General features: G+C 31.2%; 9 protein-coding genes across 24 annotated transcripts; 2 read left to right on the forward strand and 7 right to left on the reverse strand.

The window, feature by feature from the left end:
* Positions 1-2408: 2408 nt before the first annotated feature.
* Positions 2409-108566, reverse strand: LOC113401141 (uncharacterized). 2 transcript variants are annotated; one of them, XM_026640902.2, is made up of 7 exons: positions 108434-108566; positions 82578-82669; positions 73881-74046; positions 72272-72380; positions 71276-71438; positions 68308-68437; positions 2409-3290 (listed from the first exon to the last, which is right to left on the reverse strand). In XM_026640902.2, the coding sequence occupies exons 2-7, from the start codon at positions 82596-82598 to the stop codon at positions 3205-3207; spliced, it is 675 nt and encodes a 224-aa protein (XP_026496687.1). In that variant the 5' UTR covers positions 82599-82669; positions 108434-108566; the 3' UTR covers positions 2409-3204. The 2 variants fall into 2 exon arrangements, with proteins under 2 accessions (XP_026496687.1, XP_064071456.1); XM_064215386.1 differs by lacking the exons at positions 68308-68437; positions 71276-71438; positions 72272-72380; ... (1 more) ...; positions 82578-82669; positions 108434-108566 and adding an exon at positions 37286-37860.
* Positions 74465-187356, reverse strand: LOC113401228 (uncharacterized). 2 transcript variants are annotated; one of them, XM_064215387.1, is made up of 8 exons: positions 187149-187356; positions 184168-184278; positions 183893-184007; positions 183553-183675; positions 182948-183037; positions 182800-182866; positions 182047-182133; positions 74465-74478 (listed from the first exon to the last, which is right to left on the reverse strand). In XM_064215387.1, exons 1-7 carry the CDS (start codon positions 187219-187221, stop codon positions 182050-182052), a joined length of 663 nt encoding a protein of 220 aa, XP_064071457.1. In that variant the 5' UTR covers positions 187222-187356; the 3' UTR covers positions 74465-74478; positions 182047-182049. The 2 variants fall into 2 exon arrangements, with proteins under 2 accessions (XP_064071457.1, XP_026496849.2); XM_026641064.2 differs by lacking the exon at positions 74465-74478 and having other exon boundaries at positions 181369-182133; positions 187149-187354.
* Positions 114280-120307, forward strand: LOC113401139 (acidic leucine-rich nuclear phosphoprotein 32 family member A). Of its 2 annotated transcripts, XM_026640899.2 has the most exons (7): positions 114280-114475; positions 115972-116348; positions 116458-116549; positions 116761-116898; positions 117359-117409; positions 117733-117858; positions 118582-120307. In XM_026640899.2, exons 1-7 carry the CDS (start codon positions 114428-114430, stop codon positions 118653-118655), a joined length of 906 nt encoding a protein of 301 aa, XP_026496684.1. In that variant the 5' UTR covers positions 114280-114427; the 3' UTR covers positions 118656-120307. The 2 variants fall into 2 exon arrangements, with proteins under 2 accessions (XP_026496684.1, XP_026496685.1); XM_026640900.2 differs by lacking the exon at positions 116761-116898.
* Positions 121045-125683, reverse strand: LOC113401255 (origin recognition complex subunit 2). The gene is made up of 8 exons (XM_026641091.2): positions 125528-125683; positions 125143-125310; positions 124197-124394; positions 123886-123974; positions 123378-123545; positions 122703-123237; positions 121918-122151; positions 121045-121517 (listed from the first exon to the last, which is right to left on the reverse strand). Exons 1-8 carry the CDS (start codon positions 125547-125549, stop codon positions 121312-121314), a joined length of 1620 nt encoding a protein of 539 aa, XP_026496876.2. The 5' UTR covers positions 125550-125683; the 3' UTR covers positions 121045-121311.
* On the reverse strand, positions 130853-174950 carry Rdx (roadkill). Of its 4 annotated transcripts, XM_026641050.2 has the most exons (9): positions 174785-174945; positions 161413-161448; positions 150270-150305; positions 141174-141342; positions 137648-137985; positions 135913-136154; positions 135205-135383; positions 133642-133784; positions 130853-133204 (listed from the first exon to the last, which is right to left on the reverse strand). In XM_026641050.2, the coding sequence occupies exons 3-9, from the start codon at positions 150272-150274 to the stop codon at positions 133051-133053; spliced, it is 1230 nt and encodes a 409-aa protein (XP_026496835.1). In that variant the 5' UTR covers positions 150275-150305; positions 161413-161448; positions 174785-174945; the 3' UTR covers positions 130853-133050. The 4 variants fall into 4 exon arrangements, with proteins under 4 accessions (XP_026496835.1, XP_026496836.1, XP_026496832.1 ...); XM_026641051.2 differs by lacking the exon at positions 150270-150305 and having other exon boundaries at positions 174785-174950; XM_026641047.2 differs by lacking the exons at positions 161413-161448; positions 174785-174945 and adding an exon at positions 157263-157506.
* On the reverse strand, positions 177328-179444 carry LOC113401230 (huntingtin-interacting protein K). The gene is made up of 3 exons (XM_026641066.2): positions 179122-179444; positions 178561-178668; positions 177328-177477 (listed from the first exon to the last, which is right to left on the reverse strand). Exons 1-3 carry the CDS (start codon positions 179278-179280, stop codon positions 177382-177384), a joined length of 363 nt encoding a protein of 120 aa, XP_026496851.1. The 5' UTR covers positions 179281-179444; the 3' UTR covers positions 177328-177381.
* Positions 187357-193972: 6616 nt separating the features above from the next.
* On the forward strand, positions 193973-195785 carry LOC113401229 (uncharacterized). The gene is made up of 3 exons (XM_026641065.2): positions 193973-194069; positions 194234-194408; positions 194857-195785. Exons 1-3 carry the CDS (start codon positions 194052-194054, stop codon positions 195045-195047), a joined length of 384 nt encoding a protein of 127 aa, XP_026496850.2. The 5' UTR covers positions 193973-194051; the 3' UTR covers positions 195048-195785.
* A 2782-nt stretch (positions 195786-198567) lies between these two features.
* Positions 198568-217839, reverse strand: LOC113401226 (guanine nucleotide-binding protein G(q) subunit alpha). Of its 9 annotated transcripts, none has more exons than XM_064215382.1 (10): positions 217685-217839; positions 215652-215855; positions 212063-212247; positions 211373-211527; positions 210259-210387; positions 209651-209779; positions 205576-205705; positions 204779-204932; positions 204414-204521; positions 201794-201917 (listed from the first exon to the last, which is right to left on the reverse strand). In XM_064215382.1, exons 2-10 carry the CDS (start codon positions 215767-215769, stop codon positions 201835-201837), a joined length of 1191 nt encoding a protein of 396 aa, XP_064071452.1. In that variant the 5' UTR covers positions 215770-215855; positions 217685-217839; the 3' UTR covers positions 201794-201834. The 9 variants fall into 9 exon arrangements, with proteins under 9 accessions (XP_026496839.1, XP_026496845.1, XP_026496844.1 ...); XM_026641055.2 differs by lacking the exon at positions 217685-217839 and adding an exon at positions 216322-216630; XM_026641054.2 differs by lacking the exons at positions 201794-201917; positions 204414-204521; positions 217685-217839 and adding exons at positions 198568-201216; positions 204001-204108 and having other exon boundaries at positions 215652-216062.
* Positions 217840-219914: 2075 nt separating this feature from the next.
* On the reverse strand, positions 219915-238270 carry LOC113401224 (fatty-acid amide hydrolase 2-B-like). 2 transcript variants are annotated; one of them, XM_026641045.2, is made up of 9 exons: positions 238138-238270; positions 226265-226447; positions 224811-225030; positions 223341-223558; positions 222635-222764; positions 221839-221978; positions 221333-221473; positions 220546-220815; positions 219915-220242 (listed from the first exon to the last, which is right to left on the reverse strand). In XM_026641045.2, the coding sequence occupies exons 2-9, from the start codon at positions 226439-226441 to the stop codon at positions 219940-219942; spliced, it is 1599 nt and encodes a 532-aa protein (XP_026496830.2). In that variant the 5' UTR covers positions 226442-226447; positions 238138-238270; the 3' UTR covers positions 219915-219939. The 2 variants fall into 2 exon arrangements, with proteins under 2 accessions (XP_026496830.2, XP_064071476.1); XM_064215406.1 differs by lacking the exon at positions 238138-238270 and adding an exon at positions 228877-229189.
* Between the last annotated feature and the right edge of the window lie 50088 nt (positions 238271-288358).

A 288358-nucleotide genomic window follows, 5' to 3' on the forward strand; every position in this document is an offset into this window, starting at 1 on the left:
CCCTTTTATAGCCCAACACTCTGATCCATATAGAACAGCAGGTCTGACCATGGTTTTATAGATCTTCCCCTTAAGTTTAAGGGGAATACGGGAATATATATTAAAATATCTCAGAAATAATATTCAACCATTTCACGCAATAATATAATACATACGTATTTTATATAATATATGGATATACAATGTTGTTATACATTCTTGATAGCGCCGTCGTTTTAGTATATCGATATCAATTTGCAAAGACAACAATTCAAGTATAATATGAAGCTGCTTACCGCATTATAGAGATAACACTCCTCGTTATAACAATTTAATAGCAAATCGTTTCAATCACCTGAAATATGTGTTGAAATCATAGCGCTCAACAAAAGAATAAGTGTAAAATATACTTTATTCAATCACTCGGGTGCATTCAAGTCTGTGGTTGAATACGACAACGCTATTGAAGCATGCTCATTGATTTTACTCTTTACAATAACAAGAATAGGTAGTATTCAATTCTCGCCGTTCTGTATAACAATATTGATAGATTCTACAATAACTACAATACAAAAGCTCTTATTCTTATCAGATACAAGCACGGGTTAGAAGCTCATTGACTAGACTTGATAGACAGACTTTATTGTTCATATTATACTACAGTTTCTCAAATGGCTTACTTTACTTGGGTTTCTTCATGACTAGAAAACCATTTCAAACATTATATTTTGTATATATATTTAAGTCGGTAATTTATTATACAGTAAACAGTAATTACCAAAGAAAAATAATATTACAATTAATCATAATATTAATTTTTTGTAATTATATAAGCTTAATTTAAATAAAAGCTTAGTTTTAATTATACATATATTTTAAAAAGATTAGATTAAAATCGAATATGTACATCCATAAAACTCTTATTAAACTGTAACCCAATCTTTGATAGCGCGACTTATACAAGCTGAGTTTTGAATTTGTGCAATACTTATTTACCGTTCAAATAATAATCATAACTGCGCAAACTATCGCGCAAAGTTACACGTGAGCTATGTGTTTTAGAGCTATTATTTTAGTAAATGTTATAAAATATAAGTATTTTTAGTGACGTAGTCAATATTTCAGATCTCATTGATTTAAATAGATGAATATGTATTTTATTCTAATGGTTACAGGAATAAAGATAAACAAGCTTGAAATATGCGTGTTCAGATATTTTGCTTAGAAAAACTGTAGACTTTTTATTTATTAATATAAATTAATAAATGACTAATAAAATAAAATAAAGAACTGCATGCAAACATTTTGATTTAATTTGCAAACTTTCGATATCAATTTTCCACCATTTTATTCCGAACTGTCAATGAATAGTATTGATTAAATGCACCTCGTTCAAGATAGAGATAGTTATTATTTTATAATATAATAACGATAAAAAGTAGTGAATACTATAAAAACGTAATCAATTAATAAGAGTTAAATGAAATTGAAAAATTTACATAAATTGAAAAAAAATTTTGGTTTTTACCCTAACTAATAAACTACACGTTATAAAAATGTTGGCAAAATAAAATTAGAAAAAGTATTTTATTTTTATTAGTGACGATGCTCCCTTGACTAGCGTCTGGAAAAATCGCTGATTACGTATTTTATGTTGTTTTGTAAACACATTATTTTATTTTCAATATTAAATTGTAAATAAGTAGCACATTAGGGAATACCAATGTATGTAGGCAATCTAAGCAAGAATGCTTTAAACCGCCCGCCTTATGTTATCAATACAAGGCGGGCTTCAAGAAAATAAGTAATAAATCCTCGAGTTTTCGAGATAGGCCTATTCAATAAAAAGGAATTATTAAAGTCACTTTATGATCGGCGAATATATACATACATACACACAAAATAAAATGAACTAAATTCTCTTATTATTTGAAGTTTGCTAAATATATTTCTATCTAATTAATAAGTGTGACTGTTGCTATTAATTAACCTGTAGATCAAATTTTGGCTACGTCGGCTAGTCTCCAAACTAGCCAACTGCGCAAAAGATAGTGAATTACTTCGGAGTTTGCGCAAGCACTCTCTTTCCTCTCACCCTCAAAGTCCGATGGGACGGCATCTAGCAAGACCGATAGGATATCAGCGCGGGACCAACGCCTTGGCATTACGCGCTTTTCAAAGCGCGGTACTGTAAAATTGTCCACAACGAGACACAAAAAACAATTACCACCAATACAACACACAAACCAAACCAATAATTTTCAATTGGCCCAACCCGGGATCTCGGTCTACAGCCTTACAAGCTAGCCACAAGACCAATGAGGCTGATTGTTTCTAGTAATAAATAAACATAATAATATTTATTTTCCTTTAGTATTGTTAATTTACATTTCTGAAATAAAATGAGAATATATTAGTAATGGCATAATCGGTAAAATGTGTTACTATTCATCTCTAATCGAACCCCATGATATCATAATATTTAAAATAATCGAGCTGGTATAAATTGACCGTTGAAAGCAAATATACAAATTGACTAGATTACACTTGTAGCTATCGAGTTAATTGATCCCGTATATTAGAGCAGTAATTTCATAATTTAATATATTATATTGTGGGGAAATCGACTGTTATTGTTTGCAGATTTATAGTGCACTTTATTTATAATTATGATTGATGCGTAATTTACTAATAATTTTAGATACCCTAATGTAATTTTCGTTTCATTAGTTCATACAGTTAAAAGGTTATGATCATAATTTAACCACCGACTAATATAATTTAATCTATATCCTTATCTAAATACCGGAAGCAGGTACTGCCTGTCTATCTCAATACAATCTCATAATATATATTATAGTATTATTTATTATAACAATTAACATTTCGTATTTATCATTCACAATTTCACAAAATCTAACTACACTTTTAAACCACACAACTTTCGAATAGAACCCGCAAACGAACGCTACACAGTCTGTTCGTTTTGTTTCCAGCTCAATAACAGCAGGCCTAGAACAGAAACCATTGTATTTCGACTGAATCACGCTGGGCCCGCATCGGCTCCGCTCACCGGCGCGCTGCGTGTGTCCTCTGTCGGCACAGGTTGCATGTCGTGGGGAGTGAAAGGTAAGTCCACGCTAGGAGTGAAGTCCGGAGGCTCCTCGGGCGGTGCGGCAGCAGGCCTAATGTTATCGAGCCGCGGGCGCGGCGAATAGCGCGGCGTCAGCGCAATGCCCCCGACGACAGGGTGCGATTGGCGATTCCCGCCTGAAGGACGTCGTGCATCAGCCGCTCGTTCTCTTGCCGGACTGTGAACAAACGTACAGCTTAACCATCGTAGGATTAAATGGCATTTAATAACAGACTTTGCTGGGTCACACTTCTATAGGGGCTACTCTGGTCATTTAAGGACTCCCAAAATCTATGACTATATTATGTATTGAGAGAAGACACTAATCAGTATTTTTGTTATTTTAGGTAGGTTTTATTAAAGGGCTGGTAATATTTTTGTCTATTGACAAAATACTAAAAGTGAAAAAATAATCTGATTCAAATCAAAAAAAAAAAGAAACTATTTAGAATTTACATTAAATATTTCATAACTTATTTATTTTCTCAATTCTAAATAACCATGCAAATATAAACAATTGAATATTACCTAATTTAATAATTACTTAAAAAATATTTTTTAAATAAAGAATGTTAATATTAGAAAGTTAAGTTTGTTTATATTATATATATTTTTATTGTTTATAAAATCTTTGTTAGAAGTATTGTGTTTATAACATCAATTATGGTAATATTAATTAGCTGCAAGAAACTATTAAACATCTAATCTTGTTAAACAGGATTTGACTCATTTTCGTATGTTAGTTATTTTTTATTAATATATTATTTTAGTGATTATTTCTCCTTAAACTCATTGTCGTTCAGTAATACGAAGTAGTCTTAGGTATTTAGATCGATAAATTTGGTGGTAGCTTTGTACCCGTCATTATATTCTCCATTATCGAGCAGCAATACTTAGTATGGTTGTGTTCCGTTATGAACAGTGAGCAAGCCCATGTGACTACAGGCACAAGAAACATAATATCTCGTTTGGGGTTGGAGGCCTTTCTTATCCCCTAAAAAAACATTTATATAACAACAGTTATTCGCTAGGCGCCAATTGAAAAGTAATCAGTTTTTTTTTATGAATGAAATATAAATAAAAAATAAAACCGATGTTTATTGATAAACATTTTATATAAAAACCTTATTTCAAACTCCGAATAATTTATTTTTTATGCATGTGCAATCGTGTGCACGATGTGTGAAAATCACAAAATAGAACACGACTAGACGCTCTGAAGTGTCACTAGCAAAATTCAAAACAAAAATTATAAATATAAGTTATTAGATTTAGCTATATAGGTGATGATTTCATTTAAAATATAAAAGACAAAAAATGACACGAAAATAGACCGAATATTATCTACCGCTTTTTCCAAGCAATATCATAATATTAAAAAAAGAAAAGTATATACATCCATAAAAAATATAATATTCTGATAAAAATATTTAAAAATTAAATTAAAAAAGTATTTTTCCATGTCATATAATTAATCAAACCACTCAAAATTTTACAGTTTAGTTAGGCAGTCTCCTTCGTACGAAGATTTTGCTACTTTGTTTTACAACTGTCAAACCGAGATAGATAAAGAAAGTGAGCTGAAACTGAAATCACTAAAATATTTGACGAATATTTTTATTTAAAGTAATTAATATTAATCGGTTTTAAGGTTTTATTTGTTTACGTAACAAGTTTATATTGCTATATATTTTATAAAGGCTAGAGGGATAGAAGGATAAAGGATTTTGAGTAAAAATCTTTCGAAGCTATTAAAAATAAAAGTCGTAGTTAAGTTACAGTTAGTGAAATAGCCGGGAACCATGAAGTGTCGGTAAAGCACACTTAAAACTGAAAGCGTTTGATTGAAGTTGCAATTATTTTATCATCTGTTTACTGATACATTGGACCATCATAATAATAAATTAAATTAAATTAATAAAAATAGTTCATTAATTTAGTTGTTTAGATGTTTTCCAAATAACATTTTAAATTAAGATGAAAAAATAAACAGCTGCCACATTCTATTAGCGAATTACGAAGGTTTTATATATATACTATATAAGATACAAGCTGTATCTATCTATTCAGTTAAAAGAGAATCATAAAATTCGCTCCATAATTGGCGAACTCATCGTACATACACACAAATATCAATTATTAGAAAGCAATCTGACAATTTAGTATGTACAGTACTCGTAGTACTCGATTACTCCTTTGATATATTTTCATTTTTTCAAGCAGCAATGAAGTTATGAATTTAGGTCGTACACATATCATTCTTGTAAAAATATACGTTGCAAAAGACTTGCCCAATATTGTTATTACAAAACAAGAAGTATAAAGTAAGAAGTTAAATGTTTCTAATTCAAAGTAAACACGATAAATGAGCTCGTGTATCATGGTAACAGAGTTACATCTATATTAAATCTTAACTTGCAACAAAGCAAGCGCCAATCTTTTTCAATTAGTCTTTGCCCGGACCGTGGTAGAAGGCAATTTTATAATAAGGTATCTTCGAATGAGTTTTGTTTTAATAAAGAAATATGAAGGTATCGGTTAAAAACTCATACTTTCCAAAAATAATTGGTCTCATCTGGAGTCTTTGCTCTTGCCTGTAGTTTAAATTCATATACGATACCTTCTGGAAATACCCATCAGCTTCAGATGACAGTGAATACCAAACGTATTTTAAATAATATAATTGTCGCTCACGATTACGTCAACATAATTACGTTGGACACCAAGAGCGCTATTCTTAACAGTATTTGAAGTGGTACAAAGCGTATTTAATTGTCCTAAACAAATACAATTAAATGGACTAAGGCTGAATGTTCTTTGCAAATAAAGGACAGTTATGTTTATTAATTAAGCTAAACATATGTCACCTTCTTCATAATTTATTATACCGTAGCACAAGAATGAATAAAAAATATTTTCCCTTTTCACCGAAAATCACTAAACGTTCTTCTTATATTTTTTAACGTCTGCTGATTATATTCTTAAAAATTGGAAATTTAAATAAAATTCGGTAAACCCTGGCAGTTTCAGGGGCTTTGCATTATGAGACTTAATATTATTATATTATATTCCTGAAGCCAATGAATGTTACATTGGCTTACCTTTGTCAGCCTTGACATCGGCCCAAGAAGCAACAAAATATTGCTGTTTGGGAGTAGGAAAGCTTAGTGAAGCCTTTGTTTATAGGTAACGTAATAAAGCAAATTATATATGAATCCTTACTCAATCTATGAAATCGAACCAACTTCTAAATGATTTGCTTATAACTAGGCCGGAAATACAAATAGTTTCCAAAAAATAAGTGGGCGATCTAAAAATATTTTATCTTTCCTACAGAAAACGATGACGGTATTTTTTATTCAATCTCATCATAAAACTGGCTTGGTTGATCGTTAAAGAACTAAGTTTTATATTGTGTGATATATATCGGTACGGTAAATGCAGCTAAAGAAAAAGCAAGAGACGTTTTGATGTAGCGGGGGTCGTTAAATTAACTAGAGATAACTTTGTTAAGCGCGCTCTTAGAAAATGCTCGGAATTACATTTTTTTTTTTGTATATCGTTGAAACGATTTAAGTATGGCTTTGTTTACGCTAGAAAAAATCATGGTATAATTATTTAAGATGGAAAAATGTAAAAACATTTTGTAACTGGGTAACCTGAGAGGGTAACCTGAGATATCAATTTTATTTTTTTATATTATTTACTTTAATATGAAAGTAATAAAGTATAAATACTAAATTTTACTTTTTACCAAAAGTAAAATTTAGTATTTTTTAAATTTAATATTTTAGTACTTTACGCCGATTTTACTTTTTACCAAAAGTATGTAAGTGGTTGCTATGCTACCGCGTTTCGTCTGGTATGTGAGAGTCCCGGAGGCCCGATCCCCCTCCCCCCTAAAACATAATGGTTGTGCATAATTTGGTTTCATTACCCCAGGAGGGTACCATCAGCGACGGCGGTGGAGAATCCCTCTCTGGGCATCCATGCTCAGGACGTACACCACCTGAGCAGGGATGCCCAGGCTGCCCTCCGAATTCTGGGGGGGGCAATTTTGCGCTCGCCACTTTTCGGGGCAAGCGGAGCAGGCATCATAAGGCAACCCCTACCACCCTCACTGTGGACTTCTGTAACATAAGGGGACTCAACTCCAACTTGAACGCCGTTCACTTTCACCTTAAGACGGCGAAGCCGGCCTTGCTCTTTCTTACCGAGACCCAGATATCCTCTCCTGCCGATACGACATTTCTTTCTTACCCCGGGTACAAATTGGAACATTCCTTTGTACCACGCGTGTGCTTTTACGTCAGAGATGATATCTGCTCTCGACGCCTCGGCAGCCTTGAAGGGCAGGACCTATCGATTATCTGGCTGCGTGTAGACTGCGACGACCATCCGCGAATCTACGCGTGCCTTTATAGGTCCCATAGCGGTAATGCCGAAACCGAACGACTGGTTGAGCACGTCCAAATGGCTACAGATTCCGTGCTGCAGCAGATCCCATCCGCAGTGATCGTAATTCTTGGCGATTTTAATGCCCACCATGCCGAATGGCTTGGATCACGCACTACCGATCATGCGGGTAGATCTGTTTTCGACTTCGCTTTAGCATATGATTTGACACAACTGGTCACCTCGCCAACGCGAATACCAGACGTGGAGGATCATATACCTTCCCTGTTGGACCTTCTGCTGACTTCCCATCCGGATAGCTACCAGGTTATCGTCGATCCCCCTCTGGGTTCGTCGGGCCACTGTCTCGTCTGGAGTACAGTGCCGGTTGCGCGGTACTCACGACCTCGTTTCGTGGGTTGCCGCAGAGTGTGGCACTACAAGTCAGCAGATTGGAATGGGATGCGGTCCTTGTTTGCATCCTACGCATGGGGGCAGGTTTGTTTCTCGCCGGATGATCCGAGCGTTGTTGCTGACTCTGTCGCCGATGTGGTACTTCAGGGTATGGAACTGTTTATTCCGTATTCTGCGGTCCCCATCGGTGGCAAGTTCCAGCCCTGGTTTGGCCGTTTCTGCAAAACGGCTTCACACCGAAAATGGGAACGCTACCAAGACTGGGCTAACGCATCGACGTCTCGTGATGTAAATACCAGCGCATTCAGAAAGGAATATAACTCTGCCTCTAGATCCTTCAAAAACTTGATTGCTAAGGCGAAGACGGAGTACATTGGCAGAATTGGCGAGAGACTGGTGCGCCTCCCTTCAGGAACACGTGCGTTCTGGTCTCTCGCTAAGGCTGTCTTAGGGAATTTCTGTCAGCCCTCTTTTCCATCTTTGCACGGTGAGTCATTGGCCCATACAGCGAAGGAGAAAGCTGATCTTTTAGGCTCTCTCTTCGCTGCGAACTCGACTCTGGATGACCGAGGAAAGTCACCACCAACAATCCCGCGGTGTGATACCACGATGCCGGAGGTTAAATTCCGGCAAAGTGCAGTTCGTAAAGCACTTCTTTCCCTGGATATTCATAAATCGAGTGGACCCGATGGCATCCCTCCAATCGTGCTACGGACTTGTGCTCCCGAGTTGGCGCCGGTCTTAACGCGTCTTTTCCGGTAATCCTATGCATTTGGCGTCGTCCCGAACTCCTGGAAGACTGCTTTGGTGCATCCGATCCCTAAAAAGGGCAACCGCTCAGACCCGTCCAATTATAGGCCTATAGCCATCACCTCCTTGTTCTCCAAGGTAATGGAGTCCATTATAAACTGCCAGCTCCTGCGGTACCTAGAGGAGTACCAGCTGGTTAGCGACCGCCGCCAGTACGGTTTCCGTCAGGGTCGCTCAGCCGGTGATCTTCTAATTTACCTTACTTATAGATGGGCGGAAGCAGTTGAGAGCAAGGGGGAGGCATTAGCAGCCAGTCTGGACATAGTGAAGGCCTTCGATCGCGTGTGGCACAAAGCGCTTCTTTCAAAGCTTCCTTCCTATGGGCTTCCCGGGAAATTATGCAATTGGATTACCAGTTTTTTGGCAGATCGGAGCATCAAGGTCGTTGTCGACGGTGCATGCTCCGACTTAAAATTCGTCAATGCTGGTGTTTCTTCTACATATCAATGACTTTTTGCAAATCAGTAACATTCACTGCTATGCGGACGACAGCACCGTGGACACCTCATACACCGGCCGTGCTAATATTTCTCGGGAAAACGTCGAAGAAAACCGGAACAAACTTGTGTCTGAAATCGAGTCTTCGTTAAACAAAGTCTCGTACTGAGGTCGGCTAAACCTAGTCCATTTCAACCCCAAAAAGATGCAAGTTTGCGCGTTAACTGCTAAAAAAACACCATTTGTCATATCTCCACGATTCGAGAACATTTCGTTAGCCGCCACAGTTAGTATCGGAATACTTGGCGTCGATATTTCGAGTCTCGTTCAGTTGCGCGGTCAATTGGAAGGCAAAGCCAAATTGGCATCAAAAAAGCTCGGTGTGCTCAGCAAGGCAGAACAGTATTTCACGTCGGCCTATCGTCTAAGACTATACAAGGCGCAAATTCGGCCTCACATGGAATACTGCTCTCACCTCTGGGCGGTTACTCCCCAGTACCAGCACCTTCCATTTGACCGTATCCAACGTAGAGCGGCTCGAATAATCGACGACCAAGCCCTTTCCGATCTGCTTGATCCTTTGGCTTTGCGTAGAGATGTTGGATCGCTCTGCATCTTCTACAGAATTTATCACGGGGAATGTTCCGAGGAATTGTTCGGATTAATCCCGGCTGCTGAATTTCACCTTCGGACATCTCGTCAAAATTAAAAATATCACCCACACCACCTAGATGTCAGAAAATCCACAATAGCGCGATTTTTAAGACATTTTCTGCCTCGCAACCACTCTGTGGAACCAGCTTTCGCCGGCGGTTTTTCCGAACCGATACGACTTGGTAACCTTCAAGAAAAGAGCGTACTCCTTCCTGAAAGGCCGGTAACGCACCTGCAAGCCCCCCGGTGTTGCAGATGTCCATGGGCGGTGGTAGTCACTTTCCATCAGGTGAGCCTCCTGCTCGTTTGCCACCACTAACATAAAAAAAAAGTAAGCATAGTTAAATGTTCAAATTAACGAAATATGAGTTGAAATCTTCGTTGAAATGAACTTTTCGTTTAATTTATTTTTTCACAGCATATTTAATATAGAAACGATTACATCGTGAAATCTCTCCTGGGAAATAACATGGTTAGTGACTTAAGTAAAAACTTTGAAATGAAGTTTTGATCTTATTGTTCAACCAAGATGTGTGACTTCATTATTAAACCATTTCATATCGTCAGTATTTCTAACACTGTTGGTAGTTTTTGTAAAATTAACGTGTTTTATGAGTAATATATATAGTAATATATTTTTTTATACACGACCACTGTTTTTTTAATAAACAATTATTAATTTATTTAAGGCATATATTGAATAAGCACTTTAAAAGCTATCTGAAGAGACTATGTTAAAGCACTTTAAGGAATATAATATTTTTAATCCATGTCAAGTGGAAACTTCAGATATTGAATTAAGCTTGCTTAAGAATCTCTTATCCGAATAATTAAAGTTTTTATATAATTTAAGTTACTTTTTTGATAAATGAAATTCATAAAAGTAGCTTCTGTTTGTAAATCTTACATTGCTTTTAGTCCTACCATTTTCTGTTCCTTTAAACAAATAATTTAAAGCCTAATCTCTTTTAAATCTCTTGTAAAATTATTAGTATTTTGCTAAATCTTATTTTAATTAATTTCATCTATTAATTTAATGATATTAAGATATAACATACATATTGCATGTTATGGCGCTCATGATAATAAATTTTAAGTTGCAATCCGTCATATTACTAAATATTTTAACTAAATCATCATTTTCGTATAAATAATTATTATGTAACCTTCAAACTACACCGCAACCGTAGCTTACCGCAAAATTATTATGTTATGATCCCATTCTCAACGTTTAATCGTCAAATATACAAAGTACACTTGACATTAATTTTCATACCTAGTAGGTATACTTTAAGAATTTCTTGACTATAGTTAAAATGTTAATACAAATATGTATAAATAAATAAAGCACAATTATATTTTATACTAGATGAAAACCCGGCTTCGCTCGGGTAAAATAAAGCTAAACAAATATAAATATACTAACTGCCGTACTCCTGCACGAAAATATTATTTGGAACACACTTTCTGAATGCACCCGTAAACTTCAAACATGGCCTGCCGTTGAACTTCATGTCATTGAATTGAATATCGAAATATCTCGATTATAAGAATTTTGAGGATATATGTTATCGACTACAAAATCATTATTTTTTAAACGATCTGTAATTGTGGATAAGTTTCGATCGGGTGTATCGTAGACCTACACGAAATTATTAATATAGATAATACTTGTGGTTTCTATGTTTAGTATTCTCTGGTTCGCAAATTGATAAAATCGAATTGGGATAATTGATAATTAGCTAGAACATTCACGTAATTAAATTAATTTTACCTTATAATACTAAAAGCAAATAATGATATTAAAGCTTTTCTCGTCATGATATAGTACTAATATCATTATCATTGGTTTATAACATAGCTAATTAACTATTACGAATTCTGATGCCTCGAATTATTACCATAATAATAACTCAATTTTATTTCATTCGTCTTTTGTTACAATATAAAAACGTAACTAAAGTTTTCGTTGAACATTCAATACAATTAGATCAAGGATATCTGAAAACACATTTCATTTAATTAAACTGAAGCTACGATTCTTAATATAAATACATATAGATCTAATACCAATATAGATATAGAAAAATAATTTTAGTAACATCGGTTTTATTAAATGTTAATGAATTCATATAAAAAGTATATTCAAACTTTATCCATTACTTATTTACTGTACAACAGTCATTTAAAATGGTTAACAGTACTAAGGTGCACTTTTTTTTTTTAATAATGTGCTTACAGTTGCCGATGAAGTGACTGTTTTATTGAAAACGTTAGATAATATACGATAATATGTAATTTTGGAAAAGAAAAATTTAGGTGAAATAGTTCCATAGTTAATTTATTTTTATATAATTAAAATAAAACTGTTATATTGACAAAATGTTTAGCTTATTGATATGTTTGTAATTTTTTATGTGCTTAATTTGTGTTTATAATTAATCTCGTGCTCTATGGTGAAGGAAAACATCGTGAGGAAACCTGCATGTGTCTAATTTCAACTAAATTCTGCCACATGTTTATTCCACCCACCTGCATTGGAGCATCGTGGTGGAATATGCTCCAAACCTTCTCCTCAAAGGGAGAGGAGGCCCTTGCCCAGCAGTGTTTTACAAATTTACAGGCTGTTAATGTTATGTTATGTAAACTAATATATCGGTTGATTTCAACAAATAAATTAGTTTTAAACAATAAATATTAATAAGTGTAGTGATTAACTTGCTTAATATAAAAAAGCAAAACTTTTTGTATTTTTTTATATCCGACGAATTACAGTAGTAGTATTCACGATTTTTGTAAATTCGATTCGACGATTCACTGGAATTCTAATTTCGATTAATATATTATTTTAAATATTTTTATAATGATGTCTTGCGGCATATCATTTTGGGATAACATACTGATATTGAAACCTTTTTTATTCTACAAAATAGAGACGTCCAGGTTTTTTTATAAGCCTAGAGTGGTAAACTGCTTCAGAATATTATAAACAAAGTAGGAATTAACAGTTGCGGCACAATATAATTATATATGCCAATTGAAATATTTTGTATATCCAAAATCCAACTGCTTATTTTGATAGAATAAGCAACAAACATTGTATAAACAAGAGAAGTAAGGATTAACTTGTAACATCTAGATTCCGATTCTGCAAAGTCAATAAATCCTTCCCGCGAATAGTAATTGAATCCAACTGTAATAATATTCCCTCATTAAATATTATATAAATTTGTATATTACAATAGTATGGATGTTAAAAAAGTGTGGAGTTAATATTTGTTGATTATCGTATCGTGCATTATGTTTTACATTTTATTGTACTTAGTTAAAAAACCAATGAAGCAATGAAAATGTAAGTGGCGAAGTTTCTTGTCTTGTGGTGGTTATTTTCGGGAGGTATAATCTACATTTTGAACGTGTAGTATTTTCTAATAAATATAATTTGGTAAAATGCCTATTAAGAGTGTTCGTCTTACTGTCTACTTATATAAAATAGATTTTGATTTTGTTTTATTCTATACAGAACTCGTAATATAATGTTGTTATATAACATGAAATAACTAAATCCCAGTTCGAATGAACGAATTTAGGTTCACTACAAGTTTTGACAGCAAAAGTCGTATGAATTTAACTTCACAGCTTCCATTTGAATGCACGTTTTCATTTGTTTCTGATTTTCCGCGCATTATACGAGCTATCAGCATATAAATAGCTCGCCACTAGAGAACTCTCCTCACTTCATTCAAAGCTCAGCTTGGAGAATGTAATATAAAGTGGAATACATGTGGAAGCAGTTGCGTCACTAAGTTTGTATGCTTCATGTATGAACACATACATAGGTAGAGAAATGAAAGAATTACGTTGTAAACATTTAATACTGAATCATAAACGTTTATTGTTACCATTAAGTTTTAAAAATTGATAAATTTCAATAGTCGTATTTTAAGCTATGTTGTATGTACTATGTTACCTTCAAATATTTCCCTTTCAAATTTATTGACTTGTGAAATACAATAGCAATTAATCTTTGTATTGAAAAATTAAAAATAACGATTTTATTTATTATAATAATAATGATGAAAACAGCAACTTTATATTATAATTAGCAAGAAATATAATTAAATTTAATTAAGTATAATTGAAAAGAAAAGAGGATTGTAACTGTGCTTCAAATTTTGCTGGAAAAGTTGAATGACAAGTTTTTAAACTTATTAACTTGTTTTTGTCGTTCCTTCCGATTGTTTCAAGTCTTTAAGTATTTTAAAATCAATTTTCTGAAATTCAATCACAGTATTGTTAATAGAATTAAAAATTCGACGAAAAAAACTGAATATATTCTCTTAATATAATAAATTCAGTTTATGTTTTAGTTACTAGTCCTTGATAATTATCTACATCAAAAACTAAATAAATTGTCTCTGAATTTTCTGATAAGATATCTATTAAGATATAATTAAATCTATATATACGCTTTCATGAGTTTAGTTATCATGCATTACTTTTAACAAAATCAAATTGTAATAAATAAATCACAATAAATAAAATTATAATAATTATATTAAATAATGAAATAATTTTGTGTCAAACATAAGCCAAATTTGGTGAAATTTATTTATTTATGCACAGTATTCCATTTACAAAAAAATACATGACATCAACTTTATACAGACTAATTTTATAACATTTTGTTTACTATATGTACATATATGTCATATATTTTTCTTCCACAATATTATATGTTTGTATCGCAAGATAGTCTAGTGAGTCATACGTAGACATGTTGCATGAACAAAATATATGGTAGTGTAAATCGTTTTGACCTATTTTAAAACTTCTATAGATCTTTACATATTGCGTCATAATCATACTTTTAGATCAATGAAGAACTGGGATTTGTAATTGGAACAATATGATTATATTGTTCTTAATTTAAAATCTTGTTATAATAAATATAATAACCTATATATCATAAGAAATATCTATAATAACCTGTATGTATAATACGTATCACAAAAGGTGTTTTCGGTTGTTTAAAAACAAATTATTTATTTCTATTAAATCTACTTTACTTTACAACCTGTAAATATTCCACTGCTGGGCAAAGCCTCTTGAGAAAAAGGTTTGAAGCTTATTCCACCACGCTGATCCAATGCGGGTTGATATATGTACAAACGATAAGCGTATGAGTGTCAACGGCAAGCACGCCGTAAATTATAAACACAAATTAAGTACATTCAAATTCTTTGGTACTTGCCCGGAAATGAATCTTCAGTTAAGATAATCATGTTCTAACCACTGAGCTGGTTCTTTCTCTTAGAGAACAAAAACAATTTAAAATATTTTCAGACCATACCTTTGTTCTACGACTGTAACGATTTGCAAGAACAGAGATTTCATGAAGTTTAAATAAAAATGCGTTCTGAAAATCTCTCAACTTTTGTAACAATTTCTTAACATCGCGCCGAACATTTTTTTTATGCAATGCATACTAAATATATTTTGTTTGTGATAATTATTATTCTTATATACAATATAAAAAAAATGAAATATAAATATTTTGAACATTAGATTTTTTTACATTTAAACTGTACTTATCTTCTTTTAATGTTCCGATCTAAGCTAGCGTTTTTAATTTATTCCGTTTTAATCTGACTGGTCCATTTCCGTCAGATTAAAAGAAAACTAATGAATAGGCATTAGAATCGCATAATATAATTTATCTACGTTTTAAATGATAAATTATTGTTTGAGTTGTTTTTATTTTCATTTTAATTTTTGTAGTGTTGATAGAAGAAAAATTTGGGATTTATATGTCATCGTTAAACTTTTTAAAAAATTATAATGGAATTATTAACTCTGCGTCGAATCTATTTCAGCAATGACCTTGATGAAAGTGAACGTTTTTTTGTAGATTTCTAGAGTATTGAGTGAAGTAGCAATTCGTAACGTAATTTTACTAATTCATCGTTTCCCTTTGTAGACGCAAGTTGGCACTTTGTTGCACTGAAAAAGTTTTATTAAAGGACTGTCCCCGACGCTATTTTCTTTTTTAAATAGCCGTTAGAGATTACACCATGACATTGCCATAAAACTTTTCCAGTAAAAATAATAGTTTTAACCCGGAATAGTAAAAGCAATCTGCTTTCTATTCAATATATTATTATGATCACCATCTTGGTTTTCCACCTGATGATCTGATGAATATGATGATGCTCGATTGTGAGAAAAAACTGCGTTCATGTTGCTGATAGCTTTTTCATGAATATATTTACTACCTTTGATTACTCACTCACCCTTTGCCAACGGTCCTCTAACAGGACTTCATAGAATAATTAGTTCGTCATGTTTTTATTAGAACGTCCGCTCAGAATCAACAGCGAACGGGCGAAACAAAATTCGATAAATTACTTGACCTCATGTCAGTGAGCAGTGTCTTCATAATATAGTTTCAATTTCAGTGTGGCAAGTTTGTATAACGTAAGTCCCGTTTAATTAATGGCAAAAAATGTGGACAAACAGAACTTACCTAATCAGTACTAAGCAGTGTAGAAATTCTAACAACCGTCTCCTCAAGAGATGATAAGATGTTTGCCAAGAAGTGGGATGTTATCGTGTTTACTTTATTATAAATAGCTTAACTTTAAATATAAAGGTTAAATATTACGTGATAAAAAGAAAACAATTACATATTAGTCCAATCGTACCGCGCATCCAAAAATATCGGCAATACCATTACACATACGAATACTAGATCGACATTGTCATTGTCATTTTCCCAAAGCGCTGGATGAATATTTGTTTTGAACTTTATAAAAATGAAAGGGATTGCGAGTTAAGAGGTTTTTTAATCTATGGAAGGCGTATTAAAATCCGTTCAACCCTTTCAAGGCGAACAATAGAAAGACAGATAAGGATAATTAAAAAGCTTTTAGTTTGGGTTAACGACCGTCTGCCACAGCGTACTTGCTCGAAAAGTACCATAGGTAACTGAGGTTTATGGGTTAGTTGGACTACCTAATATAAGCAAATTTCGATTTCGAGTATTGATATATGTAATCAATTTATTGAGGCTAGTAGAGTCAACTTTATAATGTATTATGTATTGTGTGGTATTACTAATATTATATGTGAAAATGTATTTGTTGGTTTATCCTTCTTTCAGGCAAACGCTAACGGACTATCGGATCGTGTGATTTTTCGTTGGGTTTATGGACCGAAGAGGAACATGTATTCGCATCCCATAAAAAGTATGAAAGCCGCGATAAATACTAGTCAGTTACAATAAAATCTAGAATAGTATAGTGTTGTAGTATAGAACATAAAATAATAATAATGTATTTTCGAAGATAATTACGAAACACGTCGTGTTGATCAAATATTGAATTCGATTCAATTATAAGCAAATCAAATAGATTATTTAGATATTTCTAATAGATGACAAAACATATCAGCTCAGCCATATAACACGCATGTTCTGTGAGAAGTAATTAATCTCTTTAGCATTAGGCGATAAATCAATTATACTCTCGATCTCGACACACGAACGCGATCCGCGCTCGAATGACGGGATTAATTTACGAGTTTAAACACATTACCTTTTACACAACCATTACAAATTACATTTATACATAAAATGATTGCGAGAGTAAAAATACAATATAATCTTTTAAAATATTATGTTTTTGTATTGATGGTTCAAATTATATATCATATATTTAAATATATATATACAGAAATAGATAAGAAAATATAAGGGCAAACAGAGGGGCCATGAGTTGATCACGGATATATTTTGAATGTTGGGAATGTGAATGATTCATTACACACTATACATTCGACATCTTGTCAACGAGCATTTTAATGATTGCCCGAATGTGTGACATTTCTTGAACATATTGTGACTTTATTATTATTAACTCGCAATCCTTTTAATTTATTTTAGAGTTTTCTAATGTGATGTAATAAATAAACATTATTTTTTGCGCTTACTTTGCAAACGCTGGCTGAACCCTGAACGAGATAGATCAAAATAATATACTCCAATATTGTACACCTTAAAAAGATCTACAAAAATGTCCGCGATGGCATATGTCTTTCTCTTAGGGATAACCCACAATAACCATTTTTTATCCTTTACTTTTAACGAGAAATAATGGCTTATTTACGAAGCCATTTTAAGCAATACAGCATGAATCCTTATCCAATTATGTACCTACCTTAAAAATATTGTGCATTTAATATAGATCAGTATGGTTCATTACAGCATGTAATTTAAATGAATATTTCGTAGGTATTACAGATTTAGAATGCAGGGACATAGCGGTTTGTATTGTCTAATGACAAAAAAACTGCGAACGTTGTATATAAAGACATTCTGTAGTATATTTAGTATTAACATTGCTCCCGTGCGAAACCAGGCGGATCGCTAGTATTGTTATAAGTATTTACTTGTAATAGGTGTTTGTAATTAAACAAAGAACACCAGTAATTATACATGTTCTTCGTCACTGCATTAGTCGTCAAATCTGGTCCGTTTTATATTAAACAAATAAGTCGTAAACATTTTATTCTATTCAAACACAGTATTTTATGTAAATTCAATACGATATTGTTTTCGTGGATACGAATAAAAATAGCTTACGTTTCATATCCTTATGTCATTATAGGAATACGAATGTACAAACAACATACGAGTAGTAAGAACTGTATACGGAAAGCTTTTTATCAATTGTCGGTATTTTATTTTCATATCAATTTAAGGTTTACGAAATCAGATTGAAGACGATCGAAATATTCTGAGGTTATAGATTGAATAAATATACTTTTAAGATAAAATAAATATTCTACCGCCAAGCAGCAGTAGTATCGTTGTGTTCCGATTTGAAGGGTGAGTGACCCAGTGTAACTACAGGCAAAAGAGACATAACATATTAGTTTCCAAGGTTGGTGGCGTATTTGTTATGTAAGGAGTGGTTAATATTTCTTACAGAGCCATTGTCTATGGGTTGTTGTGACCACTTTCTATCAGGTGGCCCATTAGCTAGACCGCCATCTTGTAATATAAAAAAATCTTAAATTCAATAGTAAATATAACGCAAAAAAAGCTCCATTGACAATGATAGATTGTGCAACTCAAAAGCCATTTATAAGTTTTATTGGTAGGAATCAGTGCAAGCCTGCTACAACCACTCAACATTTTTATCGCCAAACATGAATGTTTCCTGTATGTGTGTGGCTGTTGTTACAAAGGGTGAGTGAGATTGAGACAAACGTAGTTTGATTTCCGGTACAGAGTGTTATAGCTAAAAAACATCACCTCATGTCAGAGTCATCAGCTCAACTATAACAATGCTAGCCAGTGACAAATCTTATACATTAATATAATATCTATGATTTTTGCCTCAGTGATTATGGGGCGATAGCTCCATTTTGAAAAGATATCTTTATGGAATTTTACTGAATTGTTACGAATTAACAAAGAATTTCTTTTGAAAAAAGTTACTGGCCGGTTACAGAGCGGCGCTATGGATGTATAAAAAAAATGAAAGACGTAAACCAAATTATAGTAAATTGTTTTCGACAAACTCCAATTCTAACTGAACTAATGTACTGAACTGAATACTATTTGATATTATAAATTTCAATTAAAAAATGTTTTATCACATTGACGCAAATGTAGATGAGTTACTTGCAGTTTACAATGAAATGAAATAAAAAATACTTGCCATATTTTTCGAAATTCCTAAAAAATCTTTTGAATAAACGTAAATGAAGTAGTGGGTACTTGACTTTAAAGGTAGTTTTAGGGCTATTTGGAAGCAAAATACTTATAGAAACTTAACCAACATCATGATGATAAAAACTGATTAATAATAAAGTATGTTAAACCGGCAGCAACGCCAACACTGAAAAGTATTTCGTTTAACAAAGATAAAACAATTTTTAGAGCCGACTGTTTGTTCTGTACGAACTGAATACATGAACATTGCACTGCTATTTATATATACCTATTGCTGGAGATTGCGCGTTACTGGGTGGGTTACTAATATGTAGTAGCCATCTGTACAAACGCACAAATCATTTATAACCATCGCTCGTCATGAAATAAACTCGCTTGTAAACTCGATTAGAAAAACGATAGATACTCATATGTCGGTAGATAAAGATTATAATAGAATTCTAATTATGTAGTTATAAAAAATTAAACAATGATATTATATGCTATAAAATATGTAATGTAATTTTGTTTATAAGAAAATGTTTTTCCGAAACTTCGAAAATATACAATTCGTTACTTGTAACTTGTACTTGTACGTAATGTCGACGTAGACGTAATAGATTTCAAACGTTTCAAAATCGAAACGAAATTCCAAGGCGACAAAAATAATAACTGCTCCTTAAAAATAATTATTTGCTTACTAAAGAACCCTTTTTATCATCAATTGTAGGTTTTGCATTTTATTACGTGTAATTATTATTATTTTGATAATCAGTTAAATATAGAATTTGAGTATTGAATGATTTAATTTTTACTCTTAACATAAATAACAGTAGAAGGATTTTTTATGAATATATATTATATTATATTTATAAGGATGTAAATTAACAAAAGTAAAAAGGTTCAGCTTTTTACTATTAGAACATCCGAGGTATTATTTGAAAACAATTTACCATAGACTGATTTAAAAATAGAAATTATGAGCAAAAGTCTGCCAACGTCTTAACGTTGATGTGATTATTTGCACGAAAATAGTACAAGGCGTTTGGCTAAGTGCTATAAAATACGTAACGTAAATATACAATTGTGTCGCAGTTCGTCCGAGATATACATTTATTAATAATAACCTTAAAATAACACAAAAGTAACCATAAAGTATCGACTAGCATTTAATGGTGGCATTGCTTTGTACAAGCCCACCTGGGCACCACCAACTAATCAATTGTAATACCGCCAAAGAGCTAATGTATTTATATTTCTTTGTTTTTGTTTGGATGTGAGTCAGTCCGAGCAATTACGGTCACAAGAGATATAACATTAACATCTTAATGTCTATTGTCAGCGCATTGGGGCGTGAGGGATACTGACAATAATAGGTATTACTATTGTTATTACCAATGAATTAGAGTTAATTTCAGTCCGTAACGTTAAGTTCCTTATACAAAATATATTTGTATGAGAAACTTAATATACACATTGAATTTTTATATTTGTATAATCTGTAGGTTTATACCTATTTGTTATATATACCTATGACGTTATCGTCATAGGAAGAGACTAGCCTCTGAGACAGGCTCGGCCTAGTTCAGGCGCTTGTACTCATAGAATAAGTACGTACAAATTGTAATATTATTTATAAGTAATGATATATTCACGTATATTATTTTGATTACGGTTCTGATCAATAAATATTAATAATAATTGAGAGGGCGGCGACATTGCGAGTAAAACGACGATTTAAAACATTCCTTTATAGAATTCAACTGTTTCTTGTCCTTTATAGGCATGAACTAAACTATCATTAATGCCGCAATAAGAAAAACATAATAAAAATTAAAATATTGATCGACGTTAAGAAGTTTCCAAAATTTGATTAACATTTGTCTCCATTCAAGTAGCAGTTATCACATTAATATAGACCGTACTCTCTGACCATCTCTGTAGGCTTGATTTACTCATTGTAAATATTATACTAGTGTATATTATATACGCTACCCGTCCCGAGTCCGCACAGATAGAATAAGGGTCTATATAATACGTTTGAAATAAAAACAAATAAAAACATTTATTTTTTAGGGTTCCGTACTCAAAAGATTAAACGAGATCCCATGACAATGACTCCGCTGTCCATCCGTCCGTCCGTCCGTCTGTCACCAGGCTGTATATCATGAAGAGTGATAGTTACAGACAATTGAAATTTTTACAGATGATGTATAATGTTTCCGCTATAACAACAAATACTAAAAACAGAATAAAGTAAATATATAATTGGGGTTGCCGTTTTTATAGATAATGGTATGGAACCGTTTTTGCGCGAGTCCGACTCGCACTTGGCCGGTTTTGTCTTTTGTCTTGTCTTCTCTAGCCTTAGCAGAACATCTCATCGGATGAATTGTTTAGGAACATATATAAACAAACAAAAACAAAAACTCTTTGTTATTTATAAACAAAAGAAGATCTAATATGTATTAAGGAAATGTAATAAATGAAAGAAGATAAATTAAGATCCTTCGTTACCCCAGTTTACTAATATACTTACGAGTACAACGGCATTGGAGCAATGTTGCAACAAGGTGATTGGGTTCCGATTTTTATTTTCTAGAGATAATAGAACATTACCGAATCGTTTCGCCGTCGAGATATACGATACAAATAGCAATATTCACATGATACTTAGCAACTTCGTTCGCGTTTTATTAGACGATATTTTAAAATATCTTATATAAAGAACAGTTAGGTTGCAATCTGTATACGTGTTGAGAATTGTATAGAAAACGAAACAAACATACCGCTGTAAGTTTTGAAGAGAAATAAAACATTAATTCTTTCTTCATGTTTTCATCGACGGCATACCGACTTACATACACTAGTAATGTAAGCGCGATGATGGAAACGGCTTATTATCTTGTAAAGGAGGGTGAGGTCAGGGCGCGTTGAGTGGACTTTGACATTTCGCAACACTACAGCTAAAATATTATATAGTACGGACCAAAAAAAACGAATAATATTTTGGAGCAGTATCTTTTCGAATATCATAAAAAAACAATTGAAATTCAAATCTCACAATCTTATTCTGTTTAATTGATATACGTTCCAATTAAAAATTATATTTTATAAATTGCATTGTATTTAAAACGTGTTTGTTAAAACAAAATAAAAAATATAAAATTTTGCAATTTAATTAATTCCAGTACAGACCTTGCCATTATATTATAAAGGTTTCTTGTAATAATCGTTAATAAATAATAGAATTGATTACAAACTCAACTTTAAAGTAACCTTTAAATATATTGAAATTCTTACGGCGAGTATCTTATTTTCTCCCCATTTTCGGATTCTAATACTTACAAACGCGTCTCAAACTTGTTCGACATGAAAACTTGATAAAGTATGTATGTATTTATATACATGATACATATAAGACTAGCTGAGTACCTTTGATATAGCGTGTGGACTTACAAGTTTCGAACTAATGAAGCGTTTCATGCTTTCATTGCTCTCGTGAAAGCTTTTGAGTAATTTATTGATTCATTCTTGTAGTTCGACCGGTTTGAATGTTAAGTTATATTTGACGATTGTTACGTCAGTGTAAGTACTATGGTAATCATTTATATTCATTCGAATTGTACGTGGTTAAAAGTTGTTTCGTATACACTTTAAACGATGAATATGTTACGCTAATAAAACTCGGCAGACATTGTCCTGCCTACGTACCAATTGTCATAGTGATCGTTGAACGGCATAGAACTTACATATTTGCCATTTAAGAGCGAGTTAGAGCGAAGTGTACAGTATGCAAACTTCTCCACGAACATGTTCTTATATGGAATAGTTTTCATCGTATTCGATTAAACATACAAACAAGCTATTCTAAAACAGATAACATTTAGTTTTAATTTATATCATTAAGATTATCAAAACCACTACTAATCATTTACATTTTCGTCTAAATTTAACCGGGCTGATTTTATAAATGGGAAATGAGGTGCACTGTATCTTATTTTTAAATTTATAAATGAACATAAATGTGATATATTTAACATTAATTTGGCTCATATAAATTAAATTAAAATTATGATATTCTGGTTTCATTGAATACAGTAAAGCAGATTTTAATAATAAAAATAAAAAGCAAAAGTCACTTTTCGATTGATGACTATTGTGGCGATCAAATTAAAGGTTGATAGCACTAATCATAATTTATTTTTAAACGAATGTCGGCCGTGGAGGTTAGTCTTAACGACTGAAAGATCTGCTCACGAGATATTATAATGCGCAATTGAGTGTAAAGGCACGGGTTCAGGTGACTATTCCATGAATCACATTGGCGTTGAGTTGACGAAAGAAGAGAGATCACGTGCAAAACCATCAATTTTACGTACTTTCCGAGGCCAAATCAAGTCCCTGGACTTGATTGCACAGGCTGTTTCTGAGAATATTTTGTCAGAATAACTTTATAACATTTTTAATCGACTTCTAAAAAACAGGTGCTTATAAATTCTCTTGAACTTTTTTTTCTTTACGCGTTTCTTTTTTTCCATCTAAAGTAGCTTATAACTTGTGTTAGAAGTGGTTATGACAATGGCCCCAGGGGTCAGTATCGTTCTGAGACTTTATACATAGGCGGCCCGTAAACCATTGCACTATTGACGTTTTATTCTATGGATTAATTATTTATTTAATAAGATCAAACTCGGATACATATCAGTATCTGGTGCGATGTAATATATAATACGAGATTGACATGATATCTACAGATTGATATCACATGTACTTGTGAATTACAATATGTTATTTTACAATTTAATTGTCCTTTAAAGTCCTTTGAAATGTCCTTTTCAGAAAAATATCTATCTATTACATCGCTAATAACGATAGATTGATTTAATTTCGCGCTTTAAATATTTTTTAAATATAAACCATGAGGTGTCAATGAATATATGCCAAGATAAATAAGTAATTCATTATTTATCAGAACATATATTAAATAAAAGCAATAAATTATAAATATCCTGCCACAAAGTCAACGTTAGCTAATGATTGATAGATTAAAGTAACAGCACATAAATCCCACTGAGGGGCTGCTTTTCCTCCTAAGGAAACAGTTTGCAACCTACTCCATGAAATGATTTGGTGGTTGTTGCAGAATTTAATTAGAAAAATAAGTGTTCTACGTGAAGTTTTGTATACAAATATAAAAATATGTATATATTATGTTTATCTATTCTATGTAGACCCCTCTCTTTTTTACCTCTGTTTCTTTCCTCTATCTTAAGGTTGCCTGGAAGTGATCGCTATTTATACACTACAATAAAGAGTATTTTGATTTGATTTGATTATATGAAAACTGTATTTGAACCCACGATCTTCAGGTTCAGAATTCAAAGTTATATTATACTTAAGCAAAAAAAAAATTTATAACCCGTCATAATTTATTACCCAGAAAATAATAACCTATCAGGAAAAATATTTTTCAACACACTCCGTATCATCAATCATACTGACCGCAAGCATTAAATTTGTTAATTTCAAATTCTGCATTCATAACATGATCACTGCAAAATCAATGAGCAATGCTTTTGTAAAATTGTTAACATATATTTGTTATCATAATAATTATCATATATATATATATATATATATATATATATATATATATATATATATATATATATATATATATATATATATATAAGTGTTCTGTACGTGTGTGTAACTGACTACTCCTAAACGGTTGGACGGATTTCAATGTTTTTTTGTATGTTTTTGAATGTTATTGTTGGATGTGTATTTGATACCCAAAGAGTCGTTGGATGGTTTTAATTGTACCCAGTGATAGTGCTACGATCGGGAAGTAAATACAATTCCTCACTCGAACGAAGTCGGGACGGGCAGCTAGTCAATTAATAAAATAAGTAATAGTCTCTTCTAACGAAAAACATACATACCTAACTAAGAATACATCAAGTACAATTTTAATGACTAAAACTTGTGTATTTCTGAAACTGAAGTTTGTAACAAAGTCTCGACTCGAACAGATTAATCAACAACTATCTTATTAGTTTTGACCTTAAGTTACAAGAAAGCTTAATATATATATAGAACTACACTTAATATTTTTTGTTAATAAATTACCCGCTTACCGTGTTTTTTTTTAATTACTTAGTAGATAGACATGTATCTTATCTAAAGGACGTAAGTTCAAGGTTGTTGGCTATTGTTTTTAGGGTCACTTGTTTCTTACGTCAATAATGTGTTTCTAATTCATCGTTGGCCCGGATGAAAATCTTATAATTAACTATCTCCTTTTTCGCAATGAAATAGCATTATGTAATAAGCTCCGAAAAATTCTCCCTTGTACAGTAGGACTGGAATGTTCTTTTGCTAAAAACATATTGTCACTGAATGTTCGATTTATGTACATCTTCTTACTTCGTTTTTTTTTATGTTTATACTAATCTAAGCATATATTTTAACTATTGGGCCAACTGATGCACTAAATTCGCGCAATTTCAAGTTTCATTGCGCACTATTTAAATGAAATAATTTTAATTTGCTTTTCTAAGTCACGTTATATTTTTTAATTAATATTTCATGTCAATATATAGTATAACGGAATTTATCGTTATAAAACGAAAACTGAATATATAACGCAAAGCAAACTATATAACGTTATTGAGTATTGATCTGTATGTCCTGACGAGATCGAATCATTTTATAATTGGAAAATTAAACAAAATGAAACGCTGGACGCTTCTCACACGCATGATTGATGTTATTTATTCCACATGGTCGACGTGTCTGTAACGTAAGATGTAGAATGCAGGGCGATGTGTCGGGGCTTAGCAGGGTCAACAGGACACACCCCTTGACGTCAACACATTGTCTACACGTGGCAAACCTTTGTGTATGGACATATCATTTTCGCTAAAGCAACAAAAGACAAAGTAATGAGGACATAATATCATAAAAATATGCGGCTAAAGTCAAAGGAGATCTTGTGTGACGTCCGCTTTTATTTGTAGCTTTTCTGACTTAATAAGCACTCATGTTTGACGGTCGCTAGTGTATAATTTTTAATGAATTTACCAAAGAGATACCTAATGTGTGTAAAGTTTTATCTTTTCGCTTATAAAATTATATTTAAATATAAATAATTAATGAAAATATAATTATTATTGGAAGAAAAACTGAAACATTCTGTTGTTCAGTTTATATTATTCGGTAAATTAATCTGGTTGTAATATAAACAATAATTACTCACTGTCAATACGCAATAATCCATCACATTGAACGAAACAGGAATAACCGATTGACAAAAGTCGAAACGATGTACGCTCTCAGTCAGGGAGGGTTCCGATTCAAGCGTGAAATTAAAAAAGTTATATATTCCAAGAGTGCGAACATGAGAGTGTAAATATGGGTTTGCTGGTGCTCAATTTTCTCGCACGAGTGATTAGTATTATAAAGTTTTCAAACTTTCCAGCCGCAAATACATGGCATAATGCGTCCTTCCATAGGAGTACTTTATGGTTTAATATCCATGTTCTTTTAAATTATTCAAATGCGCACATTTTTATCATTTATTTCTCAAACGATTTCATTACAATTTGATGTCTATAGAGTTGTACGTTATTAAATATTTTTTTTCATGACCTATTTTTTCGAAAGAAGCGCATCTTTTTCAAGTATCTTACGTGTTTAGTAGTGTACGTACTGGTAAGATTTTTTGTGGTATCAAATTTTAAACGTATATACAAAAGATTTTCGTATCAGATTTAACAATCGCTCTAAATGTATTTTGGATCGATTTTCTCAATTGTTATTAATAAGATATAATAATTTTTCTCTGATACAAATTAAATAAAATAGTAGCTTTGATTCTGTAATATTTTATTACCTACTTAATAATAAAATAAAATATTATGTCACCATTCACTTCAAGGTGACTTTTTCTTTTATTTAAAAATAATACGGAGAACGATTAATCAAAAGTTCACCATTGAGATACGATATTGTTTGTGTCAATGAATAGTCGAGTCAACCTGTTGCTACAAAGACCACCTATCTTGGCAAAATGCCTGCTACTTTACAGCTTACATAGGCGCGATCAACATCGTAGTACAATTATTTTGCTGTCCAATTAAGTCACTAAAAAACTGTTATACCTATCCAAATATACATATAATATAGTTTAGCTCATATGAATTATATAAATATTTATTTAAATTTGAAATATTTGGTACAAGTAGGTAATTTCTTCCTCCTCTCATTTTAAGACGAAATTTCCTATTATCTACTAGGTACACCTCACAGTATCGTTTAAAGAAATATCATTCTAAGATTAGTAATGGATTAAGTTCATTTTACTTTTGCAGCATTTGTTACATTCTAATCTGATGATTCTTATATTTATATAATTATATCTGATATATTGGTTCAGTAGTTATTTAAGTTAGGCATTACACCATAATACGTCTCCCCATTAATTCCTATGGATATAAATTTTAAGCCGCTGGTTTCGTTCAGCCGGTTGTTTTTGTTTTTAATAATCGGTTCTGCATTTCGGTTGTGATTGTCAAATAAATAATAAATCAAATTAATTAACTAATAATAAAAAGTTAATTCAAAATTGAATTATATTGTTTAAAAATATGTAATCAAATATATTAATAAATATCATTTTTACGTATTAATTGTAATTCTACCTTCAATCGAGTTATAATAGAATTTTGATAAATAATTTACTTAAACCATTGGGTGAACGAAAACATCGATCATAGCGATTTTTATAAACATGAATTATAGTCTTAAAGTAGGAGTAAAAATTCTTAGACGTTAACCTTACTTTGGAAGCCAAAAATCATATCATGAATGTATTTCATTCGGTAATAAACTGATTATATGGGTAGGTAAAACTTTTGTAAACGTAAATTTCATTTTAATCAAAAGATCGCATTTGAAAAACTATACACTAACTCAAAATTATTTTCTTTGATATGTACAATGTACGTGTAATCACGCACTCGCTACTGCATGAGAAACTTATCACTTTTTGGCGTATGATGGTGTTAATTGGGATATTAATATGCAATATCGTACGTAGTTAATACTATTCTTGTAAACGTTTTCTTATAACAATTAAAATGCTTTCTATTTTCTTCTTCTTTTAATATTTCAACTACTTATATTATAATCCTTTTTTATTTTTGAATATATAAATAAAACTTCCTACTTTATGCTGTTTTTTTATGTAAGGTTTTGGTAAATGGATCACCTGATCACCACTGCCTATAGCTGTTGTTACTTTAAGAAACATTAATTATTCCTTATATCGTCAATGCCAACCCTGTGAACTAAGATGTTTAGTCCTTTGTGCTTGTAATTACACTGGCTTACTTACCCTTCAAACCAGAACACAACAAGTAATTTATTTGACAATGTAATTTTTCTTTGATGATGATAAGCTGACGATGGGTATTTAAACCACCATTTACCTGGTATTGTAGGCCACTGAAAATCAGTTTGGACATCTTCTGACTTCATTTTCAAACATGGTAATTATCCCTTCTATGGACATTGTACTGTTTTTGCTTATAATTTATTTCATCTTTTTATTTCTCCATAGTCAGTGCTATGATAATTTTTAGGTAACATATATAATAATTCTCTAAGCGTAATTCTTTTGATAAATATATCTTTTTTCTTACAAAAATAACCCGAGTTGGCACCGTGGAAACAAAACTCGGGCTAGTTCTTCTGAGTTTTGATGTGCTTAATTTGTAGGTATAATTCATCTCAGGCTTGGCGGTGAATAAAAACATCGTGATAAAACTTGCATTGGTCGGATGAAAATCTGCCACATGTGAAATGGAATAGCGTGGTGATATATGCACCAAACCTCCACCACAACGGAGAGAAGGCCTAAGCCCAGCAGTGTTAAAAATACAGGGAGAGAGAATAAATCATTTTTACCTATTGCTTCGAATATTACATAATTCCAATTTAGTTAAATTCAGAAAAGTCTCATTATAATTTATCATGGAAATGTTGTTTGACGTCAGACTTTGTTAGTAAAATGTCCAAATTGTTCAAGTTCTCCTGACCTAATTTCGACCACGCCGCCAATCTTAAGAAGGCCAGGAGATATTATAGTGAAAAAGTATGTGCGGCAAACACAGCGAGAAATCAGGGGCAAAACTAACGTGCATTCCAAGCCACATTCACACAATTTCCTAACTCCTTGCTAATACTGAGATTTTTTTTTTACTTAACTTACACGAGCTTGGCATTCATCCTGATTTGGGTTCAACAGCTCAAAGACCACTTGACGATTCTCTTTACTTAACCAAGCATCGATATTATCTAATTACACAAGTAATACGGTCAACGTTGGTTCTACCGCCTAAATTTAGCTTAATAAATTACAATATAAAACTACATTTTCCTCAATCCATACGTATCTTTGTGAGAATTAAATACTAAATTAAAGAATTCTGAGTTAATACAATGAGAGTAAGCTATATACATATATATAAAGGAATCCCTATTTCGTTTGGCCACGCCATACGCCACTTGAGAACGACCTTACCGATTTCATTCATCTTTTTTTTTTTCAAGTTTTCTAATACCTTATAAAATCTTACGAAAAGATAAATTAAGGAAAATGCCTAAAAAGTTGGAAATTTCATTAATCTTAAGAACGTTTATGAGATCTTAGCAGTATGTTATGTATCAAAAAGCATTACATTTAGTTAAGTATGTATAACTACGTTTTTTTTTAAATACTTTTTATTCAAAAAACTTTTTTGTATATTATATGTATACATTTCATAAAATGTATATTATCATAAGCCATTTTAATGCGTATTATTTACTTTCACAATATAATTGATATATATTCAAATAAAAAGTTAATTGTAAAAGAAACCTTATAATTATATCAGAGTTTGTATTTCATAGAAATACGACTAAAACGAAAACACTCCCAAGTATTTTCAATTGTTTCGTCCAGTTGAGACCGGAAATTATTTTCATAAAAGCAATCAAACATCTCTAGAGACTATTTTTATGTTTGCATGGAGTACTATAACTACAAATATATTACTTCTACAAAAATAACAAGCTCCATTAATAATGACCGTTTGCAAACATTTCATTTCATTTAAATCAATGATCAAACTTTTGAGCAAGGAGATAAATATTACAATAAGTATGATGTTATGTCCAAATGATATTTGTATGGATTTTCCGTCATTTCGAAAATACTTTCATCTGTACTGAAGGCCGTTTACACTATACCGCTAAGAGCATTATGTCCCTATGAAAGGGAAAAAATATTATAATCTGCTTTCTTAGAACTCCCTAAGCACTATATCTGAAATACTTTTTCCCTGGGCTTTGGGTAGGAACTTGTAACTACTCAATGGATATTAAATAAGATTTCGTGGTATTTTATGTCTTATTCACCAGTTCTCAATATTTCCATGTTTTATGAAAGGATTCGACATTCAGAATTTGAATTTGAAACATGTACATAACTATTTTGTTACTTTGGAAATTTATTTAAACTATATATTTATACGAGTACATATACCAAACATTTCCGTGTCTATAATATTTGAAATATAAATAAATAATTTAAAAATAAAATATTTTTTAAAAATATGGCTAAAAATTAAAAAATATATATATGATACTGATTTTATAAAGATGTAAATATTGTTTGTTTGTTTTTCCGTATTCACGCAAATTCAACTGGTCCGATTGATGGGAAACTTTCATATAATTTTTGTTCATAATTGCAAGAGAGACATAGGCTTTATTTTATATTTATGTAATTGTTGTATTTTGACGATAAGTGTAGTAACTATTTATATATTATAGTAAGTATTATTATAGTAACTATTTTAATATTAAAATAAACGAGGAAGACTAAATAATAACATTGAATCAATTCATCTGTCATATAGTAGTAATCATTAATAAAATAAATATAACAAATAATGTACGCCTTAGATATTATAACTAATGTTATATAAGTAAAATAACTATATTACAATAATAAATTTGAATAAACGCATGAGAAAAAAAGGCGTGGGCTTGCGGTAATACAAGGGCGGAGAGATCACTTGGCTCGATACTTAATGCATAATATAACACTTGTTCACATTTTACAAAAATATCAAGAGTTAAATGACTTAGTTTACTCGGGTTTTGCACTTATTTTTTATTGGGACAGATAAGAAAAAAAAGCAATAAGAACTTTTTGATAAATTGTTTTAAAAACTTATTATTATTTAAATAAATAAATCATAAATCAGTACGAGTGCCTTTTAACTTACATGTCAGATGACTTTGCTCTATTATCTAATTTATTACGATACATCGTCGTACACGGACCTTTAGTTTTATTTTTTTCAAATGGTTATATTTATGGACAAGTAGAGTATATAGTATACACTTTATAGAAAAGAAATATTACGTAGTTAAGATATTTATTAAAACGGACGGGACAGCAAAACAATTTTACATACTGTTACTAACCAGAATAAACTGTTAATAACGTTTGTTTTTTAAATAATCTATCGAATGAGGTGAGAAGACGACGAATGTTTATATTTCTTCGAAATGGTCTATCACGGGAGTATATCTTCACAGATTTTCTTCGAATATTTTTTTTAAAAATTCATTTTTTATTTTAAATATAACATCTGCTTAACATTTAATAACTATTGCAGAAAACCATAATAAACGCATAAATTAATATTTTAGTATAATTTAAAAAAGATCTTATTAATACAAGGTCTGAAAGCTAAAGTAAATCCGTAAAAGGAAATTTTATGAAAATATTTGTCGAATAGGTCAAATAGTTTATCCAATCCTAATTATTTCTCCTAAGAGACAACAAATTGATAAGCAGTCATAGTTTTTAAAAATAATTACATAAATAAAATAAATAGTTTATAAGAAATGCTATATAAATTGTACGAGTACTTTATTGTATTTGGAAAGTGATTTAAATTTTGTTTACCAGTTAATATTAGCATTCAAGAATTCTTAACTACAGAACTTTCCCATACTATTATTACACATTCTAAAATGTTAGTAGATAAATTATTTCCGATTAGCAATCAACCAAAAGTTTGTCTTCGTTTTCGACCGAAGGTTGAGGGTTGAGCCAATCTATCGCTTCGGCTTTAGCTTCGACCAAAAATAGATCTTCGGTCAGACAACATTTTTGAGCCAATTAATTTTTTTACGTGAAATAAAAATACGAGAGAAAATTAGAACTGTACGAAAGATATTTATGAAGGGCATAAAGAGCTGACCACATCCGCAACTGTTTCGTTATTATACACGCTAAATATATGTATAATGGATATTACGAATAAACGTCTATTATAAATAACACTTTAAGTTTTTGAAACGTCATTAAAAATAAAAATTGTGACTATTTATACTATATATATATTGATTTAATATACTGTATCACTCACTCCAAAACGATCGTTACTCTATTTGAACAGTTTCTTGGAAACTTTTCACATTTATGATTCAGTTTTATTTATTAAATGCAATATACAAACAGACCAAATCTTTACATGATGAGTTATTTTGTTCTTTGAGTTATTATTTTTATTACTTTGATTTACTTTCTATTATTTTCAGCGCAATACGCAGCGACCCATATTTACGTGAGGAGGATTGACATGAGGAGACGCTTTTTGTATCGCCCAACATCAGAAGACTACTAAACCAATAAATATAAAAGTATAACATTATAAGTTTTAGGAAAGGTTTCGGTATATTATATAATATTAACTATTTATATAATATTACAAGTATAAGCGCTTCAAAAATTCACGTAAATTGAATTTACACTATTGACATGACAAGATTGTATTTCTTCGTTTTTTTGTATTTAATAAAAAGCAACATAGCTTATGGTAGATTTGTATCTAAGTATATTGGGGGCTTACATTTCTGAAGCTCCATATATAAAACTCCGACATTAACGGATCATTTTTGATCTCCATGATCGAATCGAATACAAGCACGTTAAATGGAAGTTCTGAAACGTCATATTATCATTTGATATTATAATTAATGGTTTCGACATCGGAAAATACCAAGGATCACAAAGGAATTTCTATCGATAAAAGACATATTTACTGATGTGTGACGTCATCACGGATTGAGCCAATCCAGACGATTTCGTTAACAGGGCGGCAATTGTGTAATGTTTTTAGGTATTTAATAATCCATGTATATGATATTCATACATAATTATAAAATTATTGTTCATACTTACATCATTTAACAATATAAATCTGTAAAATGGCGAGTCAAAATGCTTGTTAAATCCAACTTGGTACATTTTGTTGTGTATTTATATAGACCATGTTTTTCTTTAAAATGTTGTTATAAGTATACAAATGTTTTAATCAATCATAATAATCCCGCGCCAAGCTTTTCTACCGTCTGTACCAAGCCAGCATTCACCCAGCCGGAATGTTATAAATGGAAAACGCTTAAAATGATGTTATTTATTATGATATGGATTAATGTTTGTAATACTATGACTACCGACGCAGGTATCGAACTTATAAGAAATATCTATGAAGCCTGGGAGAGGTCGCAGGATGCCTTAGGGATTTTCTGCGACTTATCCAAAGCCTTTGATTGTGTTCAACATGAAACTCTGGTCAGGAAACTATATCACTATGGAATTAGAGAATGTGCACTCGACCTTCTGACTTCTTATCTTAACATAGAATTCAGAGGGTTGACGTTAAAGGGACAAGGTCTCCTGGGAAAATATTAATGTTTTTATGAGAAAATGTGATTCTCATAACATTGGTACAAGGAACAAACACAATCTTGTTTCTCCTGTTACTCGACTGCATAGAGTCAGTAACTCTTTTGTGGGGCAATGTATACGGTTCTAGAACAGGATCCCATAAAGCGTTGTAGTTGCCAAATTTTAAAAAAATGTTAAGGAACGTTTGTGTGCGAAAGGTTACTATACAATTAGTGAGTTTATGTTTGATAGCACACCTTGGGAATGAAACGATCGCCTCCTGGCTGTTTCTATTCAGATACAATTATGTATCTAATTAATTTGACAAAAAAAAAGACCCGCTGAGTTTCTTTCGCCGGTTCTTCTCAGGTCAGGGTATTCCTTTTTCCGAACCGGTGGTAATGTTTAATTTGACCATCAATAAGTAAGTGTAATGCTTCTATGTTGAATAAAGGAATTTTGAGTTTGAGTTTGAAAAAAAAAAAATTCAAGACATACTTTTTTTTTCAATTTGTTCAAAAATGAAATTATTGTTGAGTTTAAATACTGATAATGATATACAAAAAAGAATATAAAATTAAATTAAATCATAAATAAGTACATGTTATTATAATTGTTTTATAGAAACACATTAAATTATATTTAAGATAAATGTAATGAAGGTTGTATACAAAGCGCGATATATAATTAAAAATAATTGAACCGAACATGACGGCAAAAGATCTTACTCCTCTAAAATTATTATTCAAAGGGCTAATTTTGTTCTTACTCTATGAATATCAAATAACAACAGGAGATTAAACAGGCTCGTGTGCTCGCGATATACTAAGTAAGCGCTTTCGGAGTATTGTCAAAGGTTTTATTAACGATTTTAATTTAATATTAAGCGACGTGTATCCGGATTCGCATTAAAATTGTATTCAGTGTTATTTAAAAGTTAAATGAACATTACGTATGTCGATGATCCTAATGTTTTACCAATTTGACAGAAATAACATCTATGCAAATAAAGAAATTTTATATACCTACATTGTTCTTTTCTTAATTTAACAATTATGAATATAATTGATACCCAAATTAAAACAAAGGGACAAATTATAAGGCCCCATTATCGATAACATTTAATGTTATATAAAAGGCATTGCTTGCACGATAAAAAACCACGAGATTTATCTAATTATTACTACCAATTTCACAAAAACAAGTAATTGTTGTGTACACAAAGCTTATTAAATTATAGTAGGCACTATATCTGACTTTTAAAATCAATAAATAAAATTTGAACCACTCAAAACTTATTGGATGCTGAAATAAATGTTCCACCTAGTCCATATTTGCACGTAAACCATTTCCTAGCATACTTTCTATGATTTTTAGGTCAATGCTTTAATCGGACAGATTATGGGCAGATTACTAGTTTTCAGACTTAGACATGACGCTTGAGACATGGCTTTAGTCCATGAAGTAACTAAAGGATTTAACGATGGCTAGCAGGTATATACGAAGATTAAGAAACTGATGAATGAATGAATGAATTAGAAAAATTTAGGATTCGATTTGATGGTCTAAGGCATCATAAGTAGGTATGTAATAAAACAGATGTCAGTGTAAAGTTCAAAATCAAATCTCAACGTTAACGCAGAGCAATAATAAATGTATATTATTTTTTTATTAATATTTTATTTTCAAACCAAACGATATGTTTTTTGTATGATGTGCTTTTAAAATAATAATAATAGGCTAGTGAATAATAACAGAATCGGTAGTGGAAATATTTTGCAGTCTTTCATTATTTGTAGACTATAATATTATGTATTTTATTTTATATATTTTTTCATTATTTTGATAAAATTGCTAAATAATGCTCACTTCTTGTAACGTCGGCTTTATTACGAAACTGTTCAATATTGAAAGCACAAATATCAAGAAAAATATTTTGGTCATTTTAATTAAAAAATATGCTCATATGATAAAACTTTTACTTCTGATAAAAATATATATATATTTAATCGTAATTTGGTCTCATGAACACGATTTTAGCTTGACCAGTATTTATCTAACCATAAAGAACGAGGTTTCACCATCTTCAAGACCTGATAAACTTGAAAATTGGCACACTAACTAATGACCGATGACAATACAATCATATCATCTTCAACTACCTATCGTGGCCAAAACCGCAGGGAATAACGAATCAAAAGACTGTATACATGTTCCCTACGTACCGTCCTCCTAGTGTTAGTACATCTTATCATTTCACGTAGTTTTTTTAGACATACATAGTATTCTTACTTGTAAAATGAAAGATAGATAGTATCATTGCACAATTGTCCTGCTTAGGTATAAAATATATACGAATACTTAAAACAAGACCACATAAATTACATACGACTTGACACCTACTTTAATGAGAAGAAAATATATTATAATACGAATAACATTCACTTCATTTCACATTTAGAATTGTCGTTGTAAGAAATATAAGTACACTTTTTAGTTAAATTAATTATTTTCGTATTAACACGTTTTGTTATAAATAAATAATTTATTAATATAGTTTAATAATATTACGGACACGTCACATCTATCACACACTAAACATGCAGAAGGGGGTTGCGAACGTGCGAGCGTGGAAGATTTCTGTGCATCGACTTAGATTTTTGACAGAGCCTTAACGATCTTATGTTCAGCTTAAAAAAGTCATCACGAATTATTTTATTTTGATGAAGAGAGTAGATCGCTAGACTTTAGTCAAGGAAGAGTTAAGAATTTGCTACGTATGTAGTGTATATATAATATACCGCAAATGACGGCGGTGAGAAGCACACGATTGAAGATCGACGGTAGCACGATGACGTTCGCAGCCCCTGGTACTCGGGGTCGGAGACAGTCGCATGCGAAGCGGGAAGGGCGACGGTGGGGCAACATGAACGGGGCTCACTGAGAGGATGGTGCGGCGGCACGGAGAACGTGTAGTACTTGGCTGTTTGGTTGTGTGCGCGAAGCACTGAGCTGTGAGTCAGTGTCACCACCACCACGAGGACAGAAGCCAGCGCCAACGCGAAGAAGGAAGCGGCGACGGCGGCGACCACGCGTCGTCTCCGAGCCTCCTTGCCGGCATCCTCGGGTGGAACCTCCGGCTCGGGAGCTGGAGGAGGCGGCTCTGGGGACCGGCTTCGGACGCTGGGACCACGACTGTTGGGAAGTTCCAATGTATGGCGACGCGAACGACGTGCTCGTTCGCATTCTGCAGCTGAGGAGTGGTGTCGTCTGAGGCGATGTGGAGCACCTGGTGCTGCTCGACACGAAGCTGATCTTAACGTGCGCACTGGCACCATTAAATCATCGCTAGCTACACGCGGCACACGACCCGAGTGAACGGAACGAAAAGAATGATCCCGCGCAGATCCACTCGGAAAAGCGAGATCGACAGAAGCGCGGGAAGAATGTCTAGAAAAGCGATCGCGATCGCGGTGGTCTACACGCACCGACATGTTGCGAGCGGAGCGCGCGGCAGCAGCCGCTCGAGTGACGCGAGTCCCTCCCCGCGTAGCCACGGGACGCCGAGCCGCCGTGCCGCCTTGCCGCCTTGCCGCGCAATCATGTTTACACTTGTCCCCGATGGTATAAAGAACGCTTAAATATTTTCGCCAAAGAAAGCGTTTTTTAAAGTTAGGGCTTCGACGTAGATTTTCAAAGATTTTAAATTGAAACTTTGAAATGTCTAATTTTATATAGCAATTGTATTGACATACATACATAAACAAATAATAATATATTTTCTTAGATAAGTTTGTTGATAGCCGAATTTGCATTACAAATGTCTAATAATAACAACTGTTCCCATTGCATGAAACGAAGTACAAAGTAGAACACTACGTCCTCTTTTGTTACGTCCACGTTGTCAACTTAAATTGTCTCGGAGGCGGAAAACGAAACAGATAGTAGAGAAGTTGTCGCGAGTCCGCCACATCGACAGCATTCAATAGAAGCTACAGAGGGATACCTCACTAATGTCCCTCGGGAGGCAGTTCTCACCTGATATTATATGTTTTCAAAAACTATATGAAACTGTGATTCTGCATTAGGTACATTTTGCATTCTGTTTAAATTCTTCTTGTTAAAAACTTATTTTCAATGTATAAGGTCAAATAGAAAATGGTATATATATTACGAAAACTATTTTTCTGTTGTTGTTTATCGTTAAAGTACAATATTCGTAATCATGAAATTTTTATGTTTATGTATTTATGAAAATTACAACACTGAAAATATATTTTCTTTTTAAGGAAAAAATTCACAGTGGTAAATATGTCGAGTTCTTTGTATAATCTGCAATGCAACTTACACAATCACTTGAACAATAACAACTGAGCGGAAAAACGTCTGAAGACTCCATAAAATAGTAGTAGCCTCAGTTCGAGGAACATCGAAGTATTTCACAACAAACCGATATAAATTTACATTTTTAATTAGTGCATTATCGCGTATATTCTTATTAAAGGCTAACTAAAGATAGTTAAAAATAAAAAATATATAAAATCCCTCAAAACATAACAAGTGACAAGAGTTCGAGGACAAATAAAAATTCAAATACAACAGTAAAAGGGCGACGCGACATAACTTTATTTTCAAAGCTCGTAGACCCGAAGTGCGAGTCGAACACAATTTTAACTGAACCAAACAGTTTTTGTTTTAATTTTTTGTGCAAACTACAATATAATTATTAACATTTATTATGCGCTTAAGTTTTGTCCAAAAACTTCGACATTTTTAAATTCGTATATTTTTTTCTCAAAGCCCACATGATTAGAAGAGTTGCATGTTTTTTTCAACGTTTTCGTAATCTCTTAGGATAATCGGTTTATCAGTACTAGTTATCTAAATTTAATATTCCTTTACGATTATACAGGAAACTGTTTAATTGTGTGTAATTGTTTTTGATTGAAAAAGAGTAACTACTGAGTTACTTGCCGTTTCTTCTCTGTGGAACTGGTACCTTAATGTTCAAATAAACCTTGAATAATTCAAAGGAGTTACGTAAAATCCTACTCGATTATTTTTTTTTTTTTTAGATTAATATTTAAGTTATAGATTTAATACACTTAAAATATTGATTATTATATAATACTTGCATAATTATTTGCAAGAAGTCAAAGAAATGAAGTGATATCATTAATATTCATGATTACTAAGAAGATCTTCGTAACTACGATGAAAAAATCTCTAAGAAACATTTTCTGATGGACGAATATTGTATAGAGGCGACGAAACGAAAATTCCAAGGAGGAAATTAAAGTAACTTTTAATATATACTGCGGAAGCCGTTTTACGCCCGTGTCATCCTATCATCATCAATATAAACATAGTAGCATAAATATGAAGCGTAATCATAATAAAAGTAGTACTTTATATTTTAATTAATCTTAAATGAAAATTTATATACATATATAAAGTATAGTATATTAATTCAACTTAGTATTAAAGTGTATAACTTCTTACATGACATCAAGGGTATTTCTCAGCTCTGTTCCCTTTCCGTCGTTCAAATAAAAAACCAATGGCAACGAGACGAGAGGACCCTCAAGATTTTTCAACAACCACTGTTAACACAGTGACACTTATTGAGATCGGGGTCATGAATAATGTATTTTCTACGATGGACCGTCCTTCTTATAGTATCCACTATATCTACGTACTTACGTTTATTGCCTTGTTCGTCTAATAGTTACTTTATAAGGCTAATTTCGATATCTTGGATTCAAATCTAGAGTAGAGTTAATTAAATGTTATTTTCTATTGAGAAGAAAGACGGTTTACACTACCGTTGACAAGGATTGAACACAAAAAAGACGTTGAAAGCACTACTTCACCATATTTAGTCACGTTAGCAAGCGAAAGCGATCACGTGATGCCCGCCGAAGAGACGGAGAGGTACCTCTGGTTTTTTACTGGGTATTCCGGTGTACTAGGGAGGGCTAGGTGTTCTGGGCACCAGCAAATCCCCAATACACCCCACTTCACGTGGGGGTAACGCGTAAAGCATTTTTCAAGTGAGATCAACAAAAGTATAATTTAATAAAATGTTTTAATGCGTTTTTCTGTCGACCAATTTTCAGAAACAACCAGCTTCAGGGACTTAACACACTCTTATGCATCGGAGTCCAAGTGTTGGGCTGTTGATTCTGCACCTGTTCTGTTTCTGCTCTTGTATTACGTTATCAACCAATTGGATTATGAAATTCAGGGAAAAATTAAAGTGCAACACACAAATGTTTACCATAATATTTACAAAACACAATTTCACCTCTATTAAACAGTTACTTATAATAGAACTTTGCTATAGTAAAAATATCTCAATCAACTTCAACAAAATATTTAATAAGCACCCATAGATTTTGAAGAAATGGTACGGTGGACAAAAACCCTTTAATAAATACAGTCGAACAGGTATCAGATGTTTCTAAAGAGCTAACTGATTTTAACCTACTGAGTCTGATATAAACATGAATTTGAAAAAAAAAACTTTTAGCAAACAAATCCAAAATATATAGTAATCAATCACTTCACGCAAATAGGTAACATAAACCAATACCAAAAACCTATTGTTTAAGATGACTTTAGAATTGACTTAAAAAAATATTGGCAGGGTAAGCATTGTTTTAAATGTTTTTTAGAATATATTACTGATGGTCAATTCATTTCCTAATAATAACATACTTGTACTTCTTTTTGGTAAAATGTAAGGAAAAACATAGAAATGGTATTCGTTTTTATAATTTTTAATGAAATTATAAAGTCGCCTATATAGATTATACCGTTTTGCCCAGTTAATGGATTTTAATGTAGACAAATACTATTTGACGAAGTTATTTACCTGAAAAAAATTAGAGCTGTTTTATCAAGCTATGTAATACGAACAACACAAAACTTTACCGCAAAAAGTTTTTAAAGGACATATGTGTGCAAATAATATTCATATTATATATATACATGGCTCCATTTCTCTACGACTACATATGCATATATCTACGAGTACATATAGAATCCGCCGTAAAAAACTCTTTTGTTGGTTACTAGTTAGTATAACGAACATGTAAGAGCTAAATTACAACAACTAATTAAAAATTTTGACTCAGAAAAAAAGATATGAACGTAATGGCTTGTGCACAAACAAGAAAATCATTCGTTCAAGCCCCGTCTCCGTGTAAAATAAATGTCTCGAATCGCTCGCAATGAGAAGATATTTTGTAATCAGGAATTTTATTCACTCGTCTCATTTTCTGTCTTTCAGATTTCATATTTATATTGAAATTCGAATCACGGTTATATTATATATATTTGTATATGGCTAGTTAAGAACAGACGTCATTCAATAAAATGAAATATGTACTAGAGGAATTAGCGACACTATGAACACATAATGCACGCAGCTGAAAATAAAGACGAAGGCAATCAAATACGAATAATAAAGGAAAGTAATAAAAATTAATAATAAGATGTGATTTTTATAAAGAAGCTGGAAAGAGATTGTTTAATTATATTATTTTTTCATTATTTATAGTAGTATAGTATTTATGTAGTTATATATTACTTTTTTAATAAAATCAGAAAACTCCCAATGAAATATATTAAATATTAAAAGTCCATAAAAACATTGATTGTTTTATGTGCGCATTATGTTATAATATACTTCTTATAAAAACATAATTTGCTCGTTATTTCGATAATCACAAAATATTATTTAGGTTACGCCCTTTTTCAAGTAGATAATAATTAAATTAAAGTAGCACATATATGTATGTGCTACTTTAATTTAATTATTTTTTTTCTAACCGTTTTATAGTGTACATACAAACTTTGAATAGAGACTTAATAAACATAAAATAGTTTTAGTAATGAAGAAAATTTATTGATTTTAGATTTGTTTTTTTTTTATAACTGTCACCGGTATCGCATCGTTTGTGGTCTCTAAAGAAATCTCGTTTCTCTCGCCTCGACGAAAATAAATGAAGTCGTATTAAAAAAAGCTTGATTACGTACAATTTTCTGAGTATAAAATTTATAGTTATGAAAATACTTTGACATTCTTAATACTCTTTATCATTATATATCAGACTAGCTGTTACCCGCGGCTTCGCACGCGTAGAATACGAACGTAGAATATGAATCTACCTTCAAAAATGACGGACTTCCAGACTAACCTGTATACGGAATGTTAAAACAATTTCCCTCCTTAGGCGTAAAATATACAGAAACGCTTAAATACGTATCAACTCATTTTTAATCGGTAGCCCAAAAATAAAGTTTCTAGTTTCTAACTTCAAAAATGACGGACTTCCAGAATAACCTGTATACTGGGTTAACTAACCTGTATACATTTAGGATTTTTTTTTAAAAAAGATGCATCTTGTAAATCCTCATTAAGCATGAATCTACAGAAAGCAATTCTTCTTTTAGCATCCTCTTCGTAAATAACGTGCACAGGATTAAAATGATAAGACAGGATTAAAATGATAATACAAAATATCTTAATTGTAACTTAACTACTGAACTGTTTATGTATCTAAATTTTATTTTAATTTTGTATTAAGTAAGTAAGTCAAGTAAATAAGTAAGTTTTTTTACATTGGATATTATTTTAAATCAATTTTGTGGGAAATTTAAAGAGCGACCTTTTGTACGAATTCGGTCATGTTCGAATACGAATTTCCACCAGTGTCCTTTCTGATCATTTTATTTCGGTTGCTTTGAAATAAATTCCTAGTTTTTATACATTTTCGGAAAGCTAAGTAAATGATTATGTTTATAAAATAATCTGCAGAACAAGTTTTATAATGTTTTTTTTTGTTTTTCAGGCATATTTGAGGAAAAAAAAAAAAATAGAAATAATATCGTTTTCCGTCTCGCATTTTTAAATTTGGACCGATAATTATTGTTTAAATATTGAAAAATATTCAGTGTTTAATCGTTTTTATAAATCAGAAGAAAAAAATAGATTTTATTTGATAGTTTTTTTTAATACATTTTTGAAATTGCATTTTTGACTTATTTTGAAAAAATCTAAAAAACGCGATAACTCAAGAATGGTTCACTTTTGCATAATGCATATGGGGGTTAAAATTATCGCAAATAGTCACCCCTATCACCTCCTAACGGGAATACGTCGAATTACCAATAACCTGTATATACTCATTTTTAATCAGTGGCGCAAAAATAAAATGACATGCTTCTAACTTCAAAAATGACGGCCTGCCAGACTAATCTATAAAAGAAATGTCAACCCCTATTAAACCCCTTAGAGGTGGAATATCTAGAAACACTTAAATACGTATTTTTTAATCAGTATCCCAAAAATAATGTTTTTAACTTAAAAAATGACTGACTCCCATCAAAACTTTCAACCCTTTTTTCACCCCCTTAGTGTTATATTATCTAGAAACGCTTAAATACGTATCTACTCATTTTTTATCAGTATCCCAAACATAAAGTTCATGTTTCTATCTTCAAAAATGACGGACTTTTATACAAACTTTCAACCCTTATTTCACCCCCGTAGGGGTAGAATATGCAGAAACACTTAAATAAGTATCTACTCCTTTTTAATCAGTATCCCAAAAATAAAGTCACATGTTTCTAACTTAAAAAATAACGGACTTCCATACAAACGTTCAACCCCTATTTCACCCTTTTAGGGGTAGAATTTCCAAAATTCGTTCCTTAGTGGGTGTCATGATATGTTAGTTTATAAATGTACATATAAGACTGACACCACAATTCCTTTACCATAGGTATATATAAATGAAAAACAAAATTATACAGAGAATAAACGTACACGCCATAGCAAATCATAAAATAATGAAGTACCAGACTTTATATAATTAATCTAAAATAGAAAAATATATTTCTTAAAGTGATTATATTTCCTACATATTTCAATATCAATTCCAACAACCCAAAGCTATTATCTGCTTTTCAAAATGAAACTTCTAAATGAAAACTTAGCAGACAATAAAGACTTGGTCGTTATATTATATATATTTTTTTGTTTTTTTGTAAATGAATTTTATTATTCAATTCTTAATTTAATGGCTTTTAGTTGTGCCACAGGGCACAGAATGAATTTTATTAATATTCATAATATAAATTGACATTTTACCATAGATTAAATATATGAATAGACACGATCTAAAGAAATCTATTTAATTTTACATATTGCCTTCATACGATATGTACTAAAAATTTAATATTAAAATATCTATATTGTAATAATGTTCCAGTCTAAGAGATTTAATATGAAATGGTTTTGTTACAACACGATCTTGGATATTCGAGAGGCATGTGTATTTAGCTTCGTAATTGTTTGTGCCGCGATTGGATCAGAGACCTAATCAGAATGGGTAAACATTGGCTCCAAAAATTGCAACATCAATATTTGACCCAAATTATTGAACTGGTTACCTTTTTATTTCTAATATGATGTATGTCGCATCAATTCTAAAGAATGTGGTAGAATAATATTTATATATAATATGTTCATCTCATTTAATAGAGATTGCATAGTGACTGAATTAACACGATGCTTTATTGTTATGTTCTTCGTTTGGCTGTCAGATAAGTGACAGAAAAAAATCGGTATGTAACTAAATATGCCCTAAACATATTCTTATGTCAGCAATCGTTGTAAATGCACAAATTTACGGCATTAAAATTAATATGATCTTAGTTATAGTATATATTTCTTTTTATTTTATATATTTTTTTAATTATAACTTGCCTTTATCGAGCAACACCGCAAAACTATTAGACAGATTTTGATTAACTTTTTATTCCTAATAGTAACTAGGTACAAAGAAGCTCTCAAGTCTAATCATTGGATTACAAATGATTAAAGATAGAATATTATTAAGAATTGGAATAAAGAATATTTACTTAATTTAAACCTATAAATAAATACAGAAGAAAAGTGTACTCTTTAAAAAACTAATAAAATCTACGCTGGCGAAATCGCCGGCTTAAGCTAGTTCATTTCATAAAAACATCATTCAAAATCCATTTTTCTTTCTTTTTAATTATAATTTTATATTAAGATTAATTATTCATAGCGATGGTTTAGTATTTTGAATCTACTTTTATAATGACAGTCATTTACATTGTAATTCATATTGATATTAAAATATTTTAATACTTGAGATTAATTAATAAAATCTCAATTCTAATATACCAATACCTCTAGGCATATCGGTCTTCAATATAAACACAGTCAGAATTGATTTCATTTAACCAAATCTTAGACAGTGCAAATAATCAACAAACGAATATATTGTTAGGAATATGGTATATTATTAAAAAGTAGTAAATTTTTAAATCATTGTCTTTGATTATATATTATATTTACCTGAACGCAGGCTATGTTAGAGTATGGTCTATGCTGCTGGACTATGAAGTAATATTCTCTGTATAGTATAAATATCAGTATACAATTAACAATAATATTTGTAATATTATCATAAATATAACTATTCTTTGATGGTGATTAACTTCAAATGTTTCCATATTCCAATACGCACTCAAGAATATTCGTATACAGCTTACATTTAGATACTATATATAAAATTATTTTATTATTATTTTTTACTTATAAATTATTTTTATTCGTCTTTATATTAGTACTATGTATAGTCTAGAGGAAAGTTCGTAATGAATGGCTGAAATTTTAATAATGGTTTTATAATGAGATTTTTAAAATGTAAACTTCAAACATCTTTTATTCTCCTTTATGGTGAACGCGTGTTACGCGTAACCATATTGTGTTTCAAGCTTATAATCCACTTAAGTCGTAAAGCCAGATATACGTGCAAAAAATCCTTCCCATAAAAATCTATTTAGGTGAACCTTAAGTAAAGACAATAAAGTACATTAGACCCAAGATGTCGGGTCAAGTGTCGTAGCCGTATTGGCTTTTAAAGCCGAGACTCAAAACTAAAATATCGATTTTATATTTAAAAAAAAAAATTATAATATTTTTCAATTGGAACTTATTTGCGCTTGTTTTATTTTAATGACTTTAAAATAGCTTCTTTTTTGGAAAGTTTTCTATAAATACGAGGCGTTGAGTCCACTCGACTCTCGCTGGAACTAATTCAAGATTAGGATAAATGTCAGTTTCCTTTTACACAAACTGGTGACTTTGAAGGTAGTTTTAATAGACTGTCTCTTTTATTTAACCTTACTTCCCAAGTTTCAAAGTGATATATGAGATGGTTGAGTATTAAATTATCTCGAGTTGGTGAAATTTGAATTCGAGTTAAAATGATATTGAAGTGAATATTTGATCAGATTTGATAAGAAGCAATATCGTAAAAATAACATATAAAATATTATCTATATGTTAATACCGACGACGAAACGACGTTGCATCTTTTACCTAAATAATAAAATATATTCGTTCTTTATAATTGTATCGTTAACGAGAAAGAAACTCGTTCTAGACTAATTTAACATAACGTGGCTCTAAAGAAAATAGGCATCGTCGTGTTTGAGGAGTTAACTAGACGCAATATTCAATAATGTTAAATTATAGTCACAAATAAAAAAAAAATTGTATGAACTACTATGTACTTTAAAAAGCAGTAGCAATTGGCGAAGCAAAATGAAACAAATAAGAAGAAACAGTCACAAACGCCTTAAGAGACAAAATAAAAAACAAATTGCAGCTTTCCCCGTTTTAATGAAGGTCTATAGGTCAGATGTCCACAATATAAGCTGTACGCATATATCAGCACATAACCAGAACTCCCTTAAAAATGAATAATTCGAACGCATTTGTATCCCACTACATAGACAACGTATTTTGTACTCATAAAATTAACAGAGCGAAGATAAATTTACACAATGACACTTTCTTCGCGTGTTATTTTAATTAACACCATAATTTGTTTTTTTGTTTATTAATAGTTTAAAGATTTTTTTTAAGTTACCAAACTTCAACAATCATTTTTTCAATCGTTACCTTCGCTATGATTTTCAAGCAATAAAAGAAAATTGCTACATTTTCTTCGCCATGAAAATTTATTTCAGGGAATTCTGAATAATAATAATAATAATCGCATGTAACCAACTTATACAAAATTATCATTAATCTCAATCTACGAAGTACTAATACGTTATTAGCATCCGTGAGGAACCTCATTATTCAACTATTGATTTGTTTCATTGTTATTAATGGCCCACGTTGGCCTCAAATCTTAATTTTAATCTGTGAAAATTAAAAGAATATATGATTAAAAAGTTTATTATACTGTGTCATTAATTATCTGCGTAGGGATTAAATATGATAATCGTTGTCAAAGAGATTTAGTTAAGTCTTTCTTCACTTCTGACTCTTTTCCACCAACTAAGTTACAAAGGTAATTTAATTAAATATCCTTGCATGAAATTAAATTCTAAATCAACGCTTTTTGTTCGTCTATATAATGTATTGAGTATTATTATTTCGGATTTATAATTTATTTTTAACAAAATATTCAAATGTATTTATCAGATAACAAAAAAAAAATCTGCGTTATTTTATTATAGAAAGCCCCAGGACGGATTTATTGACTTTATACAATTTAATTTGGCATCCGAACTGTAGGATATTATCGTAGTTCCGATATAATAAATACAACTATAAGTAAGTTATATATACCTACATATATTATACTAACTAAATATGAATATACATTGGTGGTTAGTTTAATAATAATATAACATTAGTTAGAAAATAACGTTATTTATCGCTGACAAGTGGTTAATACAATATACTAAAACTTCTGAAATCATTTTAATAATAATATAACGGAAATAATATATCGGATATTTAATAATATAACGGAAAGCAATAGTAATCCTACCACCAAACAGAAATTATTTGTATTACCGTGTTTCAGTTTGAATGGTGAGTGAGCTGGTGTAATTACACACACACAGGCACAAAGAAAATAGCAAGTGATTAGACTGTTAGCGGTGCATTGACGACATAAAAAGTCTTATAATTCTTACAGCTTATAATTCTGCCGGAGTCTATAGATGAGGTGACCATTTAACTTCCTGTGACCCAATTACTCAATTGCCTTAGGGCCCGAGATGATCGTGTGGCTAGAAAAGGGGAGTTTTGGTCCAAGGACAGTTTCAAACTCAAGGAGCGCGAAAATTTTTCGTACTTAAATGTGTTTATAATTAATTTCGTCCTCGGCGATAAAGGGACACTTCTTAAGTAAATTTAAATTGGAACAGTTTGATTGAATGAGCGCCTGACCCTCTATAAGAGGAAGGCTTTTTACTTTCACTCTATTCCTCGTATTAATATGTGAAAAAAGTAATGATATCATATTTCTGCAAGTCGTCGAACAATGGTGTTAAATTTTCCGGAAACCAATAAAACTATTTGCTCGCTTTTAATACCCGAATATAGTGGCCAATTATTCAATTGATATGCGCTGTCCGGTATTTCATAACATCAGCGTGCACTTCATCCGGCATATTATAAGCTTCCGAACATTCAATAGATAACAAACATTGATTGGCGTTACGGAGAGATTATGAGACAGGTTAGTTTATTATGAATTTATTTAATCTTTGTTATAGTTTTATAGTCATTTACATTACATACATTAGCAGCCTGTAAATTTCCCACTGCTGGGCTAAGGCCTACTCTCCTTTTGAGGATAAGGTTTGAAGCATGTTTCACCACGCTGCTCCAATGCGGGTCGCTGGAATACACATGTGGCCGAATTTTGTTGAAATTAGACACATGCAGGTTTCCTCGCGATGTTTTCCTTCACCGCCGATTTTCACATTTTTCATACGATCACATTTTGTATATTGTGTTTAAATATGTTTATGCATATAGCTACATTTCTAAAGGTGATTTGTTAATTTGCTACGAAATAGATTGACAACTACTCAGTACCGGTCGATTGTATTAATTATGTTGTCGTTCAAGACCAACAATAAACAAAAATAGCAAAATATGTATAGGGAAGTAGTACATATGTGTATTTATTTAAAAAAAAACAAGTTATACTTTATTCTTTAGAAAATCAAACACGTCAAGTAATTATTTATTAAAGTATGTTGTAAAAATACTCAAATAAATAAATAAAAAGAAAATACTTGTCGGAGACGGTTATTAATATGGCAGCGAAACGAAGCGCGGCACGATTCCCACGAGGTGGCAGCACCATCGAGATTACGTCAGAACGCGGCTAACTTCGTGCTACGATGGAGCCTGCCCGATGGAGGTGCACAGAGGCGACAGTCAGTTAATATTCTGCCTTCGTAGAGATCACTACCACCATCCTAGGAACGGATTCGCTTCGTATGCCAAGTGTGATAATCATTGTACAAAGTAACTTTGAAAGTGTAATAAACGTGTTCCTGTACTCGTGGTTTTCTCTTTGCTCGATCACCTTAGCAATACGCCCCTATGATGTTTGACGATGGTAGTGACGATGCTGTCCCTCCGACATACTTTTAAAAATAATAAGCCCAATTTTAGTCCTAGAATTGTATCGTTCAATATAGGTACGTATTACTGAATCCCATCAAAAACATAAATGTAAAAATAAGAGCCAAGTCCAATATTATGATATATACGTTGGTTGTTGACTTCAACAACAAAAGAAGTGAGATCTAAATGGGTGCCAAGTTCAATGGTCCTTCCTGAAATTTATTTATAACTACATAAAATATAATTTCTTCTTATAACTTAGGACAATATATTGTAGCCTAAGGTCTGTCTTGGCTATAGACCCAATAAAATGAAAAATTATAATAAAATGATAAAAATTTACCAGTTTCAGATTTTTACCTTTATATTGCCCTAATTATCTACCTGCAGGTAGTAAAAAATATTTCAAATTAATAACATTCCTTTTTTTTAATAGTAATTAAATATTCCGAACATAAAATTTTAATTATTGTACCCGTTTCTCGTCGCGCGTATTAATAGTACAGCATGTTAATAAAAGATAAAGTTTTATGGATGCTAACTGTGGATCATTTGAACGATACATTCGTAATAAATACGTTTATACGTACTTGTTAATGTTACTATTAATAACAATTATTCAATAAATAAATTGAAGTCGTTACGAAATACAGGTTACATGCAATTTTTTAAACGAAACCCGACGACGCGGTAGAACTTAGTGGTGCAAATTTTCTGAAAAGCAGTGTACTCTTCGTTAGGTTTAATATAAATCCCGGCTTTTGTTCTCTTAGATACCTTGGAATTTCTATCATTGCTATTACTACTTAACTTCCAACAATGTTAAAATAACACTGAGTAAAATTTTGTAAGGTTACAGGATATAAATATCCACAATGTATATTCTAGGTATTCTAGTTGGCGATGCTGACCAATGAGAAATTGGTAAAAAATATATTTTAAAATGACAACATCTGTTATATATATATAATTCTTCCGAAATATGCAAATTTCCTTACGACATTTGCCCGTATGCAGAGCATGGCGTAAGTAAATAGAAATTTAACACTTGGAAAACTCAGAAGCGCCTTTGCATGTTGGAACAACAAATGCTTATACCTCATTTTATCGTTACGACACGACAGCTTGCTCATAAATAATTCAATGAACAAACTACATATTAACAAATATAAAATGTTTATATATATACATATATATTCGTTGTGGAAGTGTAAAGAAAACTCTTCGAACCTGATTCTCAATAATGAGTATGTGAAGAATAAAACTTAAAACTCGAGTTTAAAAGAGTGTAGTTGAAGTTGCACGTCGTATAGGTAAGCCTCGCTAAATATCCTGTTTCGAACAACTCATTTCCGCATCCCTTTTACAATATTTTTCTTAATAGACGAGCCACGTAAGCAGTACGGTATTTAAAGGATATTACTTATTTATTTAAGAGCAATTAATGGAATTAAACTTTCGCAACAGTTACAAAAGGATCGCAGGTTAAGACCCAGGCAAGCAACGCTTAGATTCCATATGTTTAATTGGTTTTTGTGCGTCTCGTGCTCAGATTTGAAGGATAAATTATGAAGAAATCTACATCTATTGAAAAAACCAATGAAACCAAAAAATGTATCCCACCAACGCGTAATAAGGTAACGTGATAGATTCAACTTCAAACATTCTCCTTTATCCGCTAGCGAAACATTTACTTATGGGTTGTTACGTTACTACCGTCGAAGGTATTATATTATACTAGCTGTTACCCGCGGCTTCGCTCGCGTAGAATATGAATATATTTACAAATTAACTTAAAATAGTACGTAAATTGAAGACCTCCTTGTATACCACAGTGGTGTGTATTTCAGTCCGTAGGGTAGAATATCCAGAAACGCTTAAATGCGTATCTACTCATTTTTAATCTGTAGCCCATAAATAAAATTTCTAGCTTCTTATCTACTTATTTTTGATCAGTATCCCAAAAATAAAGTTTAATGTTTTAACTTATAAATAACTGACACCCATAAAAACTTTTAACCCTTATTTCACCCCCTTAGTAGTAGATTATCTAGAAACGCTTAAATATGTATCTGCTTATTTTTATCATTATCCCAAAAATAAAGATTCATGTGTCTATCTTAAAAAATGACGGACTTCTATACAAACTTTCAACCCATATTTTACCCCCGTAGGGGTAGAATATGCAGAAACACTTAAATAAGTATCTACTCCTTTTCAATCAGTATTCCAAAAATAAAGTTTCATGTTTCTAAATTAAAAAATACGGATTTCCATACAAACGTTCAACCCTTATTTCAACCCCTTTAGGGGTAGATTTTCAAAAATTCGGGTGTCATGATACGTTAGTTTATAAGTGTACAGCCTAAAATATAAGTTTTATGCTTCTAGTTCTAAAAATTATACTTTCAACTACTTACTTTTCATCCCCCTTTTCAACCCTTTACAACATTTTTTCCAAATAAAAAGTAGCCTGTGTCCTTTCTCAGACTCTAGACTATTTGTGTACCAAATTTCATTAAAATCGTTCCAGTAGTTTTGGCGTGAAAGCGAGACAGACAGACAGACAGACAGAGTTACTTTCGCATTTATAATATTAGTATGGAAGTATGGATTACAAAATAAAAATATACATTACTTTAATAATCAGTTGGTATATATAATCTTATGAACTGACGTTAAAGAACTAACTTTCCTGTTTAAAGTTTATTAAACTGGTTAGCTTGTTAGAAAAGATAAATTTCATCAAAGGCTTTGTGATGCAGACGAGATACTACGAGCGTGATTTGACACGTCTCACATGACTAACCCGGATACGCTATTCTTATTAATGCCTACGTTGGTGTACTTTGTAATTAGATCTCCGGGAGTTTTATATCCGGCAATAAACCAGCTATGTGTGTATTCATAACTCGCATCGTAAACTTAGCGAATAAAATTAACGTTTTACATTACAATGTTCGTATTTCAAAAAATGGTGTCATCAAAGAACTTCACACGATTTATTATTTAAAAATATAATATAAAGATCATTAATTGTTGAAAACTTTTGGAGTTTTTAATATATTCTTTCAACTTTATTATCTGAAAAATCAGTTTTTTTCCGTCTGAAGCTTTAACTTTTCACAATGTTTCCTTAAAAAAAATATATATATTACGGATAACTAAATTATATCAAGTTAAAACTGAACAATTCAAGGTTAATCACTATTACCATATCCAGTTCAGTATTCCACTTAGCTTAGTATTCTCTAAATATCTATAATTATATACAAGTTACTCGTCTCGATTTCGTTGGATAAAAATACATATATAATTATTTCAATTTAATTTTATTTGCTTTCTAAGCCAAGCGTGAACTAACATTAAATTACTTACGGGTTATTATTCTCCATAACCGTGAACTATGCTAAACATATTATCAACTGTACCCACGATGCTCCAACGCAAACTTCTCTCATGTAAATCGAATTCGGTTCGAATTCCATTAAAAACTGCTGACGACCCTAAGAGCTCTTAATAGCCGCAAGGTCAAAATAAACCCTTGTCATGTTTACGCTGAATAACTCTAGTAACTGTATTAAACAAGTTTATTTACTTAAAACCGGTTGCAATTTGCGATTTCGTATTTATGTTTATATTATCGAACGACTGTGAAAGATTGGCATTACGATTTTATATTATTATTGAAGGTAAATTATTAGTGGTTGAAAATCAACGATCATTATTTGGTATTAATAATTTGAAAAAAAATAAATATAAGAATTAATGTACGTTCTTCCTCTATTTTTAATTCCCAAATTATTCATATTGATAAACAGACACCAAAGAACGAGCACCATTTAAGATGGTGATAAATTTAAAAAATAAATGTCAAAAGCAAATGCATCGTTATTTTATTGGCTAGTATATACTCATATGGCTGTAGGTTTTGGATTTGAACCGAGTCAAGAATCTTCTCATTCTTTTGTCTCTTGTAAAATTATTGTAAATACCGTTAGATTATAATCTATCTCGCGAGATTGTGTACCGTCGAAAAATTGTGAACCGTAACATACTGCTTACAATTTAACGCATTAATTTTCGGCAGATTATAATCTACCGAATCTAATTAAAGTTAAAGTTAAATTATAAAAACTAACCTAACCTAACCGAACTATTACTATAGAAATTTTTTTCGTTTTATTTTGAGTTAAATCACGGTTCACAATATTTAGATGTCGCAGAAGGAAGCCGCAGAGCGGGAGCGGGAAGAGAAGGCCGCTGCAGACCCGCTCCGCCGAAGACGACCGGGGAGGAGGAAGAAGCGCTACGCGCACCTTCTCCCCCCGCCTCAATAGGCGTCGCAGGGACTAGGGGGGGTCTCAGTACCCCGAGAACCCCCTCTAGGTGTTGGAGGCCCGCATAGGCGGGCCGACCGTCAGGGCGTCACGGTAGCATGCGCAAGCGATCCCGTGGCGCCCGCCGACAGACGGAGAGGGTACCGCTGGTTTTTAGTGGGTAAACCCGGCGTACGTGGGCGCACCCGGCGTCCAGGGTTCCGGGTCGTCCCCCCCCCCAACCTTCCATCACGTGGGGGAAGCGCGTAACGCGTTTTTCCAGCGAGAAAAGAAAAAAAAACGGTACACAATATTTCGGCAGTTAACAATCTCGCGAAATAGATTACAATCTAAGGGATACGAGGATTCACAATTCTACGAGGATATATATAAATTTTACTGATATGAATAGATTGTTAAAATACCTCAAGATAATTAAACATACTTCGTATAAAATGCTGTAACATTGTTCAAAATTAGAAAATGTTACTATATAACATAATATAATTACTACAAAACATTTCGCTAAGGTAAGAGTACTACATATAAGTTACGCAATAAAAATAGTAGGTATATATCCGTCGACGTTACGACGATATTTCAATAAACCTATTCATTTGCAAATAATAAATCACCACTAAACTTGTTACTTGTAGACTTAGAATACGAGGTTGTCTGGCTCGACCACAATCAAATACCTTGACCAATATTATATAATTCAAAATTTAAATCAACCCACTGAAATTATGTACATGTACTTCGATAGCAATCTAATAATACGCAAAGAGCTCGACACTGAAACCATTAAAATTATTACGATCCATGAATGACACAGTATCAGTAAGAAACAGGAATAATGTTCTGTCATGGTATCTTGCTTCTCGTTGGACGGGTTAACCATACATTCAATGGTATTTTTATTTATTCAATTAAAATGGTCGGAGACCGTGACCTATTAATAAATGGTTCGAAAAGAACTATCGATAATATCTTAAATCAACTATGCGATATCAAGTTCAGAAACTAAGACGTCATAACATTATAACGGCTCACTTTAAACCGGAACACAGCAATACAAAGTATTGCTATTAGAAGGTAGAATATGTTATGAATGTGGTATCTATCCGAATAAGCTTGCAAATTATTGAATACGATATCATTTGCTAAGTCGTTGCCAATAGGCGAATTGCCCCTTATGACAAAGACCGTGGTCGAGATCACAAAATTTTGAAGATAACTATAATAGTATGTTAATTCTTTTGTTTGCAATTAAATTAATTTGTTAGAACGTATTATGTTTCAATATATCTTTTTCATGTGTTGGATTGATATGGACATGTATAAATTCCTTGACGAGGTAATAATTATATTATATCAAAAAATATATCAGTAACCCATCTATAAAAAATCCGTTTTCACTCGTAATCGATTTTACTCAACCTTTAAAAACGAATTGAATTTGATATTATTATTTTTATTATTGTGTTGCAAAACAAACACATAGTTAATATTAAATTCAATTATCAGAAACAAATTTTTTATATATCTTACCATGCAAAAAACATAACAAACTTTTTTTACGGTGCAGCCACATAAACACTAATACAACATTAATGGAAGCTCAATCCTCATCCGTTCCTGATGGGTGAAATTAGAAGTATCTCATTACTAGAGATTATTGAAATATGTAAAACTCTTTGACGCAATTGGGAGACGTGGGTTGCCACTAGAAATTCTTAGTTGCCTGATCTTGCGTACAAATTTTGTGTTTATTACGTTACGATAAAGTTCAGTTCAGACGACAGAATCAGCAAGTAAAAATAGATACCCAAGCTCATAGCATAAAAAGTATATGAAAAACATTAGAATAATATGTGTGTACCTACATCAAATTCTATTATACGAAAATAAATGGATCATATCAGACGTAAAACCTTTTTAATTTTGCTCTCAGAACTGTCATAGTAACGCCTGGACCCATGGCGACGCGTTGGCGCCTCGTAATGGAGCTACGTGACATGACTCAAACAACAAAAGTTAATGAGAAACGAATGATATTTACATCATTATTTATGTTTTCTAAGGACTTATTATAATGAGTTAAAGTTGAATTATGTAATTTCTTTTTCTTTTTATAATAAATGTTTAAGAAAACTACCTCCACGGATATGAGGTATCAATACAGTACGGGCAGAGACATCGCTTACCTCGATACTGAATGTATTAAATAAGTGATTCTCATTTTCTAAGCACTAATTAAGCTATTAAGCAAAAATTTAAGCATTTTTTTTTGCTCAACTGGATACCTACATCTCTAAATTATAATGATGCTTAATTGACTATTGTCCGACCAGTGGTCAAAATACAACTATAATTGTTATTGAGAATTTGAGAAAAAACATATATGAATTTTCATATTTCAAAATATTTTTTGTTCTACCTCTATTTGCAAAGAGTTTTGCTTATACCACTGAAGCTAATCAATAGACAATAAAACGTAATTTGACCAACAGAAGAGAAATGGGTTCTGTAAACTGTTTTGTCTTTGCCTTTCTATATATATATATTTCAATTTTGTTTTACAAAGGTTCTTTTTTCGCAGAATTGCTTAATTATAGCCGAGATATTAATATATGGTGTTTGTATAATGCTACCTAAGTGTATCTAATACATACCTACCCAAAGGAATGAACCTCGCGATTTGCAATCCTTGTTTACAGTTTAAAATATATCTTAAAAGAAAAAAAAAATGAATTATTAAACATATACTAATTAAAATCATGCCACCCTGTGATAGAGTTTTCTCTTAATTTATTATTCTTCACATTTTAACACTCAAGTTTTATTTATTCTAACATAAGCAAATAGAACTGTCTGCCTTTTAATCTTGACTCAGTTTGTTATTGTGAAGGAGTTTTAGTAGTATCTGTGCCAACCTCAAACAAACTAACATGGAAGATTAATAAAAAGTATTATATGTTCCGTGCTTGTGAAAATCGTTTAAATATGATAATAATAAGAATATATTATTTAAATAATCAATAACTGATTTATGGTGCTTTTTGGTTTATTTGTAATAATATCTATGAATATATTACGTCTGTAAATAAAAATATTGTCTATGAAATGGACAAGATAGGTAAATTATAGTTTTGGTACGGCTTGAGAAACCAATACGGGAATGTATTATAATGGAAAAACTATTCAGCCATTTTTCCGACGTGTTTGCCATAAGTGTACGATAAATCTATCCTTATAACAGACACGTCTGAGCCATTAGGCATATACCAGTATTTGAAAGCATCGGTACTTTATCGATCGAATTTTTAAAAGTGTAAATTCTTGTGTGTATACTTGTAAATTACCTTAAAATACATACATTATTAAGAAGCATTGTGTCGCGTAGAAACAGCTTAATAAAATTTATTATGATACGCAATTCATTTAAATGTATAAGTACGAAAGACAAGTGTAAAAAAACAACGGAATCCAACATCTTATAAACAGTAAAATAATATATAAAATATAGTATCTCATATTTTATAATTCCTTCAAAATATGAGCACGAAAAACGATACGAAACCTTCTTTACCTGAATTTCGGGTAAATGCTTAGATTATACAGGGTAAGTGTGAATGACGTTATCAAAGTCAGTGACTTGCAGGTTCCCAGACGCTTACCCTCGAATAAATTATCAGCAAAATCTGTTTGCGAGTTTTTTAATTAATCCAATTTTCGTGCGCCTCCTTTTCGATAACGGATTTTTGTGTTTACTCGGCTTTGAATGAAATGAGATTATTTTCACTGCGTACTTATTTATCTCTTTTGCCCTTTCTTGTATTATTTTGTATTACATCTTGATCTTTTACTTAAAATGAATCTAGTACGATGATTACATTGCATGTTCTATAAGATTTATTGACAACGAAATAATTATGTGAAATGACAAAAATAATATTTTATAGTATTATTACAAATATAATTTAATTATAATAATTTGAATAATCCGCAAGTTAATATTTTTCAATAGGATGAAAAATATACCCAATTTTTTACTATAATGAATACTTACCCCATTTACTTATTTGATTTCAATTTAATACTCATGTAAGACTTGAAAATAAGCAGCAGTTGAATTATTCTGATTTTTATAAATTGCTCTTGCTTGACATTGAGTAATAGTAGCGCGAACCTATCGCGGTATACCTTTACTGAAAATATTCTTTATCAATCCTTTACATTCAGTCTTGTATATTTTTTTACCAATATGTTTTATAAGAAAAATCTTTCAGATATCTTGATATATGGCAATTTTCAACAGATTTGATATATGCAGAATACCAGCAGACCAAATATTAAATATTTAAATGTATGACCATGACAATGATGATATTCTGTTGACCATTTTAAGCCGACCATAACGTCGAAGATCTTATAATGCACATGCGCTCACAAGTGTTAACATCGGTACACTCTACCCTGGCTTTTATAATCCAATGCGACGACGATCCAATTACAGAAAGTTCAGCCACAAAATTTAATGCCTTGATGTGCTATCCGAGGCACGGTAAACTTCTGAACTCCGAAACGATGACTTCAAAACTCTAGTCTGCTACTAAATATCTCCCCAAAAGACCCACAAATTTTAATAAGGGATAAAAAAATAAATTAACAAATTTTAAGCACATAAATATTGAAAAAAACTTATGTTAACAGCATGTATTGTTTCGCTATTGTAAGAACACGATGACTTGGCAAAGTAGAAAAAAAGGGTCTTTGTGAAACAAATGTACTCGTCTATTTCTAGTAGGAGTTCTTAGAAAACCTCTAAAGAAGTAGTTAGCCTTCTTAAATATGTTAAATATCATTTTTAGTTTACAAAAATTCCGGTAAAGATCTACCTTAACGTCAAAAATATATGGTCGAATTTTCTATAAATCGTAAATAAAACGCACAATTTTTGAAGTCTATTTAATTTGTTAAGCTACTCATTCGAGTCAGGGAAGTATACGTTAGCATAGTTTAGGATTGAGCAAATATATTTGTTTTGGTTAATAGAAAGATATTTTTGTAGCAAATATTTTTAAGGAGGGTTTTGATTAATGAAAACTGTTGCTGAATTAATTGAGCACTCTGTGAAAGGTTTCAGTGCAGGATATAGCTAGCTAGCTTAAAACTATTCACGCCCATCAAAGATATAATTTATGGCAGTTTTCTCCAATTAATCTCGCAACTGCCATATCAAGACGATTTCGTGGGGTAAATGAGAAGTCACAAACATTTGGCTCATTTCGTGATATTCATTAGCCCTGAATTAATACTAGCAGTTAGATCTGACGAGGTGTCGCGTCTACAAAGTTTTTAATCGTCGGTAAAGAGATCAAAAATAGAAAAGAAGAAACGCCTATCGAATGACAGCCGTTAAAGCAAAGTCCAAAACTAAGTCCATTGTGAGAGCCTTTCATCTTTCGATTACCAAGAAGATGGGATTGAAACCACTCTATCACAGGAGTTTATTAAGAAAACAACATACCTACCAGTAAAACGAGAATACTAAATTCTCTATTGTCCTTTGCATGGCAAATATCATTAGTAACCTTGAGTAGTGAACACTGACGGAGGGTATCTCCATCATATAGTGCTTTGAAAATGTCGGGAACTGGTTTGAAAAGTATGAAGTAGGTTGTTATTGTTAAGGCCTTTTCTTATTATCTTAGTCACACAAGCTGCACAACACTTTATTTGTTACTATTATGCTATACTTTGAGAACAACGTTATGTTTTTAATTAAAACTAAAGACACTTACTAATTTTATTTTATAATTATTTATTTGCTAGCCCTCCTTTCTTACACGGTATCTAGCAAATAAATGGTTGGTTTTCCGACTTTTATTTCGTTAGACTAAATTCAATTTCGAGTCAAAATAAAAACCATATTATTATTCAAAAGAAATATTTTAATCTAAACGGAAAGAATCAACTGAGACGCTAAAATATTTGTAGAATATAGTTTTGAGATTTATTAAAACAATGAGATATCTAAAGTCGATAACATTATGTAAAAGGACTGAGTCTGAGGTCCAAAATAATCTTTCTGCTCTGTAATAAGAATTCTATCTATATTTTATAAAACTTATTAGACGAATGATTATATTTTTCTTCTTTTATGGTACAATATTTGATAGTTTGTTTAACACACTTGCATGAAACCATACATATATTCTTTATTTAAATAAAATTAATTCTTATTCATTCCTTGTTTAAATTCAAATAACATTTCTGTTACTGTCTATAAAACAAAAGAAAATTAAGTTGTATCTCTTATAATCTAGTTTGAATATCTAATTTTGAATTCAGCAAGACTGTTAATCTGGTGTGTAATGAATAGATGATAATTATGTTCAAGCCAACCGCAGCCATTCTAGTTTGAATACTGAGAGGTATTTGTTGCAGTTTAATAACGTTTACATGCAGCCAATACTTCATTACAAGCTGAAAATTTAGTAAAATGTTTGTATATATAACATACTACAATAAAAAAAAATCAATCTTTGACATTATTGGCAAAACCTAAGACATATGAAATTACGATCTGGTACAGAACATGTTATACGAACGGTCAAGCAACAATATAATATGCTAAGTTAGAAGCAAATAACTTTTACTTTTGTATTGTGTACACTTACAGAGGTGCGGGAAAGTGCTCCGAAATTGAAAATTTAATGTATTTGCAGAGTCCACAGCGTCCACGCGACGAGGACCGGGTACGACAAGAGCTGTACCATCACACTGAAGTATGACTTATACATATTAAATATCAAATGACTATTTAAATTTTACGTTGCTACTTCAATGTTTATGTGCATTTAACAAAGAGCTGTCTGTGTGTCATATTTTATTTATATTCTTGGAAAGTAAATAAATTTATTTAAAAAATATATGACACATAAAATCGTCATAGCCTAGCACAACGAAATAATTAGCTCATATTAAAATAAAACTATTTGCACTGCTGCTGATGTCTATTACCGCCGTTGTCGTCTCGTTATAAAATTATGTTTTTCTTAATTGACCTCTTTAATTAATTTAATTTGTATGGGTATATTTTATTTGAATATATGATTTTGTTATTTTTTCATAAATATTAATAAACTGACATCCAATATTCTTTTGGTTGTTATAAAATAATGTTAATCTTCCACATAGTAAAAAGGCACCCACCCTGCAATGTTAAGAAGCATTAACAAGATTTTATAAGCAATCCGCACAACGCCTGCGGGTTAATTAGAGCTTTAATTACACGTGTAGCGGTATATTAATGCCGCCCACTGGGATATACAATGAAGGAACGTCAGAAGCTTAATCATGCTGTAACGTTCCTAATTTTTAAGACTTAGGAAACGTTCATAACCTTTAGAGAGAAGTAAGAGCTGCTAATGGAGTTACGTGATTTTTATTCTATTTGCAATAGTCGGAAACGGTACCAGTGTAGATGTTTATTTTCATATACATTCTATGGATTTTTTGAGAGGTTTCTCGAGAATAACCAGTAATAATGTAACCACGCATAAGTAGACTGGTTAAACTTACACCCCAAAATATAAATATAAAATATTATCTTATCATTAAATCAATTTCCAAAATAATCAATTAAAATAATCTTTTTTGTTTTTATTCATACCTATAATTTAAGAATGTGAATTCACACTAGAGCGAAGTAAATATCTTAGTAGAGTTTTAAAAACAAGCGCCGTAACGATAGATAGCGCTTTTCGAATGAAATACAAACACTCTGTAATAACAACAAAACGTACCTTTCGTATATTGGATTCCTATAACGTTACTTTAAAAATTGTTTCGATTATTTGCTTAGAAAATCGCAACAAGCTTGTAATACCATTGAAATGACAAAATAGTATTTTATTAATTTCATTACTCTGATGTTGGTTTTGTAATATACTTTTAGTTTTTAATTATTTCTAATAATATCGTAATTTGTTTTGTATATTTTTCTGTTAATTAACGTTATAAAACCCAGATAGATTACCTCACCCCAATGTTACAAAGGCGTAAAATTCGGACTTGGTTATCAGTTTAAAATACAATCTTAATTAAATTGAGATACCCTTAAAATTTACATTGGAGATACTATAAAGACTCCTAATCTGTCATGTAACTATACAGAGGAAAATCTGAGAAATATGATGTTTAACGAAGAGATATTGAAAGGCTATTCTTAAAAATTAAAAAAATAATGACTCAGAAACAATATTTAAATCAACAAAAGCCGATTCTGATTTATAAACACAATCATAAAATGTCCATCCAAACTTAAATTTAACTAGCTAACATCGATTTACCGAACTTAATTATTTTTAAACACACATTTTTGTGCATGCACAATAATAAACGTATAATACTAAAATAAACCGTTGCGCGTAGAATCTATTTGAATAAAAAAATCCTTTAAAAGGTTAACCCGTTATGCAACTAACGTATTTTAAACTGGAACGTGCCCCAGAATTAGTCACAGGAATTAAAGCGCGTTACTACGACTCTACAGTGCCACGTAGGTAAGTATTATAGTTTCCGCTTACAAACGACTAAATCCAAGAAGCTGAGGACAATATGTGAATAATTGCATTGTTTTCTTTTACGAACCATTATTTATGAATATAATTATATTTGTTATATACATATATATTACAATTGTATCTTTTGATAAACTTTATGTGACATTAATATAAAAATAGTTTCATATTATTACTTTACATCGTGACGAAGTAACTTAACGAATTTATTTTATATCTATATTTTATGTTATTTCAAATATGTAGACGGACTGGCAAAAGGGGGGCACTGATGGTAAGTAGTCGATAACGCCCATTGAATAGACAATTGCACTGTAAGAAATATTAGCCGTCCCTGATATCGCCAATGTGGCACTAACCTGCGAAGCCGAACTAAGATATAATGTCCCTTATAACTTAAGTTTGATTGAACATTGACTCACTCACCCCTCAAATTGGAACAAGGCTAAGTATTGTTGTTTGGCTGTTGAAAATATAATGAAGGGGTGGTACCTACATCTAAGTAAAACTAAAACAATCGATTGAAATGCGCAAACGAATTTCGATAATTATATTACGGTAGAAGTAAAATTGAACTCGTTGAAGAAGTACCTATAAGGATATAAATTTATCGACGATGAAAGCCTATCTCATTGTAGAACCATAGAAGCCACACATTTTTTTATGATATCGGTAGGCGGATGAGCAAATGGGCCACCTGATGGTAAGTGGTCACCACCGCCCATAGACAATGGTGTTGTAAGAAATATTAACCATTCCTTACATTACCAATGCGCTATCAACCTTGGGAACCAATATGTTACGTCCCTTGTGCCTGTAGTTACACTGGTTCACTCACCCAAACTCACTCAAATCGGAACACAACAATACTGAGTACTGCTGTTTGGCGGTAGAATATCTGATGAGTGGGTGGTACCCACCCAGACGGGCCCATATTATAAGTAGCAGTTATTCAGTCTACCATAACGATCAATGATTCATACGTTTATTAGGTGAACTTTTAATAATATATATTCTGTAATAATTTGTGTAATGTTGTGTTAATTAAATTGACACGTTCTCATTATGGGTCTTGCCGGCTACAGTTATTCCTAAGACCAAGATGTCCTCATATATATTACCAATAAATTAATTATAGGTTAAATAAAAAAAAAGCGTTTAAAATTTAATAAATGAAAAAGAAACATGGTTTACTTTTGCTTTATTCATTACTAAAGATTCAGTTCACTGTTTGGATGCGATACTACAGATTTTTTTTTAAACACTCTTAAACAATGAATGTTTTCGCATAACAATAGCTCTCGGCTAGGAATACCGCTGTATATTGAGTACAAGTAATGATAATTCAACAAAGGACTTATGCTACCTTGACATCCTTGACCTCTTTGAAATTAGTCGTGATAATGGCATAAGGACTGATAGACTCTCACTGGTTCCCTGGAAACAAGATTACGAAGAACATACGCTGACACGTTGGCTTATTAAGGAAAAAAAAATGGTGAATAGAGCCGCGGCGGAATGTTGATTAATCAAACAATTGGTGAAAATGTTAGTCTCTATTTACAAATTATATTTATGTGCAGCCTAGTACTGTGATTAAAATTTATTATCCGAGATTAAAATTCCAAGAATATTTTTAATTAAAATAGCATCCTGTAAATTTGTTACGACACCGCTAATGTATTAAACGCACGTTCATATTTCGGCATATCTGGGCGAAAAATTTGCTCTCTGAATAGCGATTCAACGTGGAAACTACAAACGTTCTCGTCACCATTCCACTCGTACCGGTTATTTATAACAGCGTTTTTCTTTTAGGTTAACTTAAGTTTGCATAAACTCATTTAATTTTTCAATGTTAATAAACATAACATTTTAACATTAACATAACATAACATTGTACAACAAAAGCTGTATATATGGTACTGACTACCTCGTCAGTTAAGTGTTCAGCTTATTAAGTCGCAGATCCCGAGGCCATAGGAGCAAACCCCGGAACATTAAAAAAGTTATTGGGTTTTTGTTAATAGCATCGTAGAGTGTCTGAATTGGAAATCTATCTAAAACGGAGAGCACAAATGCTGTTCTTTTCAGTCATGTCGGATTTAACGTCCCTTTGGATAGTAAGAGTCGGAGAATATAGAGTGTAATTACATTTGTGACGACTTGTTCACTACAAGCAGTTTCCTCTTGAGAATGAAAAGGAAGACATGAAATAAAAAAGATTATTCAAAAAAAATCAAAATCAAAATATATTTTATTCAAGTAGGCTTTTACAAGCACTTTTGAATCGTCATTTAACAAAATATTTAAAGTAAAGCTACTGAGAAGAACCGGCAAGAAACTCAGTAGTTACTCTTTTTCAACATCTAAAAATACAGTCATGTTCGTTAAATACAATTATATATGTATGTTATGTCTCCTGCCTGGAAATCCACAAACATTAACTCCACGCTTTTTTATCATCAATTTAATCCCTCTATGCCAATGTATTTATATGCCCTCTTTATCAATGTATTTTTTACAATTGACTTGAATCTATGAAACGGCAAAGTTAAAAATGTCTGCGGAATTTTATTATAGAAGCGGATACCTTGTCCCAAGAATGATTTATTGACTTTGTGGGGTCGGAAACTTGGCGTTCTAAGCTTATCCTTACTTCTTGTGCACATACAATGATTATCACAGATTTTATCAAAGTGATCAATGCTACTGTGAATATACATAGACAAGGCTATAAATTTTGAACGTTTTTAAAATAGTTGGTATAAAGTATGTGATATAACTTTCTGAACATTTATCTCTGAATCCATTAATATAATTCCTATCGAGATCTACTCATGAAGAAATGTTGTTGAAAAATATTTTTTGCGAAATTTTGGTCAATTCTTTAAAGACTTATTAACTTGTAAATCTAACACCGCCGTGCAAAAGTAGTTGGTAACTGATTATTTTATTAAAATGACTTTTTTGAGTGAATTCTTAAAATAGACGTTTCTGTTTTAGTTAGGATTTCAACAAAGATAAATAACCAACTAAATATAGGTGTTGCCCACGAAAATAATTTAGTTTAAGAAGCTTAAACAAAAATTCACAAAAAGTGCTAATATAAATGTTTAGGACATTGTCTTCTAGACTATCGATATAGTCACTAGAAATACTCGGAAAACTTGACACAGTAAGAAAACTATCAATGGGTATCATATGAAAACTTAAAGGCACAAATTCAGGTCAAGACATTTCCAATGATACTAAATTTAACAAAAAAAACCTCATCTTATAAATGTATCTTTTAAATAAATAAGAAAAAACAATTATACATACAACAAAAATTAACAAGATTTATATTGAAGTAAAATCAGCTTCTTCCTTCCTCCAGTCCCCAAACAATTTCAAATAATATATAAATGTATCTTTTAAATAAATAAGAAAAAACAATTATACATACAACAAAAATTAACAAGATTTATATTGAAGTAAAATCAGCTTCTTCCTTCCTCCAGTCCCCAAACAATTTCAAATAATATATGAATATTAGTAGCATTTTCCACTGCTGTCGTACTAAATGCTGTTTTTTTGATTTATGACGAGGTTGCAATGCATATGGTGTTTCATCAATTATAGTCGTTCCCTGGTGAATACTCAGAATGTCCGTGTATCTTGCCATTATTACGACTAATTTCAGCAGAAAAGTCAATAGTGAAAAGAAGCATTTTAACTATTCATTAAGAAATCTGTGTCATACAAAAGAGGACGAGGCGCTTGATCCTGCGCTTTGATACGAGATCAAAGTGCAGTGGTGTCTACTACCTAGACGTATGGTGAGGTACTCGATAGCTTCTATAAGTTCTTCTTCTTCTTCTAAGTTTTCGAAAAATCCTTTGAAAATAAATATTTATATTATGAATAAAGTTACTTAAATTTCCGCTTTTATAACTTTTTGAACATAAATTATAAGCTTTTTTTTATTTGTAAATCAAATTAAACATTTACATTGTTGTGTTTATTTTTTATTGAACCTAAATTTATATTAACCAAATTACCAATATGAAGAAAAACGCCACTTTAAAGATTTACAAATATTTGATAAAATTTGTACCTTTTTTTTAGATAAATGAAATTTAAACAAACATCCCTCACGAAAAACTAAACAATGAATATCAACAACAAATTAATTTTAAGCCACGTGCGTATATTTTTTGTGTCATTTTTCTAACCGACAGGATGATGTTATTAATTGTACTTTATTTTTCTCTTGATATAATATATTTCAACTGGTTCAATTTAAATTTGAAGATAATAATAAACCCTGTAAGAGTGGAATAAAGTTGGAAAACATGGAAAAATATTTAAGTCGGAAAATTCGACAACAATAGTAAAGCAATTTTGCAGAATCGGTAGGTATTGTTTTAGTTTCGCCGATGTTAAGAGTACCTACTCGTATATATAAGTGACTGATACAACGATTTTTTATAAGTATAAAAAAGAAACTACGGGTGAAAATCGACAAAATAACTATTAATAAAAAAAATCTTATTTTAACAGATCGAATTAATTAATTCCAAGTATATGTATAACTTGGAATAATAACATTGAAAAAAGTCCAAGTTATATATAAAACATAATCGTACTCGTAAGTAGTAAATAGCATTAGCAAGAAGAAAACTGTTGAAATCATCCGTAGCAGTACTCGTTTATTTTATTTTATATATCATATCATATTATAAGGTTAGTATAATTAAATTAACTTGAGAAAAAATTGCACGAGATTAAAACTATTTTACCCGTACGAAGGCGGAACGAGTATAACTATTATTATCAGTTACTATAGAATTGTAATTGTGAAGTTTCTTGTTAGTTTTTACGGATAGAACACGCTATCACACCATTAAGGGTTTACATACCAGAGTTTTATCATTAAATTTAATTGACATCATTTGTAATGAGACCATTCAAAGTGCTCATAAAAGCGTACTTGAATAAAGTATGCTTATATTTATTAACTTTAAAGTGTTTATTATTCTATATTTTATTTAACAATGTATAGTTACTTTATGAACTAAAACTATCCGAAATACTGCATCTTCTAGTATAGCTTTTATTAATATCGGTTAGTAGTTTTTAGTAAGGTTTTACAAAAAAAATCTCCAAATGTATTGGTAATCATTGTGCACCAACTTACAAGTAAAAAGATTAAGGTAAACACAAAACAATTGATACATTAGGCGGTCTTCTTGCTAGAACAGGATAACAACGTATAAATTTAAAATATATAATTTATTAAAAATTAACAAACGTATTGGACTGCTCTCATGCTCTCATATATAATTTGTTATACAAAATTGCACACAAGATGATTCCAGTTTCCACTGCTGCGTTGATCCACTCTGAAGAGTGTATAATTGCACTCTATATTTTTTACCCAAATCATTGAGCACGATTATATCTCCTGAGCAGTTGCTTATTCTTCTTTGATTATTGGCGCCGTGATCATTTAGGAGAACATCATAGCAACGTTCCATTAAATAAATAAAATAAAGAGTAATACAAAATGACTTACCCATATCATCAATAAGCGGAGCCATACGAAGCGTGACCCCTACAAGAAGCAAGCAAAGAAAAAGTAGCAGGCAAGCTGTCACCATGATGGTGTAGCGAGCGCGCCTCGGGAGCTCGTCGGGGTCCAATACCTGGTGAACATACAAACAAACATTAATTTACTTCACTCTCACAGTAATTTAATTATACAGTCAGTGCTGCTTAAGGTTGAGATGAACGCTACGAGCAATTGCAATTCGAGGTGACTGAAACTTTTCCTAATCTTACTTTAATAAATATCATAAAAGATATACATTTCAAGAAATACGGTTTATATGATATGAAAAATCCTATATTATTGTGTAGTACAAATAATAACTAATATACATAAATTGAAAAAAAATGTTTTTAATATGTTAAACAAGTAAATACATGTTCTCATATAAAAATATACATTACCTACTGAATAGCAAAATGCACCTAGTCGGTTTTGAAAAAAATATATACTCGAACTATATAAGTATTTAATCAAATTACATACTATCTGAATAATACTTGAATAAATCAATATTTATATATAGGTTAATATACAAATCTATAAACCAAGTCGCTTTCTGTTTCTCTGTATATCTCCGCTTTCTTCTACTGAATCACCAAAAATATTGTACAAAATGGCTGAACTGTGTTGTATCCAATAAACAGTTTCCGTACGCTAACAAGGCTAACCCTGGCTAAACTTCAAGAGACACATTAATATAATTACCAGTAAATCGTATGAAAAGCCTAGAGAAAAGTCCGTGACAGCATTTGTCTATCTATTAAGGTAAACTCATAATAACTTTTTTTGTCTTTTACAAATTTGTAATAAACGGCTGTTTCGAAGCCATTTTTATAATTAATCCTTATTCAGATGAACATGTTAGTTGCCTAGAACATTTAATACAGATTAAAATTGCCTTTGTAACATATACCATAACATTCTAATGTATACATTGAAATATCACCGTTTCTAAATGATGTGTAACAAAAAATATCGTTTGCAGAACGGTCAGTCGAAACGCTTTAATATAATAAAACCTCGACCCTGAGAATTTCAATTGCCCCAATTTAAATCTATAAGCCATGAACAAATATTGATCTATTATTTCACAATAAAATTACGACTCAAACCAATTTTTATTTTCTTCATATTTTTCATTTACATAAGTTAATAAACTTTATGAAATAAATAGTGGTAGGTACCTACTTAAAATTTAATTGCTCAGCAAATTCCCATTTGTTTATAATAAATTGCACCCTTACGACAGGGCGGGTCGCTAGTAAATGTATAATTAATAGCTTAAAATATATTTACAATTTAGCTATTTGAATTAAATGTCAAATCGATTGTTTACAGAAAGTATGTACATATATACAATTGGTAATACATTATATTGACTTGAATGTATTTTTTAGTTATTTAAAACTATAATGAATAATCATGCAAGATATACATGTTATAGCATAAGAAATATTATAACATATAAGTTACATTACACTATAAAAAACTGACCTCCTCACCAAGGTGGCTTGGTGGAACAAAACTGCTAAAAGTCGGTAAACAGTTTTTAAAGATTTAAGTTTTTTTTGAACATTTAATATTCTTCATTCTAATTCTAATTCATCTTAATTCTAATAATATTTATTTAGAAAATAATGATGTCAATTATTATTAAATAAAATAAAAAAGTAACAACAGCAAGAGTCCCACTCTCTTAAACTCTTGTTGATGACGGTTTAATTTTTGTTACTTTATTCTAGTCATATATTCGTTTATAACGTCTAACTTTAATGGGTAATAAAATAAATACTGAGTTATGAATACTCATTCTAACACAAAACCTCTTTAAAATAGAACAATTTTAATTTTCTTATTATTCGTAATCAAATAATAAGAAAATTACAACAATTTCTACAGAATTAATAAAATATTGGTCTATTAAATGGAATAAAATTACTGTGATAAAGTATGCATTAAAAATACTATGTGTGTTGTTTTAATAAATATTAGTCCTTGCGATCCTTCATACATCACTATATCTTTTATAACTTAACCGCATCTGCTTTTTTATATTAATATTATATTAGTGTCTTCGTTTTCGCTTTTATTACCCTTGTTTTAGTGTTTTAGTGTACATTTGTTTGAATATACATTGTTGATATCGTTAAGAACGGTGGCACGTCTCTGAATGTGATGAGTTATATCACATTAAGTACATTAAAAGTGGATAGGATTTCACGGATATTGTATATACCCGTTGTTTTTGGTTAGGACCCAAGTTTTCTTTTCACTGGATAATTAGGCGGACGGACAAATTGGCAGAATCAGGTAGCACATTTTTTGGTGGTAATAAATAATAATAATTCCTTACACACATTGGAAAATACGAAACGCTAAACGCCAACTATAGTTGTTCAACTTTATTTTTCCACTAAAAACGTTAGTTACGACTATCAATAAATGCCATACTATTTATAAGTTATATTCATTATCGGAAACCACATATTGTTCGTCGTGTTTGAAGAACCAAATTACATCTCTAAAGTTTTATCCATATAAAATTACTAATTTTCGAGGGACAATTGAATACATAATTATCGCTTTTCTTAAAAGAAAAAATACTTTGTTATGCCGTTTTTTAACGTCTCAACTATTAAACTGATCATCATGAAGATTTGCATATTCAGTTATCAAGGGTACAGAAAAGGAGATAGTGTACTTAATACCTGTCTCCGGCTCCAAAATTATTAGCTTAGCGGAAATTATTTTTTAATATAAATTTATGAGGGCGTGACGATTCGAAATTCAAATCCGTAAATAATTTGATGGTCTTGTCTTTCCTCTATTTCGAGGTATTTTTTTGAATAAATAAAGAAGTTCAAAATGTGTATGGTTTGTACAAGTACTCGTACTACAAATTTATATTAAACGAAAGTTTCGTTTAACTAACGTGTATAACTTTAGCCTGTTCGTCGATGGCTGACACAAGAAGTGTGCGGTGCTTTCTGGGCTTTTGTGCTTGCGCTTGCGCGTGTGCTTGGGCGCGTGCATGTCTCCTGCGCCGACGTCGTCGACGCTCCATCTCCAACTGCTCCGGACTTGTTAACTTCTCTCTGTAAGATAAAATTGAATGATTTTACTATCTTACACGACGAAATAAAATAACTACAATTGTTATCTGAAGCTTTGAATTTAAATGTTGTTGTAAAATTATTTTATGTTTTATTTTTACACTTTTATAAATTATATATTAATTAAACGAATCGAAAGCGCGGCCCGTTGTCTGGGCTGAGATCAAATACTTGGTGGCAGAGCGTCGTACAAGCACGTTCTGATAAATACCATCACTTTTTATATCGTCGAGAAGCAATATTTAGTGTTATTGATTTCCGGTTTGACGAGTGAATGAGCCAGTGTAAGAAGGGCCATAATATCTCAGAATCCAAGGATTATATCACTTTGACGATGTAAGAGTACGGAATATATTAATCTTTATGAAGGGTGGTGACCACTTATCATGAGGTGGGCCAATCGCTAACACAACAACACACACAACTTATTTAAAATAATAATAAAACTCAGATTCCGTAGTCACAATTACGATAATAGTCGGTTATAGGTTATCATATTGAGATGTGTATGTACTAGTTTTTGAAATTTTAGTCAAGGGCAAGACTTCAGGCTAGACAAGTCAGGTAGATAAATAATTAGAGAAAGGATATCAATCAATTTGATTGGACTTTATATGTTAAATATCATTAGGTCGTTGGTACCTAAAATGTTTATATATCCTAGTATTTATTTATAAATTAATTTAAATTTTACAACTTCTTCTGTATTCCAGAAAACTCTTATATATATAAGAGTTATTAATTTGTATGTAAATAACATAATTTTCATACAGTGAATAAAGTTAAAAAAATGCTGATAATTTGTTTTTACTAACCCATGTGTGTGTAATTTGAGTTTTTTCTTCTTATTTTGCTGGTCGAACTCATTCTCACACCAATGCGACGGCAGCCTCTCGCCGGAACTGCCGACGATCGACGCCTCCTCTAAAAATAATATATATAAATCTTTAAATATGTATACCTCGTACTAACCAGTTACGTCTGGATTATAAGAAGAATTACCTGTTTAGGTACAAAACATTTTAAAGCATCTTATAATTACATATAGTTTTCTTATATCTTAAAAAAGTTGCAATTTATACCGTCTGTGATCTTTTATTAAATTTCAAAGAGATTTACATAAACGTTTTAGAAAAACCAGCTGTGACGTCACGTCAGAACAATTAACTTTGTCGGTAGTCTCCGTTATCATGCCGACAACCTCGGAGAGCGCCTCCTCTAGCTCCTCTATATCCACAGATCTAATAAATTGTAACGAAATGAAAAAAAAAATATGCTCTAAGTGCTTATTTTCTTTTTATTATTAGAAATATACCAGTTTGGTTGAAATTTATTTTTCCAACATCTTATAAATATTAATTAAACTTAAAAGTCACTCTAATTTTCTTTTATTGATATAATAAGAATGTATTTATCCTTTATTGTATAATATATGTAAGAACTATTTTTTTATGTTAATATAATGCGTATGAATTCGTAAACTAGTACGTGTACCTATATCATTACCTCGTCCATTTCTCTATTTTTTTCCTAACATTGTTTCAGTGAAGTGCTTATTATTCATGCTAAATCTTCATATCATCAGAGACATAATTACAAACACAGCTAAGCCCACTGCTGGGCTGAGGCCTTTGAGGATAAGGATTAGAGCTTATTCCACCACGCTGCTCCGGTGCGAATTGGTGGATACACATGTGGCAGAATTTCATGGAAACTAGACACCTGCAGCTTTCCTCGTGAACATCGTGATATTTTTCTTCACCGCTGAGCACGAGATTAATTATAAACACAAATTTAGCACATGAAAATTCAGTGCTGGCATGAATTTAAACCCGCAATTATCGGTTAAGAAAAAGAAGTTTGCACGTGGGTAATCACTGGGCCACCTCGGCTCAAAATACAAATTCACCTATAACATATAAATAAAAAATATATGCATGCCATTAACACCAATTCCGTAATAAGAACTTTTATACGACTTCGCGAAAGAACCGTTCCGAGATAGTAAACATGCTGTGCAAGCAAAAAGGAAATGAGCGTACTTACGATTCAATTACTCTCTGCTAGAGCAACAAATACGATTAAATTAGAGACTCTTTATACTTATCTATTTAGTATTATTGTTACTATCATTACTCATTCTGATAAAAATGCAGTAAAATGATAACAAACAAAATGTTGTAAACATAAAATCAGCAGAGTTTTACCGATCACTTTATGTATTCGACAATTCTTATAAATAACTAATAATACACAATACGAATTCGTTGCTCGCCCAAGTGAGTGCTTCTTTTGAATATTTTTAACAATATTACTAAATAGATCATTTCCTTTTTAGGTAGCATCTTTTTCAAAAGTATTGTAATTATTTACATCAATGATTTCAATTAACTTTTCTGAAACTTTTTATAAATATACACATACCGTCGGACACATGGTTGCGCAGTAGCAAGAGTAGAGGGTGTGTTCGTGCGTGGCGCCGGGCCTGTTCCGCGTGCAGGGCGCGCGCCTTCCTCTCCACCAGAGCCACCAGCACGGCCTCCAGCCGCGCCGCGCCCGACTCCTCCGTGCATACCGCTTTGTCGACAGTCTGCAACGTAAAACGGATCGTAATCTATATTTAAAATGTTATATATTTTATTAAAGGGTACATATATTAAATCATTATTTTGAAAGTCAATTAATAATTTATTATTAAATAAAGACTCATGTTATAAGAGGAAAATCAAGCCTGGCCTTAGCAATTATGCGGATACATTTACGCGCTAAGGAATACTTTGTTTATGTGTACACACGATAGAAGTTTATGTAAAAGATTTTTTATAATTTTATATTGAAACTGATTTCTCATATATAATAGCTTTATATATTTGTACCAACACGTAGTTAATATATAAATGTATTTATTTATACATAAAATTGTTATACATAAAATGTATAAAATTGTCGCTTATAATAAAGATCATTATATACATAAAAACGATATTTTTAATTAAAATGGCCTACCAAGCATTTCATTTCAAAAATGATTAAAATCAAACTTTTTTTAATTTGACGACCTCCGTGGTAGAGTAGTGTGTACACCGGTTTTCATGGGTACGCCACTCCGAGGTCCCGGGTTCGATTCCCGGCCGAGTCGATGTAGAAAGAGTTCATTAGTTTTCTATGTTGTCTTGGGTCTGGGTGTATGTGGTACCGTCGTTACGTATGATTTTCCATAATACACGTGCTTTAGCTACTTACATTGGGATCAGAGTAATGTATGTGATGTTGTCCAATATTTATTTATAATTTTAGTTTATTTCTTATTTACAATCGAAATATATGTTATATTTTTTCATAAAATAATGAATAACCCTGTGTAATCATCTCATTTTATCAACGATATTACTAAATATTTTACTTTCAATGTCGAGCTTCTGCTAAGAGACATAGATACGCTAATTAGTGGTGTTATCACAAATTATACCAAATATATTTTTTAAATCAATGCAACACGAAATTGAAAATGTATAATCACATAGAATTAAGAAGAAATCACGTACTAATTTAAAAAATCAAAAATCGTAACATATTAAACATAACAAAGTCAAAGAAGTAGCCTTGCTTCCTAATCTGGACATTTTATACGACCAAAAACTACATTTACCCGACAAACTTGGATTTATTTTGAGTAATTGCAGAATGTAATCATGATATGCCATTAAAAAATAAATGCACATATTATCTCTTGTACACGGCGCTTATCAAATTCTACCTTACAATATTTTAATACAGTCTCTGTCATGGCGTAGATACGTAGATAGATCTGATAAAATATGTATAAGTTTCTATAAATTAATACTTAAATAACCCTTGTCAACTTCCTTTAACCCCATTAACCCGCTGGGTTAGCTCAGAGTTGACCGGCTTTAGGTTTCATTTCCCTATACAGAGTTTTGTAAATGCAATCAATCGATAGTATCAACGCTACTAAATTGACTAACGCATGATTCCCCGATAGAGTTGTACGAGTCTGTCCATAAACTCGTAATGGAATAAATATTGTGTTTAGTTGTATTTTTATTTTTACACGACTGACCGAAAAAGAGTGTAATCAATTCAGGATTCATTCATAGAGAGTAATATTTTTTGGGTTCGTGTATATATGTATGTATGTGAGTTTTTTTTTATGATTCAGTAGGCGGACGAGCAAATGGATCACCTGATGATAAGTGGTCACCGCCCATAGACAATGGCGTTGTAAGTAATATTAACCATTCCTTACATCACCAATGTGCCCCCAACCTTGGCAACCAAGGTGTTACGTCCCTTGTGCCTGTAGTTACACTGGCTTACTCACCCTTCAAACCGGAACACAACAATACTGAGTACTGCTGTTTGGCGGTAGAATATCTGATGAGTGGGTGGTATCTACCCAGACGGGTTTGCACAAAGCCCTACCACCAAGGAACTAAAATGTTTTATTCTAAAATTCCCTTTAATATCCTGATCATATTTTGATGAATGGTATTATAATCTGGACACTGTGACGTTTATTTTAATTAAATTTATTTAAAATTATCATTTTCAAAATTGTAGTTTTTAAATTACCTAGCACTAGTAGCAAAATAAAACCAATCTTGTTTTAACAGTCAGTTCATTTGCAAAACAACTGAATCGCTCGAGCAAATATTTTCAAAGTTAGTAATCAATTGTCAGGATGACTATCGTACAGGCAACGATCCGTATCGATTGGTATCACTTGTTTTTCTTTCCCCATTCGTAATGTAGTCATGCCAAATAGAAGCCGTGTAAGTATAGCCTGTAACATTATTAATAAATTCGCCTCGTTCATGCGTTAAATTTATATAATTATATCAAAATGACAAAGTAAAACCGGGCAACTGCGAGTCGGATTCGCACAGTGAGAGTTCCGTATCACCACAACATATTAAAAGATTTACTGTTTTTCGGATTTTTCCTATACTTGATAATACTTCGCGCTAAATTTCATGATTCTTGGTGTTGATTCCCTTTGCGAATGAATACTTTCAATTGCGTAGACTTAGAGGTTAGTTTTTTTTATAGCTCCAAGTCACCGCAGACCTTAGTATTTGGTATTATTTTCAACTTTATAGTATACGCGTAAAGACGCGTTCCTAAAAAAGGGCTTTATAGACAGACTGATAGGCAAACAAACTTTTCTCAGATTTCATGATTGTGCGACAACGCAGTGATCTTATAACGGCTCCTTTTTTCTTTAGATATACGGGACTCTAAAAAACATATGTATGTAATTATAAAAAAATACGTAAAAAAGAAACAATTAATTGAAATAAAGTTTTATAAACTGACCATTTACATTTTGTTACAATCCGTTTTACGAAAATCATTCGAATACAGCACAACTAACATTTTATCGCACAAGTTTTATTAGGTCAAAGTAAAACGTATGTCTAAACCCGAGTTGGCTTTACTTGACTTTATGAAACAAACATATAAAATGGACATGATGTTAAATTTGTTCAACGTATTTGAGCTTATTATTATAAAGTTACTTTACGATATCATTACTAGAGTACCGACATGTCTTAACCCATATCGCGGCGCTATCATACAGCAGGGAAAGAGGTCAACCTAGACCCATGATGAGGCTTTAAGCAAACACGTCTGGATATGTACCAATTAAATGTATACCAACTGAATAAGGAATTTAAAAAAACATATGTTGTAACTAATATGAATCGAAGGAAGGAGTTCAGAAGTAATATTATGACAAAGCTCTCATATTTAATATTAAATGAAAAATTAAATGTACTTTGAATTATTCTTTACAAAATAATTTAATGCCATATGTACTTGTAACATAGTCGATTCGAAAAGTTTTGTCAGATTTCATGATTATGCGACTGTTGGAATTCACAAGAGTAAGCAAATGTTTATACTGTTATAGCTTATAATGCTTAACTTTATAATGAAAGATCATACAACAGCCTTTTTTATTCATTAAATATGTTAGAGGCTACTCAAACCTATTCAAACGAGTTTTTTATGCGATACTATGATGTTACAAAAATAACATCTCCAACTCCAAACTATTAATTGATTGTAAGCTAATTTCTCCTTGATCGAGATATTGCACTTTTATGGATTTTTCTTTTTGCTGACAATTTCGACTACATGACTTATTAAATCTCCTATCGTAGCTAAATCATTACTAAAAATAATGTTGAAGAATCTAATGTAAATAAACCTCATCACCACCAAAATTTCACCTCATCTTTAGAATGAATATTAAAAGGATTTGTTATATATACATATATAATATACTGGAGTAAAATTGATTATTATGAGGTGGTGTGCTTACTACAGTGTCCTACTTTCGAGTACAAGCTTGCCATTTGAAACTTTTTTTAGCTTTATTAAGTTTCAGCAATAACGGATAGTGGTTGGTTCTTTGAAATATTTCCATTTTTTCCGAAACTTGTCGAAAATATTTTTCATTAAACTTGATATTTTCTGAAATAATAGTTGAATATATCATAATAATTAATGGTTATAACCGACTCCAAAAATAAATCACTAGAAATGTGGAGTAGGTGCAGACTAAGTCAACAAGGACCTTCTGTGAAGAAAGCAGAGGATCATAGCGGTGAGGCCAATTTGTGGTCATCGTACAGTATCAGGAACGGCGAATCCATTGGATTTCGAGCGAGCATGCAACCTCTTCTGTGCGGTCGGCTGGTCTCCATTAAGAATGGACACCTTGGCCGTAATTGACCAGCGGACTTGACATTTTATTTTATCATAACGGGCCAGATTACTTGCACAACTAATCTACAAGTGCATCTGTCCATTGAATGCTGTTCACAATTTTATAAGTATCAATGACAGTATAAAACTTATTATGACATTTTCTAAATAAAATACAACTTGGACAAACATGAGACTACTCTCAAATCTCGACAAAAGTCCCGAGTCAATAGACTATCATATATGAAAAACGTTTCGGGACTTCAAGACACGATATGTCCCAGAACCCAAGCCTTAGTTGCAACGCTTTTTATTATATTACTATACGAAATTAGTTTTAACAACGGGGTTTAAACTAGATAATCAATTCATCGCTCTTCCCTAGAAACTAGAAGTCATACATTAATATTGATAAGTTTTCCTACTTTAAACTAAACATTTAAAAAATATGTTTTTAGTGAAATATTATTCAATTAAAATTTAATATTAACATTCCACTAACATTAGAATACAACAGCTCACACAAATATAACTTTTAAATAAATTCGACTAGCATAATATTAAAAAGATATTGATAATGTAAACTGGATTACCTTATCCTCGTGTGGCGTTAACGTTAATATACAGATTTTTATAATGTGTTAAATACAATTATAGATAAAATTATTGACAAAAAAGATTAATATCTATTTTCAAAAACAAAAAAGATTAATATTATTTAATATCTATTTTTAATAATATTTAAGAAGAAAATAAATAAAATTAAAAATAACTCGACTATGATACTTTTGATCTACTTAGGTGCGAGCGCTTGATGGATGCTTGTTCCACGAACTTTTTAGACTCCGTTGAGGGGTGACTATATAAAAATATCAAAGCTTTTTACAATTACATAAACGGTAAAATAAGGCCTTTAAAGAAATTAATTTTCACAGACGGTAAATTTTTTGCCAAGTGTTTCAGCTCTGTTTTCGAGAACACAGGAGATATGTATGAAGCTCATACCCATCTTAAAAAAATTAACTTAAAATTTCATGTGATTTCTTCTGATTCTGATCTTCAGGATATGTATCGTCGATTTAATAAAGCTGGATCCAAAGCAGCAGAACCGGATACAATCCAAACAATATTTATAAAAATATATGCTAATTAACTATTTTTCAATTTACAAAAGGCACGTTGCTTGAGACGACAAGTATAAGTAGGTTTCTTAAACGGGGTTCATCCTAATAAAGGAGCACAACCGGATAAAATCAAACAAATATTTATAAAAATATATGCTAATTAACTATTTTTCCCTTTACAAAAGGCAGTGCTTGATTGTTGCTTGCTTGTGCTTCCTTGAGACGAGACGTAAAAGGAGGTTTCTTAAACGGGGTTCCTATTTATTGTTTCCCTAACCTTACCATTAGCAGCCTTGATAAATCTCTGTCATTGATCGAAGATGTTTTTAATATATTTTAAAATGTAAAATATTAAGACTGCGTATGTGTGAGGTGGGGTACATAACCTTCCTGTAAAAATATATATTGTAAAACTCATTTTGCGTTTAATTATTAATTTATTGATATATTAATTTATATCTACACTTTATATTATTGAAATAATAGACGAGATATCTACATTCTAATTAATGTTGTTGTATAGCTACAGATCTAAGAAGCAGAAATATTTATTAGGTTACTGATTTGAAGGTTAGTCTGGCGGTACAACAAGGTATCCCAGCTTGTTTTTATTTTTGTCAAAATTAAGAATATAATATGATTTCAACATAATATGCAGGCAACACAATTGGCACATCGCAAAAATTCCACATGATAGAGTCGGTGTAGTGAGAACAATTACAAAGATAATGTGTTTCTTTGAGTGTATGTCTTTGTGCTATCTACTAGTTTTAAAATAGTCTTTGAAGCAAAGTTATGCAATATTCGAAAACAGATTGACATTACATCAGATAAACTTGATTGATATAAACTTCACGCTATAGCTGTCTAGCTGTCTATAAGGTTTACAAGGATTGGCAACACCAATTAATTGTGAAAAAAAGTAGTTAAAATAAAAATAAAGGAATAATAATAAGCCTCCCCTTAAAAGCTTCCCTTAAGTGGAGGTTCACTTGAAATTTGCCCGAAACTGATTGGTAGGTACACACTTATTTTATCCTCTACTAATTACATACAACAAAATGGTAAATCGATTTGTAAAATACTTCTACATTAAATTGATAATTGGAAGCTAAGAAGTAACATTATATACATATTTTATTTTGAAATTATTAATCGATATTACGCTAGGCGCTGACAGGTTATTTCAGAACTTTGTAGTAATGTATGTTTAAAATTACCTGAAAACGGAGCTCTTGCTCAGCTCATGCGGGGACAACTTAACTATATATGAAGATGCTTAAGTTTCATCGGATCCGAGAAGTATTAACGTCACGCGCCCAAATGAGTTTGGTACAGAGTTAAAATCATAATCATCATCATCATCATGTCGGTTGGTCCACGGCTGGACATCCTGAAGGCCTCTCCCATGGTATGCCACTAAGCTCGATCTTTAGCTCTCTTCTTCCAACTCTTGCCTGAGAAGTTACGAATATCTCACCCACCTAGCTACAAGTTGCCCTGTACTTCTCTCTATATCACAATACCATATAAAATACAGTAAAATAAAGGTACCCAATTTTAATAGACAAGCATTATTTTCAAAAGCTTGTGATTTGTGGCTGGGATGGAATATTGAATTAAATATGAGTGCAAGTGGTTTAAACCCTCTATCTCTCTATCAGATATTTAGATCAAGCGAGTAATCTAGGATTGAAAACAGTATGCAGTATATGCTGATAAGCTTCGCATAAGTTTATTCGTATATTGCTTTTTATAACTTTTCTGATAAGATAAAACATTTTTTTTTCCAAAACAAACCATTTTTAAAATAAAATATCCTAGCTATTAATTATAAGAAATAGACAAAAAACCTATACTTTGTTAAAAAAAATTGTTTTAACGAATTTAATGTTTTTGCATGTCATGACGACGACGTCATAAGTTGTAATCCTGTATTTGCTCGATTACATTATATCTAACGGCCTGGCCACGGAGATCGGCGGTGCGAACGGCGAAGCGAACGGCGAATCGACAATTCGCGCGGCACCGTTTGCAGGCCACGGACAGTGACGTGGCCGCCGCAACCAGTAAGGACGTCCGACGGCAAAATGTCTTTATCGAAATTATCTCGATATTGTTTAGACAGTAATCGTTTTTTGGTTCAAGAACTAATATTTGGAAGAGATTGTGGAGTACATGATTTGAATAAGAATCGGAGTATAGACGGGGAATTACAAAAGAAATACGAGAGTTACAGAATATATCCAGAAAAAAAAATCAAGTATACTAGAATGAGTATTAAATATGGTGGTCTAGCTAGTATTTCAGCAATAAAAGTTTCGGTATTCATTTTTCGCCGCGAAAAAAACTAAATTAGTTTGATCACAGCACCTATTCGCCGCGACTACCGCCGGCTCCGTGGCTTGCGCCGTACCGATTCATAGCTTTGTTTTGCTCGCCCGTCGCGCCGCAAGTCGCCCACGCGATTCGCTCGGTACAATTCGCCGGTCGCTTAGCCGGTCGCCGTTGCGCGTGGCATGAATAGTACATTGCTATACGTTTATTTCAGTCGCTAGACGCTTCGCCATTCGCACCGCACGAATATCGCATCGGCGAACGTCCCGTGGCCAGGCTGTAAGATAGATTACATTAATTCGCTGTCAAAATTTATTAGCTAGCCTTAGATGCAGATCTCGAGGTTCTGGATTCTAATCCAGGGTCGGGTCAATTACAGTTGTTTTGTAGAGAATTAGGAAGTTGGAAGCAATAGAATCACATTTCTCGGAAAAAAAGTAAATCCGTTAGTCCTATGCCTAATCTCCGCTCATATCAGATTGCTGTCTTATAGGACCATGACAGTAAATGTGTGAATAAAAAGATCTACTATATTTTAATGTATATGCTCACACTTGACCAATATAATATCTTAGACGCAGTTGTTAAAAGATTGGGTACCTTGGCCGAAAATGACGCAATTTGTAAGAAATTATATTCCATTTTCGTAATAACATTTCGACTATTATTTTAAATTCCCAGAAAGCATACCTATTTAAATATAGTTTATGTATGACAAAGTGGATTTTATCATCAGATATTTGAGAAAAGCAATTTCGCTATTTGACTTCTCACACAATTTCGATCTTTATTAGATTTTTTGATTGACGTCAAATTTTCTGATGCGCTATCAATTTCACTATATAAAGTAGAATACGTATATACTAGACCCAAGACAGAGCCTCATGGAGTGTGAAATATTTTTGATTGTTAGTTATGTACTTACATCGGTCGACTGCTGGCGCATGGTGAGCGCGCGGCCGGCCCATGTGGCCGATCATCGCCTCGCGGCCGTCGCTATCACGCGCCACATTGCACCTGATTAAGAAATCATAAACGTTATATAATAATTGATTAAGCATCTATTATAAAATATAAAGACTATATGATATATCCATATAGAAATTTTTGTTTATTTTGGCGTCATAGACCATTCTATGACAACAAAATAATCAAAAATATCTCAAAATAAAAGAGGTATTCAATCAGCAAAGATTACAGACTTTTATTACTGACTTACTATTGACAAAAACTTGTTTGCTCCTATAGCCATTTACAATCTAGAATACTACAATGAAAACCTTTACGTACGTTTACATGTAAATTAAATATATATGGAAATAATTGTTATAGATTTATGAAGGGATCATTTTAATTTAAGTCGTTAGCTTGGAAGTAGCTCCATAACATATTTCACAAAACGACCTTTTTAACGTAAAACTAATTAATTTGGATGTTATCATGAAACATCATTAATAGAATTAAATGTTTTCATTACATCATGGGCGATGTTTCATTCGCCTATGATATCATTTTAATATAAATTTTACCCTACTTTTATGACTAAGTGTTTGTAGGCTCATACGTTAAAATACGTTCAAATTAAAAATACAAACCGTAAAGTTTGACATCTGTTTTATTGTATACCCTAAAATAATAAAGGATGATCTTTTACAAGCCTTGACAAATTATAAACATACTAGTGGGTAAACCGGGAAACTTCGCGTTTTTTCAAAATAAAATTTTAGCTATGTCGATTTGATATATTTTGTTTTATTTTTAATTTCATTCTAAACTGCAAGTCACTAAACCCCATTTGGCGCCAAAATGATGAAACCTTATTTAAATTAAATTTATAATGTCAAATAGCATACATTTGTTCAGTAACTGGCCAGTAACTTCAAATTCTTCATTAAATTATAACAATTTAAAAAATTTGAATCAAGAATCCTCTTTAATTTTCTGCACAATTACGGCTGGAGCTCTTCAAAATGAGACCTTAATCGATTTTTTTTGTGCAGCTATCGTCCTATAATCGCTGGGACCAAAATCCGCTTACGCTATTAATATATAAGATAATGTTCAGCCAATGTTTGACAATCAACCATAATCATTATTATTAATATGAGGAATATTTATAGGACTTGCATGTTTCGAGTTTTTTTTTTTTCAAAATATATTTTTTATTGATAACCCTTAAACCTATGAGATCCACCAAGCGAAAAATAAAATCAATGTAGAAACAGAGGAAAAAAGATACTAAGCTGTTTTGTCTATGCCATTGACATATTGATTAAATATTAAAAATAACATGTGTTTGCGTTTGGTATAGTCTGACAAATTAATGGCCGATTTGAAGGTTAGAGTTCTGCCCAATCGATCAGCAATGCGCTGCCAACTATGATAATATCTAAATTAACATACCCTTTGTGCCTATGATAGCAATTGAAACCGGAATACAAAGAATTGCTTTTGGACTGTAGATTAACATATACCGTTGTTACTTCAAAACAAATTGTATTCATTTTATGAACTGAACTCAAAAAAGGAGGAGATTTAATATTCATCACGAATATTTTTTTTTATATGTTCACCGATTTAACAGAAACCCCATGACCTATATCCGAGGTGGTACCATATTTTTTTCTATGCCATAGATATAATAAAAAATATTGTGTATATATGAATTAGACTAGTATCTACTAGACATCTATTAGATACTAGGCTCTTTCTCTCGAACAGTCATATCTTTACAGGGGTTGTCCGTGCCTTTGGTGTATCTTTTCTCCATCCAGAATATCTTTTGTGGTCACTATTTTAACCCTCTTCACCAGTTTCCACATCGCGTTCTTTGCTTAACTTGTATGATTTTCTAGCCAGTGGAATAAAAAAATAAATAAGTTACTTTTTTGTTTACTTTTAGTGTAAAATCTGAAGTTGTGAAGTGGAAGATTACCTGTTTAGATTAGTTGAACTTTTTATTCACATACAGTTTTTTTTTATAAAAATATATTATTAATTATTGAAACATTGTAATTATACCATCATTGTAGATAAATATTAAAATAAATAAATAATCTATATGGCCCGGTGCGTGAATGTTTACCAAAATTCGCCTATCATATTCGGACAAGTCATTCTGTCTTCATGTGCGTAATTTGTGTCCATAATGGTTTAAAAAAGTTCCAAACTTTTTAATTAAAATGGCAGGATGCCTTTATCCCGAATTGGTATATTTACTACATTATACCTCCTTTTAAAGATAATCAAAATTTTTAATATTTATTCTCTAAAAATGTACTAATAAGTATCAAGAAATTGAAATGAAATTAAGTCTTCAGTTTTTGGTTAAGATCAAATATTAAGAGAACCATTAATTTATATGTGTCATAATATATTTTACGGTCTCTCCAAAGCTTAGTAGTAATATCGACGTATCATTATTTATTTTTATATATTAGACTTATATAAAATAATGTAATATAAACTGAAAATCATTTTATATAATGCAAAATAAAATCCAAATAGAGACACTAACACAATAGTAACATAATTTCAGTTATACATACATGGTACACACATACATTGAGGATATTGTCCACCTCATGGTAAGTTGTAACAAATGCCCAGAGACCAAGTGTCTCTCACTGAGAGAAATATAAATCACTTGTAACACTAATTCGCATGTGCCTGTATTTACTATGACACGTCCAATAGGGATAGCTTAAACTACACCAAGCCATAACTAAAAAAGTCTTACCTAAAATAATGTTTATTTTCAAATCATAATATAATTGAGATTCGTGGTATCCATATAATTCGAACTATGAAGACACGCCAGGCACGTAACCAAATATGGCTTCAATCACAAAGCTGTTAATATTGTCTGTCGCTATGTTGATTGATTATATCTATCGTCAATCTACCAGAACATAATAACTATTGAATTATATTTGAAAATGATAAATTATTTTTTACATTGTGATATACTCGTATTATTCTACTTAAAGCTATTATTACACATAATCAAATAAACTTATCACTAACATTTTCGGGGTATAGTGAGATTGTCGCAAATAAAGAAAAAGTAAAGTGAGAACATACTTCTTCTCTAAGTGTTTGTTCACTCCTGAAGGTTGGCCATTAGCGTTTTGATAGGCTCTCAATCTATTGCCAAGTGTATCCTATTCCTCGAATATTTCTTAACTAAGATTTTGTCCAACGTCGAACGCATCCATTCATAATAATAACATGTACCTATAGTGCCTAAGGACGTGATCGACGTACTCGGTTTTTCGGTTTATTAAAAACAACCTTACATGAAAGTATGAAATAAACAAAACCTTGTTTATTTGATAGTTTCCGGAATCACGCAAATAATACTAATGGTATTATTTTGTAAATTTCTATTACGGTTGTTAATAGTTTCAAGCTTAACATCGGCTATAAATAGAATGTAAATTTGTAAATATGAATGTAGATCATTAAGAATAGCACAAAAAGTGTAACCATTGAGATTCCGATTGCCGATTCAACTCTATAGAATCTACATCCTAATAGATCGTAGCCTAATCGATTTAAAAGTGCCTATTTGAATAGACTATATTTTGATTTTTTTATTCTAACCTCTTATAATTTGGGCAAGACACTGGATTGAATGCCTTTAAAATGTTTTTGGAGTTTTATGTGAATTCGAATCAAATAATCATAGACAATCACTTAAGACTTGGCTGTGTTGCCTCATTGATTTTAATTTTCCTATCTGTTACTACATAGGGATACAAGTGTGTACTTTTTATTTATTAAATGTATGAAGGTAGACGGGTGAGCGGGCCGCTCCGTTTATTTTAAAAACACATTACATACGTTTTGAGTTGTAATGATTATTATATTTTAGAGTATTTTATGTTAATTGCTTTTTATTCTATTTTAATTACATATTTAATTATTTTCATCTATTTTTACTTTGAATTATTTTCTATATCTCCCACAAATATACATATATACATATTGATAGGTTATTATTGTGATCAATTACTATTCTAGTAATTTTCTATTCTAGTAATTCTAGTAATTTTCGACTATTTTTGTTTTTATTGTTGAGTAACATGTATCTACTTTGGTTAAAACACCGTACGAATGTCGAATAAATGATTAATAAGAATTCAGGCCGCTAGCTGAATTGGGAATGGGGTTCGCTGTTAACGAGCGCTTTATATTTTCAACTGATACTGTTACCTAAATTTCTTTGATAGCCTATTAAATTAATAAGGTTTTGATTTTATACTGTGGTTTATTGTAATAATAATGTTTATTTTGGACGTTTTCCTTTCTACATATTAAAGGTTTTTCATTTTTTATTACAGAACTTCAATATTCATAATTTTTTACGTTTTTACAATGTATATAGAGAATAATTAAATAATTTGAGAAAGGCATAGATAACGTGTACTGTGTGTTACCAGTATTTTTAATATGTATTTACAACTCTACTTTAAATTTATATATATTAAATTACAGTTACAGTAAGTACAGGGTATAAATAACAGACTACAAGATGTTGTGCTAGACTACGTACCTAAACGATTTCGGAGAGCTTGAGATACATACATACATTTTACATTACTGTAATGTCATCATAGAAAAAGATTAAGGATTTTCAGATTTATATTTTACGTATATTTTTTTTCATTTTCATTACAATATATTTTAATTTATAAATATTTTTACATAATAATGACAATATCGTAATTCAATACTTTATAATAGTTAGATCAGAATATAACGTTTCTATCGAAAATAGTATATATAGAATATGTGTTCTTTAATAAATTTGTAAAGTAATTAATCATTTTGAGTTCACAAATCCAAATAACTAAACCAAACCTTGAACTCGTTAATTCCAAACAACACACAAAAAGTTGTGAATGTATCATTATTAAATTGCTCGACTTCATGAAAATTAGCTACCTTAGGTGAGATTATGAAAATTCATACATATTTTTTATGCCATCTCATTAATATCATTTTAAAGCAACAAGGCAACGACTTGCTGTGGTTAAAATGTACCATGTTTTCGCCGCATTGCAGTTGCTTTATGATTTTGCGGTTTTATACAATATGCAAACATGAAGCCTACTCACTGACCAATTCTCACGGGAGATTCATTTGCATAGAAATCACTATAAACTGCTAACCGCGCTGTAAAAGGACTTCAATTTGCAATATGCCTGCCTAAAGAATTTGAAATTGACCAGCTTAAAATTTAACGTTAAAAAACGCCAACGTTCAGTGATTTATGAAAATACCATCATCAGAAAAACAATCATAGGCCTTGTTTTTATTTTAACATAGACCACTTAATATGGTAATGATGACCGATTCCGGTCAAGGCGGCTACTCTCATGGACGATCAGCAACATCCGCGAGATATTATAGTTCAGGTGTTTCCTGTCTTTTATGAGACAGCTATCATTATTTATATATTTCAATATTCATTACAATTATTATTTGTAAGAAAACTTAGAATGTACCTAAATTATGGCAACCCTAGATACTCTACTGTGTACTACAGTCTGGAGCCTAATAAACTTTAATTCTAACACGTACTCTAAAAATTAAAACTATTACCTTCGATAAAAATTATGTATTATATTATTAGACTTTACACGATACTAACAATACGGCTGTTTAAATATATTTAAAGTCAATCGGCACTATTGCTTAATATCCATATATGTACTTAACATGATTTATCTTATACATATTAAAATCCCCTACAATAATCAGAAATATTAAATCAGCCAAAAATTAACATCTCATGCATGACGGCATTGGAGTAATACAAATATTTGCAATTTCTGAACCGAAACTCTAGAGACGCTAATAATTAAATTTTCCTTTTATTGCGCTAAGCTCGTAGAAATGAATTCGGTAATAGAATTCGGGCTTAAAGCAAGGACCGAACTCCTAAAGATATACGAACGAACACATTCTTATCCTATATATTAAACTCGTTATCTGAATGTGTGTGAAGTATTTTCTGAAAAAACGGCTCTAACGAATTTAACGATGAAATTCACGGTCTTTCGAACCTAGAAATCGATCTGTCGCTTCAGTGCACCTTATTAGAAGTAGAATATTTTTAAAGTAAATATTTGGTGTATGGTTTGGACATTCTTCATCAAGTTCTTACTTTTTCTTGCTTTTGTTTTTTGATTTTAAATTTATGGAACACTTAATACTGGCCAATAATATTTAGCAACAAAAAAGTTTAAATATAAAACTATTTCGATACAATGAAAGCATCGATAAATTTGTATATGGTTAACAAAAGCAATAACTTTAATCTTAGAAGCCTTTCATTCATAATAAAAGTATTATAAGTCTTTTGAAACGTACCTTGAATATAAATTATTATCTTAAATGTAAATAAGTTACCCTCGTCCAAGAGATTGAAAGATTTCTTTTATATTACCTTTGAGAATTTAAAACATTTCTTCATTGAAATGAAATATATAATTCAAATGCTTCTTTAAGTATACTTAAAGTATAACAAATAAAAATTAGTAGGCGAAGGCCTATTTAAAAAAAAATTATAAACATAACTGCTTAAAATTTTTTTTTCTTTTTTATGTTAACATATTACTTCGCAATATGTATTATTGTAGTAAATATTAATAACCATCATACACATCCAACAGTGCGTATTCTCAACACTGGTACCCATTTTAAATAGGATACAACAATTAACACGAAAGTCAAATATTTCATAAGCAAACTGTTAAGGAATGTAAATTAAGTTTAATAAATACTAATAGCAGAAATATAGAGCGTTCCTCGTATATTAAATGTTATCAATAACATAAAGCCTCGTAACATTTACTATATACAAAACAATAAATATTTTTATAACTTGTGTTTTTTAGTATCAATAAAGAAATAATAGTGTACTTATAACGAGAAAAAGTCTTATAAAAATACTCCTATTTATATTTTTTTAATATATTTACCTATTTTGTTAGTCGCTCTATGTAGTTTGTATGTAGTTGTAAAATAATCGCACACAAACACACACATCGCTGCTTTGCTTAAAAATTACAACCCGCATAAAGCTAAAAGTTCATGAGCAAGAGCGACGCGTGATTTTCTGTATGGTACAAACTGATTGTTTCTGTGATTATTAAAATGTATATGTAACCACACTGTTTTCATTTTGTTTGTCGGTATTGTAGAGGGTTGAGGAGAGCATTTAAATGTTACTGTTACCATAAACAAAACAATTGCAAATAAGTAGACTATTATAGACACGAAGTGCAAATAATATTGTGATATATTACATCACTAGCTGTTACCCGCGACTTCGCTCGCGTAGAATATGGATATATTTACAAACTAACTTAAAATATTACGTAAATTTAAGACCTCTTTGTATACCACATTGGTGTATATTTCAGCCCGTAGTGTAGAATATCCAAAAACGCTTAAATGCGAATCAACTGATTTTTAATCGGTAGCCCAAAAATAAAATTTCGAGCTTCTAACTTCAAAATGACGGACTTCCAGACTAACCTGTATATAAAATGTCAACACCTATTTTTCCCTTTAGGCCTAAAATATTAAGAAACGCTTTAATACGTATCTACTCATTTTAATCGGTAGGCCAAAAATAAAATTTCGTGCTTCTAACTTCAAAAATGATGGACTTCCAGACTAAGCTATATAAGAAATGTCAACCCCTATTAAACCTCTTGGAGGTAGAATATCTAGAAAGACTTAAATACGTATTTAATCATTTTTAATCTGTATCTCAAAAATAAAGTGTCATATTTTTAACTTAAAAAAATGACGGACTCCCATAAAAACTTTCAACCCTTATTTCACCCCCTTTGTGGTTGATTATCTAGAAACGCTTAAATATGTATCTACTCATTTTTTATCAGTATCCCAAGAATAAAGTTTCATGTTTCTATCTTAAAAATGACGGATTTCTATACAAACCTTTAACCCTTATTTCACCCCCGTAGGGGTAGAATATCCAGAAACACTTAAATAAGTATCTACTCCTTTTTAATCAGTATCCGAAAACGTAAGTTTCATGTTTCTATCTTAAAAAATGACGGACTTTTATACAAATTTTTACCCTTATCTCACCCCCGTAGGGGTAGAATATGCAGAAACACTTAAATAAGTATCTACTCCTTTTTAATTAGTATCCCAAAAATAAAGTTTCATGTTACTAACTTTAAAAATTACGGACTTCCATACAAACGTTCAACCCCCACCTTTCACCCCTTTAGGGATAGAATTTCCAAAATTCGCTTCTAGTCCTAAAAATGACAATACTTTCAACAACTTACAACCTTTCATCTCCCTTTTCAACCCCTTACAGCACCTTTTCCAAATAAAATGTAGCCTATGTCCTTTCTCAGGTTTCTAGACTATTTGTGTACCAAATTTCATTTAAATCGGTCCAGTAGTTTTGACGTGAAAGCGAGACAGGCAGACAGAGTTACTTTCGCATTTATAATATTTGTATGGAAGTATGGATTATTACCTTTATCATTTAAAAAGTAAGTTGGGCAATAAGTATGAGTGACTATGACAAAAAACTATTTTATATGCAACTTTATAAAGCATTGTACTGACTGGCTGTCTGACTGGCTATATTCTAAAGCACTGCGTAATCTATAAGACCTAGATGTAGCTTATATGTACTTTTTTATTCTGTAGAGGCGTGCGTGAGCCTTTTATTTTTTTTAAGGGCCTTTAATCAATCTGATATTTTTTTATGGACTCGATAAGAACTTGCAGACTGTACTAGTCGTCTTTGCCTTTAAACTCCACTTCCATTTACCATAAGGTGGAGTGGAGTCATATGTCTACTCGGACAAATACCCGGACAAAAAAAAGAACATATCAGATGTCATTATTTTTAAACACTTTAAAACAATTAAATGAAGTTATATACATTTTATACGTAAGCGTGATGAGCTAATTGAAGCTGGATGTGTTATACGATATAAATTATATGAATAATATATTCTTCGTTTACGGTTTAAGTTTTCCAGCCACTATACTGTTTTGGCTCGACTTTAAAGTAGTTTAGCTTACAGGAAATTAGTTTCTTAGTGATTATTTTCAAAACTAGGAATAAATCATTGCATCCAGCCTTTCATACAAAGTTTTGAGAGATTTAATTATCTATATTGTTACCTTGAAAGTTACGTTACTGAATTTTTTTAGCTGAAACTACTTAAAGTGAAACTTCAAAGGTCTATTAATATTTAATTGATATTGATTTTTAAAAGCCTGCAGTAAACCGCAACGCGTCTTTATGTCTTGCTTTAAATAATGAAAAAATATCAATTATATGAAATTTAAATACATGTTGAAAAATAATTAATTTCGAAATAAATTTATTTAAGCCATAATCTGACACTAAGTAATTTGGATTCATTTACGTGAATTGAAATGTTTTTTGGCCCTAGCGTATATCTCATATAATATTAATTACTTATATACACAAAATAAATAATGCAATCAAAACAGATTGCATTATATAAAGAGACATCGGGAATTTTTCGTATTGAAAATAAATAAATTATAACTTCAAATAATATTTTATAAGACATAGGCAATGGACCACCTGATGGTAAGCGGTCACCGCCTACGATAAACATCGCTGCTGTAAGAAATGTTAACCATTCCTTACATCGCCAATGTGCCGACATCGATACTAAGTATTGCTCTTTGGTGGTAGAATATGTGACAAGTGAGAGGTACCACCCACATTTACTTACCCCAGTAAATGTCAATTTAGGCATATTTTTATTGTTTGTACATTAAACGAATACGATTCAACTTTGTACACTAATTAAACATATATATTATTTGCACATCACCGATACTACAACATAAAACTGAAAATACAGCAAAAAAATATAAATTATGTTTTCATTAGATAATGTTAGAAATGGAAAATAAATTTGTTTTTGTTACATTCAAATCAAAGTTTTATCATTCTTAGTATCATAACTTATTCAACTACCGTACACAAAATGCGTAGGGATAGAATGGTCGTTACAACGAATTACTTTTGGACTTGACGCCATAAAAAGTCGTCGTAAATTCATGTACAATGCGCAAATATTCTCAAACAAGGTTGATAAACAAATTTACCAGCCCGACGGTATTTGAAATAACATGTTACTTAGAATATTTTTGAAATTTCATCGAGACTATTTACTTACAGTTCAAACTTTGGGATTGTGTTTAACTAATTCTAATTAACATCAACAGTAGGTAATTAAATATTTAAGAGCAAGTTATAATAAAGTGGAATATACACTCTTATTTTTTTACAAGTGAAAATGTTTGTTTTTTCCAATAACAGCTACATCCAATTTTCATATCATGTTTATGATATCTCGCCGGATTTCGCTTACATTCAATATTGGATAATTGAATCTTTTTGGTAAGTTATGAAAGTAACAAGCCCATAGGAATATAACGTTTTCTTTTTTATTTTTAAATAAGACTTTTATATATCGATATCTTATTTTATTTTTGTTTTCATAAAATGTTATCTATGGGCAATGTATACAAGTCACGGTTATCGTAGCTCAATTATGTAATATAATTTTATTATATTATGTATATAATAATTATATCATGTCAAGATTTAGTCGGTCAATTTAATAACGTTTCAAAATATCCTGTTATTCTATGGTCTATTCAAATATAACTATGTGAGACATTAATTTTATTTTTATTAATTTCACTGGGGCGTGGCTCTAGTGGCTAGATATAGAGCTGAGGATTTAGAGGTCCTGGGATCAAACATCAGATTGGTTCGATTAATAATTATTGAGTTTGTCTCTAGAAATATTCTCAGCAATAACCCGGAGTTTGGAAGTCGGAAGTGTGTACCCTAAAGCACGAAAAGCCCTTGATTCTGCGCCTGAACTCTTTCTGATTGTGTCGGATTTGCCGTCCTATCAAATATTGAGAGTGAGGGAATAAATATTGCACCTCTGTGTACACACATACACCTGTACCACATGTCCTGTTTAGTTAACTGGTCTACCTTGAGATTGGTCAGAACGACATTATCATTATTATTAATATAATGAACATATCGTTATGTATTAACTTTTATCTTTTAATAAAAATTTGAAATTTTGTCGAAATTGTCATTTGATAAATAAACCATGCGAGCTGTAAAAGTTCACACCAAAAGAACCAATATCATCCGGGGGCAACTACGTTCTATCGACCTCAATTTTATTCAGTTCGTGTTAGTGTTCAGGATTATTGACGGCTCTCATATAGCGATGCATATGACAATACGAGTGGATTCCCGGGAGATATCTTCCGTTCGGCTGGAAACTCGGCCACACTCGCCGGAACTGGAGCCGAACACACCACGATGTACGTATATTACACGAGCATGTTCACTGAGCAACAAAGTATCGACACTTTTACTAATCTTGAAAACTAAACTCAAAGAAATTAGATTTTTTTCATTGACCTATTTATATACTTAATGTTATTATTTATTATTTTGTACTTATAGGTACTATGTCATGTAAATTGTACGATAGCAGATATAGAATATAAAACTTACAGGAAATTAGTTTCTAAGTTTTGGTAAAAGTTATATTTCTTGAGGTTATAGTTTTGTTGTAGTCGAGGTCTGGTATTAAAGCCGGGTTATAAAAGAATAAAGTGAATTATCAATGACGAAAATTATTAATATATTACTCGTGTTGACACATCTGAGCATCGTGATGGTGTAAAATTCAAACTTCCACCTCCAGAGGAGGAGAAGCATTTGCCCAACAGTGTGGCAGCTACGAGTATATGGGCGCTCGGCAGTGCTGCCATCTGTTGTCAATATATGTAACAAATCGAATAAAACTTATAATCTGTAAAGAGACATCTATCAGCTAATTTGGGACTTAATAATACAGGAAATATTATTATCTACTCTTAGCAATAAAGTAAGCAAAATGTAGAATAATAAATTGTAATTCATATTTTAGAATCAATCTTAGATAATACTAAGTTATATTTCTTATTTTGGAATGTAGAATGTATCAAGCAAGTAATTAACATTTGTTTTGTACCTATGGCGTTAAACCTATGATTTCCGGACAGATTTATTATAATAAGTAAGGAATTAAATAAATTAAGATTTAATAGAAGTTTTGGTTATGGCAATTATTAACTAATACTGTTTAAATAATTTAGAAATATAAATAAGATCTATTTTTGTCATAAAATTTGTTTTAATAATTTTGAAATATAAATATGATTTGTTTTTGTCAAGAAAGGCGTAAATTTGATTTGTCCGGTATATTTTTAATATAGATAGTGATAAATAATTAAGCTAATTACAATATATTTTGATTTTTAATTAAGATCAAAAATAATTTTATATTATTTTTTTATTATTATAAGCCATTAATAGTTATTATGTTTGTAACAAAATAAATATGGTCTTGTTGTTGATATAAAAAAGGATGTCGTAGTTTAGTTAGTAGAAAAGGAAGTAAGTGCAGGCGGGCATTCGTCGGACAATTGTAGAACCAATCACTATACAATTATTACTATTAATAATAAATTTATTAATGCAAAACAAAAAGTGTTTTTCTGGATTTCTACATGAATCCCGGGGAGAATTCTGGCGAATCGCCGACAGCAGCGGTGGGATCACAGACCGGTGATTCCGGACTACCACGTCAACCAGAGCCGACTTTTACCATGGAAAAGGCCACGAGTCTTTTCAATTCTGATACGAAACGAACGGCTGCCAGCGCCGGACCATTGCCGCCACGTCACCGTCATGATTTTTACTTGCCGCTATTCGACCCCGACGAAAGATCTCATGATATCAGAGATTGGTGCGCCCACGTGGACGAGACGATGTCGAAATTCAACATACCTACATGCGAGGCTTTCATGAAAGCTATTTTACAACTAAGAGGAAGGGCAAAGACTTAGGCTGACACGTGGTCGCTCAGTGCTACCACGTGTGACAAAGTGAAATGTAAACTAATTCAAACTTTTGGCAGGGAGTTCCGGTACGCAGACAACGTTCAGCAGTGGAGAACCTTTACTTCTGATCACGCATCGAGTTATGCTGAATACGCCACATAAGCGTGGACGTTGTTCAAACGAGTCAGACCTGAGGATTCGGATGCGGAGGTGGTTGTGGTTGATGCTGTGGTTACAGGTATTTATTCGCAGGTATTTATTATATCCAGAATATATTCGCTCAGACCTATTGCGTTATACGCCTGAATCATTGCATAAATTAATTTTCATTTTAAAAACTTAACGTAAACGAAAACTAGAACCGTCCGTAAAGTCAAATAACGATATTCATGATAATAAAAAAAAAAAGAAACCACGTGTTGCTGAATACAGTGTAACTAAAAGGAATTTTGTTATTAAATGCTATAATTGTAATAAGACTGGTCATATTTCTCGCGATTGTAAGGAAGTGAAGATTGCCCCTAAGGTCAATCCAGTATCAATGCAAACTACCAGTGATCACTCTAATAAATCAGTTCCATCTAGTAATTCGAATGGCTCTAAAAATGTTGAGTGTGAGTATTGCCATCGTCCAGGTCATGTTGAAAAGAATTGTTTTCACCGACAGAATGATGAGCGCTTCAAAACACTAAACAAATCCGTTAATTATTGTTAATTAGTTAATTATATTATTGCCAATCTTTAGAGCGCAGTCTGATTAGAGTAGATATAGGTAACAAGACTTATTCGTGCCTTTTCGACACGGGTGCCGATTGTCCATTAATCAAAGAAAGCGTTTATCTTTCTGTGCCTGGTAAACGTAAAAGTGTAGATGTTACCTTTTCGGGTATTGGTGGGTCTCAAATAAAAGTATAACCTTTATAGTAAAAATAGACAATATTTATGTAGAACTAGAATTTTATGTAGTCGCTGATACACAGACAAAAATTGACGTCCTAATCGGATTCGACCTTTTAAATGTACCAGGTCTTAGCGTTATATTAAAGAAAGATAGCATTTCTCTAAAGCGTGAGTTCGTTATTAATACGGCTCTTCTTAGTAGTGACCTGACCTTAAATCTTGATGCTGATATAAGCGATCCCCGAGAACTTAAAACATTACGGGAAATACTTTGTAAGTATAAAGACAATTTCACCAGTGGAAATCGTGTTTCACAGGTAACAACTGGTTCTTTAAAAATAATTAAAGAATCTAGACTAAACTAAAATTGTACAGTGACGACCCTACGGGTTTTCGCCTGTGGAACGTGAAATAGTTAAAGAGATAGTTCAAGATCTTAAGGTTAATGCCATCATACGAGCCAGTTCATTCCCTTTCAGTAGTCCCATTTTACTCGATTAACAAAAAAAAAAAAAGGGATTGGTCTGACAGACTGTAGATTTTCGCGAGCTAAATGCCAATATCGTTAAATCATTTTCCGTTTCCGCTTATAGCTGATCAGATTCATAAGTTGGAGAAAGCACGTTATTTCACTTGTTTAGATATGGCCGCGGGTTTTCATGGAATCTGCATTTCACCATATTCAATAGAAAAGACTGCTTATTTTTGAGTCCCCGACGGACAATTCGAATACTTGCACAAGCAGACTATTTCAGTCGTAGCCCCATAGATATAAAAAAAAAAGACACTCGATCTGTCAATTTCATTCTACCACTAAAGTCGCGCTTGCGTAACCCTGGAAATTGCTAAATAACTCGCTTGACCACAATTAGTTACTCATTGAGCAGAAACGCGATCCAGTCCTAAGTAAAATCGTAGAGCAATTAAAAGGTGACTCTATTCCCAAAACTATTGCCGATACTTACATCATTACACAAAATAAATTATTGAGGCTTAGACTTCACATTGATAATAAAACTCACAAGCTCATTATTGTCTCTACCAAGTACAGATGGAATCTGATTAGTAACTATCACAACTCTCTTCAACATTTTAGCTGGGAGAAATTGATTGCTAAATTATATGAACAATACTGGTTCTCAAATATGCTTTTGTTTATATTGACGGGTACAGTAAATATGTTCACATGATCTATACTAACGATCGCACTACCGAAACTGCAATTAAGTGCTTTCAAAGTTTAATATCTATTTTTGGCACCCCTACTCTGTTTATTACTGACCAAGATAAGAGTATAACAGCCGCAGAGTTCAAAAGTTTGGTTTAGTATTCAGCATCACGTGGTGGCAAAAGGCGCTAATAGAGCAAATGGACAGGTAGAGCGCCTTATGAAAGTAATTAAAGATAACATGTCAGTTGTAGAACTCGATAAGCCTTGGCATTCAGCTATTCAAGATTTACAATTAGCTATAAATTGTAGTATATCGAAAAGTACGGGCAAAAGTCCTTTAGAAATTTTACTTGGTAAAAAAATGCTCACCGCCGACTATTAAGTTGTTACAAGTTGATGACGATGTGCTAACGGACGATCTAGATCCATTGCGAGCGGCTTGCAAGGATAGGATGGACGAGCGATCCCTTCAGGATAAGAGTCGATTTGACAAAGGCAAAGCTAAAATTAAGCCATATAAAGTTGGTGACTTTGTTTTACTACGGCACAATGAACGTCACACAACTAGACTCTAGAATTTTACAAATCTTACCCAATGACAGATATAGATTAAAGCATGTCAATCTCCATGGTTGTTCTAAAAAAAAAAAAAAAAATTGCTACTCATGATTCCTTGCGGGCTGCTCCTCTTGCACAATGCGACCCATTTGAAAGTGATTCTGACTCCAATCAGTTGACCGTATGGGCGAATAACAATAAGATGCATAAGGAATGCCTGTCGAATTGCATTCCTCTACCACTGCATCCGATAATTGTGCAAACATTCCTGTTAATTTTGGAGCCTCTACTACTGATAATAAATCTATGCGTATGTTGTATTTATTTTTTATGATTTTTTTTGTTTTTAATATGTTCCTATCCAAAATCCTTCCTTAAGCGCTGGCTGGCCACCATGCGTATCCCTATCCAGGTCTTGGAGGCTAGATCCCAGGATGGGTGATGCCTGTTTTGATTTTGGCTAGATCCCAGGATGGGTGATGCCTGTGTTGTTGGTGGCTAGATCCCAGGAAGGGTGATGCCTGTGTTGTTAGTGGCTAGATCCCAAGGTGGGTGATGTCTTTGTTGTTGGTGGCTAGATCCCAGGATGGGTGATGCCTGTGTTGTTGGTGGCTAGATCCCAGATTGGGTGATTGCCCGTTTTGATTGTAAGGTAATAGCCGTTGCTGGTGTTGGCTTTACCTTAGAGTGGTAAAACTGTATGTGTCAAAGCATTTTGTTTTAATTTTGATTATGAAAGTTTTAGTAATGAGTCAATGTTGTAAAATTTTCTTTTATTATTTGTAAAGTTTTTATTGCATTACACAATTTCCTGATCATTTTTGAATCAAGATTATGGTTCAATAATTTTGTTTTGTTGTGACTGAATATTATTTAATTAGTGTTTAAATAATATTGAAATCTTGAGTTTATATGTTATTTAATTGTTCTAACTGAATATTATTTAATTGGTGTTTGAATAATATTGAAATCTTGAGTTTATATGTTATTTAATTGTTCTAACTGAATATTATTTAATTGGTGTTTGAATAATATTGAAATCTTGAGTTTATATGTTATTTAATTGTTCTAACTGAATATTATTTAATTGGTGTTTGAATAATATTGAAATCTTGAGTTTATATGTTATTTAATTGTTCTAACTGAATATTATTTAATTGGTGTTTAAATAATATTGAAATCTTGAGTTTATATGTTATTTAATTGTTGTGACTAAAAATTATTTAATTAGTGTGTTTAAATAATATTGAATTCTTGTTTAATTATTTGCCAATTCCGTTAATTATTTTGTAACTTAGTAAGCGCTGAGAGCGCGCTTGAGTCAGTATGGCCGTATGGGCGCTCGGCAGTGCTGCCATCTGTTGTCAATATATGTAACAAATCGAATAAAACTTATAATCTGTAAAGAGACTTCTATCAGCTAATTTGGGACTTAATAATACAGGAAATATTATTATCTACTCTTAGCAATAAAGTAAGCAAAATGTAGAATAATAAATTGTAATTCATATTTTAGAATCAATCTTAGATAATACTAAGTTATATTTCTTATTTTGGAATGTAGAATGTATCAAGCAAGTAATTAACATTTGTTTTGTACCTATGGCGTTAAACCTATGATTTCCGGACAGATTTATTATAATAAGTAAGGAATTAAATAAATTAAGATTTAATAGAAGTTTTGGTTATGGCAATTATTAACTAATACTGTTTAAATAATTTAGAAATATAAATAAGATCTATTTTTGTCATAAAATTTGTTTTAATAATTTTGAAATATAAATATGATTTGTTTTTGTCAAGAAAGGCGTAAATTTGATTTGTCCGGTATATTTTTAATATAGATAGTGATAAATAATTAAGCTAATTACAATATATTTTGATTTTTAATTAAGATCAAAAATAATTTTATATTATTTTTTTATTATTATAAGCCATTAATAGTTATTATGTTTGTAACAAAATAAATATGGTCTTGTTGTTGATATAAAAAAGGATGTCGTAGTTTAGTTAGTAGAAAAGGAAGTAAGTGCAGGCGGGCATTCGTCGGACAATTGTAGAACCAATCACTATACAATTATTACTATTAATAATAAATTTATTAATGCAAAACAAAAAGTGTTTTTCTGGATTTCTACATGAATCCCGGGGAGAATTCTGGCGAATCGCCGACAAGTACTTACATGTGTGAAAAGTTTGACTAATTAAACTACTTGTAGTGGATAATAATTAAATTTCCTCGTTAGAAAAGTATGTCTGTTGCCAGTGTATTACATATTACGCAATTTGTATAATTATATAAAGAGCAAAACTAAATAACAAGACAAAAATACAATTTAGGATCTCTTTGTAAGTACAAGGAAGGAAAGATTAAGAAAATTCTTCGTATTCCCGTTTTCTTTGTCAATTGACGTCGTTTGATTCTTTTGACGAGATATTGAAACGCTTTTTAACGATTGCACAATTCTTTCTTCCTTTCAAACAGTAGCGTTGGGAATTTAAATCTTTTGATTACGTATACAATAACACAATAAACTACACAGCAATAAATTTGACGTACATTATTTATACATGTTAACTACTTAAAAAAACATATACATTATATAAAATTCGAGTTTTTTGTCAACATAAAAAATTTAAGTAATAGGAACAGGCAGGTAGAATAAATTTATAATATGTAATACATATACTCGTAATGTATACATAGGTATGCAAAACAATAGCAACATATATATAATATATATTACATGTAATACATATTATAAATTAATTCTCATTGTATAGAGGTTCATTATATTATGATAAATATTTTAGATACCAAAGAAAGAGGACTTTTACTTTTGGTTGTACAAATACTAGAACATGAAATTGACGCCTCGTCAATGCTCTAAATTAAAACCGTATTTCCTAAAACCTACGAACCTTATATTCGCTTAGTAATATTTTATTACAAAATAAACGAACCTTTACTATTTGCGACCATAAAAATAACAAACAATAAAAAAAAATTAAGCAAATTTAATTTTCTTACAACCACTAAAACTATGTAACAGATCTACGTATTTTACGTAAACTACACTAGTCCAAGTAAAATCAAAATCAATATGTCTTGACCCAATAAATAAATTATTATCCTATATATGACGATCCTGACAGAAATGGTGTCAATAGCCTATTATTTTTGTTGTAATGATTATAATATCATTGAATTTATTTATAATCAATTTATTATTTTAACACTTTTTTACACGAGTGAAAAATTAATGTTACAAAAATTTTAAAAGAAAATCTTTACGTACTCTAAAGGGATTATGTATATTATGTTATACTGGATTATAATATATTACTACGTTCTATTTTTAATAAAATATAGACGATAACAAATCGTTTAATTTTACACTTTATATACCTTTTTTAAATGTTGCATTCAATATTTACTAATAAAGTAAGTTATAGTTATTAACTTTTTGTCATAAAAGCTTCCATTATGCCTCTAATCTTTTACACGCGCACGCTTCACTTTGTGTCAGCAGTGAACAGCTTTGAACTAGTATTATAGAGTATAAAAGAAGTGACATGGTACTCTTACGGACAAAATATAAAATTTTACTTTTATTTTATTATATCTGAGAAGAGAAATGGCACATTAACCTCGTGTAATGTTTTATAGTAGTTACATTTTATTCCTCATATTAACATATTATAAGACGATACAAATTCATTAAACCCCTCCGTTATATTTATACTAAGGAAATGTCAACTCTTAAATGTATGTATATTTGTGTGGGTATGTGGGTAATGTACACAAATAAAATTAATATAAATTCCAATTTCTATGAAATGCAATAATTGGGAGTTAGAAATGTTTAATTGGAAATGTAATGTTAGAAAGCTTTAATTGGAAATTCTCCTCTCTACTTGACGCTATTTCAACATCTTTCGGTATGCCAATTATACAGGGAATTAACGGAAAATTGCGTCATACATTTTTGTCGTCTTTTATAAGTTACAAATAATTTTGAAAGAAAATATAATAAGTACCAAATCACATATTGTTGTCCGTGCCACATTAATTTATTCAAAACATTCACCCCCTCCCTCAAGACACAACGTAATCGTTTAAATAGTTCGGCAACAATCAACATAATATATGCTTTCTAGAAAATACTTAGCCTCATTCCATTCAACTTGTCATGATTTTCGTTTTCATTAGATTTATCAAGTGTCATAATAGTACGCATTAACAAAATATTGCTCTAATAAAAATTACTGTATTTCGTTGAATATTCTTTTTTATATTCAGAATATATTTAGGTATGAAGATCTTCTCTTAACATTAATTTGCTCTGTTATTATACCTATCCTAAAACATTACATTCTAACGTATTGTGTAAATTTTGACGGACAAAATAAAAAGTCATTAAAAATCCTCAATTATATTAAAAAAACTAAATATCTCTTGAATTAATCGCGAAGAAATTTCTCTAGAAAATGTTTTTATGTTCCTTAAGTTCGATAGTAAAGTTGAAACTATAAACCTTGTCTCTTTTGACTTAGCTAATTGATATAAGTTTTGTCGTAAAGAAAGATACTATCTATGCTTATTTTATCTCTGTTTGAATAGAAAATACCGTTCTTTTACTCATAAAAAAAAGAATTAAAATGCATCTTTTTGATTGTATGTAATAAGTATATACTTTATTTGTTTAGGTAATAGTATAACATCAGAAAACAAAAGTATTATATATCTTTTTAGTTACTAATTTGTATACTAATTAATGATTATTGGTTTTAATTACAATTAAATGTTTTGGTTAGAAAAATGAAAACGATGTCCCTAACGCTTCTAGTGATGACGATGGGTATAATCATAATACTAAAGAATTATGGGTTCAGACAAGTCAAATGAGTCCAAAATTTGAGGAGTCTTTATGGTCTCCTCCCTCAGTCGCCGTATCATTTTTGACATATTACTTTATTGAAAAAGTTTCAAAGGGGTACTAAAATTGGAAGTGCGGTAAAAGTTAGTTATTAGATATTTTTGTAAATGTTACGAACAAACCTAATAAAATAAGCGTCTCAATATCGAAATAATAAGTCAGGTTCCACGACTGTTAGTAATGAGTGTAGTTAGTTTTAGTATTATAATATTAGTAGTGAGCAATACATATTTTTTTATCATGTAATAGAAAATATAATATTTATGTCTATATAAATAATAATAATACTTGCATATTAGATGTATTATACTGTGCTTTTTTGTATCTGTTTAATTTCTTGTATGCATAAAATATTTAAAAATTTCAAATATTCATACACCGTATAATACTTCTCTTTCATAACAAACATGAAAAACCTCGACCGAATTAAAAAAAAGTACTTTAATTGAAAACGAGAAATCTATTTATAGCTTCAATCTAATATTTGTTGTGTAAAACCTTCCGTCGTGATGGGGATTCGATCGTTAACGACCAAGTAGACTACGACCTTCTACAACTCAATAATTAGCCCCACATTTTGTGTGCCATTTTGTGAAGTATCTATCTATCTAGAACATGGATAAACTATCTAATTCCTTATATTTATTGATCTACAACTTTATTTCTTTAATAATTATAAAATATTTTAACAATAAATAATTACTTGCACTACTGTACTTATGTCATATTATAATACTGTAAGTAGTTCATATTATGCTCGTAAGCATTAAAGCTATGCTATCTCTTAAAATACAACATTTTAAGTATAACTCTCTTATGTACATTGTTAGGTCTGTAAACGGTAAAAAAAAATATATTTCACATTAATTTTAATTTTCTCTTTGTCTTCATTTTTCATTATTTTTATCATATTCCACTTAATTTAACTCTGTTAAGGTAACTAAGTCAATAACTACTGTATTATATACTTATGCGTACATTGTATAATAAAAAAATAGGTACCAATGCAAATTTTATGAATTATTGCGAAGCGCTCAAATTGCCGCGCATTGGAAAGGCTTTTTAAATTATTTATTGAACCGACTGTCTGGAAGGAAATTTGTTTAATATTCCAGCAATAATTTGATATCTACTGCCGCAAAGCAATTTTTTTTTTTATTGTATTTAATTTTAATATTAAACGTAATAAGTCTTTATATGGAATTGCTCTAAATAGTTATTAAAAATATGTCTTATACAGTTATCAGTACGTGTCTACTATCGTAATAGGTACAATAAAATATATACCAATTTTGTAAATGCGAAAGTAACTTTACCTGACTATTTGTTACCTTGTTACAATTAAACCATTGACCCTGATCGTAATGAAATTCGACATTGAAGTAGCTTGAAACCTAGATAAAGGCATACAAATTACTAGATTTACGGGAAAAATACTTTAACAGACAAGTAGCAGTGAACAACTACTTTTATAATAATTGATCTTGCTTTTAGAGCGAAGTTAAACGTAAAACGGTCCAATCGATATTATAAAATTATTATTATAAGTTTTTTTTTGGCATTGGTTTGCGGACGAGCATATGGGCCACCTGATGGTAAGTGATCACCACCGCCCATAGACAAAGGCACTATAAGAAATATTAACCATTCCTTACATCACCTATGCGCCACCAACCTTGGGAACTAAGATGTTATGTCCCTTGTGCCTGTGATTACACTGGCTCACTCACCCTTCTAACCGGAACACAACAATACAGAGTACTGTTATTTGGCGGTAGAATATCTGATGAGTGGGTGGTACCTACCCAGATGAGCTTGCATAAAGCCCTACCACCAAGTAGACAACAACAAATATACTTTCTTACGTTTTTACAGTGTATGGAAAATTTAAATAAATAATACCAGATGAACTTCATTTCACATGCTACTTTCATTTTAGGTTTATCTTAAAGATTGTCGTCACGTCTACAAAGTGTAAGCTTTGTTTGATATAAATGATCTTCAACTAAGCGATGTGAAGATGGGGATTGAGAAGCTCACGTCATGAGCGTTTTGAATGAATCTTGTAGTATATTTATAGAAATACATGTTGTATCCATTCACGTTATAGATATTTTTATATTCATTTATGCTAAAAACAAAGTAACGACAATTATTAAGATAGTAGCTCGAGAATATATATATTTAGAGAGGTAAAGTATATTTATTTTCACTTATAAAGTAAATTCTTCGTTAAATATAACTAGTTAAGACTGCTATTCGAAAAAGGGTCATGTAAATTTAAAACTGCTGCTGGGATGCTGTTGGCAATGTAACATCAGTACCTAACTGCTTTATAATTATGCTACCTGCCGGAAAGGAAAAATTGCTTAAAATGCCTTCACTCGCTTCCAAAATAAAACGTTTAAAACTCTAGCGAGTTTCTCATTTCGACTACGTTAATTATTTTGAAAGCAACATGAACCTATGTCTTTGTGACAAAGTTTTAATCTTTTTGCAGCAATTGCTCACTACTTTTACATTTTATAATATAAATAAACGTTGAAACGTAAGTTAAAATAATAAATTATCGTCAAGTATTTTTAATTTAAATTGTAATAAGTGGTTCTATGAATTATTCGAAATATAAGTATGTAGTTGTAATTTATAATTAATACAGATACGCTTAAAAGTTTACCTAAATGTAGTTAAAGGAAAATAACTATTAACTTCGCCTAATAACCAAAACGACAAAAAAAACTATAAATATTTTACCTTTAATATATACATAACTAACTAAAAATTTAAAGTATCTCATTCATAAATAATCCAGTCAATTTTAATTACTGCAAAGTTACAAACTTACAATCAAGTTTCCTCACATAAAGGCCTCCGGAGCTTAGCAGTTGGAACCGGCATCCCATTTAACTATTTATCTCGGTATCCACATCCACATCTGAATCTCTATTACGACCATTTCATATGTGAGACATGTAATTATGTACTAATGGAGGTACATTTAATTATACTTACAGGTTTTTCGTAAAGCGGAAATAAGTTTGTAAATCTTAATAAATAAATGGCTAATTAAAATCATTTATACTAATATTATTAATGCGAAAGTAACTCTGTCTGTTTGTTGCTCTGTCACGGTGAAACAAGCTTTTTATACCTAAAGCCGGAGGACTAAGCCCTCCAACACACGCGAAGCCGCGGTGGACAACTAGTCTTTTATAAATTCCACTAACCAGATTTATATTTGAAAGAAATATAAAAATACTATATATTTAGATCACTGCATGTGTCACATAGTTTTAAACTTTATAAAAATAAATAACAAATCAAATTGTATCGACTTCTATAAATTTCCCTCAATGGTTCCCAAGAATGTTTATTATTTCTTGCAACACCAATTTTATGGTCCGTAGTGACCACGTACTATAGGAGGGTCAATTCGCCAGTCTATCTGTCAATTAAATAAAAAAAGAAATATTTTCACTTTGCGATTTGGACATATCAGTGGTAGTAGTGGATTTAAAGATTCTAAGATATTTTTATAAGGCCTGAGAAACAAATGCTGTGGAGCATGCGATTAGATGTGTGTATGTAGGTATGTCATTAGCACAGTACGGGTGGATAGATCGCTCAGCTCGATATTAATTAATTATAAAAAAAAAATTACAGCTTTTATTTGTGCCGAGAGGGCACAGATTCATTAGTTATTTAAGAAACGTATCAAGGAATACCCTTAATTTCACCCGAGCGAAGTCGAAACTGGCGGGTACTTTAAGAAAAGATCATCTAATAAAAATGTTTGAGAAATTCAGCAATTTAATTACTTATTTAAATGTTTTCTGACATAAATGGAGGAATTCTTGATTTCACCAAAACTATACGTAGAAGATTACAAACAAAGCAACCCGATGCTTCGAAACATATATATTATATTAGGCGTTCGCACATAATTAAGTTGGTAAACTTAAACAAATCCGTTTAATTATAAGCCTCAACCTTCCTTTCTAAGAGCTAGTTAATTAGCGAGCTTAGCGGGAAATCGGCCTTTGATATTACCACCAATTTATATGTTAAAAGATCGTTTATATTAACAATTCTTATATTTATATATGAAAGTAATATCGAGAACAAAGCGATGTAGGTTTTTCCAAACACTTTTCTCTCTAAAGAACACATTATTCTTTACTAATATTTGGAGGAAATAATATTTCCAACAACAATCCACTAAATGTACTGTTAATAGAATGCCTTAGTACATTATCAGCAATAATGTTTAAATGTATGTGCTTAACGTGCAATGCAGGGACTGACATATTGATATCTGATAAAGTATTACTTTTTGACTCTAATAAAGACGTGTTACAAATACATATTTATATCTTAATTAGAAATATTTTAAGGCACTTAGTAAATATATGTATAGGAAATTAACTATTTAGCAGGCGATTTATTTTACGTACCTAGAGCATGTATAAAAAATAACAAAAATATTATAATATGATATAACAAATTTGTAACAAAACAAAACAAAAATATCTTAGAGTGAACAATAAAATAATGAATACCTACAATCTCGCAACATTGAAAACACATAACACAATTATTTAGAATATTTTATGTGTTTTCAATATATACATAGAGCTAAAATTGAACTGCTATTATCAACGAAAGTCAGTCATATGTTACTCGTTATATTACTTTATTACACGCGTTGTTAATACGATATCGCTGGACAGCTTAAAGGTATTATTTTATATTAAACATCGTCTAATTTACATTTACATATCCTTTCATAATTCCAATAAATCTGTACGTATCTATATTATTATTTTTCGTGCAAATCTAAAATCTATCCGGCATTAGATTTCGTTACTTTAATACATCTCAAAATATTGTACCATATTTATCTTAAACAGCACTGCTTATTAAGAATTCTTTAACGAGCTTGTTACAGTACTGTCCAAATAAGAATACTTTCTTAGCAGCAGAAATCATTGTACAGAATTTAAGCAAATTGAATTGGACACAAATGATAAGATAAAAAAATCGCACATTCAAAATTATATTCATAGAGAATTATTTAGTAGTAGTAATTTTTTATTTAATACAAACCTATAAAATATTAGTAAATAATTTAATATGTATAATTTCATATCAAATCATACATGTCACGGTACATAAGTTTGAATGCATGTTTTCTTCCTAATTAGTCAATTAATAAAATATTAATTTACATACCAGGACGATCTTAAAATTTCGTAGCTCCAAAAATGTTTCTTCTTTAATGCTCCCTGCCATTCATACTTTTAACACTTATTTTAAAAACTGAAGAATATTCCAAAAATACTTGTTCACAATACGGTGTTTTTTTATATAAGATTTACTTTTTATTTAGAATCCTAGTTTTGACTGAATAAATAAAAATCACTCATTCGCTAACATAGCGATATAAATTAGACGATTTTAGCCAAATCATCACAGAAAAGTGGGTCGCGCGAGTAAACACTCAAGTTGTGAAGGAGTTTTGTGGAGGATTGAGGGTACGGAGTGCATTGCGGAAGGTGCTAGTGTTGATAGTGCTTACCATTTGTCATGTTAACGCGGCGTGATGTAGCCGAGTCGCGAGTGACGGCTCACGCGAGCAGACTGTTGCTCTCGTCCGGGCTGGGGCTGCGTGCGCAACCTGGGCCTCCAATACCCCTCCCAGGCCCTCCACCGCAGATCAAATGCCGCCAACGCTATACCGTCACACGTTTCAGCCGATGTTTCTCCTTTGTCTTTAAACAATCGCCCTAATCAAACTATTTATGACTAACAGCTGCCTGCCGATTCGCAAAACTTTAGTCGACTAATCTTTAAAAACTCAAGCTACGTTGTCATTCTCACTAATTTAAGCTGACAAAAGTACATGTTCTATTAAAATAAGTTTAGATGTTTCATAATGCGTGAATAAATAAAGGTGTATATATTATTTTGATAACATAACAATAATATAAATTATATATAGATTGATTATTATTTTATAATAAATAAAAATATATAAATTGAGTTTTTTACTCAAGTTCATTCTATGTACTACTTTAAACAAAACATTACGTGTAGACTTCGATTTTTTTAACAAATCTGTTACCGTCGTATGTTTATTACATTTCTAATTTTCGAGACAGTAGAGGGATCCCATCAGGAATAATCTTGAACGCAGAAACGTTTAACCCAGAAAATTGTAATATAGTAGTTGTAGTGCGTGTTGACCTGAATCTACATCAGGGAATCATGAAAATCAGAGATATAAAATATGGCATAAACCGACACAAAATCATATAGAATACCTAAATATTATAATTAATAATTTCATTTGATTTGAGCCAAGATGGCCCAGCGGTAAAAATACGTCTTAGTCTAAGATTGCGGATTCAAACCCGAGTAACACTAAATTTTCATGTGCCATTTATGTTCATAATTGAACTCCAACTTGGCAGTAAAAGAAAACATCTCGAGGAAACCTCCGTGTGTCGGCTACGTATGTATCAACCTGCATTGGAGCAGCAGTGTTACTGTTACTACTTACTGCTACAGTATTATCAACAAATTACAAACGGTGAATTTTTAGTGAAGGAATACAGAAAGATTAATAAATTATATCCATGATTAAATTATTTATTACAATTTTCCCATTTTAATTGCCTTGCAACACTACTTGTGATTTAGTTTATTCTTCGCTATATTTTTACATAAAAGAATGTCTCGTGGATCATTCCAACCACCTTCACCTACTATAAGGTCGAATATTACATATTCATCATCTTCTAATTCAATATTTGTATAAATTTCAAGATAAGGAGGAAATAAGTTAGGTTTAAATGTTTTCTGCTTAGATATAATGTTATCTACATTATTTTCTACATTAAGAGGATACACAGAAATTTTCATAGCTCTTGGAACCATAGTATGCAAAACTTTAAACCTTCTGTTATACTTTTGGTTTAACGATAAATATAATAAAGATCGAGACCAAGAGCTATCATCGACATCACAGAAAAGATTATAATTATTTATAATTCGATTCCAAACAGTAACATCAAATGCTAAAACGTCTGAATGAATTTTTGGATCCCAAGTAGTTAATTCAATGCTGTACACATTTGCATTTGTTAAAGAGGATCCTAATGATAAAAATGCACTTTGAGGTAAAGACTCGCTTATTTTCCTCATGTAAATAACCATGTATAAGAAATCATTTAGTAAATACAAATCATTTTCTAAAAATACAACAAGGCCGTTATGTCCATTGGTACACAGTAATTTTTCGAAAATAGTATTCGCTGTCCACCACCAATGATGTTTTTTCTCGGCTTTAATTGGGTGTCGATATTTTCCGTGTATATCAGGTGTAGAGGCACCTGTGCAATTCAAAAACTCAGCTCTTTCAATGTTCACGTCGTACGGGCAATCATTTCTGCTATATCCAGGGAACTCATGTGTGAAGACTTGTATTGAAAGCGTATAAAAGATTTGCAAAACGCGACAAAAATCTATGCTCTCAATCAATCTATTGATATTATCGTCAAAATATGAATGTGAGAATATTATTAGTACATCTTCGATACCATTGAGTTCAGATAGTGAAGCTATAAGATATTTTAGAGAGTCACAGATTCTATGCACTTGTATGACAAGAATTACTGTTTCATGACTTATTGGTCCAAATTTATCTAAATTCAATATTTTTTCGTCTTTGTTGTAGCTATTTATCAAGCTTATGATTTCTGTTCTGTTTAAATCTTTATGTGGCTTTTCCTTATATCGTATATATTTTATTGCACTCTCTGAAATTTCATTTAATATCGTAGTTTTTTTTATACGCCAGCGACTATTGTTTATGAAAATAATTATAATTATACCACACAGCAAATAACGGTAAAACATGCCAAAAAACGATATTCTGTAGAAATCGTTATCTCTATCGGCAACAATTGTAAATAAAAAGTAAAATATAAAAAACATTTAAACATAAATATTTTGACATAGTTTTACGTGACATATAATTTATAAAAAACTCATGTCAAATGTTTGCCTTATGTGACAAATATTTGACACGAGCCTTTTGCACGTCTTTTAGGTCTTGCTAAGCTAAAAATTACAAAAACCTAGCCTGACAAAAAAGTATTATAAATTGCATAGATATATTTTTTTTAATTTTAAAAAGACAGACCAATATATGTCGCCTGGTGATAAGTAGCCACCTTCTCCCATAGACATCGTTAGTTATATAAAACACTTCTTACACGATTAATGTACTATGAACTATATCGGTTGTCATATCCATTGCGCCAGTAATAACAGGCAGTAATCGCAGATTAACTTACCCTTTAAGCCAGAACACCGCAATGCAGGGTACTAAATTCATATACATCAAAATTAACGATTGTAATGGGTAGCGGACAAGGAGTAGGAGAGATAATTTTTGTCTTTGGGATGGGTTTGGCGTCATTAATAATAAAGTACACTGAGAGGAAATAGATGTCTCAGTTACGATAGATCAGCTCTTATTAAAAATGAACTGCGACTACCGATGACAGCATATACGGAATTGATACTATTCTTTTTTATTTTATTTTATGTTTTTGTTTCTATAGCATGATTTAGCGGACGTGCTAAATGTGCCACCTTGACAAAAATTGACCTGATTGAATCAAAATTGAAAGATTTACCTTCGATACAAGCTTCCTCGAGATATTATCCTTGTTCGTACAAGTTTAATATATTCTAGCTACTTGACCAACTCAGTCCTTTTTATTGAGTGAAATAAATAAGAAAAACTTATCTATCAAAAACATCAAAACGTAAATATTTAATTTTAGTCGTTAGGTTAGACCTATCGAGGTATATTGCATAGATACACCATTTAATATCGTTAAGTAAATAAACATAAATACATATATGAGATAAAGCTTCATTTTAACGTAAAAATCAAACGAAACGTTCAAATTTTAAAAAATAAACTTACATTATCTGATTTAACAAAAAAGCTGCCTTGATGTGTTTGCTTATAAGCTATACGAAGGAGATTACTTGTTAAGTAGATAAGCCATTTAATAAATTTATTACAGAAAAGCAGGTACTATGAAATTTATTTATTTAATATGAAATGTATGTATTTATAATGAAAATATCATTATTGTACGAATTGGATTCTCGTTTTTGTAATAAATATCAACATAACGTAATCGGTTCAACGATTTCGATATCCATTACTCTCAAAATACATATCAATATATTTTTTATAAGTGGGTCGATAAATTTGCCACCTCGCAGTAGTATAACTAGCAGAACTGAATAACTCTTTAGATGTAGAGATTTGAGCTTGACAGCTCACGTAGAAATTAATAACCCCTTTTTTATTTCGTTGGATTCTGTTTAAAATAATTATAAAGCTATATTCGGTTAAGATAATTTCTAAAACGCATGAATTAAACATGAATGTCGACTATTTTAACTTTCAATAAGTTTTTTCGTCCTAAGTATGAAATAAGGGGTTGATTATGATAAATCAAACGTGAACAGTAGATTTTCAATAAAAATTAAATTAATTTTAATATTCCTATCGACTCGAAATTTCATATAAGGACCTGTCTTTATAAAGTTTTCTTCGCTGTGATTAAAATATTATGTTTGAATTTTTTACTAGAGTTTTGAAGTGGTTTTATTTTTATTTAGAGTAAGTAATTGTACATGAACATATTGTACATGAATTACACATGTGTGATTATGATAATGTACTTTATTTAGGATTTGTTATTTTATAAGTTTATATTTTGTGTTACCAAATAAATCCTTTAAAATCTATCTCTAAGACCGTGTTTACACCGAAATAGCGTGAATATAACAATGCAATCACTGCATATTATTATGTAAATTGATGAGCCTTTCTTGGCCGACCAACAACAAAAAGAAAGATTTTCATTTATTTTATTATTGGTTTGATGTTTTTGTGTATATACATTTTCATGTATACTATATATTATACATTTGATTTTGATAACTATTTTTTATGGAATAGGATTTCATTAGATACGCCAACAACGACTACAGTTGCTTTATCCGTCATCATCGTATTTAATGGTAAAATGATTAATTTAAGTACATAATATTATTCATTTATTTTGTTCGATTCATATTAAGAAGTCTTAAGAAAGAATTATATGCTATTATGATGCTAGCGCTAACTTTACATTTTCATACTCTGACTATATTGTTACTATTAACTTTAAATAATCTTTATGTAATCATAAGGTTGTATGGATGTATTGAATGTAGATATCGTATGTATGTAATATAATAATCAGTGTTAGGTATATAAGATAATTTTATAATTTCATAAAAGTAATTTAATTCTCAATTACTCTTCATTATAAAAGTAACAAAAATAATAATTAAGAGTAATTGAGAGATGCTAATATATTTATTTTCTTCATATTCAATGGGCTCTTCCTAGTTATATATCATTTTTATTGAATAAATACGTAATTTTGAGTTGTCAAGTTATAGGATTTGGTCGAATATATAGCTACCACCCGTTCGGAACAGTTCCGACAATGGAATAAATAAAATACGAAAAAAACTAAATATACCTCATTTATAAGTATTTAATTATATTATTTAGTTATGAGGAAACAGCAAAACCTTTTTATTTAATGTTAATATTTTATTAACATTCACTGTGAAACAAAAGCAAATAAAATTAACAGCAAGTAACATTAAATTTCATTTAAATTAAAAAAATATACATATTATAAACAAATACATTACCTTAAATTTAGATTGTTTAGAAATGCCGCCTAATTTAGTAGGACAGTAAGTTATGATAAGCAAGACGCAAAGACAAGTTTACTTTATTAATACTACTTAACATCAATCTTAAGAAGAAAGAAGTATATTATTTAATCAGTTTTATTAATACACACTATATTTTATTATAATAATGGTACAATATTTTACTATTTCAATGCAAGTTTTAATGAGAAATAATAAAACGAACCGCTAAACGACAACGTAGCATCCGGTTGCTTGAATTGACCGCTAGGCGGCGTCTGTAGTATAACGTCAGTCGTGTGTAATGTGTATCTATAGTTTCCTTCTGTTTTGAAAGCCAAGCAAGCTAAGTGATTTAGTTCCTTTAGCAATTAAAAAGGTTTTAAGGTGAATAAAGTGTGAATCTTCAGTTTCAAGAAGATGGAAAAGAGGATTGCTTTGGAACTAAGAGGAAGAAATCCCTCACAGGTACATTATTTGATTTCTTCGTTATATTGGAATGTTTTGTCGATACGTATTTCCTGGGATACTTATTGTTTCTAGACTATTAAAATTATCACTATTTTCACTAAATCATGAATATTGTCACGTCGGATTCAAATGCCGCTTACCAAGTACATAAATGTAGTTTTAAGATGTGGCGTTATTGTTTATAGCAGTCGCAATTACCGAATGTTACGTTCGTTCATATCCACGTTTTCACTTACAAACAGAAAAAGTACTAGTTTATTTATCCTTAAACCATATTTGATTACATTTAAGGTTTTCTTATAACAGAAACAAGATTTTTCTCATAATTTCATATTTGAGGTTAAGTGTTAAAATTACATTACCACATATAAAATGTAACTTTCGAAAGAAATACTGCTTTAAGAAATATCGACGGCATATTTTAATGTGTTTTTGACTATTTTTATAAATCATTCTATGCATTTAAAGCTAAGCCGCTATCACCATATCTATATAATATTTATATTGGTTTCATGAAATTTATCTACATCATGTTAATTTCATGCTGAATGTCTATATAGTAAATTAATTATTATAATATTCATATTCTGATTTGATAAGAATGTGTAATAAAATAGATTTAATTGTTTATGCGTTATTAATATCAAATGTATACTACTCGACGTAATTTCGCGCCCTTTCACCCAACCTCGTTTTTTTAGATAAACTTTGTATCGATTACACTAAAAAATATTTCAGAAATAATCGATACGTCTGACTTTATCAAAAAGATTTCTAATTATTAAGTTATTGCAATTGTATTCTATTGACGCACGCCTTACCAAAACAGCGGCCATTTTTATTGCGTCGCGATGATTCGTGTCATCCGCCATTGCAAGACGAAAATTAACATTCCATTTTCTGATGAAAAACACGATGATCTACATATATCGACTCTAAATACGATTTCATTTTACACGTCTCTTTATTTTTAACTGAAGGTATTTGTGAAATAAACACTAGTATGTTGTATTTTCAAACTACGTTTTTCGGACCCATTGACAACTTGCAAGTTGCACCATTTTGACGTTTGGTTAGCTTGACTTTCGAAATTCTACAGAAGAAGCCAATTGCGAGACTTATTTCTCGTAAAATTCTTATATTACAGTTATGTACATATGAATAAACTTAAAAAATTGAAAAATATTTTTGATTTGTCTTGTATTTATTTTGATATGTTATCGTAGCCAATTTTATCATAACCTAATTAAATACAAGTAGATCTGCCACCATTTTCTCTAGTATATATAAATATACTATGTATGTACCTATATTTATGTATAATAAACAATTTATATGAGCTGTTTAACTTTTTTTCAACATTTTCTAAGTTACTATTAATTACGACTATTACATTTATGAATATAATTACAAATATGTTGCAATACTAAAGATTTAAAAATACTTAATATATACAGAGTACATACTTTTATAAAGGTTCTTTCAATTTTCAGATTAAAGAGCTCAATTTGGATAATTGCAGAAGCACCAACATAGTTGGCCTTTCAGATGAATACACCAACCTCGAAATTTTAAGTCTTAATAATGTTGGACTCACAACTCTTAAAGGATTCCCCACTTTGCCTAAACTACGAAAGTTAGAACTTTCAGACAACAGAATATCAAATGGATTAAACTTCCTCAATGGATGCAAGAAATTAACACACCTTAACTTATCAGGAAATAAGATAAGAGATTTAGACACACTGAAACCCCTGCAAGAGTTTGAAAATTTGAGGAACTTAGATCTTTTCTACAATGATGTTACAAATATAGAAGATTACAAAATTAAGGTGTTTGCATTACACCCATCATTAAAATATTTGGATGGGTATGTATTGTTTATTTTAGCTATTGGATTTTTATTTGAATGATGACAATATGAAACAATCTTAAAAAAATTGTTATCATCTTTGTAAAAACAAATTTTCACACCTCAGGTTTGATAAAGATGATAGAGAAGGGGAAGACAGTGATGCAGAAGAGGAAGATGGAGAAGAAATGAATGGAAACAATGATAGTGATGACGAAGGTGAGAAATTTAAATTATTAAATCTTTATATACTTTACAACTGAGAGTAAGTATCTCAATAAAATATTAATTGCTTTATAATACTGACAATTATTATAATTATAATAATTATCAAATTGACAGACAAAGTATTATTTTAAATAAGTTTAAATATTTATGAGTATTCAAATATAATTAATATATATTATAAAATGGAGTAAATGACTTACAGATCTGGACATAGACTTGGGTCCTCTAGTGATTGATGATGAAAGTTTATCAGAGAGGTTGCCCGAGGAGTCGCCTAGTCTTCTGGTCTCATTGTATACTGTTTATGGTCTCCTATTCCACATGGGTTATCTTTTAAGAAGTAAGCATCATGTGTTTATGTGTCCAGTGATGCTTAACTCACATCCCATGTGGTTTCAGTTTGATTACTGGGATTTTAATAATTTACTTTAGTGAATTATGAATTTTATATTTTCTATAAACTATTAAAACAGCCTGATGTTAAAAAACACAATTTTTAATATTTATGATTTTTATTACAAGTATAAAATATACTTAGTGCAAGCATTTTAAATTGCTGTTTATAATTTATTGCTAAAATATGATGTGTTTAAAATATATATAATTATATACATATAAATTTTGTAGATCGAAATAAAATCATGGTAACTTGCTTCTAAATTACAAACAATATAAAGTTTTATATTATATAGCTATATATATTATGTAAAACTTTCACTTATACTATTTTTCTTTCAAAGTATGTATTAATACCATTATGTAACCTAACATACTATTAATATTTTTTGTTACATGACCAGATGTGGATGATGAGGATGTATCTCTTAGTGCAGTCTACAATGCAAATCTAGGTATTCATATTTATTTAATTAATTAAAACAATATTTGATAAATATTAAACTACCTATCCTGACTTCACGAGGGTTAAATTAAGTAAGACTGAAATGACAGGACAGCTTAAATTATCAGCATTGTGGTACTAATGTGGTTCAAAAATTGGTACTATAACTTACTGTTCAGGTCTCTATCAGATTAAAAATAAAGTCCAGAACTTTAACTTTTCATTGTGTAACTTCTAATAGGTGATCTCTCCAGAATAGAAATGAATTTTTGATTAAAAACTTTTTTCACTTATTTAATGAACATTATTAAACAAATATTTATTTGTTAATAGAGGAAGAGAGCTCCGCAAGCTCGTTATATGTCGGCAGCGACGTAGAGGAGGAGGAGGATGATGACGACGACGAGGACGGCGATAACGACGCCGACGCAGACGGAGACCACAACTCTAAGGCCCAAGGTAACCAGAACATTTAACATTCACTTATCAATATCACATTTAGTCGGAGCAATTTTTAAACTGGAAGAAAAAAGAATTCACAGATTTTATGGCCAGCTAAATCCTTGGGAGTAGGGCTATCCCTACTACCAAGGATGTAGCAGATTTATCCAGATACCTGACACCTATGGTTCTATTCTATATTCTATTCTATGACAACCCTATAGTTCTATAGTATCTGGATAAAACTGGACATAGTTAAGCTTTTTTGGGGTGTCTGGATAAATTGGATGGTGTCTTGCTTTCCTTCTTTTTTTTATTTAACTCTACATTATAGCTGAAATATTTGTAATAAAATTTATTTAAAAGCATGCGATATTGAAAGAAATGCAAATATGAAGTTTTAATTCAGTATTAATGCAATAATAACCTGTTAAATAATCAAAAAAGCCCAATTTTATGGAAGAAAAATTGTTTTATTACTTTAAAAAAATCTTAATATCCTTTTAGGATGTCCTGGTGTCAAATGCAAATTGATATGCAAACTGAACTTATCACTTTTTTAGTACTATCCTACCTGCTATCTCGTCACGAAAGCAATATACAGTCATACATTTTTAGTTTTAACTACAATATAAATTAAGAATGTCTTTGGAGAGAATTTGAAAAAAAATATTGAATTAAATGCTACCAACAAAATAAACAATGTTCATTGAAAGTGGTTAATAATTTAAATGTCTTTAGATGGAGAGGACAATACCCATGAAGAGAGCACTCGAGGTAAAAAGCGAAAACATGAAGATGAAGATGACAATTGAGAGTTGCCTTAAGCGGAGTTATCTTACTAGTTTGTAAGTGTACAGCACTCCGAAGCATCGGACAATAAACCTGATCATAGTTACGGTGTACTGAAATCATCCCATGAGCAAGTCATAACATATTAGATGGAAACTATCACCCAGCATGGTGTATCCGACTGCTCAGTGTCAATAACTGTAAAGGGGTCCATTGCGCGACAAGAACAATTAAAAAGAAATCTTCATCACGAATGGTGGTATCTTTTGTGTGAAATCTGTAGTTTGTTGTCCGAAAGTTGATATTTCAATTAAATTGTTTATGTAATAACTATTTTTTATTCTATTGACATGCTTATTTTAGTCTAATCATTGAAATGCAAGTGCATGATTTTAGATTTAAATTAGCTCTCGGGAATTCTTAAATACAATGTAATTGATTAGCTTTAAGTGATAGGAAGTTGAATAAACTTGCAAGGCGGTCAACATACCTGTAATTCTGTTTTCAATGCTGATGTAAGGTGTTCCGCCTGATTGTTTATATGACCAACTATTAGACTGGTTGAGACATATTTAAAAAGTTATAAATCCAATTGCATTGGTAATTTATTTACATATTTACCTACAAACCTGGTCTATTATTAAAACTTGATATCTATAAACATTGTTTAGTATTACTTACAAAAGTTGTCTTTCATTATTAAATGCAGTATATAATAGAGTTCACTGTCAGTGTTATGTGATCCAAAACATGAATACAATAAATATAGTCAATTGCTTCATACATAGCTTCTAAATCATGTTTTGTACATTTATATGAACTAAATGTATTTGCGCTTCTACATACTAATTGAAACACGCGTATGTCAACAAAAACATGAGATGTGATGAAATTTTACTTTATAAATCTAAGGGACATTTGTAAATTGAGTACATAGGTCGGATAACTTTGTAATATCATTTAACGTCTCAAAAACTTGTGGCAGAGTGCGATAAAAATAGAGAAAAGATGTTGTTGTCGTTTTCAAATTTTTATATAAAAAAAAATCTATATTACATTTGAAAATTATAAAGTCAATTTATATAAAAATGTTATTGATCAAAGTTGTTTTATATATACACACAACAGGTACATCCTTCATGAAATTCAAAAATAAACAAGGCATAATATACAATTGATATATATATGAGTTTGCATTTGAGAATAGAATACATTTCCTAACGTTAGTAACTACACTTCTTTTATTTCTTAATTACAGCCAGCTATAAAGCTTATGGCGCAGTCTGCCGTGAGTTTTTGTGTATAATAAATATATTAGATACTACGACATCGGTTTACCCCTTAAATTTATCGTAATAAATATGTAAAATAATTTGATTAAATTAGATGAAATTCTTTGATATCTGACGATTTCAGAGAATATTTTTCTACAATATTTTTAAATTTTAAAAGAGCAATTTATGCACTAAGTATATCAATGATAATTTATGAAATGTTTGGTTAATACATCATGGTGAATGAGCCAGATATGTTGAAGAGAATTTTAGTTAATAATTTTATTGTATTATGTAAGTCATTAAGTTTAAGTAATTTACAACTTGGCCTGTTGATATATATTATAATCCTATTAAGACTTTATTTCTGGGATTGTAAAATAAAAACTACATACAAAGAACTCCTTTTATTGTTTAACATTCCTTGATTATCTACTACCAAAAAAATCGCTAAAGATATCTAATGTTTATTGTTAACCAGTGGCAAATTATAGAAAACTAATCACATTAATTGTAATTAATATTTTAAGTAATTCTATGCCATCCTGCTTGTTATAATACCCAATATATTACAAATAATGTACTTCCATTTTATTAACCCATTCATTGCCCAAGAAATTAATCACTTTACTGGAAGATAATAAATAAGGTTTTAAATTGCGACGCTGATGGGCAGCGCTCTCGGCGTGTGCAGTAATTTGGATCCCGACGGGCGTCTTCAACATTGAATGGGTTAATTGCTCTGAGAAGTCTGTATTTGCGGCACCACAATAAAAAAATACCATGTTCAGTAATTGTTAGATTTATTTGTAAACTTAATCTACAATATTTGAAATTCATAACTACGTACATACTGTTGTTTCGTTTTGATTTTCATGTAAACTATAACTGTAAAATAATTTATTATTTCATAATAAAACTAAAACATCAGAATTCGAAACACATTTTTGTTCTTTTTAAAATAACAAAAATAGCCTTTTTTACATTTTTCCCTAAATCCAAAATTTTAAAATCTGATGAGAAATTAAATCTATACCATCTACATATATTATTAAATAATTTGCAATCAGATCTTAAAACAATAAAAAGGAGTCTTCCAAAGGAAAGCAATTGATAAATATCGACAGTCGAAATACGAGGATTGTTGACTGCCATTAATAAATTAAAAAAGAAGTACTGCAACTTTTAGGATCTCATGATTTAAGAAAAGAAATCAGTTCATGTGGTTCCATGAAGGATAAAAGAATGCTTTATATATAGCTTTTATAGGATTTTTGATAGCAATAAAAATATATCTACAATAGGTTATTTTTGCAATCAAAAACTTTTTCTTTTGTAAGTATAAACAAACGACAATGACAAGAAAATACACATTAATTATAAAAAATGTCTTATAAAGACACAATCACTGTATTTTAATTTGTTGATCCAAAAATTGCTGTAGTAAAGAACTTTCAATGGGTATGACTAGGTTTTCACTACCATCTAAGGTTCTTTTTATTTTAACTAATTTATGATCTAAAAACTCTGTAAGCTGAGCTCTTAGAGCAAGATCTGAGCTTACCAGGAACTGCTCACGAGCTTTTGAATACAAATCCTTGAATGGCAGACCTGAAAACATTTGAAAATTATTATAATTATACCAATAATAAAGATATTTGTTATTACAATAGTAGACGAAATATTTTAATAAATAAATAAATTATGTAGATATATTCTACTTATATTAAAATTGTTAACTTATCAGAATTATGTTTTTTTAGAAATCTCAATCGTGGGAAAGCGGGGCTATAGCCTCGGATGCCCTGCTATATATATATTTTAAAATTTCAATAGCAGGATGAGATTTGGAACTTAACAATGTTTACAGTACTTAATGCCTGTAAAAGGATGTAAAGCCGTTGTACTGCGCCTGGACTTTATCCGCTCGGGTCGGACTTGTCATCCGACCGGAAAGATAGGGAATAAGGAACATTAATTAATCATTTACATAAAGATTGCAAAGTAATACCTTGATAGTGGACTTGTTTCTGATTTTCAAGTTGGTATTGGATAATGATTTCGAATATCCCCTTGGCATTAGAGGTCAACGACTGGAACACGCTCTTCAGCGACGACAGCTGCAGCGCGCCGCTGCGCTGCGTCATGAGCGAGTTCTCGTATGACGTCTCGTCCACGTACGGCAAAAATGTCGTGACGTCCCACCAGGTAAAATTAAACTTGCTGAGTTTTGAATGGTCCCATACTGAAATTTTTTAATTTGTGATTTGTAAGAGATTTTAAATATCGTATGGAGCTTTCGACCGCATTCCTTTTTCTATATTATACAGCGTGATTCGTCAGAGATTGTGTCGAATCTAATATATATAATACATTATATTTTTTTAAATGTCAATGTAATGTCCAGCGATCCGTATGTGATATTATTCTTTGAGAGAGATCGGGAAGGTGAGAATTTTCACACACGCTTTATAAATAGCGATAACGTTTTATCCCTGTAAACAAAGACTAATTTTCATATTTTTTTGGAAATTATGTAGATATAATAAATGACGAGATCGGAAAGATTTTATTATAAAGAAATATTGCGTTTGTTATAATTTATTAAAACTTGAAATTTTCGCTATCACACGATACGGGTCGTCGAGGCAAGCGGTATGAAACAGATAGCATTTTTAAAAATGTCTACTCGCGCCGCAATCGGCTTTTTACAATCCTGTTCATATGTCGTATTAAATTTTATGAATAGTACTTCCGGTTTATTGGTGTATTAAGTAGAATACATTTTTAACTTACGAAGTGGTGCGTTGATATGGTCGATCGTCGCGATCAAATGAACATTCTTCAACTGCGCCAAGCTTGCTAGGACAGACTGCGCCTTAGAATTCCTTAGCATGTTACCGTCAATGTTGTGAACTATAAGGAATAAGTCAACACCTAACTCGTCCAGTTGGGCTTCTATTAAACTCACAACGTCTCCAATATTGGACGGAACGTGCGTATTCTCTAAGAAGTCGATGACGACTGTTTCTAAAATGTTCTTAATGGTGAGGCTGGGAAAGAAACCGTTCACTACTATACATGGCGTATCTTGAAATTTCTCTGTTTGGAACCGTTGTAATACTGCACGTTTTGATCCAATGCCATAGAGAATTACATTGAAATTTTCACTTAAAACGTAGAGCCATTTGTCAAACAGCTGGTCGTAGGTTTGCACGAGATCGCCGACTTTATCGCGATGTAGTTCAGACATATGAGCTGCTACCTCCTTCATGTTTTCATTGATATTCATCATCTTAAGTCTAGCTAACGTATGATCTGAAGTTGTAATCTAAAAACAAATAATGAAGATATTAATTGTGTTTTACTTTCTCTTGCCAAAAATAATAATTTATTAAACAAAAAATAACTGTATTACATTCAATAAAAAAGAATATATATTTTAAAATAATTTCAATTAATCTTACTCACTTTCTTACTAGAATTCATCATAAAATAATTGTCGGGCGTAACAAAATATTCAGTATCTTTTGGTTTTGATCTGTTATTCCTGTGTTTTGTAATTTGAACATTGCCTTTTTTGCTGATTCCCTCTTCTTCTTCAACCTCGGAATCTGTACCGGAAGATGAAGAACTACTCTGCATAAAAATAGTCAGTCATATAAAATTGTAGAATAATTATTTTTTACAGCGAGAATTAATACAGAAATTTAAAACACATCAAAGTATATAGAAGTTGCTGTATAATAAAAGGATAGTTTTAGGACGAAAATCTGCTTAAGATTAGGGTATATGGGATCAACTAGGGAGTTGACTTAAAATATCAGCAAGCATTGAATTACATTAGTCTACAAGAGATTTATCTATCAAATTTATGTTCTAGTAGAGAATATATTCTTGAACGTGTAGTTACACTGGCTCACTTAAAATTTCAATGAATCTTTAATACAACAGTATATATTCAAATATGGCACAGTACCTCATCTCCGCTTTTGTCTGGTATAAAATCACTGCTACTGCCAGAGAAATCACTGTCTGAGCTATTACTGTGCACTGCTTGAATTATTTCTGAAAGAAAAAAATATTTAAATTAAATTTAAAAGCAAACTTGAGTAACAATTAAGAAAAAGTACAGACTAAATAATTATAAAGGTTATATGTAAAAGAATTTAATTTTATATGTAACGGTTTACTCAAAAATCAATCTAAACAAAAGTCTGATAAAGGTCTCAAAGAGATGAATTATTGTGATAAGTATAAAATTAAATAATACAGATGTTTAATACTAACTTTTCTTCATGATGTTAACCACATGTCTCGGAGTTGCCTCATTAACTTTTTGTAGTAATTTTTTTCTTGGAGTTTTCATTGGTGAGTTTATAGAACTACTAACAACTGCCTTTGCTTTATTATAAAGATCATTTTTAGTGTGACGGGATTTAAACTTAAAGATATCTTGTCCGTCAACATCATCATTACCAAAAAGCACTAGAAACATTAAAAGGAAATAGTTAAAATATAGAATACAAATTATTCAATAATTTTATAACAATGTCAGCATTTTGTGAATAATATAGTTATTGTATTATGTAATGGTCTTAAATGTATGAGTAATTATAGTTAACTAACTAGTCCCATTGTTCAAAATTTAACTATAATTCATTGCTAATAAAAAATTTTAAAATAAAAATTTTAGATGCATTGATTTGAAAGAAAAATAAGGCTCAACTGGAAGATACCTTGTCACTAGTACAAGGGATATAAAGTTGTTGCTTTACATATTAATATATAGTTTAATAAGTTTGAATACAAAAAATTATATCTATACAAATAAATTTACATGAAATATTATATTTGTTAATCACTTGTCACAACACCTTCTGTTTTAATATGCTCAAGCACCCATAATACTCCCTTTACTTTTTAAATATTTTTTTGTTAAAAAGTTTTTATCCTTAACTACCTATCTTGCTCTGAAAAAAAGCCTACAACATACAAGCCTACAACAAAAACAGCCTACACTTTTATATAATATTAATACATATTGAAAAGTATAACCAGCAGTAAAATAGAATACAAAGTTTTAATTAAATTGATTTTGTTTTTATTTATTTTTAAAATTGTAAATAATTTTAATTATATTCCATTTTATTGCTATCTACTGGACGGAAGTAGTAAAGTGGCAAGAGCTTAATATAAAATGATTTTTTTTTATTCAAAAAATAGTATAATTCACCTTTGGGTTTTGGAGTATTCTCTTGAATTTCTTCATCAGAACTTTCAACATATGCATAATTTTTTCTTTTAACTGGAGTCATGTCTAAGAATTCATCATACTTCTTAGGTTTTGTTCTGTTTCTTGTTAATCTTTTCGGCGTATACTCAGGACTAACAAGAATTTCATCTGTAAGGAATACTATTTTGTTTATAGATGGTAACTATTTTCTTAAACTAATATGTGATATTAAATATTATTTCGTTATTTAAAATACCCTAACTGTTCTTATATTCGTTTTGTAGATTTTATGTTTATTTAATAAGTATATAAGTTTTTCTTTACTCAATTATTGTTCAATAGAATAAGGTACTATACAATTACATATAAAACATTTGAAACGTACCGTTATCTTCAAGATGATCCATTTATATTTATTTATTCTATAATTATTTTTGGGTGACTATCAGATTAGGATTCCAAGCTTAATTTGGTAATTACTACAATTATGATTTTGTTTCTTTTTGTATAACCGCCAAAACTTATTTACTGTATAGGTGACCACAGATTACTACAATGCTGGTTGCTCTGTCACTGTCATTACATCATATGTCACTATGTAATATAGATAGCACATACTGTAGTAATATTTAACCTCCTTGTTTTTATATCATTTTATAACTTATGTCATATGTCACTCTTAAGAACTATGTACTTTTATTATGTAGAATAAAACCGTCTATACGAGGTGTTATCTTATTACAATTTATTCTACATAATATTTTAATGTGTTTACAAGATGGATAAATACTTGAGACCTGATCGCTTAGATATTGATCCCTCCAATAGTTCTGCAGCGAAACATTGGGAACATTGGAAAAGGACATTCGAGAGTTTTCTATCGGCTTCTGATTTTTCTCACATGTCAGAAAAAGTACTGACTTCTTATAAAAAACTTGATTTACTTATAAATCATGTATCTTCTAATATATATACATACATCAGTGAATGTTCCACGTATGAAACAGCAATAGCTATATTGGATAAAATATTTATAAAACCCAAAAATATAATTTTTGCAAGACATGCTCTAGCAACAAGAAAACAACAAATTGAAGAGTCGATAGACAATTATTTACAGGCATTAAAACAATTAGCAAAAGACTGTGATTTTAAAAATGTTGATGCAGAAACAAATAGAAACGATAACATACGCGATGCATTTATTTCTGGAATACAATCTAATAAAATAAGACAACGTCTCCTTGAAAATTTAGACTTATCACTCGATGACGCTTACAATCAAGCCTTGTCTCTAGAGGGAGCAGAAATTAGTTCTCAGCAGTATAATATCAGCGTTAATGCTATTGAAAATAATAAATCTAGAGATAATAGTATGTTTGTACGACCACAATCATCTGAATATGATAGTAGAAAAAGTTCTTCAGAAGCAACTAATTATAAACGGAAGTGCTTTTTTTGTGGTGACCGTATTCATATTCGCAAAAATTGCCCTGCACTAGATGTAACTTGCCAAATGTGTGGTAAGAAAGGCCACTTTGCTAACGTTTGTCGCAGTAAAATATGTAATAATGCGGCAACAATTAAACAATTCGAATCATCTGCATGCATAGTAGCTGCTTCTCCAAGCTCGTTAAAAAAAGCAACGTTGCCTGCCTACATAAAGGGAATTCGAGCACACGCGTTAATTGATACTGGAAGCTCAGTGAGCTTTATTAATGATAATTTTTTTAAGCTTTGCGGATTAAAGAAATTGCCTAGTAATCAAACTATTTCTATGGCATCGACTAATTTCACATCACTAGTTGATGGAAAAACTATTGTATCAGTAAAAATAGGAAATCACGATTACGATGACTTAAATTTATTGATTGTAAAAAACCTTTGTGCTGATTTAATTATAGGTCACGATATACTGGAAAAACATTCATTTTTAGAATTTTCTTTTGGAGGGCCTAAAGAGCCGATAATAGTTTGTAATGTAGCAGAAGCGTCAATTCCTGCCGTTCCTTTATTTGCAAATATATCTGCCGACTGTAAGCCGATAGCAATAAAGTCTCGCCGATTTAGTCAAGATGACAAACAATTTATTATTCAAGAAATTAGAAAGCTTTTAGCTGAGGGTATAATTGAAGAGAGTTCTTCGCCCTGGCGAGCTCAGGTCTTAATAACAAAAAATGAAAATCATAAAAAACGTCTTGTTATAGACTATTCACAAACAATAAATAAATATACGCAATTAGATGCATATCCGCTTCCTAATATAGAAGAAATGATTTCTCAAGTATCGAAATATTTTTTCTTTAGCACAATAGATTTACAGAATGCCTATCACCAAATACCGATACTTGCTAAAGAAAAACAATATACAGCTTTCGAAGCAGATGGAAATCTGTATCAATTTCGACGTATTCCCTTTGGAGTTACTAATGGCGTTTCCAGCTTTCAAAGAATCATTGACTGGGTGTTAAAAGAAGAAAAACTCAAAGATACATTTGCCTACTTAGATGACATTACTGTTTGTGGTAAGACATTAACCGAACATAATGAAAATTTAGAAAATTTTTTAGCTGCAGCTAGAAAGTATTGTCTCACTATTAACAAGGATAAAAGCAAATTCTCTCAAACAACGATAAATATTTTAGGATATAATATTAAAGATCAAGTTATAAGACCCGATGCTGATCGCCTTCGACCTCTAACGTCTTTACCACCACCAAACGATTTACCATCCCAACGTCGGATCGTTGGAATGTTTGCCCATTACAGTCGATGGATACCTAATTTCTCTGAAAGAATTCATGCTATATCTCATAATAAAATATTTCCATTTTCTGAAGAATTAGTACAAAGATTTCAATCATTAAAATCAGACATAATTAAATCAGCTGTGTATGCAATTGATTATAGTCTTCCACTTACTGTCGAGACCGATGCCTCTGACCATTCTATTGCTGCTGTTTTATCCCAAGATGGTCGACCTGTCGCATTCTTTTCTAAAACATTAAATCTAACAGAACAAAATCATTCAGCCATTGAGAAAGAAGCTTATGCCATAGTAGAAGCTTTAAAAAAATGGAAACATTATCTTATTGGTAAACCTTTTCGACTAATAACCGATCAAAGATCCGTATCATTTATGTTTAATAACAAATTGACAAATAAAATTAAAAACGAAAAAATACAGAGATGGCGTTTAGAACTGGCACCATTTAAGTACGATATAATTTACAGGCCAGGTAAGCAAAATGATATTGCAGATGCATTATCACGTATTTGTTCCTCAGCTCAAGTACAACACACAAAATTGATTTCATTACATGAAGCTTTATGTCATCCTGGAGTTACAAGAATGGCTCATTGGATTAAAACAAAGAATCTACCATACACTATAGAAGAAATAAGAAACATGATAAAATCTTGTCGTGTTTGTTCAGAAATAAAGCCTAATTACGTACGGAATCCTATTCCTAGACTTAACTTAATTAAAGCAACAGCTCCATTTGAAAGATTAAGTCTAGACTTCAAAGGACCAATTCCAAGCAATACGAAGAACAAATATATATTAACAATAATTGACGAATTTTCGCGTTTCCCATTTGCATTTCCATGTGCCGATATCACTTCAAAAACTGTTATTAAATATCTAAACGAAATATTTCTTACATTCGGTATGCCATCTTTCATACATTCTGATCGTGGTACAGCATTCATGTCTTCTGATTTAAAAGAATTTCTTTATAATCGTGGCATTGCAACCAGTCGAACTACACCATACAACCCGCGAGGTAATGGTCAAGTAGAACGCCTTAATGCTACTTTATGGAAAGCTGTACAATTAGCAATACGTTCGAAAAACATGTCTATTGAGAATTGGGAACTCGCCCTGCCTCAAGCATTACATTCTATCCGCTCTCTTCTCTGTACTGCTACAAATTGCACGCCACACGAAAGAATGTTCACACACACAAGAAAATCAGCAAACGGTGTATCAGTGCCTAGTTGGTTGATAAATTCGGAGCATGCACTTATGCGAAAATGCAATCGCACTAATAAATATCAACCACTAGTTGAAGAGGTGGAATTAATACACGTTAATCCAGATTATTCCCACATACGTTTATCGGATGGTAGAGAAACTACCGTTTCAAATCGTAATTTAGCACCTTTAGGCCAAAGTCAAAGAGAATTTGATGTTTTAAGTGAAAATGAGGTACCGATTGATGAAGAACAAAATTCACCAAGGGAAGATAATACATCAGATTCTAATTATGAATCCACCGAAGAGCTGCCACCTGAAGGAAATCGATCCAATTCTATGGAAGAGGAAGCAACTTTGCGTAGATCAAATAGAGAGCACAGACTTCCTACACGACTGCAAGACTATGTTTTAAATTAAAGTGTGGGTGAATGTAGTAATATTTAACCTCCTTGTTTTTATATCATTTTATAACTTATGTCATATGTCACTCTTAAGAACTATGTACTTTTATTATGTAGAATAAAACCGTCTATACGAGGTGTTATCTTATTACACATACATTCCTCTCTTACTAATGAAATACCACAAATAAAAAAAAGCGGTATGATTCTTGAAACGGTTGAAACTTAAAATATCGAATAGCCTTGAAAATTATTTGAAATATTAATAATTATAATGACACCTCGTTCGAACGTTTCGTTCGTTGTGTATATCGCAGAACAATCGGCTATTTGACTGGTTTTTAAAATGCAGTTTATATTATTTAGTAGAGGTTAAGGGACCCAGTAAAAGTTGTCTTTTTTGATTCTAGTACATATTTGCTGAAAAATATCAAAATAAAAATTCCATATTTGAATAGCGCGCGAAAACGCTACTTTGACAATATCGCGCTGCAATGGGGTCGGTGACGTCACTTGCCTGTATTGTAATCAGTGGCACATATAATCCACATACAGTAGGCAAACGAGGTTAATAAGCAAGTGACGTCATCATAAGCCCGACCAATCGGGAGCGTTTTGTGTCACGTGACAAACGTTTAAAAAAATGCATTTTTATTTATGGATTTTTGAATAAATTGATAAATAACCATTTCTAAGCTCTAATTTATACTGATTACATTAATTCACACTTTATTTTTCGCATTGTCAAATAGCCTATTCCAACATAGGGCGCGTTTGTGCCGAAATACTAAGACTTATTTACTATTAAAACTGGACCTCTAGATTGTGCCATCAGCATGCACCTAATAATATTTCTAAAATAAATATACTACTGTACTTATTAAAAACTGACACAGGTACTATATACACCTAGTCAAAAAAATAAAAAGGTACCAAACCTTTAGATATTTTTGTAAATATGCTTTGAACCTGCATCGAAAGTTGATACAATTATATGCAAATGTTATTAGCACATATAACCTACCAGGATTATTTATTATAAAGAATTCAAATATAACCAATAGTAATTATAACTTCAAGTGTGGTGTCATGTTGTTAAAGAAACAATGAAAGCCGAATATTGGGGCTGGTAAAAAAATCGGTTAATTTCCCGAATATGTACTGTACTTAATCCGTATGTTTATTATTCATATTTATAGACAAATTTAATATAAAAAGACATTTAAAATAGGTATCTAAAATATTAAGTTTAATGCCATATAAAATGCAACAGTATGAACATTTTATAAATGTATGCTATTAAAAATTAAAATGAAAAAGACGGCGGTATTACATTATTTCATTTATTTGCTCAACTTATTGACAATTTCGAAAATCACAGTTAATATTTCTGACAATTGTTTTGTAACTATCATATTACGCGACAACAACTGCCAGTATGTAAATGGGAAGTGGGTATAAAATGGTATTATAAATATTATTAATTTTATTGGCCACAGTATATTTCTATTTATTTATATATTGTAGTTTTTCATGGATATTGGTACATTTTCTTAAGAAAATTATAGAATAGGATATTTTATTCGAATTTTTTTTAACTAATAGAAACAATTAAATGTGAACTGTTTTCAAATAACAATAAAAAATAATTGTAATGGAAGGAGCATAAATGAAGAGTGATTGACTGACTTGAAAGACACAAAATACATAAAAAGACACAAAACCAATGACTATATTTACTTAAAATAATTTTAAATAAAGCCAACTTGTCAATCTAAATTTAAAACATTTCTAACTTTAAATATACAGAAATTTTAATGAGAAAAATCACAATATGCCATTGGAATATCACCTATGTGTACTAAAAAAATCATGAATGGTGTCTCACAATGATACCACTTAAAATTTAGTACTTAGAAATATTTTAATGGTGGGATCATAGCTCATCTATATACAACACCAACAAATTCAATAGACTTATTACAATCACTCGAGTCACCTACAACATCTAAATTAATGTCACAGAGCTTTGTACAGTAAGCAATACACAGAGGCCAAGACATTGACTTTGGACTCAACATTGATAATGTTTGTACAAAACTATGTTACAGAACTTTATAAACATTTATTGCATTCGATTACCATACTACTTCGAGTAGATCAAAAGTGCTACTTTAAACGTCTACCGAGAAATTTCTGAAAGCATTTTTTGATTCAGTGAATCATTGAATACCAATTATTTTACTAGGCGAATATACTTTCCAATCTGTTCAATTTTAATCTTCCAACATCTCAACAAAAAAAATATGACACGGCCGACATCTTTTTTTTAAATATGAGGTCTATATTGAATACATTGCAATAATTTACATTAAACATAACCATAAAAGAATGTTCACAGAAACGACATATATAAAATATACCTTCGAGTCTACATCGAAAACTACGTAAACGCGCAAAAAGCGTCCAGCATATTATCATAACATACACATTAAAAGTAATTATTTAAAAGCGGTACAGTAAAAGACCGCGAGAGACAAAAACGTTAGGATCGAATATCGTCTTGAGATCAATAATAGTAAACAAAGTGACGAATCCGTAGATTCACAACTAAACATACGAACACATCCACCGGCCACTCTCCTTCCCAATCTGGTGTAAATATATTCTATATTCATTTAGCTCCACACACGACGCCCAACGTTAGTATAAAAGTTGGCTGATTGAAAACTTTAAATACAAATACTTTAAGCGCTAATATGTTTTGGCGGCACATATGTCACCCGGACCACATCCAAGATAATATATACTAGTGGTCATTCTGGTCTGACGATTATATAACAAAACTGTCGACAATCCTCTTATAAAACGGCACAATTTATGGGAAGCCATATTCTAGAGCAATTGCAAATATGACATTGTATTTATACTTTCACTTCCATGTATCCAAAATAAGAATGGCAATAGTTATCCTTTGGCATAGAAACTTCGTGGAAGGATATACCCAAAATGGGGTTCTATTTTTAGTCACTTAGTTCATTACAAAAAATCACTTATAGTATTGCTCTCGTCGCTATTTTATATTAACTTTACATAAACGCCGCTCACGCTCGCAGCCGTATCGGCCCGAAACCGCGATGTGCGGAGACGAATTCTTCACTCAGGACGTACATCTGCGTGTGCCAATGGTACATACGAAAACTGTCGTCTATGGTGTGGGAAAATGATTAATCGATCACCGTATCTTCCACGGTATCGTATATCACACAGGAGGATATATTTTTCATAACGCCACGACTCTAAACAAAACGTTAACAAACCCAAACGATAAAAACGGTCGAAACGAAACATATCGCTTTCGCACCTACGGAGTAATTATCATTTAGCTTAAAACGAAACAATGGAAGTCTTCAATCGTGTTCGGGTCAGTCGTCATTTGTTCGAATTTCGCTCGTCGTGGCGACGAAACGGAGGTCCGTCGTGGTCGGTGCGGTCTTTGGTATGAGTGTGTCTGTGCGGGCGGAGCTAGGCCTGCTTGACGCGCTTGCGCGGCGGCCCGATGGGCGGGATCTGCTGCTGCTGCGTGGCCAGCGCGCGGAACGCCTCGGCGATGAGGTGCGGGTGCGACGAGATCATGTTCTTCCAGCCCGCCGTGTCCATCACGTCCGTCGCGTGGCTCCTGCGGGAGACGTCACAGTTCGGAGTTAGATACTTTATGTCATAGCGAGTGGTAGGAAATACTAATAATATAATAATGGTGATATTTATTTATATGTATTTAATGTATTGTATTATTTTAATGTATGTATTATACGGTTAACATAAAATGATCGTTTCATCTCCGCGTTACGAGTGGTAGAGGAGATAAGTTAATCGAATTATAAATATTCTATTTGTCGGCTCTTTAGATAGGATGGCTCTATTCCAATTTATTAACTACACGACCTTAATTTTTAAGTTGTTAATTTTATAAATTTGTCTGTCAAAGTGTACGCGTAATGGGCAGCATCTTGGAATAAGCTACAAACCTTCCCCTTTGCAGGAGAGGAATTCCAATATCCGCTAGTGGGATATACACAAGCTACTATTGTTATTGTTAAAATGTGATGAACTGACGTGTTAATGAAGTCGATGGTCTGCGCTTTGAGCTGGTCAGCGGAGTGCAAGTCAGCGAGTATGAGCGTGTCGGCCGCCGTCTCCACCGACAGGCTGAGGCAGAGCGCCTCTTCGCACATCACTTTCAATCTGTCTAACGCGTACTGAAACAAATTATAAGCATCATGTAAAATCTTTATAAGGAACCCAACTTATTTTATAGTAAGCGGACGGGCAAATGGACCAACCATGCTAAGTGGTCACCACCAGCCACCAGGTTATATTAAAAATTCCTTACATCACCAATACGCCACCCATATTGGGAGCTAAGCTGACATGTCCCTCGTGCCTATAGTTACACTGGCTCACAAACATTTCAAACCAGAACATAATAATACAAGTAATCCTGTTTGACGGTAGAATATTTGATGATGTTCGTACCTATCCAGAAAGTCTCGCACAAAGCCCTACTACCAAATAAAATTAACTTTATTGATTAGATATATATATATATATATATATATAATTAATTTGTTATAGATGTGATTTAATTACTATTTATACACTATTATGGAAAAAGCCTATGTATCAAGTATCTATCTATACATGCTTTATTCTGCAAGCCACTATAGCCATATTTCAAAAGTAGCTATGTCAAAAGAATGCGTCCGTATAATTCATCTAGGATATTATATTCGAATAGGCTCCACTCAAAAAACAACTTACAGTTTAAGTAGTATATTCCCGGTTCATCAATGCTCTATATATAAATACAGTAATGACAATTGTTGTTATGTAATTTCAATCCACTATTTTTTAACTTTCTCGTTAGATCTCAATAACAATCAAAGGTGAAAAATATAATATGGAGCCTGTCCTGGTTGAAAATTTTAAATTAAGATTACTCGGTCCTCGTAATGAACGGAATACATATTACATACATATTAACAGGCGTTTGAATATTGATATTCAATATAAATCAGTAAATTGGGAACACCATTTAAATTACTCAAAATTACTAGGACAAAAATGTAATGTTCAAATTTAAATTACTTCTATAATTAATCGAAATAGTTTAATGTTGATAATAAGTATTTCATAACATATAATAAATTCGTCAGAAATTTATGATAATTTAATATCATTTCAAAGTCAAGGTTCCATTATATTACGTAATACATACCTATTTAACAAGCATACCGTTTTTGTTATTACAGAATAATAAGAAATTACTGAAACGATGAATTTTCTTCTTTATACTTAAAATATTCCTTTACCGTAAAACCAAAATATATCAAAATATAACTACTATTACAATATTTTAAATCGTTTACATTAAATTTAAAGTCCTATAAATCTATTTTTAGTATTTAGACTCGGCTTTTTGAATTTTAATCATTACCTCCAAACAATTTAAAAAAAAAATTTAAACACGTGACATGAGTCCAGTGCGATCGCATATAAATAAACTCAGATAGTATGTTACTAAGTTACCATTTTAAACTCAGCAATTGGCATCTTGGCGAATATTTACAAATTCATTATTAATATCAAAGGTATCTAATAACATTCAACATTTAATACCTTGTCTGCTGCCGCTAATAAATCGTCCGCCATTTTGTCAAGATTTGGCGCGCGATCTGTGTATATGAATCTTAACATCTCCCGTAGAACTTCGTGATCAACATCTGTAATATCTACTCGATTTCTTTTTCTTTCTTCCATTTCGTGTTCAAACATCGCCGCAAATACAGGACTCCGTGCTGAAAGAGATTTTTACATACGATTAAAATTATGTTATCAATTCGATAATGAATGTAATAATAACAATACAAAATCCAAGATAAATGATAACCTAACAACGAATATTTTTATTATTATTTATTATTATTAGCAAGTTCAATGCATATATTTAAATCGTTTTATGAAATAGGTTATTAATATAATATTATTAAAAACTGTATTTTACTGAGGGAAATTACTGTTTAATGTTAAAAGGGAATCCCGCTTATAGAATGTTTAGTAACTAACGCCATTGTTTAATTTCCCAATTTATTGTTTATTATGTTATGAGGTCTAGGAAAATTGTGTTTGTCTTTTAATAACATAGCCCTTATTTATACCTATATTCAGGTAGAACTTATAAGACATAATAAACTTAATTATAATTTCATTATTTTAGAAATTTATATAAAGCAATTAAGAGATTTTTTAATCACCAAGAAAGACCACCAAAAAAGTGCATTAAACAATTATTATAAAATAAATATCATATTGTTATATATTAATTACCTGCTAATATTGCTTTGTGTGCTTGAAACTCCCTTCCTCCTACCGCTAACGTGACATCTGAGAACCTTTCGTTGTCAAATAACGCGCCCAAGTCGTCTGACAACCGGCACTCTGGTACTTTGAACTGAACCACGTTACTTTGTCCGCTAATATTAATGCTGTCTGCGACAACTGACACCTCACAGAATATCGTCAGTTTGTCTTCTGGTAGAAGGCCGTTCGCTTCGTCCAATAGGAAATCTCTATAATTGAAAAGAATAAATCATTAAAGTCGATATACATATTATCATTATCATTCACATTACTTTTTAAGAAGGAACACTATCGATCAAATAGGCTACATGATGATAAGTGGTCAATAATATAATAAATACTTGCACTGGAAAATATATTAACCATTTATTACACCGTTACGGCGCCGCCAACCACGAGATCTAAAATGTTATAACTCTTTTGCCTGTAATTACAAAGGCTTACCCAGAAATTTAACTGGAATACAGCAATAGAAATCCGGTGTTTAGAGGTAGAATACTTGGTGAGTTGGTGGTACTAACACCAACCTGGCCTATGACGAGTGTGAAAATTCGAATTAAATATTGAAACATTTTTGTTGCAAAATTATTATGTTTCATTTAATCGTGTTAATAGCGTTTATTGTATGTGTTATGAGGTTTATAAAAGCATTATTGTGTTTGTTTACAAAAACCCTTATATTTATACTTAAATGAAGGTCGAACGTTTTAGACAAAATAAATGTAATATTTTGGAATATATCAATAATAATAGCATATTATTAAATGTTATATAACTAAACTAAAAATTAGCAAAAAATAATTTGAATAGAAAAGTTTTTCAATGTTGAAATATTTCTCAGAGAAAATTGATCTTTAACCTTTTCAAAAACTTATTCACGTCTAAAATTGTGCAAGCCACGTTGGACTGTAAGTAATCTGTTTTTGAACGACGTCATCGGAAACAAAAAAAAATAACAAAATTTCCTAACTTGATAAAGAAGTTGTATAAATGTATATTCGCAGAAGTGCTAATGTTATCAATATTCCTATAACGTTTCAACTTGCGGAAGTCTCACTATACGAACGTTGATCGAAACAATTTAAAATATATAAAAACCTTAGAAGACTTTAATCAGATATAAATTATTTAAATACATATAATTCTGTTTGAGCTGTTTTAGTTGATCGTTCATATAATTAATAAAGTATTTTAAAAGTGAGTGTTATTTTTTCTGTGGGGAAGTGTATTATGTATATTTGTTAAATGTTTTTGCAATGTACTTTATGCCTTTGACTTATATAATATACCATATTTATCATTTATGTATTTTTGTCGTAAATACGGCTTGATATTTTAAATTATCTATATTCTGCCCTGATATTTATCTTTTATCATTCTTCCGTATGCGTTATCTCCGTTAGTTCGTTCGATACAAACGGTTCGTTTGTAATTTGAATTCCATTTATTAGAAGAACAACTTTATTCATTTCAAAATAATTCGTCGTCAGTCAGCACAATCCTTTGTTACTGCTTTAAATGTCATATTTATTTTGCTTTCATGAAATGTTTGAAAAAGTTTATTATATCGAAAAAATATAATTTGTGTACGAAATATCCGAAACAGTTCGAATTTAAAATGACGAAAAACATACTTGTTATTTATATTCTTATATACGCAAAGTTATCTGCAAAAGATAAATAAAAATAACATAAAACTCACCTTCTGATAAACTTTTTGAATCCCCAGTCTTTGCCTTGGACGAATCTGTATGCACGTTGTGATTCCATTGCTTTTGTTTCTTCTCTTTTCGCGTTTAATATTGAAAATTTAAATTTTGCTCGAACTTCTGATTTATTACACGACACTAATAATAAATATAACGATAAATAGTCTTTGCTCTCTTCATCGAGTCCTTTGGGATTTACGCGAAGACACCATTTTAACTTATCACTAGCACCGGCTGAAAATGTCGATGATTTTAACACTTCACCCATCTCTTCTCTACAAAAACTAAAATTATTTATTGTCCACATATAACTGAACTTCACCACTTTGACCTGAAACAAAAGAAATATAAATTTTATAGATGTTACAGATTCTATTCAACTTTTATAAAATCACTTCATACGTATACAAGTAACCATATTATTATAAGTATGTAGTATAAGAAGAGGAGTCCTGGACGAAAAAATACAAAAGTAATGAGCTCATTATACCTGTTTGTAATTATATACGATACATATAGTATATTGATGTCTCCGGACCACGGCAAAACCACATCCTTTGTGTGTTGTGGTATACTTTTTATCGCCTTCGATAACTACGAAACAAGTGGTCGCTTTGAACATTAACTACTTATTTACGATAAACAAAACACCATATAAACTGACATATGTATGTATGTAAGTCCCTTTAATTTGGTATTATGCGGCGAGGTTATTGATTTACGAGCGATATATAGAGACATAAACAATTCGCCAATTTCATTACGTTGGATGTTTGCGTAATTTGTTTTGAGGAATTTTGAATGATGTTATTCATCTGGACTTACAATTGGTATATGCAAGTTTCGAAAATAATATTTTTAATTTCTATACCTTTTATATAAATACCTTCTAAACGTACTGAAGAGTTAATTAATGTCGGTATTAGCAATATTGAATGACAAAGTGTTTGTTGATAATTTTGCAAATATCATATAACGTGGATCGAGTGAATCGCAGTACACGTGTCGGGGCCCAAGTATGGCCGAGGTGGGCACATGGGCTACTGGAGGTCAGAACTAGGCGGTTTGTCGACGCTTGGAACTGGTCGTTGCCCCCGACCGTTGCTTGGCTTGCCGACTTGCGGTGCTGCTGAGGTCTTCGCCCGGTCACCGACCCGCTCCAAGGCCGCCCGCATCATCCCCGCTGTCTTGTATTACACTTATACCAATCGCAAAAACCAAGTCCTAACTAGCTACAATGATCACATTTTTTTTTTTTCATTTATATTTTTTAATAAATATCGCTAAAATTTACCAACAATTTGATAAAGTTAATATCGTGTTTTATATAAATCAGTTTTCCTTGTCTGTGCTGAATTTCTAAATAATAAAATACTATAATTGCTTTCAGAACGCTAAAATATACTTAAAATGCTGTGATATTGTACACTAATAAATAAATATGTACATTCTAAGTTTCTAGTGAACTTAAATGCAAAGATTATGACGTAATAGATAAAACAAAGTTAAAAACAAAAAAAAAACTGCGTGTTCAAATAAAAGAGTTTTCATTACATTTCTAAATAACAATTGCGTGTTTTAATTTAAAACGTGTCGATCTGAATAACACAACGTGAATCTTTGTATATGACGAGCGCGATTGCACGTGCTCGGTTCTTAGCTACGTAACATTCCATGAATGTACAAGGAAGCGACTGGTAATTTTATTAATCATACGCTATTAATTAGAACGCAAATAATGCAAACTGCATCTATATATAAATAATCCGAAGACATATTCAACTAAAATACAGTTATATATTATAGCACTGACAACGAAGCTACCTTAATAAGTAAGCGTACCGCTGCTTGAAACGTTTCTCTTGAAACACCGTTATCTTTAGCGAACCAAATAGATTTTGGCAAAAAGTACCAAAAAAGATAATACCAGGTCGCCATCTAACTTGTTCAACGGTCGTTCTAATTTTGTCAGTTCTTGTTATGTTCGTGTGACAGGAAATAAAATTAGGTTTCACATTTTACTTAAGATTACCCTTTTATTGTTTCCGAAATCGTTCAAACAAGTTTTGCTTCATATCCTTGTAAACGAGGTAGAAAAATTAAACGAATACATTTTTATTAGAATGTTTCAATTTCAATGATGTTACTAATTGAATGTTGTTTTAACAAAAATTATAATTAATTTAAAATAAATTGCATATTTAATGCTTTCATTTATATTCAAAATAATTATAGACGCAATAAATTAGCATATCACAAAACCAGCCCTATTATCTTTATAGACGAGTCATGGCCGCCTTAATACAATATCATACACGTTCGTATTTACTTCCTTGTTAATGTTCATATTAACACAATAGTCGTTATACGTAATATTTCAAGAGCAAAGATAACGACCCTGGTAAACAGTATTATCATTAATTTTAATTTATTTGATTTCAGTGTGAAAGAAACGACACAAATGTGGAATTAGTGACATGAGAAATTAAGATATCCGTTATGTAGCTGTAATATTTTGTTTGGAGTTTAACATAAGTAAAGGTATTCGTTGTTGAGATTTACGTTATAAAAACAGACTAAGCTAAAGATTAATTTAGCTATTTAGTATAGTTGTTTACAGGTTAGAGGCCCGTGACGCCGAAACAGACGCACGAGTGAACTTAATTGGCTCCGCTGTAGGATTTGAACTAATTTTTTAGGTGACGATCCTTGTAATTTTGTCTTTTGTAAGGTCAGCAGCAGATAATATTTTCGTGATAACTAGATTATAAAATCTTTGTAACCTTGATGTTCAAGTATAGCTTTATTGATTAGGCGAAACGTTTCGTGTCTGTACTTAGGTATCAGATACCTACTTTATTTTTGTTTTAAAATTCCGGCGTACGTGAGTTCGTCATTTTTCCTTTAGACGGCTTTACTGATTTTGATATAAAATTTTACAAGGGTCACCTATCATCATTTTTTTAAAGTTTTCAACCTATTTTTAATGTTTTAATTATTGTTTGGAATTTTCGTATATATTTTTTTAAATTATATAATATGACTTATTTCTCAAAATATAGTCTATTTTACTCGTACGAAATCAGACGGAAGCTATTATTACATATAATTACCAACACAAAAAGTAATTAATTAAAAACTAGTAAAAAATATACTACTTGAATTAATAATCAATCCATGTTCATATAAAACGATTAAATTTTAGAATACCTGATTGTATTGGAACTAGCACCGAAAGTACCAAAGTCTTAGCTCTGGCGGTTGATCAGAACTTGTTTAAAATTCAGGTACAAGATCCCAATAACAGGTGTAAATAAAATCTTGCAAAATACTGAAAGTAATATCCTATATGACATGCTAACGACATTTCAGAGACTTCATAGTTTATTATTGCAACAACAACCCAAGATTAAAATACTTACAATGTCTCGATCTTAACAGCTTGCTGCTCTAAGCCTTAGATCAGTTGGTGGTACCGGTACTTATGTCTAAAAGTAATGATGCAGGTTGGGTGTATACCTGTGTAAAGCACCAGTTTTCCGCAACGGGCGTGTTCCCGTCGTGCAACGGGCTGGGCACGCGGCTCACCGCCATCCCGCCGGCGCCGTTGGAGGACACGCGCGCCGACTGTGGAGCGGGCGCGCCGCCGCCCGACCCCCCACCGCCACACTCGCTGCCCGACCCGAGCCTGCAACGCGGGTGACGTTCAATATGCATACTTCAATCAGGTGATGAATGGGTGATCGTGACATGTCAACATCTTAATTATTTGTAATCGATGCCAATCGCTGAAAACTGTTAAAATAAATACATAAAATTTTTAAACTATTTTCAGCACTAGTCTGATTTACGATATATATACATACAGGTATAATCCATACGAGGAAAAATATAGTATACCAGCTGTTTTAATTCTCACTTAAGAATATTGTACGTAACGCACTCTAATTATAATTAGATACATATGTAACGATTTAGATAACGCCAACGGTGTAGCTAATTATAAGGACAAACGTTAGCGATTGAAAAGTGTATCCACGTTTATAACACTAATAATAGGCATTAGTTTTATCGCATCTTTAATCACTTTTTGCCTAAAATTATCCGATACGTTTTCCATGGTAGCGTGTCAGAAAAATGTTAAGATGTATGACTTATATTGCAATCGAATGAATGGTATAAGAACGCATACGGCATAAATAAAAAGATATTAATTTATATAAATGTTTATCACATTAATTACATTTTCGCATTATTGTTTTATTAATATCTTTATTAGATTTTGTGGTAGGTATGTATTATAACAGTTTCTACTGGAGCTTGTAACATGTTCAATTTATTAAGACCACTACACAATTTATCAATTAAACATACTTTAAAAGAAATTATTGTGTATAAGTACTGATGTTTAGATTATTTTGCTTCCTAAGTTTATATTTTTATAAATCTTAAATAAAAAACAAAACATTCAGCACAAAAAGAAACGTAATTGACCGACGAACTATACATAGGGCCGAGCGAAGCACAGCCGTCCAGATACATATATTATACAGTTAATTTTTTTTTAAAATAATAAAGCGTCTGATGTACTGTGCATACAATTACCTAACGGCCATCATTTATTTGCGTTTTATCTTTCTCATATATAAATAGTAAAGTTAATAATGAATTAGTAATTAAACTGCACAAAGTAATAGTAGTTAAGGTAATGAGGCAATAGAAACAATTTGCTTTGGAACTGACTTGTTGACAAACATTAATTGAAAGTTCTTTGAATATGACTCAAAGTCAACATTCGCAAACTGCACTGGCACTAATCGATACATGTGCTTATGTCTCAGCTTCCGCTAGTCTTCCACGAACTGTTGTATTAGATCTCAATTTTCGTTATGGCAACGAAGAAATTAAGATAGACTGTAGGTATTGTAATAAACTTACTTATACACAATGATATCTCAATACATGTTATGAGTGTTATTACCATATTCGATATTTAATAATAAAGTATTCTATAGTGTAGTTCTATAGATTAGTATATCAAGTTTTAAGTTTTTACTATTATATTCGCCTAAATTTATTGTCCACTGTATCACAAATTGTCTAATGTTGTGTATCTAGTAAAGTAATAAAGTGCCTGCAAATAAGTACATGTACGCTATATGTGCTATCACAAAGACTCAGACCTTTCATACATAAAAATAGAGAAAGAATCCCAAGGGTACGGCAATGGAGAAGGATCCAACACCCTCACAAAACATGAGGCACAGACTACGAGACGGTCATAAATGCTCAACGAGAAAGCCACTATACCAAGATAGTGTATCCCTTGCAGAGGTTGCAATACCGCGTCATACTTTGGGTTAGGTTGGGAACACTAGTGAAGAGGACATTTATGGCGATTAACAAAGAGATTCTGGATTACAACATGTCTGTTAAGATAGAAATATCACAATAAAAAATTTAAAATTTTATGTTAAAATTAACAGCCTATTATTAAAGTAACATTTCTGATAGAATAACATAGAGAATATAATAAATATTCATGAGGGCAATTTGAAACCTCACTTAATTTTATCGATATAGCCAATCCATGAACGTATTTGAAATTAATACCTGGATATAAGTAATAATAAATCAACGTTGCAATTAGAAGGTATGCTAACTAGTGACCTAGTGGCCTAATGGTAATACTTGAAAATTCTCATGGAATAGAATGCAAGGCAAAAATGTAGCAACGTCGTAATACGCCAATCAACAATTGCGATTTCGCATCCTAAATCTGGGCCGCGAACAAATTTTTGTTCGTTCATTAAAGAAGGCGGGCAGCGATGTACCCGTTAGTGAACAATAACTTCATGGCTTAAGAAGACTTACAAGTAATTTAAGTATATTTTTGCTTTTAGGTTTCGGTGTCATCAAAAAGTCGAGAGTATATCGAAGTGGGACGTTACAATGCAAGATATTGCCGTCCTGCGAGACTTTCACGAACTGTAGTTCGATTACCAAATACACGTTAGAATCTGTGTCAGTTTCATCACCACACTGCATCCGTTCACGGTTCGCGCGCGGTGGCTTTGTTCAACGTTCAGCAGCTGTGTGCCCCGGTAATTTATTAGGGCGAGCGAAACGTCCAGGCCGCAGCCCTACCTGGTAATGAAACCACTAAGTTGCGAGAAAATTGATCAACAATATGAACGCTCATTTGTGTAATTAATAAAAAAACAAACTTGATTACTCTTTGTGTATAATTACGCAGACCATATAAATTCGATTAAGTGGTTATACGAAGCCTTATTAAAAATAAAAAATATCAATTTACATTAAAATGTCTATTACAATAAAAATTACCAACCATATTAGTGAATTTTAGATCTTATATAACAATCATTAATTTAAAAAAAAATGTAAAGACTTTTTAGTTTATTAAATTTGACGATTAAATTATATGTACAATTAATTGTAGGTATCACCATGTTATAAATAAAAACAAGCGCAATAAACCTAAAGAAAAAAGGCTAATGCGTCGTTCATGCAAAACGAGGACAAAGGGAAACAGTTATTGTAACAAACCGCGATTAACGTGTAACGCATTACAGACATCAGCGCAAAAACTGTCCAACGAGTCACTAACAAAAGTAGGTTTCATTAATTTTATTAATCAGTACGACCCAGAAAGTTAAGATGTTGATGGAAGACGATCGGACTAAATGGCAGAATGAAATAAATTCAACTAAGATTACGTGTTGACAATGATATAATAAAAAAACAAATATGAAACAAATTTGGACAATGTAATTAATACAATATAGATATTTTAGATAAAATTATTATTATAAAAGCCGTATATATGCGCGCATGTACACTTCGCCTATATCGCCAAAATTTCCATGTAAAAATGTTTTAGTTTCGACTTTAGGTGGTCAATTTTTCATAGCAACGAATACTGATAAGATATCCGATATAAGCGATCTGTTCGAGGTCGACTAACAAATTTGCCACTGTGGCAAGTAGAGCGGCCCGACCGACCTACATCTAGTTTCAGTTAAACCGCTCCTATTATCGTTAACAATAGCTGAAGTACCATATTAGTTTGGTTTTATTTTCCATATTCATTTCTATCAAAGTTATCTTAGACAAACGTAAATAATATTCCATTCGTTTAAACAGAAGATTATATTAAAAAAAGATGAATTAAAAGCCCTCTATGTATAATAATGTTAGAAGTTTTCTATTGACCACACACGTCCCACGCCACTACAATTAACTAAAATATTATTAAAAACGTAGAAGGTAAGAAGTTCATTACAAAGTTAAATTTATTTAGAGAATTTTTAAATATACGGCCGTTTTGAGAAGTCAACAACCGGTAAAAGCTTGAGCAATCACCGACACACGTTTCATCGGTCTCCCGGGGTCTTATTATAGATGTCATCCGACCTGCTAGTATCTTCTTCTATATTTAAAGCCCTCGGGACGTTCTTGTAATATAATTATCTTATTCAACAGAAATATGTCAAATTACTTTAATACAGAATAGTGGCAACACTTCAGAAAATCTTTTACAATAAAAATAAAAAATAAAACAAAACGTGTGAGTCCGATCTTTTTAAAAAAAAATTATTATGAATCTATTTATATTGTTTTAAACAATATTTTGCAATAATGTTATATCAAACAAAAACTAAATATATCCGTGGCTGTAGCGAAAAAATGATATTTGGCATCAATAATCGTTGTCAACCGTATCATTAATAATATGGTTTATTGACGAATACTTATAATAACAGGACATAAATGGTGAACAATATAACACTGTTTTACAAATCGGCAATGAATAATAACGATTTACTAAAGACAATGGCAACAAAATTAGGACGTAGAACAATGATCGCAAATAGGTGTGCGATATAATTTTTTCCAAGCGATGTCTCAATGATGCAGCGGACGTGCCACTGCAGGGGGGAGTAACCAAGTGAGCAATGCCCTCTTAACGACAACTGCGTGCTGTGACTCAGACGTCCTGAGGACGACCTGACAATAGGGTCCTCGACTGGGCTGCTTGAAGGACGGTTTGTTTATCGAGCAAACTCCTGTGATATCATGCATTCGTATCGTTTATTTCAAATTCGCGTCTCGTACTTTTATATACAGGGTTATTGGTAATTAGACGTATTCCCGTTAGGAGGTGATAGGGGTGACTATTTGAGATAATTTGAATTCCCATATGCATGATGCAAATGTGAACCATTTTTGAGTTATCACGTTTTTTAGATTTTTCAAAATAAGCCAAAATTGCAACTACAAAAATTTATTTAAAAAAAAGTATCAATTAAAATCTATTTTTTTCTTCTGATTTATAAAAACGATTAAGCACTGGATATTTTTAATATTTAAACAATAATTATCGGTCCAAATTTATAAATGCGGGACGGAAAACGATATTATTTCAATATTTTTTTTATTTTTTTCTCTCAAATATGCCTGAAAAACAAAAAAAAATCATTATGCAACTTGTTCTGCAGATTATTTTAAAAACATAATCGATTACTTAGCTTTTCGAAAATGTATAAAAACTAGGAATTTATTTCAAAGCAACCGAAATAAAATTATCAAAAAGGACACTGGCGGAAATTCGTATTCGAACATGACCAAATTCGTACTAAAGGTCGCTCTTTAAGATTCCCACAAAATTGATTTAAAATAATAACCAATATAAAAAAATCTTACTATCACCCCTATCACCTCCTAACGGGAATACGTCGAATTACCAATAACCCTGTATATTACATTATAATATAAATATTAACACACTATTAAACTAATAAAATATCGAATAATCGAATCGAATAATCTGCTTTTATTACTGCATTTAATATAGCTTAGAAATAATAGTAAAATCTCATATGTACTATTAATACTAAGCGTGTTTTTGTTATAGTTACTATACAAACTAACTACTACCAACAAATAAGTTTTGATGTCATGGATTTTAATTTTTTTATAACATTCGGTTACCTCGGTTATGATAAATAAATTCGTGGTATATTTCGTCGGTCTGCACTAAACCAGATAGCGAAAATTGATAATAGACCACATAAATGGATACAAGGTCAGTTCATCGTCTGAATATGGCACAAAAGAACGATGCTGTCAGATGTAGGCTATGTAGAATGAGACGAATGACATTACTGCATATATTATGTAATCAAGTTTCCATCTTTAAAATATAACGTTGTTTGTACAGATTTCGTTAAAAACCAATTATATTATATCTATAATAGTATATTCAATAGTTTTTTATCTGTACGTTAAGCACATGTGTATTAGCGTTATTACACATTAGACTTAAATTTGAATAACAAAGTTTGTAAATGTATGTAAATGTATATTATAAATGTACCCTGGTACCGCAGATTAAAATACACTCGATTTTATTAACGATACATAATTTACACGTTAGATACTCTTTTAGGCATGTTTTTCTTTTGTAATTAAAAAACAAAGACAACAGCAAACAAGCAACCGCCTTAAAGCAAGAAAGTATATTTTTCTTATTGTAAGTCGTAGTTATTAACTTTTGTTCTCAGGCCCTTTTAATATCACATCTAAGAAAATATGGAGATTTTCTGTCTCATTGACTTCCACACGTTTTAAGACATATGTGTTTGTGTGCATTTACGTAAAATTGCAATATGGTCACATATTTGTAGATACAGTTAAAACGAATCGTGGGTGTGACGTATAATCAAACACACGATACTGCCAAGGTTATGGCAGTCGTCATAGTCCGTGGCAATTTGTAACAATAACTTCTCAATGTCAAAGCTCGTTATTTAACGCCATGTTCAATCATATTATTATTATAATTTGTTGAAAACTATTGCATGTTACTAATTGAGCAAATGCGTGAAAAACAATTTAGTCGTTTCTTTGTTTTAAAACGAGATTTTTTTATAAGTAAATTGTATATCAAACCAATCACATAAAGACTGCTAGTCTAAGATAATGTATCAGATTTATTAAACAATATTGCCCAATATTTTAAAACATGACCTGATCCATACGTGATATACAGTTGAATACGTGATATTAACAAAAACATTAAATTAATATAAACAGTAACAGTCGTTTTTAACCTGTCCGTAGGCAGATGTGTAATTGCAAGGTTATGTAGCATAAACATTTCGCGGACGAGCGAGCTAACGCGGAAATAAATGACACCTCTATTTGTCCGAGATGTACGAGGACGTACAAGGTGACCGCGCCACGTGTGCTGTGACGATTGTGTTCGCATTACATGTACGGAGTTAGGGTTAACACTTGACAGATGTCAACGAAAGTGGAACCGATAAATATCCGCAAGACTATTTTCATCTCTACTACTAACCTATAATAGAAATGGTTAACTAAAAAAAAAACCTTATTATTATCAAGTGTAATAATTCTTCATAAATCAATAAGTTATTAATAATGTTGTTGTTAATATAAAAAAATTATTAAACCTTTTTTCTTTCAATATAAGTCATTTGATTAGAATACAATTGAATTTAAAATTAGAAAAATGCCGTTTAAAATTTGAATTTTACAAAAAATAAACAAAGCATAGTTAAATATAATCAACCCTATATAAAATAATACTTGAGCGTTATGAAAATGAGATCACTCTACGGAGGAAAATCTTAAGAGAATAAGATAAATTATCAAATGAAAATAAAATCTCGTATTTAAATAATAATTTAAAAATAAGATTGGAATGACAAAATCAAACGTTATTTTGTACTAAACTATTATAGAATTCTAAAATTAAACATACAAAATTTTCTAGGAATTTTCCGTTGATGTAAACTGGTATGCTATTTATTGATATTTACTATTATCTATATCTCTTACAATATATTAGAAATTTGAACTTTTTGTCGCATTTTTATATGACGTCTAGTATCTTGTGCAAGCTCGAATTGTATACCAATAGCTACAGTATCAATGATAACAAAGTCATAATTATGAAGATAACGTTCAAGGATATCATTTATTCTATCATACATCGTAATTTTTCATTTATTCTTATTTGAATAATTTGTACCTGTCTATATGTATAAAATAATATTAATCGTAAAGGAGTATTGGTTGTTTTGAATATTCACAACTCTGTAGGTCTGCTTTAAACAGTGTTCTATTTAATAGGTACAGAGAATTTTATCAAGTTTGAAGTAGTCTCTATAAGACTATTTAATATTATTAAATAATATTTATAGTTTATTTTAACATAAACAGTTTATCATACAATTATTATAAAGCATATTTTAGTACGTATAAGGATAATTAAATTGATTTACCTTCTTATATTATTTATAAATAAAAATCTCTAAATTAATTATTTAACATAAGCGTAATTATATAGTACATATAATATGTCTATTTCTTAGTAACACTTTATTTAACCTGTTCATTTCATATCATAATCGTATTAATCTCTAGCTAACGTATTATTTATTTAAGAATTATTGCAATAAACGTGTATATATGTAAAAGCCGATTCGAAAGCCATAAATCGCTCATACTAATATATTTAAATAAAATACGTGTAAGAATAGTTTTTAATACGTCAACACTGAATCTCGCTAACAATGCATTACTTATAGTATGTACAATTTATTCTCTTGCTAGTTGTGCCCGATCAATGTGACAAAAAAATTGCCGACACTGTACAGTGTATCGTCAAAGAGCTTATTTTGCACATTTTCCATTTAATTTCAAACTTTTATTTAATAAAATTAATATATATGTATTTTCTACAAATATTGTAAAATTATATCTCGTTTAATGTTGATTTTGTTCAATGAATGAAAAAAAAATAAGGAAATGACGATATAAGTAAATTCGACGATATTACACGATACGACTAATATTATCGAATTGGCATTGACGAAGATAAAATTACAGGAAATGTTGATTACTTAAAAGTTTTTTTTATACACGTTAATCTCACCGTATTGAGTGAATTTTGCCATTTCTACAGTAACTCAACGTAATATTAATAATAAGTGGACCTACATTTAAATTAAATAAATACTTATGAAGAACAATAATTTTAAATTATGACTATATAATATGTGAATGTTTACCCAAAATATATTTCGTAATAAATATTGCAATATTTATCCTTACTTTTAGTCCTTAAATAAATTTAACAGTGATTGTATTTCGAAGCCTATCTGAATGTCCTGTCTCTTTTCATAGGCTATATATATTATTTGAGGAAATATATAGAGGTCTAACCTCCCGTGCAACCTCGTGGCGAGGAATCGAACAATTGTCGGTTATAATGGAGAGTTGGCGTTACGTCATGACCTTACTATATTGTAGTGACGTCGGACATGCAAACCTATTATGCCTAGCGTATAAACCATTTCGCATGCATTTTAAAAACATTATTACCTAATACATAATATACACCATATTCATTTAAAAAAAAGTGATAATGTTCTTTTTCAGGATTTTAGAAATTCATTCGAGTATTTTTTGTGTATGAATATTAAATTGTTCGTTAGTAAATACTTATTATATATCTGTTACCTAGATAATAAAATAATATAAATTAAACCTATTACGTACTTCATTCGAGTGGCTCGCGCGGATTGTTGTTGATACCTAGAAAGCAAATACGTTAATATATTCAGGTGAATACAAAGAAGGTTTAGGATCAAGGCATTTAGCAAAAAGATTATTATTGGCAGCGCCGAGCGAGGATAAGCTTCTAGGCGGAAGCGAGCGAAGCGAGGCGAGGCCGAGGACACACGGCAATTCACGAATTAAACGCAAACCTGAAGCGGTTGAACTTTTGACCAGGGCTGTTATAATTATCATGAACCGTTAAGTTCGACTACATTTGTTTCTCTTTAATTGTGTATAACTTATTTTATTGTTAAAAAATAAGCATTCCTTTAACGCCCTGGCATTACATAAACTAAACAATTCTTATGTGCAAATTGCAATGTGACGTATAACACTGGCAGTAAAATCATTTTGAAATGATTACGTGGACACTTAACACGTTTTAAATACAAAGAGCAAGAGTTTACGCGAGACGATTATGCAACATTCCAAGTGCCATACGTGAGTGGGAGTCGCGCCGGGGAACTGAAACCGACGTATGATCTGCAACTCGCTCGGCGCACGAAATGAAACGACAATATTTGGCAACGCAGCTATTGGAAAGCAAAGACATCGACGGTAACGTAAAGCCGCATAATACATTAATATAACTAGGATAGATTGATTTATAGCTCCACCGAGAAACTGTGCCACCTCGGCCCTACTACAGCAACACGTTCTACATAGTTATGCCACGAATATGCAAACAGATAGTGAGGGCAGTGAGAATTTATGGCTATTATGGGACTGAAGAGTAAACAACTACGCGGAAATGCGAAATAACGTTAAGCAATTCGGTAATGAAAAGGCCGGGTGCTACTGGCCTCTAACTTTATTGCCCTATGAATTACTAGATGACTAAATAGATTGGAAAGACCTTGACTTCGGCCTGATATAAACTATGTGACCCTACTTCCTCAAACATCTGCGAGGGTCATCTCTGCAAATTGTATTTAAATTATGATACGTTTTCCGGTAGGCGGGGGTCGTACAAAAGATTTTTTTAATTACATTTATTTTTCCACTTTTACAGCATAATATAAACAATAAGTTGTTTATTTTTCATAATTATATCTTTAAGACAAATGTTATTACATAGAATCATTTCTAAGACTTAAATCTAGACAAAATAAATACCTTTGAAATCGCGATGACGCCATGACGGACGAATTAGGTGGACCTTGGCGTCTAAAATATACCTACTATACAAATAACCAACACGACGTGAGATGGGTAAAAAATAATATTTGCATGCAAAGTTTTTTTTTATCTAATCTCGCAAATGCTGATATTCTAGTATCACTTACACACCAAGAAAAAAATCCGTTAAACAATAGTTTGCAAGTATATATCCAAAGGTCATAGGTATTAAGAATAATGGATCCGTTATTAAAATATTTACTAGCCCTGACACATCGCGCAGATGGATGTGGGTGTATATTGCACGTAAAAGGCGCGTACAGTTCATATGTGTGTGAGTATATACCAAGACAGTCTGTACCAGCAAGTCGGCTCACCAACAGCGGCATCGAGAACGCGACCCGGTTCACCGATCGAGAAAGCATCAGCTAAACTCGGTTGAGGCCGCGATCAGCGGTCATACAAGACTTGTAAATCTTTTATGTTTAAAAAAAACTCTAGGCAAAGCCATAATAATTTAATAACTGACATGACCTCTGCTACAGGATTAAACCAATGTTATACCCGCCGACTACTTCGGTGGACCGCGAACCTCGAAATCTATCGAGGTTTTATAATACTTCCGTCTTGTGTGTAATATATAACTCCCAAATTAGCGACTCCTTGAAATAAATATATTCAGAACATATGTATACGACTATTTATTTGAAAACCGGTGTCTAAATTGTTATCGTGTTCGATTTCTGTAATATTATTGTAGTAGTTTTTTAGTTGAAAATTCATGCTTATTAGAAGCATATAATTAATAGATTATTAGATACTATAGTAACAATATATACTATATTATAAAGATTTATCGTTTCATAAAGTCAAATTGATAGATTAAATATAACTGTAATTTTAAATAATGTTTACATATAAAGCAAAACATACTTTTGTATTGTACTAGTATAGTGTGAAGTTTTTGTTCTGACCATGAAATTGTTTTAGTGACAAAATATTTCGTTATCTATAATTAAATATAGTTTATTTCGTAACAAATAGCAGTGATTTTTTTTTATTGAGGTAACAAATAATGATTAATTAAATAATAATAACAATGAACATATAAGTTTAAAATCTTCGAAATTACTTGACAAATACTTACCACAATTTAAAAAAAATATAACATAGTAACACTAACAAATATATTATATTTTTCTTCCTGGTTTATATTTGTTGTAAACGGCCAAATTTTGTTAGCTAGCTTATTTATAACAAATCTGTTATTTTTTAATACTTTATTATTTGAACAAGAAACAATGTACAGATACAATAATAAAGAGAGAATTAAGTGACTATTAAAATCATACTTATCCCTTGATGAGATTTTTTCAAGACAAATACAATCTTCTATAATCAAAATTTACTAATAGTAAATGCGTTTCATCGACTGAAAAAATCCAAGTGTACAATAAAATATTTTTCCGCTTTTGAAAAATCAATCAGAAGTAATCTATTTGTCAGAACCTCAAAATTACCCAGTTAGTATACAGCTAGAATAACGGGGCCAAATTTGACATCGTAATACATTTGACCTACATGAGAAATTAATGACGTTTGAATAATGCTATAATATATGAATAATTAACTAAAGCTTATTATACTACTATATTTAGTATAATAAGCTTTATTGGTTTCATGACATATTTGATAAAAAAAAATACAGATAAACCAATAAATAATGCAAGTGTAAATTCATTATAGAATAAAAAAAAAATAATATGTTTGTTTCGTAATTGCTAATATGTAAAGAAAATATTAAACTCTATAAATGATTTATTTCCATTCATAAAAGTTTACAAAAATATGTAATTATTTTAACTATTGCGGCCAGTGTCGGTTTCGGGTCACACTACACAGTAAGGGGCACAAGGTAAAAGATGGTACATTGAAAGCGGCCTTAAGCCCAATAGCGATCTGCGACCGTGTCGCTTCCTATTGGTGTGGAGGCGACAATGCCAGTACTGCCTCCAACTGTCGCGAAGGTGACAGCTGCAAAGGTCGATCACCACTTGAACATTGGTTCCAGGTTGTCTTCGATTTAAGTTTTAGTACATTTATGAGAATTTATCGTGCAATTTTATATTTTGTTTTATACGTCAGTCAAATTACAAAATTAGAGAACTGAATGACCTCTCTGTCGTATGTAATTTAAGATGACTATTCGTTAAAATATTGAAAGTTAATTTTATTATGACCTTAACATGATAGTTGTACATTTTTTTATCGAAAGCAGGGATTGCGGTCACCATTCTTATTATTATTGTAGTGCATATAATAAAGTTAACCAATTATGTTGTTTGTTTTTCTTATTTAAATCGTTATCACGTACTCTATTTTACTATAAACAACCATTAAAATATTTATATTAACATAATTATTATTATCATAAGAAATATTTTACAAACGGCGAAATCATAAAGGCAGAAAACAGTGACCCTAAATCGCTAAACAAGACTAAGGGAGTGAAACGCAAACGCTCAAGTTTTACGGGTCAACCGTCAACAGAGCATTTCGTTAGTGGGAGGTGGATCGGAGAGAAGGGTGTATAGGGCCAACGGGGGAGGACCCTGACACAGATCCCGAAGCGTCGCTGAAGCGCCGCGGAGACCTCGAGATTCGACTGTTATAATATCATCGATTCCTCGAAGCACCATTCCGAGTTACGCTCGAAATGGGTCAACGCGCTCGTCTCTTCGTAAGCACAGAGTGCGTGGCGATGTCCCCGTCCCGAATTGCTCCCTCGGCAAATTAAAGCCGCGTGCAACCATGTTCCAAGTCGGCTATTGACTATTTTCAAGATAATTAATTTGTATTATTAAAAGAATATTTTACATAGAAGGATATTGATGTTGTCGTATTGAATTTATAAGACTTGAATGAATATTTATTCATGGAACCACTTAAAGCTTAGAAATTCAAGTGCAGAACAGATAAGTGCTACGTTGTGACTTACCTTGCTTATGAGGTGTTCCACTATATTCATTTATAATATATGCAAGGTATTAAGAAATAAAATGCTACAAACAAATAATACTATGACATTAGTAATGACTGTTGACGATTTTTGTAATAGAACATGCAATCATTATTGCAATTAATCAGTAAGTCATAATAAGGGTACCTTTACTTTTTAAAACGTTGTTGACATGACAATGAGGTCTCATGCAAACGAGATGGCTGGTTCTAAACGAAACCATGACATTTACTAAAGAGAATTAAAATGATTAAATATGTTAAGGTTCATTACAAGGTTTTAAACTTTGTTAGTTATTTGGAAAGTTTATTGTATACAAATACGACTATTAATAACATTAGTGAAAGTTTCTTTTTGTGCCCAAAAGAAAAAAAAGATTAAGAAAAAAGAAAACATCATACTTAGCATGTATTGTGAAAACTACAATCAAGATCGTTAAGACAAAGAAAAGACACTACGCACCGAGCCGAAGAAACGAGGCGGTGACGCACTTTCCATCACTCGCGCAAAATTTCACACATTCTTAATTAATAAAAAAAATAATTTCAATAAATAATATATATTTCATAAAAATATAAATATTAATAAGTTTATTAATCAATTAATTTAATGTTATTTCAAACAAATAAAGTATTAATTTTATGTAATTATTACATAAGTATACCCACTACTGAAACAGGAGCAAAGAATGGGCCTGACCGCGATCTTTTGCTTTGTGAACGTGCGCCGGTGCCCCTTAGCTAAATTGATACACTCTTGCGAAATAACCTCGCCCAACTTATTCCTACACAATCAAATTAGACGGCACCGGCCTGGTTTCTCGTAGATTTAGAATAGAGAATATTAAACACATATAATTATTACAAACTTCAAGTTTGTTTTTGTTTGTCTTTAAGAATGCATCTTGCTTAACTTTAATATCAACGGGCAAATCATGTTTAAAGTCGATTTAGCTTGTATTAGTATTATTGTAACTATGAATTTATCCTTGCGCTCGCTGTATAGTTTAAAAATTATAATATCAAATTATTTACAATATTTATTTATATTTTAGATGAAGTCAAATAAGCGAAATAAAACGTACTAATTATTCCTTGAAGCAAAGTATTGCTGAAATAGAGTTCATAAGTGACCTAGCGGTGAAACTTAAGAGCAGTTTAAAAGCTCTTTTAAAAGCTGCACAGAATTTTCATTTAAAAACGGTCAAATGAAATTATTTTTTATAGTTTTTCTTTAATTGGCTTTCTTATTTAAGTGTTATTTAGTTTTTTGTAGGTGATTAAATATTTCAGCACTTCTATAGTACTCTTTTATTCATCAAGGATTTTATTTAAGAGGCTTATTATGGTAGTGGATATTTATACAAGTAAATAACATTTAAATTTAGGTGATCGCATCCTGTGCCTTTCGAGTAACCTCCGTGACTGAAGGTCATTGACCTCTGGAAGCGCATCCCGCAAATCCTTATCTCTTGCCGACACCGATACAAATGCGCCATATAACCTCCGTATACTTACTTACAGAGAACGTCTCAAGGGGAAAAGAAACAAACAAAATGAGGCTTAACTATGTGTTACACACATTAAAATAGGTTTTGCAGAGAATGTACGGTCTTTAAACAACGATTTAACACTCGTTGTTTATCCAATAGATTGTGTACTCACGAGTGATAGTGAAGTATGTAAATGGAAAATCAGGTTATCTAGTACGTTAGCGCACACACTATTCCAAATATTCTATGTATCATAAAAATCGTCGTCGTCGTAATTATTTAAACTAAATCCAAAAGATAAACTCCAGACAAAATTCAATACCTATTCGTGTACCAAAAGGACCGAAATGTTAAATTTAGATTTATAACAAAAAGAAGGAGTCCAAAAAAACTTTCGGGAGCTGGCGAGTCGCTTTCCGGCCTCGTTTTGTTACCTGCTTAAAGGCCTTTGCGAAACTGCTTTTTATAATGTGGGATTATTTATATATCGAAACAGAATAATTTTATTTCAAATCATGATAAACGGTTTTGAATGGCATGCGACGTGAACGTTATACACAAAGTATAAAAAATATGTTTTACTGAATTAAACACATCAGCAATGAGCAAGTTCGAAATGATAATGCTTGATAACTTTTGCTACTTGTATGATTTACTAATATACTTCGAAATATTATACAGAGTATAAATATAAAATACAGTGTCAAAAGATAAAATATACGATAAAAGTACGTTTATAGAATAAATAGAGAGGTACAATGGTGGGGTTCACTTTTTAGGGTAACCGTAACGAACGAGGGTGCGGACGAAGAGAAAACATCGGCATCGCATTAACGGACTCTGACAGGGCCAAGGGGACACTGAACTGATATAAATACACAGCATTCTGTTAACTTTAAATAAGAGACAATAACAGTTGTCCTCATAAAACTATTATTAATAACTAAATGATAATGCCTGTCGTAAAAGTGACTCGATTTCTATGCTGCTCCCTCTACCTGTCGTTGGCGTTCAGCTTACACAACAAAGAAAGTTATAATGCGTGCGAGGCTAAGTAACTTTCGCTATTTGCAGCGCTGCTTCTTACTTGATTACAAAAATAATTAATGTTACTGACAAGGACAGTTAATTAATAGTGAAACTATCAAATGAACGTTAGCATATCGATAAATATTCATAATATTCGATAAAAATATGGGGAATCGAGTAATAATTGAATATGATTATCCTTCAAAAATTAATTCATATACATATAGTAAAATAAAGTAGTTCCGCGTTGACATCAACAACGAAAATAGCTCACCTTGCTAAGGCCATTATTTGATCGTATAATCCAACTTTCCAAGATAAAGGCACCACTTCGTCAACACAAAATCACCAGGAATAAATAGAATAGTGGAAAAGTCCACTAAAGCTGTCTGGTGTGTGAGTACGTATCACGTTTGACAGTTTCACTTCACCACATGGTTGTTGTGTCGCGCGGAGCAACGTAACGGACGTACGACACGTTGCACGAGTGAGGGGCGACTGGTCGGTTTGGTCGGCGGTCGCGTGTGCCGCGTGCTGCGGGGAGTCGCGAGTCGCGAGCGCTCCTCTCGCCTGAGAGCAGAGTTGCGGGGCCAGTGAGGGCGGAGCGCCTTCCGACTGGCACCCGCGGGACAGCTGCACGGACCGTTTCTACTCCGTCTCCATTGTACCGGTGAAAGCTTATACATCCATGCTGTCCACTAAGCTCTGGCCCAAAAATAAGCGTTATTTTTCCATTATGTTACAATTTTATAACTTAACCATATCTTTAAAATGCAAATAAGAAATTATGGTTTAAAAATCGGCGTGTTACTGATTTTAATCGAAGTTGACCCCAAGTTTATTATGTTGACTAGCTTATATATGTATATTTCTAATATCAACAGAGGTATGAAACCTGTCAAAAATGCAAGTTTAAAAATAAATATTCAACACAATATTTTAATTTTACATGCGTATTATTATTATATAACATGAACTAGATTCAAACTCATTTTTGATATACACATTCAAACGATAACTTAACTAGGTGTAGTGTATCGGTTTAACGTGCTACAGTAGTGTAGAGTCGTATATATCTATTTTCGAGTATTCCTTTATAACTACACTCACAAATAATAATTATATGAAATTGGATGAACTACATTTACATATGCATATCATGGTACTAATATTTAAAAAAAAAAAACTAAGTTACTTTTAATCGAACAATTAAAATAATGTAATAATTGTATGAGAATAGCTAAATTATTATGTTTATATAAGATATTTTACATTATATTCACGCACTATATATAACGCATTAGATACTCCTGAATTACGTAAACAAAATTACAATTCAAATATTTTATTTAATTCACACATTTAAACTTAAAGAAATTAGAAATTAAATTACCGTGGAAAGCATGATTTTCTATAAACGTATAAATTATCGTTAACTTACAATAAAAAAGATGTTACATAATTTTAATTATAAGTATTTAGTTTGGTATAAAATACAACTTGTGCGATATTATAATTTAAAGACGTGAGACTGTGAAAACCATATCGAATTCACTGTAACTTGAGCTCAAGAAAGGGAGGTGAAACTTTTTATGTGAACGTAATATAAAATTTATTATAATATTAACTAGACAAACAAAACTGAAGTAGAATTTTTAGAAAATGATGCACAAACAAAATAATCTTTATCATAATTAAAATTAACCAACTACAAACGCATTTTATAATTTTGTAATAAGGAAAAATATGTTTTAATACATTTTCCGTAAAGCAATTGTATCTAATTATTAAGGACCATTCGAAAGGTTTTAATATGGTTTAAATAATACGCGTTTTGGGGTTGCCTGAAATGTACTCATAGGGTATATTTTTTTACACATTGTTTTCATACAAATATTTAATCTTAGTCGTAATATTTTCTCAGCGATTGCAAGCTGACCGTTTGGATTTCAAATGATGTCAATTGTAACCAAATATTCAAATTATTTCTGAATCTCATCTACATTTTAATTTAAAAAGTCTCTGTATCGATTGTAATCTTTTTGCATATCTATGAATACATTTAATTACCATAGTTGTTTATTACATACGTTTCCTCTAAGCACTTGTGAGTTTTAAGAGCGACAGCACTGCCATAGATTCACTCGCGCGCACTTTCCATGATTAACTTTCTTATTTACTATTCGACTTGACCTTTCCTTTCTATAACGTTCACTTTAAATACAGTCCAATTTAAGTTCCAAATTTATAGGAGAAAAACTGATCATCCTTTTAGATACTGTCTGATTCGTCATTATCATAAACGAGTTTACATTAGAAAGGGTTCGTCATGCCATGATAGTACGCACTTGATGACGCGCTCGCATCTAAATTTTATGACGTTAACAAAATGCTTGTAATTGTTTTTACTACTAGTCATTTCTGAAGTCGTAAAGAAATAAAGGTGGTTATTATCGAATAAATAAGAGTCATAATGACATTAGTTTATTACATGATATTGCGGATTACTTTATTAGATCGCGTATTTTTTATACATCTGTAAAAGAATGAATGACGTACGGTTTTTAATAGCAATAGCGATTCATGACGTAGATATACATTCTATTTGAGTTATAATTACGTAACGGGTATAAATTTATTGAGGTGAATAAAGTGACTCACTATACTATAAACATTTGTACACTATATACACATACTGAAATCAAAATATAAAAATCAATTATTATAATTGCTGTTTAAGACGTCTTACGTATATCTTTTTAAAAGGAACCAATATTAATAGACATCGGTATCCGTTCCTTTGTCTATTACCCTTATCCGTAATCGAGTCATACTTAATTAACCTTCTGTTTATTGACCTGTGAAAAATCATCGGGGCATTCATGTCACATAATATGAGGCGATACACCTATGCATGTTTTCAGAGCTTGTAAAAAATACAAAACCATATTAGTAAACTAACACAAATGAGGTAAACAAAATAAAAATGAACTATGTACCAACGTACACAAGATTTCGTAATTGATAAAAAGAGAGTTTTTAAATATAGAATATCAGAAGAAATTGTTTTAAATGAGATAATATATTAGGGTCAAATATAACTATACTAGTTGAACCTTTCATCGATCTCATTGTCACTTCCCAATTCTCCTATTCACACTTGTTTTTTTTTTTTCATATAGGTAATTAACACCTTTCTAGTAGCAATTTAAAATAACAACAAAGCAAATATATCTTAATAAGACTACTTCTAATTATACAGCTTATGTGTTAAACACAAGTAAAATATTTTATTCGTATTAATGTAGATGTAGACATATATAAAAATGAACAATTACAATATTATAATATCTAATTATAAGTGAGTACAAATTATGTAAAGGTATAAAATTATATCACAAGAAAACAAATTCATAACAACGTAATTATTTATTCCGGACCCAAAGCAGCATTTTATAGAAAAAGAAATTCAGCACGTTAAAAAGTAAGTAAATTATAATCACAAAATAAACTTGATAATGAGCGAAGAGTAGGGCAAGTTACAACAGTCAACTCTCAACTGTCGCGCTGTTCACGAACTGAGAAAGCTTCGATCGCAGCTGGTGAAAACCTTAACACGTACCAGCTGTCACGCAGCACGCTTTAATATTTTACATCCATACTGCTTTCAAATATGTCCGTCAAAACTACAGGTATACTATAACTGTGAAAGTAATCGATTTATTTATATATTTATCTTTACTTACTATATATTATTATATGCCTTGAATTATTTCAATAATTAATAGGTCATTGCTCGAATTTAATTCTAATTCTATTAGCTAATCGCTAGTTTTCGTGATTCTTCCATTAAAAAGGCGGAACACTGCAGTGAAAGTGCATCACGGTTATTGCTCGCGCCCGCGCATTCAGAGCATTTTTCAGCGAGTAGAGAAACGCTAAGAAAGTGCCTAAAAGCAGGAGAAGGTGAAGTAAAATTTGAAAGCGCTACACAATAGCGCGTTGTCGAAATTGGAAAGTTGAGAGGTGCGCATTGATTGCGTAACCGCTCTTACGGAGCACGGCGTGACGCTGACGAAAGGTACCATGTGACGTCACCGGCATGAAAGTGCATCGGCCGGCGCCCCTCCGAGTGTGGAGGGCGGGTGCACGTGTGTTGCACTGCGCTTCCTGCACCGGAGGACTTTCTATTGGGAAACCGCATTAAGTTCTCTCCTTCTCCGCTCGACTATTGGGAAATTCGACTCTCACGAGCCGCAACACGAAACGAGATGCATCTGATTGAGCAATGACGCGGTCCACTTTACATTGCGCTTACACAATTAGAGAGGCTTAGCGTATTATCTGTTTCTGCTGTCTATTGACACGGAATAAACTATAAATGACATAAACGTTGTGTGACTAAATTTTAAAATATTACTTACAGTTTTGTAGCTATTTACAGTCTCGTGTTGCAAAGCCTGGAACAAGAAAGAACCTTTTTATTAAAAAATTGAGTAACCAATGAACATTACTAGAGATATATTGTAGTATTTCCTTTACTTATTACTTTTTTTACATATGAAAATTTGTAGGTTTTTTATAAATCAAAAATATTTAGGTCAATTTTACGATTATTAAGAAAAGAAAACATTTGACGATACAATACTTTTTAAACCAAATTTATACTCTTTTGAATATGAAAACAATATTTATGACTTTTAATTTAGGTCAATTAATCCTCTTCGTTTATGTAAGGTAAATAACATTTCAGGCCTATGTAGTTAGTAGTATTAACATTTTCCTTTAATTTCATATTTAATTTTACTGTTACAAAACATTTAAACATACACGGATCAATTATTTACGGTAATCATTTTAAGTGTATTGTTACAGCTAAAAATTGCGCATGGAAACCCAAGCTACTGCCATTCCGAACATTAAACTAATATTAAATGTCACTTTGATTGACCAATAAGTGAGAGAGGTTAAAAAATTGAGGTCTTAACTACGCAGGACGCTCCTCGAAGCAGTTCATGGTTGAATGGAACATGTACAGTATTCAAATACCCATTGGCAATTTACTTTATATCCTTTCTCACAAACCTAGGGTCGATAATTGTTTGGCAAATTAGTAGCGGTTCCTAATTGTCGGATTGAGAACGTTCGTGATTTAAATAACGATTTTGTCTTTAAGATCCATTATATAAGGTCCGATTTTCTTTATACAACATCGGCATTCAAGAAGTAGGTTGAAGCAACTCACACTGAGGTAGATTACACTTGTATATCACAAATTCTCATTAAGTCTACGTCACAAGATGGTAAGTAAATGTATAATAGATGCAAAACCATAGTTGAAGGAATATTAATAGCTAAGTAGCAACAAAATGTTTTATTCAAAATATTCTGAACTATTGAATAGTAAAATTATTTACTTTAATGTAGGATAATATTAAAAGGTTTGATGTTTTTATCAAACCATCAAACTGCTTTAGAAAGTAAATAGCAATTAGCATCGGGAAAGTTGTTTCATGCCGAATAGATTTAAATTGAAAAGCAATGCTCGACTAAGTTTCCTAGGCAATAAATACTATCAGAAAAGCGAATGGCTTGTGTACTTTCTAGTTGCAAAGTGGGCAAAAGTTACGATATCTCTTGTGATATAATAACCGTTCGCCATCGCGGCCTGCGCCAGCAACGTGCGCCTACGCAAGCATGGTTTATTTCACTGTATATGTCCGAAGGACCAAATATGAAACGAACAAGTCCTATCATAATATTTTAAAAATATAAGGCATACAAGACGAATAAACGTATATTTTTTTAAAATTACTTATTGAATATTTATTTTAATACTATAAATACATCATAAAATGGTAGATATTTTTAATGTTTTATGTGTTTGAAAAAATCATCGCTAATTTACTTCAGTGAATTGCTTAGAATGATATATTATAATAAGATTATAATTTATTTAATAGATATTATAGTAGGTTACAATTATCAAACTGAATATGGAACGTAATCTTACATAGATATTTGCCGTTACCACAGTTTTCTAAAAAAAAAAACTAGAACAAACTCGTTATTGGATGCTACTGAATAAACTAGTGTATTTTTACAGCAATTAATTAAAAATATAAATTTCATAGGCACCCAGATGTTTTTACAATAATGAATATTTAAATATTAAATCTAAGTATTTCCTATATATGTTATTACGTAATGACATACAAACGATAACCCTGAAAACTGAAGCCCTATGTACTGTTTTGTCGTTAATGTTATATAGATCACTGTTTACATACTGTTTCAGAGCTCATTCTATATTCGAACTGTACATACTAAGCTGCAATTTTATTGTTTAAATTATAATAATGCACAAGTTAAGTTATTATTATTAGTTTGTTATGTATTTCATACATATACACTATCGGAAAAAACTTTACTAGGGATTAGATATAGCATAGTCTCAAAGCTGAACATACAATCTTAATAATAAATATGAACATAACATCTGACCTGTTTTTTAATATTCTCTAGAGACAAACAGTAAGATGGAATATTTCAATAGAGGTCGTAGAAGTTAGTTTTACTAGCTATTCAGTATTCAAAAGTATTGGATAGCTGATAAATTGCAAGAGATTTCAACGAGAAATACGTTCACCGTCCTAGATGCGCGGTAGGTACTTTCGTTTTGAAATCGGCTCGCACAATTGGCCGTATCGAGATAAAAGCGGACCAGCTGCACGGAGAACAGTGGCTGAACGCATTCCGTTTCTAATATATCCTTTACCTCCAAAACTTGAAGGTATTCATTTATATTTAATTAATATTCGTCAACAGAAAATATTCCTAAAACAAACTGGGTGACCATTTTAGTATTCTTATTAACATATAAACGTTTTTTTCTTTTAGAATATATATACTCATTTGTTAATGATAAATGTTTTCTTTTAATTTAATTCTTAGTTTAATGGCTTTTAGTAGTGCCGACAGGTTGACGTCGCCAATATCACGTAGGATATTTTCTACCTAAGCTATTTAGTGATTTGCAACTAAATAAGGTATTTCGAAAATAAAAATATTTTCTTCCCCTTTTCAAATAAAAAGACCACCTTTAATATAACATTATTTTAACCTGAGTAAATCTATTTCAAGTTTTATTTGCAAACGCCTTACTTAAACAAAACAGCAATTCGCAATAACACAGGATTGCTGATATATTTATTTTTACTAAAAACAAAGACCACATTATATTAATTTTTAAATCATGAATATTATCAATGAATTAATTTTTTTGCTAATAAAATTGCTGTATAATTATAGTTGTAAACATTTTCAACTATTAAATACTAATGATCATATTATATTGCATTCAGAATTGTAATCCTTATGTAAGCCTTATTATTTTGAGAGCAAGAGAATTGCCGTATGCTATATATCAATTATCATACATATCGTGAATCATAAACTATAAAATAAATAGAGTAGGTATCACTTTTAATTAAATTCATAATGTTACTTTGTTGGGAATGAACATTGTATGTATACAAAATTTGTTAAAATAAAAAAAAATGTATCTAAGGTTTAGGCGAGGCCGTGACTGTCGAAATTTATACACGGTTGGACCGTGACACAATTTACTAGAGCATTCATTTTATATTCGCCATTCTATCTCGCCTGTGTAATGATATGATTCACATTAAAGCAAATCGGGACCCATGTCGAACTACCTTCATAATGTAATTCGCTATAAAACATTAATAACTACGATCGAGTAACTAATTAATATTTAAGAAAATGTATTAATATTTCACCTTTTAGAGCCGGTATGTGATAGAATATGGGCACGTTAAATTCTGTGTCATTTATATAGTTAGTGTGCGCCAGATTTCATAAGCGATCTCTCCGTACCCTGATCTAGGTTAGGTGGTCGACATCGGCAACAGCGGTGGCGTATCGAGCGCGTCCGATGTTAACCTACATACATCCGTGGCACACATAGCTGCTGCTGGGGTCGACTGTCGAGAGTACCCGACACCCGTAACCGTACGTAAAATTCGTGACCCGGCCCCCCTACCTTCTCTGTTCTCGTCATATCACAATCGACTCATTGGACACAGTCATCATGTCCCACATGTTTGTAACGCCTAACGCGATATGAAAGTATTATATCATTATCTCGTTTTGTGATTATGTTTGTACAATTTTGACAGTATTTGTATTTTTACTTCTGAAGCGTACGACTGGCATGTAGTCGATAAACGTGTTAATATTAAAATTATATTTTATGTATTTTAGTCAGCGTATTAGTTTCAAGGAGTTTTAAAGAGATGACAATTTACGTAGAGTTTAAGTAATCCAAACACATATATAAAAGGCAATGCCCTGACAGACTGATTATAATAGAACGAGTCGGTACATTCATACTTAGAGACATGATAAAAAAAACTAATTCTTGGTGTGGTACTGTATACCTAGTTTAACTTTTTTTTAATTATTGTATGTTTCACTCAAATATAAGTCCCAATGACGTATAAATATTAAAATCTGAAGCACATCTGTTTGCAAATATAAAAACTTCGTTCAAACTGTAACGTCCACAAATTATATTTTGTTTCTACAAGTTGTAGAGTTCTTTATATTCTTTATTATAATAACAGATAAAAGAAGATTTCTTATGTTTACAGAAACAGATAAATTTACATTTAAATGAATCTACCCATTGTACAACGAAATAACGCATGCTTATATAAGATGTTACTCGAATTAATATATAACACCATAAACCTGTCTATAGTCCACCTGCTTGTCGAATTAAAGTTCTCTACGTTAAAAGCGCATAAAACGAGACTAAATAAAAACACATCTTAACGTTTATTTATCGCATGTATTAAGTAGAAATCATTATGATTAATATTCAAATACTAAGTAAGAGAAGATTCTGATTTTTAAAAAACGAGACGGATTACTCATCTTTGAGCGTGTTCTCTCCGTGGCATATAGCACTTCTTAAAGCATCCTGCCCGAGCCCTACAAACCGATAAACCGATTTTAATACAATATTAGTTGATGAAAGATATAATATTCACTTAGTGATAACATATATATGAGTATTAAGTTGTTTAAAGCAGTGACCCATGTATCGCGGCATGCTTTGTCTTCCCGTGCAATAGTACACTCACGGGGGTCGATGTCCGGACACGCAACACTGCCACAAATCAATAACCTAATTTGAACAAGGTTTGATAATAAATAATATATTATGCGAAAGTAATATTATTACCTCTTTATATAATGTTAAACTATTTAGGTTCTAACTGATACATATTCATTTTATTGTCGATCTACATAAGAAAAAAATGCTATGCTATTTACATAAGAAACTTAAACGCAGGAAACAATGTAAAAAAATTATTAATGTTCTGAATAATACGAATAAACATACTAAATTTAAAAATTAATAATTGGAATCTACTACAATGCTATTTTTTAATTTGTCATACTATCTTGAACTATGCTTAGTCCTTAATTTCTTTATTCATATATAGAGATATGATAACATCAATACCTAAGGCTATTTACGCGATACACATGTTTAGCGAACGTTAACGGTGAATAACACGATATGATCAGTCACGACTGATATAAACATTAAATTATTTAGAGTAGTTTAACATTTAAGTTAAAAACTAGTTTTTAAACCAAACTATTTTATAAATATTTATAATTGGCCTTAGCTTGTCTCTGATTATAGAAAATTCTTCTAAAATTAACGTAACGTTTTGTAAAGTTTTGTAAATTTGATCAGTAATCACTACAAATGTACAGTACATTCTAGAAAAAAATATATACTACAGTTATAGTTATTTAATTTTCTAGAATGTTATTCTAGAACAAGATTTAAGTCATAAATCAGAAAGTCACAGCAGCAGGCATCAGTTATATTTTATACATTTTTGTAACGAAATATATGTTATTAGTTTTTTAAACTATAATCAAACGATGATTAAAAGTTTCCGAGCTTTAATGCAAAGCACGCGGTTGACGTGACAATGCAGCGTCCATGCGTGTGCAATGCGAGGTCGACGTCCGCGACGGGACGAGTTGACTGAGGGATACTGACCCGTCCCGAAACAACCCACTTGTTCTCAATGATTGACATATAATACACCTGTTTGATCTATCCACTACCTTATTAGACTAACAGCCTGTCTTATCAGTGCCATTGAATACAATTCCGGTACTCTAAATTATGAGTTGATTAACTAATAACGCAATGTACAAATGTTTAAATTACACAATTCATTTTAGACACACGGCTACTTGTCGTATTATATATTAGGTATGACCTTCATCGACTTGGGGTTAGCAAAGTACAAAAAAGTCACGCCCGCGGTGGCAAATACGAGTAAGTCGATAATATGGAATTCCCGAGAGTATCGAACATCCTAGCATTAGGTAATTACGTGTGTTTTTTTTTAAATCTGAATGTTCTTTTTGTACAACAGATAACAACAAAATGTTAAACTACATAAATGTTTAAAGATAACTTAAACTTTTTGTTAATGTTGTTATTCGGCAAACCTCGAAGTACTAACAATTAGTGATGGTGACTAAAATCACTTTAGTCACCATCACTAATTGTTATCATCATGATTCTATAAATTTTATTGTTTAAAATAAAAAGTAATTACTTAAATGACCATAGATATGAGTTTTTTTTTCTAAATAATGACTATTGACTATGAGGTATACTGGGTCTGAACTAGATCATTTTATTCTTTGCGCCTTTATATTAGACTCGCTGTTTGAACAAAATTCTGTTGATAATCTAATGTGCATGCGCGTTAGGTCCCATCATACCTCATAACGATTATTGCATCATAAAATTTTTAGGGGTATTAAAGTATTGGAACGCTCCAATAAATAATTTTAGAACATACAAATCCGTGAGAGTTTTTTTGTCATTTTACGTACTTTCGTGATAAATTCTATGCCCGAGATCAGCAACCGAGAAATAAAATTATGGGTCTATTGGCTTTATCGTGGTTAAAATTACACTGTTGCAGCAATGATAAATAATTCATAATGTCAGTTTATCACGAAATTGATATGCCAATTGGTCATCTGTTTTAATATAACTTAGAAACTTGTTTTGTTTTTATTACAAAAAATTATAATTTACGCTGTACAATAGTTATATAAAGCATTACAAAATATCTATCTAAAAACGTGGTCGGAAAAACAAGGTTTATTTCAAAGAATTTCCGAAACCTAATATTGTTATTTGAAACAAGGTCGACGTGATGGAGAGGCCGGGAGAGCGGGAAGGTTTCATTTATTACACCCTAAGATCCTTGAGAGAAGTTATCCAAGGCCTACCGAGCTCCGGAAGTGTGCTTCAGCGAAGAACCTTGTTTTTTATGAGAATTTTGATAATCCGAGCAATTTCTCTGTAACTTTTAACTATGATATTATTAGCTGAATGTGTACCAATTGTTTAGGTAATGTATTTACGAAGGAAATAAATCATTTACCTACTTAATATTCTTTGCTTAAATTGTTTTTCCTTATTTTTTCTATCTATTCTCAAATATAGTAATTACCTATAACACATTAAAATTACATATGACATTTAAAGCAAACACTAAGATCTGAAAAACGTAGTCCATATTGCACAAAATTATTACCTAAATTAAACTTTCAAACAAAACTTATTACATAGTTACTACGCCTTACTTCGGACTTATATTTTATTAAATATTGGTATACAGTAGATGTAATGGGAAAAATAATGTAGCTTGTGCCCTTAATTCTCAATCAAAATCAAACAACACCATAGAACTAAAAAGCATTGTTGATAAAGGAGTGTTCCTACTGTACCACCAAGTATATAGCATGTTGGTATTTTTAAACATTAAATAAAAATTTAATAATTTATCAACTAAAAAACTTTTCTGGAACAAGCTTTTATGTACAAAATTTGGTTTCTATGCTGTTGGGTATAAAGGAATTTCTTTGTGTGGAGCGAATCCTTGGCGTAGAATCATGCCAAACTAATCATAAAACATTGTCATCGGAACTGAATCAACATGCAAAATTTCAACTAAAACACACTGTAGTATAAGAGCAAATTGTTCTAATTGAGTTTGCAAGATTTGTTCTAAGCAAACAACCTCGCAACTTGTAAAAATTAAGAAAATGTCAAATATTTGAAATTATTTATTTTAATCGAAACTATATACTACAGCTACTTTACTTATTAACTATATATATTTCAGTCGCGTGCTTTAAAAATGAACGTTTTTGAAGATTTCATACCATGTAAAATGTTGATGTTAAGTAGTTTTGAAGTTTGAAATAACTATAATACACATTAGGTTACACGCAATTGTAAATGTATTAATTTACAAAGACTAGCACTTAATCGTTTTTACGTTTAACGAAGAATAAGGCGTTATGAAATATAATACGTCTGTAATACTTATTAATTACGTAATTAAATAAAGCATCATTAGCGCGATGGAAAACTTTAAGGGAAAGAAAAAACGTAAGTATGTTGTATATCGCCGCGAAGAAGTCAGTATACGTACATCATACTAATATTATAAATGCGAATATTTGGATGGATCGATGTTTGTTACTTAATCGCGTCAGAACGGCTAAATAGATCTTGATTCAATTTGGCACAAAGATAGACTATAGCCTAAAAAATCGGAAAAAATTACCTAACACGCAGGTGTCCAGACACACCAGAGACCAAAATTAAAAAAATAAGTACCTAAACCTTATATCTTATGTTTAAAATCTGTTAGAAAATGTCCCAACCATTAAGAGGACAGTCCTTGCGGAACGCCAAAATAGCGCTTACTATTTTTAAAATATCTTAAAACTGGAGCATTGATTATGGATAAAAAAATACATTCAGTATCTCAATAGATATATCTCAAGTTTCACCGCATGATATTTATAAAATTTGTATCAATAACCTGGTAAATTAATCGTCAACATCACTCCAAACACTGAAATCGACCTTTTCTATTAACATTTTTTAAGCTATTTAGCGGCTAGTTTATACATGTATTTTTGGTTAAATGGGGACACGAAAGTGTAAATAATAAGTTCACCGTGTTCAATTTCTATTATATCTCACAATATTATAGTAATTTTTATTTAAATATTGCTTACTTTTTGGCATTCGTCGTCCATACATTTTAGTATGGAGAAAATCATTTGACGGTTTTGACTTATTATTCGACATCGCTGTCAATAAATTTTCAGTCCCTCCCCAGAGCCCAAGGTGAGAGCACGTCAATTTTTATTTCGAGCCGACTCTTATAATTTCGCAAAACGTCTACGCACACATAGACAAGTTAGCATAAGGGTGGGGCGCGAGTGTCGTGGGACACAATTGTTAATTTTTATGCTGCGGAGCTGAGTCTTCCTGTCAGGGACGATAAATGAGGACTCCACTGAAGTTTGGAATCCAATGCTATTCCCAAAAAAAACCGTAATATTGGCTACATCAAGACGGCAACCATTTAAAGATATATTATAATTTTGCTTTCTAAAATTTGGTAGGGTAAAAACTACACATTTCGTTTTTTGAGTATTCAAAACTAAATTATTTACTGTAAACCAATCGTGTATCTGTGATAATGCACCGTTCACATCGTCATAGTCAGTTTTTTCCTGTCTACCTTAAAATCAGTGAAGTATCGTCAGCAAACAACATTATAACACAAATACCTTTAACATAGAAAGGAAGATCATTTATATATACTAGAAATAGAAAGGGACCCAAAATTGATCCTTGTGGAACACTCATTTATAACGTAGATCCAGAAAACTTTATGCCATTAATGAAAAGTTGCTGGACTCTTTGACTTAAATATGAAGCAATGAGATCAAGAGCTTTACCTTTAATACCGTAGTATTTGAGCTTATAAAGAAGCGTCTCGTGTTCTACACAATCAAATGCTTTAGACAAATCACAGAATACTCTAATAGCATTCTGTGATTTGTCAAGCATCGTAAATATGTTTAAGAAGTGCTATTCTCGCATCAGTTGTCGAGCGACCTCTTGTAAAACCGAATTGCTCACTATGAAAAATAGTATTTGTACCGAAATGGACGAGAAGTTGATTTAATATATTTTTTTCGAATATTTTACTTAAAAATAGAGTATTGAAAAAAATTATATTTAACTTCGTTATTTATATTTATAAAATTTAAGAAGTGATTATTTAATGTGTCTTTACTTTAATTTAATTCGGTATATCTACCAACCTTAAAATATCAAGAAAATTATTATTATTATTTAGTTAGACGAAAGCAGTTGAAACAATAAAAATCATAATGAATATTTGGCATCTTGATGCACTCTGACCGCACCCTATGCTAACAAATACTTTATAATTGCGTTTGCGAGTGACAACCTTATAGCTAATACATTACTCGTAATTAAATGTATTTTTATAAATCCTACGTTATGAACGCGCAATGAAAATTTAATTTATTCGTTGCACCGAAAACAAGCAACTAATTATCTCCGGGGATGCGTACGATACACTGCACAATGCAACTGTATTATTGAAAAGTACCTATGTGTGTGTTCTAAAATTAATTCCCACGCTTACAAACTACGCTCTTAAAATGGCCTTAGAAAATGTCCCAACGAATATTGCGCACAGTAATGAGATGTTTATTATTTGCGCCGGTGATGAGTTTAGTTCAATTGTTAACAGTAATGTGCGTTGTATTAATAATTATGGGATTCTGTTGTTTTTCATAATTTTTAAATGCTTTCTTGCAAATGGAGATGATGTATCATTAAGCAGCATGCGGCATGCAATTGGCTACCTGTATAATTGAACAGTTTTGTGTGATCAAACAGTTTTCAAGACGAATAAAGTCTTTTATAGTATTATTGTTTCTTTTAGTAAAATCTCGGATACTGCTTTTCCGGCCTAAACGTTCTTAAGAAAAAGTTTTCATTCCAATAACGTCTGAGGATTTTTGTATGCATATATGTGTCCTTTTTATGTACCTAAATCCAATCCTTCGAATAGTGGCACAAATAATAATTCGTACAATAATGATAAAAGGTTTTTGAATGTTCTATCAGTATTATACTCAACTGAGTCATAGGGATATTACGATCTAATATTATTTAAGGATTTTCATTGTGTTAACTTTTTGGTAACATTTTTTATGTCTCGTGAACAAGACATTCGTAGATAATGTCGAAATATCGAGCTCCACCAAATAAAAATAAAAAACATGGTAAATATCCCGTTTTAGATACTGTTAGTAATAAAAATAACCATGTTAATTTAAAATCTTTTTTATGTCTGTCTAAAATAATTTTAGCGATAATTTAGAATATATTTACTTTTGAATTCCTTTCTATTGAATGTATTACTGATTTTAGAATATTTAAACACATTAAATAAAAAGGAATAATTTTGTTTAACTCTATTGCAAGATTTTTGTATTCTATCTTTAATAATATTGTTTTCTCTCTGTCTGGCTGTCTACATCAATATAGGGTATTTTATTTTATTAGCTACAAAAAGATTATGAAAATGGTCTCTATAAAAATAGTGAAGTACCATTACCATTACACACCCAACTACAATTTGTATTACTAGAAAAAAAGTTTTTAATGGATCTTTTAAAACATTATCAAACATCCTGTGTGCACTCGAAGGCAATGTTTGACAATCAGCTTAGCACAGATATTACCAAAACCTTACTATAACCTTTATTTTTAAATAAAAAATATGTCAAATATAAATATATAAACCCTATTTAAAAGTTGGACTATAGTTACTTTAATTGCCTGAGTTTTATTGAAATGTATTTTTAAGATAAATATCAACTAAATTATGTATAGAGTAAAAGTCAAAATTTGAAATTTTATATTTGTTCATATTTCATGCTATATTTCTACTTGTTCTAATATTCGAAGTAAACCATTTGCAAGTATAATAAGATTTTATGTAAAACAACTGGTAAAAAAATTGTACATTACTTTTCTCTAATTCACAAAAACTGATAATGCTTAATTCATTAATTGTAATTTTTCTGTAGAGAATCTGGACCCATGTGAAAGTTATAATAATTATATAAAATTCAATTTAAATTTTCTCACAAATATACTTATGAATTGTGCTTCAAACTAATTCTCAAATAATTGTCACATATAATATACATAGAAATATATATATATATAAATTGGAACTACTTCTTTGTACAGGGCAATTCAAATGTTTGCTTTTTCTGTCAAGTGATTCTCAGTAACACTCATCAATTATTAAGTTTGTGGTGTTACACACACTCCTGCGATTGAGATGCATGTAATACCAGGTGTGTTGTGTCTAATCGATCTATGGTAATTTCGGATTTCTGTCCCGTCAAATTAAGATAATGGGAAAACTGAGTTCTCCGGACCTACACACAAACTTGAACCATAATACAACTTCATTATAGTTTTTCTTATTATAAAATAGGTAAGTATTGCTATTTGGCAGTAGAATATGTGATGTGCTGGTGTTAAGAACCCAGATGGGCTTCCACAAAGCCCAACCTCAAAGTGATGTCACTCTAGTGAACTTTTATTATTTTTGAATTTGAAATGTTTTAAATATATATTTGAAATACTCTACTATATTACTTTAAATTTATTATAAATTAGATAAAATAGCCACAAATTTTTGAATGCCATAATTATAAAATTGTAGCATCTGTTGTTTACCAGTTTATTTGGCAAAAACATTGTGCCATATGAAAATTAAAGATATTAATGTTAATGATGATTCATTTGGTGTACTAAAAGTTATTTTTATGATATGCTGATGTTTTTTTTTATTCCACTGACTTAATCAACAACTTTTTAAGTAATGTTTAAAGTAAGCTAATTTATATTACACTTTTAAATAATTTAGATATGAGAAATAAACTTTGAAATCAATAAGCTTCATATTTTTATACAAGTATTTTGGCATTTGGAGGTAGACTTACCATCACAAGAAAAATAGGTAGTGTGCGTGAAATATTAGATTATTGTTTATTGAAAATATTTAGTTACATATATATCTTTTAATGTTAAAACAAAACATTTTAAATTTATTTTTAAGATACCTATTTTCTTAGTAGCGATATTGACATGAAAGATTATACATACAATATACATGTGAGAAATCTAAATATTTATATTATTTAGATTTCTCACATGTACATATGTAATAATTGTGTATATTTTCATCATAGATTTGTTACTTGAAACATTTATCATTTTTAATTTAGTGAATCCATAGGTAAGAAGAAAAATGTAATAAGCAATGTACCAATTCTACACTTAACCGTTTAAAAAGAGTTTTAATATGAAATACTGATATTTTAGTAGATTATATTATTGAATCGAAAATAAAAACAATTTCTAAAAAAAATACTAAATCTTTTGAATACTATGAACGATTTGGGGCGTAGAAATTATAACGCGAGTTTTATTAATAATCCCGTGGGTTGACAATTGAACACATAACGTGAATATAATGTACAGACGAAACTGACGTTTTGTACTAGTCACCATAATTTTCGAATATATTTGCTCCTCTTATGACCATGTAAAAGCTTGATCTATTTATAAAAAATAAGGCTTGCTTTGATGTTAAACAGGGTATTGTAAATTTATTTCTGTTGTAAGAATATGTATTATCAAGGCCGTAATTATGTTATGTGATACAGATGAAAGCTCAAGGGACAAGTGTTTTTGACGTTTGACGAGATCTTTATATTACTCACCTGTTAAAAATTGGGCTTATAATTTATAATTAACACTACACTCAATTAAAAAGGAGTATGAACAAAGAACTAAACAATAAAAAGAACACAGTCACAAAAGAATTAAAAAAGAAAACAATTTACACACTACACTCACACTTCGTCTTCAGAACGTAAACCATAGATGATAAATTAAATATATTGAGTATTGAATTGACAGATAATATAATGTCTTTGGTGTATTTAATTATTCAGTCGTAAAATAAATAAAAAGTACTAAATATGAAATATATAGTAAGTAACTATAATCCTAATTTCTTTGTTTTTATAGAATTGGGTTCAATTAACTGCTATATATATATTTATTAACTGTGATAATTGTAATTAAATAAAAAATATCCATGTAAACTACAGTTGTAAAAGAAAATTTTCATTAAAACCTCCATAGCTTTAATTTAATGTAACAGACAAATGAACGACTTTGTCGATTTAATTGACGAGATAGCATTGTTATAAATTTATAAGTAATATGAAACCTTGATACCTTATTTATTTATATTAAACAAAATGATTTCATTTTCACTATGCAGCTCTATCAAAATATCACGGACTAGGTTTCAGAATGATAATTTCGTTGGAATGAACGGATATAATTTTAACATTCTATTCTATTTTATAAAATGGCCTATAGCCAAAGGCGTTATAAAAAATATCAATCATCACTTACAGCACCAATGCCCCACCAAAATTAGCAACTAAGATGTTAGGTTCCTTGTGCCTGTAGCTACACTGGTTCACTTATCGTTCGAACGATATACGATCAGACGGGTTCACATAGGCCATCTAGTAAATCTGCTTACCGCAGTCATTTAAAAAAATAAATTTTAGGTAAAAAACTTTTCTGTAATTTAATAATAGCCATCTAATTAAAAATGATTCATGATCAGTACTATACAGGCAATGCAGGTCTTTACCCTTTTTCTAAGTTCTTAAAATGTATTTTTTCTACCATCTTTTACAATTGTGTTCATAACTATAATGTTTTTTACTATATTTTGATATTAAGCGATCATACTTTTGAAATAAGAGAAATATTTGACTACAATATTTACTTTAATGATGTAATTTTAAAGCTCATTTTCAGTTCCCTGCACTGCTTAATGGTAATTCGATCCTGTTCATGATTTTCTACGCGTCCACCGTCAGAATGCACGTTCTCAACTCTAGAGGCATTAAAGCGGTATGGCGGCCTTAGTAACGTGGTGCAACAGTCTCAGGGACAAACAGTACACGCGGTCTGTTGGTCGTCGGAAACATCCCACCAGCCTGCGAAGCCCGGATAAGAGTAAAGCGACTGATTCACCTTGCGTAAGGCAACCTAGGCAATGTCCAGCCATTCGCATAAAAAATACTATATTACTCAGATTTTCATGTTAAAACCAAAATCAGAAATCGAATACAATATCGATTAAATTGGTATCAATTCATCCCGTTGGAAGAACTTCCGTAGAAAAATGATCTAGACACCTACCTACACTTTGTTAAGTACAGTCATTTTAAGGTAAACGTGCTTAAATTGGTGCTATCTATTTCACTACAAATATATACCAATTACCTACGTGACGAACGCAAATCAGGGTTCCATTTTTTTAGCATAGTCCAAAAACACATGACTATTAATGAATTTGCGGATTGTGCGGTGAGTAGCACGCGGCACAATTTGAGGCGCGTCCGCATTTAGCTATTAAGCAACATTTGGGTGCGTGTGACCGTGAGCAGTTAGCATCGGTAAGAAGTGGACTGTAGCATAAGTTTGTTCAATTTTAAATCAATTGACAGTTCCAACAGTATTTATCAAAGTACACAACATTTAAACAGATTAGATATGTTTATAATTTGAATGTAAATAATGAATAATGTTTTATTATCTGATTATCTACCTAAGTAGGTATGTGTAAAATTAAAAACTATTTTTCACATCTCCATTGAGAAATAAACTCAAACTACTACTACAATGAAACATTATAATATTTTTAAATTACTATCTAAATTATTGCAATTTTGATTTATTGTTGTGTAAATTGTGAACGCAAACCAAAGTGACAAAAATCACTTTGTTTTCCGTTTCGCATTACAATAGCCTTGTGGTTGTGTTTAATGTTTTACAAAAAGCATTTTTTATAAAACATTAGGGGCACAAGGTTAAGATAAATATAAGTTTCAGAAGACAAACATCTTTTTCTGTCAAATTATCATTTCATAAAACATCATTTAATATCAATTAATTTGCATGTTTTACTTTGTATATGTGCTTAATGTTAAAGTTTAATTAATAAAAAAATATGTTCTAACCTTACAAATATTATTAAATGAATTATTTGTCAAATTGATTATTTATAGAACCAGCAGGTACTTTGCATTAAGATGAAAATATGATTTTGCCAAAAGTTTGTTTGGAAAATAAAAATTTGTCATATGCATTTTACTAAAAAAGATTTAGCATTAAATATAACTTTTTTTTTTTAAATTATAGAAGTGAAGAAGGTAATTAATATAAAAAACACTTTAGAGATTAAAAATACTCTATTACACATGTATAACACAAACACTGTCTGTCATTAATTTGTTAGGGTTATAAGGGCCGCCACCAAGTCACCTCTATGTTCTCTAAGAGTTCTTTCTGCTAATGTCCGAGAGATTTCCATTTCCTTTACCTGTAGTTAATAAAATTTTAATCATTAAGAAATATTACACAGACAATATGTTTAAATTAAGATAATATTTTTTAAAGAAATTATATATAACCTATTAAAATAATTGTTCAAAAGAAATTAGACTAAATTTATAACTAAATATTTAAAAATTAAGAAAAAAGATTCAACCTGAGTTAATATACAGCCAAAATACGCAACAGATGCTTTACTGAGAAGGGCTTGTATGTAAATGACTAGCTATTGAATGACCTGACTTTGAGTTACAGCAGCTAAATAAATAAAAAAAATCAATAAAAATTGGTAAAACCTTTGTAGAATGCTACTGCCATTTATTGCAAACTAGTTAAAAATACTACTATGAATATTTCTTTCTTGTCTGGAATATAATTAAAAATTGTATCATTATTACTTTTTTTAAAGCTAGGCAAAACAAACAATAACCATTTCATAAAAAGTTTGAGGTACTGATATATATATATTTTATTATGTAAATAATAATTTGCTCAGATTTTGTATAGAAGTTTTACTATATTCTTCCTATTAGCAAGGTATATTTTTTCATACATCGTATTAGTTTTCGCTTTTGGTTTTGTCTATGTGTAGGGGGTCGTAAATTTTGGTATAAAAAAAATACTTATGTCCAAAAGGGTTCAAGCTTGCTTCATACCAAATTTCATCATTGGATTAGCCATGAAAGCATAAATGACAAAGACAGTGTTACATTTATAATATTAGTACAGGAATATATTGCACTTACATCCTTGTTGTAATTTTTTATTTAATATTTCCCTACAATTTTTCACTGACCGAATTTAGCTAAAAGGTTACATACCTATTAAGTCGTAGGTCATGCATAATTTTTTTTTCTCAATAAAAGTATAGTACCAATTTCCCAAATTTATTATGGAATTACTAATATTCCTATTTTCCCCTCCTTTTAAGCTTATCATTTGTGTTAGGAGTCGCGACGACAATAGTCCAAGGGGTCAGGAGCCATCTTGTGAGTTTTTAATTGTTAGGCAGCCTATGAACCATTGCACTATTGGCTCTTGAGATACTGTGAGGTAAAATATATTAACTTACTATTAATTCAATGTCATCCTTTTTAACTGAAACTTTTTGAAGCTCCTTTTCTTTTTCAAGCCTTTCAGCTGCTTCTTTATTTCTACGATCACCAATTAATGAAAGAGCCTGAAAATTGTTAACAAAATTGTATAATAATAACTCTTATAAAATTTATGTTCCTATAAGAATTAATTATAATGAAAAATGAAAACAATAAAATTTTATAAGTCACATTGAATATATAGTTATGGATAAGATTTTTATTACCTAGCTTTCATTACCCCTGTTCAAATATTTGTGCAAAACAATTTATTGAATTATTTTTGTATATATTGTTATTAGTACCAGAAAGTACTTGATAACGAATAAGTATCTACTTTATTTTTTATTAATAATTGGAAAAAACGTTTGAACTAAAGTCAAATAGAAAGTGATAATTTCCCTTCATAAATACCAGGAATTTTCATCATGATAAGATAAAACAAATTAAAATGCACAAGAATAGATAGATAATTCTTATTACACCAAAATATATAATACCTTCATTTATTCTATAGTCAGTACTATAAATTTACTCACACCAGATATGTCTTGGGATGATATTTCTTTCTCTTCGGCATAGTCAGTTACTTTTTCTAAATCAGCTACACCACTATCGTGTTTTGCAGCCTTTTTTTGAGTTTTATCTTTTTCTAGTTGTATATCATCAGTATCACCATTAACCTCTTCATCGGCCATGTTTATGAATTTATCTTTTAAAATATTTTACTAATAGCAGTTATTTCTTGTAGTATTACAAAAATATTCATATACTCAGAAACATTAATAATAAATATTAAAACTTATTTTGAGTAGTTACTTCCTAATGAGATAATTTTTAATACAATATCACGCTTTGAGTGTTGACATATGACAATTTATCACATATTGATGACATGACGTTTCGTGTTACGGTTACGGAAAAATGAAAAAGTTAATTCTAGAAATTATTTTAAATGATTAAACAAACTGGCAAATAGTATTAAGATTTTTTTATCATACATTTTAGATATAATCAAATGTCATATTTTAAGTATCTTGGGACACGTAATATTGGGACATATTTTACCTACACTAAAAAAAAGTTAATATATAATAATTGTAATTACTTATTTATGGAAAAAAGCCTGAAAATATTTAATCAAATAAAGAAAACAGTACACAATTTCTTATCCAACATTATAACGTTTTTTTATATTATTTTTTTTTACATATAAAATTCAATGCGCTTAGAAGCTTCTAGCGCTTTCTGTTATCCTTTTATTTTTTGATTTCGCTGGAAAAACTTACTTATAGCGTATTCCAATCGACGTAGGAATAAAGAAAAACAAACCTTAGATTTACGTATTTCATTCTATTTGTTAATAACTCAGTTATATTGTGCACTACTAAGAGTTTATGACTAATTTATCTTTATAATACAATATATCCATTTTAATTTTACTATCGATAACAGTTTCGTCAACGTTCAAAACGCAATTTTTTCGCAAATCCATAGTGTATATCATAGATTAAACAAGCTCTCGACCAATATATATGTTGTGTAGGGTTTATTGATATTTTATTTGTAATAGTATACTTATGGCTACCCTGTACAAGATAGCTTGATCTTTTTCACAGATGTAAATTTTTCTGATCGACATAACTTTGCAATGACATTTTATTTTCTTAATTTAATGATTTTAAAAATATTAAAAAAAAATACCAATTAAATACAAAAGTTCCTAAAGATTTAAGCGTTATCCGAAAATTTTAAGACTTTTTTTATTATATATTATTGCTTCAAAGTAAAATTTAAATAGAAACACTGAAAATAATAGATGCTTGTACAATGTTACATCGATCGGACGGTAGGGACGCGAATAAGAGGCAGTAACTGCTACAAATATCGATTACAAAAATCCTTATTAAAGATCATTGTTAAGTTATTGTTACGAACGGGAGTCCGTTTGGTTGGGGTCTCTTTGGCTAGTGGTTGGGGTCTCTAGTTAATATAACTCTTTTTAGAAAAATAAGTTAAAAAAGAAATTGAATTCTAATTTGAATTATGCATTCCATCGACTGTTATATATGTTATATTTCCTGTTTCTCATCACTAGCCCATCTATCAAAAAGATCAAGCTAACTTGAACAGGGTATAAAGCCCACGCCAATAGGCTATTTGACAATGCGAAAAATAAAGTGTCAATTATTGTAATCAGTATATATTATAAGTTTAAAAATTTGTTAACGAAATTTGAAAATAATCATTAATTTATTAAAAATTCATAAAAAAAAAATGTATTTTTTTAAACGTTTGTCACGTGACACAAAACGCTCCTGATTAGTCGGGCTTATGATGACGTCACTTGCTTGATAACTTCGTTCACCTACTGTATGTGGATTATATGCGCCACAGATTACAATACAGGCACGTGACGTCACCGACCCCATTGCAGCGCCATATTATCTAAGTAGAGTTTTCGCGTGCTATTTAAATATTGAATTTTTAATTTGATATTTTTCAACATTTATGTAGTAGAATTAAAAAAACACAACTTTTACTAGGTTCCTTAACCTGTAATAAATAGTATAAAGTGTTTTTTAAAAACTAGTCAAATAGCCTATTAAATTTCTATGCGGACGGGACCGAATATTTAATTACTCAAAAGTAATTTAACAATCACAATAAGTTTGAGTTTTTATTAAGTAGAGTGAAACTAGATTAGCAAATAAACTCATTCACATTATTCACTCGAAACTTTGAAAAATTATATGCACATTTTTGGAAAATTAAGCAACTAAAAATGAAATTAATAATATAATTAATGTTTTACCAACAACAAGTTATAATAATTTAATTTTTCATTAGATCATATCAAGTACAGTTGCTACAAAACATTTTGTACTTAGCTTTCTCAAGAGCATCTTAAATGATGCTACCTACATCGATTAGATAATAATTAAACACGTGTACGGACTTGTAAAAATAAAAGGTACCTATAATTTAAAACTATACAGAAATTTAAGATTAATTCAATCTAACTATAACTTTACAGTTAGCTAGTAAAAATAATAATACAATAAAACAAAAGTGTTTTATGGCATAATTTATCACAATATTTTCAGATTAATAATGTCATTATTTACATTTCACATTATGCGTACCTAGCCATAGATAAAACAATTATTTACGTAATTATATTTAGAATTGCGTAGCAAAAGAACGGCTTTCGGTTGACATTTTAAATTTGGCGAAAACTATTATTATTCTTAAAGTAAAAAGTGTTAAATAGAAATGACTAATAATAATGTACATAGGTACAGACTAATTCATTACTTATATCTAGTTTAAAAAAAATAAGAAAGTTATACATGTAACGGAATTGCTATCTTGCAATATGAATCGTATTTTTTGGACGTGAACGCTTAACAATTATCGTTACCCAATATTAATACATTTGTGTGTAGGTACATTCGTGAGATTTTTCACATATGAATTGTTGTATTAGTTTCATTATCATTTTTTTGTTCAGGTGTGTACGGCGGTGGGGGTAAGCTGTTGTCATGTACCTGATAACAAGGAAAACATAATTATGTACTATTGTAATGTATAATATTATCTTTTTGTAAATTTTATGGCAATTGCATTCTTATGAGATTACTCACTAAAGCCTATCCAAACCACAAGAGGATTAAATACAAATAAACAACTTTGATATTGAATTGATGTAATATCTGTCTCGGCTTGTTGTGTGTCGGCGACGTTGTTTTAGGAACTTTGAAAATAATATTCAAGTGGGTCTGTAATGTTTTTAGTGCATAATATACAAGGGATATTACAAATTATCATGCAAATCGCATTGAATAATTAAGTTTCAGTTTTTTTTTTATCTTTACTCCTTCGATTGGAATAAGGTTAAGATAGACTAGTCTTTAAAATTAACATACTGCTTATAGAACAGTGATGAATTCAGGATTATCGTTTGGGATGCGATTGCCCACAGTGAAGTAGGTTTTAGTAATGTAAACACAAAATAAGCACACAATAATTTATATAGCTTTAAGTTGCATGCTAAATACTTTTCGAGGAAGCATTTAGAGGGTTAGGGAGGGGGACACAATTGTGTCCTTTAGTTCGCCACTGTTATATAAAATAATAAGTACAGTACGAAAATGTTTTTAAGTATATTATCAGGGACTTCTAAATATAATTAAGTATTTAATATAATAACATACAAATCCTGCATTAAGATAAACAGCTGCAGGGTATATTGCTGAACCAGAGGGCGCTGTTCTTGAATACCTGCAAATTAAACAGTTTTTGACAAACGATTTAATAAATTAAAATATTAAATTTAATAAATCTTAATGAAATTATCATTACCTTGGTGGCGCATCCCTTAAACGTTCATTTACGTATATTTGCAAACTCCCAACTGATAGTCGACTTTCGCTCGAGTGATTCCCAAGTGGTCTAGTTATTAACAAAACGTCAATCAATTGAAATGTTTCGTGATACAAATAAAATATATTTTTGTTATTTTATGGAACTAATGAATAATAGTTAATAGAAAAGTATGCTATCATATATTCTTGTAATTTTCGATTATTCACTGATTAAACAGCTGTTTAAAGGTTTAAAAAAATATATAATTCCCTTTTTAACCGAAAAAATGAAGGTCGATACCTAAATATATTATGTATATTTTCTTAATTATGATGCTTTTCGATTTCTGAGGATTAAAATTAAACATTTTTACTATATCAGTGTATGCTACATACAGAATTTTATTCTAGGTATTTCTAAAGAGAAGAAGAAGCTGTACAATTTTTAAACAGCTAGGGACAAAATCACTAATTTGAATAAGAAATAATTAAATATAATTTATGAAAATCATATAAAAGAATGCATTCAGGTATCATATATACGAGTATATATTAATTTTCTTTATGTAACTATACTATAATATCTTAGTGTAACTCTCGTACCTCAGATTTGTCACAGCACAAAGTTTGTAGAGCATTGTAAAAGTAGCAATAATTCCAAGCACCAGAGCGATAGCCATTATTATTTGTGAACCAGATACAAGAATAATTTGGTCCAATGAATCTCTGAAAAGTTAAAATCGTAAAATACGACTATAAACATTTATGTTCTATGTATTGTTTTATTATTCGAGAGATATATGTATATCAAGACGATATACATATAACTCTCGAAAACAGTTTGTCTTTTTAGAAAGGACGACGAAGATATTATCATATATAATTTAGTAGCTTGTTAACAAACATTATTATTTGAATGTTGAAGCATTTATTTGTAACAAACCTGCAAATCCAATTACCGTGTAGGTCATAACAAGACTGACAGATACCTCGCCAGCATTGAAGAGTTTCGTTAGAGTTCTCGCTGCAGCAAGGCCCGTAGCATTTTTCTCCTAATCCTGTACAAAATAAAATGCAACGTATAAGATGTGCGAATGATTTTAATTTAAACGTTATAAATACTCTCACATAACGATAGAAAACTATATAGGGGAGTATTTCAATTATAATTCGATAATTTTTTTTTGTTTATAATGAATATACGGAAAAATGTAATACCTGGACATTTTGTACAATCTGTATTGTGATAATTTGGTACGTAGCCTGTGGCGCAGTAACAATTTTCGTTAATACACTCGAACTGTTCACCCACGCAAAAAGAACACTCACCTGAAACAATAATGGGTATATTCATATTATAATATACCTACATTTTATAATCACCATTTGCTTCGAGATTACATATTTAATTTATAAATGTTGCAGTTCAAACTCTTAACCACCCGAAAGTAATTTTAACTGAAAAAAAACATTCTGAAGTTATAAAACAAAAGGCAGATAGAGCTCACGGAACATGAATGTGAAGCAGAAAAAAAAATCAAATCAAAAGCAAATACATACTTACCGGTAGTGCGAATCTACGCGTCTTTTTGATAAGACGTCAAAATAGCTGTCAGTTAAAATAAAAATTATCACGCCTTGGGCGTCAAAATAATTACAAAATACAAAATAATTATACAATTATACAAATTATTCGCAAAATAAAATGTATGTCCTATTTGTTACTGATAACTTGGGCTCAAAACCTCAATTAATATCATATAATATAAGAATTGAAATGTTTTTCCTCGGAAGTAGTAATTTTAATCAGAACAAAAATCATTAAAAAAAAAGAATAATACCGATTATGTCCACTTTACATAGCTGAACAAGAATATATTATACTTATAAATAAGATGTGGATTTAATAATATAATATTATTTTTACAAATATATTTATCTGTTATGTTATATTTGGAAGCCGCAATTTTTATGGTGACATTTTATACTTAATATATTTCGGATTTTTTAAATTGCATATATACGAGAGATCTCATTTTAAGTGACTTACATTACATTACACATAAGGTATAACCATATCAAAATGCGAAACCTAAGCCAGATAAGTGTAGATGTCCAAAGGCAATAGGGAAAGCAATTTGATTTTCTCCGACAGATTTTCGATTTCGGGCCTTCAGCAGATGGGGTACCCTGGCCCCGGTTGCCGATCGTCGCAGCTTCAGGCTAACGCTGATTCCAACGTACTGGCGATAAACTTCCGGCTCTCTTCTCTCTAGGACATGGGCGTTAGTGACACCCATTTTCTCAGGACTATCTTTTCCCTTTTCCCCTTATTCACCAGGACTAGTTATGTCTGAATCGACACTGGCACCGAATGGGCGCTTGATGGATTTGCGATTGGCTCCGGTGTTGGGGGCCTGAACCATTTCTGTTGGTGCGGATGCGGAGGCTTCATCGGCGGAAACTGTCAAGCTGCTGTCACATGGACAATGCCGCTTGAAGCATTTCCTTATCCTCGCTCCTCAAATCTACAGCAGCACGCTCTTTAATTCCCACCAGTCAGATGTTGATTACCTCACCGACTGACGAGATGATTGAGGTCGTTAAGTCCTCCATCACTCGCACGTCCTGCAGAAGGTTGGCGGTCAACTCATTCGCCGCTGCCGCCGTGGTTAGCATCAGCTAAGGCACGGTTGTGGGTCTCGAACTTAACTTTTAGGCCGTTTACCTCTCTCTGCAGGCGGACTTTGACGGTGCAAAGCCAGTTTGTTCCCTCAAACTGACGTTTGATACGACAGCGTTCTCTATTCGTACTATTCAAATCAAAATATTCTTTATTCAAGTAGGCTCATAAAACACTTTTAAGTCGTCATGTTGATTGAATTTAATGTAAAGTTATCCGTTGGTAACTTCGTTTGAATCTACATTCCGAATCGTTATTCGGAAAGTAGATTCTACCGGTAAAAAACTTGGAAGTTACTCTTTTCCACTGTTTTGATCCTTGTGGAACACCCATTCTTAAATAATCCAGAAGATTTTATTCCATTAATATATCCCTGATTAATTCTTACGAAGCAATGAGATCAAGAGCTTTACCATTACCTAATGCAGTTATGCTTTAGCTTGTTAAAAGCGTTTTAGATAAATCATAGACTACCTCAACTGCATTCTGAGATTTCTCTCATGCATCACAATTCATGTATAATTGTAAGTATTGCCATTTCAGCATCAGTTGTTAAGCAAATGTAGTTGATTTAACTTTTCTTATTTTCAAATATTCTGTTCAACGACATAAACTGCAGGTAAAGTCCGGAAACCAAGCTTTTTTTAGGCTAGGAGTTTTCTCGGGTGAGCATTGAACAACTCTTCAAAACTTTGAATTAATTGTTATGAAACTTAATAACAATTAATCACGAACCGTTTTAGAACGCTTACAGATCAAAAATACAAATATGCATTTTTAAATAAGTGTATTTGCCCGCACACGTACTTAGAAAATATTCTTTCTGTATGATTTGTTCTATTTTTACATCGAACGCTTAAATCAAGTCTTAAAATTTGGCACGCCGCGGCCGTACAATTTCAGTCTTTGACTTTCAATATTCATTCTTAATTAAAAATATTATAAATACGAAATGTTTGTTTTATAGACAATTTTTATTTCCCAATAATGCACAGAAGTAACGTCGCGGGAAAATGTATTACCTAAATTATAAAACTACTCTGTAACTTAACAAAATATCGAAGTAATAAATTGATTAAACAATTAAAAAAAACATATTTTATGTTTACAAATAGATATATTTATTTTATGGTGTCAAGAATTCAAAAAAGGAGTTGAGAAGGAAATTACTTTATTTATATTTTATAATATTTAATTTTATTTTTGTCCTCTTTTTTATTTTTCTTATTTACACTCTAAGCCCAAGCTGTCTATGCCCGTGCATCTAATAATCAGTATCAATATTTACTATGTTAAATAATGATAGTTTTCATATCATGAAAAAAATGCACAATTATAACCTCAACAGGTGATTAATGTTATCAAAGCTATCAGGCAAAATATATGAGTAAGTGCTTGATTGTTTTTATGCTATTACATTTCGCATTACGGACTCATTGCTACCATAACGTTACAAATCGGATTCAATGCAGTATTATTTTAATAAGAAAATTAATATAAACATTTTTTAATTTACCTTCACTTGTTCCATTTTGAACACGAATACTAGTAAGCAAAAAAATAAACAAAAACTTTGTCCAGAATGCCATGTTAGAAGTTGTCACCACTACATTATAATTATAACAAAATGGAACTACAACGAAACTAAAACATAATAAATAACATATGCCCTAAACACCAGTAATCGACATAGTAAAAGAGCATACTGATAATGTTATCAAAGATTTGTCGCGCTCTGATACAAAACTGTTATCGCTTTTCACGTCATTCACTCTATTACATGAGCGTTTGCCAGGTGATTTGTCGCAACCTTGGTGAAAACAACTAAATGTACTGCGACAAGGCTAAGAACATTTGTTTTTTATTATTAATTAAAAAATGTTACCTACTTTTTACAAGTAGGTATGTACAGTGAATACAGTGATGATTAACGGTTCAAGAATAATACATGTAATACTGTAGTCTTTGTTTTCTTTAAATTATATAGACGAAAAATTTTGAAATAATAATTTAATAGTATGTATATTGCTAGACAAAACTAACCCCTATCATAATGGTAAGGAACAAAATAATATATATATATATAAGGTGAATTTTTAAGTAGCACGAAAAGTATCAAAATATACTTTATTCATGTAGGCTGTTACAAGCACTATTGAATCGTCATTTTAGAAAACTATATTAAGTGAAGCTACCACTGTCCTGTTCGGAATGTAGATTTCGCTGAGAAGACTCGTTTATTAACTGGTGTGGCATAATATGCTTTATTTATTAATATTTTTTAAACAAATGATTTGAATTTATGGCCGAATTCGAAACTACGTTGATTTTGAACAAATTCGATAGTGTCCCTAATAAGGATCAAATACTGGAAAGTAATGACATATGGCAAATTTAAAGAAAATGTTGAATATTAAGGTAACATTATATCTTTGATTCATATATTACCGGAAAATGCTGTTCACTTTAATTTTTTCAACACTAGGCCGTCGCGAAATCTTTTTTTTATAAATTATATTCTAATTTCAAACTCTTAATATATTTTAGTGGTTAAGGGCCACAGATCACCTTTTAGACCACACTTTTATAGGCCACTGAGGAATGCGTACTGTCATAGGGTTTAGGGGTTGGGACTTTTTAAAAAAATTAAATAGACTTTCTTAAGACAACCGTCGGATATGGAAGTTGGAATAGGACTGACTGACTACTGGTTAGGATTTGGAGACGTTGAGACAATGATAATCATGAGTAAGCATTATAGGGTGCAATGCATATGTATACAATTTCAACTACCTCTACAGAAAAAAAATGTACTACACTGGTTGGGCAAGTAGCTTTAAAAGTTGGCGCATTTAATGAGGATTCAAAAATGGTATGACACTTGCTAGATTATTTCTGAGATTATGGTCAAATTTTTATTTTTGTGAACGAATCCGGTTTTCAACTATGTTTTATTAATTAATTTAAAATGATTTATTGTACCCAAGCTTTCCCTCGAAACGGTACCTTTACATAATTTAAGTATGAGAAAGATAGAGAGAAAGACATTTTAAGAAGTGTGAGTGAGATAGAGAGTCACGCAACTAATTTCATAATGGCATTATTATTTTTTGTTATGAGCTTAGGATAGTTCAATTAAAGTAAAAAGTAAATGAAGCTTGATGATGGAAAAAACTAATTATGAAAAAAACTTTGTAGGAAGTGAGTTTTTTAGTTGTATTTTTGCATAGGAGTACGCAAATCGACACTGAAAGGCGAAGTAACATATTAACACTTACACCGTGCCTAACAATGTCCTGCATTCAAACGTGTTATCAGATACCAAGTCAGAATATTGAATTTATATTATAATTATAATATAAGCTTCATTACGACCAATTTCAATGAGTGTTGTAATTTTCTGATTTAATGTTTGTGTAACATGTTAATAAAATTAAATCTTGTTCAAGACGTATGAATTTTTATTCAGATACATACCTAAGTAGGTTAGTACACCGGTCTCTATGCATCGCGCAAAAATTGAAAAAATAAAATAAAATGCAGTAGCGCAATTTGGTTTGATTACTCTATAAATTTCCCATTAGATGCAACTATGCTGTTTAGTTAAGTCTTCTTTAGAATAACTTATACTAGAAACTTAAACATACCAGTAGAACTATAGTAATATCTCCTAAGTGAGAGCTTGACAAGCGGCACGCGACAAGAATCAGAAAAACACTGTCCCTTACAATGATTCAATATCGCAATGGGCCTACTTATATTGTCATATGCTATCCGTATAAATATGTTTTTTTGAAATTTAATTTTGAGTTTTCTTCATGAAACTTATTTTTCAGTACGCTGAAAAACTGATTTATTGCGAAACAATTCAATTTAAAGAACCACAAAGTTATTGGTCTAGTAAACGTTATCAAAACTGGACATCCCAGTTAGGGTCAAGCTCCAGTCTGATTAATTCAAAGGAATCAAAACAACATTAAAATGAAAAATGTTTTGATTATATTATAGTGTTCTTCTTCATATATTGTCAAGGTTTGTGGATTATATTATCAATTTATAAAATATTTCAAAATATCATTTATATACAAAATAATCTAGCTAATATGTACATAGTTCGTAATATAAGTATATAGTTTTTATTAAATTGATATGAATTAGGCTCTGAGACTGGTTACTTGGCCGTAGGACTGCTTCGTTGATCTAGTAGGTAACTTATAGGATCCCTAAATCCTTGATGTAAATCCCAGATTGGGCCAATAGTTTTTGAGTCAGTGACAAAATTCTCAGTAGCAACTTGAAGTTGAAAATTGGAAAGCACGTAAAGCCGTTTGTCCTGCGCCTGAGCACTATCCGATCGTCATAGTATCGTATAGATGCGTAGCGTTCCATGGAATGGCGAGAGCGAAAGAATTGAGGTTGAGAGCACTATAGTACTCCTGCGCAGCTGGCTATTTTCCGTTAAGGATGGTCGCCATGGCCGAATCTACTTGTTGGTAGGGTAGTTACCACCAGCACCTTTATACTATTACTGAGCATCAATACTTGGAATTATGTTCTGGTTAGAAGAATAAATAAATCAGTCTAACGTCAGGCACAAGGGACATCACATCTCAGTTCCAACGTTGGTGCTGCCTTTGTGGCCTATATACACAATTCCCCTACACACCTATGCTGTAAAAAACAGTCAGAGGGACATAATTGGCATTATTATTATTATTAGTTAGGAGTGCTTTATGCCACCCCGTCAGGGTAGGTACCGCTCACTTAGAATATATACTGCTGCCAAACAGAAAATCTTAGTATTTTTGTATTGAGCCAGTAATTACAGGTAAGGGACATAACAATAATGTTCCCAGGGTTTATCACGCATCGGCTACGTAAGGAATTGTTAATATTTCTTACATAGCCAACGTCTTTACGTAATGGTGACCACTTACAATCAGGTGGCTCGTTTGCCAGTTCCTAAATGAAATAAAAATCATTAAACACAGCAAATAGCAAACGGAAAGGAGATCACCACTAATTGTAGGTACGAGATTGTACCTGGTTACATTTTGAACATTTTATTTCTATTTTTTAACGATCTCTTAATTGTTACTAAATGAACATTTTCATTTCTTATACCTATAAATTATCATAACTCTCGAGTCCTTCTAGTTGGCTACCGAAATCATACTAAATACTTAGTTACAACTTCCGACACTAAGGTATAAAATTTTTAGAAATTTAAGACAAACAATATTCATTTTGTTAGCATATAGAGAGGCGGATAATATTCTTAGAAAGAATGTTGATATATGTTATTAATTTGGAAAAGTGTTTATTACATTAGGTACTTGTGTATTACAAATTATTATGGTTTATGCTACTGGCTACGTTAATATTTTTAAGCTTATGGCAGTCATTTTTATAATTATAATAATATTATTATCATTGAAAGTCAGTTGACAGACTTCAATAGATTTTTCGAAAAATTTTTTTAACATAATTTTTTTTTTGCGTTTTCCAATTATACTAATAATTTTAATTAAATCAGTTTATTTAGGCGGACAGGAAATGAGTAATCTGTGTTTTGAAAAGATATAAAAATGACATGCGTTCTACAATGAGTGAGAATATACTAATAAGCTTACCAATTCTATGTATTGAAACAGATGAACTTCAACGCTTTCATTGTGAAGATTTATCGAATTAAGCAATTCTCAAATAAAAAACACGTTTAAAAAAAATTGTCATCAACCTACTTATAACAATTTTTCTGCTATGAATGAGTCATTTTTAAAAACTTATATTTAACTTGCTACGTTCGTTTGTCAATTTATTTAGATCAAATCTCACGAGCTGAATAAGAATCACTTCTACATATCCAACAGATCTTGAATTTTACAAGTTGGTTCAGTTTTGAACAATGAATGGATTACTGGATCTAGACGAAGGAACTCTTCAAAGGTTAATAGGTAGTATTGAAACAAAAAGTTGTATAAAACTTCAAGGTGGAACTTCGAACGGGTTACCATTATTATATGATGATGAAGTTTCACCATGGCATGATTGCTGCATTTACGGTTGACTCCCGACGATCAATCTCCTTAACAGTTAACAGCACAGACACGAAATTTTGTTTACGCATTCAATTGTGATATTCCGTTCTAAGTACGACCATGACATAGCTGTTCAGTTTAGGGTTGTCTCCACCGAGCAAAATATATTATAGTTAATAGCACAAAAACAAAATTTTGTATATGTACGAACTCAATTGTGACAGCATGTTCTAAGTGGAACCATAACATATCTGCTGCACTGAGGGTTGGCTCCAATAAGTGAACACCTAACAGCACAGATATAAAAACCCATCGTTCTAAAGTCATAAATAAGATGGTGTCCAATATATAATGTCCAATCAAATATATATGTAAAATCCAATATATTGGTATATATAATGGTGGGTTTGCACGTCACACAAAATGGAGGATAGTATTACAACCATTCTGGGACATTTTCTTACGATTTAAATAGTTAATTCACAAGAAAAACTCTTTATTGAAGAAATGAATTATAGTAAATTAACAGGCAACCAACCGAGTAGCAGTGATACATAATCTGAAATCAGCAGACTTAGTAATATGCCTAAGGGTCAAATGTGTAAAGTGATATTTCATAGGAATTAAAACATATATCATTTGTTGGTGACCAGGATAAATAAACCTTAGTCCAAAATAATCAAATATTTCTATCCAAGATTTATGTGAACGAATTTCTATTATTTAGCCGAAAGCAAAATACTTCGGAACGAAACTATCTCACTGATCTGTTTCCTTTTTATTTATATTTATTTTTTAAACATTTTACTTGAGTTAAATAATAAAAAATTAGCATCCTTTACATGTAGAGGGTACACGTGCTTACAATCAGTTGTTTACGACTTGATGTTTTATCGCTCAACTCACGTTAGGGATGTTAGCTGGTACCAGCTAGAGATGAAAATAACATAATAGAACCCAATCCACGCATAATATTTGACTCTTCGAATAATCTCGTGTATATTGATAAATATTTATTTGAAGTACTTAATAAAATATTATTCGAAATAATATTAATACAAATTACCTATACAAGTACCTACCTAATAATTAAATAGAAATGGTAAAGAAAATAATTTATTGAATAGATTTTATGTAATGATACATTAGCATTTAGAGTATAAGTATCAAGTATTAATTCTAACATAACTTTATAATTTTCAAAATAAATGATACGTGAAAAGTTTGTTTCTCTAATTATAACTTTTATTTAGGATACTAAGAATATTTTTTAACGCCATATATCATTATTATAATGATTCTGAGCGTGTGAGTAAATAGTGACCTCAGACCCTTTATTAGTTGATATCAGAAGCGACATATATACCTACTCATTGCCTGTAGATACAGCTGTTGCTATGTGCACTTACAAAACAACTACCTATCTAATTTGTTTTCGACGAAAATAGAACAGTGATGTGGTGATACTTTCGTTCGTTCGTTCGATAACGTCCTTGACAAACATAATGTTCGCATTGCTTAAATTTGAATTTCGAAATATGAGCCTAATAATTAAAAAAAATACTTATAACATCTTAGATAGTAATTAAATTAAGATGAATTTCTTTTATTTTAAAAAAATAAAAGAATTCTTCTATTAGATTTTTTTTTCATTTTTATTGTAGACATAGAAGCCACAGGCATGGTAGTGTAATTAAGAAAGTTGTTTATCTATATAATAATCAAAGTTCAATACTATTATATCGATTTCAGTAGGTCTAGTTATTAATACTTATTTCTAGTTATTATTCTAGTTATTAATACTCTTAAAAAATAGATATTGTTTTAAAAACAATCAATCATAAAGATCTACGTCAATATAAAGTTTTAATAAGCTTAAATCATCAAAATTGGTATTTTTTTCCAATGAACTATGAACAAAAAAAAAACATTTAAACTCCTTTTTTAAGTCTAACCGACTTAACCGATAAAAAATCAAAATTATAAGCGATACATTTTCTAAATAATCAAATGATATTTTTTCATAACTAAACATTTTTTTTACAATTTAAATGATAATATATAGAAGATCAATGTATTGGATAAGTATTTAAAAGAATATATATATTTTCGTCCCGACAACCTAAAAATTTAAATATTCACCTTACTTTAACAAGCGATAATAGCTCTCCCAAATTAGAAAACTTCTTATCTTAATGACAATGTGTTGTAAACCTTATTATTGATGTAAACAAGTTTAAGTAATTCCGTACTATGGACCAAAGAGAGCTTTTGTTTTGTGCCCGAAGTACTAGTAGTTCCTTCATTCATTAAATAGCAGTTAAACAGACCAAACATTTATTTGTGCTCTTAATTGATATATATAACCGGGACTAGAAATGAATCTTAAATACATTGTAGGTATTTTATTAAATATTTTATAGATGTTGAGAAATTTAATGTCGAGAATAGTGAAATAATACGCGTAAATGTGATTTAAAGAAAGTTTTTTTTTTTAAATTACTTTCCATATTATCAAATTTTTTCAAAAGTTAAAATTTAAATTCATGTTTTGTTTTAGATTTACATCATGTTCTTACTACACAGAAATGTGACCGCAGTCGAAAAAACAGAAGACACAGAAATATACAAGATGACCGACAAGGTTTTTACGTGTAGCAAATGGTTATCTGCAATTATATACAACTTTTGTAATAATGTTTATAAAGTAGTGAAAAGAGACACATCGTTGTTAGGTACGTATGTAACCCTTTTAATTGTTAGAATTTTTTTCAATTTTTTTAAGGATAAAACAAAGACCCATTCTTAAATAAACGTACTTATGTAAGGTTTTATTGTCTTATTTTAAACAACAAATAGCTGCAAATTAAAAAATAACAAGTTCTAAAAATTATGATCGCATGGTATGGTGGCAAGAATGCGTACACCATTCCGTTGAAGACCAATTCTAGAAATTATATTCCAATTTTTTAAGATTTAGTTTCACGCGAGATAATTTCATTTCATTCCATAATAAAAATATTGTAGTAATCATAAACCGCTTAAATCAATTTTACGTAATATTTAAAAATTCGGTTCGGAAATTAGGTATTTACTTAGTTTATTTTTAATTTCTTATTTTACAATATTATTATTTTGCTTTTGCCCACATTTTTTGTACATAACTATATCCTTTTATTTTAGACATGCTGACACCAAAGGATTTACTTAAGATTAAAAACAAACGAAGGGAATTTGCAGACGTCAGATGGCGTCGCGTCCGCAGACAAGTAGCGAGTGAATGCTGCGAAAGGCCTTGCACTGTAGGAAATATTATAATGTATTGTCCAGATGATGCTAAATTATTAATAGAAAACCCTAATCTATTTGATTAGATATTTTAATTGATGGATATTTTATTACATTGTTAACAGTCTCGTAGGACCTTATAAACATTACACCGAAAGACAATAAATTCCACGGTATAGGAAGTTACGCTTACATTTTAGCATCTAGAGGGTTCTCCTTGAAAAAGACCGTTCATACCGCTCTACTATTTGTTTTGTTAATATTATAAGATATTTCTTTACGTAAGAATTGCCTATCAAAATTGTGGACTTAAATAAATAGATTCAAATTCATGTTAAAATAGCTAGGCATGAATGCTAGCTGCATTTCCATAATGAATTATGATTTAGACTGTCAAGGTTTTGTATAAAATGTAACTATCCCCTAAGAACACAATTCATTTATAGTCAAATAATATTTGTAATGACAGGTAATTTGACAGAAGATTTAATTTACGAGTCTTTTGTTATTGTAACAGTTTCAATTTAAAATTGATTTTTAATAAACAGTTTAACATGTATCACAACTGAGGTGTTTATTTCTAGTGTTTTTGTAACACATTCATTTTGTAGCAATAAAATAAAGGAAGAGGAGCAACAAAATGTCTGATGAGATTTGGTAGGTTTTTATTTGAGTTTAGTTTATTTTAAAACAATCACACAATTAAGCATGATCATAAACATCCAATTTATAAGCTTTTGTCTTATACATTTATATGTACATAAAAAATCTCAGGGGTATTGGTAATCTGTTTTTAATTTTATACTATCATAACAAACGACATAATAGTATAACAATATATAAGAACATTGAATCTTAGCGTGAAAATGTTCATACATAAAATACATGTGCTCTCGAGCTTAAGAAGGAATGACACAAAACGGGGTTGCAGCTCTTTGTTCGATTGACATAATCAAGAATTATTTAGTAAACCTAGTTGCTCATCATTAAATCTCATCAAATAAATTCAAATTTTAACAAATCTATTTCTTTAATTTAATTTAAAGTAACAATAAAATGAGTAAAACCGTTGATTCTTCTCGGTGGAATCTCCAGCCGAATCGTTGTTAGTTTACATTTAGTATTAATTACATATTATAAAATTATTTCAATAATTATTATTCCGCTCGCTTGTGTTATGTGTTATGTAGTGTTAAACGTCCAATTTTTCTTTATATAATGATCAAATAAATTGTAGGTACGTCAAACTTTAAAGAAAAATCGTCCATTCAAGATGAAGGTAATTTGTGTAAGTATTTTTTGTCATCGGATTTTATTTTATAATTTAAATCAAACACTGTTAATGAAAGGCTTAATAAATCAACGTGTTTCCTAAAATTTTATCAATAAATTCGAACAGGAATCTTCTATGATGGTTCTGATCACTCTTATGGGCTATATTTTGATGGGCGAAGCTTTTAACAGAGATGATACATTAAACAAATGTGGAAGACAGTTAAGTGAAGCAGTTACTATCATTTGTGACAGTAAAAAAAGATCAAGTTCAACAAATGGTATGTAAAATTTAACACTTTGTAGGTAAAGTCAGTCATTAGTTACCTTTAAAAAAATTGGATACTGTTGAATTGGAGAAAAACTTACAAAGATGACATACTATTTATTTTTTTAAATATTTAATTGCATATTTTTTTGATTTGGATTTATTAAATAATTATTATTTTGAAATTAATAATTATTAATTTTCATAATATTTTGTTAATTCTTGAGATACCTTAGGTTCATTTACTTGATGTTCATTTTGATATGATGGATGTATTAAACACCTCATTTGTATTAATTAATCACCTTTGTTGTTGTGCTTGTTAAAATAATGCATTACAATTATGTGTGTGAATAAAAACTCACACACATAATTGTGTAGTTGTAATAGATAGCAGTTTTATTGTAGTAGATGAATGTGTGCGTAAGCCCAACTTAACTCTTATTCAGGAGCTAGTCCAATCGATTTATCTTTCCGAGATACGAGCTTGCGAACATAAAACATTACTAACTTCTAAACTCCAGGCTACTAAGTATTGACTCGTAGAAAAACCTAATATAAATATTTAGTGATCCATAAAATCAAAGTGTTTATTAATTAATCAGTAGATTATTTAGATGCCAAATAGTAATTTGGTCATCAAAAAAGACAACTTGTTCAATAATATTTTAATAGTTCAATCCTTCTATTAATCATTGATACTTTATTACGTACGCTCAATTTCTTTTTTTATTTTAAATATAGCGATTACATTAATACCGGCCGATATTTCGATTGAAAGAAATACTACTAACTTAATCTAAATACAAAGGTATTCGAGCGCTCTAATTTGTTGTTTCGATAGTTATTTTTTCCTTATTTTTTTAGGAATTTCGGGACTTGATTTCCACTCCAGGCGACAAATAGTCGACGAATGCTGTACAAACACTTGCACAGTGGGCCATATTTTAGATTCCTATTGTAAATATAATTCGTAGATATAAATAAACTCGTTACACAGCAATAAAAGTATCTTTGCTTTCATCCCCTGAGAAATTCGGCTGTTCGGCATGATTACATTTTAAGGTACGTAAGAGATTCGAATCCATGTTATAAAAATCAAGATTTGTTTGTTTTTTTCTCTGTTGGAACTGGAGGGTGAACATTGAACTAATAATCCGGTTAATCTAGACATTCGGTGATACATAAATTAACAAGCTGATAATTGGTAAAATTGTTCAAAATATAAATAAAATGTTGAAGTACCTTTCCATTCCTGTGTATGGAAAAAAATACTCAAGGTCAAATGTTCAAAAATTAGTTTTTCGTGATTTTCAGCAAAACGGTAAGTTTTATCAAAAGTTTTATGAAAATCATGAACTCATTTTTGACTTTTTCCATGAACAGGAATGCTGTTAACATTTTATTTATAATTATATTTTGAACAATTTTACCAATTATCAGCTTGTTGTAAATTTATGTATCTTCACTCTTGTTTTCTGGTCTAATTTGATCGGATTTTAACGCTAGTAGTCTGTACAATGTGTCTTACATTATGAAACCCTTACTTTATACACATACTAAGTTATAAGAATCAGACTTCGATTATTTTTTCTGTGAAATGTGCAAAAGTGTTATTCTTCGTTGGTCACCTTTTAATGTTGAAGTAAAACTTTATAGGTGGTGATTTGATAATTGAGAATAGAAGTTTAAAATGACGCGTTACATTTTACAAGAGTAAGAAGAAAAATATGAGATACAAACATATTTAAGAAGTTTCACTTGTATTACGGTAGGTAACTACAAGCAATTTTTCCTTTTTTTTAATAACACAATTATATAAATCTACATTTATATGTTAGTTCAATAGTTCAGCATAAATTTGAATACCTACAACGAATCATGATTCTGTTTAATCATTTCAGTATACGATCCCAAATAAGATAATACATAAATATACGATTTATACACTTTTAAACATTTCGTACCGATCCTTCATCCGATGTGATGTACAAAACTAACGACAACGTATCGAAATTAAAAAAGGTTTCACGTAAAGTTAATATTTAAAAATAAAACAATGCGCATAGCTGAAAAAAATTATATTTTATGAGAAATTATAATTTACAATATTACATACAGGCATCCATCTTCAGTCGAAACTTAAGCTAAAATTCTCACAATCTCACACAAAAGGTAAAGCAACGTTAGACTATAATATAGTTTTTGCAATTGTAATAGTCATTTCCCAATCGTAAAAACGAAAAAACAGGTAAGAATACCGTGAAAACGCGTAATTCAGTCCATTCGTAAGGAAGATATGAATGCACGACATCGCGTCGAGCGCGACCGCGTCATACATCCGTCGACTACGTACAAGTTACACATCTTACTCGTCAAAAGGCAGTTTTAGTACAGCACTCACTGTTATCATGATATATGTTATGGTACAAATTATATTCACTTACTGTCTCAATTTTGTCACGTCCGTTCATTTGCTACAAATCTTCGTCGAATACGGCTCACGAAGGCTCGAAAGAGTTTAAAATATTTTCATAACCAGATCCTTTAAAAATTTGATTCGGCTTAAAAATAGTCTAAGTTTCGCTATACTGGCCTTACCACATGAATAAATGAATCTCAGGTACAACTAACTATGAGCACTTAATTCAGATATTTAAAATAATTAAATGCTTTAAAATATATAAATTCAAAATTGTCAGAATTACTAAATAAAATCGAAGTTGACAATACAATTCCTAAATGCATTTATATCACGCATTCACAAAAAAACTATCGAGTATTTCGACCAACTCGTTCAATGGCTTAATTCGTATTAAATAAAATAAACGATTATAAAAATAAATAGGTATTCAAAATTAATAGTATCAAAATGACGCGAATTTTGTTCAAAAAATGTTGAATAGCGTCAGTGCGTTTCTATATATTTTTTTCTATTTCGATAAATGTAAAAATTACATATCTACGATAATATTTGGTCAGTCTGGATGTACGCGCACGGCCGACGTCGCTCCGAGTCGTCCGCGATGTCCCATACTGTACAAGCGCCAGGCTAAACAACGTAACTTCAATATTGCTATACAATTGCATCAAACGAAACGTAGTCATATGTACAATGCGAACACAGATACTGCATGAATAACATCAATAAAAAGTACACAATATTTCAAGTTTTTGTGCGATTAGTTCCAATGTTAAACTTTGAGCATTACAGACAGCTGTATCTTAGAGCGTACAGTTTTGCTATTGACAGTGTCTATCGCAGCTCGACTCGAACGGTATTAGAGGAAACAAGTTTACAACAACGAATAAGTTAATTCAATAAGTTATATCTTTAAAACAGAAACTTCGTTTCTAGCTATAAATAAATGTAACTAAAAATATAACACAAAGCAACACACACAAGCATATAATAAAATACTATAACATCTGGACAACAATCATAAAGTGCGACTTGTGCTTCGCGCCGGTCGAAAGTGCCAATAGCAAAACTTGCCATTGAACTGTCAGCTCAATTCACTCCGCACGTTTAGACCAAAATGTACAATATATTACATTTCTTGTGGTAAAAGTTCTTGCGCAAAAAAACCATCGGCACCGCTTTTTACAATTCACATTGCGCTTCAATGTATCTTGGGTTCTCTAGTAAAAAAAGTTATACAAATGCTTCAAAAATATCCTTACACAACTAACGTAGTAACCACTATCAGACGTAAGTCTAGTGAAATGGAATTTTTGTTCACGGCAACGTAAGGAAGAAACCGAATACACCGGAGCATGCGTACACGAAGCCTACAGATAACGTAAACACTTTGCATCAAGTCGATTCGTGTAGAAAAACACCATTTTAACATATACATAAAAAGTTTAAATAATAACACATAACATGTATCAATTAACAAAATTCCAATGTACAAAAGTAACGCAATGTTTATTAAAATACAATCAATCTATATAAATGATAATAATATAATCTTTCAAGCGAAACAAGGGAGATAGAATGCAGTCGTCGTCGCGCTCAGTCGCCGCCGAGTGGGACTCCATTATTTAAATAAATACCTAATAGTAACGCGGGAGTGGGGGGAGGGGCGGCGGGGGGAGGCGGGGGGCCTCCCTCGACACGAGCCGTCTCCCGACTCCGCTCACGAGGATGATAAAACTCGCCTAAGTTGTTTGGACTAGTTTGTTCAAATCCATCCGTCTGGACATAATAAATGTATACTTATGTAGAAAGATATAATGGCAACAAACTTTACAAAAAATCTAAAACAATGACTAAAAGCAGTTCGCGGCGAGGTCGAGTCCCGCCGCGACTTTAAAATGCACAATTTAATATTCACCGATACAGACACATACATAAGTTGTGAATAACTTCATCATAAAAAACTTGTCAAAAAACCTAACGCGCAATGAGGCGACCCTTTCTCACGGTGAGGATCGAGAAATGCGGATCGTCCGAACTGGTGCTAATATTTGATTAAATGACTTACGATCTAATCTTAATTTCTTACGATCAGTTTAGATGATTAAGTTCGTCCTCAGTTCGTAAATTTACACAGTCGGTCGTGAAGTGATGATGTTTATTTACGGTTACACACAATCACAGATTTGTGCCAGGATCTTCGGTGTCACTTAGACGAGGTTGTACTCCTTGAGGTTGGACTGCAGGATTGTGTCTTTGACTGCGGCGAATACGAACCGAATGTTTTCAGTGTCTGAAATCAGATTACAAAAGTTTCACTAAAACCTTTCGTCTAGCAAACTAAAAAAAATTAATACCTACGCTTTGTTTCTTGAATAAAGTAGAATAGTTGTAATAAATTTTTCTATTTACTATTTAAAAATAATAGACGCTCAAAATTACTGCATTTTCAATGTAACTAATCAATCCAGTATTATAACGCCTTATTATTTTTTTCAAATTAAAGATTACTTACGTTTTGTTAATATAAACTATACATGAGATAGTTTTTTACGTATAATATGTGCATATTATAATACGAAGCCGTTTTTAATGAAGTGTTAGTAATTAGAATATATTAAAAAGTTAATTTATTACTAAGATTTACAAAATACACATAACAGTTAGTTAAAAGAATACAAAAACACAAAAGCGAATACATATTCAATATAAAATAATTCAAACATCACAAAATTATTTTTCGGTGCCATGCAAGTATATTTAAATACAACAAACAATATTTAAAAAAAAATACACATAATAAAAATAAATGAGGTTTTTCAAATAACTATCTATATATATTAAGGTAAATTAAAATGAAATAAAACAAGTACAAAAATTAAAATATTTATTGCAAATAAAAACAACGTTATTACGCTAAATTAAATTCCTTAAGGGCTGTCTGCATTATTGTATCCTTAACGGCACAAAACACTAATTTGATGTTTTCAGTGTCTTTAAAAATTTCCAAAGCAGCATGCAAAAAATAAAAATAAATAGAAGTAAATAGTGGAAAGACGGATATGGTGGAAATAAACATTAAAGCGAATTAGGTCCAAGACGAATATTTGCGATCTCTTAACCTGATCTTTGAACTGAATCCAATTGCTTTCATTATAATGTATAGTTGTAAAAACTTAAAGCAACTGTTAAAATATTCATAGATTTTTCGTAATTGATTAGAATAGCAATAAAAGTATTATTATACTAAGAATTATAAAGTTGTTTCATATAATTATTGGAATGTATAAAATCAGCTATCGAAACTCTTGTTAATGGGTACCAATTGAAACAAAAAAATTACAAAACATATTTTTAATATAAAAGCAGACGTGCCCATGGAACATCTAAAAATACATTAACATCTGTCTGCAAAGCGCACCAGTTTAAAACGAAGTGCTTATAGTTTGTTAAATTGAATACAAACTCCAGTTCTGTTTAAAATAAATCGATCAATATCTTTCCGATGGAATTTTGATATGAGGATATTTTTTTAATTTTAATCTTTTCCCATGTACGTACGTTACATCTTTTGTATTGCATATTATTGGAATGTAAATTTAAAATAAATTTATCAATAGTTTTATGTAAAACAGCCAAACAATCAAAAAATTAACTGGATTAAAATAAATGGATCTGGGATCATATAAAAATAACCTTAAATTAAATTGTACTGAAACACAAGAAAAACTAAAACTATCTAAAAAAAAATCCACTAACAACCAAGCTTACAAAAAAACCTTAGAAAAACGAAACCATAGCAAAAAAGCACTCAAAAATCTAAAGAATACATGACAATTTTCTACCACAAAAAGCAAGCAAAGTAAGAAACTGATACGTGCACACAAAAAACAAAACCAAACGAATACATACTTACCTCATATCCTCAGGTATATTATATTAAGACTCATCTTTGTTGTTAGTAATTATCAAACTTTATATTATATTAGTATGCATTTAAAGAAAATTACATAAGGAAATATAATATTTAGGGACAAATACGATATGAATAACAATGAATCTAGAATGTAGAAACATGGAATTAAATTATGCAGTAATTTTGAGTTGATTTCTCAACATTCTATCGTATTTATTTACAATTCTAGAACGAAATTATATTAATCAAACAATTTCAATTGACAGCGATTTGAGCTGTCTTCAAATAAGAGACTATTTAAATATAAGTTTGACTCCTATCAATATTTATAGATTGAAATAAATTTTGATTGATTTATTAGTATTGAAGCCTATTGCTTTCATATCAAGGAATCAAAATACGTTTATATTATGATAAGATATATTATTATTGATGCTGATTTATATGCATGCTACCTTAGACGGAACACATTATTCAAACTGTTCGGTCTATGCTTCGCTAACAATGTTCTCTGTGACAAACGCAAAACCTTGTTACAGTTTTATTATTAGTATAGAAAATTCTGATAGGAGTAAAATATATTGTTATATATGTTATATAAAATGTTTACGTTGTTAATGTGTTATATTCATATACAAACTTAAAACACGATATATATAAATATATTTATATTTTAAGTTCAGTCTATTGACTGTCCAAAATTATCAAACCATCAATGAGTTGGATTAAAATCGTTGACGTAGGAAATTAACTAACGATTTATCGATAAAATCGATTGGCACGAGAAGTTAAATAAGCAACTTTGAAAATGACTTGACATCACTGGTCGAGTTCTAAACAATATTTGGTATTAATTGTAAATTCAACTAGTATTTAAATACTAGTTGAATTAAATGTTATATAATTAAACACAATATAAATTAAGCAAGGACTTATATTGTATAATATAGCAGAACTATTATCAAATCTTATCTAAATCTAAGGTTGTTTATCTTTACCCCTCGTGCCATCGGAATATACATATAGATCGCGTTCCATAAATAAGCTCTTACTATAATTTCCATTATTAATAAGATAATTCGACGTGTCATATTTAAGAACAGATATATTAATATCGTTCCTTTGGGATTTTTGTTGATCGCTAATGTGTAAAATACTTACCAGTCGCACAAGTGAAGTGCGAGTAGATGATCTTCTCTGCATCGGGGTTTAGGTCGACGAACATTCGTAAGATGAACTCGCGGGCGGTACTGGCGTCACGTTGCGGACCTGAGTTCCATAACTAGCTATACTGCTTGCACACACTGGCAATATTTCTCATTGGTTGAATTACTTTCAGAATCATTTCAAGAATATGCAACCAATGAAAAAAATATATATATATTTTTTTTATTATTTGTGTATTAGCATTTTACTTCTAAATGTATTTACTGTTTTAGCTTACGGTCTACCATCACAAAAAAACCTTAGCTTACGAAACACGTGCAATTTGAGGAAGACGATTGCGTTCACTACTGTACGTAATCATTCTTCAAATTGTATATTTTAATATCTAGCGCATGTTGTATGTCAACCTGTGGCCGTCGTAAAATGCGAATAGCACTGTCTATCCGGATCCGGATTTTCCTTGAGATACTTCTGAAGTATATATTCTCGGGCTGGAATCGGATCGCATTTCGGTCCTATTGAAAATCAATGAAAAATAAATCGTTCTGTTATATTACTTTATACTGAAGGCTTCTCACCCGTGCTTTTGCTGGTACAAAAAGGTAACATATGCAAACTTATGTGACCCTTGGAGCCCAGAATCTATCAGCAGAATGACTTGATCCATTGTTGCATGATTAAGGACGATCCAGTGAACAATATATACATTCATTAAAATGTATAGTTTTCTGCTATCACTACTTGTACTTGTGTTATCGATTGTAAAACATACCGTCATACTCCGGGAAGTAGTCTACAAGATGCGAGTACATGATCTTTTCTTCGAGCAAATCCTTTTTGTTAAGAAACAGAATGACCGACGAGTGCTGGAACCATGGATACGTGATGATCGTCTTAAACAACGCCTTTGATTCTTCCATTCGATTCTGTAAGTTTATATGTACTACGTTAATAAAAGAAAAATGTTTTAGTTTACCTTATCCTAACAATAATATTTCGCGCACCTAAATCTCAAAGAAGACTACCAATTGCGTATGACGATAGAGTGGATGTGTAAATACTTTCCCTCTTCCCTCACACTGTTCAGAGAGAGGGAGTTCGGGTGCAGAAACAACGGATTTATGTGCTTTCCGAAACACTTTCTCAAAATACTTAAGTTTTTATTGGATCGACCCGGTGCTTACAACAAGACCAGGACCTCGTGGCCTACGGTGGGTGGTAAGAGTTAGCCAAAAAAGTAACTAGGTACTTATTAGCTTATAAAGGCAGACGAATTAATAGTTAGCGACCTGATACTGGCCACTTTCTCCCATAGACACGCATCTTGCACCATCTGTGTGCTTCAACTGTGAGATACAGTAAGTCTCTTGTGCCTGTTATTTTACATACGCATATTCGCAAACATATTACTAAAATCAGTTGATATTTTTATCGATTGCATACAGCTCCAGCAAACAAAATGTTCAGTTCAGTTAAACAATGATTCTATGCTATCTGTATTTAACTATAAACATACTTAACGTTTTTAAATAAGGTTCGTGTCAGTTAAAAAATAATCAGTAATCTTACCTCGTTTTCAGATTCGAATAAAATTTGATCATATTCACTAAGAGCTACTAAGAATATGATAGATGTGACGTTCTCAAAACAATGGATCCACTTCCTTCTCTCGGATCTCTGTCCTCCGACATCCACCATTCTGTTTCGTATAAAAAAATTATTAGGATTAAGAAATATAATTACAATATAATAACAAAATGTACACAGCCACATAAATAAATAAGACGCAATATTTAATTGTGTAAATCCCAATCATCAGTACACAGTGATCTTTATGTAATCGTAAACAAAATATAATTAAATATATATATATATATGTAATTAGTTAGCACTTGTTTCATTTGAATATTTTTTAAACTTATATATTTTAATATTTGCAAAATTACACGATGTATTCATCATGTATCATGTATTGCACGTTGTATTGAACATGACACATGTTTATACAGCGTATTTAATAAATTAAACAATTATTTACACAGATACAGTTTTCACCATAGGTATTAAAAACAACTTAATTAAGCAATTTTCTATTCTAGCACTATTAAAACATGCAATTGTTACAAAGCCTAAAAAAGCATTAAGAACTCTCTGAATCGCATAATATATTGTTGCAGTTTAATGTTGTTCTGATGAAAAAAAGGGTAGAGGTTATATTTAAGCATAGTAATAATCTGTGGGCGTGTGCTCTTATATCTCTATTAATAAATATTAGTATTTAAGTTAGTGTCGACCGTTTAATAATTAAAGTAAATGTAGCGTAAATAAATATTTTATGTTGAGCGTAAATAAATAAATATTTTATGATGTAAGTAAAGTAAAGAATGATGATTTATAAAAGAAACTTCAAGATATATTCATAGATATCTTCCTCATTCAAATATATTTTTATATTGATATATAACTTACTATTTCTGTTCAGTTATGTATTTATTATATTTGAATAACTACCTAATAGGTAACATCGACGATTTTTCTTTGACCTTGCTACTTTGAAGACATCCCGCAGCGTAATCTTTGAAGAGCCAGTGACTAATGAAACCATGAAAGTGCACGATAAGTAGTTTAATACAATTAAAAAACTAACATAAAAGTTAAAAAAAAATATAGAATCTCAGATATTTTCCTAAAGTCTTAGAAATATTTAGTATATTTTAAATAAAAAAGGTAATCATTTATTATTTGTATGTAATAATGTAGATACATATCTAGGGCTGTTTTGTTTGGGTGCACGTATCGAAATGTATTCCAAAGATACTCCCATTTGATTCCCAGTTGATATTTCCTTGTGGGACATGACGGTCACGACGTGACCGTAACTAAACAGTAAACATGCCACAGTCGTTGATATTATAAATACGCTCATTCTTTCAAGCAACGAGCACTGAGTCAGGCATCCATTGTATTAGATTATATAAGTATTTGTTTTGGTTAAATTAACCATAATCTCAATCATTATACATTTTTACTTTAAAAACGATTACTAGCGATGTCTTGTTTCGAAGCATTGGGGATAGAAATCATTTAGAGTCGACATTATCATTTGAACGAAACGTTCAAACTTATTGCACACATAAGCAGACAATTTTGTTAAAACGTCCAGAATCAAATTCTAAAGAAGTCTAAAAGACAATATTGTCAAGTTCTGATCTTTAAATAAATCTCTTATATATATATTAACTTTCATTCTGTATGAACCCATATTTCTTTAACCTTTTTTTCCACGATGTTTTCCTATAGCACCAAACACGATATGATTAATTATATACGCAAATTAAACAGATGAAAAGTCAGTGTTTTTTTTTCCATTTGACCCTTCGATCTTCGGTATATATCCGCGTGGTCTACCCATTGTGCTATCTCGTCTATAAAATTAGTCTCTTACGATAAACTTTTCGGAAAAATGGATTTAAAAATTATCAGAAGAGAGTTAATTTTCTAATTTTGGATTGGAATGCTCAAAAATGACAAAAGTAAATAAAACCAATTTCTTAAAAAATTTTGGAAAAAGTGACAGATAATTATGATGAATAAGTATTTCTTTTAATTTTACGCATATTTTTTTCTTTTGTGAGATATCTTTACCCTTCCTAAGGGCCCCCAAACAATTTTTCATACAGGGCCAAGGAATATTACGCTTCTGGCGATATCATTGGTATTCATTATGGATTTGCGAAAAAATGCCGCTTTGAACGTCGACGAAGCTTTCGGAACTTTGGAAGTAAAACTTAAGTGGATATACCATTCCATATAGCTGAACTATAAGTACATTGCATGAAATATCTAAGATTTGTTTCTCTTTATTCTTTCTTCGATTCGAATAGCCATGTTCCACTAAGTTACCATTAACTATTTCTCTGCTAAAACAAGATTCGTGGATTGGTTGCGAAGTTGCTGCGTGAAAGAAGGATTATCCAACAGTCTCAGTGTGTTTGTAACAGAAGGATAAATCGGGCCACCATCTCCACTATAAAACAAGTTATAATTTACAAACTTATTAAGGCTTTAAAAAATAAAGTAACTATTATTAACGATAACCGAAGTCGGGTTATTAAAGTTTATAATAATTAAAGTTTACATTTATAATAATTTTAGAATTTGAATTTTATTTTAAAATGCTTATGTTGATACATATCTTTGTGCGGTTTTTTTTTTAAATATTTTTAAGTTGTTTTATATTTATAAATATTCGTTTATAAATTTTAAACTTGAATTGTAGCATTATGAGTGTAACTTGATATTTAATATATCCAAGACTTTAGGACGTCATTTTTTTGTTAAAAACGTGAGTTATTTAAGTTGTCAGAAAATTAAATAAAAAATGAAATAAGATGTTAGTAACAGAAGCCACGCTATGTATGAGTTTAATTATTTTATATTACTTCATCTGTGTAAAATATGTTTTAAGAATTAGTAACATACCTCAGCAAATATATTTTTTTAGAAATATTTTCGTCCCATTTTTCATTAATTTATCATCATGATATTACAATCGCAAAAACTCGATAACAGAACGATTATTTGACATTAATATAAGTTGATCTTATTGTAAAGTTTTAATTAGTAATTGATTATTACTAGCCGTAGAGTTTTCTATTCATGTGTTATTTGTGTCTTAAGACGCTATAGGTTGGGAACTGTGCGATACTATGAGAGTTGATAATAAAGATTATAAAGGGTAGGTTTAAGTGAATTGTGTTTACGTCAAAATAAAAATAGTTCAAGAAGAAAATAACTTTGATTAATAACAAGGCATAATATTTTGTTTTTATTAGTAGTATTAACAAGCTAAGCCATTCATTTTACTGCAGGAAAAGCGTGTTAAGGAGACACCTGATTCACCGTGTGAAAACAGCCACCACTCTCAATAGACATTGGAATGTAAGTCTATTACTAACAATGGCAATTGTGGGATCGGGAGTTTTTATAAATCTTGTGCCTGGAATTACACTCGCTCACCCACTACTCACAGCGTAGCAATACGACGCATTGTAGCTGTATTTTACTAATGAACCCAGTGAATAGTCTAATAATCCAGATTGGGCACTATACACTGGATTCATTAGTAAAATAATTGCAAAACTCACACATGCACGCAAAGCACACACATTCATCTAATAAACGTATTTGAATTCATATTCCTAATATAATAATGAAAACAAGTAACAACAACGATTGTAAATATTTCAGCATTAAAATACTACGAATAGTTTTATGAAAATAACTCGCATTAACATTTAATAACAAACCATCACTACAATTTGCAACAATATACAATACTGTAACCATAAAATACAAAGATACTCACGTCCTTATATACCATGCTATTTTGGTAATATGAATGTTCAAAAAGCAGAACTAACTACAAACCCGAAATGATTCAATCATATACTAGCGTGTGCCTTTAATGAGTTAATTAAAATCAACACCCAAAAAGTTAAGACCTAATCCAATTCAATAAAAAAAAAAAATCCTTCAACCTGCTTTAAAATTAGTGCAGAGGTTTTATTTTATGGGAATATCAATGGTGAAGTTAGGGAATGGTCCTAGCGTTGCTAAGGATTGTGACGTTATCGCGACATACCTAAATATGATTCCATCAAGATCGAAAGGATACTCAAGAATGCCCGTGGTGGGCTGTCGAGCTCGTAGAATGTCCTGCTCTGTCGGTAGGTAGTCGGCACTCTCAATTCTTGCCAAATCACTTAAATAACTGCAAATTCATGCAACCTATTGCATCCATACGAACGTTTCGTGTAACTTCTTTGCTTATAAAATAATGATGCGAATTGTTTTCAGAGCCGTTACTATTCATTAATGCTCTATTGACTTGTGCTTCGAGTTAAGAAATTATTAAAAAATCACTTTTGAATATTCTGTAGACGATTATAGAGGTTATATTATCTTTAATAAGATCAAATAACGACAAAAGCTAGCCGACCTCCAGGTGCGCCTCGAAGGTAATTCGACCACGACAGCTGCGGTGAAGAAGGTATATCAATATACACAGCGGAAAGGAACGATACGACCATCGAGAAAACAATTCGCACCACATATAAAGCCCTGCAAAAAAAATGCACAAATAACACAAATGTACCCATCGAAACGTAAACATGCAGGACCCAATGACATAGAAACATGCAGTTTATAGGCGAAGCATGCACAGTGTGAACATTTTTTAGACTCGTTTACCTAAATCTTATCTCTTCCAAGTCAAACGGATACTCAATGATACCCGTCGTGGGCACTCTCACGCGCAGAATGTCTTGTTCGGTCGGTAAGTAATTTGGGGCCGCGACGCGGTCAATCTCCTGCAAATAGCTACGGGAAATTCTCTCTTTCAATTCCCATCAAATGCCACCCAAATAAATAACATTCAAATTGTTGTCCTTTGAATTACCCGGCAGTCGCGAGTTCGATTTTGTCCCAGTATACATATATACAATATATTTCGGACTGTGGTTTTAACCGCTTTTGATACGATTGTAAATAAATATAGGAGTAGCTATACTTCACATCGGAATATCCCTGTTTGTAAAATTATATTTCAATTGGAAATAATAATTAATGTCTATAAAAAAGTTAAGTTTTTAAGTCACACAAATAATACTCAGCTATTTTCTATAAAATTAATTTGATATATATAGTCATATAATTGCTGTTATAATAGTTTCAATTACCTTTTTTTTGAGGTGCAATTACAAATACCTCTTTTTCGACCTTGGGCCGTTCTAACGGTTTATATCTACTTATTTATATTTCAAAATAAAATGAATTATTATTACTTAAATTTATGTGTGAAATTAATTCGTTTCAAACATTTCAAATAAACATAATAATGGTATGACAAATCTGTATATATTATTAATTCGAATATAAATTATATGCAATCTGTTTAATTGAGAACATTAGTTTGAAAACAAATAATGTTTAACACATAAGGCAAATACCTATAATTATAATATGACTTTAAACGAGATTCGAGATCTTTAAACGCGACGAATTTCACACTCAATAAAGATATCATCGTAGGTATATAATTAATACAAAATAGATACAAATGATATATTTTGTGTATTTCCCGATAATGCTCTCATCCTAAACAATCATTGTTCTGCTGATAAAAAATACCCAAACAGAGACAATGAATTGAATAACAGATTAAATTAGGACTATATGTATCATATATAATAATAATAATAATATTACTCCGTAGAAAAAAAACGGTAGACGAACTATTCGAGAGCGTATTTCAAAACTATCTGACAAATAGTATTTGTTTACGAGGATACTCAATTCGACTTACTATTTTGCTGAATCAGTGAGCTGGTACTCTCGCCTGCGATCGTAGCACTCTTGTATACCCGAATCGGCCCATAGGCCCTTTATAGCCTCAACGTAGGGACTTTCGAACGTTGTAACGCTTTCATAGTCGATTGATGATATCAACTCCGCTTTTTCCTGGAAAAATTTTACGTTATAATTAATAGTTTGTTTGTAAAATATGGGTCAATGTTTGGAATTAGTTTCATTCGATTATTTTAATTGAGCAGCTCTTTTTTTTCTCTCTACAAATAATACTTTATTAGTGATTAAATTAAGCGTATCTAAAGTTTATAGCAATAAAGTACTTAGATAAGTTACATTAAAAATAAAAGTTAATTTCGTTAAATTCATATCTGTCCGTAGTTTTATACGTAATGTAGTTTGAGGAATAATCGCTTGCTTCCTACCGGCGGTTATCCTATACGTTAAGATAGTCAAAAAGCTAATTTGTAAATGACAAAGGCTTTCGATAAGGAACGGAATTTGTAGCTTCAACTACACTACTTTAGGTCATATAATCAAGAAATTCTTTTGCAAACACTTTAGATTTATGAATTTCATAAAAGTTAAGTCTTAGATATCAATTTACTTCATATTCCAAATAATATATATACTTATTTTTGTATTCACTTATAAAAGATTTTCTAATTGATGTGTTCTAAATATTTACCTCATTGGACGAATTTCCATATTGTATTTTGAGTAGATCCATAGCGCGTATCATACTCTGCATCGCCATGAAGATGTTCTGGTAGACGAGCTTGATGAAGCCGCGTTTGTCGTCGTCGCTGTAGCCCGACCCGTGAATGATTCTCATCTGCTTGATGAATGTTGATTTGCCGGACTCACCAGTGCCTTTGAATAATACATACATTAACTTATTTTTTATTTCAAATCGATAGTGATACCTTTGAATGGGCCACCTAATGGTAAGTGGTCACCACCGGTCATAGGCATAGTGAGATAGATTAACCATTCATTACAACGCCAATGCCCCACCAACCTTGACAACTAAGAATTTACACCGCTTGTGCCAGTAATATTAATGTTTAGTGGTGAGTAGGTGGCACCTACTTAGACGGGCTACCAACTTTGACTAGGTTGGTAAATTTACGAAATGTTAATTATTGGTATCTTCTATTACATATCAATGTGTTCAAATTACTAAGAATAAACTTTTTTCAAGTCAACAAATTTTTCAATGGGCTTGGTCCTTTGAACAAGACAATGGTTTAGTTCTTGTAAATAATCTTATCTTAGTGTGAACTGTCTATACCCTTGCTATATTGTTTTGGAATAGCAACAAATATCAAAAGTACATGAATCATGAGAGGACTAAAGCATCTCAGTATAGTGTAATAGTCTATAAATATGTATTTATATATTTAAGTCTTTTAGTTATTGCAGTATCCACAAAATAGATTAATTAAATTATCTATAATGGAATTATAAGTTAGCTAGTTAGTTAGTTATTATTAGCTATATGTAACTTTCAAATTAAGAGAACTGGCCATCCAGAAGTGGGCATTATTCGTCTAACTAATATACTTTTTCTTCTTAATATAATGGCTAATAAAATGCACACAAATTTACTATTTTAAATTATCCGAGATTCATATATGTGAAAAGGGTTTAAAAAGTTAATGCATATATATGGTGACATAATTTGGTTAACGCTATATTATATATATATATGATAGATAAAAATATTGGTTTTAGATAACAATAATCAATTCTTTATCTGTTTCATAATTATGATAATTTATAAAATAACAATTCTTATAATTTTCTTCACTAATTAAGCAACTATTATGATTTTGTAATAATATTTAAGATAGTTCCGATTAAACACAATACAATCAAACAAAATTCATAACAAATAAAAAGCTACGATGAAGAAATTAGTTGTATTTTTTAGACAGTATTTCAATATACCTAACATTGGCAAAAAGAATAAGAAATAAAATAAACGAAACAATGAATTTACATATAATTTTACAATTAGTTAACCCAACATATGAAGTATTTCTTTAATTATAAATATCTTTTTATATATAAAATATGATGGTTAATAGTCACAATAAACTTTTTATGGCATTAAAACATTGATATAAATATTATTAACATCAAATGTTTTGATTTTTTTAAACAATATTTTAATATTGATTGTTACTGCTGATACTTTTGTTAATGTATGTGGAGACTATCTATTATTAATAGTATGTTTACATGATGACTGCATTCATTTTTTTATAAATTTATGACATTTGTAAACATTTTATGTGTTGATGTCGTAATACGTAAATAAATAAAATGTACATGTCATAGTAATTACATTGTCAAATTAATATTTGAGACTTTACCATGGGAACAAAGAGCGATCATAATGAAAATATGTGTCTCATCTATTCAAGCCGTTATAAACTTCTTATTAAGGCTCTATATTTAACATACATACTTCATATTAAAGCTCTATATTTTTGTATAATATTAAAAATATTCAGTTATCATTATAAATAAAGCAAGATAATGGTTTCTTTAACTAAGATTTATAATTAAAAAAAATTAATCTTTATTATCCTCCTTGAAAAACAATAGACATAATTCAAACATTATTTTATTCACAGTATACATTAAAAATGGAATATGCATATACATATATTTTATTTTTAGTCAAGTTGTAGTTTCCTTCCTCAACCAAATTTTGTCATGACTATTTTAATATCTCTTACTTGCCATATTCCTTATAATAATGTAAAACTATTTAAATTTTTTTGTTTATTGCTTTTTTATGATAATAATAGGTGAATTTAAGAAAGATAGTTAAATCAAATCTGCTCTTTTTCTGTATTTCTAGTTTTTTTTGTATCTTGCTAGTCTTGCTAATGCTAGTCTTGGATTGTCAATGCTAAGAATAAAACCCTATTCTTGGATTATCGCTAATAGGCTATTTATATATTTATACTATGTATTTAATTTTTTTTGTTTAACTTTGAACTTTATTTACAGCATACAAAAGTTACTTTTTTATACCATATCTTGTTTTTATTTATTTATTTTAATATATGAAATATATTTTTTAAAGATTCATTAAAACCATCGACTATGTGGTTACTATAAGTTATTTTTAAAAATACTATTAATTCTAATTTATTCTCCATGTAAACATGGAATTTAATTGACAACAATTTGATGTTTTGTATTTACCCATTACTCAAGTGTATGTTTTCCTTTAACATTTTTTATTATAATGATCTCTTACTTTTAATATACATTTTATTTTATCGTATCATAATATTTAATAGCCCATACATATAGAGCTTATGTGTAAAAATATATGTTTTTTTTTAAATATTATTTAACTCAATTGAATGAAAATGTTTATGTTAATTTTATTTAGTTTACTTTACCAGTCTTTCAATCTATTAACATTATAATTTTTCTTTGATGACTTAAATAAATGGCTTCTCATAAGAAATATAATTAATGTTAATTGATATTTATGAACGAGATATATTTATTAAACATAGTAACAGTCCAAAATGGGTAAAGATAGAACAGAAATTATCAGATCAGAATAAACTTAGCTATAGGCTATTATATTATCACACAAAGTAGTAAGTTCATGTGTTAGTGATAATTTGAAAATAATTAGTAGAAAGTTTGAAGTAGTTATACCAATGTTTTACCACAAATTTTGCTATTGACATAAAGTTAAGAATCAATGGCAGATAAACAAAGGTTTAAGTGAAAAGCAATGAAGTATGATTATATCATTTTAACTTATGAAAATATAAAGTACTTTTTAAATTAGATTAGGTAAGTAGGATTTTGCCAATCATGAGTGTAATGCTTCAACTTTGTTTTATTCTTTTCATACTTCTCAAGAGCAGAAATTGTAATATTACTTAATTTACACTCAATCACTGGCATAACATAGAATAATATGTTATTTATAAACATTTTATAAAATCATAATTAGGTCTATGAATATTTATCAATATATAAAAAATCACTTATTTATGGGCAGCATATTCCAACTTTCAAGATTATTCATACAAACACAATTATACTTAATTAGATTCTAACAGTGGTTTTATGTTTATATTGTTTTAAAATAGCAATTTGTAATTTAAATAGAATTTTGAAATTAATTTTTAATTGATTGCTGAAATCACAATATGAAAAGTAATAAATATTGTTTTAATATGATAATTGACTTTAATTTAAAAAATATATATATTTATTGAGATATTTACCAAGCAGGAGCAATTTGAGTTCTCTTCTGGCATCGCGTTTATCCTTTCGGAGTTGCCGCTCTATTTCTTGATTGATTCTTTTTTGTTCTTTTGCTTCTTCCGACATGCAGCACTCCATGTTTCTTCAGGGCGGAGGGCCGCAAACCGTCCTCGCGCGCGGATCCCTATCCTTTCGGCAGGCCTATCAACCGAGGCACACCACTCCTAAAAATTATATATCATTACACGCACAGCATCACGAATCTTGTCCGCCACAACGTTCACAAAACCACACACTCGACGGCACGTGAACAATCATCCGATCTAAAATCTAATATATCCTAAAACCGACAATCCGGTCACTGGGTGTGGTGACTTATGATCAGTCATATACATATACGCTTCTGTCAACTGCCGACATAAACACTTCGAAATCCGTTTATATACGAGCGTCGAACCTTGTGAAGCGATCGTTTAATCTCATTAATGTAACTAGATTCAAGAAACCTATGGCTATTTCCCGCACGTGTGTAATAATATAATTAATAACGTGAGCAAATAGCGAATTGATGATACCTCGGCAATCTACTGATAACTAGAACGGCCTATGTCTAGGTTACGATACGATTTATCATGGGTCTCTGTTTGAGATAAAACACTTTTTAAAGGCATTTACTTTCGCTTTACGTACCCGAGTATATATCCATAGGGCACGATCAAATCTTTCACTTCAAATTATTGCACTAACCACGATTTTATTCACTCGAGTCATACAACGTCCGCCTCTCTCAATATGGCGCTGGGAGATTTTAGGCGAAGTATCTACTGCGCGTGCGTCGTGCCAGTATCAGCAAATAAAAAATAGTGAACCGTAATTCGATCAAGCTATGCAAAAGTTGATAAAAGAAAAATTAAATTCTTTCTGGTGGAATTCTTTAGTCGAATATATAAATAGGATTTTTAATTTTCATGCTCATCAAATTTTAATGACAGTCATCCATCTGTCAAGGAACTCAATTGTCATTCAATATTTCAATCTCAATCAAACCTACGTATTCTAAGCTTCGCTTTCGTTTTATTGTTTTCTAAATCACTAGATACATAACTAGGTGATTTACTAATTCGTATTGGTTTTTACGTACTTATTATAGTTATATTAACTTAATATTTTTGTGTTGAGAATTGACTAATATCGGTATGTAAGGTATGTGGTGCTTAAATAAAGGCTTATGTTATAAAGTTAATTTTGCAATGTTTTTTTTATACTTAAATTATTTTGTTTAGATCAAAACATAGGCTTTAAAATATTCCAGAGTATTTTTTATGAAATATCGTTAAAAAAATATTGCAAAATTTATTTTTTAGCCTATGGCAGTATTATTTTTCTGTCAACTTAATGAGCTGCCACAGCATGGCCACTCTACCAAATCAGTCACCAGTTATGAATAATAGTTTTGCTACCATAAATAACATTTAGCCTACGTTTAGTTTTTATAAAAATATTTTAAAACAAAGTAAATAATTTTAGTGTTCTGTAATAATTTTAAATATTTTATATTATATAAAATTTTGTCTTCATTATTTTTCCTAAATATTGATAGTTAGTAATGGTTTAATGTAGATTTTGTAATATTTAATGTGAAATGTATATTGTTACTGTTTTTTTTTTACAAATATTTATTTTAATTCTAGTTTTCACACAGAAAATGGAAAATTATTTTTATTGTGACATATAAAACACTACTTTTGAGAACTTTTGTATTTTGTATGTATTGAATGATATAGTTTATTTTATTATGAGCTATAAGACAATTTTTTTATAAAAATAAAAGTAAATGTTGAGCTTGTCAAACTTAGAAAAATAGAAAAATGATGTTTAACATATGACACATAATATATCATACACAGTATATGCAAACGCACATGTTCCATTTGGATTTTAATCCATCACTAAGGTTCTCTAAGGTCGAGGGAGGTTTTATTCTAAGTTTAAGCACAAAACAATAATAGGACTGTTTAGGATATACTTAATAGGTGCACTTAGAGAAACTTACCTAATTCTTATTATTTATTTGCCTTAACTTTATATACACTATGCTCGAAAATATTTTTGTGATAGTAAATATTTATTTTCAATTTTGAAGATACATGTTGTTCCTTATTCTCATACTTCATGCTTGTGACTGGGAAACCTTTTGATTTAAACTTTGTTATATATGTAACATAATACGTCAGTGGATTTAAGTAATAGAGTATCTATTTCAGAAGCTATATAAGTGTGGCCAAAGTACTGAGAACTCTCGCAATGTCGCATGCTCGTCCTAGACTAAGATTAACCTTGCATTATGGTTATTGGCGAAAAACGACCATATCAAGGCCGATTTGGTACAATATTTTTTATACAAAATGTTAAATAATATTTAAAGCTATTATTTTTTTATAAACTGATTTTGTTTAAGCACTTCTAAGTTCTGAAGTTAAATTGAAAGCAGACCTACATACTACATATTTAAGTGTAACTTGTCATCTAAATTAAAAACTTGAAGTATGTAGGTATTATGATTCGTGGTTCTACTCGACTGAAACCACGAATTATATCAACAATTTAATATCATCATTTTTTTTCTAACGAACTGGATTAGATATTTATTCAAAGTTCCCATTAGCTAAACAAAAGATAAACATATTTTTGTAGTTCTAATCTCTTTATTTACATCATCACCAGTAATTATTTAATTAGAATAATTAACACAATGTTTATAATTTATTCTATTATACGCAGGAACTTTCTTTGTTGTATTGTTCATAATATATCAGTATGTACATAATATAACTTAATCGTTAGTTAACGTAATACAATTACCAGTAATCCATTTATTTGAGCTAAATCGAAATGCAGTATATTTGTACTAAGCAATCTGTTGGTATATTTAGTACAAACAACTCTTAACGTTTGATTTTATTTTAGGTACTCTTGAAGTGACAATGCCAATTTGATAGGCAGTAAATCTATCAATGCTTTATGTGCCCGGGGTAATCTTACTTCTTGGGCCATAGTACAAGCGCCCGGGCGAAAGCAGTATTCGGGCGATCTCCCCTCCCCGCCAAGAAATAATAAATAAAACTGGACCGACCTAATAATAAACAAAAAATAAAATTAAATAAAATTCGGACCCCCTGGATTAAGACGGGCCTGGTATCTCGTAAATCATTTGTTAGTCTAGTGAATAATCTATTATAAATGCGACAGTAACTCTGGCTGTCTATTTGTTCCTGTTTCACGGCCAAGCTACTGAACCGAATTTGATGAAATTTTGTATAAAATACCATCACGCTGCTTGAACTCCCAGGGCGGACATAGGTTACTTACATAGACTATTTATGCCTAGCAGCTGATGCCCTAAAACGCGAGTGGAGCCGCGGGCGACAACTATTTTACTATAAAATAAATATCTTCAAGACTTTGTGTACTTTGAAGATTTATTTGATTTTATTTATTGAGATAATATACATTAGCAACCTGTAAATTTCCCACTGCTGGGCTAAGGCCTCCTCTGAAGGTTTGGAGCATATTCCACCACGCTGCTCCAATACGGGTTGGTGGAATACACATGTGGCAGAATTTCGTTGAAATGACACATGCAGGTTTCCTCACGATCTTTTCCTTCACCTTCGAGCACGAGATGAATTATAAACACAAATTAAGCACATGAAAATTCAGTGGTGCCTGCCTGGGTTTGAACCCGAAATCATCGGTTAAAATGCACGCGTTCTAACCACTTGGCCATCTCGGGCTCTCATATATGCATTTGATAATATGTATTTTTCGAATTATACATTTTTTGAATTATATCTGATTAAGAACAGGAGTCATTTAGATATAACCGATTAGTCAAATTATGAAGTTAAAATACAATCCGTGTAATTTTTGTCGGTACATTCATTATTATTATAATACCGGTGCGGCCTAAAGTTCCATTTTTTTTTCTTGTTGCAACTATGTAGGTATATAACTTTTAACGCTATAATAAAACCTTTATATCATTGATATTTGTTATAAGTTATAATCGTAATTATTACTTTTCAATAAAAATAAGTTGTTTATATATATTATTTTAAACTCGTGTGAACTATTTGGCAAACCTCATGGACAAGTCTCTCAATGGAGTTGGATAATAAAAAACACATAATTAAAAAATATATATATCTTTGTAAAAAAATATATAAATTCTAATTCATACATCATTATTCTAAATCATATTATTCTAAAAACATTGACACGTTGTCATTCAAAATATAATTCCTTTGGTTACGCAGTTTTAATGCTGTTTAATAGTTCCTTATTGGGCGGCGTCCATCCTCCGAATGCTTTTTCAAATTCCCTGGCAACAGCTATCGTTAAATGATCATTACATTTATTCGCAACAATTTGCAAACCTACAGGCAGGCCCTTATCTGTGAGCCCGATAGGACAGGCCGTAGCGGGTAGCCCTAGAGCATTGAATATTGTCAAATATCCAAAATTTAAAAATCTGTAAAATATCCTGTAGTGTAAATGTGCCGGATATGGGAACGTTGGAAACAATAACACCGCATCGTCAGATAAAGCTTCCTGAAAAAAAGTAAACAAGATCGTTGATCTATTTAAATCGGATTACGGATATAATATATCTTTGGAATTGGATTTGTGATCAAAGTAAGCGTCCATTATAAATACAAATGTTACGTAATTCTTAAATGAATATACGAATACATTTAAATATAAAATTAAAATACCAAACGCATGAGCAAAAATATGTTTGTGCTACTATACAAGCTCCTTGAAATAATCAAATCCTTCAAACTTTCTTTAAAGTTGATTTAGCTTCTATGAAAATCTTTGAAATTATTAAATTTATATAAAAATTACACATACACTAAAATCAGTCTTGATTTCTTCAAAGACTTCTAAAAGTTTCTTATAATAATTCTTTGGTAACGCATCGAAGAATTTCTTTGCGGGTCCATAAGCGACACATGTTAAGGAATGGCTGGACAGACCCATCATTTTCTTCAAGACTTCCGGCCACATTGATATCAGCTGGTCTCGTTTCTCTGGATCCGTGAAGATGTTTCGTACGTGTTGTATGTTGAAGAGTACTCTTACGCTTATTTCCCACATGTGCTCTATATTCGCTATTTTTAGCTGAAATACAATGAACATGTTACGAACAAGTAAAAAATATAGTAGTATTTTTTTCGTTTTCGTGATACGTAACATTTTTTTAAAATGGTTATGTACATACATATTTGCGTACGTTGTTAGTCTCATATTTATTTAAATAGATTTTATTAAAGTGACATTAAGTGCTTTATATTTGGTCAACTATTGTATTGAAATAGATTTAAAAATATATGAGTCAGTAACGTATCAATGTATATTGTTAATACTTCCTTAAAAAATAAATGCACTAAATTAATCAAGACAATTATGTATTTGGTATTTAGTACTCAAACAATTTGCGTTAAATATTGTCAACTTAGATATAAAATATTAAATCTCATAAGCTTGTAATTACACTGGCTTACTCATTAAATTAGCAATAAAAGTGAATCCTGGTTAGCGGTAGAATGATTTGAGGTCTTTACGAAACCCTTACTAATTTATAAAGTAAGCCATGATTGAGATCTTTCTATTATTTTAACTCAATTTGATTAATGACCTCTTTAACGTCTACGTTGTAGGTAGATTTAATGTAAGCTTTAGCTTTTTCCATAGCCATTTTGATGTCTGATCCAATTTTGTCGGTAACGTTACTACCATCACCTTCCATATAATAAAATTTTAGACGTGTGAGATCAACCTGGGAAAAAAACAGTAAGAGAAAATTAATTAGTAAAATTACAATACTAAATCAGAATGAAATATACAAAATATTAAGAAAGAAACGCTTAAAAATAAAATTTGTTGATTACGTCAATATGGTAAAATTATCATACTATAGTATTATCATTAGAATCGAATGAGTGTTTAAATACTCGCTTTAGTATCGCTGGGGTACTAGTTACAATTTTTTTTTAAGGATTTTACACACACCTTTACGTATTTGGAAAGAATATGGTAAAAAGAGTAAATTTATACTATTCTATAAATTCAACTAAGTATGTAGAAATATTCACATGCGTAGCATTTATGCTTTTTATTTGCAAAACGTGTTATTTTATCTACCGGTTTGTCTAATGGCACATCTGGACCAGTGGGTTGTCTCAAAACTTTTAAAAGCAAAGGTAAATCTTCAGCGTATCGTGTAATAGGTCCTAGTGCAAAGAACTCCTCAAATTCTGGATCAAGGCAGTCTGGTACATGTCCTGGAAAAATATAAAATTGACTTGTAAAACTGCGCAAGACAGTATGTAACTTTTGTCACACTTTTTTAATAAGCTAATTATCGCTATGAGTCTGTTTTTTATTATTACTTCAATTATTTTGAAACAACTAAAAAACAATTACTTTTAGAAAAATAGTTGATTTACAAGTAAATATTTATGAATTATTGCCGATCTTAACTTGTACCATCCCAAATCTTAGCAAATAAACATATTATATTTATAATTAAACATTATATACTCAATAATAGTAAATAATCACATGTACTTGTATATCCTATAGAGCTTTCATTTTATTGTAGACAATATTTTTTAAAACCATAATTAACAATGTATATAACTATAGACTCTTTTGTAACTCAGAAAATTGGTATTTGGTTGGTTGCCTGTTGAGGTGACTAACAAGAAAAACTCACTCATTAATGTTACTCAAAATTTATGTAGCTATTTTCTAGTTTTTAGGGAATCAGCGTAAATTAAAATATTCGATTGTATGATTGTCACCGCGATCTTAGGAATAGCTTGTACTTGTTACAATTCTAAAGTTTAAGGGGCTGAGGTGACCATTACGTGGCCCATTTTTCCATCTGCTAGTCAGCTGATATTAAAGAAGAAAGAAAATATAACTTCTTACTTGCCTTCGATAGATACAAGTTTCGGCGTGGGCTTATGACCAAATATACCATTGAACATAGGTGGTAGTCGTAGTGAACCCGCGATATCCGAGCCCACTCCTATTATTGAAGCCGCTGAAGCTATTAAAGCTGACTGAAAAATCAAGGATTTATAATAGATAAAACATATATTACATACAAAATGTGTTAACTATCTATTATATTATATGATTTTGTGAGAAAATGTGATAATCATAGCACTGATACAAGGAACAAACACAAACTTGTTACTCCCGTTATTCGACACGCTTGTGTGTGAAAGGTATTAGATTAGGATTTATGAATGAATTAAATATTATTTTCAACTTTCGTTAATAAATAACCATTTTTAAGCTCATAACATATCATGATTACAATAATTGACAGTTTATTTTTCGCATTGTCAAATAGCCTATTAGTGAGATCATGGTTGATAGCACACCTTGGGAATAAAACGATTGGCTCCTGGCTATTTCTTTTTTGGTGTTGATTATTTGTAAGTAATCACAAATTTACAAAACAAATGACTTTCTTTCGCTGGTTCTTCTCAGGTCAGGCTATTTTCTTTTCCGAATCGGTGGCTGTGTTTCATTTGACAATCAATAAGTAAGTGTAATGCTTCTATTTCGAATAAAGGAATTTGATTTAATAAAGATATTATATTACGTAGCGTATGTTTTTATAAACTTACTTCTCCACCAGATGACCCTCCAGTTGTACGTCTTTGATCGTAAGGGTTCATAGTCAAACCTGTCACATTGTTGTATGTCTCCCAATTCATACAAAGCTGTGGTGTATTCGTTACAGCAATCGGTATTGCCCCGGCCGCTCTGGCTCTACGGACTATATCTGCATCTTTTTTAGCTGGATTCCTGTATGGAAACACCGTGCCACTATCGTTGCTCATTCCTGAAAAAAAAATATTAATTGTGCTTAGTTTTTCATTTGAAATAATATTACTTACGATATTATGAGACACAGTAGTATTGTTAGTAATAATTCCATCATCATCCACGTCCTTATCCCAATTTTACTTAGGGTCGGTGCAGCATGTCTTCTTCTTCCATACTTCTCTATCGGACGTCATCTCACAAGTAACATTCTTTCAATCCATCCATCGTTTCTTTTTAATAATTCATTCGCTTATAATAATTATCCTGCGATCGTATAGGTACGTATAACGTATATACGACGAACTATATGGATGTTTTAGAGAAAAAGAGCATTAACAGAGTTAGAATCTCTATTCTTCATCCTCGAATTGACAATTTGATACGACAATAAAGATGAGGCGCAGAGAAAAACAACTTCACGTGCAACGTCACAAGAATATATCATCAACAATTTCCTAACTATGATGCAATGGGAAAATTCTTAACAGAACACCATTTTTTTATTCGTTTGATCAAGTATTTGAACCGAGGCAAATCTTATGAACCGAAGGCGTTTTAACTAAATAGGTAAACTATGCAATGAATTGTTATTGTTGTCTATCATAGAAGGATGAATATACAGTATTATAATCTTCTAAATTGCACCGTTCTCGTACGTTCAATATAATAGCGATTGAAATGAATTAATGAAACATGAAAATATTGAAGTTCAGACGGTAAAGACATATTTATTTATTCCACCATCGACGTTCCTTCTCTTCCTGAGCCCCGAGGAATTAGTCGTTATGATAGTAAGAGACCCGATGGACTGACATTGTTTTCGACATTGAGAACGAGGACTAGTCCTAGTGTCGGACACTATATGCGTTGATACGAAGGCCCCGTTTCATATCCGAGAAATAATGTTAAGAGCCGGTGCCGCTGCGGAAAAAACTGAAGTGAATATACGATCCAAATATTCGTGTCTTATTCCAAATGTTTTTTTTTGTCCCATTTGCTGTTGAAACACTTGGACCTTGGATTAGTAGTGTAAAAAGCTTCATTAAAAATATAACACCTCGCCTTATTGCCTCCACTGGTGAGAGCAGGGCTGTTTTGTGTTTTGGCCAGAGGATCGGAATTACGATTCAACAGGGAAATGCTGCTAGCATTTTTGCCACCTCTCCACGCGGTCAAGATTTATACAGTAAATATTTTTAATTCATATTTGTATATATTTAAGGAATTGATACATAAATAAATATTATAAGACTAAAATGTTGTATTACCTTCCACTGCTATACTTTCTTTAACAGTCATAGGAATACCAAGTAAAGGATATTCCTTAGCTAATTCCTCAGTTGAACGATCGTTGGATGCTATCATTTTGTCTATACACTTCGCTTCCTTTATGGCTAAGTCATATCGAGGCTCAACTATAGCGTTCAAATATGGATTGACTTCTTTACATCGTTCAATGTACGCTGTTACTACTTCTTCTGATGTAATCTGAAAGATAAATAGATAATATTTTTGTATAAATTATTACTCGAAAATGACACAAGATAAATTTGTTTAATGAATAACATAAATTTATATCATAAGAGTCGAGATTTCCCAGTGGCGAGAATTCGTTAATTTTAAGTGATGATTGCGGATTTAAATCCTGTCAAGTACCAATCAGACCTCTGGCCAAAGGTAGGTCTGATAGCTTGGCTGCCCTAGGTCTATGGCAGATTATCACCCCATACTCCTCTGTATATCACGAAGAATTGAATTATGTGAAGGTATTTTTTTAAAATGTGTTTTGTACACCTGTTTTAGTTTTTAAGCGGTTACGTGTGGGTGCACCCTTTTAGCGGCTACTAAAAAAGTACACCAATCAAGTTTTGTCTGTGGGGAAATCTGACTGACCGGCATCACAAGATTTTGTATGTGCTTGCCTGCTATTTAGCACGTTCTGTATAGTTATTAAAAGAACAATTAAACCACTTAACTGTAAAAATGTTATTAACATTAAAGTATTATTTTAATGGGATACATAATGTAACTGCTTTGTATACCATTACTTGTATTATGCAATACATAATAATTCTCAATTATTATATTATGTATCTACATTTTAATTATTTATAATATCGGGGTAAAAATTGTTGTATATAAATAATTAAACGGAAAGCGAACAATAAACAAAACTGAATGCAAACACATACAAAACGTATTATAAAACTATATTTTTTTAAATGAAAACAGTTTGGAAAATATTTATTACATATAAGATGTTTGATATATTTTTAATGAAGGATTGAGATAATCCTGCTTCGCTTGGGTAGGTACGTATGGGATATCCTTTTACAAGATGGTTAATAAAAGCGTATTAAACGTAACCAATTATATACTTTGTGGCAGGGCTTCGTGCCAGCCTGTCGGAATAGGTACCATCCACTCTTAATATATTCAGCGGCAATACATAGGTACGTACTTAGTATTGTTGCGTGTAGGGTCGGTTGGAAGGGTAAGTGAGTCAATATAACTACAGGAACAAGGTATATAACATCTTAGTTTAGGTTGGCGGAGCATTGGTGACACAGGTTTGTTAATATTTCCTAGATAGCCAATTTTTATGGGCGGTGGTGACCACTTATCATCAGGTGGCCCATTTGTCATTTATATGACCTGTAAAAGTACTTAATTTTTTTTTAATTATCAAATTAAATATATTTAAAACATTGAGACATTTTACCTGTTTGTTTCTGATCATCATAGCCAGTGTGGTAGCCGATTTGAACAGTAAAGGGTTTGTTGGTGGCGGGCATTTTTTATTTCTTTTGATGTTTAGCAAATATGTTAAAGGGCGCACTCCTATTGCCAGCAAGGATACCAAGAAACGCAGAAACCATCTCATGAATCCGTTCAACATGACTACCTGAAAATAAAATAGTATTATATTGTAATTGATAATTTGTATGGATCTCTTGTCACACAAACAAAATGAAAATGCTCATAACACAGTTAAATTATTGATATTTTAATGATCTGACAAGCAATGTATTAAGCGAAATAGAATCCTAGCGGCTCTATCGCAATGACATATATTGTTGCTTTAACAAATTTCTTGGTTTTCGGCAATACAATACAATATACTGAATTTTACTAGAATCGTAAGTTAAACAATATTTTTGTTTAAATTTTTATTCATTTTTCCAACCACCAATCCTCATTGGAGTAGCGTGGGGGAACAAGCCCTTAAAAGTTAAGGGCGTGTTCCCCATAAAAGGATAGAAGCCCTGTCCAGGTGTGGAAAATTTACAGGCTAACAGCCTTAGGTTTATTTTTATAAGAGCTAATGTTAAACATAAAATCCACCAATTTATTATTGTAAATTTTTATCCTTGATTTTATGGTAGGTAATGTTTCAGATATCTATGGTAAGTTCCAAGGAAATTGTGGAAGATAGAAGAGATTTTAGCAAGTATTTTTTTTATATGTATTTTGATAGTTCGTAGGATAATTCTTAATTAAAGCTTTATTTTAAATAATTTACTTCAATACACATAGTAAATTGTAAAATTGGTGTGTCTCTGCTCGAAAGATATTTATTTTGTTTTATTGAGTTGGTTTACGTTTAAAAAGTTATATTAGCTCAAAAATAATTTCTTGTAATTTGTCAATATTGTTTATTGTCGGAGTCGTTGACGGTTAATAAAAAAGTATTTGGCACTTAAGATTTTTTTTCCTTTCCTTGACTGAAAAATAAATCAATATTTTTAACCTTAGATTATTATCATCTAAGTTTCTAACACATATTTAGCGGGGCACGTAGAAACCGCGCAATTGAAAACCTTGTAGCCAAGATATCACGCGATTTGAACCGCAACAATTTTATTATGTAGATATACAACAGCCGTTAGAAGGCAATTGTGATTTTGTAGATGAAAGTCGAAAAAAAAGTATGCTCACTGGTGTCTGCGCAGTGAATTCTCTATCGGTTGCGTACAGGTCAAGATTGAATGATTTTGAAGATGCTTTACCAATTAAGACACACACGGGTTCTGGATAATTGTCACCTTGTCACCAAAAGAAAAAATGACTAATGAAAAAAATAATATATACTTATCTGTTTTTACGTTAGTTAAAATGTCAATACTTTAGTAAATCCTAAGTATCTAATTATTTAGTTTAGGTGCTTGATATGCTTAATTAAGTCTTAATATATAGCAATCAGTAAATAGTCCTTGTATAAGTGTTTGCAAAAGTAATTGCAGTAGGTAAGCTGGCAAGAAATTACTTTGGCTAATCTGCATGTGACACGGATATAGTCAATTTAAACTTGTAATTATAATTTTCTAGTCATTGTTAAAATTATATACCTGTAGTTATTGCGTAATAAGAATAAAAATAATCCTTATCTTATATAAATGATTAATTAATTATTACATTATATTAAATGTTTGGTTTACAAAAGCAACAACGGATTAGGTACTTAAAACTTATAGAGCAGAACCGGCAAGTAAATTAGTAGCTATTAGATATTATTTTATAAGGATTATATTAAATTAATTATTAATGATTTTAAAGTCAATCTCATATTTTACACTCACTTTATTTTTATAATTATTTAATATTTTATTTTACTAATAATTTATTTTATGTTTTTTAACACATAAATAGTAAAGTAAATAATAAGTAGGTTATATTTCAATTTAATAATTTTTTTATTCAACAATTTTTGTTTGAAAATATTTTTTCATGAAGGAGAGTATGACTTTTTTCGCACGGATAATAATCCATTTTGAGAACTTTTTTAACCATAATTAAAATAATAATTGATTATTAGGGGTTCCCGTCACGAGTTTTATTACGTTTCTTTTTTGATGCACACTGTTTTCTATAATAATTTACTCTTTTTTTTAATTGCTTGTCATATATATAAAATATATTTTAAAAATATCATTAAATTAATAAGTACAGTTTTTGATTATGTATACTAAGTAAAAAGCCGAAAAGTTGGGTTTTTTCTTGATATGTACACAAACATTGTCAAGTATAAACAAAATAAGCTTTTTAGATACTATTGAATTCAGATATTTATTTGCTGTTATTGTCGTTTATATTTTATACAGATTGCACAATACACATTTTTAAGCACATAAACAAAAAAAAAAAACATTAAGAATCGCCATCAAAATAAATTTAGTAGGTATCTACCAACTCAGCATCCGGGGGGCGCTTTTTCCGGCTTAAATTCTGATTCTTAGGTTCGTTGCAATCCTGTTATAAAATTTTAATGATACTTCGAATTGAGTTATTCTTTATAGCTGATTTTAATAGAAAATAATGTACTTAATATATTACCTTAGTTGTGCTTTTCTGTAAAACAATAAATGTTAGTCTCGATATGTTCTCTTGAATACCTTCTACAATTTTAGATAAACATTTTGGGTACCATACATTCATATTATTCAGTAAAACTTCTGCTATAATGAATCCCTGATAAACACTGGCACTTAAAACGATTAAAAACACTCGTGTAATTACATTCAGCCCAACATTAAAACAAGACAACGAAAAATTAATTAACTTCTTCATTATGAACACAATAACTAATGCAACTGGTATGTAAACATGTATATTCTACCGTCTAGAGGAATACTATCGGGTCGTATTGTAATGTGCAGTGCGGAAACAAAAGTACGTACTATGATTCAATGAATTATCAAGTGAGTAAAAGGTCATTAAAAGTGAGTGATGTGATAACTTATCACTTTGTAATTACACAACAGTCTGTCTAATATTTTTTTAATTATAAACATGAATTTTATGTATGTCTTTTTTAATTATATTATTTTAATATTGTAAAGATTGTTGATCTACCTACATAAATCAATTATGCAAAGGTATGGTTTCGTTGGTGAAAGGCAAAATATGATTTTTACAAAATACGAATATTCGACCAAAACCTTAGAAGAGAAAATGTGTTTTTCTTTGAAGGTCCTTTATAATATCGATTCAAAATAAGGATTTATCTATGTATGATTATTTATTCTAGTTACATGCCCCTGCTTTACACTTGTCCTTGCTTTGTTTTAAATGTTTTCTTTTTATACGTCATACATATAACTCATAAAATTTATATTAACACTTCAGTATTTATATGTATTTCAGTACTTTTATTTTTGTCATTAAGATTTCATTTTGTCGCGTTGAGTTTGACTGATAGACGGACGGATAATATATAATTTATAGTTATTTTTTACTTGTTACGAAAAAAAACCAAAACTGTCACATCTCTGTTATAACAAATAACAGAAAAATGGCGAACAGAGTAATGCTATATGTTAAACGATAATTACGTGACGATAACACTAATACGTACAATTCATAAATTGATTATCACTAAAAATCTGACCATCAGAATACGATTGAGATATAAACGTTAAGAATCTTATCATCACGTCCACCTTGAACCTATATTTATAAAGTATTTTATGTACACTCAAAGTCCAAATGAATTGTTTCGAGACGCAAAGTAAGGTTGAAATATAATAGGTAGAATAGAAAAGTCGTCGCGTTTACATGCGCAAACCAGTTTGCACACGTGTGCACATGGGCTATAATTTTAATGCAAGATCAAAAGTTCAGCTTTTGTTATCGTTACATTGCAATGATTTTGTTAACACATTTGTTAGACATAAAACGCAACTTATTTAGAAGAATAATAACAAAAAACCCAAACAACAAGCAAGCGACTGTCGTTTTAGACAAAAGAGAAAATAAGTCTTTTGATGTGTATTTCCTCTGTGTTAATAAATTAAACAGCAGCGATTCTGTAATTGTTGCTATTCTGAAATGTCACACTGTATAGTACACGTTATCAAAGACCGATATCTTAATCCGGAAAAGTGTCGCTGAATTTTTATATGTTAATTTGTTTAAGTGTAAAATTCCACCACTATGTTTACCACCCTGCTTTGGCGCAACGTGCTGAAATATTAATTTTATACAAATATATGTATAAAATTCCTTTTTCCATATCCTTTTGTGGAACAGCAATTTGTTACAATTTTTTTGATTAGAATTTTTCAATTTTTCTTTTTTTAGAAACTCTGATTAGAATTTCTCGCTATTGCATTCATAGATGTTTTTAACTGATTGTAAAAATCAATAAAATGACATTACTATTTACTAATTATCTTAATAACTAGTACACGTTTGCCTCTTTGTATTAGTCGTGGTTCTTATGCCAACTATGTTTACGCTAAGAGTACAGTTAGCTCCAAACATTCTCCTTAAGAGGTGGTAAGGCCTTTACCCAATTACGAACAACGTACTTGGTATAAATTGAGCTTCTGACAATATAAAGATTTTGTAAAATATATTTTTCTATATTATACAACTAGATTTTAATCATATTAAATATATTGGTATAATAAAATACACTTATTTAATAAAACTTTAATATGACACACTGACATACATGAACGTTCTACACCGGTGGGTCTAACAGGATGTAATTTAGCTTAGGAATTTCTTATAGAACGTAGATGAGGTCTGGGATAGGATTTCATTTCCAAAATTCGTGTCAAAAGAGGGTGATATTGTTGATAAAAGTTTTGATGGAAGTTCGTCTTTATTTATGTCATAAACATGGAAATAAATATATATTATGCTTTTGGCTTAATAAAAAAAATATTGTTATTACAAAGTCATAAAAAACTATTATTATATTTAGTTACTTATTAAATGAATACTCCTCACTATCTTAAGCAGCGTTTTGAATTCCAATAGGACTCACACGATCAACAAAACTATTACTAGCTCATCTTGTTTTATACAATATCTTTTTCGGTCTATGCAACTCTTTTCCCGCGTCACCGTCACGTTATGACATACACACTCGGTTTATACGTTTAAAAACAAAGGCGTATTATTTACATATTATAATAAATAATATATTATAATCTTATTTCTATAATCCAAAGGTTGTCTGAAACAGATCACTCTCTTAGCGAAAAGACCGGCTCTTGGACATACCTTAAATTTTATTAGTCGTCTATGTTTTCATTACAGTTTCGGTCTACAATAAAGAATATTCTATTCTATTATATTTGTCAACATAATATTATGTTACGAGCATTACAACAACCTTGTATAATTGAGACATTTTATAAATGGTGCTTTCAAAACAATAGTCATGCATATTCCATACCTGACTTTTGCTTAGCCTAGATCTGCTAACCGAGTCCTTTCATGGGAATTTGTAATAAGTAATACATTTTGTCCATATATAAAATTATGTCATTTTATTTAGTTTTTGTAATCCGTTGCAATCTTAATAGTATAGTTTATGAATAAATAACGTAAAACTTTAAAGATTAACCTTAAAGATTTGTTTAAAATGTGTCAAATCCATTCTTGTAACATTTATTCTATTTTTGGAACACATTAAAATTGATTACGACGAATTATTAAATAAAAATAGACGTAACAATTACTTCTACAGAGAAGAGTATGTAATATGAAATTAAAAAAAAACTCATTTGTGTACTTTAAGCAATTTAAAAATAGATTAATCTATTATTATATTTTTTTTGTAATAATTATTCGTAAACTGTATGAGGGTGTTATATGTTTAGTTAGTTTATAGTGTTGTTGAGACTTTGTAACACGTTTGATTATTTAAGAATGTAACACCTATATACTTTGTCAACAAATATTTGGTTATTTCAAGACTATAATCTGTCGTCATGTTAGGATGGACCGCGATAAATATTTAGTCGAAAGACAATAGATGTTTTGTGTAAGTACGCATTTTGTCATGTTTTATTTATACAAGTAACGACGGTATCATTGAATAAATTTAGTAATTATAAATCTAGAAATAAAAACTAATTGAATGTAAGAGCAAATTAAAAAAGTATTTTATTAAGTATTCTACTGTTTTCCTTTCAGTATGAAGAAAACATAGATATCTTATTTACTTGTATGACATAAGGATTATTGCAATAAAAAAATAAATTGTAGTTTTGTTTGAAAACCGTTGCAGCATTTTAGTTGATTGTTTTATTGTAAGAAGAGGAAGTTTTTTTTTTAATTATTAAAAACAATTTTAAATAAATACATTAATAGCTAAAGTTTTTTTCATAATATGTGTTACTAGTTCGAAAAAATAAGTGAATTATGTCATAAAATAAACAATGTACCTAGTGAAATAAAGTGCAGGAACCTCTTCAGGGAGCCTTGATTACCTTCTACTACTGAAATTCACAATGAGGTTCTGGCCCTGGATTGTCGAAATACCTCAATTATTGGATATATTTTTTTATGTGGTATTTTTGGGTTATTTACATTTTCCAAAACTGTTACGACAACTATATAAGTATACGGTATAAAAAGAATAGCAAGAATAAATTTTACAACAACAAAAAAAGTTTTTGTTTATATTCATAGAAAAATTAAAAGCACTAGATATATTTTTAATACATACAACAATATTTTATTGCACATTTTTAAATCTACAAACCGATAAACGTTCATTACAAATTTTAATTTGAAAATTGTAAATGGTAACGAGAGAAATTATAGTTACCTTGATTAGACTGTCATCCTAAGGTATCTATAATTTCTCTATTACTTTACAATTAATCTTATAATAATAAACAGTTTTACAAAATAATAAGTGGTACCAATCAGCTGCTACACAATGTTATTTTGTATATGGCTGTGCGTTGAGATATTGAAAGTTGGAAGCGAAACCATTTACGATATTATCCTTTCATCGTCTGTTAATGCGTGAGGACATTGTAAATGGATAAATACAGTCTTTCTATCTTTAGGAACTAGTATTTTATTATTTCAAAATAAGATTGGTAGTATGAGAACTGACAGATATCGTTTTATAACTTTTCAATTTCGATGATGTAATCGAAATTGAAAAGTTAAAAACACCTTTTATTATTTAGCTTGAAAATATTAGACTATAGTAATTTGAGAAAATTTTAGGAACATATTGTTGTCAGTAAGTTTCCGAGATATAGTGTTCTAGCAAGGTTATCTCAGAACTTTATTACGCAGTATTCGTGGTGTGGAAATCGTGCAAATAGTTTAGAGCTCGGGTTGGTCAAGTAACGTCTTGCGCCATTGCCTGCGTTTATAACACGTAACAGTACGCATGAAGTTTGCAATTTTCTAACTTCCTAAAACTATTAAAAATTTATGATTTGGGTAACATGATTATGTTTCAAGCATACATGGATTTTGCTGTTAAAAACTATGAAAAGTTTCTACCATTAATTATTCAAAATCTTTATGCAAGGAGCATTTCATTAACTTATTGAATGCCAAAAATCTACTACTGTTTAGAAACACCACAGACCTGAGAAGAAACGGCAATCACTTTATTGTTTACCTAAGTGGAATGTACACTATAGACAGCTTAATTTCTTTCATTGCCTATTTATTGATTATAATTGTCATTTATAAAATAAAGATTAAGAGATGGTTAGTATAATTATTAAATGAACATGATAATCTTAAAAAATAAGAGTAAAAATGTCAAAGTATTTTTTTGGCGGCAAGATCGAAGGTTTTGAATTTTAGTTCATCCTTGGATTGTAACTGGCTTTAAATTTAGTATTTTTGACGTATTCAATTTCAAATGCAAAGCTAAGTAAAGGCTTAAAAATAATACATGCTTTATAACAATATATTTGTGGTTTCGTTATTGTTATAGGTTTTTTTTTAATATAATCAACTAAAAAAATTATATAACATTAAACACCGGTAAGCCCAGTAAAGATGAAAAAGGAGGCCCTTACCTTGCAGTAAGACATTTACAGGCTTTTACTAAAAAAAGTAAAGACGCGGATGTTGCTTACAGTTCTAACTATATAAAAGATTGTGACGCTATTTAAATATTCGTAAACATATTAATACTATTGATAAAAATTCATCGCATATGTCCAAAATATTACATGGCATTACTACGTAGAATGTGCGCAAACATGTTTCTAGTTTTATTTTATATTACTTCAGGCCATACTGCTATATAAAATGCGAAAGGTTCTGCGCCATAGACGTACATAAAAAAAGTAAATATAGAGATAAAATGTCGAGTTTTGGTGGTCGAAAGTCTTGTTTTTTGCATCGTTAAAAGTACCCATAAACTTTCTGATAAAACCAAAAGTTGAGCAAACAATCTCGGTCTAGCGGACGTAGACCTAATTTCGTTAGATCGGTAAATTTGATTGTATAGTTTTTAAGTAACTCTAATGTATCATTGCAGGTTTGAAATTGCCTAAAACCTTCACTTCGATTAATTTAGATGCGTCGAGTTTGCATTATTCAGATGTGACTATACCTACATTATGTAAATAAATCGTAAATCTATAATAAATTTATAAACAGCATAAAGAAACTATGTCTGCTTGTGGTTCTTTCACGGTTAAGCCACTGAAGCGAATTTGAAATACGTGTAAATAACACATACAATAAAAGAAGTTCAAGCTAATAACTATATGCATAATTTTGTATCGCATCGGGTGCAAAATATAATACATATATTCGTTTGTAGTTGCGCGTAATCATTAGTGTAGGACGAAGTTAAGGTAATGTTATTATGAAAACAATTATTTCTCGCTACATTTTAACCGAAACGGGTGTTATAGTACGAGTTTCATTGAGTAATACTTTCAGTTAGGCATAACGGTTATGCTTCACAAACTTTGATTCCATCCTGTTGATTGATCATTTCGTATGTAATCGTTTATTCAGTATTTTATTATAGAAGTAAAATACATTTGCCAACTTTGGTTATAGTTTGGAGTTTTGTAGTCATTCAAATAATGAATTTGTAATTGTGTTTATTGCGAATAATCTTTAAAGCGTTTACAGAAAAATAATGTTATTATACACCTACTAAATATAATGAATATATGTACTTATACAATTATGTATTGTTATTTGCTCCAAGGTGAACTCTTCAAAAAAACTTGTCGTATATGAATAGTTACATCCTATTAATACCTCACAACTGGGCAAAGTTGTCTCTTCGTTTTGAAGAAAAGGTTAGCTTAGGTTAGAACACAAAATAATTTATCAAATACATACCTATATGTTATAATCATAACTAAACGTTTTCTATATTTTATTTTATTATGTAAAATTACGATTCATATGTGCTTGAAAAGTAAAAAATATTTTGATTTAAAATATATTATCTATAAATAAATAGTCGAAGGCAAAAAAGTAAAATTACAGAAGAGAAAAAGGTACTCACTGGCCTTTTTTACTCTGTTATTATTAGCGTTATCGAAAAAAAAAAGCAAAAAAGATTGATAACACTAATGCTATTATTTATTTATTCTGGTTACGTGTAACCATCAAGCTTGATATGATCCAATATATTTTTAAGCTTGTTTGTATAATTGACAGAGTTAATATTATGAAGGTGGTTCTTTATACAGAATCAAATTGTTTCAGATACACTCGACGCTTTGTTTACGCAGTTATTATTCTTTAATATTTTAACTATTAGGGTTATAATCACGAGCGTTACTGCGCAAACTGGTTTGTAAAATACGTAATTTAATTTATTTATTTGAGATCACTCATTATTAAATTACAATTTCCTAATTGAGGTGTGTGACCTCAAATAGTAAAATCTACTCCTGACTTCATAGTTTAGGAACTATATATAGTCTATTCCACACATAAGAAGAGTATTTATTAAAGCAAAATAAATAAATTTTACATTGAATTAATGCGATAACAATTTTAATAATAACTAACAAAAGTTGAGATCTTTAATAAATAATATATGATCTCTTTTCTCGAAAATATAGCGTCTTGAACGTCGACGAAGTTGTTATCGGAAGTTTAGAAGTAATATTAAAGTAAAAGGAACTGTGTTGTATTATATCTAAATATATTTTAATCAAGAACTGTGTACAGTGCATAATATAGCATTCCATTGGGATAAAGTGTAGGCAAATTCGTCTTGAGTGACAGTAGACTTATCGTACAGATAAGATTTGTTTTTATATTTAATTCGTTTTAAGCCTTTCTCTCATAAATGCAATTGTTATCGCTTTCAGCATCTAACTTAGAACAAATTCATTTGACAAGAATTCATGTAAATTTTATTGGTCGCGTTGTCGACTAAAGCGTTATTAAAAGTAAGGTTCTCTGAAAAGACTATTATTGTACACTGTAGTTCAATCTTAAGAAAATAGTCTTTAAATAACGTTTTTTAAAAATTCATTTTTAAAGAAATGAATCGAAAACAAGCTCGATAATTATGTAAAAAGTAGAAGTAAGTATTTATTTTATTTTCTAGGTATCTCGTGATCTCCGAGAGACCCATTATACAAATCAAAAATTAGAAAGCTTACGTTCGTTTGTTGTTATTACAAATAATTCACGCTTAAATTGTTATGCTGAAAGTAAATTCAGTCTCCAATAAATTGTTTCTACTATATACAGCCAGTGTCATAATTCGTATTAAATTTAAGCCAGGTGATTTGCTTTATAATTAAGTCATTTTAATAGGTATTATTTAAAAAGTAAATCGATAAAATGTATTAAAAATAACAAATGTATTACATAATTATTTTTAATTTATTCTATAATGTTAGTTAGTAGTTTTTCGTTCGAAATCAATTGAAAATTAATGATATTCAACCTATAAACAGTTTTTATGCATAACATAAACATAACATAATCGGCCTGTAAATTTCCCACTGCTGGCTAAGGCCTCCTCTCCCGTTGAGGAGAAGGTATGGAGCATATTCCACCACGCTGCTCCAATGCGGGTTGGTGGAATACACATGTGGCAGAATTTCGTTGAAATTAGACACATGCAGGTTTCCTCACGATGTTTTCCTTCACCGCCGAGCACGAGATGAATTATAAACACAAATTAAGCACATGAAAATTCAGTGGTGCCTGCCTGGGTTCGAACCCGAAATCATCGGTTAAGATGCACGCGTTCTAACCACTGGGCCATCTATATAAAATGTTAATATGATTTATACTGTGTAATTAACATTACATTTTAATAATACTACACACTAAATGTTTTTAAATTAACATGGAATAAATTTATATTTTAGCATACGTACTTATTTTTACTATCGAAATAAAACAAAATCAAACTTATTGTTAGAATGAAATTTCGTTTAAAGATTCCGCTTGTGAACTGTGTCGAGAAACTCCACAACTTTCTACTTCTTTAAAACACTACTCATGACTTACATTAAACTGTAAGCTGATATCAATTGCATTTATTAAAATGTTTCTTTTTTTATATAATAAATATAAATTTTATTTATGTAATAATCTTTTATATTTCCTTATTACATAATAGTCGTTTTGTTTTCCAATTTAATTTACAAAATTGAAAATAAATTATTTAATTTTTCTTTTATCATAATATTAATGAGTTATAAGTTATACAATGATTTTAAGAAAGCTATCAATAAAAGTAAACATTGTAATTTTAACTTAATAATATGTACGTACATAATTTTTTTTAAATTTAATAAATGTTAAATCACTAAAGCACAAGTCTATCAAAACATTGATATATTTTCGATTTAATTAAATATGTCTACTTACAGTTAAAATATGCGTCAATCAATTCACAAATTACGATATATTTAGGCTCGAAGACCGTACGAGTGAGTGCGGTTTGTGGCGTGCGCACTACGCCGGCGCGCGCAGTTGACTTACCATGTCATGCCATAACAATCCGTTAGTGACACTCTTATCAAAGAAAGGCTGGTCGTCCATTGGTAACAAAGCGAGCTGTTGCTCCCGATGGATATATTATTTGCTATTTTGCTAATTAAGACGAATGTATCAGTATTATATATTTTATTATTGTTAACAGAACATCTATATCTCAAGTTAATGAGAAGGTTTTTTTCTAATGCCTATCTGAAAAGAATTACTAAACCAATATGAATGCGTAAAACTTATACAAAACTATGCAGCACGTTTCTGAGAAGCTTTCAGTGTATAATATTATTATATAATTACTAAAAATTAGATAGGCATTAGTTAAAAGTCTTTTCATTATAAGTGACGATGACAAGCGTAAAATTAATGATTTCATATAAAAAAAATATTAATTGGATGGAACGTAAGGATTTAAAGACTGCTTTCCAAATAAAATATTTTCCTTTCTCGTTCACAACGTTTGCAAGCGTTCAACAGCAAGACAAGACATCGTGAGGAAAGTATCAATGATAAAATTTGCATGTTAGATTTGATCCAACTACAACCAGTGAAACAACGAAATAAGACCTCGTATGGACAGTGGAGAATGTCTTCGCGCAGTATTAATATGTTATCTGCTATAGTCTACGAAAACTGGATACACATATTTTCCCTTAAATGTTATGATAAAGAATAAGTATACGAACGAGAGGTTGCAGTTAAAATTACTAGATATTTTAACAATTAAAAATCTATATCTGTATATTGTATGTATTTATTTAAAAGCGAAATACCACTCAAAATCAAAACGTATACTTTATTGAAGTAGGCTTTTACAAGCACTTTTGAATATTAATTTAACAAACTATTTAAAGTAAAGCTACCACCGGTTCGGAATGTAGATTCTACCGAGAAGAACCGACAGGAAACTCAGTAGTTACTCTTTTTCAACATCTAAAAATAAAGTCATGTTAGTTAAATACAATTATATATGTATGTAATGTCTCCTGCCTGGAAGTCAACAAGCATTAACTTAACAACTGATTAATCACGAATTTACAGAAACTATAACACTTACAAACTTAAAATTTGGCATGTAGGTTATAGGGTGTTGACATCCGCTAAGAAGGATTTTATGAAACACTACCCCTAAGGGGTTAAAACGGGATTGAAAGTTTGTATTTAATTTATAAATGTCGCGCGGGTAAAGCCGCAGGTTCAGCTAGTTATTAATATAGTAGGAAATTTATTTATTATTCAACTAGATAGTTGTCGTATTACACAATTTATTTTCGATTTGGACAAGATACCACTTTTTGTTTATTTGCTCTTGACGATTCATTTATTTTGAAGACATCATTTTAAGCAACATAAAATGAATTTGTTTATTAATTTATTTGCAAATAACAAAATCAAAAGTCTAAATTATATATATTTTACGTCATTGAAATAAATAAACGAATTCCATACATATATTCTGCTTGATTAGACTATTTTTATATTGTGTTAATGTAATCATTAGTATTTATACAGAGGATATATAAATTTAGTTGTGTTCTGTGTAATAATCACTGCTGTTTCGCAGTGATTATTACATAAAAAATGAATTTATAATTAAACATTCATGACTTAAATCAGAAAGACCTTCATTTGAAAGGCAGAGACCGCTCCAAGTAACGCAATGAGGGATAACATCAAAAAGATAACTGGAACATAGGGTTGTGGTCCCAACCCGCGGTATTCGCGGCTGTCATTACGACTACTCAGGCCAAAATAAGGGCCACTTATAAAATTATACAGTTGGTTAACTTTGCTCTTGTTTATATGTATGGGTTCCTTAGTGTCACAATTGTATCAAGTTGGTTCTCTTAAAAATTGTTTTTATCTCTTAATTTGAACGCACTTGAAAATTTTGTCTATGTGATGTTTTCTGATAAATGTTTGTTTGACTAACAATGCAAAAAGTTCATGTCTCTTAAATTACATTTGCGACTGTAGGTCTCCTTGATCCAGGAGACCTACAGTCAGCAAGCTGTAGGTTTATTGGTAGGATATTAACAGCAAGTAGTTCAAAATGTTTGCAACTGGTACCAGGAGATTTGTAGTGTTACCAGACGTCATTACCGGTACCGGTGGCCAGTATATAGTTGACCACACGAATAGAGCGTACGTCCATCACATGGACCATACAAAATGTGTAACGCCGATTTACAGGCACTCGTATGAGTAACCAAGCCGCACGAAACCAACTTCATGAAGACCAGCAATCCTCATAAAGACGTTTGGTTAGAATTCAACTGCATCACATTGTGCAATTAAGGATTGGGCTTCGGCATAGTATACTCAGAGCACTGCAGGGCTCTTTACTGATAAGTGCAAAATTAAGTTTTTAAATGATTTACTTGTGTAGATAAATAAGTAAATTAAATAATTTACGTATTATAAGTAAATACGAGTACTTAAATCTCGTGACAAGTTTTTATATCACATAAATTGTTTTAAATGTGTCAAATGTAAAATGACATTAGGTATAAGTCAACAGTAAAAGTTTAATTGTAAAAGTTTATTTTTTTCTATTTAGCGCATTTAAATATAAGCTTGTTTTTTAATATTCTTTTCCTTTTAATTTATTAAAATTTGTTATTATTGTTTTCTTACAATAACGAAAAAATATAGTTTCGTTATTTGAAACAGCGTGGAGGCGATCATATAATTCCCAAGGCATGTTAATTAATCAACTAAGAATTCCTTAGCTTTGTAATATCTTTAGCACACAAACGCTATTATTTTTAGTTAACCTAGCAAATTATGAATTTTTTAGTTAGGCACATCGTATATACGGATAAATCGGTGGCACTATATATTATGCAATTATATGCGAATTAATTAGGTTTAAGTTATATATGTGATTTATTTAAGTTTTATTAAGGTGTATATCTTAAATAGAGCCGAGATGACACAGTAGATAAAACCAGGCTCGAGTTCAAGTCGGCAAAGACCCTGATAGTCATGTGATGAATTTGTGTTTATTGTAATTCACTTCGCAGGCATTTTCTCGTCAACAAAGATCTTTTTGTCGGGTTTCTCGTATCATTGCTGTGGAGTAAAATGAGTGCTGGAAAAAAAAGTCCCCGAGGAATACCAATATTAGCGCTTAACACTTTTAAAGAGAAGCCATCGACCACTACTCGAAAAGATCGATCCCTACAAAAACCGACGTTTAGTCACAAAACGCACGTCGCAAACTGATGTTGAGTAAAATTACTGAAAATACTAGCGAGTTATACTTTTTATATTTTTGACGGAAAGGCCTCACGGAAAGGTCATTGTTATTCAATACACTTGCACCCAAATATAAGTGAGCTGTGCTAGGATATCTCTTGCTTGCTGCTTAGGCAGAAAATCGTTCGTTTCTAGGTACGCCAAGGGTTTATGGATTAAAACTCGCTCAAATATTGCGATGGGCGATAGTTGATCTAGTGAAACGGAAGAGAATCATCTTTGTCTACAGCTAAAACCAATGATTTAATTGTAAGATTCAAAAGTTAGATGGAGCAAACGCAGCCGCATAACTCCCTTATTCCTTGCATTCCCTCAATTTTATTTGGAGCCACACAGTGCTTACGTGTACGGCATCGAAAAGCAAAACGTTTTTTGAGGAGCAAAACCCCAACGGACTCAGGTCCAATCAGTCCAATCAGTAGCAGGTCCATCCACTATCAATAGAAATAATTTCGTACATTAAATTATAATAACGTCTTCCTGAATATTTAATTCTTATTTTCTACTACTGCTATATCTACTAATGGGACGGCAATAAAACACGAGCGGAGAAACATTTGAATCAATATCGATGCCTTTAGAAGATATTTAAATTACGAAAGTTTAGTTTAGTTTTATTTATTTATTAAGTAATCCGATAGTTTGTTTATTCTTAAATCAAATCTAAATGGTCATTATCCCCACTTCGGGCTGCTACTTTGATTGTGTCATAGAAAATAGCTATTATTGGTATCCTCAGATGTGAACCCAGTGATAGACAGGATTATAAACTAGCCTCAAGAACAACGAGGTGATTATTTCTTAATTTTGCTAGTTGACCTGACCATATGAAACCGATCATACATGAATAGCATTTGCTGGGTAATGCTATACCGACACTTACTATCGCAATATTTTTTCATAATGCCGGATGAAATACCAGCACTGTATTTAGAAAGAATCAGTGCAATTGTTTTAATTAAATATTGGTATATAATTTTGGTATGTTGTATTTTTTATCATATTAAACATATATTTTATATGAACATAAGTATGGCATAATACTTAAATACATTGATCATAATTAAAAAATAATTTAAAGTAACATATTTAGCCTTCGTTATTTAATAAAATTAAATAACGAAATAATAATGTCAAGATCTTAAAAATACATATAAATTGTTGTTTTCAACAATTGTCAAATCCTCTCGGTCGCTCGCATTCGAATAAATAAGTTGTGGCCAATTGACCGTAACTTAGTGTACAAATCTTAGCACCGGACAGCACAGCTAGTAGTATATGTATAAGTCAATGCGTACAACACAACCTACGACTGGCAAATACGTGAGTGCAGCCGCGTATTAAAACTTGTATTACTATTACAAAGTGTAAAATAGTGAGCGAGTGTTACAATAACAGATAAAATAAGAAATGATATCACATTCATATTAATTATTATTTTTTATGAATAAGTAGAGTATTATTATTTTATTGTAATTAATTATTTTAATGCAATTAAAAACTATATAAAATTACGCCGAAGAAGAAGCACTTTTCAAGCTAATATATAAGTATACGTACCTTTTTTATTTCATGTTAATAAGTTGAACTATGTTTTAATTTATTGATTTGAAATTTTAATAAATAAAAAAAAATGTTTTTAAAACACAACTTACCATTTATGAGAAAATAAGAGTGTTTAATGTATCGTTTGTAAGATGTATTTAACTTTATTGCACGCCACCTATTGGTTTTAGTAAGAACTATTAGGCTATATTTAAGCGTTATAGCTATTTGCTAGTAGATGGCGCACAAGAAAAATTCCCCTGCACGATATTAATACTTTTATTGAGATATTGCATTTATTTTATTTTAAGAATTGATAAAATAAACTTGTTGTATTTTTGGCTTACGATCTGAAAATTTATGTTTTCGAGATCAGTTCTGGGTTTAAATGCGAATTAGATATCGTAACAAACCCACTCTGAAATATAACTTTGTTTAAATTTATTTTCACAGTAAATAGAAACACCGAACACCTACATACTTTTTAATTTTGACCTAGTTTTATGTTAGTTAAATACGAATTTCGGTTTTTCCTATTCCACGATAGATGGCGCTATTATATTAAATTAAATACGCATTCATCGTATAATAAATTACGTAATTTTAGTATTTTAAATTTGAATATAACGTTAAAATATATTGATATTTAATCTATATTTAATAATGAAAGAAACCATAACTATAATATTTATAGCGCCATCTGTATTTAACTGTGAAAACTAAGAACGTACAAATTTTAATATCTCAAAAGTAGGTATCTTAATTACTTATAGTTTCATTGGGTATCTTAATAAATAACATCAACAAATAAGAAAATAATATTATTTGTTACGTAGAAATTGTCGGGCAGCAAAGGAAATAGAATAAAAATCAGTTAATGACAAAAAGCGAGCTTGCCGTACGCGCTCCTGGCGACATGTTACCATAAATCAGAAGGGGGGCAGCCACCCACTTCGGGTAAGCATGATCTTTTTCCAAGATCCTACATTTTTATAAGGAGCATCCGCACGCTTTTTACTTCAATAAAAGGAGCTACAACAATTTTATGCTTTTATCTCTTAAGTAGGTGGCGAGATTAAAAACAACAATGGTATCATATAAATGAGACCATTTATATTTCAATTCAGTTCACGTTAATACAGCTATATGAATTGTATTTATGTTTTTGTTTTATTAAACAAAATTAAAGTAAATAAATAGTAATATTAATCTAATATATTTAATAGTGTTCATATAATCATTGAAAAAAATATTTAAAAAAGGGTAATAAGACGTAGAAATAACATTAAATGTAATTTAATTAAAAATGAGTAAATCGAACACAAACCGTTGTGTTAGATAATCTAGCGTGCCCTTTAGGAGAGAATAGGAGGTCGTCCGCTGTTAAGTATAAAATGCGCTGAGCGTTGTAAATTACTCGAACTCAATTTTCAGTTTTATATTTTTTGGTTTGTAGTTTCAGGACTTTTAATTATTGAGTTTGTGGATTAAGTGACAATCGATTTAAGGGTTTTGTTTATTCTAAAATTGCATTAACTCCCACATTTGTATCTACTCTTATTTAAAGAAATGTAAGTATGCATTAAACTAAAAACAGGCTAACTTCTTGAGAGATTGCTTAGGACTTTTGATTAAATTTGTCATTTATTAAGAATAGACATACTTAAAAAAAGTAGGTATAATTGTCACATCGTTTCAGAATGTTATTACCGGTTAGGAATGTAAATTATACGGAGAAAAACTGGCTAGTAACTCAGTAGTAATCCTTTACAGTAATCGTATATACATACACGTAATAATCATATACAATTTATATATATGTATATCCTGCTTGAAAATCGAATCGTTGTCTCTATGTTGGATAAAGGTCCACAATATGTCCACAATATGTGCCAAAGCTCCAGGTTTTCGCGTTTCACATCCAGTCGGGTTCCGTCACCTTCTTCAGGCTATCGATTCAAATGGCTGGAGGGCACCCTACGATTTGTTTACCGATTCGCAGACTCCAGTCTAGGACTCGTCTACTCCAACTGGCATCGGTTACATATGTATGTGTCCAACATATATTTTGCTTTTTTTTTTCAAATAATTCCACTTCAGTTTCCTAATTTTGCAAGTTATTTTGATAACTTGTTAATCAAAAATATTAATTTCTCACGTAATTAGAAATCTAGTTACGTCTTCTGCAATGATGATAATATAGTCGGCAAAAAGATGTGATTTACTTGCCGTTTACTTTGATTTCATATTCAGTCAAATCCAGTGAAGACGCCTTTTAAAGATATACCCCGACTCACAGTTGCGTTGAATTAAATCGCTTTCATCTTACGGACAAATCCAGTTGTCTTTACAAATATCTTTGTAGTGGCGTTATACATACCTTTCTTTACCTCTCTACGATATAAAACTTCCGCTTTGACTTGACCAGATTTCGATAGAGTCATATTATTACAGATTGTAATCACAAAAGGGCTAATATAAGGGCTTAATTATCCTCTTCGGTCATCGGCATAATCTGTCAAACAGTACAATATCAAAAGCCAGCTTCTTCTCGGGACTAATTACTTATTCCTCAAACCAGGGTAACAATCATACTTACAGTTTTTGGTTGTTCTTGTCGTTTTCTTATCAGTTCTTTTGATTGCGATCATTTTTGACAGTTCGTTCATCATTCGTAATTCTCGCACGTATAGTTTAACCTGCTTAGTTACTTTTAAACATTGTTGGTTGTGCAATAAATATTATAATAAGCGATTCTCCAGCTTTGTGGTCACTTCTTAAAGTGTTGCGAACAAGGCGGTGACTTTGTCTAGCGTTAAATCGAATTCCAGTATTTGCCTGGAAATTTTTGCAGCCGCAAGGTTTGATTTTCTGTTCGCCTATTTTTTGTTATCCTGCATTAATATTTAAGTCTCCCATAACATCATCGGTCTGATGGTCTTTGCAATAACTTAGTAGATGGCTTTTGATACGTCGTCAGAGTGCTCCGATGTCTCATAGTTCTACACTACTGCCAACAATGCTGTTCCCACAACTCCACAATGAGATCAACGATGAGATCCCAGGATGACTTAGTCTAAGAGATATATAGATAGATAAATTACCTAAATAGGATTACCGTATCATCTTTCTGTCTTCAGCCATCAGATAATCCGAGTATAAGCTAGTTAACATGAGATAACGATACTTCTAGTTCGGCGTTGTGAGGTCCCGTCTCATCGAGTGTCCATTATACGTTATCAGAGGTAATCACCACATGGTCCGGTGATTTTTCACATTTCTTGATTTCGTTCACCATTTTTTACAGAACTAATTTAGATTTTTTGTCTTTAAGATATTCGTCATATCGATCCGGAAAAACCGCAAGCGAAAGCTGGTTCGACAGAGTGATTGTTAGAGCCAGAAAACGCGGTTTTTGGGACATCTAGATGGTGATGAAACTTCTATTGCTGACGCGTTGTCCGAGGTGACCAGTTCTGTAAAATCATATGCTAAAGCGAAGTCATGATCGGTAGTGCATGATCTAAGCCATTCAGAGTATTGGGTATTAAAATCTTCAAGAATTCGATTTCTCGGGATGGAATTTGTTGCAGCACGGAATGTATAGTTAGTTAGACGAACTCAACTAGTCTTTCGTAATCTACAGGCAGCCAGATAATGGATAGATCCCGCTCTTCAAGGTAGCCGAGGTGACTAGAGCAAATATCATCCCTCACGTAAACGCCCATGATACAGAGGAATGTTCCAATTTATTCCCTGGATAGTAAAGAAAAGTGGTAACAGCTGAGAGGATATCTGGGTCTCGATAAGACAGAGCAAGGCTAGTTTCGCCCAAGGTGAAAGTGAATGGCGTTCAAGTTGGAGTTCAGCCTCCCTGTGTTGCAGAACTCCACAACGAGGTTGGAAAAGGTTGCCGTATGATACCTGCTATGCTTGCACCGAACAGTGTGGAGCGCAAAATTGCACTCCTAGAATTCGGAGGGCAGCTTGGGCATCTCTGTTCAGTTGGTGTACATCCTGAGCACGAGCTCACATGCTCAGAGAGGGTTTGAACTTTAAAAAGTAATGATCATCAGCAAACAGAGATCATTTACACATATCAAAGATAAAATAGGATTATCTGTATTTGTCTCGGCATACTTTTTATGAAGATATCAATAAAACTTTGAGGCATCAGATTAAACTTTATCGTATCCTCATATTAAGCGAGTTACTCGAGTACCAAAATAAGTTCCTTTGGCCGTACACACTTAACGTTGTTCTTATGATTTTAAGCCGCGATGGCTCAGTAGATGGAATATTAGAATAAGAAAAAGAAAAGAAATATTATTTTTATTAAGGTCTTAGTCAAAGATTGTGCTTTCGAGCAAGTATCACTGAGTTTTAATGAGCTTCATTTGTTTCTATTAATTCATCTCGTGCTTGGCAGAAAAGAAAAATATCGTAAAGAAACCGCCTCGTGTGTATCCACCGTCTCATGTTATAGCCTAGAAAATTGAGCATTCGAACTCAATTTTTGAGCCACATTCAATCAAAGTTACACCTAATGAGACGAATGTGGCTGAGATCGTAAATGATCGTACATGAGTATCAAAAACTGTAGTCCTTTTTAATACAAGAAGTAATACAGTTTTATCACAGTTCGTATTCGGCTAAGCTAGCTTCAGAGAGGAGGAAGTAATCTCGATTCACCCGCACCAAATCGTGGGCATACGGTAGAGCGCGGCTTTATTTGTTACAATACTCCTCTAGGGTGTTATTACACATATTACACGCCCACGGCCAGTTAAGAGGGAAAAGACAAGAAAATATTTCACACGAGCGGCTTTATATTCACTAAAATCCTTTCATGACCATCCACGACCAGAATCGGAGAGGATACGGGATAGTTTTACCATACGCATCCGCCGTCCCTCTCGTGCCGTATTCTGTTTATGTCTCGACGGAGATCTCCTCAGGGGGCGAAAGTGATCTGCCCCCTCAATCCTCGATAGTGCGTGCTTATATTTATTATATAATATTTATTTTTATCTTATACCTTATTTGTTTTTGGAATATATTTTAAACAATAAAAGAAACTTAGCTTAGCTTAGCATTTTTGATTCTTCATACCTATTACCATACGTTGTAATTTACATCATGATATCATTGTTTATGAATATAAATTAAAAAATAAATATAAGTATCAGATTTCTTGTTCTACAACATATTTTTTAACGTATATCAATTTTAAATTGAATTTGTTAGAACGTGACTGAGATGAAACCAATATACTTCTACCGTCCATATCTATACGAAAATTATAAACACTTACTTACTTTCCCCTTGCTTGAACCCACGATCTTCGTTTATGATTCACGAGTTGTAGCCACTCCGCTCAGATATTCAACTAAAGGTTTTCCGAAAATACAGTCAGTGAGAGAATCTGGCTTAGCGCATTTTTTTTTTCTTTGTTAGAGGTGGCAAACGAGCAGGAGGTTCACCTGATGGAAAGTGACTACCACCGCCCATGGACATCTGCAACACTGAGTACGCTCTTTTCTTGAAGGTTCCCAAGTCGTATCGGTTCGGAAAAACCGCCGGCGAAAGCTGGTTCCACAGAGTGTATATATAAAGCTCTAACACTCAAGTGTAGAGTCTGCGTAAGACTTGTCGCTAGTCGCAGTTCTGCAGTCCATTCGGCTTCAGAAACTTAGTTAAAGTATTCATCTTTAAAATATGTGTAATTCTAACTTTGCGGATTTTAACGGCCTAGCACACTTTGTCCTGTCTGAACATTTTTTTTCCTATAGAATACTTATACCTATATTTTTTTAAAGTAAAAGTAATTACTCATTTAAATATTAGTTACTGATCCATATGTATCAGTGAGTCTCGTCAAAATCCGTTCAGCGATTTCGGAAATTACCCGTAACAAACGGACAGAAAGAGCGACACACGAAATTATTAAATATTGTGTATTTTAGTTGGGACTTATTTCATCAATATTCATACGCATTTATTAATTTAACATTCCTCCAATATAATTTATTTGTATAGATCAGTGTTCCAGAATATTTACTTGTAAATTTCAGTATACAATTGTCTTTTAATTTGTAACCGCGTTTTTTCGCGCCAAACTTTTTCAATATGTCGTCGGTGAGGGCCACGCTCTGCCACCATTAACCGCCGACACTTCACCGTTGCTATAAACTCACAAATCATGAAACGTGCCATTGCTCCTGACACACACGAAACACAACTTCATCACCCAAACACAAGGTTCATTATCATGCTGTTTCACAACTACGATCGACGGGAACAAAATGTTTATAAAGCAAATCACTTTGAACCCTAACGTCATTTAACGGAAAAGTCGTTTTTAGTTACATCACCGGGAAATTGAGAAACGAACAAAGAGAGCGAGAAACAAGGCCAACATTCGTTAATAATGTAATGTATATTTATTGGTCTACATTATTCTACCGAAGTCGGCTTACAGTAAATAGGCTTTTATATTAATTATTTTGAAGATAAAAACAAAAAAGTACTATTCATTTATTTTTTTTCATTTTTATCAACCTGTTCGTTGTTTTTCTAATTGTTATGAAAGGATCAAAAATAATATTAAAAATAATATTTTTTTTTAAATATTTCATAAAACATGTATTCAATAAAAAAATATTTAAATGTGCGCAGAATATTCTAGTAATAATAGCATTTCATTGTGTGGTTATTTTTGGTTGTTTCATTTATGTATGAAAACCAATTAATAATTTAGGCAATTACGTGACATGTTGTCTATTAATAAATATTTTAATAATATATTTTTTCGAAATCAGTTTTTCCATACGGCCTAATTTGTATGACATCGGGCGTTCCGCATCTAATCAATACACAGGCTTGATGCGGCGGGCATGGCAGGCGCGTCGAGCGTTCGTGTTACTTCGGCGGCACTCGGCAAACATCGGCTAGAAAAAGGACGCCCTCGGCGACATTCGGGTATTCTCGCTTCAATCGTAATTCCATTTTCCGCCCGCCTTGGCAAATTGAAATGTCGTAACTCTTGGGGGAATATCGGCTTTCTAGCCAAGAAAAATATTCTGCTAAGGCATTGTAACGACGGTTCTGATATTATGGAATATTTCCAGTTCATCATACAGTTCGGGTAAAGTCCCCTAAAATGATTGTAATTGTGGATCCGTTCGGCGCTTTCCCGTTTGTGGTAGAAACGACGTTTACCTCCGATACTCATATGAATTTTACGCTTTTTTATAAATCGTTGCAGAAAAGATTATTTTCAATAAATTGATTTTTCATTATAATTGTTTTACTTTGGCGAGTGATGATGCTACCGAAGTCCCTATATCTTTTTTTTTTCTAAAAATTATTCGTAATCTTGTTTTGTGATAATCTTTTGATAAAAGGAAAGTTTATTTTTGGTTTAAAGAATGGTGCGTTTTATTGTTTAGTTTTGCAAAAAAGCATTAGTCATATATTAAAATCTTTTAAATAAATGTAACAATTTTTTTTGTTTCGAAGTTCCGAAGTATTTTCGGGTGTAGTATTAGTTAAAGGCCTAGTAGGTCAGATAAATTGAACCCTTGGTGGTGTTGTGTTCACACGTAAATAACATGTAGAGCCTGGGCGAGGGGTGTGGGCGGTCCGCTCCCGGGAAACAAAGATATTTTACAATTTACAAATTGCCTTTTGTACGATTATCTACCTTATATTACTGGCAATAAGAGTTACAATTGAAAATGTTTAATGCAAAGTGACTTAGCCCCCGTGACAGATAGCATCGGAACGTTTGCGAACGGAAAATAAGTTTTTACCCGAAGTACTACCTTATGACGTGGGAAAAGGAAAATTGATGTTATATTACGAATGGAGCGATGGATGGTTTAAGAATAGATTCCGTAGAACACGCAACAAGCGAAGAGGTAACTTTGGTTTAACTTTGGTAGTCTTCATTTTTTCTATAGTTTCTTTGCGTTTGTTTAGGTCGGATTATGGATTATTTACGGGATATTAATAATTCGAATTGAAACACTTATTATAAAAAAACATTAACTACCATGGGACACCCAGATAAATCCATGGATTAAAATAATTTATAATGGTTAAGAAAACCAATAAAGCAACAATAATGAGCAAAATAAATAAAACCATAATAATCGTTTCATACATAACATAAACATATATGTATATTATATTAATATTATACATAGATGTATGAAATATATAGCAACAACGTACACTCGCCATTTACTAACAAGAGATAAAGAGCAGTGTCGGAAGTGAGCTATGACGGCTTGAAAGAATACCATGCCGTTGGCCGTCACGGCTTACGAGTCGATTTTACACCGAAGGCACGCCAATAGATTGTTCAAGCAAATACATTTTAATTTCTAAAACTACACGTTAAGACACCACCTTTATTTATTTCGACTAACTGACATCACTTGTATAATTTTTAACATAATACTGATTAAAATTAATACGATGTTTGATCAAAGGAATTTTACGTTAAAAAACAATTTACAGTTCCCAAAAGCTTATATTGTATCTGGATAAGGTTATTTTGTAACCTTTCGAGTAGAGACCTCTCTGAAGATATTGCGGCCTTTAGGGGTTAGGGTCGTAGGGAGGAGGGAGCGGCAGGGGGCTTCGAGTTTTGAATTAATAATGTTGATATCGGCCCGCCTTGCGATTAATTCGATTATTTGTCTTGTGTTTTGGTTATCTTCCGTTGTTAACGCGTATCTTGTCATTGTGTCCGAGGTAATAAAAGCTCATTAACCACATTACCAGACAATTAATCGAATTAGTGATTTAGACAATGTAAATTATTATAGATATGGTCTTAAGGGAGTGAGAAAGGTTTATTATTTCATGAAGTTTCTTATAGTTATATAGCATATATTTATACGTTAAGGATGAATATTATTACGAACCATTTCAAAGATAATATGTGTGTAAATGGCATGAAAGGTTGAAATGATTTTAACTATGATGGTTGATAAATTGGTTAAACATATTAAAGAATACTATTATTCCTGACAGAAACATTTTCAGACGGAAGATAAGAAAACATGTTTTAACATGGCTTTATGCAAGCCCGTCTGTGTATATCCACTGTGTTCCGGTTAGAAGTGTGAATGAGCTAGTGTAATCTTAGTTCCGAAGGTTGGTGGCCCATTGCGCCAATATGTGGGCAGTGGTGAAAACTCGCCTTGGGGTGCTTAAAAAAACATTGCTATAGAAGAAAGAAATGCTAAAACCAGCAGAGTCGTAGACATATCTATAATAGAACAGCTCTATAAGGCTACAAAGAGAATAACAAACAAAGAAAAGCCTAGTCAATTTTCATCGAAATCTGTTAAAGTAACGGTTCGAAAAGAATTAATTAATGTTCAACGATGGGAGATAATAAAGCGGCATTAAGCGATACTTCGGGAATGTTCGGGTGGGCGGTGGGCGCCTTAACCTTTCCTTAACTTAGCGAGATTGAGTACGTAAGTATATAGAGCAACTTTAATTAAGACGCCGCGTTGTTTTGTTAACGTGCTTTGTTTATGAGGATGTTATAATTGGGACAGATTATGTAAGTAGTCTGATTTTAACATAACATTTGAAAGAGGTTTATTTGTTTTTTTATTTATTTTGAGTATTTTTAATACGAGACTATAATATGGAACATAGGAAATTTAAGTAATTGAATCTTCTACGCATCGAATGGTGAGCATTAAGACCTGATTAAGACAGACAATTAATTGTAAGTGTTTAAATGTTTATAGAAAACTAAAATAAATACTATTGTATGTAAATATATGTATATCACAGAAATGTTAAAAAATCAATAACATCGTATCGGATTGAATTTTTGTCACTCTAGTTTGGTGTCCACTTGTGAGGAACGAAAAGGCTTTATTAAGACAACCGCATATGGTTAAAGGATACGAATGGCAAAAAAACAACAGTAGTTTTTATATTTAACAAGCTGCCCGTCCCGGATTTGTACGGACAGATGATATGTATAAAACTTTTGTATTGAATGAGTGTACTCATTCAATACAAAAGTGAATGAATGCGTAAATGAATATAAACGCAAAGAGAATATAATTATATAATTAAAATATTAATAAAACCATTTTTACAATGATTACATTATAAAAATAAATTTTTACTACCCGCTTGATTTATTTTAGCTCAGAGAAAAAACTGCTAGAATTCTTGGCACACTCTTACTCGGTCAGGATATGTACAGTAATTATTTATATTTTTTGGTTTTTATACATTTTTTTTCAGTAGTAATATTACATATCTACTATGGAACTATCGCGTTATATTTATTTATAAAGATATGTGATGTCTGTGTCTGTGTGTAATACTTACATATTTCCGGTTAGAGATTCCTACTACGTATGGAACTTGATGTCGTAAAATATATGAAATAATGTCACACCAAAATAACACTGTCATAGTCGTTTCCAACAACGCCAAATATTCCGAGATTCACTTGACGTAAGTTTGACTGCGGAAAGGAAAGTTTCGTCCGATGAGGCTGTAGACAATACGGCTACCTATAGATCGAGATGTATCTATACATTCTTATAGACCTGGATAGCCTTTATTAGATCCAGCCTGAGTGTGTTCCCTCTGATTTATAGACGCCACCAATTATGCTTAAGGAATTTCATGTTATTGCTTACGAGGTTTTACTGTGTGGTTAAAAAATATTTCATTGTAATTTTTAATGAGCGTCATTTTACTGAACACGATCTCAAAATTTTGTAGCGGAAAATGTATCAGTATTAGTAATGTAATTATCAGAAATATAAAAGCCGTTGTCGTTATAATACTTCATTCTTCATTAGCGAAAACAGATTAAGTGTATGTTTTAGTTAGAATTAGGATTTTTAGTTAACCAAGTTCTCTCAGTTTCGTTGCGGTTGTAAGAGAGTATGCTTTTTTTGGAACTGCAGGTTTTCTTACGATGCGCGGCGTTCACATAACCACGAGGTAAAATAAATTAAATATTAAGTTGCACTAAGCTCTGATGTTTCGAGTAAATTTTTATTTTATACGTTACTGGTAAAACTTTCAAGTACCACTGATTACATTAATTTATACGTTTTTGAATTATTCAAAGCATCCTTTCGCGTAATCCAAACTTCTGTTAAGATGGAGGACAAAGGCGTACCAAGAGTTTCTTACCAGTTGCGGCGTGAATAAATTATAATGATAAGGCCATGCCTCCACAATATTGAAGCCGTTGCGATCATTACCCGGCCCGCCCCACCCGCTCACTTCCAGGAAAAATTTCCGTACCCCAGTGTCCTTTTTCGTTAAGGTCTTCAAGAACTCTTGATACTCTTTCATCTCGATTCAAGAAACTTGTTGGAGATGGACGTTGGAGACGGACCGGTGTTTTAAGCCGCGTTATTTGTTGAACTTGGCCCAAATATTAGAAATTAATGGAATAAGATGTTTCTAAAATATAATGTTCTACATAATAGCCGGTAGTCGGTGATATAAGGCTATAGTTTTAGATTTATGTTATAATTCTTTAAGAATAGACTGATTAAATATGTTGTAAATGCAAGCTTTAATCAATTATTGTTATGGTCATTTTGTAAATTTATTGTGAAAAAAGACTTAAATATAGAGTTCAAACAAAGACTTTTGTTAATAAAAATAATATATTTTCCTAATTATAATAATAATATAAAGTAACCTAATATATATATATGTAAGCAACGTGCACCGTGAAGGAGTAGATTCTTTTGTACCACGGGCTGGGGTGTGCGTTTACGTCAGAGATTATATCTGCTCTCGTCGTCTCGGCAGCCGTAAATCCATTATCTGGATACATCTAGACTGGGTGATCATTCGCGAATCTACGCGTGCCTCTATAGGTCCCATAGCAGTAATGTCGAAACCGACCGACTCATTGTCCGACTAACTATAGATTCTGTGTTGCAGTAGATCCCATCCGTAGATCGCAATTCTTGGAGATTTTAATGTCCACCACGCCAAATGACATGCATCACGCACTACCGATCATGCGGGTAGATATGTTCTAAACTTCGCTTTAGCTCATGATCTGACACAACTGGTCACCTCAACAACGGGAATACCAGATTTAGAGGATACGCCTTCCCTGTTGGACCTTCTCCTGACTTCTCATCCGGATAGCTACCGTCGGGAGTACAGTGCCGGTGGCGCACTCCTTTTGCCCTCGCTTTGTGGGCTGCCGCCGTGTGTCGCACTACAGGTCAGCGAATTGGGAAGGGAAGCGGTTTTTATTTACATCTCACCCATGGGAGCAGATTTGTTTCTCGCCGGATGATCCGAACGATGTTGCTGACTCGGTCGCCGAGTTGGTGCTTCAGCGTATGAAACTGTTCATTCAGTATTCAGCAGTGCCCATCGGTGACAAGTCCCAGCCTTAGTTTGGTTACTTCTATAAACCGGCGTTACGCCAAAAGCAGGAATGCTACCAAACCTAGGCTAACGCATCGGCGTCTTGTGATGTAAATACCAGCGCATTCAGAAATAAATATAACTCTGCCTCTTAAGTCCTTCAAAAACGTCATTGCTAAGGCGAAGACGGAGCACATTGGCAGAATTGCCGAGAGATTGGTACGTCTTCCTTCAAGAACATGTGCGTTCTGGTCTCTCGCTAAAGTTATATCAGGGAATTTCTGTCAGATATTTCTTCCATTTCTGCACGAAGAAGGTGAATCATTGGTCCATACCACGAAGGAGAAAGCTGATCTTTTTGGTTCTCTCTTCGGGTCCCACTCGACTTTGGATGATCGATCATCGAAAGTCACCACCAAAAATCCCGCGGTGTGATACCACGATGCTGGAGGTTAAATTCCGGTGAAGTGCAGTTCGTAAAGCAGTTCTTTCCTTAGATATTCATAGAGCCGTCCAATTATTATAGGTCTATAGCCATCACCTCCTTGCTCTCCAAGGTAGTGGAGTACATTATTAACTGCTAACTCCTGCGGTACCTAGAGAAGCGCAGCGGAGAACATAGCGAAGAGTTTCGATAGCGTATGGCACAAAGCGCTTCTTTCGGAAATTATGCAACTGAATCACCAGCTTTGTGGTGATCAGAGCATCAAGATCGCTGTCGACGGTGCATGCTTTGACAAAAAAAATCGTCAATTCAGGTGTTCCACTAGGATACGTTCTATCACCTACTCTCTTTTTTTGCACATCAATTACTTGCTGCAAATCTGTAATATTTACTGCTATGTAGAGATCTAATAGGAATTTTATAAAGAAAACTTAATAAAGCCATCGGCATTGCATTTCACTATTATCTTTATCTCTCTATGATCTAATAGATCTTGATAAGATCTTCAAGATCTAATATTTTTTATTTAGTAAAGTATTTGGAAAAATTCTATTATGATATTGTTATATAGAAACGTGAAAGATGTGACTAAAGTTGTTTAAAGTAATAATTTATATATTTCGGTGTGATATGTTATTTCAATTATTCACTTTGATATATCTTATCATTTAAGTTATGACCGTCATTTATTTACTTAATCATATCTACAAATAAATATAAAATATAATTATAATCAATGCATCATAATAACTGTTTACAATTTAGCAGATTTTATTTTATAAAGCGAAGCTGATTTTTAATTATTGTCCTCCTTGCTTTTTTATCTGTTGGCAAAGACATTAATCACGATATTGCCGGTAAGATAACTTTTCAAAACGTATTGTCTTGTTTCTTAGCCATTCTCTTAATAAGCAAAAGCGCTTGATAAATAAACAACACGTTTACCTATTGAAATGTTTACTTGAAAGCGTATAAAATAAATAATAAAAAGATATTTAATGTGATTATTTTAATTGTAATGCAAAATAAACTAGTGTTTGCCAGAAGACAGATCTACACATTGTAACTTTATCTCATATATTTTTAACATTCTTATATTCTTGGAATAAATGTTTGTTATTTGAGTAATTTATTTATAATAAAATATACCATTTGATAAAAAGCATTTAAATTTTATATATAATTTATTTTGTCAGTTATATCGGTTGCATGTAGGTGTGCTTAAATGTTAATAAACTTGCGTTACGGTTATTTTTGCAGTGCAAGGCGTCAGCTTCATGTTTGGTGACGCAAATATACTCTGTGTGGGGTGGCAGCCGTGACCTTTATGTTAAAGGTAATAAAAAGTTCAATTCCCGTTGTTTGTGGGCGGGTACATATTTAAGACATTGTTACCTACATGATATTTTTGGTAATGTTAATATTTTCATAGTTAAGGTTGAAGGTTGTTGTGGTGTCGATAATTATGTTAAGTGCAATTTTAAAAAAATGAAATTAAAAAAAAAATACAAATATTTTTTCCCTTTGCAGTTGTTCGGTCTATATGAAGAATAAAATTATATTATGATATCGGTTTGAACAGACAAATGTTAATGTTATTTTTGAATGGGTTTTAACTAGTTGAAACTAATCCAGTTTTTTTTATTTACTGTGGCCGTTTTCCAATCAATTAATAATCGAATTGACTGCAACGGATGTTTTGAGCGCATGCATCGATGGATTGACAGATGCATAACGCTTACTCTTTGTGTATGTATGTGTAAGGATTCGCAGGTGTTACGTGTGTGAGTTGTGTGTAGGGAGTACTGCGCATATGTCGATAGGGTGGGAGCGAAGTGTGAGTAGGGTGTCGAGTAACTGCTCAGGCTTGTAGCTAGCTCGGTACATTTTATTGTAGCTCGCCTCTCTAGATACTACTGACTCTGAGTGGAGCTTTCCCAGTTTATCGATGTCGATATAAAACGAATAATGGTTCACTGCTATGTTTATCATTCTCTATCGCTTGTAAACGAAATTGGATTGAGAAATTTTATGTCTATAGGCATAGAAGTTTTACTGTAATGAGTTTTTTCTTAATAGTCTAAAACATATAACATAAAAATAAATATTAAATTTAAAAAACGCAAAATACAATATCGATATTACATTAGTCTAATTCAGATAAACAACACAACGTAATATTTGAATATAGTGTATATAAAAGATTATTCAATATATATTTGTTAGTATTCAATTTCAGTAAGAGAAGCTATGTTTTGTATGGTTATATCTGTTCGCTATTCCCTTCTTCAATCAACTTGGTTAAAATGATTACACAAATATTACACATTACTTTTGTATAAAAAAATGCATATTTGCAAATAGATCAGAATATCGAGAACAATAAAGGTGTACATCACTGGGCAGGTTTACTCGTTGCCGCCGGGGCGTCGCTTCAACTGCCCTCTATGAAGCCAATAATTTTATTACAAGTTCATTACGACGCCCAAGCCCGTTGCTTGCCACGTTTTTTTGACCGATTGTGATTGTGTCTCGATTAGAAATCGATACTTCAAAATCAAAATTGCGATACGAATATTTATTGAATTTTTAAACGTTAAATTGTACGTCTATACAATATACATTGTTTTTAAAATATTATGTTTATCTGTCAAATACTTTAATCTGGTATTGAAATTTGAAATGAAACAAAAGAGTAATAAAGATTAAGAATATGAAAAATAAAGATTAAGAAAATAAAGAGTAAGATATATATAGATATAAAGATGATAGCGTTATTTATTTTAAACCAAAACATTATCTAAAGTCGTCATACTAGGAGCTGATATCCAACTGTTCCTACCAAGCAAATTACTTACAGGCATAGTTAATTTTCATACCTATTATACTATGTTCTTATGGAGATACTAAAATTGACTGTAAATTGTTTTATATAGTTACAAATCCAGATTCTATATAGATTTTATACGTTGATCCTGAACCTTGATCATTATAATATTATATATATATAATATTATTTTAATATATTTATTTAACCGCATGAACCATCAATATAGGTTTGTTAACAACGTATATACTTTAAAGAAGTAAAATTAATATGATTTTGATTGTAATAATAAGGCAATTTAACAGATCATGTAAATGGCGCTGCGTCGAAAGGGTATGAATTTATTCAACTTTAATCTTATATTTATGTTTCATATCTGAACGCTTCGTCCTAAAAAATAAGGTATAGCGTTTGAATAGAAGAGTAGCGCTAGCGGGCAATTAAAATTCGTAATAACTCCAAGGCCGAGTCAACGTAAGTTAAACAAAGCGACAAAAATAATTAATAGCTGACACGCTAAACAGTAAAAACGTCGCGCCACTGGGAATTCGGCGACACGCAAGATGATTATTTATTCACAATCTCGCTGAAAAGTACAATGAATTAACAGCTACCTGAATAAATGATAACATCGCGGTAAATTTGATGTCAATATGTGTTAACACTAAGCTATTTAGTTCACGACTCGGACCCCTTTACCGCCCGACTCCCTCACTCACACAGACGCCTTGAACCCCATTCCCGTCGGAGGTTGTATTTGTGTGCCACTTACACTGCGGGAAAAGCAATTTTTCACAGGTTACACGTAAACACACTAACGCAACCGAGCAAATGTAGTGAGTGCTTTGCCCCAAGAAAAGTTTTGTACTACTAAATTTGTTCGCTAGTTGTGTCTAGACATGCCATGCTTTTAAGTTAGAGGTGAATTTTTCGAGACTTGCTTCATGAACTTGATGTTAATTAAGGTTACATTAATTAACCCTTGTCAATTTCATCGATTAAAAATATTTTGTGTTTTTTTAAATAAATTCGGTAAAGATAAATCTAATCGTAGATATTACATAAGTGAATTGATGAGTATTTACGGGATAAATACTTTTAGCAAAAAAGTAAATAAATAAAATTTACATATCTATAAAATAAAATAAAATCTAAAGTCTTTGTAGATGTAGAGTAAATGCGCCTAAAATGGTAGAATACTTGAGTTCGCAAGTGCCGCGGGAAAATCATGGCAAGGGAATGCATCGTAAATGATTACGGAATGTGCTCGAACGGGATGGAGATATTGCAGTCACATACCGCTCCGTCTGTTAGACAGAGATCAAATATTGAAAATTTTGTTCATCGCAAGAAAGGGTTATGTTTTTTGGTATTTCCTTAGTAAAATGGCTTGTTTACTATGTTGATTAAGTCGATTTTCCAACAGCAAGTCTCACACATTACGCCATATCAACTTCGGGCATAGAGGCGGCGGCGGGCGGGGGGCTCGGTGGCTCTCAACTGTGGCAGATAATCAATATCCGCTTGGCTTGTGGACACTATAATAATATACGTTATTTTATAGCTGCGTTGTTCCATCCCGCTGTCCTGCCTGTAGCGCCATCTCCCTTCCACCATTATCTAAAATGGACAGTGGCGTAGATTCCGTAAATGATAAGTATGTGAAAGTATTTATCACTACAATGAAGTGATGTGAAGCGTAATTATATAACCTAGTTAAGTTATAGAAGCGATACGGTATGGTACGGGGGGCAAGAAATTGAGTCGGCGGGCGGCGGTCTATTAGTGATATATTTATTTTTATTGACGGTATTGAGGTGGTGTTTGTTCGGGCACGCGATGCGGGTTCCACTTCTTCATTAGGCGACCGAATCGAGTGCTATGAGCCACTCGATTGACTTAATCTAATTGAGGTCGCCGTATCTACGCTCTTATTATAATGAATGGATTGTAGATTGATTTTGTCGACAAAAAACATTTATAGGCAATGGTCTACTCGTAGCTAAATTCAAACACCTATCTTAAATAAAAAGGATTTTATCTGTAGCTGTTATTGTTTTTAAATAGATAATAGCTCTATTTCGTTTTTAAAACGTCATATAAAATATTATTGGTTTTGTATTCACCCCTATTATGACCCTGCCAAGTATTTTCAAATAGTAATGGAAACATAATTCAATTGTCTCCCGTTGATAGAATGAGATAAAACATAGATATAGAGCCGCTGGAAATAGCGATGAAGCTAAACAGAAGAACATTTCATAAGTTCATAAGTCGTATTACAAGTCAGATCTCTACGCGATAAATATGTGAATTTGCCAAGAACACATATTTTCGTAAGTTTTTAAATGAATAAGTATTTTTATCTTATTGTTTTTTATTTTTAATATATAATCGTAAGCTATAAGAAACAAAGTTTATTAAATAATAGTTTGTGTCAAGGATGTTCTGGAGGGAATTGTCGAGTGATGGCCAGCCCTTTCTTAAGCATAGCAAAAGTATGGGTGCCAGCAGTCTCCTCGCTATTGAACATCCAGAATTTTTTTTTATGGTCCATGCCTTGATCGGCATCGGCAAGTCGCCTTTCTACGCACGGCGCCCGGGATTTTTGGGGCCTGGTGATGGCCGTTGCTTTCTTTTGTGAGATCGGCAAGGTCTAGAAGGATATGGTGGAGTGGAGCTAAGAAAGGGCTTATCCCTGCTTCGGCACTCTTGGAAAACATTGATATGAATAAAAAAAATGGGAAAAATAATAATGCCGTTTCTATCCAATAAATAAGATACTTTAAATGCTTTTTCTATAATGCTATTTTTCTTTTCGAACCGCATTAGAATTAGCTTATAGCTAATGTAAGCAGCTAAAATTCTAATATCCTCGAAAACTGATAGTTTAGTCAGCACGGCTTTATATTGGGATATCTGCCACACCAGGGTGCTTGCAGGTGCGTTGCCAGCTTTTAAGAAATGCGTAGGCTCTTTTCTTGAAGGTTCCTAAGTATCACCGGAAAAACCACCGAAAAATAAGGCAGAATATACCTTAGGAGAAGCTGGTACTGGGGTGCTCCTACCCAGAGGTGAGGCCGAATTTGCACCTTGTATAGTGGCCCGATGTAAAGTATCGTCTTGCCTTGCTGAGCATACTAAGTTTTTTAGATATAAATTTGGCTTTACCTTCCAATTGACCGTAGAACTAAACGAGGCTCAAAACATCAACGCCAAGTATTCTGATACTCTCTGTGGCAGTAATGGTTACTTTTTAGCGATTGATATGCAATTTTTCGTCTTTTTGGCGTTGAGTTGGACTAGTTTGAGGCGGCTCCAGTCAGTCCGGCTTTGTTTGACTTGGGTTTTCGTCGATGTGCTACCGCAAAATTGATACTCCACCCCTTTCCCCACAATTCATAGGGCAATCTTGTTCAGGTGGTGTTGGTTCTAAGCATGGATGCCCAGAGAGGAATTTTCCACTGCAGTCGCTGATGATACCCTACTGGAGCTATTATACCAAATTCTGCTCAACCATCATGTTTTAGGGAGGGGGAATTCCGAACGAAACGTGGCAGCTAAGCTACCACTATACTATAAGTTTTATTAAGAGAGTGGCATTTCACCGGGCGGGCCCATCGGGCTGCAACCCGAAGATATGCTGCGTGGCATTACCATTAGTTACGTGAAGTTAATTTTTATCAAGTATTTTATAATCTTAACTTGGAACAATTACTCAGAAGAACTGTCATTGTTCTGGCTATGGCCATAGCAAGTCTTTTTTTTTGTGGTCTCGTGTTTAGAACTTTATTTTATATTATTGCATATCTATTACAACTATTGATATTTTTGTTGTTGTAAGTCGCTACAAATTATGAAAATAATATATAGTTTTAAATAATTTATCAAATTCTATCTAGTAACTAAATTACACTTACTATTGACAAGATGATATACATAAGATAATCAGCCAATTTAGAAATAACCACAATAATAATAACAGAAACATCGTTCTCCCCTAATTTAATAGAGTTCCATATCAGTATGAAGCTTTTGAATGTGAATGCCACATCTTGCAATTTGCTTTAACTCCTTGTTACCACTATCACGCTCCGATTACTCACTATGTAAATAAATAAGTAAATATCGATCTGTGTTTTATTATACACGGTAGATAAATGAAAACGTAATCGGACGGTATTGTTTGTTTAATATTTCCGCTTAACCCTTCAGTTTATCAATTCATGCAATGGATCAATAAGTTAATCAGAAGCTTTACTTTGCATATAGTGATTGCCTTTTTCTTTATTTAATAGAAGTATTGTAGGTTATTGTATGTACCACGATGAAATTTGTGTCATCGGATGGTAAGTGGGTCATCGGACGGTAAGTGGTCACCACCACCACCAAATATAATTTAATTGACACGGGATTGTTTATATTTCTAAATTAGCTGCCAGGCTTGGAAACTTAGATGCTATGTCACTTGTGAATGTTGTTACTTTTAAAACCGGTCAACAATACTAAGCATTGCTGTTTGGCGGTAGAATATGTAAGTGAGTAGTACTAACCCGAACGAGTTTGTAAAAAGTACTACCAGCAATTACCCCTTTTCGTTAATAAATTATCAGAAGCAATACGGTATAAGAAAATGACCCTTTGGTCTGCATAAATTTTCGCTAGCGGATCAGATTTAAATCCCATCGTACTCGAGAGTGGGCGCATACAGAGAATACCAGCTTTTTCGTATACACTTCTGCGCGCATGATTCTTTAAGATTAGACGACGTGGCTGAAAGACTGTTGAGAAAAACTCACGAGAAACGAAACATTTACACTTATAGACTAATGTTAGTATACATAAATCTAGACCAATACTAATTCACGCCTTAATAAAATCTTCGAATAATGTGCCTTGTCCAAAAATTGTACAAAAAACGTTTTTTCGTATTTTACTCTTTATATAATTATAATTACATAAACTTAATATCCAAACACGCGTAAGTATGACGCTGTATTAGTAGAAACGTTACGTATTAGAAAACATACAAACAATAAACAACACGTGGACGCATTACGCGAAACTTCACTTACATAATCAACGAAGCTATAGCAGGCGAAGGTTCTGTATTAATATTGTATAGACACTAAAATAATGCAACTAATGTCTACATGTATTTCTATAGTACATCTTATTACTACCGGTCATTGAATTTGAATGCAGGTGATAATATACGTAATTAATACTAGCTAATTACTATTGAGCATCACTGGTATAATATTGCGCGTAATATGTGTATTGAAATGTTATTTTTAGATACTAAATATGTTTTGCAATTAATGCTACACAACTAGTTATGATAATATTTAACAATAAAATGTTTATTTGTTTCGAATGTTCGGTAATGTTTTTTTAAAGCTAGCTCTTTGAAATGTATTCATTAATTATTTACATTGAAAATGTTATTTCGGTTTAATTATGGTAATTTATCTATAAATGATACGTTTTGGGAAGACTCAAGTCATAATTATCACGGAGCGAAAGCGTCATAATATGTTCCTGACGTCACAGTCTACTCAATATTTGTCGAGAATCCTTTGTTAAAAATATATAGAACCTAAACAACTAATACTCTCTCTCTGGTGGCATTTATTATTCCCATCTGATGGTGGAGTCTGCCTTCTGGTCTGATTTTTCTCCTCCAGTTCACTGTATCGGATATGTCCTCTTTGGAGACATTTGGTCACTCTCTGGGCTTAGACCCCATGATGTTTAGATTGGCCACAACATTACCCACATATTCAGGTGTCTTCATTTTACGTGCACATGCCAACGTACAAGCTCTCTTTCAGCTCGTCGGCGATGTCGCGTACACCAAGACTCGTTGCGGATTTTGTCAAGTGTCGTCAGCCCGCACATCCATACCAAAGTATTTTCATCTCAGCGACTTGGATGACATAGGTTTGTTCCGTAATTCAGCGGAGCCCTGATGTACCCCTTCGGAAACTGCTATCGGTTTGGTCTGACCTAATGTTGTTCTCATAACCGATCTTACGTTCTTGTTCATGTCGAAAATGATGTCGACATATCTTTCTAGAATGTTTTTCTTCCGAAGACTCCACCAGATGAATGCTCGAGGTATGCAATCGATTGCCTTTTCCATGTCTAAGAACGTAAGGTATAGCGGCTTGTTCTTAGCTCTAAATTCTAGGACATGTTCACTGCGAACTTGGGATCTACAGTTACTACTGGTTGGTTGATAAGTAGCTCTCCTATCTTAATCGACTATCATTAACTCGCTGATACAGCTTCATTGTATGGCAATTGAACTTTATCCCCTGATAATTGTTGCATTCGTATCCACTGCCTTTGCATTTGTAGAGAGGAACAATAGTACTTAGTCTCCAAGCATGTACTAGTACGTCAAATTTCCATAACCTTTAGGAACAAATGCATAACAATATAAATTTCCTAGACATTTCCAAGCTTCTACAGGGGTTCCATCAGGCCCTGGGGACTACTTGTGGGACATTATCTTTAGGGCGGTTTTTGAGATATTATGTGCGGTATCAAACTTAAGTTCTTACTCATGTTTGGAAAATCAACTGATCCTGTTGTTGCGTTTTAAAGACATTAGAAGTATGTATACCATGCTGCCAAAATGTCCTCATTCGTATCCATCATATACCCGTCTAGTACTTGCGTAGCTTTGTTAGGGGTTCTGAAAGCTCGTAGGTGCCGATTGCCATCTGATGCACTAAAATCTGATCCTGTAGGAAAGGGAAACCCGTGGGTATGATGTTGGTACTCTTGCACAGGGATTTCCTCCTGTGAGAAGTGAAGTTCGGGTATACCGTCATATACCAGGACTTAGATTCCGTGAAGTTCAAGCTTGCTTCATACCAAATTTCATCAAAACCGGTTCTGTGGTTTGGCCGTGGTTTGGGCAGCAGACTGACGAACAGGCAGTGTCTTTCGCATTTATATTATTAGGATAGATTAAATGGAATTATTAAGTTTGTTTCGCTTAATTTCAAGTCGTTTTATTAGAAAACATAAGCTTCTAAACAATATATAATAACAATAATTAAGGTTTGGAGTCTTATATAAATAACGATTAACGAATAAATTAAATGACTTCGCAAATGAAAACTCAATATTTATAAATTATAAATATATTTATAATCTGTATTGAAATTAAGTTTAATCGATGCACTTACCGAGTCATGAAGTGAAGGAGCATAACAGCCATTTATTTTTTCCATCGTCGTAGGATTAGATAGGCACGCAGACCTATTATTTTTATCTCCACAGACATGTTGTCCGTTCCTTTTAACAAGATATGGTACTCCTATGAAATATAAATATGAGTCTGAATGTGCCCTTGAATTAAATGCTAATTGTATACGTGAAATTTTGATTGGATATTGACCGGCCTATTAATTCTCGCATCTCTATTATGGCTCGCCATCTCTAGTTTCTAAACCATAATTCTTCTTGGTAGTCGCCTTTCGTGCCTTTTCAGCAGAGTTTCCAAGTTGTACGTGCTATCGTCGGTATAAAATACGAAGCTCTTCGTTTGGCCCAATATTGCAAGCAGTACATGAAATTTGCTTTCATGCAATTATTACATAATGTCATTGAACCTTATTTAGTTATTACTTGAGAAGAAGTCGATGTATGTTCCTTAGGTCGGTGCTTCCAATAAATGTCACCTCGCTCTTATTTTATTTTAAAGCTGCCTTTTAAGTCTCCTTCTGCCAGCATCGTTTAACTTTGGGAAACATTACACACTTAGAAACTCACAGTATTTGAAGAAATTTGTAATAAATGTTGCCATTTTTAATTTATACCTTCGCCAAGATTATATTCATCAATTTATGGTTATGTGACACGGTAATAATAATTTAGTACCAAGCAAATAAGCAACTTCATCACCTATTTACTTGAAAAGTACGTGTGCGTCTTGGGACGCCCGGCAGAAGTGATAACTTTAACTAATTTAAGTTGAACATACGTAAGAGAAAGGGAAGCCAGACAAATTGGCGCCGTAACGCGTTACGTAACGGAGCGGTTTACCGTCCCATTAGAAGTTATCACTTCAAACATGTGAACTACTGTTTAGTTCAATTTTTTTATTCCAGCGTTGTATTTTTGTGTCTTTAAGGTCCTTTGAAGTCGAGACCAGATACGTGTAAAGAAAAGGCGTAACGAAAATATACTATTATTAATATTGGAAATATATATGACTCGTAAAGAACTGGAAGTAAGTTTTCTTCAAAAGCTACCGCAGAAAATGTTGTACCCGCACTTGTAAAGTATGTATTAAATATTAAACAAACTTTTTTAGGTTCCTCAAAATATGTCCTTTATAAATAAAGGTGTCCGGTAATACTTGTATTTATTTAATCGTAGTTATAAAACAAAAATACTGGTTAAATATTGGAAAATAACTTTAAGGTTTGAAATAATTATTATTTAGTGAATTTTGTTTTATAAAATCAAACTGTTACCCAGGGGTAGGGCTTTGGGCAGATCCATCTTAGTTTACTGATAACCCCATTGGCAAATATAATAAACACAGCAATAACATCGATGTGTTACTGCTGTGATTTAGTTTAAAGATTGAGCGATCGTGTACCTTTAATTGAATACTAGAACATCTCGTATAACATCGATTATAATAATGTTACTTGTCATATTTATTGTTCAATAAAAGAGTTAGTTTTACATCGTAACTACACTAGCTTCGTCTCTTTATAGTTTAAAACGAAACCAATTGCCGGATTTTAATGCGGTTTTCATCAATAGACAGAGATATTCAACAGGAAGATTTTATACGTATAATATGTGGTAGGGAAAAGTCGAAAATTTCAACTTTCCTATTCGAAAAAAAAAACCATTTTTTTTTTCTTTTTATGTTTGTTCTTCAATTCAAAGTTAATTATAGATTCTTATTACCTACCCGTGTGAAGCTAGGCCGGGTAGCTTATTTACAAAATTTATAAGTAAAGCTATAAATTTAAAAAAAAGCTATACATTTTTAAGCAATTTACAGTTTTCATTTCGTTTTATTTTATATATTCCGAAACTACGGATAGTTTTTTAAATAAAAATATTCTCATAAATAAATATTTATACGGTATGAACTGGATAAAATGTCAATCGTTTGTCTCATCTCGTTATCACATAATCACGTGGCACGTGGCGTCGCTAGTGACATGATTCATAACAAAATCCTTTGCACGTTTGTTTGTTGAAATTCGAAAATATTTAGATTGCTTTCAAAACCTTTCAGTAACATTAATAACTTATAAGAAAAAGCATTAAATTAATATTTTTTTTGAAACAAGCTTCACTGTCTAAATTAGAATTGTCATAATTACCAAATGTAAGCGCAAAATTTCTGCTTAAACATTTGGATGGAAATTATTATAATTCAGTTGCAGATTTGAAAAAAAAAGGCTACTTTGTGAGTAAATCAGTAAACATACCAAAGTATATATTTCTTGCGTTACGTAAAGAGAAATAGGTACGCTGTTCGCATTTCTTTGTTTACAGATTTTCTTAGTAATAACTCTCGACTAAGAAATTTGTAATCATGTCGATCGTCGGTATCTAAAGGCAGCTTTGTTGTTACATACTAGAATGTCAGTCTAATCTGTGAGTCTTTTAACACCTGGTAACGTTAGCTTTAATAAAAAAAACTACAAGTATGTCCCTATTTTTTATTGTAGTATTAATACTTTAAAACCGATATAAATGTAATAAATAATTCTTAAAATAGATTACAATATTAAATATAAATCTAAATAGGTTAAATATCCCATGTTAATGTTTGCGTGACTAAATTTACTAATGTTCATTATGTTAATATGATAAAATATTAAAACAAAATAAATCAACGTATATTTTATGGACAGCCTATTCCAATCTAAGAAAGAATAAAGATAAACAAACCATAGATTTTCGTATTCCAATCAATTTGCTAATAGTTAAGCTTTTCTTTTATGATATCGGTACGCGGACGAGCAAATGGGCCACCTGATGGTAAGTGGTCACCACCGCCCATAGACAATGGCGTTGGAAGAAATAATACCCATTCCTTACATCACCAATGCGCCACCAACTTTGGGAACTAAGATGTTACGTCCCTTGTGCCTGTAGTTACACTGGCTCACCATTCAAACCCGAACACAACACACATACTGAGCACTCATGTTTGGCGGTAGAATATCTGATGTGTGGTTCCTAACCGGATTGATTTACATATACCAAATACATATTTTTTTTTACAATTTTTGTCTGTCTGTCTGTCTTTTTATTCCGGCTAATCCCTGGAAGGCCTGGACCAATTTTTACGGGACTTTCACTGGCAGATAAATAATGTAATAAGGAGTAACTTAGGAGTTACTTTTATTTTAGAATTATACATAAAATAAAAATGAAGTCTCGCTGCTATGTCCAAATAAGTTAAATTCAAAAGCGCACGAAGTCGCGGGTACAGTTGAGTATAGAAATAGCCATGTATAAAGTAGTTAGACTGTAACGTAGGCAGAGAAGCAATGTAATAATATCAATGCTATCCAGACTTACTAAACTGTACAACTAATTTATGTAATTGGTAAAAGTTCTTACTTTCCTCCTTTTTTTTTAGAGGCTATTGAACTTTCTATTATTTACAAAATATACTTTGAGAATTATTGTAATTAATAAATTTCCAAGAAAAGCCTTCAAACAAGAAATATTTCTGTTGTTATATAACTTTGAACGTAATGAGTTTCCGTTGTTCAAAAATTACAACTTTTTATATTATAGTTAATTAAATAATCCTTGGTTACGTATAGGAGACTTTTAAAACTTATTTTTTCAATTAAGCTGGACACAAACGCATTTTCCCCTTCGACACGTGTGCGCGCCCTCGATTTGTCGCATCCCCTCGGAGTATTGACCTACGAGCCGTTCATCAATCTATGAATCATCTTACCAATGACCGTATGCAACAACTTTATCATTATTTTTATTTTTAGTAAAAAAGTCAAAAAAAATATTTAGTGCAAAAAATGTTAAAAAAAATATTTTCTTTTGTACATTTACGAAATAAGAAAGGTCCACGGCTGGACTGAGATCTCCCCATGGCGCCACTCCGACCGGTCCTGTGCCATTTGCATCGGTATTACGCTTCAGTCTGCCTGGAGTGAGGCATGTTTCTTCATTCGATTATATTAAAAACAATAATACGGATGATCCAAATTTGTTTTAGTTTTTAAATTAAATGAATGATTATTATTTAAATAAAAATGATTATCTGTTTAGAAGCTACGATGCCAAAGTAACTCGTTGACTTATAACACCCCTTTTTTGGCGCCGGCGATTAAAAATCAATGAGGTGTCGTCAATGAACGATAAAATATTTTGTCTTTGTCACCCGTAAGTAAAGTTATTTATATAAATGTAACCGAGAAGTGAACCAAGAATAGTACCTTGTGGGACCCCCCAACTATCAGAGGCTGCTCAAACAAGTGAAACAGTCATATATCTATGTGTTTATTTTAGCAAAACAATAAAACGAAACATGAGAAAGATTATGTATCTTAACTGTAGCTTTAAGAAGTGTTTATATATTCTTTAAACCATACACAGTCAACCATGAGATCTATATTATCACGTTTTTCGTGCTTAAAATGTCACTGGGCTATTCATCCTTTAAACTGAAATGAAGGAAAATAAACTATTTACTATGAACATTGGTGAAGTCTGATGAGCTATATATTCAATCCGATCCTGAAGACCCAAAATTAAGGCTAAATGTAAACGGATTAAGCGACTATGTAGCGATTTAAATTTGACATCTATTTATATTATTAAAAAAAATATTATTTGGTTGTAGGTTTGTGCAAGCCCGTCTGGGTAGGTACCACCCACTCATTAGATATTCTGACGCCAAGCAGCAATACTTGGTATTGTTGTGTTCTGGTTTGAAAGGTGAGTGAGCCAGTGTAACTACAGGCACAAGGGACATAACATTTAGTTCCCAAGTTGGTGGCGCTTTAGCGAAGTAAGGAATGGTTAACATTTCTAATAGCGCCAATGTGGGGGGTGGGGGCCACTAAACATCAGATGGCCTATTTACCGGTCCGCCTACCTATAACATATAAAAAATTTGAGATAAGAAAGATAATAAAAATTATTCCACACTGACATTGACAAAATAATTGATAATTTAATCAATACACAAAAATAAGACGGAAATTTAAATAAATCGCATCAACAACATGCATCGGTTTTATTTTGGTGTTTAGAACGGGCGTGAAAATTTGCATATTATTAATTTACATCGCAATAGCCCCAACAGTTAACAATCTCTGTAATTTGGTCGTTTAGGAGTTGTCTACAACGAAACGATACTGCTCGCCGTTGTTTTGTAATGACTTTGTTTAGTAACGTTGAACAATCCATTCGCGAATGGACTCTAAGGAAACTGATAAAGTGTTTTGCTTTTGTATCATATCATATCATTCAATTTAGTAAAAAAAAATGTAGTTTGTTTTCGTTAAATACGCAATAATGATTACAGGCTGTTAAAGTAAATGAAAAATTTTACTCTTTGACCATTGAAAATGTACAATTCTTAAATTTAGAAGGTTGGACTCTACTACATACAGAAAAATTGTATCAGATGATCCGGCACTTCCATAGCTTAGTGATCTGGATACATTTTTTTAAGAAATAATATTTCAAAACAAAGAAAAATTAATATATTATTTTTAAATGTACTCTAGCCTGTGTGTGTATGTGTGCTTGCTAATTACTTATTTATCTATCGTTATTTCTCTCTATTTCGTTTCGAAGAACGTGCAGTCAAATAAGTATCGCTTCAATTTTCATCAATAAAAAATAAATATTCCTCAACCCCCGTCGTTTTAAATAGAAGTAGTTAGTAGCATATTACTACATTTGCATATTTTAATTGTAACAGGAGGGAGTCCCATTGCAAATGTGGTACAAGTGATGTATTTGCATACATCGTCGCGACGCCTTATCGACAAATTCTACCCTACATTATTATGAAGTCTTCCGATCATCAAACACAAAAGTGAATTTTAAAAAGTTATTGAGTTATTTTATAATAAAATGTAATCGTTACTTAAATAATATAATCCTGTTCAATCTTATTAATATTATAAATGCGAAAATAAAAGTTTGGATTAATTTATGTTTGTTATTCAATAATAGCAGAACGGCTGCACAGATCCTAATGGAATTAGTCTAGTATAGCAGATATGTTCTTTATCCTCGTAAAATGTACCTTAGCCGCTGGTGGTAGCTAGTACTATATAAAATATAAAAGTTGGAATTAGTATTCGTTGATTTTTATACAAGATACATAAATTTCATCGTTTATGATTATTAAATGTATATGTTACCGTAAAAGCTCGAATTACGGTTAATCTTAAGATTTTCCAGTAAAACCTAAGATTTACCGACATGAGTTGGTAAATGTAAGTATTTATTATAAAGGGACGACTTTTTCGGACTTTTACCATTCCAACCTAACTTAACCTAACATGTAAATCCTAAGGTTTACGAAGTGAATGATGGTAAAAGTTCGAATCCCAAAGTTTTATGGACATTTACCATTCATAATCGGTACATCTTAGTTTTTACTGGAAATTCTTAAGATTTACCGTCGTTCGAGCTTTTACGGTAACATATATAATTTATGAAAAAGAACAACTAGTTAGTCCTTGCCAGTTCTTCTCGGTAGAATCTATGAAACCTCTAAACCGATCAATCGTACTCTGCTTTTACTGAAAGTAAGGCTTTGTGCAAACTCGTCTTAGTAGGTACGTGTCATCAGTTATTTTATTGTGAATAATCAATACTATGTATTAGGCTATTTCTGATTGAACGTTGTCCGTGTTGTTGCAGACGAGAGTAAATGTAACATAACATGGCACAAGTCTGGCTATGGACAGTTTTTTTATCATTAGATTTAATTTGTCTCATTTTTCTGCCTCCATTTCCTACTTATGTATATATAGAGGCAAGTTTTTAATCACTGCGATGTGAAATACTGAAAAGTTTGCGGTACGAATTATTTATTATTCATTACTCATGTCTGCGAAGGGTCTGTAGACTGCGTATTAATTGCCGCGTCTCAGACGCATTCATAGTCTTTGTACAATATAGTTTTAATATATTACATTGTTTTCTTATATGAAACAGCATTTATATATTTTTTATTAAGTATATCATATAAACATCTTTGAACTGATAAAGTAAAGTGAAAGCAATAAAATTGCCCAAGACCGAGGAAAAGCATTTAAAGATGTATAATGATTATTCGAAAATGTTAATTCTAGGCGAGTTGGTTGTTAGGTACACACATGTGGTTCATACATGTTTTTAATAATGTGTTCCGTTACTCCTCAGGAAAATTAATCAATTATATTTATGAATTAAGCACATGAAAATTAATTCTTGCTTCCACGGATGTTAAGCTGCAATCTTCTGTTAAGATCCGCGTACATGTATATGATACGTACAGCCCATAGCACCTTGTCTTTCTTGATTAACTTATGAATAAAAACAATTCAAAGGTAAAAAAAATGTCTTTATTGGATAATCTTCGTACTTTACGCAGTAGTTACTTTAAAATAAAATAAATTGTTTTGTCTGGTATTGTAATGTTGAGCACACGACGGTCGCCTACGTATGATAGAGTAGACGACTGTCTGGCGCAATCGGTAGCGTCCAAGTCTTCAGAACTAAATATCTTGAGTAAGATTCAAATATAAATATTTTAAAATTAAAAATATGAATACTTATCATTATAGTTTAAAAAACAAACCATTATTTATTAGTAATTATAGTTTAAAAAGAGGTATAATTTTATTTAAATATTGTATAATAACATAAATCATATGTTTACATAACTTAAAATAATTTCACATATTTTTATATAATAATAAGATATTCGTATAAATAATATCGTTTTATGCACCTGTAATCTGAGTAACCTATCCTGGGAAATAAGAGTTCCCAGGGGATATTAAATAAATCTGTACCCCCATATCCAATGACTAAATGCCCTCTGCAGAGGTAATAACGACACGTACCGTGGTATCAGTCATTGTATAGATTATTTTCTCAATTTTAAATCTAATATACTGTATGTACCTCTTAAGTTACTGATAACGTTCTGTTATTTATTACTCGATAAAAGAGCATTACAAAAGAATATGTATACAATTATACAGGTAGTAAAGTTACACAGCGTTATATAACAATTTTTTTTTTTTTAACAAAGAACATCCCTATTTTATTATTTAATTTATTCGTTTAGTGTACACTAGGCAATCATGTATCTAACTAGTATTTAAGAATGCATATTTTCAATTGCCAATAAGTTTTTACAAAACTAAAATTTCATTCATAGTAAGTGCAGTTTCAAATTACAAACACGATTTTTTTTTTCATTTTTTCCTTATTTTAATTATGTACATATTCGTTTTTATTATCAGACTCCTTAGGTATAATCCAATCATCGGTGAATATGGCGTAGGACGCCTCTTCATAAACAAAGAGGTTAAGTGCGCCATAAATAAATATAGTCTCCCTTCTTTACCTTCCTTACATTTTGGTTTCGGCTATTTTTGTCGACCAATATCTATGATTTGACGAGAATCGAGAGGAAATTGTGAGCGCGTGGCAGCAACACGGTCATATTTATTTTAAGCTCTAGACTTTAGTGTTAGAACGTTCAGAAGTCAGTTAATACAATATCTGAAATAGATATATGTAATTCACATTTATAGAACAATTCAGAGAATATGATTTATAGTTTTTGTACACTGAGGAGGAAAATGTAAGCATTTTTATGATGTAATGATGATACTTTAAAAAATACTGATCTCATCTATACTAATATTATAAATGCGAAAGTAGCTCTGTATGTCTGTCTGTTGCGCCTTCACGGTCAAATTATTGAAACGAATTTTGATGAAATTTGATATGAAACAAGCTTGAACTCTGATGAGTTATTCCTTGGACTTCAAGCTTAACTTTTTTTATTTTAACACCTGACGATCAACCTCTAAAATTCGAGTAAAGCCGGGGGCAATAACTAGAAAATTTTGTATACGCGAAGTTGTGATGACCGAAATGAAATCATATTATTTGATAAAATATATTATAGTAGGCCACAGGCAGCGCCACCTATTGGTGGATGGCAAATACATAACTTAATTATATTTCTTATTATATGATTAAATTATTTTATTGTTTTATAGTTATTAATTATCTTGTTAATGAAAGTTATTTTTAATGTTAATACATTATTGAAATATATTTAGTAAACACTAAAATACAAAAATGTGAAACAGCCTGTATGTGTTTCGATTATGAATTATAATGTAGATAGTTTCAATAACAGTTTGTAAAACAATATTAAATACAATCAAAACAATTCAGAAATTTACAGATTACTGCAAATTTACTGCTAGACTAGTTTATTTTAGTAATTTTCATAGTCTTATGTCATATGGATTGTTGTTAAGGTGTAATGCCGCAAACATTGAACAGCTATTCGAACTATATACAATATTAGTTCTAGGACATCATTACGCGAAAAATTTAAAGCAGTAAGAAAGTGTATTAACGGCTGCTTGACAATTTCTTTTCTGATAATGTAATGTTTACACAGAAAATATACAAAAAATCTATAAATATATATCTATATATAAAAAAAAAAGCGAAATACCACTCACTGATTAATCACGAAACCTCGGAAACTACAACACCTTGAAAACTTGAAATTTGGCAGGTAGATTCTTTACAGGGTGTAAATATCCGCTAAGAACGGATTTTATGAAACTACACCTCTAAGGGGGTTAAAACGGGGTTTTTGAAGTAAGAGACTTGAAATTTAAAATGTATGCTTTATAGATGGAGTGAAGGTGTATTAATAATGTATATTCAGAAATCAACCACTTTTGGGGTTAAGACGGGGATGCGAGTGTAGCTATAAAATCTGATATACATACTATTAATACAAGAAAGTTTATTAAAACTAAATTAATCAATAAATCTTATTATTCATTAAAATAATATTATTTGTTTATACGATTCAAAAATGCTTTATTGTAAAGTTTACTTTAATAAAATACATTTGATTTGATTAGATTTACAAATAGCTAAATTCAACTAAGTTCCTTATTATGTAATTATGCATGCAAAAATATAGACAAAATGTATTTTTTTTCTTAAATAAAAAAAAAACGTTAACCTAAATTAATTGATTATAATAATAATTAATTTTTTTCTTTCTAATTAAAAGCGCCATCTTTTCGCAAGACTACTTAACTGATAAGAACAATGCAAGATATACAAAAATAAATTAAAGTGAATAAAAAAATTAAATTATGTTATTTCAAAATTAAATGTAGCTTTATAAATTCAGATTAATATGGAATAACATAAACACATGTAGAATATATCTACATATATAATTATATATTAGTAAATGTAAAGGAATCAAGTAAATAATAATATAAAACGTTTGAATTTTACTAAAAGGGATCAGGTACGGAAAACGCGAGACTTTTAGCATAAGTAGGTCGTACAACGACCGATACACTATGACCTTAGAATCTAGTGGGAATTTCCGCACGTCGGCAAGAAAAATCATCAAAGGAAAAGGGCGGGGAAGGTCTCGTGTAACTGGATGAGGAAAGTTGTACGCGTTCATAACTTATTCACACTACAATGCCTGCACTACGATTTACGAAACAAAATAAAATATCAAATGCTAAGTAATGTTCTAACAGAGAAAATTATATGCATCCAGGAAAGCAGCGAGTAGAAAAGTTAGAAGTTCTTCAATTTGTAATTTAAAAAAGGCTTTTATTTTCATTTCAATCTAGAACTCATTTTAATTTAGTATTGTATTAAATTTGTTTTGGAACATTTTTGGTACCTACTAATTTTTACTTAATACCTATTTAGTACTTCGAAAAAAATCGAGTTATTTCCGTCATCTGTGATCTCATCCATTGGTAATATAATCAGGGAAAATATTTTATCACAAAAACAATTTATTTATTTTAAGTGTACATGATATTATTAGCAAATCCTCATTACAGATTCGTAGACCACCCATACACTGTTAGATGTGCAATGTGGTTAACAATGATCAGCATCTGGTCGGTTTTATACGTGTTATAAATCAGACGAGGGAACGCCAAAAAATATCTATTAACGAAGTGTCGAACTGGGTCGGTCTGCGTGCTTATTCCGTTTTATTGATTTTCATTTGACGAATCTGGTACACATTTTCAATACAATATGATCATCGTTGAAAATATAAATATTTACGTTGAATTCATTTATGAAATCAATATATGTAATTTATTGTACATCTCGTAATTATTTTTGTTATTTCTTATTATTTCCCAATTACGACAAATACATTGTCAAACAAGAATGTCATAAGTACAACAAAAAGGGTAAGTCGATTTCTGGAATGAGGTGATCTTCAATGCAATTCTTAAAACTCTTTAATGTTTTAAAAATTCAGCGTCAATTCGACATGATGCGTTTACAAGCTCTAGGAATTGTTTCGAATAGGCCGTTAGCATACGTCAGACCAAGCTAAATTGAACAGGCTGTAAATTAGAGTACGTGCTGTGTAAATCAATGGAAGATTTACACCTCGGCTTTGAGAATATGTAAACAAAGTCAAAAACGGTGGTGACTAGACGTTTCGATAGGTAATCTTGTTGAGTAAAAATGAGGACGAATATCGATATCTAAATAGGTAATGAACAGTAACATTCGTATGTAAATATGTCGCGTGTATATTAAATTGATTCGATAATAAATATTTTATGTTATTGATTTATTATAAAAACAAAATAAATTGAGACCTCCATTATTTGACTATAAATTGCAGAATACCGTTTCGTTCTGAGTTTCTGAGGTTAGAGATTTGATTGTTTTTTTTTTTAAATATCATAAGTTAACTTTTGCTTGATATATTCATTATATGACATCTGAATCTTATCAAATGCTAGGATTTATTCTAGGATTTATCTTAAAATATTGCTATTCAGCTTGGTACCCCTATTACAAAACGTTTATAAATAAAATTGAACAAATTAATTCTAAATTTTTTAAACATAGTCGATTTAGAGGTGGCTTTTCCGACAGTTCTAACAATAAAGATATCTTGAGTAGCCCTTGTAATATATATATATATATATATATAATATAATACTTCGTAGTGTAAGGTACATACTTCCAAGTTTAGTGGGACGTTGCTGGTGTAGAGAATGGTTAATACTTCGTATAGTATCAATATCTATGAGTCGTGGCAACAGCTTCCCATTAACACTTGTCTGACTTTTATATTTACTCTTCAACCGCAGTGCAATAAGCACCAAAACTTCATCTTAAGTGGCATGGCATTGGCCTGGTGTAAATTTGAGGACGTGTTACATATTTATTAATTCTTACTTTACATTAAATTAAATATATTTTTAAAGTAATATTAAGTAGCACCCAGAATATATTTTTAATATACATTTAAACAAAGGCATTATAATGAATATCTTTAATATCTTAACATTAAAAAAAAATACGTTATACTGAAAAATAATTTAATTTGTGTTAATTAGTTAGAGCAATGGGAGGCTGAGTAATAAAAATTTAAAGTAATGAAAGCATTTATACATTGTGATCTTTGATATAATATAAAAATTTTGATTAATCTCCTTCCGGCACGGATTTAAGTGTATACAGTGCGCCCTAGGGTTATTTGGTAATGGCACCCTTTTTCTTTGTATTTGTAAGATCGGACGAACATTACATTTATACTTATAACTAGCTGTTACCCGCGGCTTCGCTCGCGTAGAATATGAATATACTTACAAATTAACTTAAAATATTACATAAATTTAAGACCTCTTTGTATACCACATTGGTGTGTATTTCAGCCCGTAGGGTAGAATATCCAGAAACGCTTAAATGCGAATCAACTCATTTTTAATTGGTAGCCCAAAAATAAAATTTCGAGCTTCTAACTTCAAAATGACGGACTTCCAGACTAACCTGTATACGAAATGTCAACACCTATTTTTCCCTTTAGACATAAAATATCAAGAAACGCTTAAATACGTTCATTTCTAATCAGTAGTCCAAAAATAAAGTTTCATGTTTCTAACTTAAAAAATTACGGACTTCCATACAAACGTTCAACCCCTATTTCACCCCTTTAGGGGTATTATTTCCAAAATTCGCTCCTTAGTGGGTGTCATGATATGTTAGTTTATAAGTATACAGACTAAAATATAAGTTTTATGTTTCTAGTCTTAAAAATGACAATACTTTCATCAACTTACAACCTTTCATCCCTCTTTTCAACCCTTTACAGCACTTTTTCCAAATAAAAAAGTTCTAGGCACTAGACTATTTGTGTTCCTAATTTCATTGAAATCGGTCCAGTAGTTTTGGCGTGAAAGCGAGACAGACAGACAGAGTTACTTTCGCATTTATAATATTAGTATGGATTAATAATATGGAAACATTACAGTTAAATGAATAGATAATAATATTAACTATTTACAATTTAATCAAAATTAGAATTATTAAATAATAAAAATGTAGAAACACGTTCAAATTTCAATTTTCAAAATTGGATCGAGCCCTCTTCTGATATTATGTTCATATTAATTAACAAACTTACAGCTCTTTAAATATAATATCAAACAAATAATTTAATTTCTATAAAACGTTTTAATGTTTAAAAATAGGTACCTACCTACATTGTTATTTCGTAACGTAGATAAATACTTTAAATGCGATTGAAGCAACTAAAAGCTATTAGGAAAAATAGTGCGTCACACGTTGGGCGTATCTGCTGAAAACATTGAAACGTAAAAAGCAACTCAGTAGGTGTCCTCGTTATACTAAAATCAATTAAACCCGATTCAGAATCCAATAACATCTAAAATTACTAAAATAAAAGAAAACAAATCCAATACTAGAATAACACGGTAAGTTTACGAAGCCGACAATAAGATAAACATGGTCCAGAAATAACGGTCAAGGAATTTCGATTGCTATCGCTGTATCTATTTAGTTTGTTTTTGAGGTAAAGATAATGCGGGATTTCTTAAAGATTGCTAAATAGTTGCAAGAGAATATTATCAGTTCGATAATTAGATCTTTTTTTGTTTGTGAAGTTTGAAGTTGAAGTTAATTTAAAAAGTAATTGTAAAATTTTCATCTTATTAAAGACATGTATTAACTTAAATTAATAAACAAAAAATAATATTGTAATTAATTACATCGATGGAAATATTTTGCACTACTCATCACGAGATGGCAGTAGTAGTATTAACTAAAATATCTGTTACACAATTTAACGGAAGCATTTTTTATCATCGTTATGTAGTCAGCGATTAATAGTATTACGTTGTATAATATTTTTACTTGTCCGTCTTAATCAATATATATATATTTTTAATTAATCATAAATTGGATTATAATTACGGGATCTTCGACACGATATTAATAAAAAACGCAATATAAAAGTGCCATGAGTAATATATGATTAGTATGGTGCTTAAATGTTATTTAATTTGGTGGCGACCGAAAATAAGTTCTCGATTAAGTGCAATAAATTATTACGAAAATTAGCTGTTATGATGGAAGAGTTAAACGGCGAGTCCAAGAAAACATTTGTCAAGTACCATACGGCGGCTAATTTGTGATCATCGCGTGTAAAGTTGAAGAGTCACCTGGCGGCATACGTCATACGAACAGCGCATGCTATTTTTATTTTGGTATTATTCTGCCTACTTACAACTGCCAACACTCCACTTGCCGCTATAAAAAGCCAATATCAACTTTAACGTAGTTGAGATTGCCCGCATTATCTCATGATTATCGCGTGTCAAAACATCGCCACGCTCGCGATACTTCGCATGTAATCTGATAAACGATGTACGCTGCACGCTTCGCGCTTTTATGTCGTCCCTTTCGTACGTATACTTTTCCTAGTACGCCATCTCGTTCTGTAGGTCATCCATTTCATTCATGCGCGGTACACCTCGGCGGGCGCGCTGTTTACAGACACAAACAAACTGTACACTGCAAACCGCTTAGCTTTAAGTACGAGACCGTGAAAGTGATATTGTCAAATGTTTCCGTCTCGCTCTAAAATCCGAGCTTCTAGTTCATGAAGCACCGATAGATGTCGCTAGAGGTACCGTTTTGTAGCTAATGTGATATAAATGTCACAATAAATTCGGGCGCGACGTTGCCGGACTTCGCCACCCGATGCGGTGGCGTGCGCAAGTTTATGAGCGGCAACATTACTTTAGAATCTGTGAAGATGTTATGGCAAGGGTACAGAGGTTAAATTGGGTTAAGCGGATGGCACGTATAAGTTTGCAGGTGTATGTGAGCCTCACGTAACGTAACGAGCGTGGTACACACAGTCACACACGCATGCGAACTGTCAGTAGCTAATGCGAGCGATGCGCTGTGATCGCTTATTGTGGCGCAGCGTGTCCACGCGGTTTATAGCATTTAATTCAATTTAGTAATTGATACGTTTGTCTGTTCACTTTACTGTTTTGTAATGACCTTTATTAATTTTAATAAATATGATTATTTTAATCAATTAACTTACAATATTTATTTAATTATGTTTTATTATTTCTAACGAATATTATTGATAAAAACGTCCCTTAATATAGTCACAATAATCTAAGCAGTCGTTGACTTTTAGTTGCTATTCTATATTTAACTTTTATTAACAAAAAAATAATTTAATAATAACTTAATTCTAAGTCTTAATGCAGTGTCCTTTTTTAAAGACTTTCAAGTGCAGTTAATTATATGATTTGCATAATTAAAAGTAATCAAAACCAAATAAGAGCGAAATTGTCAAACTGACATGTGCCTAAACATGGTAATTCACGCTCCGCATTCTTCGATACACCGTCGGAACCGTTGCGGCTTACACACTTACAAAACATATTCTCATTGCCTTAATACTTGTCTCAATCTCCCCTAATTATACTTTAAAACACCAGCGTTAAGACTCAAAATCCCGTTATTATACCATTCGATGTTTCACTTCTGTATTCACCCACACATACATCGCGCATGTGTACGATAGTGGACATGTTGTGTACATTGTGACGCATATTGTACCTACTGTTTTAAATGAAATGTGTAGCTTTCACGAGGCACACAACTGTACTTTAATGTTTTATCAATTTTATGGTATCATAACTTGAACCATATTTATAAAGTAACAGAGTCGATTTTCGAACTGATGATATATGTTACGATTGTGGTCTTTCGCTACTGAGAAGGACACAGTTGTTGGTAAATGCGTGACCTGTTATTGTGTGTATTAGGTTACTTTAATCACAATTTGGAGTGGGCCGCGATATGGCTTTGGAAGTGACGACCTAGCAACAGGGTTAAATTGAATTGTTTTATTGACTTGCTTAATACGATAGATTTGTATTTCATTGAAATACTTACTAACGGTTTTATTGTACCTACATTAAAATTTCGTGGGTAAATTTTTCATGAAAGATATTGTGTTATAATATAAATATTGAGATAATGTATAAATTGAAAGCTCAATAACACCGAATAGTAAATATGTGTAGTTGTATGCAAAAAGTATAAGAATTCGAAATACTGGTACGATCTTTAAAGAGTATGGTTGCTTTGTGTGGCCTGACCGGCTGGCGTTGGTAAGCGGCGGCCAAGTAAATTAGAGAAAGACCGAGTTGTAACTAAGAGTTGCACTGACACTATCGTATGTATAACATGGATATTCCTCACAAACATACAGAAATATTCTTGGTTTTTAATGAAAATAAATAGTGTGATAAATAAATCAATTACAAGTTATATTAATATACCTCAACCGTACCCTAATATTTATGCTTTAAACTTCAAACGAAATTAGCGGTTATTTAAATACATTTAATTGATTTATAGGTTCATATTGCCTTTATTGGCTTAAGAAGTACAAACGAAAGTGTTCTTGGTTATTAAAATGTAACAAACTTTCTTATAAAATTATCTTTTCATGGCGAAAAATTCAATGATATTTTTTATCTATGATCGTCCTAAAATAAATATTAGAAATCACTTGAAGTCTGTTTAACAAGTATTAGGTGACCATTTAACCTACATTAAAACCTACACCAGCATAAAATAAAACACACACAACAGCAAGACTATACTATACTAGTTGTCGCCTGCAAGTTCGTCGTTTTACGAGGTTAGTCGTCACACATAAAAAAATATACTATACTATAGTTCAAGATGGATTTATAGCAAATTTGATCAATTTCGTTTCATTCTTTTGGCTGAAAAATAGTAACAAACAGACAGACAGACCGAGTTGCTTTTTAATTTATAGTATTATACTGTATTAAAACCAAGTCAAAACTCGCGATAGACGGAATTATACATATCTTATTTTGAAATGTATATACTAATATAAATTTAAAATGTATATAATTATCATATATCATGTATAAATGTATATGTTATAAAGAGGAAAAAATTATTTGTTTGTATGTGCTAGATAATCTCCGGAACTATTTTTTTTTCATCGTTAGAAAGCTACATTATTTCTGAGTGTTATAGCATACAAGTCAACTATAGTTTTGAATAATATATTTTTGACATATAATTTTGTTCATTACTATCCTGTAACGACGACGACGGAGTCGATAGCTAGTAATATAATTTATACTTTTGTAATTTATAAAAACATCGTTTTTTTATAACACATATTAAGTTCAAGTATATGGTATGGAGGTTAAAATATATAAAAATACAATAAAAAAACCTTCATGAAAAAAATAAACCTGAATGTGCCAACTCATATGGTAGTTGGTTAAACTGTTTCGAAATCTATAACAAATATATCAGCATCCTTATTATAAATACAATTGCCGTGTTTTCATCAGAGTAGAATAGAGTCGCTTTTGTAAAAGTTTGTGCTGTGAAAGTCGACTTTTAGAATATTTTATTAAGCACAGTTATCAGTCAAAACCTTCAGCACTAGGGTCCCAAGAAGACAGAAGAGAAGAGAGGCAAGAGTATATAGTAAGCTAAAGGGCTAGCGAAATAGAAAAATATTTCCAGTCTGCTAAGCTGAAATCAATGGAAACGATTGATACTGGTGTTAATAAAACTAGGCATCCTAGGCAATTATATTCCGTAAAGCTAGTGGTAGGATATGACAACTAACAAGTGTTCGGTTTTTATATTAATTTAGTTTTTGCTCAGCACTGCCCCTTTTATCTCTTCCCGAAGAATATTAAAAAGCTTTGATAAAAGATTATGTTAGTGACGCTGCACTTCATATTACTTAAATTAAATATTATGGTATTATCCACACATTGCTACTGTTCGCTTTAACCTGGAATGTTGCTCCGCGGTTGTTGTGATGCATATCGTCCGTATGAAGGCCCCCTCCCCTTGCCACTGCCGCTTCTTTGTCTTTCGTGTATGACATCAAATTATAAAATTATTTTTAGAAAATTGTTTACATTAGCATATTATATATGAATTCTCTTACAGATAGAGAAGACGTGTATACATTTGCTATTTCTTAAGTTTTATTAAAAATATTAATTAACAGCCAAGGCCAACGATTATAAGAGTTTCTTTCGCCGGTTCTTCTCAGGTCAAGGTAATTTACTTTTCCAAGCTGATGCTATAATTAATTAGACAATCAATAAGTAAGTGTAATGCTTATATATATATTTGATTTGGTTTGGTTTGAATGAAATTGCGAAAAAGATCAAAAACATGCAATTAATATTTATTTATTTTTCTGTAGATGTTCCATACCTAGTTGTAAATATTGAATATGTGTATTTATTATACATCGTATATTAATAAATAATTACTGGTTTTCCCTAAATTTCCTCACGAATCAATGCCGGTGGCAGGTTTAGTTATATTATAAACGAAGATTCTAAAGTAAGAAGTAACATTCTACTTAAAAAAGTGTTAATATAATGCTTAAGCATGAGAGAAGATAGGTCAACGTGAGAGAAGAAGTGCTTCTTGTTCCACGCAATATATTTTATCATCAAACAGATGCGTTTTGACTGAGTTTAATTACAGGTATAAGAAATTAAATAATGTAGGTTTTATAAATGATAGATCTTTAATTTATTCAATAGTTGCATTTTCCACCACATTGCGCCACAGTTGGTTGGTTGTGAAACGAATCTAGACCGTTCAGATGTATTCTTTTAATGCCAAACACGAAATTTACTATGCACACAAAGACTAAATGGTGCTTGCCCAGGTTTGCATCTATAGTTAGGATCCTAGTGTTCTGTTCATAGTAAATACAATTCTTAAAATGATGATGATTTAGATTAAATGCTTTTATGATTTGTCTTTCGTTTGTCTGTTATATTTTTATCGGTCAAAATAGTCGATACTTTTTAAGTTACATGTCTGAAAAGACGTCGACTTTGTTGAAAACGTTTATGCAATTACACACATAACATGTACTTACTACAGCGAGCATAATATTTTACATTTTTTTTTTGTAAATTATAATCATAGTGATATATGGATATTCGTAAGTTGCTTTTTGTATAAGCGTTAGTTAAAGTTACAAAAACAAACCGAGTAAGTTTTTCGAGTTTTATATACATTATTTTATTATTCTAAATTACAAAAACATTTTACATTAACAGCTATTCTTTGCTTTGCAAAAGTTTATGGCCGACTATTAGACCATTTTAGCTCAACTCAAATCTAATTTATACTTAAAATTCTACTGAGTTATATTTTAATATTTAACATATTTAACACTTTTTAAACATGATATCAAATATAATATTGAAAGCTCTGTATTAATATTTTTAGTATTTCGTTGATATGGGGGACCTTATGAAAGACTTCAACGCGCTATTTGTTATACAACTCATTATGGGCACTGAAAAATAAATAAAGAAAAATGAGGTTTTAAGACGTTTTAGACGTGGTAGAAAATAGTATTCAGTAAAGACTTACTAAAACTTATGTACTAAATAAGGCTTCCAATAAATTAGAAGGCAGGAATGAAAGATACATACATTTCCTCATCAGATATTGAAATTAGAAGTTTTAGTATCGAAACTAAACTACCATTTAAAACTAAAGTATACACTATGTTAAATAATAAGAAGGCGAGAGTAATGTGCTTTATATTTTAGAGTAACTTATTTTTTTTAACACTTTCTTAAATGATTGATGTAGAAATATTCAGAGGTACTCTATTCGTATTAGTTTTTGTTTTTAGGTCTTAGCTTTTAGAGAAAAGCGTTTATTCTTTTAAAATATCAACTGAGGTAATTCTATGAGAAATATTAAAACAATGTGACTATCTAAAAAGTTTTTAAAAGGGTTGGCTTGGAGTTTTAATCAAATTAGAGAGACATTAAATAATTCATTTGAATAAGACCATTAATGCTTTTAAAAGTTTAAACTCTAAGCATGCAGTAGAAAAATTAGACATTAGAAAATAAAATAAAAAATATTGGTATTTAATGTAAAAAGAACAATAATTTATTGAAGAGATTTCAGACCTTTAGAAAATAATAGATCTGATCAATAGATTTATTTATAAAAAATCTCGTCCTAGACATTGGCTCTGTAAGAAATATCAAAAATATTATTAGTCTAAGTTAATGGTATTAGAATTTTCCGACTAGAAATTTTCAGTTTCAGACTCGGGTTTCGGAAATCACATAAAGTCAAAGTTTCTACGCCTGAACTCTTTACGGTCATGAAGGATTGAGATTTTGAGAATATAAGAATAGAGTGCTCTCCTGTATCTGCACTGTAATATCTCACATTTGGCTATTGAGAACAGCCGCTGCTGTGGTAGTCGTTGTTAAAAGTAAAAAAACAAGATTCATACTTAATACTTAATGCTCGTACACCATGAAAAAAGAGAAGCATTTACCGAAATGGGGCTGAAAGTCGAAATAATAAAAAATCTTATATTTCTGACACTTTATGATATCATCGGACATAAGTATTTTGTACCCTCAGCTTCATCTGTCCTCTTTTCTTTGTCGCAGATTTATGTATCTTTGTTGTTGAGAAATAAACTACCTACCGAAGATTTTTCTTCTAGCAAAATAATATGTTACCGATCTGCCAACAAAGCTTGCCCGAAGGTTTTGTTTGAATATAATTTTTATATGCAAATATGGCTCTGGTTTTTATATGAAATATTGAAAATATTACTGAAATTATTTATGGATTCTGGATGGGTGATCTTAAGGTAGTTTCATCTTTTAAACGTATATATTTACCATGGTGAAAAAGTCAATTAAAATGTACTTCCATGTTATGAGGATAGATATTTTTTATTATAATTTTTTTTTGTAAATTTTAAAATCCTCTGTGTGGTTTCTGTAGGTACATAGGTACACACATTCACAAATTTTACCGCTAAATAATTTTATAGCAATCATTGAAATACTTATTGCTTTGTTACGGTATAAAAGGTGAGTAAGTCAGTATGATCACATGCACAAGTGACAAAACCCACAGTGGGTGTTGGTGGTGTTGTACATCCCATGTTGTACTTCTTTCAGTGCCTGTGTGTATGCCTGGACATAGGTGACTACTCACCCGCAGGTCAAAATAAAAAATACATAAATAAATAATTGTTGTTTTTTCATTTAATCCAGTAATAGATTTATTTTTTTACGACATAACAATAAAGTAAGTAAATTCAGAAGTAATGAGGAAGTCTTACGACACGTTCGAATTACATAATTCATCTATCAAAGACGAAATCACAAACATATAAAATTCGTAACAAGCTACATAATAATAATCATCAAAACGCAAGGATTGCGATGGAAAAATACGGCAATGAAAGGCGGCGACATTTTTTCACCAAATTACACGCGCGTCAAATCATTACACACCCAAACACAGTCAAAGAGGCAAACCGAAACACTCGTGAAACTTCCGACCGCCAGAGAGAGACGGAGGACCCCAGAACGTACCATGGAAACTCGATTTACGTAAACATCATTTACAAAATTAGTTTCCTTTTTCCCATTTCTTTATAAATCCTCATTTCAAATTGACAGCTTTTTTAATTAGGTTTGCTGCCTTACTGGTACACGACTTTGTGAAAAGGGATTATGTTGATAAGTGAGAAATGAAACTATAGTACGAGTTCGATGGTATGAGAAAGGGAGAAAAAGGGTGTTTAGGGGTGAGGGGTGATTGGGATGAGAAAGTTATTAATTCTGGAAGCGAGAGGCGCCAGCCTACGGTCTCGACTGCAACAGAGTGGAGGCTTACCTTAGATTCGCTAAATGTTCTACTGATATCATTATTACGATGCTAACGTTTTGACATTATTTTTATTTAAGGAGTAAATTATATCGATACACAAGTGAATAATGATATATTTAAGTTTTCAATATATGGTTGAAAACTTACCGTTATTAATATAAAGTCTTAACCAAAGGTTTAATATCAAAACAACAATATTTCCATACAATAACAACAAACCGCTCTCAGAACAGTCACGTATTAATAAC

Source organism: Vanessa tameamea, chromosome 7, assembly GCF_037043105.1.
Source record: "Vanessa tameamea isolate UH-Manoa-2023 chromosome 7, ilVanTame1 primary haplotype, whole genome shotgun sequence".
In the NCBI taxonomy this organism is placed as follows: Eukaryota; Metazoa; Arthropoda; class Insecta; order Lepidoptera; family Nymphalidae; genus Vanessa; species Vanessa tameamea.

Coding starts and splice junctions, on each gene's coding strand:
- LOC113401141 (XM_026640902.2), bottom strand. CDS start 82,598: ATGCGCCAGCAGTCGACCGAT. Junction 68,438..71,275: donor AACAGGCTAAAGTTATACAC/GTTAGTTAAACG, acceptor TATGTTCACCAG/GTATTGGACCCCGACGAGCT. Junction 3,291..68,307: donor TCCGCTTATTGATGATATGG/GTAAGTCATTTT, acceptor GTTTGTTCACAG/TCCGGCAAGAGAACGAGCGG.
- LOC113401139 (XM_026640899.2), top strand. CDS start 114,428: ATGGAAAAGAGGATTGCTTTGGAACTAAGAGGAAGAAATCCCTCACAG. Junction 114,476..115,971: donor GAGGAAGAAATCCCTCACAG/GTACATTATTTG, acceptor TTCAATTTTCAG/ATTAAAGAGCTCAATTTGGA. Junction 116,349..116,457: donor TCATTAAAATATTTGGATGG/GTATGTATTGTT, acceptor TTCACACCTCAG/GTTTGATAAAGATGATAGAG.
- LOC113401255 (XM_026641091.2), bottom strand. CDS start 125,549: ATGGATCATCTTGAAGATAACG. Junction 123,975..124,196: donor GGTTAACATCATGAAGAAAA/GTTAGTATTAAA, acceptor TTTTTCTTTCAG/AAATAATTCAAGCAGTGCAC. Junction 123,546..123,885: donor CAGACAAAAGCGGAGATGAG/GTACTGTGCCAT, acceptor ATTTTTATGCAG/AGTAGTTCTTCATCTTCCGG.
- Rdx (XM_026641047.2), bottom strand. Junction 136,155..137,647: donor TTCAAAAAGTTTATCAGAAG/GTGAGTTTTATG, acceptor TTTCAATTATAG/AGATTTCCTATTGGACGAAG. Junction 135,384..135,912: donor ACACAAAGCAATATTAGCAG/GTAATTAATATA, acceptor AATCTCTTTCAG/CACGGAGTCCTGTATTTGCG.
- LOC113401230 (XM_026641066.2), bottom strand. CDS start 179,280: ATGGCCGATGAAGAGGTTAATGGTGATACTGATGATATACAACTAGAA. Junction 178,669..179,121: donor CATCCCAAGACATATCTGGT/GTGAGTAAATTT, acceptor AACAATTTTCAG/GCTCTTTCATTAATTGGTGA. Junction 177,478..178,560: donor AGGATGACATTGAATTAATA/GTAAGTTAATAT, acceptor TATTAACTACAG/GTAAAGGAAATGGAAATCTC.
- LOC113401228 (XM_064215387.1), bottom strand. CDS start 187,221: ATGGCATTCTGGACAAAGTTTTTGTTTATTTTTTTGCTTACTAGTATT. Junction 182,867..182,947: donor TTAAGGGATGCGCCACCAAG/GTAATGATAATT, acceptor TTTAATTTGCAG/GTATTCAAGAACAGCGCCCT. Junction 182,134..182,799: donor TTTATCTTAATGCAGGATTT/GTATGTTATTAT, acceptor CCTTGTTATCAG/GTACATGACAACAGCTTACC.
- LOC113401229 (XM_026641065.2), top strand. Junction 194,409..194,856: donor AAGAGACACATCGTTGTTAG/GTACGTATGTAA, acceptor CTTTTATTTTAG/ACATGCTGACACCAAAGGAT.
- LOC113401226 (XM_026641054.2), bottom strand. CDS start 215,769: ATGGAGTGCTGCATGTCGGAAGAAGCAAAAGAACAAAAAAGAATCAAT. Junction 211,528..212,062: donor ATGGAAATTCGTCCAATGAG/GTAAATATTTAG, acceptor AAATTTTTCCAG/GAAAAAGCGGAGTTGATATC. Junction 210,388..211,372: donor CTCACTGATTCAGCAAAATA/GTAAGTCGAATT, acceptor AATTTCCCGTAG/CTATTTGCAGGAGATTGACC.
- LOC113401224 (XM_064215406.1), bottom strand. CDS start 229,110: ATGAAGAAGTTAATTAATTTTTCGTTGTCTTGTTTTAATGTTGGGCTG. Junction 225,031..226,264: donor TGATGATCAGAAACAAACAG/GTAAAATGTCTC, acceptor TTTATCTTTCAG/ATTACATCAGAAGAAGTAGT. Junction 223,559..224,810: donor AGAAAGTATAGCAGTGGAAG/GTAATACAACAT, acceptor TTTTTTTTTCAG/GAATGAGCAACGATAGTGGC.